This window comes from Archocentrus centrarchus, chromosome 16 (assembly GCF_007364275.1).
Source record: "Archocentrus centrarchus isolate MPI-CPG fArcCen1 chromosome 16, fArcCen1, whole genome shotgun sequence".
Taxonomy (NCBI): Eukaryota; Metazoa; Chordata; class Actinopteri; order Cichliformes; family Cichlidae; genus Archocentrus; species Archocentrus centrarchus.
In genome coordinates, this window is record NC_044361.1 from 30719596 (window position 1) to 30953235 (window position 233640).

At 40.6% G+C, this 233640-nt stretch overlaps 9 protein-coding genes across 13 annotated transcripts; 2 read left to right on the plus strand and 7 right to left on the minus strand.

Annotated features, from left to right (window-relative positions):
• Nucleotides 1-53205: 53205 nt before the first annotated feature.
• On the minus strand, nucleotides 53206-69151 carry LOC115794494 (ras-related GTP-binding protein C). 2 transcript variants are annotated; one of them, XM_030750036.1, is made up of 8 exons: nucleotides 68796-69151; nucleotides 65577-65780; nucleotides 64458-64657; nucleotides 59918-60032; nucleotides 59038-59180; nucleotides 58554-58702; nucleotides 55062-55117; nucleotides 53206-53517 (listed from the first exon to the last, which is right to left on the minus strand). In XM_030750036.1, the coding sequence occupies exons 1-8, from the start codon at nucleotides 68976-68978 to the stop codon at nucleotides 53434-53436; spliced, it is 1134 nt and encodes a 377-aa protein (XP_030605896.1). In that variant the 5' UTR covers nucleotides 68979-69151; the 3' UTR covers nucleotides 53206-53433. The 2 variants fall into 2 exon arrangements, with proteins under 2 accessions (XP_030605896.1, XP_030605895.1); XM_030750035.1 differs by lacking the exon at nucleotides 53206-53517 and having other exon boundaries at nucleotides 54559-55117.
• LOC115794495 (c-Myc-binding protein-like) lies at nucleotides 67958-74333 on the plus strand. Of its 2 annotated transcripts, none has more exons than XM_030750037.1 (5): nucleotides 67958-68219; nucleotides 71873-71945; nucleotides 72451-72499; nucleotides 72662-72791; nucleotides 73963-74333. In XM_030750037.1, the coding sequence occupies exons 1-5, from the start codon at nucleotides 68193-68195 to the stop codon at nucleotides 74008-74010; spliced, it is 327 nt and encodes a 108-aa protein (XP_030605897.1). In that variant the 5' UTR covers nucleotides 67958-68192; the 3' UTR covers nucleotides 74011-74333. The 2 variants fall into 2 exon arrangements, with proteins under 2 accessions (XP_030605897.1, XP_030605898.1); XM_030750038.1 differs by lacking the exon at nucleotides 67958-68219 and adding an exon at nucleotides 70250-70406 and having other exon boundaries at nucleotides 73963-74329.
• A 5260-nt stretch (nucleotides 74334-79593) lies between these two features.
• LOC115793835 (rhomboid-related protein 2-like) lies at nucleotides 79594-95224 on the minus strand. Its single transcript, XM_030748977.1, has 9 exons — nucleotides 95048-95224; nucleotides 94626-94857; nucleotides 92609-92855; nucleotides 86429-86577; nucleotides 84708-84820; nucleotides 83296-83396; nucleotides 82673-82733; nucleotides 82524-82585; nucleotides 79594-81997 (listed from the first exon to the last, which is right to left on the minus strand). Exons 3-9 carry the CDS (start codon nucleotides 92840-92842, stop codon nucleotides 81815-81817), a joined length of 903 nt encoding a protein of 300 aa, XP_030604837.1. The 5' UTR covers nucleotides 92843-92855; nucleotides 94626-94857; nucleotides 95048-95224; the 3' UTR covers nucleotides 79594-81814.
• A 728-nt stretch (nucleotides 95225-95952) lies between these two features.
• LOC115794995 (akirin-1-like) lies at nucleotides 95953-114184 on the minus strand. Its single transcript, XM_030750732.1, has 5 exons — nucleotides 113817-114184; nucleotides 101050-101196; nucleotides 97794-97922; nucleotides 96555-96626; nucleotides 95953-96470 (listed from the first exon to the last, which is right to left on the minus strand). Exons 1-5 carry the CDS (start codon nucleotides 114019-114021, stop codon nucleotides 96460-96462), a joined length of 564 nt encoding a protein of 187 aa, XP_030606592.1. The 5' UTR covers nucleotides 114022-114184; the 3' UTR covers nucleotides 95953-96459.
• A 5414-nt stretch (nucleotides 114185-119598) lies between these two features.
• Nucleotides 119599-123779, minus strand: LOC115794839 (cannabinoid receptor 2-like). The gene is made up of 3 exons (XM_030750503.1): nucleotides 123709-123779; nucleotides 121788-121889; nucleotides 119599-121666 (listed from the first exon to the last, which is right to left on the minus strand). The coding sequence occupies exons 2-3, from the start codon at nucleotides 121855-121857 to the stop codon at nucleotides 120579-120581; spliced, it is 1158 nt and encodes a 385-aa protein (XP_030606363.1). The 5' UTR covers nucleotides 121858-121889; nucleotides 123709-123779; the 3' UTR covers nucleotides 119599-120578.
• A 7681-nt stretch (nucleotides 123780-131460) lies between these two features.
• Nucleotides 131461-137856, plus strand: LOC115795061 (proline-rich nuclear receptor coactivator 2-like). Of its 2 annotated transcripts, none has more exons than XM_030750832.1 (3): nucleotides 131461-131580; nucleotides 135427-135646; nucleotides 135862-137856. In XM_030750832.1, exon 3 carries the CDS (start codon nucleotides 135885-135887, stop codon nucleotides 136350-136352), a length of 468 nt encoding a protein of 155 aa, XP_030606692.1. In that variant the 5' UTR covers nucleotides 131461-131580; nucleotides 135427-135646; nucleotides 135862-135884; the 3' UTR covers nucleotides 136353-137856. The 2 variants fall into 2 exon arrangements, with proteins under 2 accessions (XP_030606692.1, XP_030606691.1); XM_030750831.1 differs by lacking the exon at nucleotides 131461-131580 and adding an exon at nucleotides 134696-134899.
• Nucleotides 137857-138731: 875 nt separating this feature from the next.
• srsf10a (serine and arginine rich splicing factor 10a) lies at nucleotides 138732-145878 on the minus strand. 2 transcript variants are annotated; one of them, XM_030750827.1, is made up of 6 exons: nucleotides 145701-145878; nucleotides 143626-143730; nucleotides 142679-142782; nucleotides 142407-142575; nucleotides 140100-140150; nucleotides 138732-140009 (listed from the first exon to the last, which is right to left on the minus strand). In XM_030750827.1, exons 1-6 carry the CDS (start codon nucleotides 145763-145765, stop codon nucleotides 139751-139753), a joined length of 753 nt encoding a protein of 250 aa, XP_030606687.1. In that variant the 5' UTR covers nucleotides 145766-145878; the 3' UTR covers nucleotides 138732-139750. The 2 variants fall into 2 exon arrangements, with proteins under 2 accessions (XP_030606687.1, XP_030606690.1); XM_030750830.1 differs by lacking the exon at nucleotides 143626-143730 and adding an exon at nucleotides 143090-143398 and having other exon boundaries at nucleotides 142679-142774; nucleotides 145701-145839.
• A 532-nt stretch (nucleotides 145879-146410) lies between these two features.
• On the minus strand, nucleotides 146411-147595 carry LOC115794789 (fatty acid-binding protein, liver-like). Its single transcript, XM_030750436.1, has 4 exons — nucleotides 147434-147595; nucleotides 147110-147282; nucleotides 146637-146726; nucleotides 146411-146510 (listed from the first exon to the last, which is right to left on the minus strand). The coding sequence occupies exons 1-4, from the start codon at nucleotides 147498-147500 to the stop codon at nucleotides 146460-146462; spliced, it is 381 nt and encodes a 126-aa protein (XP_030606296.1). The 5' UTR covers nucleotides 147501-147595; the 3' UTR covers nucleotides 146411-146459.
• Nucleotides 147596-147739: 144 nt separating this feature from the next.
• On the minus strand, nucleotides 147740-233253 carry LOC115794791 (myomesin-3-like). Its single transcript, XM_030750437.1, has 37 exons — nucleotides 233128-233253; nucleotides 231011-231137; nucleotides 223110-223214; nucleotides 215588-215741; nucleotides 214891-215048; nucleotides 212024-212116; nucleotides 211506-211594; nucleotides 209588-209632; nucleotides 205605-205745; nucleotides 205358-205519; nucleotides 200461-200602; nucleotides 197589-197788; nucleotides 195596-195649; nucleotides 190622-190749; nucleotides 186723-186906; nucleotides 184840-185014; nucleotides 184317-184438; nucleotides 182642-182829; nucleotides 177549-177675; nucleotides 173200-173381; nucleotides 172866-172980; nucleotides 165573-165729; nucleotides 164036-164142; nucleotides 163593-163637; nucleotides 162108-162244; nucleotides 158476-158620; nucleotides 157667-157726; nucleotides 156978-157045; nucleotides 154339-154449; nucleotides 153951-154038; nucleotides 153764-153802; nucleotides 153428-153533; nucleotides 149662-149825; nucleotides 149540-149576; nucleotides 149329-149351; nucleotides 149167-149222; nucleotides 147740-149086 (listed from the first exon to the last, which is right to left on the minus strand). Exons 2-37 carry the CDS (start codon nucleotides 231115-231117, stop codon nucleotides 148817-148819), a joined length of 4284 nt encoding a protein of 1427 aa, XP_030606297.1. The 5' UTR covers nucleotides 231118-231137; nucleotides 233128-233253; the 3' UTR covers nucleotides 147740-148816.
• Between the last annotated feature and the right edge of the window lie 387 nt (nucleotides 233254-233640).

A 233640-nucleotide genomic window follows, 5' to 3' on the forward strand; every position in this document is an offset into this window, starting at 1 on the left:
TATGATAAAGCCCCCAAAAAGCCAATTCATTTGCCTGAATAATAAAAAAAAAAAAAAAAAAAATAATAATAATAAACGAAGCAATTACAATAGGGCCTTCGCACAGTTCGTGCTCGGGCCCTAATAAACGAAGCAATTACAATAGGGCCTTCGCACAGTTCGTGCTCGGGCCCTAATAAACGAAGCAATTACAATAGGGCCTTCGCACAGTTCGTGCTCGGGCCCTAATTAAAAATGCCGCGGATCCAAAGATGAAATTGCAGTATACACTAATAAAAGAGCGATCAAAAAAAAAAGGATCATTATAAAGGTTAAAATTACTGAGAAGCTACAACTCTTGTGTTGCATAAAACATGACCTAAATCTTTAAATGACAAGTAAAAACCCATCACTTAATTAATAGACTGCCTGCTTTAGCTGTAACCGTTATATTAAATTCCACAAATAACAAAAATGTGTTTTAACTAAAATGGTTTTTGAAAGGTATTCTAAGTAAAATTACATCAGAGAATACTCTAATAGCACCATTCAAACTTCAAGACCCAGCTGCTAAGAAGTTACAGTAGTGAACCATCTATGGATGTGCTTCAGAATATGCTTGATCAGTCATGCATGTTTTGGATTTCAACTGGTGTGTATTCATTTGTGTTTGTTTAGTTTGGGGAGCGAGCCTCAGCTTGACAGTCATCTTGAGGGGCCTGCTTGCTATACCCATAAACAAGACGGGTCCAAATTAGCCGCTCAGAAAGCCTGTGGCCTTGAGTGGTGCTGTCCTACCCCCCAGCTACATTATTGAGCAATGCTAATGATCCAGGCTCTACTCATTTACTCTCTCTTCAACACTGTTTCACTGGCTCTCGGATCAGTTTAAGCTAAGCTGATGTTCAAGCAAGCTTTATCATTTTAGATTTCACCCCTTCTGTAAAAAAAAAGAAAAAAGAAAAAAGGGGGACAGCAAAAAAAAAAAAAAAAAAAAGAAAGAAAAACACATATCCAGTGGGAGCGGGACTCTTCACTCTGTCTCTTGCTGACTGACTCTCTCTCTCTCAAGGTTTTGGTAAGCACTGCTGCTCCTCCAGGTTTTAATAAGCAGTGGAGCAGAGGGCTTGTGTGTGTGTCTGTGTGCTGTTTGTGTGAGTGCATGGCTGTTTGTACGTGCGTGAGTTTGAACAGTGAGCCGGTAACGAGACATACACCCTGTCTACCACCACCACTACCACCACACCCAACGTTGCACCACTGTTTACTCTAGCAAATCCTGAACGAGGCCGCGGTGCTCCGAAGAGAGCTTTGCTCCTGTTAATTGGTCATTAAAAGTAGTGGTTTGTGGGCCTCACTAAATCTTTAAACAGGCCATGAAATAATAAAAGGGGAGGTTTGTCACCGCTGTTCACTCCCCAGAGCAGGCGGAGAGGGAGATAGGAAGAAGAAAGAAGAGCAGGACTCGGCTTTTGATCATTATCTGCAGAATTAGCATGACTGATAATAATTGCTCTGTTCATTTCAGACCTTGTAAATACATTGTGGATGTGGGGCTGCACGTCGGCAGATGAAAGGAGGTTGTCACTGATGTGTGAGGGGGTAAAAAGAGGTGGGCTAGAGGGGAAGATTGTGGCGGTAATCATGATTAGTGAGAAGAATACAAAATCTTGTTAGACACAGGTTCAGGCAGCGGTAGATTGTTGTTCTTTGCGCTGAACCCACAGTACTGCACATGTTTGACACCGGGTACTTAGGTATGTGCCGTTGCATTGTTATACTGTTTTGTGTAGGAGGAAACACTGAATAAGCTGCAGCTGAATTTGCACAATGACAATCCTCTCGTCTTAATACTAATGATATCAAAGAAAGTTAGCTTTAAAGAAAAAATGACACCAGCAGGATGGAGACAACAGGTGTCAAAGCGCACATGCAAACACTATCGCACACACACACACACACACACACAAACCATACCGCGTATTGTACCCTCCTAAGCCCTGTGAGAGTAATGATTCTGTTATACTTGCATGGCTTCTCATATATTGATTTGGACCAGGAGGAGGCCCCTCCCGCAGGGGCCCCATTCCTCGGCTCCCTACCCGGCTCCTATTGTGCCTGCGTGTGCATGTGTGCAAAATACCAGCAGTTGGTGGGTCAGCAGAGGTTCTCTGTATGTGTGTGTGTGTGTGTGTGTGTGTGTGTGTGTGTGTGTGTAAAGGAAGATGGAACACAAAAAAAGAAATAAAGAGAGGAATCTGGACTCTGAATTTCCCTGACATCTTTAAGACTAACAACCAATCCCCTCACCCTCGCAAGAGCACATCCACCAGCATGCGCACATAAATTCACATACAACATATGACCGTGCACACCCTCATTGTTGGGGTATCAGTTCAAGCCGTCAATAATGGCGCAGTGGACTGTGAAGGGACAGGCATGACCCAGACTGCCCGTGCTGTTGTGTGTGTGTGGGTGTGTGTGTGTGTGTGTAGGGTTCCATACAGTCATGCAAAAGACACACACACACACGATTAAGAGAGCCTGATCACTGACCCACATGACCTTTCCCTCTTCACCGCCCTCCTTCTGTCTGCGTGCTAGCCTCTGTGTGTGTGCGCGTGTGTGTGTGTGTGTGTGCGTGTGTGTTTGTGTGTGTGTGTGTGTGCGCGTGTGTGTGTGTGTGTGTGTCTGAACCCCCTCTGTCTCCCTTCTTCTCACTTGTCCACCATTGTTTCCTCTCCTCCCCTCCATTGTCTCAGCTGAGAATGGAAGGATGAACAGCCGGTAAAAGAAGGATGCTGATGCAGAGAAGTGTCTGCTGGAAGGATCTTAATGCTGTGGCAAAAAAAAAAAAAAAAAAAAAAAGGTTTGCTGATGTGTTCTTTGCCACCACTCAACTTAGGAAGGTGAGACCGCAACAGTAGATAAAATCCATTTGGGAGCAAATCACCGCTATTCATTTTTTCTGTTTAATTGAAAACAGATTCACACTTTATTTAATTAGAAATTAGCATAACTCTTTTGGCTTTTTATTTAATGCACAAAGACCTCAAGTAATTTTCATGTTTTAAGCCAAAGCTCTCTCCCAAGTTTTACATTTTCCCTCCTGAAAGTGTTGATAAAACAGCAGACATCCTCAATTTGTTTTCTGTCCACTCATACAATTTCTTCCCCCTGTTTTTACAGCAGAAACTACTTTCCTGTATTTTCTGAATGCCATCCATCATTTTTAACTTCCCCTTTATTGCAGCGCATTGAAAATGCATCTCACTTAAAACTAACAAAGCTTAAATTTGTCTCACTGCTACGTTGACTGCTGTATTTTATGTGATATAAACGCATGAAGGTAAGACATGATTCTACCACAGAAGATACGTTTGACCTATGAAGTAATATTTTGAAAATGGCCCGGCAAATTCACATGACAGCTAACTAGGTTTTGGCTGCCATCTTCAGGCTGTTGTGAGTATTACACTCACATGCCACAGATATGATTTAAAAGCCCTAGAGCTAAACATGGTGATTGTTCCTTCATGAAAATTAGACATCCCCACCCCTAATCGCTTTTAATTTCATTCAAGGATTTGTAGAAGCCATAACCCTAAGACTTACATTACACATAATCATTAAGTGTGGCGCGTATTTACATAAATGCACATCAACAGCTCAGATTCTTGCAGATTTATACACACCTTAATGATTTTCCTCAAAAGCGTGAATGGTTTAAGTCTGAGAAATGAGGAGCCGAGCAGTCACCATATGAATATATGGCAGGCTGAAAGCAAAATAATCACCGTGGTTAAATCTATTGCAGAGATTTTCATAGAAATGTATTCCCAGGTAGCTCTCAGACCAATTCAGCCAAGTTTACCACAGGATTGACTCTGGATTTGTTTTTATATTTATATATATATACACAAATCTATCTGGAGCATTAGATACAGTGAAGGGAAGTGTGCTCCAAATCATACTCTGAACCCTCAGGGAGTTGTGGTATTAAATAAGACCTACATTTGGAGCATTAGTGGAATTCAATATGGGCAATGTAATTATTCTGCTCAATAAGCCACTGGAGGAGGATATTCCATTTACTACAAGCAGGTAGATTCAGGTGCTGTTTTATGTTCACACAATATCATCCAACTTGCTACTAGAAATATTATACAAACATTTTTAAAAGCTCTACTGTTAGTTCACAATTAAGATTGTTTATCCATTTCACAGTTGCTGGTAAAGTATGGTTGGAAAAAAAGTGGGGAAAAAAATATCATTAAATTATAAAATCTGACAATTTGACAAGGCCAGTGCTGCTTGAACAATTTGTCAATCAGTTAATTTAATGAAAATTAAAACTAATTTGTTAAGCAGGAAGGTTTTAAAAAAAATCTGATTCAAAGTTCTCAGATGTGAAAATTTGCAGATTTTCCCAAATTTGTAATTAGTGAGTTTTGGGCTGTTGGGTGGAATAAACTAAATGATTAATTTAATAATAAAAAAATAATAATCTGCAGGATAATCAGTAATGAAAATAACCATTATTTGAGGCATTAAAAGTGACAAAACTCCCATTTATTAGTGTAGTAATATTAAATGAATCACCCTCAAAATAAAGAGAGCAGAACACATGTCAAAGGATCAAAGTATGAACATGAAACTACTGCACAGCGTTAGAGTCTGTCTGCAGCATCACCGACCCAAAACATAAAGCGACGGGGAGACTGGGGTGGGGAGGTGGGGAGGTGGGGGTATTTGGGGTTATGCATTTCATGCTGTCCCAGTTGCCTAAAGTGATTCTCTCAATAATGTATTAGAGTACTTGTTTATTATTTACTGTTTACACAGCTCTAGTCATGCTGCTTTTGTGGATTGACATTCTCACCCGCACCGTCTGCGCAGAGCAGGCGGAACAACAAGCAGCGCAGACAGACAAGCTGGTCCTGCCAGCAAAAGCACGCAGCCAACCTAACCTGGCAGCCACCTACTCACACCACGCTCGGTTGACGCAAAGGCATTGGACTGAGAAATAAAAGACATCCCGGTTCATAGGAGCCGTTGTACATGCATCCTGAGGTTGTCAAAGAAAAACACACACATGCACAGAAAATCCTTTGAAAAGGATTGGGGGAGGAGGTTCTGAGGGCACTGAAGGGGTACTGATATTAATATTTACGCAGACACCAAACTGGCCAACACCTCACTCATCTGCTTCTTTCTTGTTAATTTTATATCTTCTTTTAACAGTGTTCTTGTGTGAATTAAAAGAATGGAAGTGCAGGGGTGAGAATTTTACCTGAAAACAGGTGCAGAAGCTGCGGAAGTGTTATTTATCTATTTATATAAATTGCAACACACACACACACAAAACACAAGCAAAAGGTATATTCATGTCACATGAGTGTTTTTTTTCCCTCAAGAGTAAAGTAAGTTTGGCATTTTCTTTTCTCAATGTAATTAAAACTCAAAGGAAATCCCCTAAATCTTAACGGTTTTAGGGAAATGACTGAGAAATGCCTAATTTCTTTCTCATGCAGTATAGGTTTAAAGTTGAAAGCAAGGCCTAACCGGAAAGTTCAAAGCTACAAAAGCAGGGTTAGCAACATTTCTAATTATGATCTGTTAAGATCAGACTTTGTGAATTTGCCTATTTTGATAGGATCTAATAACTGAATAAATAACACCAAGAGTCATGAAAAAAAACATACCTGCCACTTGGACTAAAAGAAGTAGCTTGATGTTAAATATTATTATATAATTATCCTTTGATACATAGCAGACTTCTCCTCACAGCACTTCGGAAGTGTTTATTGGGGGAGGAACTACACCAATATAAATCTGGTAATTACAGGCAGAAAAGTCTATCTGTGGTCATGGCAGACAATAATTACATCGTCTGGTGCAGACTTTAAAGTCAATCAGTTCCCAGGCCAATTTCTTCTGAAAAAAACCCAAAAAAAACGTGGAGGTAGACATTTGTGTGTACACGTGGGCACACACACACACACACACAACAGACACTTACTGTACCCCAAAAACAAAAACAACCACACGCTCCCTCTCTCTCTCTTACACACACACACACACACACACAGCATTTTCAAAGTCATAAAGCGAGGGGACTTCAAATGCAGCTATTTGTTTGGGGCCTGTTGTCGTGGGAATAGGCAGTGCGACTGTGCTGGTTCATTAGAATTCCTTTCAAGTTGTGGAGTGCGGCCTCCCTGTGTTCCTCTCCCCATATTCCCTGACCCCGGCGCATCTCCATGGGGCTGCAGTAGGGCGGGGCACAGGGAGAGGACGGGGAGGTAGGGGTTGGAAGTAAAGCACAGTACATTGCACTGCAAACACATGCAAACATACTTTTGGATGCAACAATACAGTGGGATAATAAACGACACACTTTCTGCATCAAAAACACACACCAGAAATAGTACTTGAACTGGATGTAAAGTCACACAAAAAAATACACGCGTGCTGAAAGAGGCACACACCATTTAATGCAGGTAAACAACCACATGCACAAACAGACACACAACACAGAGCTCTCCTCCCTAATAGTGTCACCTCACTGCATCACCCTCTCAGGGATGCAGGGGGGAGGTTCGCCTCAGCAGGCACAGCTCAATGCTCGGTCACAGGAGAGACTGCGATGTTGTGTTCTTGTCACCAGAGATGGTGGCAGAGAAAATTGTTTGTGTAACACACCTGGATCTTTCTGTCACACTAATAATTAGTCCTCTCAAGAGCAGCTTAATGTTGCTTCGAAAGTCCTAGAAACAACGATGAATTTTGATGCATTTGCATTTGATGATGACTGAAAATGAATGAGCCACATTTCAAACATAAGACTAAATAATACGCATGTGAATTAAGATTTCTACTGGTAGACAAGAAAAGATAAATCTTTCTGATATCCAGTTACTGTAGTACTGCTCAATCAAAATACATTTTCTATTAATGCATCTGAAGTATATTCAATTTCAACTGGTTCCGCTGAAAATCCAAATTTAAGTTCAACCATTTTAACACTTGTCCCTGGAACAAACAAGGGGAAATTACCTAGAGTCATTAGCATTTTACATAAGAAAAGCATATTTTATAATGATGCAAAAATACTAAAGATGATATTCCCTAACTTTCCTAGAAATTTTGAACAGCAAAGAATTAAAATCATTTATACAGTTGGCAAAATGAAAATGTATTTTTGTGCATTTTTTATGCTCCAAACCATTACTTTGTTGTGCAAAGTAATGGTTTGGAGCATTGTTGTGGAACTGTGATAATAACGTGTTCGTCACAATGAGAAAAAAATCTTGTGAAAGCGCAAACACATAAATTATTATTTGAGCCTAAAACATAACTGATTGGACATCAGTGAAGACTTATTAAGCAATGTGTAACAATATTAGTAAAATCATTTAGGCAGACAAGTCAGCATTTCTGCTGGAATATTAAATGTATTTAGCGCATTTATTATGTAAGAACAACATATGGAATTTCTATCACAAAGTAACTGGTATTGGTTAATTTGTTTGCAGCATTGTCCAGTTTGCAGAGTGAAAATGAAGTCAACCGTGACCTGTATGAGTGTTTTTTTTTTCCTCAGTTGGACTGAGGTCACTTTGGCAGGCTGGGCTCCCGGACGAGACCCCAGCGGGCGCCAGACTGCAGGGAGAGGGACGCAGAGCTGCTGCCCGTCACAGCCCAGTGGTCACCTGACGGGGCCCCAAGGCCTGCCAGACTGACACCACCGCCGGCCAGGCAGGAGGCAGAGAGGGGGCAGAGGAGGGGGCCAGAGAAGGGGTGCTTGGAGGTGGAGGTTGGCATAGGGGACAATCAGTATCCAATGCATTTATCTATTTCACATAGTAAGGTAGTGTTGGAGATGACACTGAGAGAAGAGACGGGCAGTGGAGTGCCCTGTGCCTACATTTGGTGTTAGTGAGGGTGGGGAGGGTTGGCGCAAACAGACAGCAATTACTCAGCATATAATAGATAGATAGCAACATATGCAATTTGAAGCAACAATGCTTTTGCAGCAAAAAAAAAATATATGTTTGATAAAAGAAAGTATTATCTGTGACAGAAATGAAAAAATAGATAGGGGAGAAAAAAGGAGAGTGAAAAACTAGTTGTGTATGTCCCAGCATGTGTCTGAGGCTTGCATGGAGGAGGGAGGAGGGCAACACTCAGAGAGTCTCTCAGGCGTGTCCAGAGCATGAGCCAAGTACTTCTACTATGTTCAAGTCCACACACACACACACACACACACGCACGCACGCACGCACGCACACACACTCTCTCCCTCCTTAACCTTATACATACGCAACACTTAGACACAAACACACAACGTAAACGCTTCACCCTGACACACACTGAAACTTTTACCCTGCAATTATAAGGTTAATGCAGTCTCATAATGGAGACTCATCGACTTGTCCATTTCCCCCAGTTGGTCCAGTGTGAGTGAGTGATTCCCAGCTCTCCTCATCCTCACATCCCTTTTCTCACCAGGCGCCCCTTCCATTTTTTCTCATACACATTTTTCCACACTTCAAAGCTCTCCCTTTATTGTTTATCATGATATCTCTCACAGAGGTAAGAAAACTCAAAGAGACTGCTCTGTGTTTAGATAAAAAACTACCAGTCAAAAGTTTGGACCCACCTTCTAATTCAGTGGTTTTTCATTATTTAAAAGTTGTAGATTAATAATAAAGTCATCCACACTGTGAAGAATACATATGGAAAAAAGTGTTAAACCAATCAGAATATGTTTTATATTTTAGATTCTTCAAAGTAGGCACCGCTTGCTAGATGACAGCTTTGCACATCTTGCATTTCCTCTCATTTCCTTTATGAGGTAGTCACCTGGAATGGCTTTCAGTTAACAGCTGCGCCTCGTCAAGAGTTAATTTCTTGCCCTCTTAATGTGTTTGAGACCATCAGTTGTGTTATGAAGAGGTAGAGTTGCCATACAGTGAATAGCCCTATTTGAGGAATGTTCGGATCCATATTATGGCAAGAATTACTCAGCTAAGTAAAGACAACAACAGTCCATCATTACTTTAAGAAATGAAGGTCAGTCAACTCGAAAGGTTTCAAGAACTTTGAAAGCATCCTCAGTGTTGCCACAAAGTCCAACAAAGGTTATGATGACCTCATCAGGACCGCCCCCAGCAAAGGAAGACCAAGAGTTCCCTCTGTTGCACAGGATACGTTCATCAGAGTTAGCAGCCTCAGAAACTGCAAGTTAACACCACTCCAGATAAGAGCCCACCTAAATGCTTCACAGAGTTCAAGTAGCACACACATCTCAACATCAACTGTTCAGAGAACACTGCATGAATCTGGACTTTATGGTTGAACTGCTACAAAGAAGCCACTTCTAAGGAAGAACGAGAGGAAGAGAATGGCTTGGGCCAAAGAACACAAGGAATGGACATTAGACCACTGAGGAAATCTGTCCTTTGGTCTGATGAGTCCAAATTTGAGATTTTTGGTTCCAAACACCATGTCTTTGTAAGACGCAGAAAAAGGTGAGCAGATGGTTCCTACATGTGTAGTTCCCACCATGAAGTATGGAGGGTATGGGGGTGCTTTGATGATGACACTGTTGGTGATATATTCAAACTCCATAGCACACTTAACCAGCATGGCTACCACAGCATTCTGCAGCGACGTGCATCCCAACTGGTTTGCTTCACATAATGAGCATCAGGCTGCATTCAATAAGACTATAAACTGGCAACTGAGACCATATACTTGGACTTCTTTTTGAAATCACAGGTATTACCCCCTTACTGGAAGAAAACAAGTTTAAGTCACTTCTGCACTGGCTTTACTTTTCAGATTTGGAAAATTATCTTAACTACATCCTTCTTTTATATTTAGTCTTGGATTACAACCCTAGCTTTGATCTTTAGGCACCCTTTAGGCACTCTAGCCTTAGATTTAGGCACCAAAAAAAAAAAAAAAAGCAGCATGTGAAAACAAAACTAAACAAATAGTGAGAATGGAAGTAAACAGTGAGTCAAAACCAAATGTAAGCAAAAAAGATGGGTCTGAAACCAAAATCTCATGGGTGAAAGTTGTCTGATTTGAGGTAAAATGAGCAGCATGAGCAGTACACCCTTTTAAAGGATGTAAGTCTCGATGTAGGGAAATAAATATGTGTAAATGCTTGAAGATATGAAGAAAAATTAAAAACACTTGCAGCCCCCCATTATAAACACAAACTAAAATCAGTGGACACCCTTGGAATGAAGCAGTATTTGATGAGGAGAGCAGATTAAACTCACCAAAGAACCATACATGTTCTACACTTCAGCTTACTCTGTAACTTTGCAATTAAATAGTGAATGGATCAATGTTTGTATATGTTTGTGTGTGCATGTGTGTGTTGAGGGGCCTCAGGGGCCTGTCCTAATGAGCTATCTGTGTGCATTTCTAACAAGAGCTCGGTGCAGCGCCCACGGCACTGTCATCCTGGGCCGCGGCTGACCTTGCACGGCTGCTAGGCTGTGTCGTTTGCTATATTTATGGCACCACCACCACCTTGCTGTGTGTTTGTGTGTGAGTGTACATGCACCAGTGTGTGCATTCCAGGAGGGTGGGAGTGCAGTGGGGGGGAGCTCACTCAGGAAGCAAATACTGTGTATATCAGCATAATGAATCAAGTGGCAAAGAGAGAGAGAGTGAAACAAAGAGGGAGAGAGAGGGAGAAAGAGGGAGGGTGGAATGGAGGAATGGATGGAGAAAGCCATTTTCCCTCTTCTGTTTTCTACCCTCCCGGCAACCAACCCCTGTGGTGTCTATTCTGTCTATTCGCCTTATTCCCTTTTTCAACCCTATTTTCTTTTTTCCCCTTTTTTTCCCTTTGCCTGGCTACATCAGATTCCTTCTCCCTCCTTTAGCAGCACATTAAAAGCAATCATTCAGATACTGGGAGTTGGGCTGGACAAGAGCACACGAGATCTTATTTGATGTCCTCTCTGTCCCTGCTCTGGACATACAACATCAACCTGTCCAATGACAACTGGAGTTTTGAACATTAACAGCATCTACACACAACAAAATATATGCTGGTAGCATGCATCAATTCATGTTAAGCTACTGTGCAAGTATGCATGCAGCTCCGTGAGTTTGGCACCAGCCAAGCCAGCTGAATCACCAATGGAATAATAATAACGCATGTGCATGGAATCATCTGGACCCCTGTCATTTCTGTGCAGGGGAGGCTAGTGCACACACTCACACACAAACACACACTTAGATACATATACGGCCTCAATATGCAAAGCTCCCCTGTGCTGGGTTAAGGGAGAGGGGCGTGCTGCTGTGAATACTCATCTGAGCCTGGCAGAGGGAGCTGTGTGTATCCCCCCATAACCTCGGGGCGAGGGGCAGGGGAGGGCACTCAATTTGCGTGGGATACACATACACAAGTAAAAACACACATCTGAAAACACATTGGCACACACAGGGACACAAACCGAGAAGTCAGACACATACATGTTTGTACGCCAACACACACACATGCACATTATAACCCATGCGTACACACATTCACACTTGCAGGCGATAAGAAAGGGAGCACTATGACGAGGGGGCGCCGTGACCAAAAGTAAAGTTTTAATTCGGTCCTCGGGGACACTGCTTACTCATCCAACTCCCCCAAGGACCGACTTCCTCTGAAATCTATTCAAATCACATCTCTCCTCCGCCTTTTATTGCATTTCTCATATCCCCCCATCACAAAGTGACAAATCACCACACACTTCACAGAACCAACATCACTTTCTCTCCATTTTGGGGACAGATTTGGGGGATTTTTACTTTTAAACTGATTAGAGAAACTCACTTCCTACTGGTATTTCCATTATTTTCCGTGAGCATTGTTGTACAGGAGTCAGTCCAGAGAAACCTATACCTGAGCAAGCTGAAATACCTGGAGTGTTTTGAGAAGGAAGAATTATTTACTTCACAAATTTGTAACTGCCACATAAAGTCCCACCGCTACTGTAAAAGAGGCTCACACACTTTCAATTTCCCGTCTTAAATGCACATTGAACACTAATTTCATTGCGCACTCCCTCTCGAACATGCAAACACACAAGTATAGGAACACACTCTGCAACTCAAGTCCCACACTTCCTGCCAGTGTTCTCCCTCCATTCTCAATAAAGCAGGTGATGAGAGCGTCTAGGTCTAATTAGTTTATGCAGACGTATGAAGCTGGTGGGACAGGCAGCATTGTTATTATTTCTCTGCCAGCCCACTGCAGACAGACACACATACACACACACACACACACAACAACAGTGACACTTACAACGTCGTCTGCCGTATCCCCAACCACGCTCATCGAAGATGGTTGGGGGGGGTGAAATGGTGGGGCGGGTGAGGCTGGATGAGAAAGGGGGTGTCAGGATGAGGAGAGCCGGTGTGCAAGTGTGAGAAGAGAGGGAGAGAAGCGCCACTTGATATATTCGTAATGTTCCTTAATATTTTCATTTTGATGTAATTTGTGGCCCCGGTTTTTTAAATATCCGCTCTGTAATAATGTTTAATTTCAAGGGTCAGTCTGCCAAGGAGTATATTAAAGCTGATAAAACTCATTTTCCACAGGCCCAATATCGCGCCCAGATCAGGTTAGGAGGCCAGCCTCCCTGAATATTTCATCTTTTATCATGCCGATAATGGGAAGATGACAGAGGCGCATTATTACAATGAGAGAATTGCTCATTTTCCTGACGGGGAGGGCTGCCTGGCTGCTTGGCTGCCTGCTTTCCTGACTGCCTGCATCAATGACTGGCTGGGACTGCCGAAGCCGAGGGCTCCACAGAGTGTTTGTCGCAATAAAAGCAATTCTTCCCTGGGAGAGGAGAGGTGACGAGTGGAGAGGAGGTGCAGCGAGGGGATGGAGGTAGAGAGAATGAGAGAGAGGTAAGAAAGAAAGTGAGAGAGAGAGAGAAAAGCAACTTTCTTCAACCACCTCACTTATTTGATTGCAATGAATAATAAATGTGTGGGCTTGCAGTTGGAGTGGGGGGGGGGTGAGCCACGAAGCAACAGCAGTGTGTGTGTGTGTGTGTGTGTGTGTGTGCTTGTGGTTATGTGGCAGGGAAGGGGGCTAGGTGATAATCACAGATTTGAAGAGGGTCTCCATTCTGAATTAACCAATTTAATTGAGCCATTAGGAAAGAACAAAGATGAGGCTATAGGGTGAGACACTTGGGGGGCGGGGGGGCTCTAACTGATCAGCAGTCTTGAGAATGGAACCTGCCCCGCACACAAATGACTAACTGGCCCGTTTCTGGCGCCAGAGCGGCTTTCTAAATGGACCCAATCAGGGCTGTTCTGGAGACCACCTGTGTCCCGTACAGGTCAGAACTATTAGCCCCACATTAGAGGGCTGTGATAGACGCAGGCGCCACTCCAGCTATCCCAATAATGAGGATAATAAGACTACCATAATGGCATATTTATGGGTTGGCTAGGAGAAGAGGACTGGCTGCTATGTTTTAGGTTAATCTGAATAGGAGGGAAGGAAGTGGGAGAACTCACAGTCAGGTGACGGTGGAAGACTGTACGGCTTTAAGAAATTTACAATATCATAGCCTCCGATTTCAATTACCAACATGATTACAGGACTTAATCCTTCACACATAAAGCCTCTAATAAAAGAAGCAGCAAAGGAGAGGACCAGGAGTGATCAGAATAAAATTACTCACAAGAGACCTAGTTATGATACATTTCCATTTCTACTGGCTGCGCCGTGTGAAAGATCTGTCACACACCAGGTGGGCCTATCTTGGCATTTAATATGTTAATCTGTAATCTTACTCTTCATTCAACTATTCTACTACAGGCACCACACTGAAGGAATTTTCTTCTTTTTTGTCTTTCTTTCTAGTACTCTAATCTTAGCAGTTTTCACTGAGCCACAGGCGCTGGATACAAGAATGAACGGCGGGAAATGTTGATGCAAGTTCTGCACCAACTAATCATTAAACATCCTGATCAACTTCAAAAACACAGCCCTCAAAAGTAAACCTGTGCAGGCTTTTGCTTTGAAAGAGCTTGCCAAATTAGTTATGTCTCATAAAGAGTAAAGATTTGTTTATGTGTCCATTTGTGTCCATGTAAAATGGATGAGCAGAGTCCTCTAACAATGTATGTGTGTGCACCAATCCTGTTTCTCATCTGCATGAAACAACAAAATAAAATACCAATTAAAGTTCAGTTTCAATTAAGTTTAGTTTCACCTGCTCATTTCTTTATTCCTTATTGATTGCCCATTTCAAATTACTCTCTGGTTCTCATTCTTAATTCCCATGCTTTTACTCTGTGTCAATGCATTGGCACTTTCAAACAAAGATGAAGCTCTTGTTTCCACATTAACCTGTGCCCAAACCTGTATCAAGCAGCCACAGATTAAGGAACAGATGTACCAACATTTGGCCCATTCTTCTTTACAGCAATGTTTTAGTTCAATGAGATTTGCGAGACTTCATTTATGTACATCTCTCTGAAGGTCCTGCTGCAGCATTTCACTCAGGTTGAGGTCTGGTCTTTGATTGGGCCCTTACAACACCCTGACCTGCAGATTAGCCTGGGTCCTGTGTCTGCAAAACAAGTCCAAATAGTCACCCTCCAACACTGTGCTTGATGTGCTTGTGCTGATGTGTTGTGTTTGGCTTTCACCAAACACGGCATTGTGCATTATGTTCAAACATCCCCACTTCTCAGCCAAAGTTTCATCTTTTCAGAAGTCTTGTGGTTTGCTCAGATGCAACTTTGCAAACCTAAGCCTGTACACAAATTTTAATATTTGACATACTAATCTAGGCCTGTAGAGTTTGAGATGTAGGCTTTGGAGTTTTTTTTTGCAATTTCCCTATACACTGTACAGTCTGACCTTGGGGTGAATTTGCTGTGATGTCCACTCCTGTGGAAATTATGGCATTTTGTTAACACACATCTGAGTGCTCCAGACCAGTAAACTGCCAAAAAAAAAAAGATTTGCAGCACCTGATTGCTACTTACTCTCTTGATTCCTATGGAAGCAGTAAGCGTGTACCTAGTTGACTATTTGTTTGCCCCACTTTCATACTTCTGATTTTAAAAAGAGACTGGCAGGCTTTGGAAAGATAATATAATTATGGATTATGATGAACTGAAGTTAGAAGAGTTATCCAGTTACTGATGTATTAGTAAATAAAATGAGTGAATACCTGTTGCCACAAAGCTCAGAGAGATATCAAGGGAGGGAGGGAAGGATGGGCAACGACAGCAACAGCAGTTTGAACAATCTAACATCTTTAGTTTAACAGCTTGTCAGCTTTATAGCTTTTATTGTACAAGAAAGAAAGAAGAAAGAACTACTTTTCCTTAACCACAACCCACCCATCCTTAGCCACCCTCCAAAAGGTGCCAGACACTTTGGGTGCATCCCTGTGGAGAGGAAGAGGAAGTGATGAGTAACCCAAAGGGCAACAGAGGTCACCACTGACCAGCGTGACTGCCAACAACCCCAGGGAAGAGTAGGATGGAGTCAATGTGTCTGGACCCCCACGCCATTCAAAAAAAAATAAAAAAGAAGAAAGAAAAAGAGAGGAAAAAAAAACAAGAATCAGTCACTGTGTCAGGAGGGGTGAGGATGAAGTGTTGGGCTGAGCTGGGGGTGGGGGTTAAGGGGAGTGGGTGATGGTGGGTACCAGACTGGGGCACCTCGGGGGACTTTTGGGGAGGAAGAGCCATGCACCATGTCTCCTGCTACCAACCGTTGTTCCCTCATTTGATTGTGAAGTCATGAATAATGCATGGCAGATGGGACTGAAGGAGGGGGAAGGATGGAGGGGTAGGAAGGGGGACCTCAACCTTAAAGGGGCCCTGCCACAGTGGGAGTCATTACCGATGAACAACCACACTGATGAGCCATGGAGATAGAGAGAGCTAGCAGAGAGAGCGATAGAGAAAGAGAGAGAGAGAGAGAGAGAGAGATGGGGGATGAATGTAGCAGAAAAACAAACAAGAGATAAAAAAAATAGAACGAAGGATGCCCATGAAATCAGGCTTCTCAAATGTTTCAAGCATGCCGCTTATTGACTGTGTTTTTCCCTCCTCTGTTTTCATCACTGTAGATGTTCTGTTGTTGTTTTCATCTGTACATTCATCTATCCATAATTAAACTCTGGAAAATACTAGTTTTTCTGTTTGTTTGTATTTGTTGTGGTGGTTCTTGGTAATAAGTTTTATCTGTACACAGGAGTGCAGTAAGTAGGAGTGCATGTACAGTAGAAACTTTAAATAATGCATTCCCGCTGATAGGACAGAGCAAGTCTAAGGCAGAGCATCCATTACATAGGGCTGATTGATGATTAATTAGAAAGCTTTAAGAATCTGATCTTGTATAAAGAGCATAACACTAACTAGCAATGTGCACATATGGCACAATTTTTTACCGCTGGGACATCATTTCCAATCATGCAGGTCCTTCTTGCACTGGTTGAAATAACACTGGGTCTGTGATGTGGGCATGACATGTGTGGCTTTCCTTAAGACAGTGGTGCAGCCAAAGTTCATCATCTTCAGAACTTTATGGAGTTTTGAAGTTCGCTCTATTCACAGCATTGGATGGCTTTGCCTTCCAGCTCCTTCCAGCTGCAGTACTGCTTCTTATTTTACTGTTCCCTGCAAATCTAATGAGCCAGACAGTACAACATTTTACACTGTGTAACTGACTTACTAACTACTGCTTCGAGTTTCTGTAAAGGAAATTCAGAGTATTATTTCAAAGCACATTTAACATATTAAATTGTAATCTCAGTAGTACAGATCTGTAGAGTTTAAACTGTTATTTGTTTTTTGGGTGGGTCAGACTCACAGCTCAGTGGAGGAATAGGGCCCGTATCATAACCTCTCCCATTACACAACCAGTCCAAGTGCCTCTTGTGTTGCATGAGTGCCTCATTTTTTAATATGATCAAGTGTTTTGTCATGTAATGATAGCAAGGCTGATTGATTTTACTATGACTTTATCAATTATGATATTGCATTAATGGTAAAGCAAGCTAAATATCACCTTGACTGGCTAGGTTACTCTGACCATCATCAATCGCTGCCATCATCATTATCCACTAACACAACTCTATTTGGGATACAGTGTAACATGTCAATAAAAAGGATTAGGCCAACAAAAGACTGCCAAAGTTTGATTATGCTAAAAGAAGCACTTGACAGAAGCTCTCAAAACTGAGTTTTATTAGTAACATGATTATGAACACAAAAGAGCATCCCAAAGAAGCTGAGTCTTTCAAATGTGAAGATAACAAGGATTTCATGACTGATCTCAGAAACTACTTCAACTACTGAAAAAAAAAGTTTCTCAATATAAAATTACATTAAAAGAATTTGTTTGTTCTTCTTCTGAAGTACATACTAGTAGTTGTTTTCTCTATGACTTTCTCTATCAGTCTCTCACATTGTGGAATTTTGGCCAACTTCTCTTACCAAGGTTGCTTCACTTTATTGAAGTTTGCAGGCTTTCACAGCTCTCTTAAGGGTCCTCTACAGCATTTCAATCAGATTGAGGTCTCAACTTTGACTGGGCCATTGCAACACCTTTATTCTTTCTTTTTCAGACTTTCTGTTGGAGATTTGCTGGTGTGCTTAATGTGCTTGATTGATGTCCAGTCATTGCATGACAATTTCAGCCAAGCTTTGGCTGTCAGACAGATGGCCTCACGTTTGACTCAAGAAGACTTTGGTCCACAGAGGATGTTCATGGTTGAATCAGTGGTTGCAAAACAAATCCAAATAATCACCCCTCCAACCCTGTGCTCGATGCGCTTATTATGAGGCGTTTGTGCCGATTTGCTGTTTGGTTATTGCCAAACATGGCGCTGTGCATTATGGGTAATCATCTCCACTTCTTGGTTGTCCAAAGGGCATTGTTCCAGATGTCACGTGGTTTGTTCTGGATTTGTTCTTTGCAAACAAAGCCATTTTAGCGAGAAGAGGCATTCTCCTGTCAACCCTTCCAAACAAGCCATATTTGTTCAGGAACTTTTGTTCAGTGCCCCATTTGTCATGCTTAACAAGGGTCTGTAGAGTCTGAGATGCAGCTTGTGGGCGTTCTTTGAGCGTTGCACAGTCAGGCCTTGGAGGGAAGTTTCTTAGATGTCCTTTTCCTGGAAGATTGTGCCACTGTGTTCACATATACCTGATTCCTCCAGACCAGCAAACTGCCAAAAGTTCTGCTTTTATAGAGGTCACACTTGATGATAATCAATTATCAAGTGCATCTGATTAGCAGCACCTGGTTACTACTAACCCTCTTAATTCGATTGGAAGCAGTAAGAGTGTTTTAAATTTTTCACAGGAATGCATATAGTTTTGTGAAAAAATTATTTTTCACATCACTGTATGCGGTGGGGGAGCATCTGTGGACATGGCATGGGTAATTTGCACATTTTGTGAATATCCTGTTAGTGCTGAATGGTATATAGAGTCTGGAGTAACATATCGTTAGCCTAATAGCACAACTGCCTAAGTCATATTTTGGCATATTTTGAGATACCTACCTAATTCTACTCTGCTAACAGTGTAGATTCATTTAGATAGATATCTCAGTTTTGGCCAAAATATGACTTAGGCAATTATGCTATTAGGCTAACAATATGCTGACATTCAGATAGCATCTTTTTCAGGGAAAGACTTGCTTATTTCAGCAAGATAATAACACAACACATTCTTCACATATTCTTCAAGCATGATTTTGCAATTAAAGAGTCTGGGTACTAAACTGATCTGCCTGCACTCCTCTAACCTATTGTAAACATCTGAACACTTAAAAAAAAACTGTTTGGTTTTCAGAATTAGAATAATTTGAGCACTCAATTCCCAAACATTTGGGAATTGAGTGCTGTTGTTAATGCAACACAGTGGGAAGTTGCTGGCATCAAATTCAAAATAATATAAATTTATGCATTACCAGTATATCCAAACTTTTGACTGGTAGTGTATATTTTCAAGAAACAATAAAAAAGATGTGTCTCTTTGTACTGCTTTCAATAAAACATTGGCTTTAAATTATTTCAAAATCACTGCATTCCATTTGTATTTCAATCTTGTATAATATCTCAGCTTTTTTTGGAAACAACAGTTTAATAGGGGAATCAACAAAAAATAACCACAAATAACCAAAAAATAACCAAGCTCCAAAACGCAATTAATAAAATCTTTTAAGTCAAAATGTTAAATATTTATTTTGTTACTTTTTGACTATTTTCTTCATTGTAAATTAAAATTTTGGAAACTCTGATGTACCGAAAAGCACTATACACTTTGAAATAATGACTGATAAATCATACATAGTAAGCATATTATTAGAATATTTTAATACACAATTATTTTTAAGTGAATAGAGAAACTGATACGCACATGTACAGTAAAGTGTGCTCACATTGGTCAATAACAACCCCCCCCCCGAAAAAGAAACTCATACTTGCAAATCCATAGAAACACGATTTCTTTCCACATATGCAAGTTGGTGGAACAGGAGGTGGGTGGGAGAGGGAAATGAGCAAAGCCATCCAGCAGTATTGCTGCTTCTAGCAATGTGTGTATGAGTGTGTCAGCGCAGGTGTGTATGTTATCTTATGTGTGTTTGAGAGCCGTTCCTGCGGCAGCAGCTAAGGCGCTGTAGCAGCACTAGGTGTTATCACTCATTCTGATTCCGTATTACAGCATGACGGATGGGCCCCCGCGGGCCGGCGAGCGTCGCCACACGCTTATTACCGCAGCTCTTAAGTGGGAGTTGATTTAGCTTAAATAGGTTGTTTCATAAGGAGAAGACACTGGCGCTGTCACCACTGCTCTGCTCCTTGCTACAGCAAACCACCACTCTAATTGAATAATGCCTTCTTTACATACCTATTAGGGTGCTTAGGTACAGAGTGTGCCCCAATAATTGCTTATACAACCTGGCTAATTTGGCCTTCACCCTCTGCATGCACAGACACGCACACATGCACAGACAACCCTCCTCTCCCGAATGTGTAATATTCATGTCTCTAATATCCATGCTATGTGCATGCTTAATACTAATTTTAAAGTATTGAGTAAAGATCATTACTATTGCTCCAGTGAATTAGAAACAACAAAACAAATAGTCCTATATTTGAGGAATAAATCCATGACTTGATACTGCATATCGAATTTGATATTTCTTTAACCTGAATCCAATGGAATCACTGAATATTGAATGCTATAAAAGTGCAAATAGACCTACAATCTAAAGGATTAGTGTTTCATTTGCATATCACAGAGAAATATTTGAGCATGCATGTTCCAATAATACAAGTGCCACGGTGTTTAAGCATGGAGGCGGTTACGATGGGAGGAGGCTTGGATAAAAGCACTTCGATTAACTAAATGTTGATCCATTTCCCTGTCTCCGTTGGCTTTAAGAGATTATTGCTGATGCAACTGTGCGATGGCATGTGAACTGTGCACCACCGTGCAGTGCAACCTGTGCCAACTCTCTGTAAGTGAACAAGGCACCATGGATTCTTGCCAGCAACAACATACTCCCAGGGAAGCTGGAGTTGGCCGTCAATCATGAGCCCTCAAATGGAAATGCACCCTATTCTCACTAGCCCACCACTTCACTCAGTTTGTCAGACAGACATAAATTCATACACGTGCAAACAAACAAACAAACACACACATACAAAGGCACTGAAAGTGAAGGGGGGAAAAAAAATAGGTGAGCACTTTAAGGGGAGAGTTTGATAAGAATGTCTTGATTAATCCAGCAGCTGCACTAAATTTAACAGAGATTTCAGGACATCATGAACAGCATGGGAATTTCACCAGCTCAGTTGCCTTGGGTCAGAAGTGCTCAGGTTAGAATATAATTTTACTCACTGGACAGAATTCAAAACAGAGTTGGTAAATGGTAGCTATGCTATACAAGCACCAAACCCCCTCTTCAGTAAGTCCCAGTATTTTTATATTTAAATTATATTCAGAATTAAAAGTGGGTTTTATCTTTACACTGAGCTGAGATGTGCTTGTTCCCTTTATACAAATTTCCTCTCTGGTTAGTTAACATCCAGTTTCTTATTGTTAAAGTGCAGCATGACTTGCTACTGTCTACAAAGCCCTCTGAGGGATTTTTTTTTTTTTTTTTAGTTGTATGCAATGAATTTTGAGTTCCCTTCCCTACTTTTTACATTCCTCCACACAAAACAGCTACTGTGTTGGTGTACTCCAGTTATATTACACTGACAGTCTAGTTAGAAAAAGGTCATATAATAGGACACTGAATATGATGCATTTATTGCTTGCGGTCTTTAAACCACATTGTTTCTATCAGATATATAGCCCCAATTCCAAAAAAAAAAAAGGAATGATTTGCAAATCTCATAAACCCATATTTTATTAAACAATAGAACATAGAACACACATAAACTGAGACCTTTTATTATTTCATGAAAAATATTAGCTTATTTTGAATATGATGGCAACAACAGATCTCAAAAAAGTTGGGATGGGGCAACAAAAAGTTGGAAAAGTAAGTGGTACTAAAAAGAAACAACAGGTAAGTAACATGACATATAAAAAGGGCATCTTAGAGATGCTCTTTTTATAGTTTCACAGAAGTAAAGATGGGCCAGAAGTTCACCAACCCGCAAAAAACTGCATCTACAAATTGTGGAGCAATTTCAGAATAATGTTCCTCAACATTATGGGCACTCAGGTGGCACTGCATTAAAAACAGGCATGAAGCTGTCATGGAAATGATTGCGTGGGCTCAGGAACACTTTCAGAAATCACTGCCTGTGAACACAGTTTGCCGTGCCATCTACAAATGCAGGTTAAAGCTCTATCATGCAAAGAAAAAGCCGTATGTGCACGTGATCCAGAAACACTGCCGTCTTCTCATTTAAAAGGGACTGAAGAAAACTGGAAAACTGAACTCTATTTGGAAAATATGGACATTGCATCCTCCAGACTAAAGAGGAGAGACAACATCCAGCTTGTTATCAGCGCTCAGCTCAAAGTCTGCATCTCTGATGGTACGAGGGTGCAGTGGGCCTATGGAATTGGCAGCTTGCACATTTGGTAAAGCACCATCAATGCTTAAAGGTATATACAGGTTTTAATTTCAATTCAATTCAATTTTATTTATATGGCGCCAAATCACAGCAAACAGCTGCCTCAAGGCACTTTATATTGTAAGGTAAAGACCCTATAATAATTACAGAGAAAGCCCAACAGTCAAAACGACCCCCTATGAGCAAGCACTTGGCGACAGTGGAAAGGAAAAACTCCATTTTAACAGGAAGAAACCTCCAGCAGAACACATCATGAAATGAATAATACACCACAGAAGAGCCAGAAATGTTGAGCAACTAGAATCCTATATCAGACAAGAATGGGACAACATTCCTCTGCCTAAAGTCAAACAACTGGTCTCCTCACTTCCCAGATGTTTACGGACTGTTGTTAAAAGAAGAGGGGATGGTACACAGTTTTAAATGTGGCCCTGTCCCAGATTTTTTGAGACGTGTTGCTGCCATCAAATGCAACACAAGCTAATATTTTTCATGAAATACTGAAATATCTCAGTTTAAACATCTGATATGCTTTCTGTGTTCTATTGTGAATAAAATATGGGTTTATGAGATTTTCAAATCATTCTGTTTTCATTTATATTTTACATATTATCCCAACTGTTTTTGGAATAGGGGTTATACATCTGATAGAAGCAATGTGGTTTCCAACCTCACATGGCTTTATAGTGTTTTCTTGACTAATTGTAATAAAATCAGTACAGAGCACAAAAGTCACAGCTACTGTGCGTAAGCTTCAAATGTAGGTAAATTTTATGTTTGGCAAGCAAATCTTAGGATATCTGTTTTTGGAACTGGGGTTGTAATAAATTCTTGCAAGTAGTTAGGGTTACATTCACTATTATCTTATTAGTTAGATAATCTTAAGCCACAATCACAGACACAACTATTGTATAGCATCCAGTGGACATCATCATAATGACACCAACATTTAGCCTCCATCAAAGTAGAGAGCTAGATTAACCTGTTGTGCTGCTGAGCAGACACAGCTGAGGATGCACAGGTCCTTTTTTGATCACAAAGAGAAGCAGTTGACTGCATACATACATAATATCAAATCATGTTACAGCTCATCCATCCTCTGTGGATCGCAAGGAATGCAAAAGCTATTAGGTGCTAGTATCAAACACCACCAGGAGAGACAGAATTTACTCCACCTAGTTTTATTTTTATGAAAAGAAATATCTTATTACAAAGTAACAGAAACTTACCATTAAAGGTTAACAAAAACAACACATTCAGTCTCAATCTACTTAACACAGTCCCTCATACCAACATCAGAGACACACACACACACACACACATCCAAGCACCCTCCACCCCCTCCCTATACAAGCACATAAGCAAACACATGAAAATCTACTCAAATACACATGGGAACAATCACAACACACACATTTACAAAGTGTACATTTGTATAGTCTGTACACATGTGCCCACCCTTATGCACAACCCTCTGGGTACTTTGGTGTGCCAACCCGCTCTCTTTCCCATGCGTGTTGGCTGTGCCCTCTGGTTGGCGGTGATTGATGATGGCCATGGTGAGGCAGATCATTTGGATGGCCCCATCTACACAGGACGTAAATCAAATCAGCTTTGCTAATGATTCTCAGACGCTCATCTGGCAGCCATGGCTAGAACCCTATCACATTTTGCACAGAGGGACAAAAGAAACATCAATAATTCTCGGAACAGTTTTATTTGACCACTCGTTCCAGAAATTGATGTCCAATTTCTCCAAAGCTTTCTTTGTGAAAAAGAGGTCCCCTCTGTCTAGGAAAAATCATCACGAGTCACACATGTGTGGTGTGTGAACATGTGAGAAGCTCTATGCGTATACATGCATTTAGGTACAATGCAAGGTGATATCATGAAGCTGAATAGGGAGAAGATTATTTCACATGGATATTCACTATCAGCTCTGCCAGAGTGACAAACCTAAATATGACAAAGCAATCAAGAAGGTATTGCTGGAGAAGAGATAGAAAAATCCAGAATGAAAACTTTAGCCTCCAGATAACTCATGCAGTCTCTGAATCAGTCTGTGGATCCAATCCTGTTGCTAGCTGTGATGTGATGGATAACCCTGGCAGGCGAGAGGACCTCAGCCCTCAGGCCACTGTGGGTGACCCATTACAACTTTTCATTAAAGCGTCTGTCTGATGCGCTGCCTTGATTTGTCCATAATTTATGATGCCATTACAAGCTAATTAGTGCCAGGATCACTCTGCCCTGCTCAGCACGCCAGGCCCTTGGCAGTTAAGAGGGCACAAAGTGCTGGCATTGGTTGCCCACGTACTCGCAAAGGCTACTCTCAACAGTCAGATCATTTACTGAAAACAGTAAATACAAAACACTTCCATAACAAAAACTAGCATTAAAAAAAAGCAGCTCCTTCACAAAACAATATTTTTTAAGTTATTTTCCATCATTATCCAGGTGTAAAGCAAAAATCTCTTCTAAAGTGCTCTCAATGTATTTTGGCATTTGCAATTCCCTGTCACCACTTCACAACCAAACTGTGTTACAAGAATGACCTTGTCCTTGAAAATCTGGTTTTGGTTTCTGTAGGCTTTGCTCTTTGGTAGCTATCACTGCTAGTGCTAACTCTCAGTTGATCCTAAAGCGAATCACAGAATCTGCTGCTGTAGTTTTAAATAGTCTTTGTGATTATTACTGCGTGGCCAACAAAGGATTTCTCAGAGTCTGAATTGCTGCTCAGTGATACAGAGTACCAAATTATTTTGGTAAATGTTTTATAGATGAGTTATTTAAAAAAAAAACACACACACACACAAAAAAACCCAACTAAATTTAAATTTGTATTTCTTTGTCTTTACAGTTATTTGACCTTAGGTGGAGAGGACGTGTAAACTTCGAAATGTAGATCATCTGCATACAGAACAAATGCAGCCTAACAGAGCAGAGAGTGACTGTCCTCAGCAGCTTGTCTAAGGGTTGGGGGGTGGGGGGGGGGGGTCTCATCAAAGCCAGTGCACCCATGCATGAAAGTCAATCCACTGCTTGTGTGTGTTTATTTATTCATTAGTGACACGCGGCTTGAAAAGGAAGAAGAAAAAAGACAAGAAAGTTCCATTCAAATAAGCATGGCATCCCTGGAGCAGGATTGTAAGAGAGAACAAGAAGGGGGAGTGATAAAGTGTGTGTGTGTGTGTGTGTGTGTGTGTGTGTGTGTGTGTGTGTGTGTGTGTGTGTGTGTGTGTGTGTGTGTGTGTGTGTGTGTGTAAAACAGGGTGCTAGAGAAAAGGGAGATGAGGGAAGAGTGGGATGACTTCTTTTAATTTGGGGAACCCCTCGGGGGAAATCGAGCCCGTGAACACGCAATTACGACAGTCATCAGTGAACCGCGCATGTGAGGAAGTGGGGCATTGAGCGTAAAAAGAAAATATCAGGATGGAGAAGGAGGAAATGATTTGAAGTATTATTATCTCAAGTCTCAGTCACCCTGCCCCCACTGATAATCAGTCATATACAGATAAAAGTGTACACACATCTTCCTGTGCTTTATTTCAAAAATGATAAATGTAACTAATTCCCAGGTAATCTATTACAATTAACTGACATCAGTAATGGTGGGGGAGGGGCGAGGCCATCATCATTGGCCAATTATCATCTTATTATGGATGTTAAGTGGCCTCATATTAAGGTCAATGCCCCTCATTTCAAGGGAGAAAATAATTGTTAACCTCTGTAATAGTGATACACAGAAACTATTTAACACACCCCAGGGAGGGGGGGGGTCTCCGAAGCCTGATCAGCACATCAGCCAGAAGTTCAAATTACTTTTAAACAGAGGGCTGCACTTTTCGTCTGGCAGTTTCACTGTTTCAGGTTAACAATTCCTTTTATTTGACTCAGGTTTTGTATCTGTAAATAACAAGGGGAGTCAAATATCTTCTGTTGTGCTCGCTGTCGAGAATGATATTCTATTTTCGTGTCATGTAAAGCTTAACCCATCAAAGAAATATAAATATTGGCACACATCTCGTCCAATATTACAGATTATAATGCCATAAAAGTATGCAAGGGATCTGTAGAAATGATTTCTTTGGATAGATAAAAAAATAAAAACCCAGTAACCGCTCAGCGATGCCTTAAATATGCAGTAGCATTTTGCCTCCTTTATTTAAGAAACCACTGAGACAGTGGTGCTCGTGTATTGTGAGTAGTAGCAGAAATGAATCACCAACAGTCTTCCTAACTGATGAATCATTTACATCATTTAATGACAACTATTCACAGGCTACAGCTTTTTCATTGTGATGATCTGTTGCTTTTCTTTAGTTTTATTCCATTACTTTGGACTCAGTTGTAAGGATCTTTTTTTATTTTACTATTTTACAACAGTATTTTGCTGTATATACACTCACCAAATATTTTATTCGTTACACCTTACTTTAAGAAGGTGCCAGAAGCATTCCTCTGAGATTTTGATCCATATTGACATGATAGCCTCACACAGTTGTTGCAGATTTGTCAGCTGCATGTCTATGATGCAAATCCCCCGTTCCACAACATCCCAAAGGTGCTCCATTGGATCTGGTGAATGTGGAGGCCATCTGAGTACAGTAAACTCATTGTCATGTTCAAGAAACCAGTCTGAGATGATTTGAGCTTTGTGACATTGTGCACTATCCTGCTGGAAGCAGCCATCAGAAGAAGGGTAGACTGTGGTCATAAAGGGATGAACAATAAAAATACTGCTGTAGTCCATCGGCTTCAAGGCTTCATTGGCTGGTTAGATATTTGCATTAACAAGCAGTTGAATTGGTGCATCTAATAAAGTGGCTGATGAGTGTATACTGTAACTCAAGTACTCCTTTTTGTATATAACCACACTTGGTTTTCTACCTGTTCAAACAGCTTATATTTGGGGCACTATAACAACTAGTGTGTTGAATTAAAAAAATCAATCAATCTTAAACTAGAAAACTTTCAAAAACAATCTATTGTAAATTGTGCTTCACGTTATTTCATTTTTACACCTACTGTATATTTAAAATATAAAAAATACAATGTAAAATCCATGCCTTGCAAGTATTAATGTTAGCTCCATAAAAATGCATAGTTTACAAGGACTCAGGCTAACTGCTTTACTGCTGTATTTGACAAAATAGCCCGGGCGCATTCATTTCACACAATCAAGAGAGACACACGGTCAATAGTAAACAGGTTGGGAATTCACTGTTGCTGAACATATGACTAAGATGGAATTACAATTCTTTTAGGTAATCATGTTTTTTTGATTTTGCTCATGGCAAGTAGAATAAACTTTAAGGAAGTCTGAGATTTGGTGCCTTTCAAAACAGTATATACGATGGAAATGGAAAATCCTCTGAGGGTATATGCAGGGCTGCACTCTCCCTCAGCAGTGCACAGGAAGAGACATGAGACCTAGGTAAGTGTTTTCCAATAACTTTTTCTTTTGAGTCAGGTGAAAACAAATCCATTTAGTTTGTAGATAACAGTGAATCTTATATGAATGACTCTCCTAAGTCAACCTGGGGTATATGATTTTAGGAAATCACTACTTGCAAATAACTTTCAATTTCTTTCCAGCTTAAATCAAGTTTTTCAGGAAATTCTCTTTGTGGTATATTGCATCTGGCTGAGTGGTCTTTATTGTGCTGGCTCTCAGGTGGGCTTTTATATGGGAAGGCTGGACCCCGGGGTCCTGTGTCGCCTCTGGCAGATATTGAGACAGACACTGGAGTGACGATCTTTCCCAATAGCCTGACTGCCTCATTCAGCAAATTCTCTAAGTGAGTTACCTGTCTAGGAGGGTGGTTTAGATAGAATGAAACACTCACTTGTCACTTTTATTAACCCTCTTATATTCCTTATCCCCCACCAACACCTCCCACCAAACCTCGCAACCTCACATGAGTGCTCCCACCCTTTTTGTTCCCCACCTTACAAAATCCCCATTTTTCTTTTCTTTTCTCCCCTACATTAACCCGCAATTCTCCCCATCACACCCCCTGAAGCCAAAATCATCTTCATTTTGCATAATGCTCCATTTAGACTGATAGCAGTGACATAAGGAGAGTGAGATGGAGAAAATGGGTTCATCATCAAGCTTTGTTCACTCTTTCTATCTCTCTTACTGACTGTGACCCTGGTGGCAGTTATCATCTACAAGGTCACAGTTGGTCCCTTGTCCCGTGAGCCACACAGAACCTAGTCCTAATGCATTCCTCCAACAGGCCAGTTCCTGTGAAGCCAAACAGTCTCTCCACAACCTCTTCCATTGAGCACAAACACACACACTCATACATGCATCCATCTAGCAAGCCTTACTCCCTTCAGCCATCACCTCGTGCTAGTCAAGTGTGATTCCTCGAAGCAGGAGGAGCAGTTTAAGGCAGGAAATCTATTATGCTGTGAACGTGACACTGATACACATGTGCTGCATGGAAGTGTTTCATTTTTTTTAACTAGTTATGAGCTGTTTCAACACAGCATGACCACATAAGTGGAAAAGCATCAAAAAAAAAATCTCACTTTACATTTTTAGCAATATTTACCAATGTTACTAACTAAATACTAAATAACTAAATACTAATCAAATGCCCTTTTTTTTGAGTAGAAATACTTTTATTTTTATTGCACAACAGGACAAGAGTGCGATGGTGTCGTGCAAACCGTGTCCAGTACAGAAACTGCATTATACTGCTAACACAACATCAGGTCTTTGCAAACATCTGCACAGACAGCATGCTAACACAGAGCTAGCCAAGAACCCAGAGTGAGTGTGTGAGCCGATCCGAGCCCAGCAGCCAGAGGATGATATTCATCAGGTAATAAAGGCAGTGATGAGCAGCCGTAGCATGTACATTGTTTCTAAAATAGGACTGCAGTGGTGATCGCTCTGAAGTTTCTTTTACACTGGCTTTAAACTTTGCTTTGCGTTGTCACTTTTGTGTGCATACTTAAACACTAAAAGAAAGATCCTGTGTGTGTCTTCATTGGGACAAGAACTTCTGTATCTTCAGATTTATATTGGTAACCGGTAATTATGGGACAGCACATTTCAGGGCATGTTAAGGAGTAATGCAAAACTAATGTAATGAGTAGTGCAACAAATTACTTTCTCCAAGGACTAATTAAGTAATGTAATACAATACTTTCAAAGGATGTAACGAGTAATGTGTAACACATTACATTCTTTGAGTAAGGACCTCAACACTGCTGACTGAACAAAGCAATTTGAAGAGAACAACTTCACTTCCTGGAAACTGATGAGAATTTTCTTCTGCCAGCGTGTACCATATAAGTTACTGACCAATTAATCAAAAACAGATTAACTGCACTAATTAAAAAAATGCATTAACTGAGCTCTCACAAATTTTCTCACAGCACACTGAACTGAAAATATAAAGGATAGTCTTTTCACCATTAAAAGAAAATAATTTCAATAATGGATTGAAATTATTTTCATATTACAGGTAGCAGCTCAGTAGAGTGAAAAGGGGGTTGAACTTTGAAGAGTAACTAAAAGGCAAGGTGATTAGTGGGATCGGGAAGAAGAAATTCATACTTCTGCCTCAATTTTTATATCCTGTTTTTCTTCTTGTGAAACGTTGGATGGTACTAGTGTAGGTGTAGGTTACAGGCTTGTAAAAAGTGAAGAGGGAACAGGTGTTTAAGAAGTGTTTAAGAGTTAAAAACCAGTTCAAAAACAAGTATATTTGCTAAATTAAGCCACTAAACATTGCTGAAAATATTAAGATGTCCTTTTGTAGAAACGTTTTCATTGCTTCTGACTTATTTCCACTAGTTATGTTTCCTTAATGATGAACATTATGTAAGTTTGTCTTGATAGACACATCTCCCAGATGTAACCAATAAATAGATAAAAGCAAACAAGATTTTGGATGTACAAGCTTTTCCCCAGGCTGCAGCAATTTGTAAATATAGAAAACACACTGTTGATCCTAAATCAACTCATAGTAGCTGTCAACATTCATTCTGTTTATGTATCAGATATTACCAAGAAACAGAGTAAATATTCAGAAAGAGACTCGGACAGAAAACAATGACAGAAGCAAGCACAGTCGACATCTCTATCCATCTTTCCCCGTGTGACACATTCTTAAATATTCCAATCGAGAAGTGGGCAGAGACACAATACAACCTCATGAATTCAAATGCTGGATGCCCGGAATGCCAATGGTTTCAGTGTTTCCTGCTGCTACCAATTTATATTTTCCATATGGGTCTTTAAACGGCAAATGGAAGTCAGTCTGTGCCCTTTTATCCCCCCTCATTTCTCCCCTGGGGAGAACAACGGTCAAAAGTCAAGGAAATTCTGATTCCTCAGCAGAGCACACCAAGGGCACCTAAACACAAACCAAACAGCTCCCACCATGCCTTAGTGTTGGCAAACTTGGATTCCCTCCCTCAGAGATCTACTAGTATTCTAAATGGTAATTATTACACACTTACACACATACATACACAGCACATGGTCTGCACAGATGAAATGCAAAAGACAAAGAGGAGAAAGGGAGGAGTTCTGGGAGAAACTAAACGGAAAATGAGGTGTAGTGAGGAAAAAAGGAGGAGAAATATGGCAACCACAAAAAAAAGAGAGAGAAAGAAAGTATGAGGGAAAAAAGTGGTGTGTATGTAAATGTGGAGTCAGAGAGTTCAGGAGGAGAGAGGAAGTATAATGTGCTGAGCTGACCTGGGGGCCGCGGGGCTGAGTGTCCAGGGGCCAGTGGGGGACGGTGGCCAGATCTCTGCGGTTATCATTATGTTGAGGGGGATCTCTTCTCCATCCTTCCCTCAATCCTCCCTCCTCTTCTAGCTCAGACTCCATTTCTTTCCCAGGGCAAAGGTGAGTCGGGCTGGGGAGCAGAGGAAGGTGAAGGGTAACACAGGGCGTGCTCGGGGTCGGTGGCTGTCGTTAGCACTGCAGCTTGACCTGCTCACCCATAACTTGAAGTTTTACTCCCAAAGTTTTTTTTCTATCTTTTTTCTTTTTTTTTCTTTTTGTCATGCACTGTCTTGTTCTCTCACTGCTTCCAGACCAAGCTTAGATAAATGAAATGTCCTCTCCTGAATTTTAATAGGTCAAACGTGTCACTGAAGGAACTTGTTGGAAACAGTTTGCCAAAAAGATTTGGACTCAAATGGTAGAACAGAATTCTAATGCCTGAAAATCATGGCTTTGTTTTTTTTTTTGTTTGTTTCTTTGGGAGGGTTTGCATATTTGATAACACTTGAATTTGAACCTGGCAACACAAACAGAAGTAAATCCGCATCTGTGCAAATTAAAAAAATTTTAGAAACTTAAACAGGAAAAAAAAAAAAAAATCAGGTCACGACAGCCTACAAGCTAAAATTCTCCCATAGACTTTGGATTCTCCTGATGCCACAGACAAGCAGAAATGAAGGCCAAGTCTGTCACTCATCCTCATTCAAAGACAGCTGGAGCTGTATGATTCTATTCTATTTCATAAAGAGACAGAAAAAGAAGGAAAGAACTTTGAGAAAAGTGAGAAATTCCAACAACTTCATTGTAAGTTCATCCGTCCATCCAACTCACAGTCACACCTATGGGCAATTTAGAATCACTGATTAACCTAACCTCACTAACTGCATGTCTTTGGACTGTGGGAGGAAACCAGAGCACCTGGAGAAAATCCACACAGACACGGGGAACACATGCAAAGACCCTGGCCAACGTGGATTTGAACCCAGGATCATAAGTTCTGAATTCAATTTATGAATAGGACTAGATGTTACAGCACACTTGCCTGAGTGCTTTGAAAAACCTTCTAGATGGGGGGAGTTTACTACTGGCCGTACAGTAAATTTTCCACCTGTGCAACAGATAGTCAGTTGAGTACCCCAGCTTCATAAGGCATTTTGGCCATTTATCATAAGAAACCCTCGACCAAGCTGATCAGATTTGGGTGTGTGTTGCATGGTTCTCACCCGTCATTTAGCAGCCCACACTGTTTATTTCCACTTCAGCCATAGCTTTTGACTGCTTCTTTCAGCGACAGTGGCAAGCTTTGATTAACCTGAGCTGGGCCTGCCCTCTGATGCCCACCTCCTTCAGCAACCTTACAGTCGAGCTGGTGGCAAACCCCCTGCAGCCCACCTCCACTGGACAGGCTTTCACTTTGAAGCCCCAGCCCTCTGCCTCAGCTGCTATGGCTGCATATCACAGTTTCTTCCTTTCATATGCCTCCTCAGTGGCATCCATCGAAGAGCCGGTTCAACAATGAAGACATGCTAGCGGGAACTGGACCAGATCTGGACTGCAGTTTTAAAAGGAAAGGTGAGTTTTTTTGTAAACCCTCATTTTCCAACCACTGGTTGGAAAATTAAAACTTAAAATTAAAAATTCTAAGTTTCTTAAATGGAAAGTTAGGCTTTGAAAAAAGGGCCTGTACAATATGAGAAAAATCTGTAAAGTGCAATAAACTTGATCAATGACATGGCTGGCAAGAGATAAGCAATATTGAAACTTGCATATTAGCTATAGAGTTCAATTCAGGAGCTGGTTTCATGAAGATAGTTTAGACAGGCCTGTAGGGCTAGACCTGTCTTAATTTAGCTCCAAATAAATATTGACAACTCACCCCCAGGCTAACTCAAGCTTAAGACTGATGTTACCATGGTAACAATCACTGACACCCTGCTTTGATTAGCACTCCACCAAAAAAAAAAAAAAGCATGGTTCATAATTTGCAGTGTGCTAACCTTCTTATGCAAAGAGAAAAGACATGGGTAAATGCTTTTAGAGATCACAGAAACCAACTGAAAATCCACAGCAGTGAGTTCGTCCCTCATTTTTGTCTTTCCACAGAAAATATCCGGAGTCTGATTGAAGACAGCAAAGCCGTGTCATGCTCAAGGATCACAAAGGCGAGCATAAACTACCTGTTGGATACTGAGATAGCAGCAGTCAGGTGGCTGTGGTGCTCTCATCTCTGTGGCTATAAATATAATTCTGTATTCATCTTTTCTTTATTCCCAGTCTTGCTGGTTCCTTGCATTTCTTAAGATTTGTAATAACTGCAATAAATGCTGATGGAGCAAGGCCGCTGCTGCTGTCAGTCTGTATGTTAAGATACCAGGAATATTAAACTTACATACAGACAGCTTTCATTTCAGCTTGTTATTAATCATTTATAATAGCCCAGTCATCACACTGTGGTTCTGTAAAACACACCAGCAGTGGATTGGAGCAGTTTAAAAGCTCATTTTTCTACGTTTAAGCTTTCTGGACATGTGAGTTCAGTTTATATGCAGCCTCTTAAATCCATTATAATAGCTTATGAGTTTGTTCATAATACATTATAGGGCATGACCTTTATACAAAGTCTTACCCGTGTTTTTATGAATCTCTGCATCTAGTCAAGCCTTGTAATAAAACAGAATATACAAACATAGTCCAGCTTTCTCTGTGCATATATAACATGACATTTCCTTTTTAGTGCAACAAGAGAGATCTCTGCAGAAGTGGTTAGAAATTAAACTTGTCTAATATAATCTCTTCTTTAGTGCTGAATGATTCCACAAAGTCTGGATTTTTTTTTTTTTTTAAGGCAGATGAGTGAAAAAAAAAAAGGAGTTCAAGTGGGAGATGAGAAAACAGAAGGACCCTCACACCTTAGATCTATGAGATCAAACACACGCGCACACGCGCCTGTCTAAAACACATGGCACTTTCCACAGATTAGAAATCATCCCAGTTTACAAAAGCTTTGCGCCACAAAAGGTGTTCTTTTCACAGATACGCGGCTGACGGCGCAACGAAGAGCCACGGGCGTTTTATTGTCAAGCTCTTTCTTTTCTTTTCTTTGCCGCCAACAACACTAGCCTCTTTATCAGTGCAATTACAGCACAAACAGACTCATCATTGGCCCAACTGTCCTCTCCTATCACCTTTATTTCCACAAGCAACCTAATTAGTCCTAAAGAGAGAAAAGCCAATAAGCAGAGGAGAGTAGAGAGGCAGAGAGGAAAAAAAAAAAGACCAGCTATCATGTCCATTTGTGTGGGTTTGGAAAAGCAGTTGTATGTGTGTGTGTGTGTGTGTGTGTATTGGTGTATTTTTCCACTCTGTTTTTCCATTTCTTTTTGTTGTTGTTGTTGTCCTCACTCTATCTCCTTTTTTTCCACAGAAAGAAAGCCTTCAAAGGAGCGATTGTGCAGAGCAGCTGAAGTGGTCTGTTGGTAAGCGGACAGCAGAGCAACACAACAAACATGGCTAGCACTAATCAGGGCCCCGGCTAATGTAAACAATGTCATTTTTTGCCCTTAATGAGCCAATTTTCCGCAGATACGAGAGGGCTAACAATTGGGGCAGCGCCTTTGATGTGATTCATCTGAAGGTTTGTTTGTGATCGCTTGGCACTTTTTGTTGGAAGCCCTGCGCCCAGCTGCTTTCATCTACCCCTGAAAAGAGAGATCCATGACTCACTTGGGTATAGAGAGAGAGGGGAATAAAAATAATAATTTTCTTTTCTTTTCCCCGTTTTTTTAAAAGACAACCACCCTCCCCTTTTATTATAAACTAGTCCTAATCAGCTGACCAGCCCCCTCCTTCTTGCCTCCCTCCCCTTTAGCCCCCCCACACACATACCAAATTTTGTGAACACGCATACAAGACCGAAGCAGAAGCAACCATGAGGGATTTGAGAAAAAAAAAAAAAAAAGGAACATGGTTCATGCCGGGTGTCTATAGTGATCAAATAGCGAACTCATTAAAAGGCACCCCGGTGTGCGAGCAGTGGACACTGACAGGGCCTTCATTAACATGGTGCTGACAAAAGGTGAGGCAGACCAAAGAGGCAGCCGGCAGGCCAGGTGTGTGTGCCGCGGCGCTTTTCAAGATGGCACCATTGCCAGGGGCGGGCGGGCTGGCAAAGCGCACTCCATCAAATGGCATACTGACCAAGAACAAGCCGGTTCTGGTAAGGGAAAGAAGGCAGAGGGATAAAGAGTTTTCCATGTGTGCACTAGAAGTTCCCACATTCAGCACATACAAGTCAAACTTTTCCTGTAATTTTGCTTCCAAACGATGATCCATTTCTTTCAAGAGAGTCTTTCCACAAAGTTCGTAGTCCAGTGCTGATTATCATAATAAAGTGAACTCTTCAAAGTTCAGTAAAAGGCCACAAGAACACACAACTAACAAAAACAAAACAGGAAAGAGGAGCGAGAGAGGGCTATTGATGTAATGAAGGTAGTCAAAGGTAGTATCCACGGGCAATACATCGCCTCATGTCCAGGCCTATTGCAATCAATCACTGGAGCTGAAGTGAAGTCAACTCCAGGCTAGTCAGTCAGCCAGGCCCCCCCCTAACAAACACACATACACACACCTCTGCCGGCCTCTCTGGCCATGAGTCAGGGGCCTCTGGGGCCAACCACACACTCACACACATACACACACACACACACACACACACTGCACCTGCTGGGCCCTGCAGTTACCAGCTGTCAACTCCACGTGTTCTTTGCCTTCTGTTTAGTGTGTGTGTGTGTGTGTGTGTGTGTGTGTCTGCATAAGTAAAGGGTTGGCCTCAGCTGGGCCATGGACGGAGAAGAAGAAATGATGTGGGGCCTTCAAGGACATTTACTTGCATTCAACAAATGTTTCAAGAAAAACAAATTAAATGAGAGGAAATTGCTTCTTTTTATATAACAAGGAATATGAAGACATTTTTCTTAACCCACAAATACACAAAGCCAAAAAAGAAATATGATTTCTTATTTCTGATTTCTTTTACATCAATGGAGACAGCAATGCACTAAGAACGCTCTCAAATAGCAGAGCCATATTGTCTCAACCTACCTTCCCCTTCACAGCCAAGTCAAGCTGAACAGTAAAATGTCAACAATAATAATAAAGTAATAAAGTTTTTATCAAGTTCACGGTGGCTGGATTGCACTTCTCAAAAGTAAGGACTTCTGATTTCTCCTCTGTCTCTCTGGACTGTTGGTTGGAGAGAAAAAAAACTAATGCAATCATTTTTTTAATATATTATTTTCTCCAATTACAGATTAAATGATGTAATGATCAAATGAAAAAGTAATCAACAAATTGGTTCTTTGCAGTGCTGCAAAAATGTAAGGAGAAAGGGGTATAAGCTGTAGCAACATGACATACAAAAGAAAAAAGAGCAAACAGTTACGCAGTGATGAGTTCATTCTCTGTAGAAAAAACATTAACCAGCAAAATGGCTAGTTTTAGTGTTTAAAAAAAAAAAAAAAGGGCCCATTACAGCATTTACCTCTAGGGCATGACCTTAATCCTGAGCGCCCTCCCCGTCTCTGTAGGGGACAGAGAGATAGGAAGCTAGGTTCAGGCAACAATGAAAAATGTGTCTGTTTTGGGGGAGAAAAGAAAAGAAAAAAAAAAAATCAATAATGTGTTGTGATGTGAAACTGATTCCCACTGGATCTCGCTGTGTTCTGTGCAAGCCTATTCTCTGTGTGGCCCTGAGGTAAGTAGTGTACTTTGTTACAGTGTGTAGCAGTAAGCCTTGGAGACCTGTGCAGCGATTAAGCCGTACTGGAGCACATTAGCTCAGGCCATGTCATGGCAGGCTGAAATGGGTCTGGCATGGAAGGAAAAAGGATGAAGAGAAGGGTACACCAGAGGGAAGTAGATGAAAAAAAGGGGATCAAAAGTGAACGAAATGAAAGAGAAAAACATGGCAGGGAGAGAAGAGAAATATGAGGGTGGAGGAAAAGGAACAAAGATAAAAAAAAAGAAAGAAAAAAAAAAGAACAGAAAAAACTTTGTTGGAGAAATGACATTTGTGTGATTTCATGTCACACGGCTTGTGCGTCGTCATACAAGGTTTCATTCTTACGGAGCTGCGTTTCCACCTCCAGAGAAAGAAAAGGCGTAGAGCGAACCCAAGACACTCGATGGTGTCACAGTTGACAGTAAAGAGAAAGACAGTAGGGATGGCTAGCAGGAGTGATGGAAGGGTGGAGAAGGATGGAGCATGGAAAAGAGAGACAGGACAGAAGCAGAGAGTGACAAATCCCCTGCTGATCACTATTTACAGGCTATTCCCCCTCACCACAGAAACCTGAGGCCTCAACCCTGTTTTCTCATTTTCTCCTCTTTATTTATCCGTTTCCTTCCTTCTGTGGTAAATTTGTCACTTTTGCATAAGGCTGCTAGTGTCAGGGTACTGGCGGAGGATGGAACGGCAATATGAGCAACCCTGGGTGTGATGGAGAAAGTGGGGATGATAATGGAAGAGGAGATTATGAGGAAACTCTAAGAAGCATTTCCTTCTTCAATCTCAGACCATCTTCCTAAATTCCCAACCCCCCCTCTCTTGTTCTGTCCCCTTTTGCCCCCGTCAGGCTCCTCTCCCCTCCATCATCCCTCTTCTACACCGACCCTCCTCTCTTTCAGTCCTTCCTTTCTCTCCTCTGCCTCAGCCCACCACTCCACCTCCCTCATCTCTCCAGGAGGCAGTTGTCAATCAAGTGCGTCTCCCACAATCCCTCTGGAGCTCATTGTGCCCGCGGTCGCTGGCGGAGGCAGGCGTTGCGAGGCGGCAGAGAGCCGCAGATGGAGGGAGTGCTGTCAATCATTGTCACTAATTATTAATTTCTGTCACTCAGGCCCCCGTGGCAGCCACGTAGCGGGGGCCTCTCACTCCCTGTCTTTCCCTCCTTTCCTTCTCCAGCCGCCTCCTCTCTACTCATTCAGCTAGATGGTCTGCATCCCTCTGTCCCTCCTATGTTCAGTCCCTCTCTACTTCCCTTGTCCTTCGTTAAAGTCTGTGCCTGTCCTTCGCCTTTGCTTCTTTCATTCGGGTCACTTTATCGTTCCATTTCTCCTTCCTCCCTCTCTTATGCACCGCTATGGACTCTTTCCCCCCTTGTCCCCCTCAACACTCCCAGGGTGAGTTGATTTGGTATGCCAGCCTGGCCACAAAAAGTTCAACCTTTCATTATGTGGTTCACGTGCACTCAGAACTGCCCCCTCTCCCCTCCTCTCCTCTCCCATCACCAGGTCAGTCCCCCTGACTCTGTGCTCGCTTTTAATCGTATTCTGCCCTCCACCCCTTTCAGACTCTCATTTTTCCCCATCTCACCCCCCCCCCCCCCCCCCCCCCCCCCCCCCACTTTAACACACAAGGTCCAGCTCCTCGTCTAATTCATTAAGAATCCCAAAAAGACATTAAAAAAGATCTGCTTAACACTTTATTTTATTCATTTTGATTTTTTTTTTTCTTTTTTTTTAAAGCTGAGACTCGGCAGGTCTTTGCTCAGGTTCTGATTTGATTCGGTGAACTTGGTGTTTTCAATTTGCACACCGCTGCTTTCACCTGTGATGTCACAGTGATGGCGGCTAATGAGGGAGGCCTGACCCGCATGTAGCTGTGACTGAGGATGGGGCTAGTCCACTTTGCTAAGGGTTCTGATCTGCTCCTACCCTCACCTCATTACCAGAGGCAGTGGGCTGGGAGGCAAATAAAAGAGAGCGAGAGGGAGGGAGAGAGCGAGGAAGTTGGTGATTAGGAGTTAGAGCACACACGCCCACAGTCATTCACAAATATTCATGAAAACACTGCATACACACAAGGCCAGATTTTAATATTCTCATCCCATATATGCACACACATATGCTATGCGCACGCACACACACACGCACACACTGCCTTTATAAACACATACACTCAGATGCATTCTTACTAAACACACATACATTTTAACCAAGCTGCCTTTACACCCAAATTCAACCTGTAATATGCCCACACAAACATTTCTAGTCACAGACATTCATACGTAAACACGCACACTGTGTCTGATGTCTAAACACACAGACATTAAACACACGTGCATTTGTGCTTTTGAAGGTAGGTGTTCACTGCGTTGCAGTCATATTAAAAACATTGATATGCATCATATCAGTGACACACAGTTTGGTGTACTGATCGCGCTTATGTCAACCATTACAAAGTCAAGATGTGCAGCCAAACTTTGTTCAACACCACACGTAAAGTTTTTACTTCTACTGCAAACCCCAAATTTTAAAGATACCAAAGGCCATGCCAGGCTGTGTGTGTTGATGAAATCAATACTACATGAAGACATTCAGAATATTTCAATTTCATAGCATGTTGATAAATACGCACAGGTTTTGGGTTTGAATCTAAAAAGGGAGTAAGTGTGTGGAGGTTAGATCATGTAGGAATACAGTTAATTTAATAAAATTAAAGCTTCTTGTGGGAAAATGAACACTCCACACACAATATGGACATCTTCTTCTCCCCATCTCCTTCAGGATTACTATTCTCAACAGACCTGTGCTACTCTAATGAGGGGCTGAGGAAAAGGCCAGCTGGACACCACCTCCCTCCTGTCTATTCCTATCGAAACCATCCACATACCCTCCCGCTCCTCTGCCCCCACAAGCCCCTGCATGCCCCACAGTCCTGCTCTGCATACAGCCATTAGCACCTCTCTACCCCTAACCTTCCCCTTGCCTGCACCCACCATCCCCTCCACCTGCCCCTCCTTTCTCTCTCTCTCTTTAGTGTCTGCCTGCATCCTTTCCTCCATCCCCTCTCCCTCCTGTCGCTGTTTTCCTGGGCACCTGTCACTTTTCCCTTTCACTTTTCCCCTGTATTCCAGCCTGTGTTGTTTTTTTCCCCCCTTTCTCTTTCTCCATCTTCTCTTTCTCATCTCCTCTTAGCTGTCACTGTCTTTCTTCCCCTATCTGATTGTCTCTTCACCCCTTCTATCTATACATCCTTCTTACTCTCTCTCTGTCACCACTTCCTCCCCCACCACCTCCCGTGTGTGCGTGCGTGTGTGTGTGTGTGTGCGTCTGTGTGTGTGTGTGTGTGTGTGTGTGTGTGTGTGTGTGTGTGTGTGTGTGTGTGTGTCTGCGTGTCAGCATTCAGCACCTCAGTGGAGACAGGGTTTATTGGGGTAATGCATTTATCACTGCTGCAAGCCAGAGCCTCACCTCCTTCTTTGAGCCAGTGAGTAATGAAAATAGGATCACTTCTGACAACACTCTGCAACACACACTCGGACTCACACAGATGCAGTCTTGCGCGCACACACAAAAACACATATTCAGGCTTGTTCCTCCAAAATGCTTGCATTTAAATAACAATAGCGATGCAACACAATCCCCCAAAAGGACCTCGGAGATGCTGGTGCTCAAAAACTCAATGATACTCTCCAAGTCTCTCTCCAGCTCTCCAAAGCAGTTCTTTTGTCACAAAAACTGGCTTCTAATGTTTTTATAAGAACTACATGTAATTACTAGTTTATTGTTTATTTAATTACACAGAAATGAAAGGCAATCCATGAGGTATTTGTTCAGAAATACACCTACTTTAGGTTATCTTGGGGTTAACATAATCAATGTTAATCCCAAGAGTACGGCTTTCAGTACGGCTTGAAGCATTTAAAACCACATTCGCATTGTAGTTGGGGAAAAAAAAAAAAAAACAGATTATGTGAGGAGGCTGTTATCATAGTAATCATAATTAACTACAGACTTCATATCACAAACTTTGTTTCAGCTGAACAAAAGTGCAGATAGAAAAAATGCAAACCTTGTAAAATTATGGTAATAGAGGTATTATCTCTGCTTACTTAAAATAAGAAACATCCTGAAAAAATGGACAACACAAACTCATAAATATGTAGACTACATAAAAGCATGTCCATTTTACCTTACAGCCAGGTGTGACATGTATCTCAGTGGACTGTGTCTAAATGACAAGTTTCTGAATTTATTAATTCATCAAAGAGCACATATAATTGACAGTACATTATAACCTGACTCATGGAAACTCTAAAACTATGTTATATGTAACATTGTATGATGATCACCTTTGCCCTGCAACTGTTACTTTGGTACCCTAATTGAATTTCAGTCGATGATGATGTATACAGTTGGGGAAAAGATCATTTGTTTCCCTGCTGGATTTGTAAGTTGATCACTTCCAAAGAAATGAACAGTCTCTAATTTTTATGGTAGTTTAATTTTAATGAAGAGAGACAGAACATCAGCCAAGTTATAAACTGAGTTAAATGTTATTGAGAGAAAAAAGTATTTGATCCCCAAGCAAAGCGTAACTTAGTACTTGATGGAGAAACCCCTGTTGGTAACCACAGCAGTGAGATGTCTCTTGTAGTTGGTCAATACTCTCTAAATGATTCCAATTTCTTTGCTACTTGGCAACTTGAAGTTTCAGGTCCTTCCAATTCAACTCAGTTTTATTTTTAAAGCACCAAATCACAACAGTTGCTTCAGGCACTTACGCTCCACAGATTTTCTGCAGGATTTAGGTCTGGAGACTGGCCAGGCCGCTCCATGACTTTAATGTCCTTCTTTTTTAGCCATTCCTTTGTTGTCTTGGTGGTACGTTTTGGGTCACTATTGTGCTGGAGGAAGAAGCAGCATGTACATGGCCCCATCCATTGGCCCCTCAATGCAGTAAAGTTGTCCTGTACCCTTGCTTGAACTACCAGGATGGTGTTCTTTGGGTCATACTCAGCATTTCTCTTCCTCCAAACATGTACCTTCTTGAGCAGGCAGACCTTGTGGGCATTGCAAGATTTCAGTCCATTATGGCGTAGTATATTACCAATGGTGTTCTTGATGGTTGTGATCCCAGCTACCTTCAGGTCATTAACAAGCTCCTCCCGTGTAGTTTTGGGCTGATCCACCACCTTTCTCTTGCTCATAATGGTGGAGTGATTGTAATGAAAGAAACGGATGGATGGATGGATGGATGGATGGATGGATGGATGGATGGATGGATGGATGGAGGGAGGGATGGAGGGAGGGATGGATGGATGGATGGATGGATGGATGGATGGATGGATGGATGGATGGATGGATGGAGGGAGGGAGGGAGGGATGGATGGATGGATGGATGGATGGATGGATGGATGGATGGATGGATGGTGATCTGTGTGCCACATGAGCACACAGCCAATCCATGGGAGCCAGAATTCTGGCTCAAATTTTTATTTCTCACAGTTAAAAGTTATAAATTAATTTGTGTTTTTTCCTGGATTTTTAGTTGATATTCTGTCTCTCTTGATTAAAATGAAAATACCATAAAAAATTGTCGGTTCATTTCTTTGTAAGTGAGCAAACTTACAGATTCAGCAGGAAATCAAATAATTATTTCCCTCACTGTATAATATATGTAATTGATAAATCACAACCACCAGCAGTGACAGTACTGAGCCCCAAATCCAAACATTATGTCACCCAGTAAGAAATATACTACTGCATATAATTTTTATTACATTAGGAACTTGCAAGGCAACTTAACTTTCTTCCAAATTCATCTTGCTGCATTATATGACCACTGGATTCACTTGCCACAGTACTAACATCTTTTATCATGTGGAATCAAAAGGCAACATGTCTGACTATTTCATCCATGGTTTCCAAGGGAGAATGAAATCAGGTAAGGATCAAGTGTTAATGGCCAGAGGTGCCTGTCTAATCCCATTTGGTCTGGCAGTCTCGGGGAGGTGGGGGAGGTCTCCACCAGTTTAAAACGATACCATCACCACAGGTATTCAAGCTAGGCTCAGATTGGCCTTGACAGAACAAAACATCGCCTCCGCAAATGACTCAAGCACCTCCCACTACATCAAACTCAAGAGGACAAGGTCAGATCAGCAGTGACATAAAGTTTAAGCTTAGAAAACAAACTTCTCTTCAAACTGCATTCTTAAACCCAGCGTATCGTGGGGGGGGAGATCGCTGCTAATACACCAAGTAGTGCGTGGAGAGCCTAAGTCAAAGGACTGCTGACTAATGTGCCGAAATGGTCGGGAATACTCTGTGGTACTGCAGATGGCAGAGGTATTTGTTATTCATATGGCCCTCAAGGTGCATCCACAAGGTTTGCGTGAAAGTGTGTCTCTCACACGTGCATGTGTGCATGTCTATGTGTGTATGCTTTTGTGCATGTAAATGTGTGTGTGTGTCTTGTGCAGTATCCGCAATGCTGAGGATGCCATTAATGCTTGCTGCTGATCGCCCTCCCACATTTAAATAACAATAGTGCAGTCACAGAAAGCATCGGTGTGAATCCAACCCGCAAAACACCCAGGAGCTGCAGGCCCCACTCCTGCTGTGTGTGCGTGTGTGCGTGTGTGTGTGTGTGTGCGTGACTTTAGGTGTTCTTGCTTGTGCTCGAACCACCACACATATGCAAGTCTGAGAAAAGACAGTAAAACAGAAGAGGAGAGAGAGAAGGACAAGGGGAATGAAAGGAAGGCAGACTGCAGCAGAGTCTAAAATACACAGTCACTGTGCTGTGCAGATGGGTTGTGCGATGAGAAACTGCGAGTCCACAGAGAATTCCCATTAGCATGTACTGGTGACCCTGGATCCCTCAGTGGAAGAGCTGCTTGTCTTTTAAAACGAGCCCAGCTCAAATGGACTGTGTTCTGACTGAAGGTATTCAGTCTTATTTTTACCTCAGAAATGATGCACATTTCAGGTTTCCTCTCACTGCAAAACCATCCACTCAGGCACTATGTAAGGCACACCAAGGGAGAGAAGACACTAAATTAAGCAAATCTGACATTTGAAGTAATTGTGAGCACTACTAAGCATGCCAACATTCAAGTAGTGATTTCACATAATAACAACAAAAAAAAGGAATATCAAATTGTTTTCAAACTAAGTCAATACTGGGCAGTATTCCCCTTTTTGTCCACTGATGACCAGATGACAAATAAGGCTGACGGCCAGAGTTTATCTGTTATGTTCCATCAGGTTTGCAGGATCCACTTTCATAGATATGAATTAACTGATACTCATTTAAAGACAGCGTGATAAAGAGCATTAAAGAAAATCAGTTTGTTTTATGATAAAAATGTATTTTCTTCCTTGGCACAAAAGAGGAAATCTATTAAAAAACGTCTTTCAGCTACATGGGCAAAGTTTTATTTTAAACCTGGCCTAGACTTTCACAATTGGTGCAGTTCAACTAGAAGTTATCAAATTCAAAATAAAAACTCTCTTTAGTTTTCCACTGTTTTAGTCCAGTTTGGTTTCTCAGTTGAGAACAGATTTTGGGGAAGTTTTCTTTGGTAATTTTGTCTGTTTTAGATTGTTTTTCAAAAGTCTGTCTTTCTAGAAACAATTCAGCACTTATTTTTTAGCTATTTTTTAACAGTTTAAATTATTTTGGATGGGCAGATTTTTGTCATTAAAAAGCATAACTTAGTTATTTAAAAACTCCTGCTTTTCCACAGTCTACACTTTTACTATACACATATATAGAGAGACTATACAAAAGACATTATGAAAATATAACAGAAAATTATTTTTAGTATTTTTAGATTACCAATAATGTGGCTGCATGCACAAAAACTGGACCCTGAGACCAAAGCAGCTAAAGTTCATAAAACCGTTTGACAAAGAGTTACCACTAATAGCATCCAAACTCACTCAGTCAGTGTTTTAAACTGTTCTTGCAGTTACTGGTAATCATTGTTGGCTTAATAATCAATGTGTGCCTACAGTTATAGGTAAATATTAATTAACCCAACAAACACTGAACTAACACGAATATGTGAACCTCTTTCAAGAATACTTAGCAAAAATGCATCCTGTAGTCCATTTACAGTTGAATTTAGCCTTCTTCGTTTAGCAGTACTCGTGATGACGAGCATCCCTCTGTGTAATGCACAGTTAGAGTAGACTTCACTATCCACCCCCAGAATTGCTCCTCTGAGCTGATCCAAGCTGGCTTTAACTTCACTACAGTCTGTGGTTCTCGTGCATTTACATCATAGTCTGTTTGATTTGCTAGTTTACATGCATAGCTTACTCCAACGGATAGCGAGCTTTGAAAATTAAACCGGTGCAGGCGTTTAATGTCACATTGGACACCGTTTAATTTTTAAGAAGGACAACAAATATGAAGGGTTCCCTGTTGGTGTCCACATGAAACATTAGTGAGCTTAAAGATTTACCTGTTGTACACCTGTTTCCCACTAGCACCGGAAAAATAGATGAACATCATAGTCCCACATACATACATACATACATACATCCCTCATATACTTTATATAAGGCTGACTCATTGTTTGCACTTTGTGTGGAGCAGAGTGCACGTGATAAAGTGAAAAACTAGTATGCCAGAAACTCCAGCGTCTCACCACTCTATTACACTTTGTGGAAATGTTTGTTGTCACAGAACACCCACTCACAAATAGAAATGCACACACTGACATATGCTCTATGCTACAATGTGTATTTTTAGCCTGTGTACACAACTTGACTGATCCCGCTTAGATTCTTACAAGTAAAAGTTGGCATGACTCTGGAATAAAAAAATAAAAAAAAATACATAAAAATGCAATTGACATAAATAAAGCGCTGAGATTTTCAGATGTTCCTTTGAAGGCAGTCAGCAAATAAATTAAGAATACTTATAAACTTCTCTCCCCATGCATCCTCTTTTTTTTTCCCCATCTTTTGATGTGCCACAAATTGATGCCTAACAGTCACAAGAGCACAGAACACATGACAAGAAGAGGAAAGAAGTAAAGACGGAGGGGAGAAGCAAAGCAAAAGTGAGATGCCGCGGGTGCACATAAGTTGAGAGGTTTGGGAAAAGAAAAAAACAAAACAAAAAAAAAAAAAAGACATGAGACAAAAAGAGTGAGAGGCTGAGTCTAATAAGAACCAAGAGACAGCGTGCCGATGTCTTGTGGTGCCATTTGAATACAGGGCAGCAGCAGCTGGAGTCTGTGTCGAACAGCTCTGCACTTCACACAGCATCACCATCAGGAGAGGATAGCACTGGTAGTACTCTGCTGGAGTCTTATACTGCTTCACACACTCCCACAGACCAACCTCTATGTGTGTGTGTGAATGTGGGAATGACTGGAGCTCCATGGTTCTCATTACTCAGCCACTGTAATGTGCTCGCCTTTCTAGCTTACCATATTGGGGCTGGTGTTCCCACTGCTGGCTTACAGAAAAGGAAAGGACCAGCCTCACCTCTGTTCTGAATGCATTAGCACACATCACATTTTCAATCTGGACCTCAGCACAGGTTCCCTGCGAGTCTACTGAATAGTAAGAAAGTATATGCATGTAAGTGTGTGTGTGTGTGTGTGTGTGTGTGTGTGTGTGTGTGTGTGTGTGTGTGTGTGTAAGAGAGTTTAAAAATACCCATACTCCTGCTCTGTGCTGATAAGTTGTGTTATGAGAAACTGCCAGGGCAGACAGCGGGGTCATTAGCATGACTCCTAGATTGAGTGGTAGAGGGAAAGGAAGCAGGGAAGGAAAGAAGGAAGGAGGGAGGGAGGGAGGGAGGAAAGTCATAAACTACACCCAAGTTTCTAAAGTTTTTTCAGGAAACAAGTCAGCACCCAGTCAACAGTGTGCACATAGTGTCCGAAGAAAAACATAACCCTTCAACCTGTCACTCCGTCTCTTTCAGCCGTTAGTTTCTCTACAATCTGATCATCTGGCTGCTTTGACCGTCCGCCACCTCCAAAGTCCATTGATTCATAAATGTAAGCACTATTTTTACTTTAGTATCCATGCCCACGTCCTATCTTATAAGTCCCATAACTTTCTTCACAAAAGTTCTTTGGAACTCTGAAGAAGGCATTTTTAATGACTTTATACTTCTACTCCAATATAGTTTGCAGGAAGGCATCCTTTTTTTTTTTCTTCATTGCATTTATTAGGTTTTCTATTTGCACCCAACAGTAAGTGCTGGTTTCTTTCAACTTTCTCTTCTTATTAACATCCTGAAGGTCTTAAACAAAAACAAAAAAAAAACACAGTCTTATTTTGTGCCTAAGCCACTAAAACCATCATTTTCACAGTGTAAAACTTTAAGAACCATTTACAGGGCATAGAGAAATGATGCACCCAAAGGGAAAGCAGATCCAAAAAAAAAAGGTTTTATTGCATTGTTTTAGTCAGCAGTTACAATAAAGCATCGTGCAGGTTTAAAAAAATGAATACAGGTTAGCGCAGCAGACCCTTTTGTTCAACATTAATCATCGAAGGATGTCTCACATTTAACTTTTAACCTGACTTTTACTTTTGGGGTTGCTTGACTAAATGAACAGTAAATAAAGAAGTTACAGCCAGTTGCAAGAAATACTACTTAATGCTTCAGTAAAAATCAATAATGCAATATGTAATAATATACCAGACATAGGAGGCATTTTCTGCATCATTAATCTATTTTTTTTTTTTTAGATATTTTTGTACTTCTACCTAAGATCTGAATGTAAATTATACTGGTTTATTTAAAGATCTTCTTTTATGACTGCTGTCCAGCAGTCTCGCATTCAGCTGTGTGAGTTTTATAAAGTGTGTTTAAGCTTTTAAGTAAGTACTATGTGTGAGTTATTTTTGCATTTGTTATTGCCCCGGTCAATAACACACTTCTATGTGACCTTAGGATCTTTGTTTCTGATGTTCTGCTGCATTAAATTCTCCCAAGTCTCTTTACACAAGCCCACTCCATCACCTTTAAATGCATTTTGGTCCAGACATTCTCAGAGGCCTTTTTGACAGCTATTACAACACTAGTCTTTTTTGCCTTGTGCCATTCAGCACCAAGGAGTCTTTGTAATGTTTTGGAAGTAGCTGTTTCAGTATTCGTCTTGCTGCTGTTGCTCCATTTAGGGACAACAAATCAAGAAAAGCAAATCTCTGGTTGTATAAGCCATGCCGGGGCTGTAAAGGGAAAACATATAAAAAAAAAGAAAAAGACGAGCATTAATGGAAAGGCTAATAAACTCAGTTTGTGTGAGAGTGTTGTGAAGGATTTACTGCTGACACATCCTAAACTCTTTAATGCAAGAGCAGGTTTTTCCTCAAATGTTATTTTTAGGAAATGTCCTGGCTTCTTTTGCAGTCTTACGGAGTCACTATTTAACCCCTTGTCTGCTTGTGGAATTAATAAAGTCCCATAAAAAGGGGGACAGATTAAATAAATGGGTGAAGAAAGAATGAAAGTAGTGCTTCTGCCTTTGTTACTGAATGGTCTGATAAGAAGGGAGACGTGGATCTCGTGGTATGGCCTTCTGGTGTTTCCTGAGATTTCTGCACTTCTCTGAACTCAAACAGGCTGCAACAACACCTTGAGATGAGCTGTTACAAAATATAAGCTGCAGCTAATATATTTCTTTAGTTTGAAGAGTAAGTCAGTTGAGGTAAGATCAGCAAATCTCATGTAAACTGGGAAAGTCTTTTTTTTTATTACATGTCAGAAAATTGATAAATACGTTACATCAGAGATGTTGGACTAAATGACGAAATCAAGTTATATTAAATAATTAGAAAGGACTTCAGGCATAAACATGTTGTGTCCTGGTCATAGCTCTCTTACAATTCTTCTTCTGCACCCTTTTTTTCTGTTGTTAATTTTAAACTAATGCTTTCATGATTCAAGGTTGGGTTGTATATATATGAAAAAATTGCCAAGCCACAGATGAAAAATAGCAGAGTTTTTCCAATATACTCTTGAATCTAAGATATTCAACCACTGGTGATTTCATTAGCCAGCTTTTTGTCTTTAAAATCCTTGCAGCCACACAAACTGCCTCTCACATAGAGATAAGCTGCTCCGAGTATGTAAAGTGTATTCAAATGTTGCATTTTAAAGTCGCTGATCTATTAACGCAGACAACCTTTACGTGACCAACAAAAAAATATATATTTATAATACTGCTAATCCTATCAGGTGGGAATGCATTAGAACTGTGCCACAGAACTTTTAAAATTAATACTAACCCAGAACTCAAAACTCGAGCCCCTCGCACCAAACGTGGTTACAACAGCAAGACAAAACCTCATTGCAACGTCACAACTGTCTGGCTTCTTCTCTAACACTAATGAGCAAGTGAGAGAGTGGGAGAGTACCCTGATTAGTCTGGCAGCATCAGTGTCAGACACTCTGCGGGGTGCCCACATCTCAGTGTGTGTTTGCGTGTGTGTTATGTTTATATTCCTGCATTTGTATGGCTGCCAGTCTTCGCTCTCCTTTTCGTGCCATCCCTCCCTGTCTCACTTTCTTTTCTGTCGTTCTCTAAGCTCCAAGAACTCTGATCCTTGCATTCGCTCAGTCTGGCAAATGACTGCAGGGGCTGACAATCCACTGTCAGCATGCACCGCCACAGTCAATAACGCTGTCCCATGTCACCGCACTACACTGGCTAAAGCTCACATTTCTTATCCCTCCCCAAAAACTGCTGCTTAACAGCCCTCCTCTGCCTTTGCCAATCCTGCTAAAAGCATCACCATAGCCAGCTAATATCCCTCCTCCCAAACACCTCCCCGACACGTTTTTGGTTGTCCAAATGACCAGAACATCCTTGGTTGAAGTGAACGCTGCATAATTTAAGTCCAAGAGTAGCACCCAGAGAAATGTGAAACCAAATGTGATATGCTTTTCACGATGCCCCTGAATTCTAAGCAAGTGATGGGTGACTGATCCAGCTGTCTTTCTGTAACAAGATGAGGTCATGTAGGCTATACTCAAATACACACGTGAATTGCATACGCGCATGCACGCATGCATGCAAGGGGTGCAGTGGAGCTCAGAGTGTTACCAAGAAATTGTAGTCTCCATGATAATCCACTTCTCCTCTATCGTGTTCCATTAACCTCACAGTGTACACACACATGCCCCTTCTCACAGCCCACACACCCACTCACAAATGTCTGCAAGTGTCAGGACCTGTGTTGTCCAGCTCCATTGTATCTGCATGAGGCTGAGATAATGGCATCTGTCGCTGTTCCTTTTGTCAGCGCTGTCCCTGGCCCCTGCTCTCTGCTGGTCCCCATTAGCTGGCTGCTGGCCCGCTGGCCCCTTCGCTCCACGCTCTGCTGCCTGACCAGAAAATACAGGAGACGCCTGTCCCTTCCTCTAACTCCCACTGTCGTTATCCTTTTCCCCTCTCCTCATAGAGCTTTTCCCATTGCTGCACATTAAGGGTAGCAGAGCAGTTTGGTATAACTGGTTAGCTTTAAAAAAAAAAAGAGAGAGAGAGAACACCTTATGACAGGTCTGTTATGCTTTAATGATATGTTGCAACAAAAACTCTCAAACTAGGTTTTCTGTGTGTGTATCAGTTGTGGGAAAATCTAGTGGTGTTTTTAGGATGGATGTATTTTTATTGGATACCAGATTCCCCTTCAAAGTTACATTCCTTTTTTTTTGTTTGTTTGTTTGTTTAAGCATTACACACTTGACTGATTGTTTGACCGAGGTACGAAGGAGATAACTGCACAAATAATCCCCCCAAAATGAAGACGGATAGTTCACTGAGGAAAGGAATGGCTTACTGGCTTAATTACTGTCAGAATAATGTTTTTTATTGTCGTTTTATGATGATTGGCAATCTGTTAACCACTTAAAGAAGCACATTTGTATTTTAACATCTCCTGTGCACTTTTGAAGAGCCCTTATCCTCTGGTACATGACTGGGTATTAGTGTTTTGAGCTTTAAAAGTTACTTTGTGGATATCTTGGAGCAGATTTATTAGTATTAGCAGTATTAGCAGAACTGCTATGATCATGCTATTAACAGTCTTGCTTACAATTTTTGATGTCACCTCAGTACCAGCTTACCTTGTCTATGCTGGATAATTGCTCTCACTGGAGCACCCATGTAGCCTGTATTACATCTGTCACCTATCTGAGATGTCTTACTTAGTCACATCATTTTCCCCTCATCTCTCATAAGCATGGTTAATAAAATGTAAAGATGGGAGATAGCACAGCACTGACTGAGTTTTATTAAGAACGTAATAGCAATATCATCGTCGTAATGATACTAAGAGATCTGAGATGATGGGCGTACCGGCGTGCGGAAGTGAGCATGACATCACAGGCAAAAGTATGTTCTGCTCGCTTTATTTCATTATTAGTTAAGCTTCCTTATTAGGGACAGGGGAAGGAGGAGTGTTACCTTTGATAAAGCAAAGCAATTTCAAGACCTGCTGCAGCACCAAATTACAGTTGTACATCATGCAGCTCGCTCTCTGCTGCTTCCTCAACTTCTCCTCAGTCTCCCTTTCCTCCAGTCCTCTCCATATGGAAGGTCTCTGTGTGTGATGTTGATCTCCATGTTGCCTGCACCGTGAAGCAGAAAGACTGGCCAAAGAGTGAGACAGCGGCTGAAACTGCAGACAACAGCCCCATCTACAGATTCCATTAAGTCACTGTGTTACTGAGTGGACATGAGATGACCCAGGTGTTTCAGTAAACTGCAGCTCACAGATTTTTATTTTCCTAATATCTTGATTGCATGCAGTTTATTTAAATGCCTTTAAATTCAGCAGGGGTTACTGTAACTGGTAACAGCGAACTGACAATAAATACACCTGCAGGATGCTCAGGATGAAGTGTACACATCCAGCTTTTGCTCGACTGTTTTGCATTATTAGAAGCACACTTTGTTTTTGCTGCTACAGAACAAGCGCAATAGCTGCTTTTTAAGCTGTCTGCAGGCATGAGGCACGTTAACCACCAGACAATTTTTGTTCCCTCAAGTGCTTTTTCTGTATTCAGATTTTGTTGGCGCCTCAGTTTATTTGCTACTATTTTTGTCTCGATGCACTTCATGTCAGTGTATAGAGAATTAAGGACCTTTTAATTTCTCACGCTACACTTGCGTATAAAAGACGCTCATATTTATGTAGAAATTTTGATTGTTGAAGTTACTTGTGCGCGCGCATCTGTTCTTGTATTTCAGCTGGTGTGACACTTGAATTTCCCTGCATGGAATCAATAATATTTCATATTTGTCTTGGCATTAAAGGAGAACTAAAAATGACTCAGTTTATTCTTTTTGAATGTCTTCATTTAAGTGCATCATTGGTCTCTGCATTCCCCCCAAGGTCTGATTCCAAATGACCTTCAAAACATCATAAGCATGACCTCTCAACTTCTTTAAATATGAAGTGACGTGCAGATCAATGCACCATCCGGTTGACAGGCCTAACCTATCTGCCATTAGTCCGTCAAGGTATCACACTTTGCTTTAATTCACCATCTTTCAGAGTGTCACACTTTATATTCCTTGGCATGGGTAGGCTACATGTGGATGCATAATTTATCTCAAATTAGCGCCTATTTGAGTAAGCATCAAAGCAAGGCGGCTAAGGTTGGAGGAGAGCTTAAGGAACCGCAGGGAAACCATCGGCAGGATTAATGCGGGAGATTTTTATAAGAAATTACTGGCTTAATGAAGTGGATAAAAAAGCTGTCAGTGTTTTATTGCATCTAAATTGTGTGGAAGTGGTGTTTAGCTGTCTCGCCTACTCCCCACATAATGGGTCGTGACAGTAGCTGTGAGGCTTATTTAACTTAACTGGTGAATAACTTGCATGGTGAAGCTATTCACTGAGTTGTTTTTATATGCACTAAACCAGAAAGGAGGGGGAATTTTTTTTTCCCCCTACCCTTCCTCACTCATTATAATGCCATCTGAACAACAGCCAAGTTTAAGAAAACTGACAATTAACAGGCTGTATCCCTTTATATAGGATTTTTTTTTTTCTTTTGAGCAAATAAATGTTAAAAAGGTTATTTGGCATTTTAACATGAAAATATCCAATTGACATGAAGATGACTTTTTTTTTTTATATGGATGTGAGTAAAACCCTGTGTTTCATCAATACCAAGTAATCCAATTTATTCTATTGTTATGCTCATAATGTAGAACCAATAAACGAAGCAGCATTTCCCGCTGTTGTTATAGGCGCTGCTGACATTTAACAGGCTGTATAATTCACCACACAGGTGAAGCAATGGATGCACACTTTCTGTATTTTTAACAAGTATGAAAAGACTTACTGGTCTTGGCAAAGAGAGAACTGGATAGCAGAGATTTGGGGGCGGGGGGGCACACTTGCGTGGTCCTGCAGCGCCATCTTGTGTTTGTTTGCGGTTTTGCATTAGACAGTGAAGAGAGGGGGGGGGGTCAAACAGAATCCAAGAAAACATTTTTGCTCCTACGACACACTTCTGAAATGTCTTTTAGTTCACTAGTTTATAAAAGCACAGGAACATATTTTACATTTTCATTTATTTCACACTGTATAGCATCACAATACATGAAATCAATCATCCACCACAGCTCTGATGTGCAACAGTGAAGCAGTGACTTATTCTCAGATGACTAATGCAACAACGTCTCGGGCCAGTTTCAAGAAGCACCAGAATTACCTGAATAACTTTGCTGAATAAAACCAGGTGCACCTTCGAAGCTGGAACTAACGCAGTTTTACTCAGGAAAGTTAGCTAGATAATGCGGTAATCCAGGTTCCTGAGTCAAATTCCTGGTCTTCAGGTGCAACCAGTATAACCTTCACGTCTGAGCCCTGATAGCAAACACAATAAACACAAACATAATAACAGACATGAACAGTGTATCATTGTAATGGCAATTATAATGAAATTTGGTCTTTTCCTCCTATTTTAGCAGTTTGATTTTCTTGGTTCGTTTCATTTCCACCCCCCCCACCCCCCTTTCAAAACAAGCAGCGTTATGGTTCCAAACAATGCAACTGGAAAAAACAAACAAACAAACAAAAAAACACCACACTGATGTATGCGTGCTTGGAATAAGTTTTGCTCTTGTGAATATTGCTCGTCAGGACTAAACGAAACGGGCTGCTACATGTGTTCATTTCTGGCAGGACTGGGACTGTGAGTGGAAAAGCATGCAAGCATGCTGCAACCAGTCTGACAATCTGGCTTCTTGACCTCTCCATCATTTTTGCACCTCACTCACACTTAATAGATCTCAAGTTCTAAATTGTAATCATGTATCAATTTAATCATTCTGGCAGTGCTTTTGCAATGTGTATGTCCATATTTCCAGCAAAATTCCTTTTCATCATAAAGTCAATCAAAAGGTTGTTCCTCAGTGGAGCACGAACAGAGAAGAGTTGCTTTCGCTGATTAAGAGGAGTTTAATCATGCCAAGCTGCTGTTAGCAAGGAGGACAGACACATTTTCTGTAAAGGTCCTTCACAATAATCGAGCCTGGGATTTAATCAGAAACCCTTCACTGACACACATACACTCACGCGCAGACACACAACCGATTTACCTGGACAACACAATCCCTTTTTAGTCTGCTCACCAAAGCTTGTTTTCCCTTCACTAGTGAAACCAAAAAGCGAGTTTTGGGCAGCATTCAGGTAAGATGAGGTGAGTGGTGGTGAGAGAAAAAGCTTGCACTGCAGTCAAGCTTTATCTACATAAGGCCATCTCTGAACATGTGTGGGGTGTGGACCAGCAGTTTGCATCCGCTGCCTTTTTCAGCACAGGAGCGGTCAGGGTGGGTTCATCACGAGACAGAAGCCTGCAAACTGACACAGTTTGTCCATATGAAGAGGTTATCCCCCCCCCCCCGCCCATCACACTGTTCATATAGAGGAAACAGCAGCTAATTATCACAGCCTTTGACTGCTTTAGGAAATCCAAAGAAAGATCCTGAACCTTTTTCCTGTTCAGGTGCAGTTTAGTCTCTCGGCTTCCTCAAAGCTAACACAGTGCTTTGCATTTACCTGATGCCTGAAATTCCCTTCAAATCTTCCATCTTGGCCTGACCCCTCTGTACTCCACTGCTGCTCCCACACTCTCTTGTCTTGAGGTGTCTCTCGGTGCTTTAAGTGCTGGGAGCAAGGGATTGTGACTGGTGCGCTGGTGAGCCCCAGTTTTGTAGTCTCTCCTCTACAGGCTCCCTGGCCCTTCTTTATATTTCCGTTCCTTTTCCTTCTTTTTGCATCTTTTTGTTTTTTTTATTTTACATCAGTGGCTAGACAGTGTTACGTGGAGTGCCATTGAGTGCAACGGCCTTGGTGCAGGGTGAGCCCATCGCCTGTGGGCCCGCAGGACGCTGAGTGGAAACACCCACCTCAAATACTTCATGGATAGCCTTCCGGAAACAGTGGAAATTGTAGTCTATTAGTCCTGGGGAAGTAAAAAATATACTTCAGTTATTCAACACACGTGGAAGTCTTGCTTCATAATTATATCTTTAAACAACCAAAAGTCTGATGTAGTCAATTATTAGATGAGAAAAAAATGCTTTTTTTTAAGCTGACACAGCATTTTTATTACTAGTTTTCTTTAGAAAGCATAAATTATTTCTATTTGCACCCAATAACATATTTCAGAAAAAAAAAAAAAAACATTACCAGGATCAGCAGTATTGTATTAGCCCCCACAAAAACAGACCTTTTCATTGAGCCATAGCACAAACCACTGCTGTGCAGTGATGTGCTTTAACTTTGTAATGTTCAAAGGTTGTAAAATTAAGTTAAAAATGAGTGTTATCTTCCAATTTACACACAGAATAAGGGTTTGAGCTGTCACTTGAGAAAGCAGCATATCAAACAACAAAAGAAATCAGCTTAGACTTGAGGGGAAAAAAAAAAAAGAAAAAAATCACCCAAAACAGGAGGTGAATGTACAAAATTATCACAGTGTTAAGAACTGGAGTGAGAAGTATGAAGAAATTTCAGAGCCACACAGTACAGAACAAACCTGGCAGAGTTAGGAAGTGAAAGAATTCAAAGACTGGAAGAAAAACTAGTGAGAGCTGTGTCAACAACAGCCGAGTCTCAAAGAAGAAAAATCACTAGAACCCTGCACAGGAATCGACTGCGAGTTTGCAGACCAAAAAAAAAAACTCCACTTCTTCAGAAATATACTAAGAACAAGCTGGAGAAACATTATGCATACTGAATATGAGCATCTAAACAAAAAGTTAACATTTAGATTCACTGATAATGTCATTGGGGTTATTTTAAGACTTTTAAGTCCCTTGTGAACTGGGCACATTATGACATGGACCAAATAAATAAATAAATAAATTAGCCCTAAAATTGCTGATGTTTTTCCCGAGAAACGATTTTCCATAAATGGAATGCAGTGTTAATTTCGCTGACGAAATATTAATATTTTATATATTTATATTTTTATATTTTCATCAACGACCCTTTTTTTCATGACGAAAACAAGACAATAAATTAAAACTACCTGAAAGGATAAAAACGATGACGAAATTGACACTTTTGTCAACGAATGAAAACGAGACGAAAATGCTCGGCAGGGACGGCATCAAACGCAAACTGATTTAATTTTGTGATAGGACGAGACAAGTTAGGAAAACATCCAATCAAACGCACAGTTGCACAAATTTGCTCTAAACCCGGGAAGACCAAACTAGCCTGTGATTTGTCTTTACTTCCGGTAGAACTAAGTTATGGAAACAATGTCAGCAGAGAGAAAGAGAAGAGCCGACGTATGGACACGTTTGTCCTTTGACGTAGTGACAAACAAAACGATGTGTAAACCATGTGGGGCGACTATCTCGGGTAAAAACACGACAAATCTTAAACAACTTAATGTCATGCAGGGTAAAGTGTTTTTCCCAGTTTAGCGTTTGTGTTTAGAGAAAATCTCCATGCCGCGGTGGATTAGCCTTTCCTAATCTTAGTCCTGAACACTGCCCTGTACCTGTCAGAGCGCGTCCTGCTGTAAAACGCTCGTATTCTCTCAGTGAGGTGGTGTCAATGATCAGGTGTGTGGGAAGCAGGTGAAACGCTCATGTTAATATTATTAATATTCCATAACTTTTAATAAATGTTTAATTTTGTGTAAGTGTGTATAATGACCAATTCAAGGGAACTGAAGAAAAAGATTTACATTTTACACTCTTTATACTTTAGTCGACTAAATCGACTGTAGATTTAGTCGACTATATTCTTATAATTTCGTCGACTAAAACTAAAACTATTCAGATGACTAAATTATGACTAAAACTAAAATTACATTTTCGTCACAAGACTATGACTAAAACTAAATCAAAATTTGCTGTCAAAATTAACACTGATGGAATGATGGAAGAGCTAATTGGGACAAAGAATATAAAATCACCTGTATGTTTCTGTTTAACCCAACAAAACTGTGAAGCCAAAAAGGAGCTAAACAGACAGACAGACAGACAGACAGACAGACAGACAGACAGAGGGGTGCACCGCAAAACAAAACGAATGCGTTAGTGAGCTCTGTCGAGCTTAAAATTCAAGTTTTCTGTCTCATGAAAGTGACTGACTTTTTACCTGACTAAATCACCATGGTTGCTTTTACTGAACACATGTTCAGTGTTTTGGCGCCATGTTGTCACCAATTCCTTTATTTACAGCTTTACACTTTGCTTTAACTGCAGTAGAGATTCTCTGCTGAGGGAATACATTGTCAAGTTGTAATTTATGAATGAAAGTTACAGTTACTCAACCTGGAATTGTCTCTGGAAGCTGCATGTATTCATTTGCTGGTGCAGAAAATGTATACATGAGTATATACATGATACACTTGATTCTAATCTCCTGCTATAAGTCTCTTTTAAGCTGCTGGAACTGCAGCTACTAGAACACAGAACACACAAAAAGAATACCCATTCAAATCAATAAATTAAATTTCACTTTGATTCCCATGTCTCCTTTATTAGGCTATAGGACAGTATCCTTTTAATGTTTGAATGGATGCAGTTTAAAGTTTCAGAGCTCTAATCTGCACCCACCATATTAGAAATAAACAGCAGCATCAAGAGTTCACTGAGCGTTAAAATAATTGATTAATAATCTGACTGGGGGTTTTAGGTTTTGTCAGGCCAGCTAACACAAAGAAAGTCTGGCTATGTTGAACGTCCTTCATAGTTTACCCCTCAGCTTGTCTTAATACACAACTTCCTATTAAATGATCAGGGTGCACACCACACACAGTCTGAAGGTCTTGCTCTCAAATATAATTTATGAACTGATGTTTTTTTTCAGCACAGCAGCCCTGGGAAAGAAAAGGGCATAATATAGCTCCAGTTAGCAGTCTGTTTTAGCTCATACCTTAAATTGCACATTAAGAGTCATTTACTGTGTTGAATTCTCAAGGAGACACACAATTAAATAGCAAAATTACCCCCACTTCCTGCACTCACTTATAAAAGGAGAAAAACTGCAGATGGGCTCGGCCAATCACTGACAGCCAATACAGTACCAGTCAAAAGTTTGAACACACTCTTTTCTATTGGCTCAAACTGACCTCAAGTGTGAAACACTCAGGAATTTACCAAATAAGCTACTTAGATTCATTATAAGTAATGTAGGATCCAGTATTTTTGGAGCTTAAAGGTGATGATAGCTTATCTCTATGATTTTCTGTTTAATGTACTTCAATGCATTAAAACATCCAGGTGTACAAATGTCTGTACACATGCAGACGCACACTCTCACTGCATTGATAAACACAATGAAAGAAAATATGAAGGCGTTTGACTCAAGCCTAAACCATTAACCAAATTAAGCCAAATGAGCAGCACAGGATCACAGGTCACCTGACAGCTTACCTTTGCGCTCAAAGCTTTCTTCTCGCAGGATGCAGACAAGGGCCAGGAACTTAGTGACCTCTTTCAGGTACAGCACAGTGGTGTTGTTGAGCTTGATGATGGCCATGGACTCCTTGTCATAGGCACTGCCACTGCCATCCTCCCTCAGACTAGTGCAACACAACACCATAACATTCAGGGAGAAATGGGAAATAAATTGCAGCTCGTCTATGAGGTTATTAATTATGCATAAATTAAGTTACGCTTTGGCCTCAGACAGAACATGGGTGAACTCTCTCTCTTAAGGCCTTAAGAGATTACAAAAGATTCAAGCAAATATGATTGTAGTATTTATTATGCAAATTAATACAGAAAGTTTTGTTTTTTTTAATTAACTCTATAGACGTTGCTGACCAAGTTTATGTTTATCAGAACAGAGAGCACTCATTATTGACCTCACTGGTATATCTCTAAAGCACAAAAACAAACAAATCAACAGACTCACCCATAGATGCAGGAGACGTCAATAACCACATCAATCATATCACAGCACAGTTCATAGGACTGCATGTCTACGGGAGAGCTGTCTGTGGCGATGTAGATCTTACTGACCACGTCAAACAGAAAGGCTTTCTCGATCCCTGAATTCTGTCACCAACATGAAAGAAGACAAACGAAATGCAGAGGAAAGAAGAGGGTCAAAAAACTTTAATATGGTAAAGAAATAAGGAACTACTTCCTCTTACAATGAATATTTGGTAGTAAGACCTGGGAAGAGGGCGCCTGCTAAAAAGGTCTGTAGGGAGTCTAAAGACAAGACGAAAGTCACGGAAAGCTAAAGTTTATAATTTGCACAGCTGTCAGTTTATTATACACCAAGCTCAACATCATGCAGTCTAATACAGCTCTGAAATAAACGCTGCTTTTTAAAACCTGTTTTAAAGAGATGCTGATATTAATTTAAGATAATTCTGGAGGATGTAGTTTTGTTTTAGTTTAAATATTTTTTCATATCACATAAACACCCGCCTTGCTTGGACTTCCTGAATACAGTAAATCTTACCAAACCAGTTAATAAATTTAAGGAACAAACAGTCAAAACCTTTGACTCTTAGATCCTCTCCCAGAATTTGTCCCTTAAAAGTTATCAGGAGTCAATACTACTAGCAGTGTGTGACTTAGCATTAAAATCCAAGGGCAGGCTACAAACATGCCCTGAAAAGGCTGTAAGGACAATGAAGGAACTGCCAACTTTAATGCGGCTTCAGTGCTGGCAATGAGTCACGCCATGAACGCTGTCGCACATAAATCACGCCATCAGTGACAAAGTTATCCAAAAGAAAAAAAAATGCTCATGCATAAAATGCTGGCTGTTACGTCCTTACAGAAATGAAGATATTTAGGAGATTCTCCAAGGTGGGGAGCTGTGGGATGAGCTTCTGTACCACTTTGCTGAAGGCCTCAAAGATGGAGTGGTCATAAATGCTCGTCAAGTAAAAGCTGAATGAAAGAAGAAAAAAAAAGGAAGCATATGAGCAGTTACAAGTAGCAAACACTTCTCACTTCCTCAAAATGCATATGAAACCAGGTAAAAATACATAAGAGTCACGAGATCGCATGACAAAGGGTTGAAGGACTGTCGAAAAGAGATCTAAATGAAAGCATTAAAGCCTGATTCAGACGAAAGCACAGGGATAAAAAGTTAATGCTAACTTGGCACAAAAACCGCCTTCATATGACTGCTGTAAAACTAGGCACACATGACTTATGGACATGGTTAGTGAGATGTATAAATTTAAGGTCACTGTCTGAGAAAACAGTGGTGTGAGCCAAATGGAAGTGTCGGCATACCCTTGGCAGGAGCCCAACTTCACAATGTATTACAGTGAAGAAAGCACCAGAGGCATAAGGCAGAGATCCATATATATCCAGGACCGCTAAGGCTGTCTATCCGGAATAAACAACAATCTCACCCCACATAAAAAAAAAAACTGCACAATGTGCCAACACGGTCCTAAAAATCAACAGTAAAGCTGCTGCAGAGCTGCCCAGGCTCAGCCCCAACAGTGTTTAATGTGCTACACAACACATTTAGACTTTCCATATAGTGTGTCACAGCAAAGGCTGCAATTAACATTAACTTCTTTTATTATAGCAGCAACATAAATTTCACCATCTAGTAATCCTTCGTTAGCTTGACTCTAGAAAATATTGCAAAAACAGTGAATCATGTGACCAGCAAATAAAATTTAAAAAAAAACTCAATTTATAAATCAGAAAACTAGAAAAAAAAACACATTAAAAAATTGGGAGGCTGGAAATAATGGGTTGCAATTTTAAATTTACCCTATGGATACCCTATGGAGGTCCAAGTCATCGGTGATGACCCCTAACCCTGACACTATTCAATCAGAATGTTTTTTTTGTTTGTTTGTTTGTTTTTTTAAATTGTTCTAGAAAGTCTTGACCTTCAGGAAACAAAGAAAATCATTCTAAAAACATCAGAAACTCCAAGAGAGTCCATTTTGCCTTCATCCACAGTAAAAGGACGTTACCAGAATGGATACTTATGATACAAAATTCTGAAAATGTGAGTTTTCTGTTTGTTTGTTTATTTAATACTGTATCTACTGAGGCTGTCATCTGCCCTCGTCTCCCTTTACAGGCTGAAGACCAGACACAGCCACGGGAATAACTAGATATGCAAGATGTTGACTAGCGTAGCTGCCCTGATAGCTCGACCCTGCCAACCCTAGTAATGTTAGCGGGCTACTCAGCAGCCATCCTAGTATTTCAGTCCGTGTCCAGTCAACAAAATGTGTCAGCATTTTGAATAAACAGTCTGTTACCATCAGTTCGGTGATTTAAAGCTACTTATTTGAAATAAAAGGAGTTTAGGTACATGTGGTAATAATTTGGCTATTACCCAATTTGAGAGTTAAAAGTTATCAAGAATTGTGTAATTCTACAGGTATTGCTACCAACTTGTAATCAAAACCATCAAACCAGTGGTTTTATTTATTTATTTATTTTTTGTTCCTGTTCTAGTTTGTCACTTATTGAGCTTTCAATCAGTTTGACAAACATTTGAGAAACAAGAACTCCATAGCCAACAAGTATATCCTGGATAATCCTCCTTTCTGATCCTTAGAATGACCAACATTTTTAAAAAGGAAATAAGTTTTATTCAATATGACCAAAATAAGTTACTGAGACTATAAACTCATCAGGAAAGTGTTTTTCTGAGGTCAGGGCAGAGGGACTGAGGCTCCATAGACTTCTATAGGACCTCAGGTCTTTTTGCAACTGCAGGTATCACCCCCATTAAAAAGAATGCAGGTTTTAACATACTTGGCTTCACTTTTCACATGAGGACGCTACACTCATCTTTGATACTCTATGACAATATTTCCCTTCAGCTCCAGTGATCTATGACCTGTAAACCCTTTCCTGATAAGTTTATGGTCTTCATCTTAAAAAAATAAATAAATAAAAAATACAGCATGATGTACATTTTTTTTTATTGTGGTCCCCATTAGAACCAAATAGAACAAGAAGCAGAAGTGTCCTTTTCTCACTTAGTTTCACCTCAGCGTGGTAATTTTTGACCTCCACTTATTAATAAACAAAGGTATTAGATTTGTTGTGTGAAACAGCAAAGGAATACTCATTTTGTTCTTCTCAAGAATCCATCCATCAATTCAATCTATTCTGTCAGTTAATGAACATATTTATAAGGTCATCAGTTTTCCTCAGACCTCCTCAGGTTATATGACAGCAAAACTGTCAACATTTCTCTCTGAAAACACCAAACTATGAACAGAGGGATTAATGAAGATGAACCAAACAGCAGATGTGTACTTTGACTTTCTTTCTACAGCTGAAGCGTTTTTGCCCTTTGGAGCCTTAATCACAGCAGCTCTGGTATCTGAAGCAGAGGCCACTGTTGCTTCATTAGGAGGTCAAAGAGGAATCTCACAGGAACACTAAGACTATGGAGACCATGTTGAAGACACAGGCTACTGTATATGTAAAGGAAAAAACAGAAGATACTTTTAGGCCTTATTATTACCATGTTATTAACACCAAATAGCCAATTAAATTAATAAAAACAACCATCCCAATGGCTTCTCTACTGCAGCTACTAAGGAAAAAATAAAATATAAAATAAGACAAGATGAGCCATATTGGTTGAAAAAAACAACAACAAACAACTCTTACAGGCCAGTGGATGCAATTGAAACCTCGAGAAAATGTACAATTAGTTTCATAATTTTGGTCCTCAAGTAGTCACTGGCACTACAATTATGCTTTAACCGCATCATTTGAAACTTTGCCTATGAACAGAAATATATATATATATATATATATATATATATATATATATATATATATATATATATATATATAAATAAATAAAAATGTTATATTATATTATATATATAAATAAAAGAGTCAATAAGGATAACCATTGGTGCCCCTTTAAAATTTAAAACAATGTAGTGGGGTCAAAGGTGTGCCAGGCTGACGTGTTAACACCTCAGTGATGTGGTAGCACAACATTGTTTTAAATGAAGAAGAAGAAAAAAGACTGAATTAATCTGTTTCATTATTCAACAACAATTACAAATAACCAAAACACTTCTTTTCTACATGTAACAACTTCTTTTGCATAAAGTCTCCTCTGAGAAGCTAATTAAACACAGCAGGGAGAGTCAGCCCTCTCTCTAAAAAAGTGAGCACACATTCACATTTACAGCATCTGTATCAGGACATCAGATTCAAAAGAGAATCAGCTTCACATACACCATTAAAAGAAGCATAAAAATGTGGGAAAACCTCTCATATGATTTCAACAGTGACTTGAAAACACATCCATCTGTAGTTTAGTAGTATACAGATAAAGCCTACATTTATTACGGTTTAATAAATCTGCAGATTTGGGTGGTAGTTACAGAGAAAGCAAATGGTAGATCCTGCGGCGTAAGTGGGGCCAAGTTTCCACCACACACACAGTTTTTCTGGAAAATGTTACAACGGTCCTCTGTCTCATGTGTCATTGTCACTCAGTGGGATCATTTTCTATGTCTGCACTGCCTTTTTTACCCTTTACCTGCGTCAGCCCACGCTCCCCAATATTTCAAAATACAGTGAGACCAAAACTGAGTGGCAAGAGTGACACATCAGTTCATCCTTCTCACCCTCTGTTTTATGCCCAAGTTAAAGAAAATCAATACACGCTTAAAAATAAATAAAATAAAACATGCCATGTGACATTCTGCTATGTCCGTTGATCAACTCAGTAGATTCATTACGAGTGTTAAAAGTGTGCTGACTGCAGTTTGTTCTGTTGAGACTCCATGCTGCATGATTTGACGTATGTGATTAACTGCTGTGCCAACTTATTAAGGACCATTTGAGCTGTGGGCTAAGCTCTTGAGGAGTTAAATCAGTTCAACAGTAGAGTTTCTGTGAGCGTATAAAACTTTGTTTGCTGCAAGTCAAATCAGAAACAAGAGCTTTGCGTCAAACTATAGCAGCAGAATTTAATAGTTAAGTGACCATTTGTTTATTGGCTTCTGGTTTTTGTTGGTGGTGTATAACGTCTTTAATTCCTCTACCCATTTGCTGCAGTTTGGCTATTCGTGTGTCAATTAAAATACAGCAATGAGACCATGTGCTATGAAGCATTTTCTTAATGGACTACAGACTTGTTCCTATATTCCAGTTGTTATAATATTTTTAGACCTAGTAACTCCTTATACTGCCTCAAAACAAAAAGTGAAACTAAGAGTAAACAAGAGCACATCGATGATGCATTTCCAGGTATTATCTCTATACAAACAACTGCAGCATTTGCACAGGAAGCAGGGACTATAAGGTCTCCTCTGGCTTGTAAATAATCAAATGTTAAACATAGCATACCTGAGATGTAGCTTCTCTAAGCTGGCGTCTGCCAGATCATCATTGGCTCTCTGATGGATGTCTCTCTGGGTTTCAATCTTGTGATCGTCTGACAAGCCATCCACTTTGTGGATAAACACCTCAAAGTTGATCTCTGGATTGACCCTGTAGGCCCGTGACACAGTGAGATGAAGCCTGCTCAGAGCCTCCACATAATCATCCTATGACAAAGAAGATGTCACAAAAACAGGCATATTGAGAATGTGAATCATAAAACAAGGTACAAAAAAAACAAACAAAAAAAAAAAAAGGGCCAACATTAGATCTCGGCTGCATTTATTCAACCAATTTTTTTCCTCCAATAATCTTATACTCAAGAGACACAATATCGCAACCAGAAACAATATACAGCATAAAATGTGTAAAAATGTTAATACTAACATGCTGCTTAGTTCTTACAGAACACTATGAAAAAAAACATCCAGCGAAAAGGTACTTTGCAACAACTTCACTCAAACAATAGTTATAACAGAAAAAGAAAATCAGAAAGCTCTTCCTCATAAAGATGTGAGAGTGACACTCTTGTAAACTGAGCCCAACATAATTATTAGATGTTATTCCAGATCACACGGAGCCATACATTCTCATCAGTTTTAAGCGGGGTATGAGGAAATGCACCTCCCATTCATTGTCCAGAACAGCTCTGCTCTCACAGCACCGTGTGACCCACTGCTGAAGTAAATTGAATCTGATGCACCTTGAGCACAAATAAACCGATGCAATCAGATCAGCTGTGGTTTATATCGGAGCGGAGATTACTTCTTGAAAGCACTCAGAGTCGTGCGGAAAGCGCGAGCATAAAAGCCGTGGCGTGCAATTGTCTTTTATTCAAGCCACTCAGCCACTCGGACTGCTCATCACCCAGCTCATTCTTCAGTGCTGAAATGGGCGGATGCTCGGATGTCTGTTTTCTTTTTCTTTACAGTTTCATGTCAATAAAAATGCAAACGGAAGTGATTCAGAATATTGTTCTGATTTTGCACTTCTAAACATTATCTTATCAGACATGCTTAGTCTGCACTTTGGAAACATGACACTGTTGACATTTAAACAAAAGACAAAACAACTTCTGTTTTTCACCTGAGCATCAATGACAAATATCAAAGCCCCAGTTCCTCTGAAGATCATCTCGTAGTCAAAGGTGGGGTCAAAGAAGTCGACCTGGCCGGGGAAGTCCCAGATCTGGAAATTGACAAAAGAGCTGCTGGAGATGTCGTCCTTGTAGATCTTGTTGGTGCTCTCTAGAAACAAGGTCTCATTGGGCGACATTTTGTGAAACACCACCTGAAATGAGAATTGATGTCGTGTTTCAGTTAGTTTATAACAGAATATAAGGTTCTGTCTGAGGTTTTCTTCCTGTTTAAAGGGAGTTTGTCTTTCTCACTGTTGCCAAGTGCTTGCTCATAGGGGGTCGTTTAAACTGTTGGGTTTTCTCTGTAATTATTGCAGGGTCTTTACCTTATAATATAAAGTGCCATGAGGCGACTTCTTGTTGTGATTTGGTGCTATATAAATAAAATTGAACTGAATTTTATTACACTTCTGTTTATTTCTAAAGTCTAGTTTTCATTTTTATTTCAGTTCAATAAATGCATGAGTACATAAATGCAAGAAGGCAGTTTAATGGATGTATTAAATAAAATGTTTTCACTATAATAACATTGTTGATGAGGCCAACTTAGACTGGAAGCCTAACAACAGGGTTTCAAGTCTGCTGGTGTTTAAAGTTTTCTTCGCTTGTGTTGGCTGTTCTTTAATTCCATTATTAAAATAATATCGTAATCGTGTGAAAGATTATCACAACAGTACTGCAGTTTGACTTATGGTACGACTCCAGCATGACAACATCATCCAGACATCACATGTAGAACAAGAGAAAAAAGGACAAAGCACTGTAGACTCCGTTGCAACATGTCACTCTTGTCAGCATTTTTTCAGCTTTTTAAACAGCATACAGAAAAGCTGCTGCTATACATTGAACGGATGTTAACAATTCATCGGCGCCTGGGCCAAATGAATATCATAAAGGGTAGAAAACAAGACGTAATTGGACGTGCGTGGTGGTAGGAGTGTTTGCTCCACCGCTGGAATTTTAAAAATCAATGCGTCGTCTGACAGGGGTCATAGGCCGATGAACCAGCAAAAAGCCAAATCACATGTTTCTCAGGACAAGCTGGCGGCTTACGTCGAAATGTTAATCTTCAACCTGATGGTGTATGGATTATAGCAAACAGAGTGCAAGTGCACACGTATACTTGAGTGCAGAGAAGTTGATTCTTTACAGGAATTTCTCCACGCAGTGTCTGTAGGTTAGCTTTCTGGCACGTCACGCTATATGGGAGCCTGATGCTACTTCTCTCCCCCTGCCCCCTTTGGATTTTAACATAAATAATAAAATATCATAGAAGGCACAACTACATTTAATCTATTATTAAAGAACAGTGCAACAACAGTGAAAGTGACGGCCCTGGAGAAACATTCTGAGTGGGCTATAGGAACTGGCTGAAGCAACAGAAGAAGGTGCTGGAATAAAGGTCGGAAAACAAGGTGGAAAAAGTAGAAACAACCTTGAGGGTTTGTTGCACGTCAGCTGGTTTTGGTCATTTGATTACTTACAGTTGTAATTACATACTTTGAGGAATTACCAAAATAACTAAGGCTACATTTATGGACATTTTTTTTAATGGATCTTATTATTCCACCTTATATTGTTCTCGCATGATATTCTTAACTACGCTCTACTTTAAGATTACTAGTAATTAACTGATACAGATCTTTAAAATACTAAGCTGACTAATAGCTTATGTCAATTTTTTTTTATTGTTTATGTACTTTTTCTTGTCATTTATTACCCATTTTGTTCCAAGGAAACAAAAGAAGCCATTCTCAAAACATTTTTTCAGCTCTTTTGACTTATTTAGCCAGCACAAAATACGATTTGACACCACAGATTAAAAAAAAAAAATAAGCAACTTCTACTTCCAGCTGCTCCCTTTAGGGGTCGCCACAGCAAATCATCTGCTTCCATCTCATCCTGTCCCCATCCTCCTCCTCTGTCACACCAACCCCCTGCACGTCCTCCTTCACTACATCCCGGAGTCCCTACATTTGAAGTCCCTACTCTCAGCTCCACACTGCTGCCTTTCTTTCTCTTTCGCTGCCTCCAAACATGCTTTCCTCCTCGCCTCTTCCTCAGGACCGTTTCCAAAGGCACCCAGTTGGCCAACAGCACCAGAGGTGGTCGTTGTTAACCCAGGTCCTGACCGATCGGTTATAGAAAGCTCACTCTTGATGATCCGCATGTTTGATTTGGCAAAGATTTTACGCTGGATGACCTTCCTGGTGCAACACTGGCTTGTGGCTCCCGCCGCTCCTATCTTTTAATGTCAACTTCTCTGGCGTCTTTAGCGAAGCCAAGAGATTTATTTATTTTTTGGCGTCTATATTGACTATTCCTGCACAGAAGTTAAATTTTGCTTTAGTATTAAAGGCCATCTTCATGCATACAGGGTTCTTTCAGATTCAGGTGAAAACACAAGTGCTATTTGTCACAGCAATCTGAGTGTGGCAACTGAGATCATCTCCTAAGAAGCAGCTGTGTCATGATATGGCAGGCTTAATTTCCAGGAGCAAACAAACTGGAGTCCTGGCTGCTCTTGACTTTTTGGGAGCTTGTAGGCGTCTGGGTGGTCCATTATGCACAGGCGCAGTTACTGGAGCGGGGTAAGTAGCGGCCGAGCAAATTATTTTCCTCCTTAATTAGTTAACATGAGTACGACTCGGATAAAGAAGGTCTGCAGGTGCTGCACTGATTTGAAACAAAGTGTTATGACTTGCAGACTGAAAGGTGTGGTCGCTCTGCCGTCGTGTGTTAGGCACACTCCATATCTGCCCTATTCCTCACAGCTGGGTGGGACTGAGATGGATTTTGCATGTCGGACAAGTTGTTAACCAAACAGTCACACGCTGCATGTGTGCACACACACACACACACACACACACACCATTACAGATGCACTGAGCTCCTCTGTTCAGCTGGTTAATAATTCACTCCTGCGGCCACACCGGCGTTAGCTCACACAGATACCCAAGTGACCATTACCTTCTTTTCTGTTTCTTTTCTCATTCTTCTGTTCTAATGTAGCTGGGCATGCTGTCAGCTGATTGATAGTCGTCACCGCTCGCGACATGCTAACCCAACTCGGTAGCTATTTTGGCTAACGTCCCGTTTATACTCGTGTGAAGCGGAGGCAGGCGGCGCTCGCCTCGGAAGGCTAACAGTTTAACATCTCTGCCTACCTTCTGTATCGATGATTTGCCGCTTCTTCTCAGGCCCATGAGCAGGATTCTGGGTTTGCTGTCGGACGGTGCCGGGCTGTCCTCGATGTCGGCCTCCTCTTCACCATAACCAAAATCTTTGGGGAATGAGTCCGCAACCCCGTAGCTGTCAGACAGCTGTTCCACTTCGTACTGAATCGACATTTTGTCCTAAGCGCGGTTGCTTCCCTTCTGCTCCCCCCGTTTACTTTGTCGCTTAGTTGTTTGTAGCGTGCGGTTGGTAGGCACCACTAACGTCACCCGATGAAGATAGTTTGTCAATAACGCCTGAGCCACTTGGAAACGCAGAGCGTGATCCCACACATTTCCTTAGGATTTCCTCTCTCCCTGAAAAAAACTCACCATTTGGCCCCGCCCTTTGATTCTGATTCGGTGCTTGGTTTACAATTCGACAGGTGATTGGTTGAGGAGCCTGTCACTTTAATGAGGTTTGTGGCTGTCACCTGACTAGTACTCAGACTCGTTTTGTGAACAATCGCTCGGATGAGAAGCAAATAAACACTTTTTAAAATTAACTATTTAAAAACATCCAGAGTTCGCTGCAGTAACACAATAGTTACACATTATCTTTGGGGTGAAAAGGGAACATTTAATGAAGACGAACCAAACAGAAAGTGAGCGGTTACGTGTTATGCAGTGCTGGTACCAGCAGGTGGAGGCAGACGCCCACTACAGTGAAGCAGAGGCTTTCATGGCGCTTCTGAAATGGGGATTATTTCCTTCCACAAATGCAGGTTATTTTCTGTCCCACCCATGACTGATAGTAATCCACGCACAAAATGCTAAAACATACATTTGTTGTGTAAATTACACTCGTCTTGAGGCAAAATATAAATCTACTCGTTCAAAATTGGTTCCAAAATATAATTTAAAATTTTAAAAATCTTGATAACCAAATTGCCTGTCAAATATAATAGTTAAAATAAGTTAAGAATGTCTTTTATATTTTTCCAATCTGTTCTGACTAGATTGTTTCACTTCATACCCATATTACCAAAAGAAGACAACACTCATAAAGACACTGATTTGCAACAGTACAATCATATTAAGACATACATGTGTTGCATGCATGTTAAGAACATGTAAAATATTATAAAGCAACCTGTCTGTGGTCATAAGTATTTATTTGTCACATTTGCGCACGTAAAACACATAAAAGTGTACTTTTGATGACTGAGCTGGACAAATCAACATTTTTATAATTTTTTTTCTTAAAGATAAAAGAGAAAATTACAAAATAAAGTTGTTGTTTTTTGTTTGTTTGTTTGTTTGTTTTAAGCTAGATTGTCCTCTAATTGAAAACCAACAGAAATAGGGACATGCAAGAGTTCATCGCTGATGACATGAACCTAACGCTGCAATGAGTTCTTGTATTTACGAGGAACCCCTGAATGCAGCTTTGAGCCCTGCACAGCAGTTGGCTGCGCGAAGATAAACGAAAGTAAACTTTTAAAACCAGCTGGCAGTGTACCTGCTTTTTAACATAAGGTGCTCCCACTTTAAGCGGAACGCAAAATATAGGAGCTTTCCACAAGAAAAAACCCCCCCGGCATTACTATGGCACATTATAAAGTAAGTCTGTCTGCTACCATTTCATGTCATTTCTCCTAGGTTTTTAAGAAACTGCTTCATGTCCCGTGTTTTAAACTAGCTAAGCTAACGTTAGCAAGGAGGGAGACTCATCAGGGGTTCGCTAGTCCACCTGTGACCGCTCATGTTTGGGTTTTCACGGTGATAGTGTTCTGCAAATGTTTGTGGGTAAAACGAAAGTGGATAATGCAAATAAACCAACTACCAGGGTTATAATAGTTTTGGATTTTACATTATAGTTTAGTTTTAGTTAGTTTTTACTTTTTTTTTCTCTAATTCAGTTAGTTTTAATTAGTTTTCAGAGTGGTTTTGCTCGTTTTTATTAGTTTTTATTTTTGGTTTCATGCTTAGTTTTAGTTAGTTTCAGTTAGTTTCAGTATTAGTTTTAGTATTTTCATACCTGATCAGGTGCAAGATTCAAGGCGCAAAAGTGACTATTGTGTAATGAAAACTTGACAAAAGATACAGTTTAAAGAAATATATTCAACAACCAGCTGTTCACAAGACATGCTAAATTTGTGTAATATTAAGGACACACATGAACATCAGCAGGGAGAAACAAAGAAAAACATGAACTCCCAAACTCAATAAATTCTACAATAAACTCCACAATAAAGTTCAGCATCAGTGCAGCAGATTAATAACGCCTACATGTGGTGTTAAACAAAAACAAACTCTTTGAAGGAGTCAAAGCTCAAATCCAGCTGCATCCTGATGTTCTCACCACCTGAAGCTGCTTCTGTTTTGGAGCTAGCTTGGTTAGATGCTGCTAATTAAACCTGCAGGGTCTTTGCGGCCTCTGTACACAACCTACAGAAGTGTCCGACCTCATGTCCGCATTTATGCTTGTGTAGCTGGATTGTGTGTGTTATTACCTTGTGGTCGTGTGCAGGTGTTTGTACTCAAAGAACCTCCATACGGGACTCTGCCGCTTTCTCGGCAGACCGCAGCAATTACTTTGCGGACCAGCGCGGTGAGCGCACGCACATGCGCACTCACACAGTTGTCCTGTGGCGCTCCCAGCTTAAACTCGGAGAGCGGAAACAATGATTTCATATCAATCCACAAGGCTTAAAATGAAAGTCAGTTTATCGATAATTTCAGTTAGTTTTAGTTAGTTTTGTAAACTCACAATTCAGTTTTAATTAGTTATCGTTTTTTCCTTTTAATTATAGTTTTTATTTATTTCAGTTAACGACAATGTTTTTTCAATTTCAGTTTTCGTTATTTCGTTCGTTTTCGTTAACTATAATAACCCTGCCAACTACAGCTACTATATACTGCTTTCTTTATTACACTTTGACAGTGCAAGGCATGAAGTAAGTGGAAATTCCAAGTACAGAGGACGCTCTAACTCATATTGGGCTACTCTAGTCAGGAAGATGGGACAGTTTAAGAGTATTTTGTGATTAGCTGGTAATAAAATGTCTTCTCTTTTCCTCCTACAGGGTCCAGACCCCAAGAGGGAACAGTTCAGGAGATACTTGGAGAAAGCCGGTGTTGTTGATAGTCTAACTAGTGGTATGGAGGGTTTTTTTTTTTTCTTCTTCTTCTTTCTGTTTGTTAAAGTCATTACTCACCGTTCACAAAGGATTACAGGGCACATATAAAAGCTACATCCTCAGCTGACACAGCTACAAATTATTGTGACACCCAATAGCCTCAGGGAAAACTGATTGGATGGAAAATCTTAACACCAGTATTGGGCTTTTTAATACTGACACATTAACATGGTTTGATTTCTTGCATTCTGGAACATAACAAGGACTTTGTACTTACTTTTAAGTGTGAGGAATGATGCCAAACGTTTCAAATTCTTTAGATTATAATTTGAGTTAACATAAAAGTCCAGTGCAAGGACTTTGCCTGAGTAAACACAGCCCAAAATTGCCATTTAACTCTAGAATTATGTTATCAAAGAACAAATAAATAGAATCAAGAGTCCATCTAAGGATTTACTGATAGTACGTGTCCGTTTATTACCCAACTCTTATTCTTTAACTCTCTTTTTCCTCCTGGTTTTCAGTTCTAGTGTCATTATATGAACAACCAGAAAAGCCCAACAATGCTTTGGAGTATCCTTCTAATCACACAACCTGGTTCTGTTGAACCATTATGAGCCTGCAAAAATGATTTTGCTGTATTGAGGTGAACCTTTGACTGATATTTCCCCTCCCAGCTACAAGTCTGGACAGAAAACAGTTGCTTTAAATTCTTTAACCAGCTCCTTCTCCCAGATTTGTCAAGCAGCACCTCGGTGCTGTTGGCCAGACTTCAGCAGATACTGAAGCTCTGCAGCAAGAGGTGATGGATCTGAGGCAAAGGTGTGCACATCTGGCAGAGGAAAATAAAAACCTCAAAACAAGGGTAAGTCTCCAGTGGTTCTTGTCACAGAGGAAATGTGTAAAAAAGTAGGGATGCGCGCAACTAGTCAATTAATCGTCACTATTGTCACTAGTCGGTACCAGGTGTACTAGCCGGTTAGCCTAATTGTTCAGATTTTAATTGATGCCCAGTGCCATAAATGGTTGTCCTAAATGTTATGCAGCGATCTGCCACCAGATGGAGGTGCAGCCCTGACATTATTGTAGAAAAACGCCTTAACTGTGTTAATCTTGGCCTTATATTGTTTTACAACATAACCTGAAGCGGACCTCCAGGGAAACACCGTCATTTCCTTCCATGTTTGTGCAAAGAAGTGAAAAAACTAGAGGGACAAATGTGTTGGTGCCTTTAATAAAAAAATAAAAAATTTAAAAAAAAAGGAACCACAGCAAAGGGTAGGACCCAGGAGAGAAAAAGTCCCAGCATTTTATGTTTCTGTTGACTGTAAAACACCGGGACACGATCAAAAGGTAATTATCATACGCAGTGCACCTGCACAACCATAAATGCTGGCATCAATTTAGTTTTTTTTTTTTTTTTTTTTTTTTAATTCGTTGTTCAGAGTATAACGTGCAGTGTTCATAATGCACAATGTGCAGTGCCACACAGTTAAGCAGCATTCAAAGTGCAATTCATTATTGAATAACGCGATTAATGATTTCAGTCCTAAAATATCTGTGTGTTTCTTAGTTTTAGACTGGTCCATTAGTCGAATTTATGTCTTTGTTTAATCGACTAACAAATTAGTAGCCGGGAACATCCCTATAAAGTGTAATTTTTCTAGATTTTAAGATTTTGAAGGATAGTTTATAGACACAGAATGCAAAAAAACACACAAGCACAATTCATCAATATATAAATTGACACACAAGACAAAAATAGACCTGTTAGTTTACAGTTTTTCTAAAGTTCAGAGTTCAAAGTTAACTTTAATAAGGCCAAAGGTTTTTGCTTCCATATGGGTGGTTTGTTTTGCTGTGCACCAGTGTGTTGTTGCCACAATGCTTTTTGATACCTGTCTGTAACTCTATGTATTTGTTTTATGTATATATTTTTAATTGTTTTATGTATCTGTTTTCACAGACACACAGTGAATTTCTGAAAGGCTCATAAACTCAACTAACAGAGATTTTTTTTTTTTTTCTCTCACTAGCTGAAGCATTATGAAGCTGTATCTGAAGATGGAGGCACAGCTAACTAAACCCCAGCAGCACTTTTTGTCTTTTGTCACTTTAAAATTTGAAGACGAGACATCACTGTTAGGTGAAAACTAAGAATTTTTATGTTGCTATACTGTTCTGGTCCTTTTGTAAACCTCAGTTTCCAAATGACTTCTTTTGATTTAACTTATTCTGTACATGAATGTATATATATTTTGGTTTGTTTTTTTTCCTGGTTCATTCAGTCTTTAGTGTAGCTTTATTGCAGAAACTGCCTTTCAACATGACCGGTTAGTTGTTAATAGATAGGAGTCATTATAATTTACAAGAATCTGGTGTAGGTGCACAAAAATATAGCACTTGTAAAATAAAACAGTCTTGTAATGACTCTTTTTGTCAATTTCATCAATTTGTTAATGGCAAATTATCAGTTCTCATATTGTAACGTGACAGATTTACTGTGGTCATTTACAGCTGCATATGTTCATTAACACACACACACACACACACACACACACACTGAAAGAAAAATAAATTAATAAATGAAACACAGACATTGGGGACCAGAGCACACTGTGCTTTCATTTCTCTAAGCAGTCCAAACTATCAAACAGGACAGAAACCTGACAGTACTGTTTTTGCTGAGGGCCAGTTCTTATACTGACATGTCACTGGAGATTAAAATGCAGCCCAACTGCTGTAAAACATGAAATAATATAAGAAAATGTCCAAGATTATCTCTACTTCAGAAATGGCTGCATGGGGACATTACTGACTGTCGAGTTTGCAAAGGCCTTTGAATATACAGCTACAGTAGTTAAAGCTACTGAGCTCTGCTTTGAAACTAAGAGTATCTTTTGTGTCCTTGTTATCACAAGTAAATATGCACTCAAAATAACTGGTGGAATTAAACAGTCAAAACAGCACAGTGACAGCTCATCTATGTTTGGCCCAGTGCAGGCATGCTTATACTTAAGTAATATTTATGATGCAGCTTTTAACTATTTAAATGTAATTTTTCCTATGACTTTGGTAGCAACGCAAGAACTATTTTAAGTAAAAATTTTTTAAAGATGAAATTTTTTTTTTTTTTTAAAGGTCAGCTGGTGTTATTGTCATTGTCTTTAAGATCATAAATAATTATATTACATTAAATGAGTGGTTTTTAAAGACCTGTATTCATTTTCTGGGAGTTTGTATTAAAACTAGATCTGACTAAACTATTAGTAAACACCTGTTAGCTGTAGAGTGTGATTAAATGTAAAGCTTATTTATACATGTATAAGATGGACTGCTGTGCGCTATAATGAAGTTTAGATTTGCTGCTTGTGTTAATTGCCTCCCATGTTTTGCAGTTGGAAGCAGGTGGGCTCTGTTTCTTCCTGGATCCTGAGCTGGAGTAACTCTGGGGCAGAGGGCTGAGTTTGGTTTTGGGTAATCAATTTTGATTGCCTTTTGATGGCGGGCAGTCCACTGCTTACATTTGCTACTCCATATGAATGTGTCAGAGCTCTTTTCGCACTGTGGAACATTTAAAAGACCCATTACCCATTTGAAGTGCTCCATAGCCTCCTTGATGCATTTTCTGCCAGTGTGGGAGTGGAGAAAGTCTGGGCTTCCTCTTTCACTGGTGTGATCCTCCATACTTTGTCTGGGATGATGCCAAAAGTCCTCACCCTCCTGCTTTGGATTGATCAGGGCATCACAGCATGGGAAGCAAAGCTTGGTGGTAGTCAAGGTGGAGTTGCACTCTTTGGACCTTTTAAGCTGAACATCTGGAATTATCTAAATCTTGGTGAATGAACAGCTGGCCCCAAAGGCATAGAAAAGTTGAAGGTCTGATAAGATTTGGGTGCATTGTTCTGTCCTGCAGCTTCATCATGAAGAGGTTGTAGTCAGTGGGAACAGAGGCTTGTTGGACTGCATTGCTGCATATTTGCACAATAGATTTATTTTATGTATTTTTATACATTTGGGTTTATATTCATCAGCTTCATTCCTGTTGTCCCTCAAGTGTGGGTAGAAGTCCAACAGCCCTTCTTTATCTCTTTGTAGCTCAGATGCATGATCTCCAGTATGTTCAGGAAGAGGGAAATTGGCATTGCACAAACACCACAAACATTTTTTTTTCTGTTGGTCTGTAGATGTAACAGTCTGCAGCACTGGGACAAGGATCCTGCTCGCACTTGAAGTGTGGGTTCAGATGATAACCATAAAGGAGGTACTGACCTGTCATGAAGTCTGTTTCAGCAACTGCAGCTGATGATGTGAGTCACATAGGTATGAAGCAGGGAGCCCCTCAGAGGAGCTTTGCAATGCTTACCTGATCAAGCAGTTTTATTTCCTGCTCAGGCCTCTTTATGTATTTTATAAGCTCCACCAGCTCCACCTCCCTCAGCAGCAGAGCCTTTTTCTTCTGTCATGCCTTCTCCAATGTCCAGAGCCTGTCCAGAGAGTGTGGGCCAAATAAACCAGTGAAGGAAAGGGCACAAAAATGATCTGCAGCACCCAGTAGCAGAATAGGGAGATTGGACATTACTGCACCCAGGCTGCTCGGTTTTCCACACAGTCAGCCTGATCATCAACCCACACATCCTGAGCACCCGGAAGATGAAGAGGATGGTGAGCCAGATTTTTCCCGTGGAAGTGGAATGGATCTGCACCTCCTCTTAAATCTCCCATATTCACTGTGCCATAATGACTGACACAAAGTGAAGAACAGAGAGACATTAACTAAAGAAAAGCAGCATTACCAGCAATTTTTATATAGTATAAAAAAAAAACATTAATTTAGTTACTCAAACAGTGGTAGTATTAAGAAATGACCCTATTTCTCAACTGAACAAAGTTAAATATTAACAAGGAGAAAACATCACATATTTGCAGAAAGTTGCGTCAACAGTTGACAAAGATGATTTCAAAGATATCCACAGATATGCTCTTCAATCCTCTTCAGCAGTGTAATATTATCTCTACCAAGACCTGTGTGGTGTGGTTCATTTACCTCACAGCAGCACGAACAGGCTGCCAGCGGTCACTTAATTCTGCATGGGTCATGCAGCCCTGACACGGTCACCAAAAAGTTTAACAATCTTTAGTGCCCTCAGTGAATCCCCACATCACCTAAACCTTTGTGACCTCTTCTGTTGAACTGCTGCCAGTAACAAAGTGGCAGCATGTGAACTATTGAGGGAAGGTTGCCAGCACTACTCTAGCCAGAGAAAAGTCAATACCAGCAGCTTTACTGATGCATTTAGATCACAGTCACACAGTTAAAGGCTTATAATGGTCATAACACAGATACGGACCTCAAACTCTGCAGTTCAGAGCTCTTTGTGTATTTTTTATGGCAACATTGAGACAGCATTGTCTTACACACTGTGATATTTCATACATTTAACAGCACAAATTCTGGGGTTGCTTGTGGCTCAGGAGGTAGAGCAGGCCATCTACTAATTGGAAGACTGGTGGTTTGATTCTTTCCCTCTCCAGTCTGCATGTCAAAGTACCCTTGGGCAAGATACTGAACCCCAAGTTGCTCTCCGATGCAACCGTCGTAGTATGAATGTGTGTGAATGTTAGGTAGTAAGCACTTAGCTGTAGAAGGAAGTGCTTGTACGAATGGTTGGGGATGGGTAAATGCAAACGTGTTGTATAAAGTGCTTTGAGTGCTCAGCTAGAGTAGAAAAGCACTATATAAGAACTAGTCCATTTACCAAATAGAAAATGTAAACAGCATACATTTGGTGGTACCTGTGTGGGAGGACAAGGCATTAAGCTAAACTCTTTCCAGATAAATTTGTGAGTCCAGAGTGCATGTTTCATTTGTCTTCAGCTGTTGAGTTGAATTGCCGCATATTTATCATAATATGCATCAGTGTGCAAACCAACTTTGTCTAATTCTTAATATCTTGATACTAATTTATCATGATATTGCAACATCCATTATGTAATTACACACAGGGCGAGAGACGTGGTACACCCTGTACACCATCCACACACATTCACACTTACAGTCAATTTAGAATCACCAATTAACCTAACACCACGCATGTCTTTGTGCTGTTTGAGGAAGCCAGAGAACCTGGAGGGAACCAACGCAGGCACAGGGAGAACACGCAAACTCCAAAGAGAAAGGCCCCAGACTGGATTCAAACCCAGGACCTTCTTACTTTGATGTGACAGTGCTAACCACTGCAGCACCATGCTGTCCCATTGCTACATGATTTTTTTTTTCTTTTTTCCAAAGCAATTTCACTTTATTTCTGATCACTGCACAATTTTCTTACTACAGTTGCAGGAAAAAAGTTTCTGAGCCCTTGGTTCTATAAAGCTGTCCATTGTGGACTGAGTGAGGGAGCCGCCTTGCCACACACTGGGTTGGGTTGATTTTTGTTGTGTTTTGTTTAATGCATGGTTTTATTTTAATGTGTGTCATACAAACCGAGTGAGAGGATTGTTAGGGAAATGGGTGTAACCAGCTACAAAGTCACAAGGTACTTTTTAAATGTCAAGTGAAAGGATAATTATGTATTTTGTCATTTTATTTATAACACTTACCTTTTCTACTAGTCACTGGAGCACCTTAAACATAATACATTAAAAGACATATTTCTAAACCCTAGTTACAGTCCCGATTAGAAGTAGCTACTACTGTAAGTGTGGGTTTTGGGGTCTTTTTATAAAGGGAAATGGGAGGATGGTACCAGAGGAAGGTAAAGGGAGAACCACAACTGAAGGAGCTTGTCTGGATCTAAAAACCCACATGTACTAAATGAAGTGCACTCAGGTGCTAAACAGTTTTAACTTGGTCTATCTTGTTCTTAATGTAATGTATCTTTTATTGAAAAGAGGATTTATTTTTAACAAGCAAAAGCTGATTTACCTTAAGGACTGGACCAGAGTTGCACAGTCAAATTGGCTGTGAGGAAACCATGTTGTAGGCAGATGTGTAAAGGAGAAAATCTATTGCTTCAGCTAGGAGGTGGGCAGTTAAGGCTGACACATGCTGATAATTCAGACTGGTATACTTAGGTCCCGAGCTCATAAATCTCATCCTAGTCCACAACCTTCAGGGTTAGTGTGGTGTTTCTCTTCCCTAGTCACACCTAGAACCTATGTTGTACATTTGAAAGCAATTTTTTTTTTTCAGTAAAACAGGCCCAAACCTTTTGTTTCACATATAAATATATGGTTCTTAATGTTATAATGCAGTGTTTTCCTTTCTCCAAATATAACATTTCTCATTTAAACAAACAACAAAAAACAAATTGGTCTAATTCCCTCACAAAACAATAAGTTTGTGTAAAAGTACAAAAAAAATTGATGTCTAAGTCTGAAAACAGTGGTGAGTGCTTTTATTCATTGGTCACAGAGTTGAAATGATTAACTGAATTTTCATGTTGTGACATGTGTGAAAAAAGTTTTGTCGTCGTGTCTTTTGCACGCTAGGCTGTGGCAGGAACAATGCCTGAACAGTTCTGAGAACTGCATTAAGAGCAGTGAGAATGACATTCCTGATGTGCAAAATACACCAAAACTATCGAGAAAAACTGTATGAAAAAACACCAAGGGCATATGACAAAGGTTTTTATTGTCCTCATTGGTCACAAGACAAAATAATGTTTGGCACCTTCAATTGTACAAGCAGTCAAATAAGTTATTACACAATTAAAAGTGTGATATGTATTCACTGTTACCCTGTATGTCTTTGTTCTGCTATTTCAATTTACACACTGAAAGGTTTGCAGGCAAAGCAGTAGAAGCTTTAAAGTGTACAGTGCAAACATCAGTCATAGGACCAATTAAAGGAGGTGCTGAAGGCTCACCTACCAATAAAAAGAAAGTATCGACAGGTAAATTTGCTTTGTGGGGAAGAAGAAAAACCAAGAACTGAAGTTGAAACTTTTTTTTCCCCATTTTTACAAAAAAAAAAGAAGCAAAAAACGACCTGTGTCGCATTTCAACTTTGCCATAAAACTGCCTTTTATATTTAACATTTATTATTGACCTTTATATTTCATGTTTAACATTTAGATTTAGATCCAAACATTTTGTAAATATTGCTGTAAATGTGATTTTAAAAAAAGCGACTTGAAAAACTTTTTTTAAGGTTTGGAAAAAATTTGGCAAAATGTTGCAGTTATTTTCAGCATTCTCTGTTTAAAAGGTGTAGGCTAATTGTATGTTAGTGTCCCTCTCTCTGTATTAGTAGCCGGTGTGCTCTGCTGGTGTATTCCTAGCATGTTTTTAAGGGTGCATCTGTAGCCTCAGTCGACCTTAAAAACTCAGGTTCAAGTTTTACGCTTGTTTTCTGGATGCATTTCAGCATGAGATAAATCACTATATGTCTACTGGTAGCAAAGCTAAGGTTTAAAAATGACATAAAAACACATATGGGAAAAATTGTGTAATTATAACATTCTTCATGCTTTTGAGTATATGGCATGTGGGATTAAAACACCTGAATGACAGCAGTATTTTTAATTTTTAATTTAACAGCACCTTAAATTTACGAACAAACTTGAGACTAGAGGGTGAAACATCTAGATATTATATTCTGCTTTAGTAAATATTAACCTCATCCACTGATTATTTTCATCTTGCTTTTCCTGCAGCTCTAACAGCATTAATTACAGTATAACAGTATTTGTAATCAGTATGCTGACGGCCATTTTTTAAAAAAGGGCGAGCAATTATTGTTCTAAGGTTTTGGACAGAATCTGCTTCTCTGTGTATGTTAACTGTGTTACTCTTCTAGATGATGCAAATGTTGATTCCTGCAGCGACTGCCAATCATCTGCCAAAAGAAGCAATCATAGACTGCTACATATGTACTGAAAGCAAACAAGTGTTTTTAATATATGATGCATCTAAACATGGATTCAAACCTGCAGGGTCAAATTGCCCACCCAGACTTTTCAGCTGCCCACCTGAACATAGGAGGCCAAATCTGGCCCTGATTCTGCTGCTATTAGTGGGAAATAACACATTTGTAGACATCTGGACAAAAAAATTAAAAAAAGAGTAGAATATGTAAACATATCATCATTTGATAGGCTTACCAAATAAAACTGGCACACCGGCAGTGGACCTGCTTGTGAAAATCAGCTGCTTCCACTTTAAGCAGGACATAAAATAAACCTTCAGAAGTTTCAGGTTTAATATGACAAAACTGACAATTAAAAATTTTAGACTTTATTAATGAAAACACAACTGTAGGAGGTCTCTGTTTCATCTTTCATCTTAGATAATGTACATGGTTTTTAAATAAAATAAGATTTTATTTAAAAAAAAATGATATCTGTAAAAATAAAACAGACCTGGTGATAAAGCAGCTCCATAGCTGACAAATGTAAAGACATTTAGGACACTCAACCCTGTTCTTCCTGTCATTACAGTACGGTAGTGCTATCATATAAAAACTGTTTCATAAAATTTGATGTGAAATGTTATTTCTTCTTCTAGTGTGTAGTGTTTATCTGTATAAGGCACTTTTTAAGAATACTATAAGTCAATGGGAGGCCTTGATGATCCAAGTAAAAAAATCGCACAGTGGAAAGTACAAAAAGACAAAACAAAACACACAAGAAAACCGCACAGACCATATCTGAATTAAATCAAATATAACTGACCCACTATGTTCAAAATTAATCTGGTGTAAAAGGCACATTTTCATCTACATTGTCTAAAAGCAACACTACACATAAACAGCAGGAGGAGCCATTTCATATAAGCTCATAATTCAGCCCTAAAGATAGCTCCAATTTTTTAAAAAAATGAACAAATCCTTTTTGAGGTCCCTGAAAAGTAACTTTTCTCTGTAACACATCGGTAAAAACATTTTTAAACAGGAGCTGGAGAAAGGAAGATGTTGAAGAACACAGCAAAGAGAAGGAAGACTATATAGGCCACTATACAAAGCCAGAAACGTGGGTCATGGAGTAGCTTCTGATTGTAAGCACTGAAGAAGATGTAGCCGATGGTCATCCCAGCCACAATTCCTCCAAAATGAGCAACAAAGGACACCTAAGAGGACAGTCAGGTTTTAGATTTAGCCTTTCAGAGTAAATGCAAGTTAGCTGACATAAGTACTGTCGCCCACCCTCACTGAAAAGTGACTCATAAAACTTGCAGGACCAGTTTAACATCCAAAACAAATGATGGGGATGGGGGATGGGGTAATGAATCAGTTGGAAACATAAGCAAGCTTGGGAAGAATGGAGGAAAAAAGGATACTGTTTCACCTTTAGTTTTAAAACTGTGGAGGACAGGGTTCAATACTTCTACAAGAGGATAAAACTGCAGGTTGTGTGGAAAGCTAATAGCCTTCGGTATATGTTGCACAGAGAAGCGTATATTTGCAAGAACAATCAAGTTCCAGTGCATACTACTGAGCCTGTCTGCAGCCACAAGCAAATAATGCTATCACTAAACAATCATGCTGTTGGGGGAGGTTAGCTGGATCTGTCTGTCTGTCTTGAGGCTTCTTCTATGTCCGAAGAGATTTTAAAGGCCATGTTTATTTATGGCTACAGCAGAAGCAAAATCATACCTTTAAACCAGCCTCATCACCGAGAAATCTTCTGTAGAAGGCAAATCCAAAATCTACACCGACTAGAGAAAAGAAAGTTTTAGCTAACACTTCTGAAGGTAATTACCTCAGTTACAAAAACAGGTCAAAACACAGATAGCAGAACCTACCAATGATTACAATGACGAGGATACGAAACACTCCAAGGAGAGGAAGCATCTCTCGGAAATTCTGTGGATTGAAACAACCACCAGGTCCAAAGATCAATACTTGGATTCTAAATTAACGCAGGTACTAATTTAGTAAAAAAGGGAATTGCTGATCTGCTCAGGAGTTTCTTCTAAAATCACATTGCAAAACATCAACGCGACACTCCTCGTGGAGCTATTGTGCTTTTCTCTATTTTCAGTCATAAAAAACTGTTACGGTGATGCATGCTCATATTTAACAAAGTTTTAACCAATGAGGTTGGCACATGTACAAATAATCCTTGTGAACCAAAAGCTCAGCTTTTCCTCTAAATGCTCAGTTTCAGATAGTTTGTATGCTGTAAAATTAGAGCAGATAGCTCTAATATTGTCATTTCAGGCAGGCAGCTATGGCTGTTAGCACAGCAGCACCTACAGCATAAACCTTCTGTTTGCAGGGGGCTGACAGTAATAAGAAAGCTAGTTTAAAGAGGCTAAAGATAAAATGGCTTATTTCAGAGAGGTTAATCATTCATATTTAATTTGAGTTAAAGGCCCTGTAACATATATATATATAAAAAAAAAGACAGATTCTCTGAACTCACCACCACGGCATTCATGAAGTAGCCTCCAATTAGGGCGTAAACACCCCCAGAAGCCCCCACCAAGGCGCTGAAAGGATCAAAGATGGAACTGGCCAAAGACCCTGAGGGAGAAACATCCAAAGCTTTAACACTTGAGCAAACACAAACAGGAACAATTGACTTCAGGAAGAGTTCAGCTCTCAGGAAGGGAGGCTTGCAAAGGGAAAGAGACCATGAGGTGCTTTGGCTTGACCTTGCCATTTGCATATGGCTCTGTTCTCCACAAGTTTGTCAAGTCAGCCCAGGAGTAGACATCATGTATCTGATCAGGACCTCATCCTGGACTACTACTGGAATTTTAGACTAAAGGCCTTTACACACCAAGCGCATTGTGAAAAAAACAACACCAACTTCCAAATTTTTTAGATGCAAAATTGTCATGTAATGTAAATGTTGACAGAGTTGGGACCGCATGTGAGGAGGCAGAGAAAGATTTTTTTTAGAGAGCCTATTGACCATCAGAAAAATCGAACTTGACACGAAAAAATAAGCGCCACAAATTCATCCCGTGAAATTATATGGTCAGTGTGAACAGCCGCATTAGGAATAAATGAAACATTTGCACAAATGTTATGCGTCCAGTAGGCCTTAATAGCCACTTCTTTAGCACATGACATCAGACTAATAAAAACTGATTATACAAGCTTGACCATGAACATGGTCAAGGTTGCAGAAGCTGAGTGCAGTGCCCAAGTCTGGTGTATCCCCTATCAGAGCCTTGATGGATGATCTTACTGTAATGACAACATCAGTGCCAGGAGCCCAGTGGATCCCACAGGGCCTGGAAAAACTCATATCCTGGGCAAGGGTGATTTTAAGTCTACTAAATCCAGGACAATGGTGCTGAAGAGAGGGGAAAATGGTGGACAGCTGCCCAGCATCCCTTGAGGGATGGCCATTAGCACTGGTGGTATGACCGGGCACTAATCCACTCACTGTTTCCTGCAAGGAGCACGTGGAGGAGGCAAATGAAAGGAAATAGTTTCAATACCAGGAGCTGGAGGAGCTCTACAGGAGGAGAGACTGGAAGGCATACTGCAAGACCATTAAAGTGGGGTTCCACTGGTCATTGACTGTGCAAGGTCTAAATGCTACTCAGCATTGCAGGGGCTGTGAAAAAGAAAGTCATCAAGTCCACCATAGAAGTGGCAGAAAGAGCCTCCAGGTGGCTTTGGATTAGGAGGAATGGTCCATGGGCCAGTCCTGCTGGAACACAAGCCAGGGCTTGATCAACCCTGGCTGGGTCACCTGAGTGAGGGTGTATAATGCCGAAAGACCCGAAACACCTGCACATGCCCAGCATACACAAACTATTTTTATGTTTGTCTGTTTTTGATGCGAGAAAGTGACAGAGAGAGAAAGGTGATTCTCACCTGCAAGGACACCACCAATATAAACCATCCCCACTTCAAACCCTTTGTGCACAAGCTCCAGCGGGATGCCCAGTAGCAGCTGCATCAACAGGTTGCCCAAAATGTGCTCCACACTAGAAAATATGAGATAGGCAATAAGTACTTGACTATGGACGTGCAATATAGCATGGTGAACAAAATAGCATTAACATATTCAGTTCCAACTGGGGTTATTCTGTACATTTACTAAGCAAATTAAAAAAAAACAAAGCGCTATTGTTGTCCTTAATAGGACCATTCATTCTGAAGTATCAAGCCCATTTAATCTAATCTTATTAATAAAACAGCTGTGTGGATGTTACTTAAAGAGGACCAAACACAGTATGTTCCTGCAAGTTGTTCCAGTAAGAACTTATGGGGTTGATTCAGAGCAATCTACAGTGCCTATATTCATGGGCAAAAATGCCAAGGCACCAGCACGCCTTAAGTAATTGTTAATAAATTTGTATGACAGAGTGTCCACAGCAATAAGCCCAATTTGATTTTGTGTACCCAGAACAATCAGTTTATGGTTGGCTTTGGCGTTTTCAGAGGCCTCCAAGGAATATTACCAGCCTTGTGCATTTTTTTTTCTACGTCCTCCAATCCAAAACAACCCATATGACTAGTTCCAAAATGTGCACCCCTGCATGTGTCATGGCAGCATATATATTATATTATTCATACTGAACAATATCTATCACTCCTATATTGTGTAATATCCAATATTCATTCACCAAATGCAATACTCACCATCTTCATTATTATATGTATACACTTACTTTATTTTTTACAATGTATATATTTTTATACACTCTCTTATTTCTGTATTTTTTATACATTTTATTTTCTATATATTTTATACATACTGTTTTATTTTCTGTATATTTTTAGAAGTTCTAATTTATATTTTAGAAAATCTGAGTTTCTGTTACATGGCATTGAACAGGAGTGGCCCTCCAATCTCAGTGTGCATCTTGTATAATGACAATAAAGGCATTCTATTCTATTCTAATGTGGCTGTAGCTCAGGACGTAGAGCAGGTCACCAATGACTCGGAAGGTTTGCGGTTCAATCCCTGGCTGCTCCAGTCTGCATGTCAAAGTATCCTTGAGTAAGATACTGAAGTGCTTGTATGAATGGGTGTAAATGAGGCATGTTTTCAATGCTCAAGTAGAGTAGAAAAGTGCTTTAAAAGAACCAGTCTATTTATTTGATGTTTAAGCTTTTCCTGTGCCATCTAATGCCATTTAGTCCCCATAGATTTTTCAAAAATCAGAGAAAATCCATATCTACATATTTCTTCATTATCTGCCGGAGAAAACCAAACACGTTATTCACGTCCTTTCATGTACAACCACAAGAAGTCGCTTAATTTTATTTTGAAACGCAGGTATTGGTTCTAAAACACGCCTGCACAAACAGTGGGTGAAGTTGTTCATATACCTTTATAGTATCCAGCTTGACTCACCTCTGAGTAACTAATTTTCAAAGGCTACAGCTTCAACTAAAAACACAACATGAAATAATGTAAGACAGCACGCTTCAGACATAACCTGCAATCTCAAAAGTGACAAAAAGTGACAGCTGGATTGAATTAACACCTGTGAGGGCAGCTGTTGGGATTTGTCCACTTTTTTCTTTGTACTGATTACAGCTTCAATCATGTAATTAAAATAGCTAAAAGCTCTTCCCATGCTTACCCAGCGTGGACAAACATGTAGGAGATAAAGCGCCATGCTTCCTGCCTGCAGTCAGGATGGTAGGTTAAAGGGCTCTTCCAAATGCCTTCATCCAGGGTCACCCACTGCTTCTGCGGCTTCCACACAGCGTAGTAGATAAATACTGCCACCTGATCAAGAAAACAGAGTGGATACAAAACATTAGGCATGAAGTATGAGTGACTGAAACGAAAAGATACCAGGGGTGAAGCTAAATCTAAAACAGCTGTGAAAACAACAAAGGAAGGAGGGAATTAGGCATACAGATGCTGAGGTTTGGTTTTTACTGAGACATGCATCCCACCAAGATGACCTCAAAAATCCCCCAGTGTGATCTTGTAGGTTTAAATACTTGTATCTGTATGAGCATAAAGCCATAGGACATTGAGAAAGTATTCACGAGCATTCAAATGCAGCAACACTGGACATCTGTGGGCTACAAAGAGCGCGCTGTTCATTCCCAGGTTTGAACAGGAAGCATGCAAACATTTGTGATAATCAAGAAAGATGCAACAGGCTTCACACCAGCTCTCACATTATCATAAATCCAACTGGAAAACTGAGTTTAATGAGATATCTTTATTGTATTGCACAATACAATGAAATTTTGTTGGAGCCATGCTCCCCAGGTGCTGTAATAATAAATAATACATGATAGAAATAAGAAATATAAATAAAATAAATAAGAATCTGGCATTTACAGTGAGCAGAGGTAGTATAAATGGCAAAGGTTTATTTACAACTGGATGCAATGTGCTAAAGTGGCGCAGTGAATGTGCAAGGGGATTGTCTATTGGGTTTGATATGGTCAGTGTTCAGTAGTGTGACAGCTCTGGGGTAAAAGCTGTTTTTCAGTCTTCAGGTTTGGGCGTACAGTGTCCTGTAACGCCTGCCGAAGGCAGGGGGGTGAAGAGGCAGTGTCCGGGATGTGTGCTGTCCCTGATTATGGCTGTGGCCCACCTGGTGCAGAGGGTCCTGTATATGCCCTCCAGTCTGGGGAGCTGGGTGCTGGTGATCCTCTCAGCAGTCTTGATGATGCCCTGGAGAGCTTTCCTGTTATCTGCAGTGCAGCCAGAGTACCATACTGAGATACAGTATGTGAGGGCGGACGCGATGGCTGACCTGTAGAAGCTCACCAGCAGCTGGTGTGGGAGTCGCGCTCTCTTCAAGCACCTCAGGAAGTGAAGCCGCTGGAGACCTTTCTTGACCGTCACTGTGGTGTTGACAGTCCAGGTCGTGTCATGGCTGATGTTGACCTCGAGGTACTTGATGCTCTGCGTGGCCTCCACTCTCTCGCCGCTGATGGTGATCAGGCGATGGACGAGGGGCCTCAGTCTCCTGAAGTCCAGGATCAGCTCCTTCGTCTTTGCAGCACTGAGGATCAGGTTGTTCTCTTGGCTCCAGTTCTTCAGGTTATTGATCTCTGTTCTGTAGGCAGCCTCATCACTGGATGCTTGTGTGTAGAGGGAGAAGAGGCAGCTCTCACACAGCCCTGTGGTGCACCAGTGTTCAGGGTGATGCTAGAGGAGACCCGCTCCCCCATGCGCGCAGTCTGTGGTCTGCTGGTGAGGAAGTCCAGGACCCAGCTGCTCAGGTGTGTGTTGAGGCCCAAGAGCTCCAGCTTGGTGGTGAGTTTGTCGGGGGGAGATAGTGTTGAAGGCGGAGATATAATCAATGAATAGAATCTGCACATAGCTATCTCGCTGGTCTAGGTGGGTCAGGGCAGAGTAACACAGTAACACAGCATCCTCAGTCGACCTGTTTGCCCTGTAGACAAGCAGTGCTTCGCTTCCTTGATGCCTTTCCTCAGTTTGGACCCAGCTGTTCTGTAGGCCTCTCCATCACCTGAGCGAAAAAAAAAAAAGCAGCATCTCAGGCCCTCAGCAGACTGAGAATAGCACCATTCATCCATGGCTTATTGGTTGGGGAGCAGGGGCGTGGCGGCCATTGGGAGATTCGGGAGGTTTCCCGAACCGGCCGGTCATCAAAATTTATTTTTACCCAATTAAGCACAGCAGTGCTCACACTGCAGCTGTCGTGGCCACAAGTGCAGGGAGTGATGGTCCGTCGCGAACGTTTCGGTTCTAAGAGCTGGCTCTTTGAAGTGAATGACAGGAACTCTTCACTGAGAGCCGTTTTTCATCAAGTTCCCTTGTTTTAAAATGATGGTTTATTCGTTGTACAATCGGATAAAAGGCCTCTCCAAACCAAGCTCCCAGGCTGAATTTCTACCCCAGCCCGCTGCTGTGTCTGTACTGTCCTCTGTGTGGTCACACTGTCCATGCAGAAGATGATGTATGAGGTGTAGGTGTTAAAAGCAGTTTTATAAACATTCAAAAGATTTTTAAAGGGGCACTGGGGCGGCTCAGAGGCTGAGCAGGCGACCATACGCATGTGTCGTGTGAAAATTCAGCAATCTTTCAATCAAGTGTAGAGTCATCTCTTTCTCATATGGGCTTCAGTCCTTTAGCCTATGTGGCACCATATTATGGATGTTTTATGAGTCTGTGGTGGCCAGTGTTTCTACACTGGTCGGGTTGGGAAAAAACCTGAGGATGGATGCAATAAAGAACGTCAGCTAAGTATGGGGGTGGATACAATGACCACATCAGGCTCCAAATGCAATGCAGTCTGGATAGATTCCCAGGGTAAAATTAACTTTATTTTTTTAATGGCCTGGCAGAAAAAAAAATAGGTTTATTGCCATTTTCTTACTTCATGGTGGATGAATTTCTTTATTTGCACAATCAAAAAAATTCCAACGGTTTCTGAAAGCAGTGACTCTGCGCTTTTCAGCGGTATTAACGGTAATCCCACAGCGCGGTGTCACAGCATTCCCGGGAGGATGAAGCTTGGTTGATGTAAGCAAGAATGAACAAGTGTGACACAACGCTGCAGAATTTTATCAGACATTCGGGCGGTTTTTTTTAACCATGTCTTTTTTTTTTTTTTTTTAATTGTGTTTTGTTTTTGCTGTTGTTCATAATTTATTGATATACAGAATTAAAGTAAGCTATCTGGTGGTTTTCAGAGGCGGTCTGCATGAATTAGTCTGCACGGGAGAATGACAGGTAAGCAGTGAGATTTAAAGTACACACAGTAGAGGCTGATTGGCTTGAAGAAGGTGGGCAGAAAGATGATTGGACTAGAACAATGAAAATACTTGATACCCTCTTCAAAGGGCTTGGTTGAACATGCCAGCAGCTGCAGTATACTTGGTGATGCAATCTGAGTCTGCAGTCAAAACTTCATTCAAACATCTGAAGTCTTCAGATTGATGGGTTATGCAGTTATCATTTGTGTAGATTCATTTCCTGTATTCAGTGGACAGCAAATTGTTTGCATATATGTTGAGGATAGGAGATAGTACCGATCCCTGCGGTAAGTCAGTGACTTGTTTTCTCCAGGAGCTGCATATGTTATCCATGGGCACCCAGAAATGTGGACACAATCTGAACTGTCCACCTAGGGAGCACCAGTGAGATCTTTTTTAACAGGCCTTTGTGCCACACAGTGTCACAGACAGCTGTTAAATCCAGGAAGATCCATTTTCAGTATGAGTGGTCTTGAGTGCTTCTGGTCTTTCTGAATCCTGAAACATCCAGAATGACGTCGATGGCTGAGCTGATGCAGCAGACAATGATCCTTTCATAGATGTTAAAGGTCACAGACAGCAGGGATATAGAATGGTAGCTTGTGGCAGAAAAAGTGTCTTTTCCTGGTTTTAGTATTGCGATGACTTTCGCTTTCCTTCATTGTTTCGCAATGTTCCGTTTGGCAAAGCGCACCAGGAACTTTGAAAGCCGGTTGAGTGCTGCTGGGCCCGAGTTCTTTATAAATCCTGAGAACATATTGCCATATCCGGCTGCTTTTCCATGCAGGGCTGTAGATAACTCTTCTATGGAACTGTTCATTTAACTGTAACTGTTTCATTTAACACAGTACAGCAAACTAAACTGTTTATCCTGCACCAAACTGCAGTATTTTCATGCAACCTTTGAATAATATAAAGTTAGTGTACCTGCAGGGTGTTTCACAATATGAAAAAAAGCATAACTTCACACCATATACTGTACAGATTCAATATCTGATCATTTTTTTTACTTTCATGTAAGCTTTAAATTTCCAGTTTATCAAACGTCAGTGAGCAGTCCTTACCTTTTAAATCTAACCTCTCTTCTTCCTCTCCTGTCCTCTTTCTTACATCTTTCTCCATCTCTCACTGGGATATACACAGTGAGATATACACACACCTTTAGCTAGGAGACACACTGAATGACAAACTGCACACAAACAGTTTGTGTGTTTGCCCATATTTGTTGGGCTGATAGACAAGTTGCATTTGAAATTGCCTGCCACTCATACCTCCCTTTATCCCTCTTCTGTAGTGCTAGCTAGATGCTGAAGTACCGCGGCCACATTCTTCCCACCTCTGATAGACTCATTGGCTTTCTGTGTGCACACCAGGGTTATAATAGTTTTGGATTTTACATTATAGTTTAGTTTTAGTTAGTTTTTACTTTTTTTTCTCTAATTCAGTTAGTTTTAATTAGTTTTCAGAGTGGTTTTGCTCGTTTTTATTAGTTTTTATTTTTGGTTTTATGCTTAGTTTTAGTTAGTTTCAGTATTAGTTTTAGTATTTTCATACTTAATCAGGTACGCTTTAAAGATACCCTTTAAAGAAATATATTCAGCAAACAACTGTTCACAGACAGCAGAACTACATGCTAAATGTGTGTAATATTAAGGACACACATGAACATCAACGGGGAGAAACTGCTAACAATATGAACTCCAAAACTCGATAAATTCTACAATAAACTCCCAATAAAGTTCAGCCTCAGGGCAGCAGATTAACAACAGCTACATGTGGTGTTTGACAAAAACAAACTCCTTGAAGGAGTCAAAGCTCAAATCCAGCTGCATCCTGATGTTCTCTCCACCTGATGCTGCTTCTGTTTTGGAGCTAGCTTGGTTAGATGCTCGCTGATTAGACTTGCAGGGTCTTTGCGGCCTATGTAGCCTACGGAAGTGTCCGACCTCATGTCCGCATTTATGCATGTATAGCTGGATTGCGTGTGTTAATTACCTTGTGGTTGTGTGCTGGGGGTTTTTTGGTCCTCGCTCTTTGTGCTCAGTTTTTAGGGTGCAAACATATTTGTCCCTGTTTTTTCACTTTCTTCATTTCTTCACGTCCATTCCCATAGTTTCAGCAGCTCCCTCCAGGAATTTGCTGACATTTGTGAGTCCTTATATTGATGCTTTGATTATTAGTCCTGATTGTTATTATCTGACTGATAAAGTAGCCGGAAACGCACAAGGACTAAACACAACGTTGTGGCTGCGTTGACCCGACGAGTAGTCACGTTTCTCTGGAGGTGCAGGCCGGGTTGCCTTGTAGGATGAGAGCGGTTTCCGTAGCTGCCTTGTGTGCGCTTCTCAGGTCTACTTTGATGTTGGTGTTTTTTTTCCTGACTAAGAAGTGTTCCGTACATCATCCACAACATCATCCACAACAAGACACTCGCTGCTATCTGTGCTATCATAGTAAAAAAAAAAAAAAAACACCACATGGGACTCTCTGAGGAGCAGCGCGGTGTGCGCACGCACGCACATGCGCACCCATTTGCCCGACGGCGTTCCGAGCTTAAACTCGGAGAGAGGAAAAAAATGATTTCATATCAATCCACAAGACTTTTGAAAAAATAACAATATCTATAATTTCAGTTAGTTTTAGTTAGTTTTGTAAACTCACAATTCAGTTTTAGTTAGTTGTCGTTTCTTCCTTTTAATTTTAGTTTTTATTTATTTCAGTTAACGACAATGTTTTTTCAATTTCAGTTTTCGTTATTTCGTTCGTTTTCGTTAACTATAATAACCCTGGTGCACACTCATGAAAAGCTTTTCCCACCAGTGACTATCAGCTGTACCCAGTCTAAGCTGAAGCTATTACTGTTTTTACTGACTGATGCACTTGATGAGTCAGGGCATTCAGAGGAGGGCATGCAGATGCCAAAAGACACAGAAAGAAAGAAATGAGTGCACATTTCTGCTATCTGCTATACCTATTACAATTACCCTAAATGTATTTAACACTAATTGTACGCATACTGACTATCTCGGTACCTATTCAGTATCTGTGTCATGTATATGCAGAGCTACCTCTGCAATACTGATGAGGATGATGAAGATGGGGGGCGGACAGCAGTTGGCACGTTCCATGTACTTGTCGCGCATGTCTTCTGGGAGCATCCATCTGGAGACATGATGATGGAACTTCTCATGGAACCCCATCTTCCTGGCGCCATCCGGTTGCTCCTCTTCACGCCTCACCCGCCTCCCATCCCTGTCCACAGGAAATGGCTCCTTCTGCTCCTCCACGTCAATGTCCTCCATCACTGCTCCAGCCCTGAGTTTAACAGTAAAGTTTAAATTAGTGACTGACAGAGAGAGAGGAAAACATTATGAGTCTCATTGGCCATAATTGGTGTGTGTGTTCATGTGTATGTGTTTGCGTGTCTGCATGTTTTAATGTGCTAGTGAATGAACATGTGGTTGTGAGCAATTGGTGGCTGTAATGAAGAAAAGCGAGCATAACGGCATTCTCAGGCCTGGGGTTTGCCCTGTACTTTGATGCAACATTTCCTGCTGCAGAAAACAGATGTTCTGATGGTGTAGATGTTAATAATTATTCAGCTCTAGGTCAGTGGCACAGAGTTTTAGTGGCCCCATGTATATTTTTACTGGACTACCAAAAAAAGAAAGAAAAGAAAAGAAAAAAAGCCTTTATTTTTATATTTGAGTACAGTGAACTCACTGTCATGTTCAAGAAAGCACCTCGAGATGATGTGAGCTTTGTGACAGAGTACTTTATCCTGCTGAAAGTAGCCATCAGAAGATGGGTACACTGTGGTCAGAAAGGGAAGGACATGGTCAGTCACAATACTCAGGTAGGCTGTGGCATGAATTTTGGTGAACTGTAGCTTCAGCTTCCTCTTCTTAGCTGACAGGAGTGGGATCCGGTGTGGTCTTCTGCTGCCGCAGCACATCTGCTTCAAGGTTCCATATGCTGTGCATTCAGAGATGCTCTTCTGCATACCGTGGCTATACTGAGTGGATGCTTGAGTTACTGTTGGCTTCTTATCAGCTTGAAGCAGTCTGGCCATTCTCCTCTGACCTCAACAACCATGCCACATTCAAAGTCACGTAATCCCCGTTTTTCCTCATTCTGATGTTCACTTTAAACTTCAGCAGGCTGACTTGCCCATGCCTAAATACACTGAGCTGCTACTATGTAAATGGCTGATTAAATATTTGCATTAATAAGCAGCTGAACTGATAAAGTGTCCAGCGAGTGTGTCTTAAAGAGGTTGTTTAATTTATTAGATATTTAATTTGCTGACTTGATTAAAACACATTTCTTTGCATTGTTATTTTATGGATTACAAATTTCAGGCTTCTTTCGTTTTAATTTAGATGTAGAAGTGGGTTTTGTTGTTTCACTTTAGTTTTTAATTGTGGAGAAATGTTTAGGTTGAGCTTTAGTCGTTGTTTTCTTACAGAAAAAAAAGTGTTTTTAGAGGACAAGACTTAACAGGCTTAGAAAACGGAACAAAAACAAACAGCGTTTTGTGAGTACAGCTGACTCACAGTCATGTCCCAGTCTGCATAAACACAGTATTCACCCAAAGCCTCCGCAGGCTTGGGCGCACAAATCTGACTAAAGGAATCTTTTTACTGAATTGAATGATTTTTTTTTTTTTTCGTATCTATATAATATTGCTTACTACAGATGACTGATGCTGGGGGTAGTCTGTAATCCTGTATTTGAACTATAATGAAATACACTGAAAACTACTCTAAACATTAAAGTTTTTAAGACTTTTAAGACTACAAGTTGAGATTCTACTTATGATTTTTTTTTTTTTTTTAATTGGCGTTTCTTCCTGTGTTGCTTCATTGTTTTGATGTATAAACAAATTTGGCCTACCTCACAGCACAGTGATACTGGGAGCTTTTCCTGTTTTCTGGGCGTCGCAAATGATCTTTCTGATTTTGAGGACTTGAGTGATTGTAGGCGACAAACAGCTGCCATTAGGAGAATCTGGATAACGTTCATGCTGCCTTGTAGTTTAGGCGCTTAAACATAAGCAAACACCATGAACTCTGTCCGACTCACCTTAAACAGGAAGTGCAGATGGCTCCAAGCGGGTCCCAAACCGAAAAAAAAAAGGTCGACTTCTCTAAACTAAATCAAACGACTCAGTCCTGAATGAAATAGCTTAATAGGTGTGCTGTGCTAGAGTTAAACACAGTACCGTACAATTTTTTTTTTTTTTTAAATCATAGTCCCTTTATGCTTTCAGGCGACCCGCGGAGCTCCCTTCTTCAGACGGACGGTCCCTGAGTGACTGGAAGGAAAAAAAAATGAAACCACTTGGAGATAATTATAGGCCTTTCATTGCTTTTTCCTGCAGGAAATTTACTTCCTCAAACCACCGACGCTCCCCTCCTTCCTCCCGAGAACAGCTACAGCACAGCCGTTTTTCAAACCGTCTGGGAACGCCGATGTTTCCAAACCGCGCACCGTAAACAGCTTACCTGTTTCCTCGTGCCACACCTGTCGGTCAGTGACGTCACAAACACAGCAGCGTCTCGTTCCAAGGAGCAGCGGATCAACCCCACCGCTACCACTATACCCCCCACCTCAGAATCCACCCTCACACAGCCCGAAACATACACTTGATCAGAATGTGGCTCATATTCAAATTAGCGTCCACTTCAGTAAACTGCACACAAGTCAAAGTCCCCGCTTTAATATTGGGGTTGTAGTTCCCCATACGTACCACAGGGGGGCGGCAGAGCACGGAATTAAGAGCATTTGACAGCTTTAAAGGTTTACAATGCAAGATCACAGTAGAGAACATACCGGTTACGAACAAGTCTTAATGGCTAGGCTATACATTCACGTTATATTACGTCAACACCGGGATTTCAACATAAATGGGTCGTTATTATGCATGGATGAATGCGTGTCATTAGTATTTTGCACTGCTCATTGCTCAGCAGATCTGCAGTTTCCTGCACAAAATGTCAGAAAATCCAAAGCGTGCTTCAAATTTTTCGATTTATCTAAATTATAATCCTCATGGCATTTTTTTTGCAAGAAAGATGAGCCAAACCATAAATGCAAATAAATGGTACTCTTCAGCTGTGGATGATACACTTTTCAATAATTGAGGTTAAAAATAATTTAACAATTTTATTCTAGGCTAAAAAGACCTTTAAGTGCACAATAAACAAAAAAAAATTTAAAAAAAAAAAACACATATTTGAACACATGCACTCTGTTGCAACTGGGCCAAAACACAAGATCACTAAGGACATGTATTATCAGTTTTACAGAAGAGCTAGCATGTTGACCTGTTGCTAAAATGGTTTTGGGCAAAGTGCACATTGTTAACAATACAAATATGAAGCTGTAAATGAATATCCAAGACAACACATTTTAGTCACAGAACTTTTATTTTTTTCAAAAGGGAGAAAAATCCACATTTTGGGGTAAGGAGTTGTGAAGAGGGAGGCCAGGTAAGGGGGGGAGAGAGGGCAAGTGGGACGAGGTGATAAGCAGGAGCCATTAGATACAGCTGCTGGAAGGTTATATTGAACGGTCACAAGCCAATAAGCTTTTTCTACAGCGCTGGCAAGAGATTTGACAAACATCTGCTTTAGTGAGGAAGTCCAGAAAAGCATATTTAAAAGAAAAAAAAAATATATATATAGCAGGCGTCATACAGAGTTTCTCTCAGATTTTTCTAAGTTTTGGCCAGCAGCAATAGTCTTGAAGTAAGAAACCAACTTTGGGATTAAAAAGTGGATAAATCATGGCACCCAAACAGCTTGAGAAGGGAAGAGGGGGTGGTGTTAGGGAAATAAAATGTAAATCAACTGGAAGGAGGCAGTAGAAGAGCAGCTATCTTGTGAGATGAAGCTGGGATCACATGGATAGGAGCTCAGGACACATCTGAAACACAAAATCATCATTGTAAAAGAAGCCGTCGTTTTTAACTGAGGAAAAAAACAAAAAACAAAGATGAAGAGAACTTACAACTAGCAGGCCGAGCTCCGTATCTTCGCATTATCTGGTCTTGTGTGAATTTTACAAAAGATTCATATTGTTCTGAAAAGAGAAGAGGATGGTGGTGAGGGTGCCATTGTTCATTAAGCTGAGAACCTGAAAACCAATTCACAATCACATTTTCAGAACTTTTTATAAAGACTGTCCACAATGAAGCAGCAGTGAGACTGCTGAACCAAACCAATCAGACTACTTCTGCTACAATCAGCTGATTTCAGGAGGAACAGAGCAGTCTGTAACTTTTGAGTAGTGCAGATATGAAGATTACTTTCAGCTTTATTGAATGGAAGGACAAGAACATGACAGTAAAGCACAAACTGACCAAGGCTACAAACAGCCGCTAACACGACATCAGCATTTTCCCAGAACCTGCGTAGCTAACACAAAGCTAGCAGCCAAGAACCATGAGTAATTAAAAGAGTGAGTGCTGACCCCAGACAAGCAGCCAGGGGGCAACAAAATCAGAGGTGAGCAGTCAGAGTTAAAGCGTTGTAGCCTCCATTTCTACTCATGCCCACTTCAACAGCGGAGTCACTGCGGCTGCATTATTCTGTGTTCTCATCAGGGCAGGGATGTGTGTGAGTGTGTGGGACTGCAGCCTCAGGTTTATATTGTTAACTAGTAATTATGTGACATTGCACTCCAGACCATGTTACAGAGTGATGCAAAAATAATGTCGAGCAGCTTAACAAATTACTGTCTACATGGAGTAAAGTAGTAATGTAAGGCTTTACTTGCTGAGCAACAAACACTGATTTTAATAAAGCCTAATGTGATATGTGGTAGTTGGTCTCATTTCCTGCATACTACGACCCCACGCTGGAATGTGGCAGTTTAGAAACCCTCCATCATCATCATCATCATCATCATCTTACAGCAGGCACACACTGAGCAAATACAGATTTGCTTTTGTTGCTAAACAACATTTTATCCTCTTTAATGTCTTTGTTCCCTCCAGCTGTTACAAAATATTCACCCATGTCTGTTTACAGCCTCAGCATTTAATAACACATTTAAAGTCTGAGAAAGTCACACACTGCAAACACTCTGAATCATAAAATAAGAGACTCATGGGAAATGTTGGTGACACTTCGACTGTACATCACTGCTAGAATATAATAGGTGCTCTTCATATTTAAGTCCTGTGGTTTAAAGTTTACAATAATTGAAAAAAGAAAAAAAAAAAAGGGGGGGGGGGGGGGGTGTTACCTGCAAGTTTTGTATTAAGGATCTGTTCGTACTCCTCCCGGATCTTCTCCTCATGGTCTTTAAGCAGGCGCTCACACAGGTAGCTCACCTGCCTCAGTGTAAACGAAGGTTGGTCCTTCCTTGAGGCACCTGGGGGGGGGGCAAATCATATCAGCATTAAAAAGGCTGAATCATATCTTTGGTGCAGTACCAAGTCACTGAGACAGAAACATCCTCTCTCCCCTAATAGCTGCTTGGCCGGCTGCAGATTTACAGCTTGGTGTCCTCTCTCTCCCCTCAGACCAGCAGGGTCATGCAGCACTAACGCTGCCTCTTTCTGAGCCTCCCCAGCGTCTCTGCCAGGCTGAAACTGGAGCCAGCTTTAGCTCAGTGATTCATTACTGAGTGGTCTTTGAGGTCTGCTGTGAGCCAGAAAGACTAAAATGTTTGTAAATCACAGTGGAGGATGGCAGAGCGAGGATGAAGGTTAAAACAGTGGCCTCGCAGACAGAAAGAGGCCATGTTAGTAACAGTGCAGTCATTGTGATATACGAGGTCGTCCTGCACAGAAACACAACACAGAAAACCAAAGGCCTGGGGCTTGGATTACACACAGTCACTAGGGAAAATTGTGCTTTATGCATCAAACTATTAATTTAAGTAGTATAACATTTACATGGGCTGTCGTTTTGAAAGTGGGGGGTGTGTGAATCTTCAACAAATTCTATTAAAACTTGTGCTCTAAGCTGAATCTAACCCTGGAAATATACCAGGCACCGCTGCGTCACGTTCAGGCTGATGCGACTCAGAGCTCAGCAATGCTTGTAATTTCCATCAGACACGATGCCTCAAGTTCACATAAAATAGCACTGAGGCTATTATAAGCCACATCAAGCTGCACAGAATAGACGAGGAGGGCAGTAAGTCAGATGGTTTCAAGAATCTGACCAACGAGCTTTCACGTGATGTGACAAATATGTACCAGGTGTGTTCCCAGGGTCAGACTTTTACTTGAACATCTGGATTCATTAACTGGTTCATAAAGATTAATTCAGCGTTATTTTCCATTTAGAGCTCCATCTGAAACACATCCATTACATTCAACAGTACGCAGAGAATCTTACTATAATACAGCAAATCTGTTTGCCCATGAACTTATCCTTCACAGGTATATCTGAGGACACAAGATTTGCTGTTTTTATTTAAAAAAAAAAATTGGGTATGACACGTTGTCTGGCAACCACATAAAGGACTAAAAACTCCAGACCAAAAATACTGTAGCATGGGCATGTATTAGATAAATATATAAATAAAGCCCTCTTTAAGGTCTTCCAGCAAATAAGAGTGACTTCAAAAGATTGATCAACAGCAACAGGTTGTATCTGGCACAGAAGTTGTGTTATGCCAATGGGCAATGATGTCAGAGATTGACAATGGTCAAAATAAGCTGCGGTAGCTCACCAGTCCAGGTGATTTTTATCCAGTTCCCCCAACCATACATTAAATTAGTATCACAGAGATTCATAATAAATTAAATCTGCCTCGCTATAGTTTCATGTTGCACATCCACATGTAGCCAACACTTGCAACACAGATGTATCTTAGCAATGCATGGGCACACGCATACAAGTTCATGCCTGTATTTCAGTATGCTTTGCAGTTCAATTGTGAGTGTGGAGTGGCAACACAGATCAATATTTGCCATCAAATGGAAGAAAACAGAAGGAGGATATTTGACTGCTGGATGGAATTTTAAAAATCAGAGTGTAATGCAACTGCATTTGCAGAGATGCTTGTTTATCTGTTGAAAAAAAAATTATATGGCAAGCTAGTCCATTTTGCCAAAATTTCATTGCAGCAACTCAGTAATTTGTATGACTCCCCACGTGCTTGTATGCATGCCAAACAACGTTGGGGCATACTCCTAATGACACGACAGAAGGTGTCCTGGGAGATCTCCTCTCAGATCTGGACCAGAGCATCACTAAACTCCTGGACAGTCTGAGGTGCAACCCAGTGGTGTCAGCTGAACCAAAATGTAATGTCCCAGAGGTGTTCTATTGGGTTTAGGTCAGGCAAGTGTGGGGGGGGTCAGTCAGAGTTATCAATTCCTTGATCCTCCACGAACTGCCTGCATGCTGTCACATAAGGCCAGGTATTGTTGTGCACCAGGAGGAACCCAAGACCCAGGGTCTAACAGTGGGTCCAAGGATTTCATCACGATACTTAATGGCTGTCAGGGTGCCATTGCCTAGCCTGTAAAGGCTGGCTGTAGGAGTCTGCCTGTCCCTCTATGGACATGCCTCCCCCAGACCATCACTGACCCAACACCAAACTGGTCATGCTGAATTAAATTACAGGCAGCATAATGTTCTTCACAGCTTCTCCAGACCTTATTAAGTCTGCCACATGTGCTCAGGGTGACGCTGCTCTCATCTGTGTAAAGTACAGGGTGACAGTCTTTGGCAAATGCCAATTGGGCTCCATGCTACTAGAAAGTGGGCACAGGGCCCGCTAGAGGACGTCAGGCTTTCAGGCCACCCTCATGAAGTCTGTTTCTGATTGTTTGGTAAGAGAGATTCACACTGGCGGCCTGCTGGAGGTCATTTTGTAGGGTTCTGGTAGTGCTCATCCCATTCCTCCAGGCACAAAAAGAGCAGATACTGGCCTTCTATGGCCCTGTCCAGCTCTCCTAGAGTAACTGCCTGTCTCCTGGAATCTCCTCCGTGCTCTTGAGACTGTGCAGGGACACACAGTAAGTCTTCTGGCAACGGCATGTATTGATGTGCCATCCTGAAGGAATTGGACTACCTGTGCAACCTCTGTAGGGTCCAGGTACGCCCTCATGCTATCAGTAGGGACATTGACCCTAGCCAAATGAAAAACAGCCAGAAAAGATGAGGAGGTGGGGAAAAAAAAAAAAAAATTGTCATTGGGCCTCCACCTGTAAAACCAGATGAAACAGATCAACAACCCCCCTCTGCTACGTAACTGCCCAGATCAATATCACAGAAGTTTAATTGGCTTGATGCTATACTCCGATTTAAAAAAGTGTTCCTTTATTTATTTTGAGCAGTGTATTATGGCACTATGCCCCTAACAGAAATTAAGGCCTTACTAAATCAACACCTGACCTTACAGAATATGTTTATTAATGTGGATTATGTGGTGAAAAACATTTGCAGTTGCAAAGACAGTTCCAATTACGTTTGAAAAAGACCAAAATACACGGCACAGAAAACGGTTTATGGGTGTGCAGTACTGTAAACTGTCCTACCTGGTGGGGAGCTAGGAGCATTGAGAGAGGAACTGGGGCTGGGGGCGTCACTGGAGCTACAGGCCTCAGTCTGGTTGAAGGCCCCTTCCAGCTGCCGCCGCCTCTGGATCCTGCTGTACTCCTGACGGAGGTTCTGGAAGATCTGCTCTGAAGGGGAGGGCAAACAGGAACAGGGTCAGAAAAGTAAAAAGTGAGATAAAGGACACTCACACATGCTCCAACCACCGGGACATTTAGTAACAGAAAGTGGTCCTAGTGGTTCCCCAGAGTAAATTCACTCCGTATTGAGCCTGCCACAACTGTAACCAACATGTTCACACAGCTGAATAAGGACTGGCAGCATGACATCAAGCTACAACTGGTGTATAGGCTCAGGTTTTTGTGGAAATGGAATGCAAAGTGATTTTTGTTTTAAGAGCTGCACGATTCATGCATTTTTAGCCAACAAACACGATAGGCACAGTTACTAACTACATATATGTATAATGTTATAAATCTTGCCAAGTTACTGCTTTAGACAGTCAGTACCAGCACAGTAATGTAAGAAAAATAATCAGCTAAAATTAATTTGCTGCTTTTTTTTGGTCTTGCTTGATACTACATTTAATATTTGTGAGTTTCAGGTTGTTGGGTGAACCTTTATTCATGTCAACGTGAACTTGAGATACTGTATTTGTGTTGAAGGTTTAGAAGCTAAATTACTGACAAAATTATGCCTTGCATTCCACTAATATATAAGATAAACTGGTACAGGCTTAAAAGGTTGTACTGATGCAGATGTGTAATAGGCTGGATCGGGTGTGTAAATTTTGTTTGCTCTCAGACTGCTGGCTTACTTGTGGTTCCTAGGATACTTAAGAGTAGAATGGGAAGCAGAACCTTCAGCTTTCAGGCCCCTCTTCTGTGGATCCAGCTCCCAGCTTGGATTTGGGAGACAGAGACCCTCTCTATTTTTAAGATTAGGCTTAAAACTTTCCCTTTTGATAAAGCTTATAGTCAGGGCTGGATCAAGTGACCCTGAACCATCCCCTAGTTATGCTGCAATAGGCCTAGGCTGCTGGGGTGTTCCCATGATTATCCCATGATGAGGGTTTCTTTACACTCACCTCTTTTCACTCTGTTTATACCCCACTCTGTCTCTCTCCCCTCAGCACCAACTGGTCGTGGCAGACCTCCCTAAGCCTGGATCAGGTTTCTTCCTGTTAAAAGGGGGTTTTTCCTTCCCACATTCACCAAGTGCTTGCTCATAGGGGGTCATTTGGACTGTTGGGTTTTTCTCTGTATTATTGTAGGTCTTTACCATACAAGATAAAGCGCCTTGAGGCAACAGTTTGTTGTGATTTGGCGCTATATAAATAAAATTGTACTGAATACCTAGGAACATATGGACTCATTCCTTTCCTCCTTAGAATGAAGCCTGTTAGTCTGCTGTCTGTTAAATCAGCTAATACTGTGGCCTGAGCCTGCTCACATATTCATAAGGTTAACGCTAAACAATCATGAGAAAAACGTGGCAGGGGAGACCCACATGGGATCCTCAAACCGAGTTGATAAAATACAGAGCAAGGAACTTTATCTTACTCGACTTATCCAGGGAGTGAAGTCTACACACTCTGCACCTCTATCTGAGGAAAAGTGCCTTGTTTATCTGGGCTAGGGATACCATGAGAAGCCATTCTTCCATTTCAACCGGCTCATCAATAAGCTTGTTTCAACCTGTTAAGCAAAGCAGGGGATTTACTGCATTATACACAGTTGTGCACTGAACTGGTGCCCTCACAGAGATGACGCCTCCTCCTGCTGGATGCAGCCTCGCCCCTGAAGCCTCAGAGTATAAACACCACAAGATGAATTTGGCAGGCTTTTTTTTATGTTTGTTTAGCTACTACTAAACAAAGGAGCAAAGAGAACAAACCATCTACAAGTGACATAGGCTCCACAACTACACCTAACATTTAATTAGCCATAAGGGGAAAAGGGAAAAAGGATGTGGGAAAAAGTTTAGGCAAATCTCTATGTTGCTGCTGCAATTTCATATTTTAATGCCAGTAGAGATGTTTTATAATGAGCTGCAAAGTGTCAGCTCAATAAAACTAAAGAATTATGGGTATAATATCAAGATCACAATTATTTGCTTATTTACTAAACTACTCAATTGTGACTGACAATTTAAAGAAAAAGAATTGTTTCAAATTACCGTATGTTGGTTTGCTTATTATTACTGTTATTATTCAACAATCGACAGACCTAAATAATTAAGTGTGAGCTGAACCAATTACGTGAATTTAGACTTTTATGGAGGCCCAAAAGTCATCGATGTGATAAAAAAAAAGGCTATTATTTAGAAACAGAATGTGGCACATCAGTCATTTTATCTTCCATCCATCCATCCATCCATCTTCTTCCGCTTATCTGGGGCTGGGTTGCGGGGGCAGCAGCCTAAGCAGAGAAGCCCAGACCACCCTCTCCCCAGCCACCTCCACCAGCTCATCCGGAGAGACCCCAAGGTGTTCCCAGGCCAGCCGAGAGACAATCTCTCCAGCGTGTCCTGGGTCTGTCCTGGGGCCTCCTCCCGGTAGGACATGCCCGGGACACCTCACCCAACAGGTGTCCAGGAGGCATCCTATGCTACTTTTCCACCGCCGAGGTGCCGGTGCTCATGCCAGTGCTGGTGTCAATTTCAATGAACCGGTGAAACGCTTAAGAACGAGCCTGCGTTTCCACCGCGTTTCTGTGAACTGCTCCTTTACATATGAGTGTGGGCGGGTCCTCACCTGGACACGGAATCCGAAGAGCGCAAACGTGGGAGAACACGCTCCCCTTTCTTGTGCTGCGAACACATTTTACAGTCCAAACAAAACTACTGCAGCATCTGTGTGCAGCACAGATGTAAACACAGACAGCGATTACGAGCAAGACGATAAGTACGCACTTTGCGTCCTTTTATCTGTGATATGAACTGATACAAAGCAGCAAGTTCAGCCTTAGGGCCAACCTAATTCACAGCCGTGAAAAATCGCATCGCTTTTCTCATATAATACACACACCATGCAGTGAAATAACTATAGAAAACCTTATGTTGAGATGGCAGAGTCATGGCCTTCTGCCACTTTGGTCAAGCTTTCTTGGTTCGAGACCAGCTAGCTTGCGGGGCCTGAGTTGAACCCGTTTTTCAGCCGAGCACTGAGTGCGTTTGCGGTGGAAAACCTGCTGAATGGTTCAAATACTGGCACTGGCACCCCGTTGGTGGAAAAGAGGCCCTAATCAGATGCCCGAACCACCTCAACTGGCTCCTTTCGATGTGGAGGAGCAGCCGCTCTACTCTGAGCCCCTTCCAAATGGCCGCACTCCTCACCCTATCTCTAAGGGAGAAGCCAGCCACCCTTCGGAGGAAGCTCATTTCTGCAGCTTGTATTTGCGTTCTTATTCTTTTGGTCACTACCCAAAGCTCATGACCACAGGTGAGGGTAGGGATGCTCACCTCATTTTATCTTGACCATCTTATTTGTTGGAAACCAAAAGCATAACTGAAATGCATATTTGATTAATTGCACAGCCTTTATTATAGGATCTACCAAGTTTTTCCCCACTATTTTTAAATAGTATGTATGCAGGTGACCCAAGCTGTATTTTGTTTTCTATAGGGTGGGGTTGCAGATCAACACCTCCACGAACCAGTTTCTTGGGGGAAAGCCCTCCACTAGTAAAGGGAATTTAAACAAGGCTTGTGTAAATATTGGTGTGAGAAGAGAAAACCAGATTCTGAAAGTCAAATGTGTTTGTTGCTCATGTGAATGAAGGACAGTTGCAGACTTCAGTCTTGTCACACCATCAAAGTATACCAGAGAGAGAAGGGTCTTTTGTATGTACATGTACTGTATGCACACTGCTCTTGTCATCTGAATGACATGAAAACCCTCCCCTGCTGCTTGTCACTTCCAGCTCTGCCAACTACTACTAACTCAACAGCAGGCATTGCTGGGCAATAATGACCCTGCAAGCAATCAATCAGAGACTTCCAGGAAGAAACACGACAGAGAAAGCTGCAGCTAAAAGGCTTAAGCAAAGCCCAAAATGGTGAATACGACAGGAGATCAGCCAGGTGATTGGACATGGAGAGAAAACAAAGCTGACTCATTTAATTTCACTCTTTACCGGTAAAGGATTGCGGGAGAAATGGGTTTCAAATATCCCAAATGCTGGGAAATAGGTTGTGATGTAATGAGCCTTAATTATACTTTCCGCAGCCACAAGTTCACTAGGGTCTACTCAGGTTAGTGTGACATAACTTTCATCAGACAGTGAGAGCAAGGGGCCATGCAGATGCCTGCTTGGTTTTTGCAACTGTGTGGACTTGTCCACTGAGAATTTACACTGCAGTGCACCAACTACGCATGTGCTCCAAGTGATAGACTTCAAAGAAGCATAACAGGAATGACTACTCAGCTGTCAGGTCTCCAGCTGTCCGTAACAGAATATCATCAAGGCTTTACTGGTAGGGATGTTTCTGGTGACTGATTCATGAGTCATTTAATAAAGAAAAAACATCAAAACTACTAGTCTAAAAGACAGAAAACACTCAAACCATTCAGAACTGAGCACACTTCAATGAGTGAAGTTATACACGGGCCAAACTAATATTGTGTGTGTATTTTAAAAGATATATGAAACCATTAAATACATTCCTTGTTAATGTCGCTGAAATGTCTGGCACTTTGCACCATATATAATGTAAACACAAAGTCAGATTAGTTTGCAGAGTTTGGCTAGCCAGAATCTAGTTAAATGCAGTACAGATTATTATCTAGTTTGCTCACTATGCTAACAGTTAGCTAGCACTCTGTCAGTGTAAACAAATGCATTTCCTCATTTTTATAGCTCTGATAAAAACACATGTATGGAGTCAGTCTCTCCTTGTGTTTCAAAAAAAACATATTTCAGTAGGCTTGACTTTTTAAATAATGCAAAAGGGTCTGGCCACAGTTTTAAAAGGGGTCTGCCAGGAGCAGTAGCAGCTATACACATGTCAAAACAGAAAAATTATACCACAATGGGAAAGGTTTCAGAACATGACTACTGCAAGAGTTGTTCCTCATTGGGGCTCGAATAGGATCCATAATTTGTATAAAATAAACAGCATGTTAAAATGAAAATACGTTATCCAAGATGAGGCAGTTTTTTGATACTCGATACCCTGTGAAACAATATACAATACATTAAAACATGTCAAAGAAGGAAAAAAAATACTCCAAACAAGGCAGAAATCATGTATTTATTCTACACTTTGTGTCATTGTGTGTTTCTTCTTCTATTCTGCACTCACTATGAGCTGTCCTGATATAGTGACTCTGGTAAGTGAAAAAGAGGGAAAATCCACCAGCATGGTTTGGTACCAGTTAGGGCTGGGCAATATGGACCAAAAATGATATCTCAATATTTTTTAGCTGAATGGCGATATACGATATCCCGATATTGTATCTCGAAAGATACAAACAAAAAGGCACTTCTGAGTCAAAGCTACATGTCCCAAATGTCACACGGGCACTTTTATTAACATTCAGATGTAGATGTACATGAGAAATTGCTCAAAAATAAACTACTGGCATATTTAAATAATAATGCTCCTCAAATAAATTAATGCTTTTTTTCCCCCCATAACAAAAGACTCACAGCTGTGCTATTAAAATGTAAACAGTACAGGTACAGAGCAAAAATAGCAAAAGGCTGACTTATTCTTTAAAAAGACAGTTTCCAGTGAAGTAAACTTCACCAAAGTGCTTCCTCCTGTATGTAGTCCTGTACATCTAGTACTCTGTGCAAATAAAAAAACATGTAAACAGACTGAAAAAAATTCCATCCTTCAGTCAGCAGGACTCTAGCTAGCAGTACCTGGCTGAGGTGCTATCGTGCTGGCTGAGGACTTCAGCTGTTATCGTAACAGTCAGCTAGCGACGCGGCCATTAGCACTAGCATCTTATGCATAGTGGAAAAGATGAGTGCTCGGACCTTTTCTTGGGACTCGTTTGTGGCATTCTCTACAGAATACATTACTCTGCTGCTCATTTGACACTTTGAATGTGAACGATCTCCAAATAATTGAGCATTGTTTTTCTTTTTACTAACCAGCTCCTCTTCAGTAGCTTCGTGTCTGTTTACTTCTCCATGCTGTCGCTTCCTGCATGATTTACGGGTGAAGCGGTGAGGGAGAGAGGCGGGGCAGTGTGAAATTGTGCAGAGACAAATTGGGAGAAGAGAAAGGTGAACTGGTGGATCTACAAGTATGATTGCAATGCGACAGACTATATTGATATTAGGGCTGCAACTATCGATTATTTTAGTAATCGAGTATTCTATCGATTATTCCATTGATTACTTGACTAATCGGACAAGAAGTTCATCTTCATATTTTACCACCCGTACTGCAGTTTTTCGCTGTGTGAAATAAACAGCAGTGGATGGAGCAGCTACAAAGTTCTCTTTTCCTCACTTGCTGATCAGGTGGTTGATGGAAGGACCTCCAGCTGTGTCCCAGTAAAGGTTTAATGGTGGTTACGGGAGGGAAAAAAAACAAAACAAAAAAAACCTTTTGGACACTAGAAAAACTTTCGCTCCACCTGAGCTCACTGCCTCTATAACGGCTCCACCTCTTTGGACTTGCACAGCCAGACCACGTAAAACAGCTGCCTGCTGTTATCAGTGTTTTTGTTGAAAAACTGGGGGCTGCGTGAGCGTAATGTTGTAATGCTTTGTATTCACAAGCATTCTCCTAAATACGTTCCTACTGCAGGTCTATTTTTAGTCACTAATCAGGAATTAAAATATAAAAAATATTTTGACGGGGAAGGGGTCCTTCCGGTACCGAACAATCACTAGTGCTAATAGTACTGCTCGCCAGCAAACTGTGGTTATAGTGATCCGTTCTGGAAGCTGAAGTGGAGAAAAAAAAAACAACAGCTGAAAGTCTGAGAACAGCGAGCACAACGCACAAACACAGCGGAGAGCGGTGGGGGCGTGGAAAAACATGTCAGCGATGATCCACTTAGTGTTAAAGGGAATCCATCGCACCGACGGTGACCTTTTTAGAATCTGATGGGGGTTTTTTTTCTAACGCCTCATCCACACTGCAGTCCAGTAGGTGGCAGTAATGCAGCTCTAAGCTGGTTTGCCCACCGACATTAAACCCACAAGAAGAAGAAGACGACGGAGCACTTTAGTGCGGATGAAATGGAGACACCTGAGCGCTGCAGAGTTTAAACAAAGCATCAAATTTGCTTCTAAGATTTTTTTTTAATAATTGAATTGTTCGAGTTACTCGAGGAATCGTTGCAGCCCTAATCTATATAAATGATATTGTCTTATGTCGCGTATGAAAATATATCAATATTTCTTACTCGATATATCGCCCAGCCCTAGTACCAGTGTATCAATAACTGTATTGAATAAGAAACTAAGATTTATAACCATATTGGTATTTTTTTACCTACAAATACAAGCATTTATTTATGTCTACAATGCATTTAAGCCAATACAGATAGCTGGTAGAGAAGATGTCAAATACATTATATAACTCAGATAAACAGTCTACATTTAACAAATACAGGGTGTACTCCTGCATTTAAAAAAAAAAAAAAAAAAAAAAAGTGCCTTAACTACATTTGGACTTTGTGTTTTTGTGCATAGTCGTACCCTCAGGCCCATTTTGAGCCAGAAAAAAAAAACTGACACCTTTACTTGATACACTCTTGATAAGCAGTCAGCAATTTTATTTTGTAAAACTTTTTTAAATCATTATCACTTAAACTATAACCTGGGAACCTTTCTAACCAAGGTATGAGCTGACAGGAGTCACACAGAAAACACATTTGTCATCTTGGGGGATTTTACCAAAGTACAAGCTCAGACTGGCAGAGGAAAACGAAACAGGTGATCCTATCCACGTTATGAAATTAATTACTTAAAGATATTTTGGCAGCATCTGAGCCCGTTTCTTGCCTTCCTGTTTCCACACAAGAAAACCTGACTAGCTGAAAAACATGTGTAGATAGAGCTAGTGGGAGGGATGACAGTTGACCTTTCGTTAAATACAAAGCTGCTTTCGTTTAGCAAAGCACATCAGAAAGGCAAGCTTTCAGAGCTGCTCCCATGGGAGGCCTCTTTCAGGGAAGGTGAGCTTAGTATCAGGTATCTGGACTTTGTCTCTAAAGCAGACAAATCTTCATTACTTTAACTTTGCAGCTCCTGAACTCTAATTCATGTATAACACAGCCACGCTATAAACATATATAAAAAATACGCTAATCAGACTGTATCAACAGCAAGATGGGAAGAAACGTCATAACTGTTCTGCATGTTCTCAAAAGCAAAACACTGCTCAATCATTGATTCTTTGACTATTCTTCATTAATTTTTACATAAAAAAAAAAAAATAAATTCTCTCTGCTTCTAACAGCAAGCCGACTGTGATGAACACCTGAATGTGTGCTGGTGCTCTCACCAAAGATGCCCTGTCTCTCACAATATACATCATGCAGCGTCCCCAGTGTCATCGTGCAATTATGTGCCATGAAGCATATGTTTTTCTTGCAGTCCAGACAAGAGGAACCACAGAGACCCCTTTGTCTGAGGTTACATCCTGAAGAAACCTTGGTCTAGATGAACATTTTACCATAGTTTTAGAAATATTAGTATAAACTAAAGGATTTCTCACTTACTATTGATGTACACAGGGCATGTGCATGACACTAAATGAGAACCAGGGGAGAACTGAGCACGAACGGCAATTTAAAAAAAAAAAAAAAAAAAAAAAAAACAGGTGTCTTTGTCTGAACTTGGGAGGGAGGGGGGTCCTCCCCCTATAGTGTACTGCAATGCCATGCATTTATCTTCCATAGCATGCACACAACAATAAGACAAGTCCAGGTACGTCTGAGAGCAAGAGCAGCATGTCAGCCTCCACTGAGAATCAATACCTTAAAAAACGGTGCTACTTAAACAACCTCCAACAAAGCACAGTACCTATGGCTACAGGCTATGTAGACATGCGAGGGGGCTATACTAGCAACCGTTGATGAGGGACCCAAAAGTAAACAAATGACTCAGCTAAGCTGGAGTGTGCACGAGTTGCACTCCATTTAACAGGAAGAGCAAACAAGGGATGCAAATTACTGATGTGGTAAAGGAGGGCTTTAAGATTCTGATTAAAAACAATTCAACCCAAGACACAACATCCTAATTTTCAGTTTCAAGTTCTTTAGCTGTTAATACAGTGCAGGTTCCTGAACAGTTAGGGTTAAGCGGCATTAGTTATTGTTAAAATAAAGTGTTAAGCAGTTATTTTATACTTTAACTTAATATTTCCAGGGAAGGGTGCCATTTCAACTCACTGGCAGGCAACCATGCGCTTCATGGCTAAAATGCAGTGGCCTGGGTTCAAATCCGACCTGCGACTTTCTGCTGAGTCTTCACCTGCTCTCTCTGCCCCTCTTTCCTGTCTACTCTTTGATTACTGAACCGCTACAAGTGGTAATCACATAAAATGTTCAGTATCTTTCTCTATATCACTAAAGATATCATCACAAATTTCCTTTCAATAATGCAATATAATTTTGAGGCTGTATGACCCACTTGGGTGGTTTTCAGGGTTTTTTGTTTGTTTTAAACGCACGTTTTCAAATAGGATCTTTGTATGTTATGATTTCGGTCTTCTCTGCCATAGAAAGCTAAGCGAAAGAATCACAAACCCATTGTTCCACGTATTTTTTAAAGTATACAACAATAACAGATGACAGTCTGCAATGCTCTGTGCAGAATCAACCATGACATTCCCTTAAGGTGGTAGAGGCGGTGAAAATCATAATTTGGGGGTAGGAATGTTTCTGGCGAATAATTTCTTAGTCGACTAAACAAGGGAAAAAAAAAGTTAGACTAATCAACTAGTCTAAAACTAAGAAACAATCAGATATCAAGTTACATTTTAGGACTGTTTAATGGTCAATGTCAAAAACTGTAAACAAAGGCATTTGAAACCATTAACCACGTTCTTCAATAATAGATCGCACTTAAAATGTTGCTTAACTGTGTGGCATCGTGCATTATGAACACTGCACGTTATACTCCAAACAGACAATGAAGAAAATCAGTTGATGCTAAACATATGAAAATGCGTTACTGCAAACGATGTTTACACATCATTGAAATATGAGAAAATAACATCCGAAAAACAAATAAATTGCAACTTACAAGTGTGACGCATTATGTTGTGCATTATGAACGATGCCCGTTGTGCGACAATTCATGACATGCGTCTCAATAAAAGTTAAAATCTAAAATGATAAAACAATGCTAGCATCCATCCATTTTCTTCCGCTTATCTGGATCTGGGTCATGGGGGGCCGCAGCCAGAGCAGTGAAGCCCAGACCTCCCTCTCCAGCTTTATGCCTGATTCAGACTTCAGCACTGGGTCTTTGTTTTAACTACAACGTAAGTGGCCGATGTTGTTGCTGGCATATATGCCTTTCCAGGTGCTTTGCATGTATTAATTACCTTTCGGTCCTGTCCTGGTGTTTTACATGCAGTTCCAGCCAACAGAAACACAAAATGCTGGGACTTTTTTCCCTCCTGGGTCCTACTTGTTGCTGTGGTCAGTTTTTTGTTTTGTTTTGTTTGTTTTTGTTTTGTTTTTTTTTAAAGAAGGTGCAAACACATTTGTCCCTCTAGTTTTATTTTTTTTTGCTTCTTTCATACAAACTTGGGAGAAGTAGGGGGAAATCCCGGAAGGTGTGCCTCAGGTTATGTTATAAAACTTCAAAAATAGCAATATTAAACCTAATAAAAATATCAGGCCAAGATTAACAGAGTTAAGGCATTTTTCTATAACAATGTCAGGGCTTCAGCTCACCCAAAGAAAGACAACATAATGTGAGTGAAACTATATTAGGCGTTGTCTTAATATTTGTAACTGATAAGACCCAATCAGGAAGCAAATATGGGCACCTGTTCACTTGTTTCCAGAAGTTTCTAATCATTCAGACTAAGACATAATCATAAACTAAAACTGAAAGGTGCGTTTCAAAGGGAGTTTTAGAGGTCATAAAATACTAAATAAAAGTGGAACCCAGCAGGCACACTGTAACCTGGAGTCATGTTGGTTTAAAGTTTTGATGAATACAACACTCACTAAGAGTCCATATTTCACTTTCATTTTTCAGATGTTATCATGTTATTAACCCTATCCACATAATTGTTCCAAGGAAAAAAAACAAAACAAAACAAAAAAAACAAAACAAACATACAACGAAACAGCAATAATGTTATAATACTCCAGTCCAATTGTGCTCCAGCCGCTTGATAACACATGTATTAATATTTAAACCTTTTGCATTTCAGAGACAAACAGCTCCACAACAGCCTCTGGGTGAATCTGATGCTTTGCCAATAAAACTCAGGCAGGTGACTGTATGACTCATAAACCCCAGTCAAACCCCACTTAAAACAAGTGGTTAAAAATATTTTTCATAGTCCTGGTAATTTTACTTTGGGGGTCAGCTCAAACCTCCTTAATAAGTGCCAATCTGTTCAATAAGAAGTAAAAACCCTGTATGACTACCACCCACCCACCCACCCACACACACACAGGGGTTGTGTTTTGGGGGGTTCAACATTTCCCAAAGAATAGGTAAAAGGAGCGTTTTCGCTGCCTCTTGATGTGTGTGCGAATACTGACAATCTAAGACTTAATTGTGTGGTTTTGTATAAGCCGGAGAGCTACTTTAATCTTGTATTTTTTTTTTTTTTTTTTTTTGCAGGAATTAACAGATTGATTAGCCCTCACTGCGGTCATCCTGCCAAATATCACTGACTGGCACATACATTAAGGCCACTTGATGCAGTGGAGACACTCAGGCAATTATCCTGTTTGTGCTATATGTGCACCCCACACACCCATCCAACACTCACAGTGGAGCTGCATTCTCAAATCAATGGGAGAGTGAAGTACAGGCATAAAGGAAATGAACAATGCCTTCCTCCATGCCTGAGGATGAAAAGAAACGGTTGTGGTGCATAATAGTATCCCCCACCTCAATGCAAGACAATTGTGGCACTGTGGCATTGAAGCTAAGGAACATTACCCAGGCAGCTCCTAATTAATAGACTGCAATGATGTGGCTGCTGCTGTGATGCCATTTATCTACTGGAAAGCCAACAGGCAGGGGTTAAGAAAAAGAACACTCTTTTGTTCAATCCTTTCAGTCCAGTTTCAGTTAAACGAATTAAAGTTTAATGAAACACATTAAATAATTTAACGTCATAGCACAGCTGAAGATTGTCTGAGCAAAGCTTATAAAAAGGGCGTCATGTTTATTCAACTTCCCCTATCGCCAGAAACTGTTTGAATTGGCCAAGCAAACAACTCTGGACCTAATACTATTCATGAACAAAACAAAATCAGCCAATGTACGCCAGTTCAGCCAAGTATCACACAAAAACACAAAGCTGAAAAGACGCTACAAGCCCCCACTCGCAGAGTCGCTTCTACTTTGGTGGCGTATACTGATTTATTATGATCGGTAAAGTGATCTGTCCCGGTAACTCAGCTACGACATTCCCCTTCCTGACGTTAGCTGAGGCAAGCTAACGTTTAGCCTCCAACCCCCATTCAAGTAGCAAGCTATCCGTTCCATTCCATTCCACTCCACCCAAACCCCCTCCCCCATGACACCCACCCTGAAATGCAGAAAAAGACGTCAAATTTGGTCTAAATCCATACCTGGGGTGAGCCTGTGTTCGCCGCCAGTGGCCGGAGGGGACATCGAATGCGCCGGGCTGTCGACCGGGGGACGGAGGCTGCATCTTTGAGGGGACGGAGTGCTAGGAGTCCCCGGTAGTGGATTGCACCTTCTCCGCTTGGGAGACTGGGGACTGAGGAGGGCCTCAAACTCCATCGACCGCTTTAACGTAGCTCCACAAGCCATGATAGCTAAACAAAACGGAAAATAATAAGCAGGAGAAAAAACGACCCGCAAAAACTAGACTTTAACGCTCGAACGTGTGTACGTTTAACGTTCCTCGTATTTCTTCTTCGCCTTTCTTCCGCTCCACAACAACGGATTTTCTTCTCTGAGTAGTAAAGCAACTGCCGACCCTGCCTGCTGAATTTTTAAAACGTCACAAAGGCAGAGCCTACCATTACCGGAAATGGGGGGGGGGTCGTGAAATATTTACAACAAATCGTTCTGTATTTTTTCGCTCATTTGAATTGTAATCCGTATCCAGGCTTGCTTTTGTAATGTGTTATCTAATTATAACCGGCTAAGCTGTAGTTTTGTTTTTTCTTTCGCCGTGTTTACGTTGCGATTTCCGGGTATCCAACCCTATTGTTGTTGATGATTGCTTTCCCTTGAACTCAAATTCAAGGTTCACGAGACGTCTCGTCGTGGTAATCAGGTAAATTAGGTAGATTAAAACTAACACCAGTGGGATGTTTTACACTTTTAATTACCTTTGGAAGAAATCAGATTTAATATTTACTTTAAGTCTGGCAAGTAATAGTTAAGGGTTTTTTTCTACAAAAATAAATGGAAATTGTATACAATATATCATTTTCGGATGATAAATAACTTTTTATAATGGCCAGTGACCATGCATATAATTATAATAATGTTTTAACGCTTATAACCATAGTTATGGTTATTGTTAGGTAGCTTTTTTACACTGACTAAGAAGAGAAAATAAATTCACGACGGCCTCCGTTAAAACATTTGTGCGTACAGGTACTTTGCGGTCTGATCTAATTAGTAATTATATGTTTTATTATTACGATATCTTATTGAAACACACGTTTCAACGATCAGTCACAGACTTAACAATAACTCACTAGTTTTGGCTATGACTGCTGGTTTTAAGGCTATTACTCTCACAAAATATTATTGAAGTGCCTGACTGAAGTAGTACCTTTGGCAGAAGTGGAAGGGAAGGTTTACAAGATGATAGTGAGACCTGTTGTGATGTATGGTTTGGACATGCTGGCACTAGCAAAAAGACAGGAGGCTGAACTGGAGTTGGCAGAGTAAATTTTTCATTGGGAGTGACCAGAATGGACAGTATTAGAAAGGGACAAAGTTAGAGAGGCAATGCTGAGATGTTTTGGACATGTGCAAAGGAGGGATTGTGGATATATTGGACAAAGGATGCTGAATATGGAGATGCCAGGCACAAGAAAAAGAGGGAGGTCACAGATAAAATTTGTGGATGTAGCAAAGGAGGACATGCATTGGGTTGGTGTGACAGAGGGGGATGCTAGGGATAGAGTTAGATGAAGGGAGATGATCCACTGTGACGAACCATGAAGGAAGCAGTCAAGAGAAGAAGAAGCAGACTGGAAAAGTAACTGTCACTGGGACTAATGGGCTAATCAGTTCCTTGGTTAATGCCTATCACATTTTAAGAAATAAGTAAAATAAGATTTTACATTGTTACAATGTTTATTGAATACCTTATGGGAGGAACCAAACACAAAACTAAAACCAGTATGTGCTTATATGTCTTGCTTTCCCCCACATAAGTTTATTAAAAATTTATTATTTTTCCTCTGTTGTATTCCTCAGTTGTTTATTGTCAAATTTACAATCACTGTATTGCATTTTCCTTGACAATGTAAATATTTCAATTCAGTTCAATTTTATCTATATAGCGCCAAATCACAACGAACAGTCATCTCAAGGCGCTTTATATTGTAAAGTAAAAACCATACAAAAATTACAGAGAAAACCCAACAGTTAAAACGACCCCTTATGAGCAAGCACTTGGCAACAGTGGGAAGGAAAAACTCCCTTTTAACAGGAAGATACCTCTGGCAGAACCAGGCTCAGGGAGGGGCAGTCATCTGCTGCAACCGGTTGGGGGTGAGGAGAAAGAGACAGGACAAAAGACAAGCTGTGGAAGAGAGCCAAAGATTAATAATAACTAATGATTAAATGCAGAGTGGTGTATAAACACATAGATAGTGAAAAGTGGTAAAGAGGGTGTCTGTCTCCTGAATCCAAACTGGGAACTGGCTCTACAGAAGAGGGGCCTGAAAGCTGAAGGCTCTGCCTCCCATTCTACTCTTAGGTATCCTAGGAACCACAAGTAAGCCAGCAGTCTGAGAGCGAAGTGCTCTATTGGGGTGTCATGGTACTATGAGGTCTTTGAGATAAGGTGGGTCTGATTATTTAAGACCTTGTATGTATGAATAAGGATTTTAAATTCTTTTCTAGATTTAACAGGGAGTCAATGAAGAGAAGCCAATATGGGAGAAATCTGCTCTCTTTCTAGTCCCTGTCAGTACTCTAGCTGCAGCATTTTGAATCAGTTGAAGGCTTTTCAGGGAGCTTTTAGGACAGCCTGATAATGATGAATTACAATAGTCCAGCATGGAAGCAATAAATGCATGAATTAGCTTTTCAGCATCACAATGAGACAGGATGTTTCTCATTTTAGAGATATTGTGTAAATGCAAGAAAGCAGTCCTACATATTTGCTTAATATGTGCACTGAAAGATATATCCTGGTCAAAAATGACTCCAAGATGCCTCACAGTGTTACTGGAGGCCAAGGTAATGCCATCCAGAGTAAGTATATGGTTAGAGTTTCTAATGCCGCGTTTCCACCAGTACCTACTCAGCGTGACTGAACTTGACTCGGCACGGTTTGTAAGGTTTTCCATTAGGTCCTGGAACCAGGTACTTTTTTTTAGTGCCTACTCAGCTGGCACTCCAAGCAATCCGAGGTGATCTGAAAATGTGGCGTCAAAGAACAGCATGCTACTGATTGACTAGGGAGTGTCGTCCCTAGCTGAGTCATGAAAGCAATTCCTTCACTAGAATCAATCAGCGGGGGAGATGGAGACATGCAAACCAACACCATGGTCCAAGACGAGGTGTAGATGTTTCTGTGCTTGGTGGCAGATGAGAAGCGAGAAAGTGTATCAGGAGGTCTCTGAGCCGATTGCGGCGTTTGAGTCGCGTACAAATTACGCCAAGTTACTTCCGCCTGCATTGCTATATTGACTCCACTCACACTGAGGTGGATTGCAATTGTAATAGAAGTACAACAAAACTGTGTCGAGTCAAGTCGTGCTGAGTTAGGTACTAGTGGAAACGCGGCATAAGGTTTGTAGGGCCAAGTACAATAATTTCAGTTTTATCTGAATGTACAAGCAGGAAATTAGAGGTAATCCAAACCTTTATGTCTTTAAGAAATTCCTGCAGTTTACCTAATTGATGTGTGTCATCTGGCTTCATGGACAGATAAAGCTCGGTATCATCTGCATAAAAGTGAAAATGTATGCCATGCTTTCTAATAATACTGTCTAAAGGAAGTATGTGCAGTATAGTCAAAAGTAGTCAAAAGTTTGGATACACCTTCTAATTCAGTGGTTTTTCATTATTTAAAAATTGTCTGCATTGTAGAGTAGTACTAAAGTCATCCAAATTATGAAAAAATACATATGGTAAACAAAAAGTGTTAAATAATTCAGAATAAGTTTAATATTTTAGATTTATTTAAGTAGGCACCTCTTCCTTAGATGACAGCTTTGCACATCTTGGCATTTTCTCAGTCAGCTTTACGAAGTAGTCACCTGGAATGGCTTTCAGTTAACAGCTGTGCCTCATCAAGAGTTAATTTCTTAAATTTCTTGCCCTCTTAATGTGTTTGAGACCATCGGTTGTGTTGTGAAGAGGTAGAGTTGTATAGAGTGAATAGCCCTATTTGAGGAATGTTCTAATCTATATTATGGCAAGAACTACTCAACTAAGTAAAGAAAAACAACAGTCCATCATTACTTTAAGAAATTATGGTCAGTCAGTCCGAACTTCGAAAGTATTCTCAAGTGCAGTTGCAAAGACCATCATGATGAAATGATGATGAAACTGGCTCTCATCAGGACCGCCGCAGGAAAGGAAGACCAAGAGTTACCTCTGTTAAACAGGATAAGTTGATCAGTTACCAGCTTCAGAAACTACAAGTTAAAAGCACCCAAGATAAATGCTTCATACTGTAGATTTCAAGTAGACACATCTCAATAGCAATTGTTCAGAGAAGACTGCATGAATCTGGACTTTATGGTTGAATTGCTGCCATACAAGTGGCGAAGACGGCACTTGTATGGAAGAACAACAAGAGGAAGAAAATGGCTTGGGCCGAGGAACACAAGGAATGGACATTTCACTACGCTCAGGTAGCGAATCCCTAAAAACACACAAAGTAAATGGACTAGTTCTTATATAGCGCTTTTCTACTCAGTACTACTCAGAGCGCTAAAAGTGCTTATACAGCATGTTTACATTTACCCATGCACACCCATTCATACAAAGCACTTCCATGATTAACTAAGCTAAGTGCTTCAATTATCTAACATTCACAGAGAGCAACTTGAGGTTAGGATAGGGATCTTGCCCAAGGATACATTGGCACGCAGCCTGGAGTAGCCAGGAATTGAACCGCTGACCTTCTGATCAGTAGGTGACCTGCTCTGCCTCCTGAGCTACAGCCACCCCCCAAATTTCCCCAAAGTAAATAATGTGAATATAAATTGCAAGTGATTCAACAGAGAGTGTGCTGTGGATAAAGCACATGAAGATTACAGTATGAAATAAGTAGTTACACAATAACACCACTGTGCTATGTAACAGAAACAGGAAGTGATACAATACCACAGTGAGAATAAACTTTATAAAATAAATTTTATAAATGCCACCTGATTGTATAACATGTCCTTCTCTGAAAGAATTGCCCCAAATCTTTATAGTATAAACTTTATTTGTTGAATTTAGTGCAGGACTGTAATTTTGAACTATTAATTTTAAATGTGCATATTTTAAATTTGATCATCTTTTTTTGCTTGAGTTTTGCAAATAACTGAAAATTAAATTTGATTACAGTGATGGCTCCCAACAGTTATGAAAGCAAGATGAGCAAGAAAACAATTCTTCTACATTCTTTTTTTTTTTTGCAGTTCTCATTTTATCTTTCCTTTACAGCTGTGTGCTTTCATGCATCAGTAAAACCCCAAACTTACTCCCCTAGAGGTGGGCCGGGTTTACTTCAGTCTGAGCCAACATCACAGAAAGAGAGATTTTGATTACCAAGAATTGTAAAACCAATTCAGCTCTTTATAAATACTTTCGTTTCTAGGCGAGGAGGAACAGATACTTTTTCAGTGTTTCAGAAGTCAGGTAATCACACTAAGTAATCAATCTCAATACTGATCAAAATAATCAAGATTATTATTTTTACTGTAATTGTGCAACCCTTTTTGCTGCTGTGGTAAGAAATGCCACATACCTTCCGTTCACTGCCTGCTATCTCTTCTCCCACACAGTTATGTGTCTGCCCACTAATTTCTCACAGATTGTCTGTTATAGTAGCAAAGCTCCCCTGATGTCACCCTAAAGACGGGGCCACTTAGAATCATTACCAATCATTATTGCATAACGATTAAAAATGACAGATGAGGAAATGTACCTGTATATTGTGCTTGGAAAAAAACAGAGTCATAATAGAGCAAGTGTTACTTTTAATAAATACAAATGATGGATGAAACAGGTGTTCTAAAGCATTTCCAATGACCTTAAATTAATAAGTGGTGGTTCTGATGATCTATTTCTGTTACCCTGTGTCACTGTGAGCGCAGCAGTGCGGGCTCTGCTGCAGATGCCAGTTTTTACAATTGCAAAGACTGTTCTAGTGTCTCTTCCTAACATGTGCTCCATTCACCTCGGCACGCTGCTTGGATTCATGTGGTGACCATTGTGTGAAATTCTGCATGATGCTTTTGTGGAGTCCTGGCATTCATGTGCAGATAGGACAGGCGACCCACTGCGTCCTCTGTTCCTGCATTCTCAGGGGGCATACACTCAAAAATAAAGAAGCATGCTAACAACAAATCCTCTTTTCTATCGTGTGGTGAGCCCAAAAGTCAGCAGTTCAGTTCACGGGACACAGTATTTCATAGAGTGCTAAAGTAGTGAGGTTGGAGACATAGAGGCCAATGGCAATGAATAATCTCACTTCAATAAAGCTAACATACATTCAGACTAAACAATTTTCTTAGTCTAAATGAGTGCAGAGAGATTTATATTCATTCGAATCATCCTGGTGCACTTATTGCAAAATGCTGAAAAAGTAAAGCTCTTTGTGTCCTCTGTGTAACTAGCTCATCAAATGTTAACCACATAAATTGGTAATAACATTAAAGGTTAATACTTAACTATATACTTAATAATCTCTTATAATTAAAGTAATGCATAGGTCACATAGTAATTCCCAGGGTTTCTGCAAGCATTGTTAACATGTGGTGTTTACTTATAATTACAGTTTTAAAAGCAATAAGTTCCTTTTCATTAATGGACAGATTTTATTCCTAATCTACAGTGATGGTGTTGAACTGTTTTTACACTGCGTTCCCCTTCTTCACTACAAGCTAAAAGCTGCCATGAAACAAGCTTTTCACAAACTGTATTGCTTTTATTTTAATGTTCATCTTCCTTCACTCTCTCATGTTCAGCTGGTGATTGTTCACCATTTCTGAAATGGAGTCAAGTCGAGCGGTTCTGGGCTTGGGCACCTCATCCTCAGAGACGGCAGTACAGTTGTCTTCTGCAGAGGGCAGTCCATTGCTTGAGTCTTCTGTAGATTTTTTACATCTTCCCTTCCCACACAGCCTTTGTAGCAGCCGCAACAGAGCAAGTCTTAGCTCTCGACAGCGCAGGGCATACAGCAGTGGGTTGACTGCAGAGTTGACCAGACAGAGGGTGCTACAGAAGGCAAATGCCCTCTGTTGGGAACGGGTCAGGATCTCTGAGACATCTACTAACATGAAAGAAAGTACAGGAAGCCAGCAGCCCACCAGTATGAGCAAAATGAGGCCAAAGGTGCGAGCCAACCGGATGTCCATCCTCATGCGAGCGTGACCTTTTCCTGCTGCTCCGTGGAGGCTGGTCATTGACGATACATGGCGGTGGGCCTTCCACAGGATGAGAGAATAAGCTCCCAGAATGAGAGCCAGAAGCACCAGGATGAAGCTGGTCCAGCAGGCCAGATAGTGCTTATTGATGTAGGGAAACAAGCGCGAGCAAGGTGGATTAAGGCCTGTGGGACACCTCCAGCCCATCAGAGGCAAGAAGGAGAGAAAGATGGTTACACTCCAAAGAATCAGAAGGCTCAGCAGAGCTCTGTGGCGTGTCAGCAGCACCTTGTAGCTGGAGGCCCGGTGGATGCAAAGGTAGCGGTCCAGAGCAGTCAGCAGTAAACTCCCCACTGAACTGGTGAAGGCCATGGTGACACCGCCCAACTTGAAGAGATAGGCAGTCGGGCCATCGTCGTGACGAAAGAGGTGAAAGTGTAGGAAGCTTGTGGTGAAGAAACAACTGGCAAAGACATCAGCCAGAGCAAGGCTGCCAATGAACAGATAGGACGGCCGCTTTCGCAAGGTGACTGTGGAGGCAATCACCGCCAGCACAAGAGCATTTTCCAGCAGTGTGATAGGGCCTGCCAGGAAACAGATGGAGCCAATGGCTGTCTCCTCTGCTTTAGACAGGACCATGTAGCATGTCAGATTCCAAAAGGACTCATTATCTAGGAGAAAAACACAATCAGCACCATGACAAATCTTAGTTGGCCAGTCAACTGTACATACAGATGTCGTTTTTTCATACAACCCAGTACTGAATTTTACCATTTATGGAAGGCTGCATACCTGTTGGTGATGAGCCATTGCCTTTGGTTTGTGCAGGTTCTACAGAAGTAGGAGCTGTGCACTCTGCCATTCCAGCTGTAACGTTCTGGTCTACTGCCTACTCTATAATTAGGAAATGAAGCACAAAAAAATGTGTAACAAATATTGGTTATAGATGAAGCACAAATGTATCTGCAGAATTTGATCTGAATATAGGATCATAAGATTTAAAAAAAAAAAAAAAGATTTAATTCACATCTTTATGTGATAAGAATCCTTCACCTTGACGTTTGTCACACTAGGTGGACGAGACAGGTCATTTCCCGTGGAGAAACAAATAAAACAGAAAATGCGATTACGTTTCATCTCGTTGTCAACATTGATCCTGGAGCTTAAAGGGAATGTCAGCGTCTCTGAGTCATGACAGAGAGTCATTTAGAGGTCAAGACAAACAGATCATCACAGTATCAGCTGATGATGTTACTGGAGGGATAGTCGCCCGGTAGAGCATGGTTTGAAGTGAGCCATAAAACATGGATTTTTACTGAGGGCTGAATTTATTTTAAAATACCAAGAGATTCATTCTTGTGCTTCTTATGTAAAAAGAGAAAGACAGTTTTTTCATCGTGATGTGTTCACTGTTACTCTGAAAATCCTGCTACTATATCCCTGAAACATTTAACTTTAGTATTAATGTCATGTACAAATATGCACATCTCATAAATATTTAAACCTCTAGAGGAATACTCTGTGCTATGAAAATATATTTTCTTTGTTACAAAGCTTTTACTTTATTTGTTTCTTTGTTTTTGTGTGTGTGTGTGTGTGTGTGTGTGTGTGTGTATGCGCGTGTGTTAAATATTTCCAAGCTGTGGTTGTGCTCTCACTGTACAGGTGCCCATGTTACTGCCCCCTTGTGGAATCAGAGGGGATGGTATTTACTCATTTAATGGGTGAAGGTCACAGTTGAGTTAAAACAATCCCCCCCCCCCCCTGTGAAGTGCGTTGCCTGTATGCAATCAGTAGATTTAAAGAATGTGTGGAAAGCTGATGTGAAAACACTTGATTGAAGCAAATTATCTTGTGATGAACTGAATGGACTGCCTTTTTGTTTGCACAGAGTGGCTTAAGATTTTTTTTTTCTTTTTTTGTGGCGGGTAGCAGCATGACTACAAAGGGTATAATCAAAATGTTCTTAAAGCAAAGCAGCTGATAAACACTAAGAAAGGATATAAATAAAGTTATGTGGCATTGTTCCATTTATACCATTGTTATTCTGTTCCCACTGTTTCTGTTTTTCAACGCCTTATGAAGTCTATAAAAAATGCATATGTAAGAGATGAAAGGAAATAAGTCTTGAGAAAGATACTTATTGACTTGAGGGAAAATAATTCTCAGTTCAGCGAAGGGCCATATTGGTGCATGTACTGTGGATATTACACCACCTAAGGCTTTCATTCATTATAGTGAAAATTTTGAGTGACAGCTCTGTTAAGACAACCAGTCATCCTTACAGGTAGTGCAGTGGCACTGCGGGATACCCGAATCTTATCATTAACGTGCACACTGACAGCCATTTTAGCAACACTGTGGCTAACACGTACAGTGAAATATGGTGTTGCAATAAACCCTTGAGTCACTTCTGCATCCTGCCACCCTGTTTCAACATATTATGAACCCTTCAGGCAAAATAAAAAAATTTAAATAAAACCACTACTTGAAATCGTTCTTTTTGTATTTAATGTAGGAAACAGATGCATAATTAAAATAGGTTAAAAGTAGCAGATCAGCTCTCTACATGTTAGATTAGAAACACTGCAGAAAACATTTTTTTTTCTTTCAATTTCATACTTTCAAATTTCCACTTCAAAGCAAATTACAAAATTATTGCTGTATATACGTGGATTTTTCTACTATGTTCAATAAGGTTTTAAGAACTCACCTTATCTTCTTGCTTGACAAACTGTGAAAAGATCTGATTTCCTGCCTCTCAGCCACAGATCTGAAGCAGCATGACAGCACAGACCAACAGACCTGACTACTGGGAAAGTGTGCCTGTGAAGGGAGAAGATAAGGAGGTAGCTAAGAGGGGGCGGGAGTCGGAGATGAAATAAAAACCAAGCCCACTTTTTGATAGATTATTCACTCTCTGTAACAAATTTCAACAGATTTTTTTTTTTTTTTTTTTTTTTGCTCGTATGTTTTTCACCTAATATTTTCATACATAGAAACAGAGATCTACAGCAGTGATCACACACTTCTGTGGCGGAAAGCATTTAGGTGCAAGATTGGATCTAAGTTATCAAGTGTGAAAAGCATGCTGATATTAAAAAACAAAAAGCAGGAAATACATCATAACCACATTAGGGTTTGCAGGCTATTACTCAAACACTGAGAGCTTTTCGATGGTACTTAAATAACCTAATAATGGGACAGAAGTCCCGTTATTAGGTTATTTAACATTATTTTTTTAACAAACTATGCTACCTAAGGTCAAGAATGAACCGTTCTAGTCAGATTATTCTATATTATTCCTATATGAGCAGCAATTGTTTTCCTTCCACCTCTTTTTCTCATTACCTTCCACTCATCTTCATTTGACAGACAGTATCTTCTAAATGCAGTGCACATCCTGTCCCTGCAGGATCACTTAATGCTATATTCATAGCACATTGCTTGAGGGATTAGAGGAACACCTTGTTGCTTTTTATAGAAGTGACAGAACTGCAGATATTTCCTTGTGTTTCTTGTTAGTCCTGCAGCCTGTCCAGGGTGTACCCCACCTTTTGCCCCATGACACTTCATTCTGGTGTTTGTACATTACAGTGGACAATTTAATTATCTGCTTTATCTTGGTGCTGCATAAATTTGACAGCCTGTTTGGTTTTTGTCATAATTCACCATCATATTCATCCTAATGTGAGTCCCTCTGTTTTGCCAGCACTTCAAGTGCTCAGTTGAGCATTTTGAAGTTGAGCTAATCAAATAGTTACTCTGCGGAGTAATAGCATTGACTCACTTGGCTCGAAAGCCTTCTATGCCAGTCATTTCTGACAGATCTCTACATACAGTGTATCACAAAAATGAGTACACCCCTCACATTTCTGCAGATATTTAAGTATATCTTTTCATGGACAACACTGACAAAATGACACTTTGACCCAATGAAAAGTAGTCTGTGTGCAGCTTATATAACAGTGTAAATTTATTCTTCCCTCAAAATAACTCAATATACAGCCATTAATGTCTAAACCAGCAGCAACAAAAGTGAGTACACCCCTAAGAGACTACACCCGTAAATGTCCAAATTGAGCACTGCTTGTCATTTGCCCTCCAAAATGTCATGTGACTCGTTAGTGTTACTAGGTCTCAGGTGTGCATAGGGAGCAGGTGTGTTCAGTTTTGTAGCACAGCTCTCGCACTCTCTCATACTGGTCACTGAAAGCTCCAACACGGCACCTCATGGCAAAGAACTCTCTGAGGATCTTAAAAGACAAATTGTTGCTCTACATGAAGACTGTTATATAAGCTGCACACAGACTACTTTACACTGTGTCACAGTGTCATTTTGTCAGTGCTGTCCCATCAAAAGATATACTTAAATATATGCAGACATGTGAGGGGTGTACTCACTTTTGTGATACACTGTAAGTGGACGAGTCAGTGTGTAATACTGGATGCAGTACATAGGGGGCAATACTATGCAACCCTGATTCAGTAGACAATATGAGTGAGTCAGTAACCTGACCAGGAGCATAACACTGAAGGTGATGGGTTAAAAGTTTGTTTAGTTGATTATTCTTTAGACATACAAACTCGCCAAGCTGTGCGCTCAGCAAGGAGGTCATTTAATTTAGATTGAGTCCCTCGTGGTAAAAATAGGGTACATTAGTTCGACAACAATTTAATCAGGTCTCTTAATCACATACCTGAGGCAATCTGAAATAAATTAGCAACCTATTTTAGCATTTTGAGAAAATTATTCTCAATAACACAGAGTCAGTAACTGGGACTGACAAATATAACAAATATATTGGATTACGTGACAAGAAAGGAGTTACTATTCAACTGCATGTTTATTTAAAAAAACAAAAATGTCTTGCAGAAAGGCTGCAATATCTGCTGCACGGGCTCTGTCTTCTCCTCCTGCGACCTGATGAATTCAGCAGGCCAGAAAGCAGGAAATGTGATTAGGAGCAGGCAGCACAGCTTCAATAAGATCTCTACTCGCTCTCTGTCTGCCCAGGTGCAGCATACACACAACAGACAACAGGACAGACTAAAAGCTGAAATGTTCAATTATCTGTTGAATTACTGTTACGCAATCCATTTTTAGAAATTGCCCTGGACACAAACATCAGGGCCAGTTCTGCTGCTTCAGACGGATTTGGATTAAATCCATTAATCAAATTTCCGTTCCTCATTTCCAGATTGCCAGACCCTCGGGGAGCAGTATCAGTTCACTGACATGAAAAACACAGGAAAAAATGATCAGGCAAAAATCAAATTACTTGGAAGCTTAATTCTTCAGTAATGCCTAATTATTTACTTTGTTTTTGTTAAATGAAAGTCCTGACTTCTAAATATGGAAATTAAATGCACAAAATGAAAACTACAAATGTACACAAATAAATCTAAATCTCAGACTCAAATATCTTTCAATTACCATCATCGTGAAAAACATCTTACATTTGCTGTTCCCATTTGCCGCTTATCACACACAGCTGTTATTAAGCTCTGTTTCAGCATTACAGTGTTAGGGACTTGAGGTGAAGAAGAGAGAGTAGGCAGGGTGGAGTGGGTGGAGACGAGTGTCAGGGGTGATTTGTGACAGAAGGATAGCTGCAAGACTGAAAGGGAAGGATATCAAGATTGTAGTGAGACCTGCTATGATGTCTGGTTTGGAGACAGTGGCACTAACAAAAAGACAGGAGGCCGAGCTCGAGGAGGGAGAGCTGAAGATGGTAAGATTTTCATTTGGAGCGACCAGGATATCAGAGGGACAGCTCAGGTTGAGCGATTTGGAGACAAAGTTAGAGAGGCAAGGCTGAGATGGTTTGGACATGTGCAGAGGAGGGATAGCGGATATAAACAGTAGGAACACAGAGAAGATTCATGGATGTAGGGAAGGGCGACATGCAGAGGGTTGGTATGTTAGAGATAGGATGAGATGAAGGTAGATGATCCGCCGTGGCAAACCTAAAAGGAGCAGCTGAAAGAAGAAGAAGAGGACTTAGCTACATTTTTGGACAATGATACAATTTAGTAATTTTTCCACTGTTTGTCTCTGTGTGTCTGGAAGTTATGGACTTCACTAAATGCTGTGTTTGTTGCTATCTGGTTTATTCTGCCTTTTTTTTTTTTTTTTTCCCCACACTGATAATGGCCTCCTTCACTAGCATCAACATCTCTTTGGGCCTCATATAGTGAAAGCTTCAATGAAAGGAAACTTCAATATTTGGAATCAACTCCAGGTCTTTTTATCTGCTTAATTCATCATGAAATAATGAGAGAACAGGCTTACCCGGCCATGAAGCTATTTAACACTTGATTTTCCATTTACTTTGGAGGCTCTGAAAATGGGGGAGTGTGTATAAAAATGGCTGTAGTTCCTAAACACAAACCTCTTAAATCAATCCCATTTTGATTGCTTGATTGGAAATTCACTGTGTTGTGTACAGCAGCAAAATTACCCCAAAAAAGTGTCATTGTCCAAAAAATTTGGGAACTGTATATTTATTGTAATAATTGAGTTGGATTTTTGCTGCAAAGCATAAATGAATTGGGGCTGTTATTTCAAGGATATCAATTTGAAAATACAGAAGGTTAACAATTAAGGGATCATTCACATTTTCCAAAGCGTACAAACTGTATGCCCGGGGGAAGGGGGTCAACACCCAACGTATGCTTTTCAAATAGTTAGAAAATGTTGGTCAGGACTATGTAATTCAAGCACTGCTGCCTGCCTGCCAATGCCCGAGGCATCCACACTCGTTCACTTGTACACCACTGCACTATTGCGTGGTCTGCAGCGATGTGGCCTCCGGTCTGGCAGATCACTTCAAAGGCGTCATTGAATTCGCTAAAATAGGCCATCATCAATTCACGAAAAGACTCTGCTGACGATATTAGGCAGGAACAAGCTGCGAGTGCAGTGCAGCAGGTGTGGAAAGCAGCCAAAGCCGCTGGAGATAAATTCAATAAGGAAGTGGAAATATTGTTTCAAAAATGGAAACCGTACACAGTAAACAACAGAAAACGATGAAGGATTTTATTCTGAAGGTATGTACAATAATTCCACATGCTTCTGGTGTGTTTTCATCTGTGCTGGCCCGTATATTTGCTAGCGGCTGTCTCAACAGTCGCTAAAGGACAAATCGAGAGGGGGGTGTCCCCCTCGGTGCCGAAGCGAGGTCTGGGAGATAGCATGCAAAGGGTGCTTTATGTACAAAAAAAACAGCTTCTACCACGTAGAAGCTGCAAAATGACTCAAAATGACTGCAAAATGACTCAAAATGAATTGATATCATTCATGAGAGATAATGTTTGAAATATGCTTGACAGATTATAGGTCAACAAGTCATTTACAACAATATAAATACCAGCAATAATTTTTCCATTAAATCTCGGAAATCGCTTTTCGGCAGGCGATCACTTTTTGGCACGAGCCCGGCTATTCAGATGACAAATTGCTCCACTGCCACTGTGTACAGTGTGGTGACATGTACATTTTGCGTATATGCAGTGCAGCACACATTCACATTCAAATTATAATTCAAATCAGTTTATTGCACCCTATAAATTCTAATATATAGCCCTATTATTCATACCTGAGGTAATTCTGTACCCCAAGTCCCAAGTTTTAAAAATAATATTATTGAAGTAAATGTTATCGAGCAATCCTTTTAGGAGTTTGTTCCTTGGTCATTACCAGCCCTTTTTTTATGCATTGCCCTCATCAATCAATAGCCACTTATTAAGTTATTCATTTGAATTGTGAAATTTACAGTTTTATGGACCTAGGGTAATTCTGTACCCCAGGGTTTCCATCATTGCCAAAAGGTGTCTCTTTTTGATGCAGCACTGCTACCTTGTGGTATCTCTATAAATGTAGGATATATATATATATATATATATATATATATATATATATATATATATATATATATATATATATATATATATATATATATATATATAGGACTAGAATACTTGAATCAAATCCTATATACATCCAGCTGCAACTGTAAAAGATCTGGGTGACTAAGTAGGGGTAAGACATACAAAAAGTGTCAGCATATCTGTTATTGTACAGTGAACACAGAAAAAAGTGATTTGTCGTAATAAAAAATATTTTGCAAAGGTTTCATATCAGACAAATTTAGATGGAATTAGCTAGTCTTTCTATACATGTATCTGGATATTTTTGTTCCCAAGTCTTATCAGCTACCTGGTACTGTGTAACTTCATTTTAGGTATGTTCATCCAGAATGAGGTTGCTAATGATAAATGTTTTGCAGAATATTCCAATTCAGTTGTTTAAATGCATGCAGTGTTTGTTTGGTGGTTAAATACATGCAGTGTTTGTTTGGTGGTTAAATGCATGCAGTGTTTGTTTGGTGGTTAAATGCATGCAGTGTTCGTTTATTGGTTGAAATAAAGTTCATTTTATGGCTGTATCTATGCTTTCTTTGGGTTAGGGCCAGATTACGCCTTTCTCTTCTTTATCTGCCTTATGATCGAGGAGGGCTCAGAGTGCCGAACGTCAAGTTGTACTACTGGGCGGCTCAACTTTGTGCTGCTACTTGCTATTTCTCCACCTGTATCACACCATCTTGGATGCAGATTGAGAGTAAATCATTAATGTTACCGCTGTCATCTTACCTTTACTTGGCTGAACTTAAACAGCTATTAAAAAGCACAAAACATCCTCTGCTCAAAAACACAACATCAGTTTGGCACCATTCACATACAGTCTTAAGCGAAGTATCCAAGATTTCCCGTCTGTCACCTATTTGGGGAAATAACAGTTTTAAACCAGGAAGAGCAGACAGGGGGTTCAAAATGTGGCTGAATAAAGGCTTGAATACAATAGGAGACCTTTATAGTGAAGGAGTTTTAATGTCCTTTGAACAATTGGTTAACAAATACAATCTGCCTAAAAATCATTTTTTTAAATACCTACAGATCAGAAGCTTTATAACTGCCTCACTGAAATCTACAGCTGAACCTCCACTTTCTGCCATAGAGTACTTAGCTGTTCACCATCACCGCAGTAGAGGCCTACTTTTTTACAATTTTACAATTTACAAATTTTACAATATCTTACTGTTAGCCTTAAAAGACAATAGCCTCTCATATCTACAAGCATGGAAAATGGATATGCAAACAGAAATCTCTGAGGATGAATGGAACAACTCATGTCTACTGGCACAAACACAAACTATTAACACAAGGTTCAGAATACTACAATATAAATGGTTATTTAGAACTTATATCACTCCTGTAAAACTTCACCATTTCAACTCAAATAATTCTGATGTTTGTATTAAATGTAATGCAGATAAGGGTACTCTTTTTCATTGTATGTGGCAATGTACAATTCTTCAAACCTTTTGGAAGGAAGTCACTATGTTTATTTCTCGTTTAACTGAACAGGTTGTGCCAATGGACTGTAAACTTTGTTTATTACACATTTTTCCTGAAGGTTTTAAAGGACAAACAAAGAGAAGGAAGCTTGTTAGTTTTTGCCTTTTACAGGCTAAACATGTGATTGCTCTAAACTGGAAGGACTCAGAAAGACCAATCAATGGATTAAACTAATGTGTAATAACCTGGCACTGGAAAAACTGACTTACATAGCCAAAGGGACACTTGAAGACTTCAAAGACATCTGGTTACCCTTTCTAAATTTCGTTAAACAAAGTGACATGCAATCTTAATTATATAATTTTGTTAACAATGTGAGCTCCTTTTGTTTGTTTTTGTTTTTAATTTTGTTATAATTTTGTTTTTATTTCTTGTTTTGTTTGTCATTATAATAGAAGAAAATTCCAATAAAAATATTTGTGAAAAAAAAAAAAAATCTATGCTTTCTTTGATTAAATCCATGGGGTACAGAATAACCCGAGGTCACTAACAACGTAAGGGATATAAGGGATAGGTATATCTGTTTATTGGTGCAACAATACAATGCTTTAATAGATAGGAAAGAGTATATTTGATACCAAGATTCCTAGGATTTTTCAACACCAGGATGTGTTTTTAATACTTCCTATTATATTAAAATACCAAAGAAGCAGGTGAAATGAAATGTCATGAAAAAAGATCAACATTTTCTTTGTACACTTTTAGGGAGGGGAGTCTAAAAAAGAGTACCCTTTGCACACTTTGGAAAATATTGATAATTGTGAATGACCCCTAAATAGAGCCTTGTTTACCTTCACGGTAATCACGCCCCTTTCCCCCATGAGCTCAACAAAACCACAGCTGCTCATTGTGCTCGCTCTCTTCATGCTCACCTGGGAGAGGTAAGGACGCTGCTCAGATCTGGAAGGTTGTGGCCTAGTTTGACCTCTATTCTTCTCTCCGAGTTCCCCTGGAGCATGCCGGTACCCACCACTAACCAAGTCAGCTCAGTAGCCGACTTTACAAGGAGCAACCACAACGGAGCAAGTCAGCGCAGAGTGCCAACTCTGCTAGTAAAGAGAGCAATGGGAGGCATGCTTATCGTTGTACCTCAGAAGACACAGCTGAACGAGACTACAAGGGTTCCTAGGTCGGACAAGCAGGATCCTACTCCAGCCAGTGACTGGTAAATCACCTGGGCACAGTGTAGCTTATAGTATATGATTAAGAACATAAATGTCTTGATTTGTTTCAGCTATTTAAGTGGGTCACTACAACGGGTAGGTCACACTTCTCGGTTGATGCTAGTTAGGGTTAGCATGCTGTCATAATTATCCGGCACCATTGTTCCACGTGATCACCTTTTATTTGGCGTAAAAATCACGAGACGCGTGGAGAGATTTGAAACTCCCTCCTCGCGCATGCGCTTTTTTCTGTGGCTAGAACAACGACACACGCGCTATTGCAGGGGTGGCGCGCGGGCACACTCTCTCTCTCTCTGTTTTTGCTTATTACTTTTGTAAATAAACTTTCTTAAATATATATATTTGGGTGTAATTAATGTTATGAGTGAATACTGCCAATCTCTGCTATTCAGATCTCTTTGTGTGACTTTGATAATAGTTATTAATTGAATTAATAATCAGTTACAAATAGTGTATTTTATGATACAGATCAAACTAATGCTTTGTCTAAATTTTCTATTATTCAAGATTTATAAAATAATATTAATAGTTATGAGATTGAATAAATACACCAGGAGTCCCTACATTAATGTTGGTGCTGCCAGTGTAAGGCATGGTAATACAGTGAGCCATAACCCCACGAATACATTTGCAGAGTTTTTCTCATATTGTCAAGTCTGTGTTACTTATTTAGTCCAGTGATCGGGGGTGTCAGACATACAGTGATTCCTTGCCCACTTGTTGTTTTGTGAATACTGTAGATATGAGTGTAGATTTCAGGGCGGATTCAGGAGACAATAAAGTCATGAAGGAAATGACTTTCTCAGAAATACTACTGCAGTGGTACACAGCAAGGAACACACCAGCAGGACTAGGTCTTTTATAATCCCAAATCTGAATTTAAGGTATGAGTTCATAAAACAAATTAATTTGTGGTGAACAAAATTATACTTGCCATGTACATTTAGTGTTCTTGTCTCAGTCAACAGCAGTTCAACCTTGCTTTTGTTACTGTGGGCAAGGAAGAAGAGGAAGGTCTGATACCAGGTATCATCCCCCCCAAACAGACTGAAAACCAAGTTAGTTGTGAGCTTCTTTTTTTCAGCCTTATTAACACAGCTCAAATGTTCTTGATACCTTAAAAATTTCCCCCAAAACAGCCATGTGTGACATGTTTTGATTGTGCAGAAAGTCATAGACATGTGCACAAACACACACACAAACACACACACAAACACACATATATATATATATATATATATATTATATTATATTATATTATATTATATTATATTATATTATATTATATTATATTATATTATATTGCTGCCATGTTTTGACTGTAGTGTGAAAACTTAGCTTAAGATAGGAGATAAGGTCCTAAACTCACAGATGCATAGAAAATGGTACTTGTCTTCAAAAAACCACTGACAGGGACAACAAAAAAATTTGGTTGTTCCTGTCTGTGGTTTTTTTGTGCTTTTTACAAAATGTCCTCTGTGGTTATTTAAAAAAAAAAAAAAAAACAAACATCTGAGATTGGTCTCGCTCCAAAACAAAGTTGTATTAATGAACCGGAAACTTTACCTGCAGGCTGTGGCCCTGCAAAAATCTTAACTCTCCATAAAGAGCCATCTTGAAAGAGGACCTTCAATTTACTGTGGGCTTGCCTCCCTCCAACACACCTATAGTCCCGGTCCTATATCATCATGAGTCTTTTAATATTTCTAGTTTAATTGTATTACTTTTATAGCATATTAAGTTGCTTTGTTGTATAACTAAATGAGAAAAGTACATAAATAATACTTTACTGGAAAAAACAGTTCAATTTGAATGTGATTTAGTTCTGCAGAAGTTGTGCTCAACTTATAATTGAGCAGTGTGAAACTGTGCTTCTGTACTTTCCCCGACTTCCCTTTGTGGGGGTGTGTGAAAGGCCTTTCAGACGCTTCAAGTTCATGTTCACACCTCCAATCACTTGTTTATAGGCTGTCAGCCAGTACCTGTACAAAGACAATCAGTAGTTTTCTTTCTCTCTGTGTGAATGGGGGGGGGGGTGGACTATGAACCCGCCAGCTTTTGTATTTTCCATTCCACACTCCACTTCACTGTACACCAACTCTGTGACGTGTTTACACCGCTTGGCTTTAGCAGCCAGTCAAATATGGCGAGTAGTCCTTCCTCTTGAGTTTGGAGCAACCTACAGCGGCCTCCGGGTGACCTACTTTCCTTACATAGCTGACTCTTGATTGCCACAGCCCCCTTCAGAGGTCGCTTTTCTTTGGGGAGTGTTCTGCCATGCCACGGTCTCCAGCTTTGAGCAATGTTGCGCAACTCTTTAAAAATCCTGGCAAGGACGTGAGGAAGGCCGTATTGGCATAGATCTTAGTTAAGCTTTAGACTTAGAAGTGCACACTGAAAGACTAAGGTATGATGTTCATGGTCCGTGTCCCTTAAAAAAACTTGTAGAAAAGTAAGAAAAGGGAAAAAACTGAGTGTAATATTATAATACCACAGCCTCTGTATCAAACCTCTGATGCTGGATCACACAAAGATAACTCACAGACCCAGTTTGAGCAAGTTTTGTTTGGTACCAGGACAAAACAATGTTTACATGGGCAGCAGCTCAGACATTTTTTACAGCCTGTTGCTGCTGTTTCAAGGCAGAACAAACGGGGGTTACCCTGAATAAACAGGAACTGCAATAAAACTAAAGCAGTTTCCTGTAGCACAAAACGTCCCACAATAAATCTAAATGCTGCGCACATATTTACAAATTAATTGAAGGAGCTGGCTGACATGGCTCGACATTACATAACGTGTAACTGCATCTGTGCTCACTCTAAACATTTAAACAGTGTTGTATGTGACATCTGGGGCATTTCCTAGTTCCTAAGTTTTAGAGATTGAAAGTGGTGTTTTTTTTTTTTTTTTTTATTTCACTTCTCAGGAAATACCCGAGCTCCAACAAAGGCAAAGAGAGGAGGGTCGGTGATTGACGTCACCAGTCTGGCAACAAGCATCTGTTTGGCTCTTCGCTGATTGGTCGTTTACTTCGTAGTCGGTGCGTGATTGGTTTGATGCGAGTTGGAAGGGAGTACATATCGCTGCTGTAGATTCCATTTTGTCGCAATTCAGAGTCGGGAGAGAGACGAGTGACATCTCTACGCCCATTTTTAACACCAAACAAGCTTCGAGGGTGACGGATTTGTAGGAAATATAGCTTGCTGTGCTTCCTACATAGTCCGCAGAGGGAGTTCAGAAGCTAACTATATATTTTTTTCTGACGAAAGGCTTTAACAACCAAGCCTGAGGAAGTCGGTAAGAAGCAGTTTTGTACCTCGTCGCCATATTAAGTCGAGTTTCTTTGTTTTGGTTCGGTGCCAAAGTACAGCGACCTAGATCATAATAACGTTAGATTTTTAACCAGTGCGTTTACTAATTTATTCTACATGAAGAGTATGAATACGACTGCTTTTTATTGGTAAATTTACTACACAAAACCCAGTGAAAATTGATCGCAGTTTAAGCCCAGTCTGAGCAAAGAAAAGTGAGCTGTTATGTCGCACTTTTGTTACATAACATTTTCTTGTGCTAAACGCCATCGCTTACAATTTAGATTTTTTTTTTTTTTTTAAATAAAGCAAATGCTGAGGAACTGTAATTTTGTCGCTGTTTTTTGTATTATGTAACGCTATTTGTAGAAAATGTCAGTTCCCAGTCACACGTCACAGCATTGTGAGCGCTATTGTTATGTTAAGTCCTGCCTATTTAGCATTTCTAATCGACGTTTTTTGTTTGTTTGCTTTGTTTTTTTTTTTTTTTTTTCTTGTTTTAATACCCTGTAGGGTCGACGACTTCTTGGAGCGTCGTGCGCCGAGGTGAATTGATGTTCAGCTCGGCTTCACGAGAAAACAACGCTCATTGGCACATGAAAACCTCAGACCCTGCTGGACACAAATGTGCAGCGAGAGGTAGACAGAAGACTACTTCGAGGACCTGGGGCCCGATCGGAGGAGAAAGATTAAAGAGAGACGTCTACTCGGTCAACTTTCTGACAACAAAGAGGTGAGCTGGCGCTGTTCTGCGCTTGGCTGTGTGGGGGATGGGCGAGCCTCGCTGTCTGGTGTTCCTGCACGTAGTTTCTGTACTTGTTTTTTTTTATTGTGCTGTGCCTGTGCGCATGCTTGGTGGTTAACAATTTACCCTGTAGATTATCAATGTGGATACAGTGCGTAACCAGGGTCACAATTTATTGTAATAACAATGTTCTCATCATTTAGGTGACACGTAGAGCAAAAGCAGTATGGGAGGTGGAGAGAGGTACAACATTCCAGTTTCCCACCCTGAGCGTCCTTTAGCCAAGAAGAACCACCACCTTGGCCGGGCAAAGCAGCGAAGCCGTGACCAGAATGGAGCAGCAGCATCTGTAGGAGGGGCAGGGGGCCTTCACCACCATGGCCACCGTCGGAGCGATAAAGGTGCTGCCTACCACAGGTCTCCAGAGACACGGCAGGCCGTGTCTGCAGAGAATGCTTCTCTCTGTTTTGCCACCAACTATGATCAGAACTGGGAGGGTGCAGTGTCTCATCTCAACACGCTCCTGGCAACCCAAGGCAGCCCAAGCTATGCAGGGCCCAAATTCAGCGAGCCACCCTCACCCAGTGTTTTGCCCAAACCCCCTAGTCACTGGGTGTCTTTCCCTATAGGCTCCTGTGACAACAGGGAGGTCATGGCCTTCCAGCTCAAGAGTCTCCTGAAGGTGCAGGCCTGATGGGGGATACCGACACTTCATTTAAAGAAAAAAAGCCAATGCATGGACCCACCCACCAGGAACGCCTCAGTTCTGTAGTGTTTTTAGCTTTTTGTTTGGTTTTTTTTGGCTGACCTTGAAAGTTAACGGATGTTTGGCAGGAGCGATGTCTTACCATTCCTGTGTACCATCCATTTATTAAAAAAAAAAACAACAATATTTTAAATTTACAGAATTGCAGCCTTGCTGGTCGGTGATGCCTTTAGTGGAGTTTCTGTGACTATGACAAACTGGATATCCTTTGTACTTATGTTTTGTTTTGTTATTTTTAATTTTGGCTGTCAAGGCAGATTGAGTGTGTTTTCTCCCAAACAAGGATTGTAACATAGGTCAGGAAAATTCCCATCACTATTACAGTCCACTTCTTTGGACAGATGTGGCAATTCATTTATGTAGTTTTTATGATGATCATTGGAGTCATCTCTTTAAGCTTTAGGTGCTAAAGCAGGTTCATATTTGTAGCAATTTTCTTTTTCTTTTTTGTCAGGGGCCCATTGTTGTTTACATTCATTGTTTGGATAGAGAAGGCACTCAACTGCAATTCTGCAGGGAAAAAGCTGTTTTACAGGAGATGAGCTGTAGTGTAACTACAGGTTAAAGGTATAACCTCAAACGAAGGGTAGTAAGAGACCATGGCACACTGGCCTCGGACCTTCAACTCATGTACCCTTTTTTTATTGCGCTGTGCGCACATGCACTTGGAGTTGAGTGTGTCCAAGGTCTACAGCACTCTTATCATAGCATTATTTTGTATAAGTCCTTTCTGTTGTTGTGGTTGAAAGATGTATGATGTGCTGTGTATAACCAAAGCAATGTTTTGCTTTTCTTTTTTTGGACATTTGTGCGGATGGCGTTGTTGCCATTTCCACTTGCCAGTTCGAGGTAAATGATTTGAAGTCGACTTGGTCACCTGTTCCAATTAGTACCGTTACTGCTCCTCAGTCTCTGCCTCTTTAGGACAGTGCTGCAGCTCCAACATGCGGAAGGGGGCCTGGCTTCAATGTGGGGCTACTGAGTTTTTCTCAAAAATCACATTACCTGGTCCTGTTGGCTGTATGCTTTTCTGCACAAGGCAAGGCAGAGCTGAGGAAGGTTTCTGAAGGGGCCCAAGCACCTGAATGTGAGAAAGGAGGCTGGTGTTTTGTTTACAATTAAGTCTCTAAGTTGACTATCCCATAATCAAGACACATGCTGCCCCTTGTTTCTTGCACTTACCCTCCTGCACTGCAATCAGACTGTTTTTTTGTTTTTTCTTCATAAGTTACAGGCCAGAATGCTGTTGAATTGATCGAGGCGTAATTGACTATCTTCTGTGGATTCTATTTTAGTTTTCTGAGGCTCTTTTTGCTTTCCCTTTGCAGAATTGGAGCCATTTATGGCCAACTTAAAGATGACAAAACAAAGTATGAGCTTGTGAGTTCAAGAGCCATGTAAATAATGAACTGTATAAAATACTTGTAGCATATGTACATTTGCAGGCCAAGTTTGAGGTCTGTTTGACAAAAGTATTTTTAGTAATAACACTGAATGTATGGGACATGCTAAGGTCATGTCTTGACTTCAATACTGAAGAATATTTTTGTTAAAAAAAAAAAAACTGCCTACAGTATCCGTCAGTACCCCTACACTGTTATCTTTCCAGAGCTCTTGCACATTTTTTTATTGTTGTGTATTATGCAGTGTAGGGTGAAAGATGATAAATGGAAAAAAACTAAAAAAATACCAATTGGATTCTAGGAGACTTGCACATGTACAGATTTGAGTTGCGAATGTGCTTACAGTGGTCTGTAAGCATGATACTTTTTGGTTTTTTTACAAAAAAAAAAAACAAACTTTGTGCCTAAGTTCAAACTCATACTGAAACTGACATTTTCATTGATGGCAATTTCCCAAATAGTTTCACCAGAGACACTTTCAGCTCTCAGCTGTTCTTCCGCCAGCTGACAACTGAAAATGGCTCCATAATGTTTAAGTACTGCCTTTCTTTGGTTCACGTAAACCATATTATTTCTTGCCCAGACCAAATCATGCATAGCAGTCTCCATATTCAAAATTTTCAATGAATTGGCATTTTAATTTATCCCTCTGATGAAATGTCACCAAGAATAATGAAATGTGCCCTGTTAACGATTGGTGTTAATTTGTTAAAAAATGTGAAAGAAAGCACTCTTTGAATTGATGACAAACTTTAAAAAAATACAAAAAAAACAAAATAAATCCCCTCCCCTACCCCCCTACCTTGTGCCTGAGTATTTTTGACCAGATACAATGACACTTGTTTGATGCTATTATCAGTTTTAAACTTGGTTACAACAGAGCTTATTAAACTAGAGCATGGTAAGAATGCATTTATTGACAAAAGGTACCAGATATAACAGTTTAAACAAGGAAGTCAGGGGCACTGAATACAAGAAAAATCATTCTCATCTTGAATATATCATTACAAAACAAAATGCCATATTGTGTACCAGCTAAGTGCATTCAGTATCTTCCTTTGCCACAGCAATAATAATTAGTATAGTATACAAGTTTGCCTACTGAAATTAAACCTGTATGTCCAGGGCATGTTGTAAACACTGGTAAACTAGGGCCTTCAGTTTAACACATGTACAAAAAAAAAAAAAAAAAACCAGGAATCAGCTGTGCTTTTATTGACAAATTTATTTTGGCAACAGATTCCTTTATATTGAAATAAGAAATGGAAGCAGGGAGCACAAGACTCCTTTCACACATGCACACCTTTGTAGAAACGTATCTTAACATGTCCATTTTGGGTCGAAATAAGCACCCTGGTAGCTTCTCCATGAAGGTCAAAACAGCAGTTCTTAACAGGCCTGGACCTAGAAGCATTTACATCCAGTCCATGCAATTACATTTATAGATATGAACGCACAACACACTGCATGAGTTCTTCAGCTCACTACAGCAATAGCATGTTTATAAGTTCTCTTTTTATTTGCAGTAACTTTAAAGCACTCTTGTTACATTTTCCCAATCCAGAAGCTAGATATGTCTCTCTTAAGTATGTGTGGGAGGGACTTTGTGCAGTTCTCAGCAGCACAGGCACACAAAGCTCTTAATAACAGCAGCAGAGGGAACCGAGTGTTCTACAGTCTAGTGTCAATACTGACAACACTTTCAGCTAAAAACAAAAATCTGTTGCACGCATGTCAAATATCACATGCTGTGGATCTCTCGGTCACTGCTGCTGGTACATCTGAATGGGAGGAACATAGAGAATAACAAAATGCCATCATTAGCAGATTAATGAAACCTACAATATGAAGTATTGTCCAGAAAGGGCTAGAATTGAACATTAAACAGGAACCTCTAGTGAACAAACGGGTTTTGGAGAACAGTCAGTGGCCTCTAGACTTATGTCCAGCCCAGGACCTGGAACGAGAGCGTGATCGGGACATGGATCTAGAGTAGGAGCGTGATGGGGATCTCCTAACAGACTGTTTCTGGGATGGGTGGAAATCTTCCGCCGGGCTGTGAGACCTGGATTGGCTCTTTTTACCTTTGGGTCTAGACCTGGACGGTGAAGGGGAGCGGGAGGTGGAGTGTGAGGCTGGTTCATGGTGCATTCTGTGGTGGTCACTGGGAGGAGCTTTGTGCCTGGTGGGATTATAATTATTAATGCTCAGAGTGGGTACAGTGACATGTTTCTATTATTACTGAAATACTGGAAGATTTAAATGAGCCTACTTGTTATTTTCATGGCTTCTGCTTCGTCCATGTCGACTGTAGGATCGAGAGCTGTAGAGAGAAAACACAATTGCTCAGTTACTGTACAGTTTGGATGAACCATTTTATATCCTCAACAGCATAACAAGTAGTAGCTTATACAAGTAGTATATAGCTTCCTGTTTATTACATATAGATTTGAGCCATTTTTGGCAGAAACTACCAGGCTGGGACATTGTTGCATGTGCTGGGACAATTTTGTACAGACAACAGAGGACAATCTGCTTCATATGAATTATTGCTAAAGTTTGCAGTTTCATTTTGGTTAGCAAGTTGCTTGGATGGAATGTGTACAAAACAGCATGCATGATGCCCGCTCACAAGCTGCAAATTCCCCAGACTATTACAGGAAACTATATTTATGTCACACCACAAGCAGTTCATAACTAAAACATAGTTGCAAATCTTTCACTAGCACTGATATTGACTGTCACTCATGCATAATCATGCAGTTACCTGTTACACTGATGCAGCACCATAAGCGCCATTTCAGACCATTTGGTAAATTAAGTTCACATCCATCCATCTTAATAGCTTATTTTACTCAGGGTTGCAGAGGCAGGGTCTGAAGCCTATTCCAGCTGTTACTGGTTGAGAAGTGGGGTGTACCCTAAACAGGTCCCCAGTTCACAGTGACAATGGTAAGTTGCCAATTTGCATTATTTAAAATTGTAAGCTCGTGGTGCACTGTACTGGTGTTATATGATATGATATGATCTCTGCAAACAGATCTCATGACGACTGCACTAGTTTCACCACTGGTACTCAGATACTAATCAATACCAAAAATGACTATCAGATTAGATACTCATTTGCAACTGCATCATCTTCGCATTCTCCAGTTGACACACAATTTCACACGGCACTAACAGGCAGGCACACAGCCCCTCCTCGCACTAGCAGCTGAAGTAGTTGATGCTCACAACTCTGAACAAAGGTCAGTTAAGTGTTGTTGAAATGGGAAAAGTATGAAAGTAAATATTAAACTGACTGGCACACACTTTAACATTAGCAGGTTAACTATAAGCAGTTGTCTGATAGACACAAATCAAGCCTCAGGTATCACAAGCTAGTGTGTACTCCTAGTGCCAGTCCCAAGGCGGGACACGTCCGTGCTAAAAATCAAACATACAGAACCTTCTGTTGTGGTGATCCATTGTAAAATGAGGGAGCTGCCCAAAGTACCTTTATCTAATAGCTACATTAGCCATCTGTTATCATTAGATAGCAGCAATGACTAATAATAAAACAATAACATTAATGTTGGCACTAAGAAGCAAACGTTAACAATCCTGTCTGTCCGTAACATTAATAAAGTAACATTAATAGTGTTAATGTATAACAATTATTTGTGTCTAAAAAGTGTTATGTTTCTTTTAAAGTCCCACAGACAGAATCAGAGAAACAGCTACCAGCATCTAAACAGAAACAGTGAAGAGCAACACTACCTTAGACAACCTAAAAATATTGTTTTTGTTTTTTATGATACGAGAATCTTAAAATATTGGACACCATTTTATATACCCACACACATTTTTACTTAAAAATATTGTTTTTCATTTGATGTTATGTCATTATGCTATATAACCTTCGTAAAGTAAAAAATAATTGCTTCTATTTTTTTGAAAATTCCAGTGTATCGGCTCAAGCTTGAAATTCTAGCATCGTGGCAATCCTACCACTGAAGATGTTAAGAGTACACTTATTTGACTACAAACAGAATAAACATATTAGTAAGGTTTTCTGATTTGCCTCTGACTGACTTATTCCCAGAAGGCATTTATGTAATACAGTAGTTGACTTTAATTTTGATGCTACAAACACAGCTTTAAAACACTGAGCTTTAACTACAGCACATGCTGCAGGACAGAAATACAGTCAACCTGACTGACACTGACCTCTTTAACCACCACTACAGCTCCCGATGATCCTGTGTTGTTCAGATGCCCATAACACATGATGGACACAGACATAATAGTGGTTCATCCCCCAGATGAACCACTATTATGTCTGTGCATGCAAGTGTGTATATATACACACACACTCATGCACATACAACTTATTTATTTTCTATTGATGTGTCTATTTTTCCTCCCCCTCTTGGCCCTCCTTTGCAAGTGCCAGCTTTTGGACAGAATAGAACCGCACATATCCACAGAGCACTGCCACACACACAAAACGCACCTTAATGTTTATACCATTACGTTATTTTGTAAACATCTATGTTTTATATGCTGTAAAAAGGTGTAAAAGTTGAAAAGAACTCACTCTCTAGGGCTCTCAGACCTCCGAGGACGACGCTCAAAAGAGGGGCTCCGGGACCTGCGGCGATCATAACTGCGACTCCGGGAGCGTCTTCTGCGGGTATCTCGATCATCCTCGTAGCGGGAGAAACTGCGAGGTGAATGGCGCTCCTTGGCCTTCATCTGGTTAGGGGCTTCATGGACAAATCCACATCAAAAAATTATGTAACAATACAACAGATTTCCCAAACAAACCTGGTGTAGTTAAGCTCAAGTAGGAATGTCAATTGCTCATACTCTTGCGGTCTCCCTGTGCAAACTGGATCTCAATCTGGCGCCCACAAACCCATTTACGGTCCAGGTTGTGAAGAGCATCTTCTGCATCCCGGACATCTTCAAACATGCTGGATTATTAAGGACTTTTATTTGGAAATTTGGAAAGCTGGAACTGACAGTTGCACGCATGCAATACAAACATCACAACAACAGGCTGCAACGCAAGTCAAAAATCAAAAAAACACACACCTACTCGATCAGTGAGGCCAAAAACTTATAAAAATAATTTGTCTCAGCATAATTTTTTAAATTCATAATTGACTGTCTTCAGTAACACCAGCTGCAATTATGACACATAAAAATAGGCCCATGTGTGATTTCAGATTGTGAAGACAAGACAAATACTACTGGTGATCAGATTGGGTAGGATACAAAAAGTCTGGCTTGTTACCTTTAACATGCTTGACCTTCAGCTTGATCTTTATAGCCTTGGCAGAAGAACTTGAGGTTTCCTGCTTGTCTTTGCCCAATAAACACTTTTCTTTTCCTCCCTTTGGTAGCCAAATGGAAGCCTGGAAGCTCTCTTTTTTTGTCCTCTTTGTATCTTCATGCTTTCGCTCTGTCTTTATTTTCCAAATTCCACTACTGCTTGTCGCCTGGGTGTCTTTGGCTTGAATCTACTCTATAACCACCTTTCAACTTTCTTTGGTGTTGGGTCTCCATACCTGTATCTTTACCATTCTGAGGCAACAACAGAAGAAATATTGGTTAGGAATATGTTTAATGCTAGAGGTATCAAATAACAAAAAAATGCAATTACATTACAACCCCCCCCCCCCCCCCCCCCCCCAAAAAAGTAAATATTAGATCAGGTGTTAATGAACCCAGTGCACCCAACAGATCAGATTTGATGCTTTAGAATCCACTGGTGAAGAAGCATAAACATAAATTGAAAAAATAAAGGATATTGAATGTAAGCAAATCCTCTTGGCCGCCGTGTATAGAAGTCAAGTGGAATGTAGACATCTACAATAGGCCCATAACGACCAAACTCACGTCGTAAATCCTCTGGCCTAAAGTGTCATGAAATAAGCACATTTATTCTGCTGGCTACCATATGAATTTGGCTGGAGTCCAGTGTGAAGGATATACACAAGAGCTGGTGCCAGCAAAGCACAGGACATTACTTAACAACAGACAAATTGTATTACTCTCTCACTCCTAAGGAAGATTTCTCATCAGAACATTTAAGGTGAACTTGTGCAATTTAAGAAAAAAAAAAAAAAACAGCCAGCAACGGTCTTCTTCACACATTCATAGCGGGCATAAAAGCCAGAAATGGCATGCACTTTTCACAGAAGTGAGAAGGTTATTGTCTGTGAAAATAGATGCACTTTAAACTCTCTTGGAAGACTCTTAAGGACTAATGGAGTTACCGAAGTGACTTCTCTCTGTTGGTTATTTATACAGTATGTATCCACACCAGCCTAGAAAATTTTCCTGCCACCCTTCTTTTAATTGTTAGGGACTATTAGTCCCCAACTACTTAGACCCTAAGTAGTTCAAGTTAAACTATTCACATTTAGGGTTCTGGATTATGAAAGAGGACACAGGGACATGTTGTTTTAAATCCTGGACTATAAGAGTTGTATTTAAAATCAATACTGGGCCCTGGTGCAGAGCATTAGTTCCTCTTTCAAGGTGTGAACTGCAGATATTCATACTGCATAAATTTTATATCAATTTTACTGAATATGCACTACTTGAAAAAAAGTAATGGAACACTTAATTATCATAGTGTAACACAAGGACAATTAATCTTCAGGGATATCAATCTATCCAGTTAGGAATCATAAACCACTGTGTATCAGTTTCACCTGCTTTTGTACCAATGTTGTTGCAGGCACCATAACATTCGCCACAGTATATCCAAACTCTCTCATGCCTGTCACATGTGTTCAGTGTGAATTTGCTCTCATCTGTGAGGACAACGGGGCAGACGCCAGTTGCAGACCTGCCAGTTCTGTTGTTTTCTGGCAAATGCCAAACGAGCTGCATGGCACTGGGCTGTGAGCCCATATCCCAATAAAAAAATGCCGGGACTTCACGTTACCCTAATGGACTCGAATTCAAAGTGTTTGATCGGAAACATGCATATGAGCAACCCACTGTAGGCCACTTAGTAAGGCTCTAGCAGTGCTCCTCTTGATAATCCTCGCACACAGGAGCAGATACTGGTACTGCTGCAGGGCTGATGCCCTCCTATGGCCCTGTAGAGCTCTCCTCCACAGTCTTCATAGGAGTGCTTCCTGGAGTCAAACATTTCTATCTGAGGTGCTCTTTGGAATGGATACACAGGCCAAAATATCAAAACACTCCAAGGCGCTCTCTTTTCAAATAAAATTTAAATTGCCTTCATTTTCATAAGGAGAGAGCAATGGTTTGTGGCCACCACTTTCACCTGCACCAAAGCAGGTGAGCTGGATTCACTGTTTTATGCTTGCTACCTGGAGAGATTGATATCCCTGAAGTTTAACTAACTGTGATGATCAAGTGTTGCCTTAATTGTTTTATAGCAGCTTGGTCATAAGAGTACGTTTTATCATTTAAACGTATAAACTATGTCAAATGTTGGGCTGGTATGTCACTGTTTGGTCCAAAAATGCGTTGCAACTTACTACAAATGTAACTCTACACTGTAGTTTACTTGAAGGGACTGTGCAGCAGCTCAGTTTCAAGCACGTATTTCTTTTTGTTTTTTGTTTTTTTTTTCTTTTCTTTTTTTTAATTCAAGCCAGGAACTAACGTTAACTTAAGTTACAACAAATGTTCCAGCTTCTGTTTTTTTAAGTATTGCCAAACAGTGTGCGGTTTTGTGGTCCGTTACCAGCTCCTCTGCCTGGAGTCGCTCTTTGAACGTTAACACCAGTTTACTAATTTTGGTGATGACACCACGATGATGACATGTTTGCTAACTAACTAGCATCACATTAGCCTGGCCATGCTTGCATGCACGCCGCCAGGGCTGAAAATGACAAAATACCTGGACTCGTCGGCGATGTTTCTGACGAAAAGAGATGTATTTGGAGGCCTCAGGTATCTCGCCATTTTTCAGCGGCCCGTTGCTACAGCGGAGTGGCCGTGAACTCGTGTATTGCAGCTAACTCTGTCCTACAAACCCAACGATTTACTGCAGCTCAAACAAGCTACGTGGTCAAAGCGCTCTCTCGGCACTGCGCATGCGTAGAAATAATGCACACACACACACACACACACACACACACACACACTCTCTCAAATACACATATAGTTGTATTTCTATTACTTAAAAGAACTTTTATCATATCTTTTACACTGTCTGCGATTGTTTTATACTATCTTAAACGAAATCCTGAAATGATTCTCCAACAGCGAAAAAAAAAGAAAAAAGCTAGGACAATTTGGGGGGAAGAGATTAATGTTTCAAAATATTTGCCCAGGTGCATGCCCATAGGCATTTTACTTCCGTAAAATAACCCTTACCTTGAGATTAAATCTTCATTGTAAACTTTCATGATTTGTAGAAACTGATTTATATTTACTCCAGCAGGAGTAATAGTTTTCTCATTGTAGCCAACATGGCAAACCAAACCAAACTTACCAAATGCTTCTTTGCACAGGTCTTTCTCTGTTTACCTTTATAATACATGTTAGACATATGGCGAGGGGAAGGCCATTACAAGTGTAAAGGAATAGTAATATGACACATGCAGCTCTTATTAATCTTTTATTTAAATAGACATTGGTTTCTTCACTGCCAAGTTTACATCTTTTTGCTCTTTCTGACGAGAGTTGTCGAGCCCATGGTCAGAGTCTGCAATGAGATCAAGAAAAGGAATAGATAAAGAAACAAGATTAAGCTTATAATCCATCAAATAGTGAATATGTATTTATTTTGTTTGGTTTTAGATATCTGTGCTTGTCTAAGATGGACGTTTACCTCAATCATCTCTCCTCCTTTGAGCTCTTGGACGTGGCAGAACTTGCCAGTTTTGCAGACCATTTTGCCACCCTCCATATTGACAGTACACTACAGATCAGTGGACGAGACAATACACTTAATAAATTCTTCAAAACAGACAAGTGCTCATAAGATATTTAATATTATCACTTTCATAAAGAATTTAAACCCTTTACATCTTCAGGCTCATATTTCACTTTTCCAGAAGAGGAGTAGTCTAAGAAAAAGATGACTGACCTTTAGTCAGACAGAAGCAGCAGTAATAAGTGACCAATGTAACAGTGGGACTGTAGCCATGAACCCTCACACAATGGTGCAATTTAGGAAGTATGAATAAGATTCATGTGTAATGAGAATATAGTATTTTTTACATTCTCAAAAGATATCCTGATGCAAGGTTGATTCCCAGCTAATACTTCTTTCGAAATAAAAGGTAATCAAGAATAAGTAACCTTGAGCTTCTTGCCGTCCATGGTGTTAATCTCAGCCTCCTTGCCGATGGTAAATGAGTTGGTCACAGACTTTCCAGGGGTCTTGGAGGTGATGACAAAGTCGTTGCCAGTCTGTTTGATCTCAGTGATTGGCTTGATATCCTTGGCCATCTTAATGACATCTTCTGGGAGCTCTGTTGAGCAAAACACATGTATATTTGTTAATTCATGCACAGTAACCCACAACAAGTTGTATTACTACGACACTACAAAGCTGTGTTGTGAGGTTAATCAACTCAGATACCAAAAATAATATTGTTTCTTTACGGCCAACTCTTTTCTCACCCATTGCTCTGAGGAACTCTTCGTAGTTCTCCTGAACGTAGACCTGCCATGTTCCATTGAAGTCCATGTTGTCTAGAGAGCCTGGGTTCTCCTTCACTGACGTGGCTGGAAGCTGAGGCAGCTGTGTGAGGCTCAACACAATGTGGAGAATGTTAGCATACACCCCACCTTCTTATACCTGGTAGCAAAGGGCTCCCAGCACTATGTATGTAACAACCTCCTCTGAAGTAATCGCTTGTTTGAACAACCTGGAGTTCATTTACTCCTGTTTGGTGACACAGCTTCCACCAAAGACAAATTCAAATCAGTAAATTTAGTTACACATGATCAAGAGTTTTACTCACATGAAATATCTGCAGCTCATAGAGAAATTTGGCAGTAAAAGGCACGCCATCATATTTCATAATTTGAATATTTTGATCCTCATAGGCATCGTAAGAGTATAGCTGCTCTTCTGCAATTTGTGACAAATGTGCAATGGGAGCAGAGTTAGCAGAGAGAGTACATGAAGAAGGAATCAAATTTTTTACCACGAGGATCTCAAATCTTAGAGGATTTTAAGGATAAAAACAAGAAACTACTAAATTAAATAATTTATTAAACAGGATTAATGTGTAGACTTTAACTGAACTTCATTCATGTCTCCAGCTTTTTAGCCTACTAATATCAGTCTACCTAGGTGGTGCCCAGTAGTAGGGTAAATGACACTGCGGACTGTTTGGTTCCAAAGCGAAAGACATAATCACTCATTGCAAAATCATACACAAAGTAGGCTGCTGTTGCTATAAATACTTGACCATGAAGGTTTACTGAATAAGAAAGTAGTGCTTTTAGCAGTAATGCACCAGAGAAAATTTGCTGCAAATTCCTTTATTCACTACACACGCACACAAATCACAGATCTGCTTCAACAAAAACTCGGGTTAGAGTTGAGGGTTTTCTAAAGCGCTTAAAGCAACACTTGCTGAACAATGCCAGCGTGGCCAAAAGCAGATAAATGATAAAATGCAGTGCCAAAGTAAAGCCAGTCAAAGCCAGCAAACGAGCTCAATGATGTCAATTACAAACAGATAAATGAGCTTTTTCTTATCTAATTACTAATTTGCTTACAGAAAATGCTACCATGATCTACTGCAAAACACTGGCATCTGTAGCTGTAGTTTAGATTAGTTGATGTAAGCCAATAAACTAAAATTAGCTACCAAATGGACACTAGACACACCAAATAAAGCTGTAGGAGCTAATCCATGAATACAGTGAACAGAGCAACAGCTTTGCTCAGAGGAAAATTTGACGCTTCTTCTTTTAAGAGCAACACGTGGCCTGAACTTGGTAAACCCTCACTCCCTGCAGAATACTGATTTCTGGACTCAGTTTGGAGTCCTAACCCATCTCCACCGCATTAGCTGGAGGCTTTTCCCCATGCTTGTAAACACTCACGGTTACACTGACCGTTTCCGAGCCGTATTTGTTTTGTACAAAGATGCTGTACTTTCCCGAATCTTCCATGTTGACATTGTTTATAGTGATGCTGCTGCGCTTGGGCTCCTTAGTGATGGTAAAGTGATCCTGGCTGAATATCTCCCTATCGTTACGAAGCCAGGAGATCTCTGGGGCTGGTTCACCATCAACAAAGCACGTCAGACACAGAGACTAAAGAAAGGGAGCAAGAAAATATGAAATGGCAGGTCACAGAGAGGAGCAAATCTGCAGGAATTAAACAGTTATTGTACCTTGCCCTCCATAATGGCTACTACATCAGGAAGACCTTTTGTCACTTTAGCTCGATCTGAAATGAAAAGGCAAAAATAACTCTGCTGGCATTTGATGTAGAATCTTTTAATCTTTGCCACAGACAGAAATGTCCTGGGATTAACACATAACTTCTGACTCACTTTTCTCTGCAATGGCCAGTTGCCTGAGGGATGAAAACAAAGGGTCAGATCAAAATGACATTACACAGTGTCAGGCAGTGATAATGTGTTTTAAGTAAAATCTCTGTCTTTTGGAAAACAGTTTTTAATCTTTGACTCCTCAGTTTATTCTGTCGGTGTCACAGGAAGCCATGCTAGATGCGTCTTCTAGTGCACTGCGTGCAGCACTTACTTCAATCGCTGGTGTTCCAGCAAAGCATCCGCAAAGGCTGTTGGATGTCAGAAAAATGATGACAGTAAAAAATTGGAAATGGTCTTTTAGAGTCCTTAAACCAACATGGCAATTCCACGCACCTTGTCCAGACAGGTCGAGAAACCGTTTGTGTGTCTCGTTGCCGTCAAACATCTCCAACATGTATTTCCCTTTATCGTTCTCTGTTGGGTTAAAGATTTCAATCCAGACTTTCTGCATGCTGCTGCCAGGCTTTGTCCTGGCTTCCTGGTCAATCCTCTTCTCCCTAAGTGAGGTGGAAAATATATACACAATTTATATACTGCTATCCATAATGTAGCAAGATACTTGCATAAACATTTATTCTATTTGCTAACAAAAACATTAGGACCAGAGGTTCTACAGGTTTTTGAGTTAGAACAGTGCGCCGGCCGATGCAAAGTGACTTTCTTTATGCCACAGCAAAAGCATTTTTAGCTTTGATTAGTGTAAAAACAGTAATGAAAGGGGAGTTTGTGCACTTAGAAAAAGTGTCAAAGAACCTTTAAAATATCCAGGGTTATAAAACATTGTCAGTCTGCGTTACAGTTTATTCCCATCTGTTGTTTTACTTGAATGAGCCAGCAGGTGGTGCTAGCAGCTAAAGAATTTACAGTCTCTTTGGAAGTATGTTTGAATATACACATTGGACTGATTATAACACATGAGTAGGATGAATCAGGTGTTTCAGTGTCCAGATGAGACATCAAAGCTCTATCATTAACATCTTAAACATGTTATTGCTATGTTGTTGCCGGGGATTTTAACAATTGCAGCCTCAGGACTGTTCTCCCTAAGTTCCATCAACATGTGAGCTTTCCCACAAGGAATAACAACATTCTGGATCACGTGTACAGCAATGTGAAGGATGCATACAAGGCTGTGCCCCGCCCACATTTTGGACAGTCCGACCATATTTCTGTGTTCCTCTATCCAAAGTACAGGCAGCTCCTCAAACAAGCCCCCCCAGCAATTAAAAGCATTAAAGTTTGGAGTGAAGAGACTGATCTGGTGCTTCAGAACTGCTTTAATGCCACAAACTGGGATGTGTTTAAGAATGCTGCTCTGAGAGAGGACAGTTCTGTGGATTTAGAGGAATATGTATCAGTGGTTACCAGTTATATCAGCACATGCATTGATAATATTGTCCCCACCAAATGCTGCAAGATATATCCCAACCAGAAACCATGGATGAACTGTGAGGTACGCTCCATGCTGCATGCACGCTCAACTGCATTTGCCTCTGGTGACACGGAGGGCTACAGAAAGACCAGATATGACCTACGTAGATCCATCAGGGAAGCCAAGAGGCAGTACAGACTGAAGCTGGAGGGATATTACAAACACTCTGATTCCCGACGCATGTGGCAGGGCTTGCAACACATCACTGACTTTCAGCAGAGGAACAGCAGGATCACAGCCTGCAACAACGCCCTACCAGATGAGTTGAACCAGTTCTATGCTCGCTTTGACACCCTCAACTCCATCCAACGTAGAGAGATTCTACTACCGGAGGCAACACAGAGCTCTTCACCCACTGTAACATCGACTGAGGTGTGCAAGGCCCTGAGGAGGACCAACCCCCGAAAAGCACCTGGCCCCGACAACATCCCTGGCCGTGCTCTGAGGGTCTGCTCTTCAGAGCTGGCCGAGGTTTTTACAGATATTTTTAATTTGTCCCTCTCCCAATCATCTGTGCCCACATGCTTCAAGTCCACCACTATAGTGCCCCTCCCCAAGAAAACCAACACAACCTCTTTGGATGACTATCGTCCCATTGCACTCACTTCACTTGTAATGAAGTGCTTTGAGAGGATGGTCATGTCCCATATTAAAGGATCCATTCCAGACACATTAGATCCCCTGCAATTTGCATACCGTCAGAACCGTTCAACTGATGATGCTGTTAATGCAGCCATCCATACAGCCCTCTCACACCTTGAAAATAAGGACACTTATGTTCGAATGCTGTTTATAGACTACAGTTCAGCTTTCAACACCGTCATCCCAAGCAGGCTGGTTGAAAAGCTGTTCACCCTCGGAATACCACCCTCCCTCTGCCGCTGGGTCTTGGACTTCCTTACAGACAGACCTCAGGCAGTCAGAGTTGGTACCAGGACATCAGAAACAAAGACAGTGAGCACTGGGACCCCACAAGGCTGTGTGCTCAGTCCTCTCCTGTACACCCTCTTCACCTACGACTGCATCCCCTCCCAAAGCAACACCTCCATCGTCAAGTTTGCTGACGACACCACCGTCATTGGGCTGATTACTGGGGGAGAGGAAGCAGCTTACAGGGAAGAGGTGGCCCAGCTGGTGTCCTGGTGCCAGGAAAATAATCTCTCCTTAAATACAGAGAAGACTAAGGAGATGATTATTGACCCGAGGAAGAGAAGAGACCAGCATGCTCCATTATTCATCAACGGGACTCAGGTGGAGAGAGTGAAGACCTTCAAATTCCTTGGCACCCACATCAGTGAAGACCTCACCTGGACCTACAACACAGCACAGACTGTCAAGAAAGCTCAGCAGAGACTCTTCTTCTTAAGGAAACTGAGGAAATTCGGATTATCCCCTAAGCTCCTCAGCAACTTTTACAGATGCACTGTGGAGAGCATCCTGACAAACTCCATCACGGTGTGGTATGGAAACTGCACCAGTCAGGACAGGAAGGCTCTCCAGCGTGTCATCAAAACAGCACAATTCATCTGTGGAGCTGCCTTCCCATCACTACAGGACACTTATAATACCCCGGGTAATAAAGAGGGCACACAACATCATCAAGGACCGTACCCACCCACAGCACACACTGTTCACACTCCTGCCGTCTGGCAGACGTTACAGGAGTGTAAAAGCAAGAACAACCAGACTAAAAAACAGTTTCTATCCACAGGCCATCAGGCTACTGAACCACTGACTGATTATCAAACTGTGATTACCTGCCTTTCTTTCATCTGTATATATCTGTGTATATTGCACTTGTTTTATTATTTATTTATTTTTATTTTCTACTTTTACTTTCCTAATATACTAGTTCTTAAATTTTATTTTAACTTAGTTGCTTATTTCAATTGTTTGTAAAGCAGTCGCAAGTAAGAATTTCATTGCTCAGCATAACCACAGTGTTTTGCGGTGTACATGACAATAAACTTCTTGAATCTTGAATCTTGAATCTTGAATGTTAGTCTATGAACTTTTTAAAGTGATCATGTAAGTGAAGTAGTCCCAGGCTTTGCCATTAAAAGAAATGTTGCAGTAAATTATCATTGCAGAGGTTGAGGAAATACTCAGGCAATTGTACCACAACTCTCCATTACAAAGTCTTACACTGGAAATGTTCATTAAGAAAAAAAAAAAGATTTATGATATTAACAGCAGTTAATAGACAAACTTTTTTATTTTTATTTTTTACTGTTATACCATTAAATATCATTGAATCTCATGCATTTATGTTTAGGATAGATGCATAGAGATGTTAACAATTCTGTACAAGGGAGCAACTAATCATTATTTTATTTACCAATTAATCTGCTGGTAATAAATCATAGTTATTAAGAGTAACATTTTCACAGAGTTTTCTACAAACAACAGTTGAAACTTTGAAAATATTAAACAGAAATTAAAATTATTAAGACAATTAATACTTTAAGTAGCAAATCCTGGGATTCACAAAGCTGAAATCATGAAATGTTTCTGTTAATTTTCATGAAAAAGGACTTGATCATGAAAAAAAAATATGTGTGTAAGTTGGTTTGCTTTGTTACAGAGTTTAAATTGGGTTTACAAAGTTACAGCTCTGTAGCAGGTATTGGATGTTAGATGAGAGAGGTGTTCTCTTTGTGAACTCACTTGAAGTACCAGCTGGTCTTCAGGACACTTGTGTAGTATTTGAGTGAGCAGTAGAGCTTGAAGCCTTCACCGGTGCTCTGAATCTTCAGCGGGCTGGCTGATAATGCTGCGTAGGGGCAGGACTCTTGATTATTATAGTAACAAATTTTTCATATATTTTAGCAATTCAAAACAAAGTGTTTCTTATCTGGGGAGCTCAGCACAGTAATATTCTGAGCACAAAGCAACTAATCAACATGGCTTTCAGGTGTATTATCACCATCCCGACACAGCTCACCTGATTTGTGCTGTTGGCACGTTTCACAAAGATTGTTCTTCTGAACATGTGTCACTTACCGCACTGCTTACTCAGGTGCTGGAGAAGCTTGTCATACTCTGTGAATTAAAAATGCATTCACATGGATTTTTAAAAATATTTTATATTAACTTCCTAATTTCCACTATGAATGTAAAAACTGTCACAATTGAAACGCATACTGGAACTAAGCAGTAATATTTTTGTGGATAGGAAGTCATGACTCACCCTCATCCAGCAAGTCCAAGGTGCTCACATCCTCTCCTCTGCCGTCCGACACCACTGCTCTGTACGAACCTGCCTCTTTCTTTGTAACCTGAGGGAAATTAATCTACTATTAAAATTAAACATATTCATAACTTTCCCCGCTTACTATTTGATATCTCCGAGAACAGACAAATATTGTATTTAAAGGGATGTCCAGGCCAAGTTAACCTTAAAACACTCTACAAGGTGAACTTTGGAGCATCTCAAGGTAAGACTCATCTAGACTTTAATCCTATAAATGTCAGCTGTCACTGTGTTTATCTCATTTTCATTCTCCACACCAGCTACAGTGTGATGATTCATATTTGCCTCATGTGAAAATAGAACAGGACAGAATCATTATGCATACCTGTGGGACAGTAAGCATGCTGACCCCTGATGATGGATCATACGCAACCTGAGTCACCTCCAAACCATCCTTAAACCACTTGAGAGATGTTTCCTTTTTTGTATTTGTCACCTGCATGAGGAGAGATAAATAACACCTGTAAAAAACTGTTGCAGAAACTTTTTTTTTTTTTTAGCATTTTAGCTTTGGGTCACAGGTAGGATCATGTATTATTATACTGACACATTTTTGTTGTTGTTATTATTTTAGTCACTTTAGAGTGAGAAAACATATTCAAGTTAGAGTTTAATTATGATAACTAAGAGCTTAAAGTACAGACTTTCAGCTTTAATCAGAGAAAATGAGCAAAAATATTGCATTAGGCATTGCAGAATTGCAGTCATTTCTATACCGAAACATCTATTTTCAGAGGCTCATATGTAAATGTTCCTCCACCATTTCTTCGTAAGTGAACGCAAAAGAGCTAGAAGACGACAAGTTTCATATTTGCATTTGGAAGGTGTGGCTATGAAATCTGCAACATGCAGCCAAAGTAGCTCTGAAGTAAAACAGGCCCATCCTAAACTGCAGAAATAAAACAAGTCCAACAAAGAAAAAGCCGGAACAACTAGTGTGGCCAAATAAACAGTTTAGTTAACAGTATTATTTCTTCTGACAAAAAAAAAAAAAAAAATCATGTTTTAATACTCAAATTTGAGCCGGCACACTGAAATTATTCAAGCATAACTGTCAACCACTAAAACAAAATTTTCTGTTCAGGAATGCAACTAAATAACTGTAGCCTGGCATCTTAATCAAAAAATGATAACGTGCTTTACTTTTTTTTTCTGCTTTTTTTTTTTTTTTTTGTAAAATCATTTTGATTAAAGAGCCTGCACATACTGGTGGATTAACCATTGCAGAAACAAAAAAATGATTTTGGTAATTACCAGTACTGTTAATTTAAGGCCTCTGTGGCATATCCAAACATTAGGTAGTGGTCTAATAAATTTGCTAAGTACTGTATACATACAAAAGCACTGAGCCACACCTCTTAACCTTTGAACCACATATGTATAAAATCAAGCATCTAGCCATGCAGTCTGCCTTTACAAACATTTGTTTAAGAACGGGTCACTATAAAAAGTTGAAGCGTGGTAACAGGATGCCACCACTGAAATGAGTCAGTTTGTGAAATTTCTTCCATCCTACATATTCCACGTTCAACTGGAAGCGGTATTGTTGCAAAATGGAAGCGTTTAGGATCAAAGAGCAACATCTCAGGTTTCAGGTTTCCAGGTATTTAGATCTGGATCTGATACGCAGATCAGAAGATAGCACCTTTTGTCTGAACCCACCCATTTTTCTTGAGAGCAAAAGTATTGGAACATGTGACTGACAGGTGTGTTTTGTTGCCCAGGTGTGTCCTGTTATATTGATTACTCAAACAATAAATAGTGCTGAATGTCTATGCTCAGATCTGGGTCAGATTTGGGTTTTGCCTGCATTTACAGTTGGAGGAGTAACCAACATGAAAACCAGAGAGCTGTCTGTTGGTGAAAAACAAGCAGCTGTGAAGCCGAGAGAAGATGGAAAATCAATCAGAGCCATTACACAAACAGATAGCCAACAGAATGTCCTGAAGAAAAAAGTCATCACTGGTGTACTGAGTAACTGATGTCAAACAGGTAGACCAAGGAAAATGGCAGCAGTTGATGACAGAAACGTTGTAAATACTCTGCAAACCACTAATTAGCATGAAGAACAGGAAGGCCAGGCTGGAATTTGCCAAGAAGTACAGAAACAAGTCTCAGAAATTCTGGGACAAAGTTTTACAGACTGATGAGTCAGAGATGAACCTTTACCAAGATGATGGAAAGGCTAAAGTTTGGAGAAAAAAAGGATCTGCTCATGATCCCAAACATACAAGCTCATGTGTGAAACACAGTGGCGGTAATGTCATGGCTTGAGCTTGCATGGCTACTTCTGGGACAGGCTAATTAATATTGATGATGTCACGCATGATGGCAGCAGTTCAATTAACTCAGAGGTCTACAGAAACATTTTGTCTGTCAGTTTAAAGAAAGATGCAACCAAACTGATTGGAAGATCCTTCATCATGCAGCAAGATAGTGACCCAAAACACACTGCCAAAGCTACAGAGGCGTTCATCAGGGCAGGAAGTAGAAGGTTTTAGACTGGCCTAGTCAGTCTCCAGACTTTTTACCTGCTAAAGAAGAGACTGAAGATAGTAACCTCCCAAAACAAACAACAACTGAAAGAGGCTGCGGTGTAAGCCTGGAAAAGCATCACAGAAGAAGAATGCAAAAGTTACGGATGTCAGTGGGTCACAGGCCTGATGTAGTTACTGCAAGGAAAGGATTTGCAACTTAATATTAAGTCTTATTCACGTTAATCTATTTTACATCCGTCTGTTCCAATACTTTTGCTTACAAGAAAAATTGGTGGATTCAGATACTTTTAAATCTGGATACTTTTGAGGGGGCGTGTATATACCAAGCTGTGACAAACAGTCAGTGAGTGATAACAAATGAATTATTTGATTGTAATAGAAATATTTTCTGGGCTCCAAATATGATGTTAGTTTAAATGTGTTATTTGCAATATTAGGACATAGAATATGTAAACCATGAAAGTACCTTGCACTTCATAATTAACTCACAATCCTCATTTACACTCCATGACAAGAATTCCTGGAAATAAGGACCTTGGAAAACAGAACAAATGATTATCCATCGGTACTGATCAAAAGAAACAAATGTATTCAAACCAAATAATGCATTACAATTTATGGAAATTATTAAGTCAAGTCAATTGAGTTATGGCTATGTGATGATCCATAGTACTCACAGTAGCAGGTGTCTAAAATATGAATTATGGTATGATTTATATCAGCATGCATACTGTGTAGGAAACATTTCCCTAGCTGGGATTTCTTTTATAGCTTAGTATTCTGCTTGTCATGGACAGAATAAGCTCTGTAGACATAGACTTGGAATAGTGGATCTGATTTGAGATATTCTATTTGCACAAGCAGCCACTCGGACTTTGGCCTCTACACACAAAAAAAAGTTGCAGAACTTTCTTATCAGGTCTCAGAGCTCAGGTGATAAAACCACAGAATCAAGCAGCACAGGGAGCTCCCTGTCTTTCTTCATGCAGCTTCATGCAGCACTGAGTGAATAATATCAGTTCACAAAGACATTTTTCAGCATGAGTGCAAACACTCATCATAGAACATCTGCCCCAGTGGCTGTCGTGCTGGTCCGTGATTGTCATCTCTGATTGCATTAAGTTTTTGTTTTTTGATGTGTGAAAGATTTCTCACCAGACTTCCTCTTGTTGTCACGTCGGATGGTGTCAGCCAAAGCCAGCGTCTCACGAAACTCTGATAGAGACACAAACAGTATGAGACCGAGTGCAAAAATGAACAAACTCACTTCATCCTGTTGAAGTTGTCTTTATACTGCAATGTAATATTTGTAGTTATATTTATCCTTTACCCACAGAGGCAAGAGTAGTACACAGAAGCAAATAGAAATCCCAGAATTTATTAGATAATTATGCAGTTTAAATGAGATTTAAAGATTATGAAAGTCAGTTTTTAAATGCACCACATTTACACTGTAGCACTATTACTAAAGTTGCACAAAAAAAGCATTAATAGGACATTTTTGAAGGCTCTTTTGGAACACCAGCTTTTCAGATCATAAAACCTCCATTTCTCTCCACAACCAGGAATCGATTTTTTGTTACACTTCATGATGACCTGTGCATGAGGGAAAACACACTGAAGGGGACTGCAGCTGAAAAACTGGCACAAACAGTTCCCATAAGCTTTTTTTTTTAAGCTTTAAATTTTTGCATTGCAAATAACAGCCCAGTTTTTCAAAGTTTTCAGAGATGCTTGCACTATTGTTTAATAATTCTCACCATTGTGTGTTCATGTGTTAAATTACTAACAAAGGGACATGTATTTTTGCTAAGCTTGCATTTTTTGGGGTTTTTTTTTTTTTTGGAGTAGCATATTTATTTATTTATTAAGTACCTTTTGTGACACTTCTGATTTTCTGTGCAGCTCTTCCTCGTTCATGTTCAGATTTAGCACCTGTCACTTACTATAAGAGAATGACTTACTTTTATCCACAAAAACCAAAGTGAACTGGTTCTTGGCGCGGCCGTCTCTCAGCTGAGCCGTGTACGAGCCCTCGTCCTCCTGAGAGAGCTCATCAAACAGTATCTCCACCAAACCTTTGGCCTTGTCAAAGTTGATCTTGCGGTGCTGCAGAAGAGCAAACAAATGTTGCCACACATACAGCACACATGAGCTCAGATGATCCCAGATGGCAGGTGGATGCACTGCTTGCGACTACCCTATAGATGGCTCCCCGTACAGAGGGAATACGTTATGAAGCAGTCACATAAAAGCATCTGAAATGACATGTGCACACTGAAGATGAAATATTTCTCTCTTTTTTTTTTTTCTAACACATGGCAACACACAAACAAACAGTGACACCGAGAAAGCAGCCTTTGAGCTCATTTTCATGGCTTTTATGCTCATCAAGATAAGTGTATGACTTGCATGTTGATAGGCCTCAGTGGTGGATGTGATTTGTGATGTATGGCAAGCCTAAGGGCCCTAATCAGCTAAATGGCTTTTGAATTCACAAACCTCAGCTGTGATCATTTAGAAATAATGTGTAATCAGTACTGTTCAGATGGAACTCTGATATTGGGAAATAATGGAATAAATGAAAATGAAAAACAAGCGATGAATGGAAGCTGTTGAATATAAAGCAGCCGCAAACAAACCCAGGCGAAAAAAAAAAAATGTAGCCAACAGAGTTGTGAAACCACAATAAATATGCTGCGTTGTATTTGTTTTTCTCTCTGTGGACACATCAATGCATGGTTCAATAACCACAACGGCAGTGCTGATTACGTTGTGCTCGGTGTCATAACACATATAAGTTTGTTCACATTCAGTTTATGTTCCTTTATGATTATAATGTTTCTTTATTTGAGGTGATCCGAGTTCAAATTGCACTTTAAAATGGCTGGTGAAATCACTGTGTTTATATTTTCCATATTCGGTCTTGCTACAACATTACATTAGTTTAATAATATGGTAAGTATCTTTTTGAAATAGCTTTTTTTGTTGCTTGTTTGCTTTTGTTGCAAATTACTACTGTGACAGAAATCTATTCTAAATAAGTCAGATGGCAAAGGCTCCAAGCCTCTGTGACCCTGAACTGGAATAGTGGTTAAAAAAAAACGGGCGGGTGGATATACACCGACTGTACACTTTATTAGCTATACCCTGCTAGTAGCAGATTGGAAGTTCAGCTTGAGATGATGTGAGCTTTGTGACATGGTGTTATATGGTGCTATCCTGCTGAAAGCATCCATTAGAAGACCTGTTACCTTCCTATGAGCTTGAAGCAGCCTGGCCATTCTCCTCTGACTTCTGGCATCAATGAGGCATTTTTGCCTGCTGCTCACTGCATATTTTATCTTTATCATTCTCTGTAAACCTTAGAGATGGTTGTGTGGGGAAATCAGAGTAGATAACCGGTTTCTGAAATACTCAGACCCAGTCTGTCTGGCACCAACAACCATGCCACATTCAAAACCACTTAAATCACCTTTCTTCCCCATTCTGATGCTCGGTTTGAACTTCACCGGCTTGTCTTGACATACATGCCTAAAGTCACTGAGTTGCTGCCATGTGATTGGCTGATTGGATATTTGTATTAACAAGCAGTTGAACCTAATTAAGAGTAGGGTAGTATATTTCAGCATGTTGTGCCATAGGAAGGAAGAAGGAATGTATTTTCTTAATATGGTGAATTTCACACTTTCAAAAAGCTATTTCTTCTTGCAGTAGGAGCTAATATTAGGTTGGGAAAAAATGTTGATTTACTACCCTGAAAAATTTTTTTCTTTATTGTTTTATGTGTTTTTCCCAGATGTGGGCTCTCTCCCCACTTTCACCTCAGCTGATCTTTCTGTCTCCTACACTATGTAAAATTAGCACAGCTTCCAGGCCTGTCTGCTGCCATGCACACCTGCTCTTCATCTTTGCTGACAGCCGTACTATCCTGCACTGCAGGATGTTCATTTAAACAGTAATTGCTGTTTTGGATTCATACCGACTTGTCATAAACACAGATGCACGCACCTACACCTGATTATTTTCGCCCTGTAGGGTTTCGTGGCATCTGCAAATTTCCCATGTTCTGAGCATGGCAGGGGGAAATTTTCAGCAAGCTTTGATGTCCCTGTTTGGGGATTCAAATCTCAAATTCAAATTCTATATTGCATAGCAGAAACGGAAAGTTATAAATCTGGTTTCTCACCATTTGAAAAATTTGAAAGTGTGGACAAGCATGTCTTGATTAAAACATAGCTTGTTTTTCTTTTTTTTTTTTTAAACTAATAACTCTTAATTTAAATCATGACCAAATTACTGTAATATAATCACTACCATATTTTGGCAGTGATATACAGTTTTTCTTATGTGCCCCAAAACTGGAACAACTCAATCAAGTATCATTGTTCATACTCCATGACAGCACTGAGCTTGTAGATAAATAGTCCCCCCCCCCCCACCTCCTAACTTGATCTGATGGAAAATGACACGAGGCCAACAAAGACATGAAGGAAAAGAGAGCCTTGAATGTACAGAGAATCCAACTGCATTTAGACAAGGCTACTTAATTAAAACATTTTTAATCTGGGTCTGCTGTGTCCAGAAGACGGACTACAAATAAAAGCTAATCTTAGATATGTTCTTACCATGTTGGCTCATGTAGGCTGTATAAATGTAGATAACCCAGTGAAAAATGTAACTTTATAACTGAGGCTGAAATTTTAATAAGTTTGCCAGTCACAGTTGTGAAATTCAAGAAATGTGAAGAAATATTGCTGTCCACTCATATTTTCTCCACCCGCCAAAGGCATAACCCTCTCTTACCCCCCCCCCTTTTTTTTTCTCTTCACTTTGATCATTTGTAGCTAATTATCTTTCCTAACAGAGCACTAATTTAAATTTTCAAAGTGCTTCAGACACAGCAGCAACTTCATGACAAGCAGATTTTGATAAAGTAGCTTAACCTTCACAATTCGCCCGTGGGTTTAACAAATTGTGGAAAGTTTGAAACATATCAGCATATTCGCTAGATATGGTATAAGATGAAAAACGCAGAGGTAATTTACATGATCTGCATCACTTGTCAGTTATGCTGATCATTTGTTTTCCTGAATAGCCACAGTGTACATTACTTTGGGTTGTGGGAAGCCAGTATCTCCTTTTCTTTCATAAAGGATGGTCCTGTATACCTTATGCTAATGAAGGTACTGCAGGAACCACTCAAGCACTTTAATTTAGTATCTAGAGAATTTGACGAGCTCCTGTTATGGCTTTTACACAAATATTTCCAAGTCACGTCACTCAGATAAGACCCTTCCTAACCTAACAAGGTCACAAGGAACCTCACTCATTTATGCAGATTGCCAAACTGAATAGCTCAGATAATAATTTAATTGATGTGGACTGGCCCAAAACTAACCTAGTGCAGGTGATATGAACTGCTGTTCTACACTGATAGAGTAACCTTGAGCAGCTTAAAAAGTGGCCCACTGGCAGATCATTTTTATCAAGAACACTAAAGCTACAGTCAGCAACAGTAGTTTTGTCAGGGTTCGTGAACTCCTCAACTTTCAGATTGGCATGAACACAGGATAACCAGATCAGTGGTTCTTACCGGGGTGCTGGAGATTTCCCGGTCATTGAAGATTAGACGGAGCTCAGCTGCATTACTCAGAGTCTCAGTCTGAAGCCAAAGCCGTACACTGCCTTTCTCAGAAACCTCAACCTGCCAGCCCGACTTCAATGCAATCACTGCCAAAGAGAAATTAAAGGCAGATTTAGGTAAACAATATGTCATGAATAAATACTAATGACATTCATTCCAGTGATTAAAATTATTCAGATAAGCTGAAAGCAATGTGTGAGCTCGTCCTCATAAACTATATTGCCAAAAGTATTCACTCACCCATCCAAATCATTGAATTCAAGTGTTCCAATTACTTCTATGGCCACAGGTGTATAAACCGAGCACCTAGGCATGCAGACTGCCTCTACAAACATTTGTGAAAGAATGGGTCGCCCTCAGTGAATTGGAGCACGGTACCGTAATAGGATGCCACCTGTGCAACAAGCCCAGTCGTGAAATTTCCTCATTACTAAATATTCCACAGTCAACTGTTAGTGATATTATAACAAAGTTGAAGCAATTGGGAATGACAGCAACTCAGCCATGAAGTGGTAGGTCATGTAAAATGACAGAGCGGGGTCAACGGATACTGAGGCGTATAGTGTGCAGAGGGTGTCAATCTCTACAAATCTCCAAGCTTCATGTGGCCTTCAGATTAGCTCGAGAACAGTGTGTAGAGAGCTTCATGGAATGTGTTTCAGTGGCCGAGCAGCTGCATCCAAGCCTTACATCACCATGCACAATGCAAAGTATTGGATGCAGTGATGTAAAGTGCGCCACCATTGAACTCTAGAGCAGTGGAGATGTGTTCTCTGGAATGATATCTGGAATGAGTCTGGGTACGGTGGTTGCCAGGAGAATGGTACTTGTCTGACTGCATTGTGCAAAGTGTAAAGTTTGGTGGAGGTGGGATGATGGTGTGGGGTTGTGTTTCAGGGGTTGGGCTCGGCCCCTCAGTTCCAATGAAAGGAACTCTTGATGTTTCAGCATACCAAAACATTTTGGACAATTTCATGCTCCTAACTTTGTGGGAACAGTTTGGGGATGGCCCCTTCCTTCCAACATGACTGCGCACCAGTGCACGAAGCAAGGACCATAAAGGCATGGATGAGAGATTCTGGTGTGGAACAACTTGACTGGCCTGCACCGAGTCATGACCTAAACCCAAAAGAACACCTTTGGGATGAATTGGAGGGGAGACTGCGAGCAAGGCCTTCTCGTCCATCATCAGTGTCTGACCACAAATGTGCTTCTGGAAGAACGGTCAAAAATTCCCATAAACACACTCCTAAACTTTGTGGAAAGCTTTCCCAGAAGAGCTGAAGCTGTTATAGCTGCAAAGGGTGGGCCGACATCATATTAAAACCTATCAATTAAGAATGGGATATTACTCAAGTTCATATGTGTATGAAGGCAGGTGAGCAAATACTTTTGGCAATAGTGTGTATATTATAATGTCTTAGCAGGACATACAGGGATTTCTGACTTGCCAGCTGAGTTCTTTGAGTCGTTCAAGATCTGGAATAAAAAAAAAAGAAAAGTCAAACAGAACCTCAAGGTTAATTATACTCTGATCTGAACACACATTATATAATGCAGTTTTATTGTCAAAGTACTAGCGAGTAGTGCAATGGCTGGCATAGTCTGACTTTTAAGTGGAAAAAGTTGATTGAAAACATATGCTTAGCTGCGAGAGTGACCTTGTGGAAGTGGCTGTAAGCAGTATAATTACTTGCTTGAAAGAAAAGCTTGATAAAGCTTAAAATTAAAGGCTCTGTATATTCCTGCTGCCGTCAGCTTCTTCAATAACACAAGAGACAACTGAGCATTTATCATTCTAATGAAAGTTAGAATAGGGTAAGACAGTTTGCAAACACAAACTTAAACACATTTCAGGATCGAGTTCACCACTTTACCTTCAGCTGTGAAATCATAGCTAGATGACAGCTGGGGGTTGTCGCTCATGTTTACTGTGTAGAGACCCAGATCCTCCTCAGAGGGGTCTGTGAAGGTGAGGACTGACCTGACAGACATGATGAAAAGCAAACAGATACATGTTCAGGACTTCTTGTTCATCTGTCTGCCCAGGGGCACAGGAAGCAGTAGGTGCTGTTTTGTACTCTCTCCCAGGCCTTTGGCCTCAATTCCTTTTAGCTGACTGAACATTACTGTAAGAAAATATGGCTTTACATGCTATAAATAAGTTGGATAACATATTCAGTTTGAATACACTCACTGGCCACTTCATTAGCTGCGCCTTGCTAGTACTGGGTTATCCCCTCTTGTCTTCAGAACTGCCTTGGTTCTTCATGGCATAGATTCAGCAAGATGCTGGAAAGATCCTGTTCCACCACATCCCAGATGTATTATACTGAACTGAGATCTGGTGAATGTGCAATGAACTCATTGTCGTATTCAAGATGATTTGAGCTTTGTGAGATGGGGTGCTATCCTGCTGGAAGCAGCTATCAGAAGATGGCTACATCGTGGTCATAAAGAGATGGACAGGTTTAAACAGTTCTCAGCTGGCGCTAGGGGGCCCAAAATGTGCCAAGAAATTACCCCCCACACCATTACACCACCAGCAGCAGTCTGAACTGTTGATACAAAGCAGGATGGATTCATACCTTCATGTTGTTTACGGCAAATTCTGACCCCACCATCCAACTATCACAGCAGAAATTGAGACTCATCAGACCAGCAATGTTTTCCAATCATCTATCATCCAATTTTGATGAGCCCGTGTGAATCGTGAGTTTCCTATTCTCAGGAGTGGCACCTGATGTGGTCTTCTGCTACTGAAGACGATCTGCTTCATGCTTCAGGGTGTTGCGTGTACAAGTACAATGATGCTCTTTTACAAACCTTAGCTGTAACAAGTGGCTATTTGAGTTACAGCTGCCTTCCTCTCATCTTGGCAGCAATCTGGATGTTTGCTCTTTTTTGGACCATTCTCTGTAAACCCTAGAAATGGTTAAGTGGGAAAATCCCAGTAGATCATCTTTCTTCCACATTCTGATGTTCAGGTCAACCATGTGTTCATGTCTGAACGCAATGGGGTGCTTCCATGTGATTGGCTAATTAGATATTTATATAAATGAGCACTTGAACTGCTGTACCTAAAGAATTGGCCAATGAGTATACTCCCAGGGTGTCCATTTACAAAGTTAGATCAATTATTTGGTTTGTGATGTTTTGTCTGTCCACATTCCAATTTAGTTTGAAACCTTTCAACCTTGCAAGGTTAAAAAAATTCCTTAGTTCCTGTTAAAACAAGAGATGGACTTTTTTTGAATGGTTTATGGATTAACAGTCAGACAGTGAGGACTTTCATTTCTGCACATGGAACCCAAATGCACACAATCTTTTTCACAACCCCAAACTCACTTTCCTGTTCATAAATGGCGTTACACATTACACAGAAATACTCCACATTGCACATGAACAACCTACCTATTCTTCTTAGTTTCTGCCCTCACTCTCTCAGCACCAACGGGGTCTGTGTAATTTTTGCTCCAGAGGAATTTGCTCTCGTCGTTCATCTCAACAGCTTCGTATCCCAAAAATATGAAGCCATCATCATCCACACCAATCTCGATGTTTTTGGTGCCTGAGAATGAAAAGCCTACTTAGAAGGGGTCATGAATTTCACTTTAGTCTACAGTGTGCTGCTGCTGCTGTAACTCAGCAGCTTCAATTAGACAATTATCTACTCCTAATAATACATCCTAACAAGACATTTAGATTATCAGAGATTATTGCATCTACTAGGCTTTATTTTAATGCATGCATGTTTTGAGCAATGAGGGCTGTGCGGCATGGTGGTTGTAGGGATTGCATTTTGAAGGGCATCTGGCATAAAAATCTGCCAAACCAAATATGTGGAAGTGCCTGGAGCAGCTGAAAGTTGCTTACTATTCTACTATTTTAGTGGATTGGATCAAAAGCTGAGAGCACTTTCACGCATTCATAATCCCATCAAATTTGACAAGTTCTTTTCAGTCTTTCCCCCCTTTTTCCAGTTCATAAGAACGGCTTCTTGACAGCCACTCTTCCACTGAGACCATTTCTGATGAGGCTTCAGCAAACAAATGAAAGGCCAGATGCATCTCTCGGGTCCTGTGTCGGGTCTTTTCTAGATTTTTCCTATTTCATAAGGACATGACTCTCAGATACTTTTCAGATACTGTATTTTTTTAAGCCTGCCACATCTTCTTTTGTCATCCACTTGTTTGGTTTTTCTTTCCTCAAATTTAAGGACACGGTTTATACCATGCTGAGATATATACGTTTTCAGTTAATTGCTCTTTGGAAATCACCTTGTTGGTATAAAATCACCATTTTATGCCTGTCAAACTGTGTTATGAGGCAGCACGGTGGTTAGCACTGTTGCCTCACAGCTAGAAGGTCTAGGATTGAATCCACCTTGGTCTGGGCCCTTTCTGTGTGGAGTTAACCTAACTGCATGTTCTCCCCGTGTTTGTGTGGGTTTTCTCTGGGTAGTCCGGTTTCCTCCCACACTCCAAAGACATGCAGTTAGTGTCAAGGCCGGGGAGGAAACGGACGAGGAAGGACTCACATGAAGGACTCCAGAAGCAAACATAACTAAAAAGGGGATTTATTTCAACGGGGAAACACAAATACAAAAACCTTGGAAAGGAGGCACAGGGAGACGAAGGGCAGGCACAGGGAACACAGGAACATGCGGGCACAAAACATCAACGACGCGACAGAGAACAAATGAAAACTGAGGGCTTAAATACACAATGGGTAATCAGGGCAAGAGGAAACAACAGGGAACAACAGGTGAGGCAAATGAAACTAATTACACAGGGGAAGCAAAGCTAAACACAAAGCACAAGGAAATCACATTGGCAAAATAAAACAGGAAGTGATAAACCAAGGAACACGCAGACAAGTCACAACACTGGGAACATGACAAACATACAGGGAGGACAAACTCAGGAAATGAATTAACACAAAACGCTGGGCCAACGGCCCAGGACATGACAGTACCCCCCCCTCAAAGGCCGGCTCCCGACGGCCAAAACCAGAAACAAAACCAGACAAGGGCGGGAGGCGGGGGACCAGGAGGGAGGGCCCGAAACAAAAACAAAGACAGGGAGCAAAACAGAAATCACAGGGCGTGAACAAAACAAATCAATCCCGGACAGGAAGAAAACAAAAACACAGGACCAGAACAAAAGGCGACGGCACAAGGCCGGAGACAGTCCAACAGGGGGCATCAAAATGAGGCAGAGCAGAGGCAACACAGTCCAAACAAGAACAAAACACGGGGACGAGAAGCAAAAAAAAAAAAAAACAACCGGATGAAACAAAAAGCGACGGCACAAGGCCGGAGAGCTCCAATGTCCAAAACAGGGGGCCGAAACAAGGAACAGTCCAGGAGCTAAGACAAAACAAAAAACAGCAGGGGAAAAAAACAGTCCACAGTTCAGGGGAGTCAGTGGAAAATCCAAAAACAAAAAACACACAGTTCAGGAGGCCGCAGAGGCCAAGGGGCCACAAAGCAAAATCCCAACGAGGGAGGCCGACCGCGCTCCCAGCGGCGGCGGCGACGAGGACGAGAAGGAATCACTGGAGGCCGACCGCGCTCCCAGCGGCGGCGGCGACGAGGACGAGAAGGAATCACTGGAGGCCGACCGCGCTCCCAGCGGCGGCGGCGACGAGGACGAGAAGGAATCACTGGAGGCCGACCGCGCTCCCAGCGGCGGCGGCGACGAGGACGAGAAGGAATCACTGGAGGCCGACCGCGCTCCCAGCGGCGGCGGCGACGAGGACGAGAGGGAGTCACTGGAGGCCGACCGCGCTCCCAGCGGCGGCGGCGACGAGGACGAGGGGGAGTCACTGGAGGCCGACCGCGCTCCCAGCGGCGGCGGCGACGACGAGGGGGAGTCACTGGAGGCCGACCGCGCTCCCAGCGGTGGCGGCGACGAGGAGGGGTCACCGGAGGCCGACCGCGGGGCGTGCGGCGGCGGCGACGGGGAGCAGACACTGGAGGCCGACCGCGGGGCATGCGGCGGCGGAGAAGGGCGACCCCGGGCTCTGGTGGGGAACCCTCGGGTGACGTGGAGCGCTCGGACTGAGCAGAGACCCCCACCGGCTCGGACTGAGCGGGACCCCCTGGCTCGGAGCGCTCGGACTGAGCGGAGACCCCCATCGGCTCGGACTGAGCGGGACCCTCGTGCGCGGAGCGCTCGGACTGAGCGGAGACCCCCATCGGCTCGGACTGAGCGGGACCCTCTGGCGCGGAGTGCTCGGACTGAGCGGGACCCCCTGGCTCGGACTGAGCGGAGACCCCCATCGGCTCGGACTGAGCGGGACCCTCTGGCGCGGAGCGCTCGGACTGAGCGGAGACCCCCATCGGCTCGGACTGAGCGGGACCCTCTGGCGCGGAGCGCTCGGACTGAGCGGAGACCCCCATCGGCTCGGACTGAGCGGGACCCCCTGGCTCGGACTGAGCGGAGACCCCCATCGGCTCGGACTGAGCGGGGCCCTCTGGCGCGGAGTGCTCGGACTGAGCGGAGACCCCCATCGGCTCGGAATGAGCGGAGACCCCCATCGGCTTGGAGTGAGCTGAGCCCATGGGCTGAACGGGGCCTACATAGTGAGGCACCGGATGCGTAGGCTGGGACCGCGGAACAGGGCACACTGCTGCTTTATTGAGCAGCAGGGGCTGCTCGAGGAATAGCAGAGGTGCAGGGGACTGCGTGGAAGCAGGCCGGGAGACGACTGGCTGCGTGGAAGCAGGCCGGGAGACGACTGGCTGCGTGGAAGCAGGCCGGGAGACGACTGGCTGCGTGGAAGCAGGCCGGGAGACGACTGGCTGCGTGGAAGCAGGCCGGGAGACGACTGGCTGCGTGGAAGCAGGCCGGGAGACGACTGGCTGCGTGGAAGCAGGCCGGGAGACGACTGGCTGCGTGGAAGCAGGCCGGGAGACGACTGGCTGCGTGGAAGCAGGCCGGGAGACGACTGGCTGCGTGGAAGCAGGCCGGGAGACGACTGGCTGCGTGGAAGCAGGCCGGGAGACGACTGGCTGCGTGGAAGCAGGCCGGGAGACGACTGGCTGCGTGGAAGCAGGCCGGGAGACGACTGGCTGCGTGGAAGCAGGCCGGGAGACGACTGGCTGCGTGGAAGCAGGCCGGGAGACGACTGGCTGCGTGGAAGCAGGCCGGGAGACGACTGGCTGCGTGGAAGCAGGCCGGGAGACGACTGGCTGCGTGGAAGCAGGCCGGGAGACGACTGGCTGCGTGGAAGCAGGCCGGGAGACGACTGGCTGCGTGGAAGCAGGCCGGGAGACGACTGGCTGCGTGGAAGCAGGCCGGGAGCCAGAGAGAGCGGGCTGTGAGCTAGGGAGATCTGGCTGCGTGGAAACAGACCGTGAGCTAGGGAGATCTGGCTGCGTGGAAACAGACCGAGAGCTAGGGAGATCTGGCTGCGTGGAAACAGACCGAGAGCTAGGGAGATCTGGCTGCGTGGAAACAGACCGAGAGCTAGGGAGATCTGGCTGCGTGGAGACAGACCGAGAGCTAGGGAGATCTGGCTGCGTGGAGACAGACCGAGAGCTAGGGAGATCTGGCTGCGTGGAGACAGACCGAGAGCTAGGGAGATCTGGCTGCGTGGAGACAGACCGAGAGCTCGCTGACACTGGGGCCTGAGAGGGAGCTGACACTACTGGAGCTACAGAAGGAGCAGGAGCTGAGGGAACTGGGACCAAAACCGAAGGAACTAAGACAGGGGCTGAGGGAACTGACTGAGAGGGCACTGAAACAGCTGACACTGGGGACCGAGGAAGAGTTACTGGAGCTGACTGAAGGCGAGGGAGAGCGACTGGAGCTAGAGCTGACTGAGACCCTGCTGCTGCAGCTAACACAGAAAACCGATGCGAAGGCTTGGACCTGGTTGCCCCCACCCGCGGAACAGGAACGGGTGCAGAGGTCAGCCCGTCCGTGGCTGCCCCCACCCGCGGAACAGGTACGGGTGCAGAGGTCAGCCCGTCCGTGGCTGCCCCCACCCGCGGAACAGGTACGGGTGCAGAGGTCAGCCCGTCTGTGGCTGCCCCCACCCGCGGAACAGGTACGGGTGCAGAGGTCAGCCCGTCCGTGGCTGCCCCCACCCGCGGAACAGGTACGGGTGCAGGGGGAGCTGGAGCCAAGGGAGCGGGAGCAGGGTGAGCAGAGGGAGCTGGAGCTACAGCTGACTGGGAACACTGCGACTGAGGAGGAGCTGGAGCTACAGCTGACTGGGAACACTGCGACTGAGGAGGAGCTGGAGCTACAGCTGACTGGGAACACTGCGACTGAGGAGGAGCTGGAGCTACAGCTGACTGGGAACACTGCGACTGAGGAGGAGCTGGAGCTACAGCTGACTGGGAACACTGCGCCTGAGGAGGAGCTGGAGCTACAGCTGACTGGGAACACTGCGACTGAGGAGGAGCTGGAGCTACAGCTGACTGGGAACACTGTGACTGAGGAGGAGCTGACACTGGAGGAACTGACACTGGAGGAACTGACAGAGTGCTAGGGTGAACAGACATTAGGGAAACCGACTGAAGGCTAGAGGGGCCTGAGTACGTCAAAACTGGCCGCGTGGAAGCAGGCCGGGAGACAGAAAGAGCAGACTGCGAGCTAGAGAGAGCAGGAGCTAAGGGCGTTAGAGCTGACTGCGAGGAGACTGACTGCGAGGAGACTGACTGCGAGGAGACTGACTGCGAGGAGACTGACTGCGAGCTAGGGAGAGGAGCTGACTGCCTGGAAGCAGCCTGAGGCACAGCTGACTGGGGAGACTGAGACACAGCTGACACCGGGCACTGAGAATGCGCTGACACTGGGGACTGAGAATGGTGAAGGGTGGAGGTTAAGAAATCCTGCACTAACCCATGCAGAGAGCCAAATAACCAAGGGTAATCATCGACTAGCCCTTGCAGCTGGGCCGTGAGCTGTTGCTGTTCCTGCTCACATGGGTCAGCCAGAAGGTCCATAACCAGTGAATCCACCCAACAGATAATGGTCTGCTTTGCCACCTCAGGGAGGGGAAAGGCAGGGGGGTGACGGGAATAATTGTCCGCAGGCATAGTAGCGTTGAAGCCAGTGTTACTCACGGAAACGGAGGATTGGGTGTGAAGTGGTGAAGCGGTCCGCGGCGTTATACCGCTCGGGTCTCGGGGTGCCTTCCGCCGTTGCTGCCGGGAACTCCCTCTCCTCCGCGGCTGCCGAGGAAGGGAGGGATCAGCGAAAGGGGAGGCAGGTGAGTGACGATGACGGGGACTGTTCAAAGACGCCGGGCCCCCCAGCGCTAGACGAGTGCCGTCGAAAAAATTGGAGCCGGAGGGGGTTTTGTAATGGTCGCGTCGTTCTGTCAAGGCCGGGGAGGAAACGGACGAGGAAGGACTCACATGAAGGACTCCAGAAGCAAACATAACTAAAAAGGGGATTTATTTCAACGGGGGAAACACAAATACAAAAACCTTGGAAAGGAGGCACAGGGAGACGAAGGGCAGGCACAGGGAACACAGGAACATGCGGGCACAAAACATCAACGACGCGACAGAGAACAAATGAAAACTGAGGGCTTAAATACACAATGGGTAATCAGGGCAAGAGGAAACAGCAGGGAACAACAGGTGAGGCAAATGAAACTAATTACACAGGGGAAGCAAAGCTAAACACAAAGCACAAGGAAATCACATTGGCAAAATAAAACAGGAAGTGATAAACCAAGGAACACGCAGACAAGTCACAACACTGGGAACATGACAAACGTACAGGGAGGACAAACTCAGGAAATGAATTAACACAAAACGCTGGGCCAACGGCCCAGGACATGACAGTTAGTGGGTTTAGGTTAACTGGTGATTCTAAATAGCCCATAGATGTGAATGGTTGTCTGTCTCTCTGTGTTGTCCCTGTGACAGGCTGGAAACCTGTACAGGGTGTACCCTGCCTCTCTCCCTGTAACAGCTGGGATAGGCTCCAGCCCCCTCGCAACCCTGAACAGGATAAGAGAATGGATGGATAGAAACTGTGTTATCTTTGACATTTGTCTTAGATGCAATTAAATAAATGATGTGGTTTTGTGACAGGCTGTTAGTAACAGTGGGTAAGTTTTATGTTATGTGTTCATTCCCTGAGTTAGGCACTTTTTTTTTATACTTGAATGATTAATAGGTAAGTGTTAAGTGGCTTACCATAAATAAATGAACAAAGAAATAAATAGATAAAAGTGATTCCTCTGAAAATGGTCAGGTACAAGCACTGGGGTGAAAATGAGTGAAAAAGCAGCCAATGTCCAAAGGAAAATTTTGAAAGACCTTCAGAAAACCTGGAGAACTATTGCTCAAGACTACTTTTAAAAAATGACAAGATAGTCTGGCTCCTTGAAGGAAGAATATAAAGAATGTTTTGTTGGATATAAAATTCAAACTAAAAATGGCTTTTTTTTAAAGGAAATCCTTTAAAGAAGCTACCTCTCCCTGCTTCTTATCTTCTTGCTAAGCTGAGCTAACTGTCTCGTCTTTCATATTTGACAGACAAATATGAGGTCTTTGCTGAGATCTTCTTCAGTCTTGCCATTTATTTCTTTGCACCCCCCCCAAAAAACAAAAAACAAAAAAAACAAACAAAAAAAACCCACCAAAAAACAAAAACCCAGCAAATGAGTGCACATTTTCCTATTATTACACAGTGAGAGGGATTTTTATTTGTACTTTGAACCAGAATAACTGACCTGGTTGTGTCTGAGCCATAACCGGCTCAGAGGGTAGAGAGGCACAACCCACTCCAGCCTCATTGACAGCCAACACACGGAGACGGTAGGTCTCACCCACCTGAAGACCTGACACCTGGATGCCATTAGAAACACATCAAACATTTAACAGTCGCTGTCATAATTCATCACAATCATTTAAACATTTTTACCCCTAGACTCACAAAGTAATGAAATGCTGGTGTGGAGGTCAAGGGGTGCTGCTAGGTCATTAATGCAGTCATACGCTATACCACACCTTGATTGCGTGCCCTGTTAAATGATCAAATCCTGGGCATGCTTGTACTTCATTCACCTTGTAATGTGTATCAGAAATTGTTTTTTCATTCAGAGCAGTCCAGTTGTCTGATTGGTCACCCTGGCTGATTTCCAGCAAATAGCCAGTGACAGGGCTCCGTCCTTCATACAGTGGAGCAGCCCATAAGAGCACCAGGGAGCCATTTCTCACCTCCCTGATCTCCAGGTCGTAGGGGCAACCTGAGAGAGAGGAGCAAAGATCATGGACTTTGAATGCAGAAGAACAAAGTGAGGCCAAAAAAGTTCAGTTAAATTGCACTAAAGAGAATGTCTTTGTTACAGTGGAAAGTCATTACAAAACAAACTATAAATAACAATAAAGTCAAAATTAGTACAGTGACTTTCCCTAATCTACCCCGACTGACTTCATCCCAGAATGTGGTAGCTAATTTGCTTAATGATTTTGGGTCACTTTTAAATCATTAATGGCACAGAGTAAAGCCCATTTGCCAAGATTAACGAGCTGGGCTTTAAAAGTGGCACATTTGAGAGAGCCTTTTTTCCATTTTCAATATTAATGGCATACAAAAATGATATGAGCAGGGTCAGAACGGATGGGCTGTCTACTGAGCCACGACTGTGTCTGAATCTGCATGTGGGTGTATTGTCAAAATCCTACCATATGCCCTCTGATAGGATAGGACTCATGCCTACACATGCTCATACCAGCTATGGCTCATTTTCTTCCAAAAATCTCCTAGTGTCCGGGCACCACAGGCCAAATGAGAGAAGAGAGGATAAAAATGTCTTGCAGTTAGTGATAGGTGCATCCAGTGTTTCCATTTGAGTTTCAGGCATCTCTCAAACTAAAAGTAGGACTTGTGTGTTGGTGAAAGTTGATAGCACTCTGTGTAACCTAAAGGGTATGCCTGGAGACACTAATCAGGGCTGAAAAAACATATTTGCATTAAATGTAGTTTGCAGGCTTCAGGTTGCTCTAAAAACTAAAGTTTTATAAATCTTTTTTCTACTCATAGATCTATATGATGTCAGTGAGAATGGCTTATCATAGCCAAATTGGCTTGTTTCAGATGGAGCATAAATTGAGGGGCTGCACCAGGGCCCAGTACAAGATAAGTATTAGTCTGAATCACGCAAAGCTACTAGTAGAGTCCACAGATAAAAAATATGGGGATTTAAATGAGCCTAACAGGTGACCCATCAGTGTAACATCAATCAAAATTAGGAATCCAAGTACAGCTTTTATTACATCCAGTCAAGCCAACAGAATTTTTAGTTAGTGTGACTGCTTTAACAATAGGTCGAAATATAAATTTAACACATTAATTTTCAAAATGCCAGACTGGTTTTAGTGTGGGTCTACAGCAATCGATTATTTTAGTAATTGAGTATTATATGATTATTCTACTTTTGTCTTATATTAATAAGCAATAATAATAAATATTTAAAAGGGAAAAATAAAGATCTTTTAAAATGAACTGCTCACTGGTTTCCATTTTCAAAATTGCAATGTTTTTAATAATTTAACTGCATACAATATCTGTAAAAAAAACCCCAAACAAACAAAAAACTTTAATTGTATTTATATACCATATTAGAATCATATATTTTTTTTAAAGAAAACCATTTCATAAATGCAAAAACAAATGAATAATCACAACTACAGTCAACATTGGATAAAATAAGCATTATAAGCACATAAACTAAGGCATAAAATAAAATAGACTTTACTCTGTCTTCTTGGATGACTTTCTTATATTAGTAGGAGACAAGCAAAGAGTTCTGACAGTATTATATCTCCTGAAAGAGGTAGATTTGGTATGTGTTCATGCGTGTGTAAATATTTTATATTAACTATATCTGCAAAATGATGCTACTAAAGTCTTGAAATTAACACGGTCTAGCACACCCCTTGGACCCCCCTTGAGACTCACCCCTGCTTGCTGCAGGTATCACTGCGATAGAAAGTTGGACGGCTGCAGTCGGCCTTCAGCAAGCAGCCCGATTTAAACATTGCTTTTATTTTCACTTCTGTAGCTTTACTGTAGATTGTTCCGCTGAACAAACAGCGATGGATGGAAGCAGCTACAAAGTTCACATTAAACAGTTGTTAGGCAGGTGGTTTGATTAAGGTAAGGGTTTTTATGGCAATTACAGTAACAACTACTACAACTACACTTCACTCCGCCTGAGCTCACCATCTCAACAAAAGCTCCACCTCTTCGCTCTTCACCATGTGTGTATGGACAGACTCTGGCTCCGACTACTACGACAAAACTACTTACATGGTGACAACTGAGCGCTACAGAGTGATAGTTTAAACTAAGCATTTCCTAATTACTCCGCCAAATATCAGCTTGTGTTTATTTATTTTAATTCATTTATCATCTTTATTAATATTAGCATTTTCTTTTTTGCAGTGGAATCAGTACCTTGCTTTGGGATACCAACCACCATCCACAGCAATATTTGAGGACAAGCCATAAATGAGCAACACATAATGAATTCCAATAACTAATTCTAACCTCAGGCTGTTATTTTAGATACTGTGTTTTCACTTGACCGCTGACCTCTGCTATTACACTGCGCTTTAATGGCACAATATGCAAATAAGCACATTAGGAATATGCATGCATGTGGCCGCATAGACTTCCACCGGTGGAATTTATATAAATGGGTCCTAAAAATGACAGATGGCCTTTGTAACTGTCCCATCAAAAAAAAAAAAAAGCCACGATCAACAAACAGTGGAAACTGAATGTCAGGAGGGTATTGATGGAGGCTCAAATTCCCAAAGCACTTGCTAACTTGTAAATGATTGAAAAATGTTTCTTCATTTTCATATTTGAATTTCAGTGTACAGAATGATGTACAATCCTGTGCAAAAGTCTATACACCCCTCGTTCCTCTATATTCCGCTTCCAAAGAACCAGACTTTTTTTTGTCATTTTTAAAGTGGCCTTGAGCAGTAGTTCTCAAACATTTCTGAAGGTCTTTCAAGGTCTTTCTTTGGACATTGGCTGCTTTTTCACTCATTTTCATTCCAGTCCTGGTACCTGACCATTTTCAGAGTTTCAGAGCAATGTTTTTTGTTTGTGTTAAGCCACTTAACACTGACCTATGAATCATTCAAGCATAAAAAAGGCACCTGACTCAAGGGATGAATCAGTGTTCTTTCTTAGCAAACTTAGCAAAGAACCGATTTTAAATTGTATCTTTAGGCACTTTGTTACTAGCAGGCTGATGCATCTGGGCCTTCAGTGGATCCATGTTTTGTTCAGTGAAATCAGAAATGGTCTCAGTGGAAAGGTGGCTGTCAAGAAGCCATGCTTAAGGAAACAAAGGTGAAAGGCTGAGGTATGCCAGATTACACAAGAACTGGACTGAAAATCAGTGGCAACAGGTCAGATGGAGGGATAAATACAAATCTGAAATTTTTGGTTCAAATTGTGGTCAATATGCACAGAGGAGGTCAGTAGAGAAGTACAACAGTGAGTGTCTACAGTCATCTGTAAAATGTGGTGGAGGCTCTGTCATGGTTTGGGGGCTGCATTTCAGCCAGTGGTGTTGGGGATCTTGTCAAAACTGGTGGAATTATGAATGCAGGAAAGTACCGTCATGCAATACCATCTGGAAAGCTTCATTTTTCAGCTTGAATGTCCTTCAAGAAGCCTTAAAGAATGACAAAAAAGCTTGCCTAAGAGAATTCAGGCTGTGTTGAAGAATAGAATTGGTCACACCAAATACTGACTTTCAGGTTCCTCATAATTGTACGAACTCTGTGTCTGTGTGTATTTGCACCGTTCAATAACTTGCTGGAAATATTTTCCATTTTCCTATCAAAATATAAAGAAATGAGGGCTGACTTTTGCACAATACTATATGTGAAAAGGCAAAGTGTCTTTGTACTCTCCCATAGATATGCTCTGAAGATGTAATGACTAGTTTTAGAAGCCCGTTATTATTCAATTAACAACTTACACAAATGTGTTGTGGAAAATGAACATGAATTTGAGCTCAGATGGATATCATGTGTTAACATTTTCACATTAACCGAGTAGTTTCTTTCAGTAAGCTAAATCAAATGGCCACTTAAGGCTGAAAACAAAAGTGACTCAGACTCCACAGTCTCCCGTGCTGAAATGCCAAACTTCACAGATAGAATTAACATGTGTACAGCCTGCTGCAAAAAATGATATTGGTCTCTACAACAAATTTCCCCTTGAAAACAATTGTACCCAAATACAAATGACATTACATGAAAAAAGGCTCACTGTATAAAAGCCCGAAAATAATTGAATACCTATATGTAGTGTGATGGAAGAAGTGTTTAGGTACTTTGCTTAGTTTAGAAGGATTTGGTTTGTAAAGGAAATTTAATTTCACCTGGCTCTGGCATTGTCCACTTCTCACATAGGAAAGCTTCACTGGCTTCAGACGGTTTTCCGACACCGACCATATTGGCAGCAAACACACGGAATTGGTAGAAATGTCCACTTGTCAGGTTGCAAACCTATAGAAATATACCAGGCATAAAAAACCACTGATCAGCTGCAGTAAAAATAGAGGTTGAAACATAGGTTGAATTTTACAATGAATATTGATTGAGAAATTGGGATCTTCTTGTTAAAACCCAAACCAAGGCTAGATATTCAAATTAAACAAAGGTTGGTGTGATTTGGAAAAGCAGAAGGTGAGAGGTTTCCAGTACTGATGTCATGATTCCTGGGTCTTGTATTTCTCCGTGGGTTAGTGATTCCTTTGGGGTTTGGGGATCACTTGTATTTTAGTTTGGCTCTTTTGCAGTATCAGTTAGGTTGCTATTTTCCTTGGTAATTTATCCTCTGTTTATAGTCTGTTTGCATTCTAGTTTATCTTCTTTGTTATGTAATATTTAGTTGTCTTTTTTTGTGAGCTCTTTGTGCTTTCCCCAGTTGTGTCCCCATGTTTTGCTGCGTTTCCATTATTACCCACTCAGCGTGGCTCGACTCAACTCGACATGGTTTGTAGACTTTTCCATTAGGTCCTGGTACCAGGTACTTTTTTAGTACCCACTCAGCTGGGGTTCCAAGCGATCCAAGGCAATCTGAAAATGTGACGTCGAAGAACAACATGACAATGATTGGCCAGGGAGTGTCGTTACAAGCTGAGTCACAAGAGCAACGCCTTCACCAGAATCAGCCGCGCCATTTTCAAATGGGGGACTTAAGCATTTTGACGATAGCAAACTGGCATTAGCTACCGTTAGCTTGCCTCTATCTCCTCCATTTTTGGGTTGTGTTTAGAGTCGCATACAAATTACGTCGACAGACTACTGCCCACGTTGCTATATCAACTCCACCCACATTGATGTGGTACTCAATTGTAATGGAAACAAAACAAGATCGTGTCGAGACCTAACGAGTACAGTCGAGTCGTGCTGAGTAGGTACCGGTGGAAAAGTGGCATTTGTCTGGTCTCTGTCCTGTCTCCGTGATTGTCTAGAGACAGGACCTCTTCATCTTGTCCATCTAGTCTCTATGTTTTTCATCTGTCTGTGTCAAGTTTGTTTGTCGTAGTCTTGGCCTCATTGTTAGTTATACTTCCTGTTTTATTTTGGTAGTCTTTGATCTGTGTGGCTGGTATTCAGTTTTACTTTCCCCAGTCTTGTTTTTTTCTATGAGTTTCAGCTGTTTCCTGGTGTGTCTTATCTCCCTGATTACCTTGTGTGTGTGTGTGTGTGTGTGTGTGTGTGTGTGTGTGTGTGTGTGTGTGTGTGTGTGTGTGTGTGTGTGTGTATTGTCGAAGTCGTCTCCTGTGCTTTGTCCCTGTGTGAGCTCCAGTTTTGTGTGATCGAGTTTGTACTTATGGCTAAATACAGTCCTGTCTATATTTAGTTAAATGTGTGTGTTGCGAGCAAATAAAGCTTTTAATTGATTTTAATAAAAAAAACAAAAAAACCCCCCAAAAAAACAAAACAAGACAAAAGATGGACTCTTTGGGGAGCAATTTACATTACAGCTATGTAATACTGGAGTAATAGTTTGCTTAAAAAAGACAGATATTAAATATTATTATTTATTATTGTAACTCTGTTACATATATTGAATTACACTATTGCTAAGCTATTCCTATTGCTATAAAGAAGCTATTACCTGTTATTAATTTGGTAATTACATATTACTTACTTATATTACTATATTACTTATTACAATTTTTTTTTGTTAAATTAGCTATATATATATATATATATATATATATATATATATATATATATATATATATATATATATATATATATATATATTACTGTTATATATTTTACTGTTTGTAATTTCTAAAAACAAAAATGTAGTATTATTTATTTGGCTTAAACAGTGATTAAAGCTTTGTTTGTCTGTCTGTAAGAAAAATATGGACAGGTTGTCTCATCAAACAGGAACAAAAAGCTCACTGCTTGTACAGTTGAAGCTCTCTTGACTCAAGAAGGCATTTTACGACATATTTTCTCTGCAGTTGCTTCCACTGCATTTTTCTGCAGCCCCTCCCCAAATACCTTTGCTTTGGAAAGACAGGGGAATCAGCCTTATTGATCGGCTCATTGATCTTTCTATTCACAGCCACTTAGACTTTAAGGCCCTTATCGCTGTTATGAACACTTGTGAACCTCTGCTTCTGCTTTCAGCTCTCCACCAGCAACTAATTGACACAACCAGAGGGAGCTTTCTTCACTGTGTCTAAAAAACGCCACCCGACACCTGTCATCATACTCAGATCATCAAGTTACAGACCCCTGGGCACAACTGTGCGTGGGCCCCTGTGCACGTGCCCAGAATGCCCACTGGATAATCCAGCCCAGCCCAGTCTGCAAGCCCCCTTATTTTCTGATGACCCCTTCCTAACCACAGTTAGGTGGAGCAATAATCATCTTATTAGACTGGTATAAAGTTCATTCTGAGAAATGCAAATGTTTTTTTAAAATGAGTATAACTTTCATCCACTAGATGGCAAACAGGATGCATGTGATTATTAGAGAAATATTTTTCATCTTCCAGTGGTTTTTGTAGAGTTTTATCAGAGAAGCATTTGCAAGGTTGGTTGATGAAAGGTTGAAAACATGACCTGTACCTGTACACCTAGATTTAAGTGCATTCACTTTTTTTTTAGCAACTTCTCTACATTTTAGAACAAATTATTGTACTTCCTATTCCATTGTATTCATCTGACGGCGACAGTTGTTTTTTTTATATTGCAGGATATGAAAAGACATTCCACAAAACAAATAAAAGCTCTAATTTTTATCAGCTCTTAGCAGTTTTTAAAAGGTTTCTAGGTTTCCTTGAAATAACTGTTAGGGGCTCACAGAAAAGCCCCTGTATTACTCAAAGTAGCATCTGTTCTGGAGAAAAAGTGCATTTGTTGTTTTAATAAATGTTGCAGATAAAACTTCTGTACTTTATGTAGGATTTTACATGAAGAAATGTTAATCGTGAAAGAGGACTTGTACAGTGTTTTACTGATATTTCTTCTTAAGTAAACAATCAGCGTACTCTTTTTAGTTAAATGAGAAAAAAATAAGAGGTTCCAGTCTGTTTTTTTCTAGTAAAGCAGGCTCAAGATGTTCCTTTGTGACAACTAAAGGAAAGAAACTTCCAAACCAAAATCATGAGCACGGCTCCAAAAAGAAAAGCAGCTCTGAGGACAAAATTGTAGCACAATCAATGTTCTAATGACTCTAATTTGCATCCAGGAAGCCAGCAACTTGATTCACTGAAGGCTCTTGGTGGAAAAAGATTCTGTGTTTCTTGAAGATGTTGAAATGTCTTGTTTAGCCCAAAAGGGGGCGCTGCGTATTCTCATCACACAGTTTCTTCTTCAGCAGAGGGGTCTCCAATCCTCAAAAGTCTGCACTTTGCAACATGAGGGGCTAATCTTGATTTATGGTGGCACAGTCATTTTCGTTCTAATTGGCTTTGTCTTTGTTTTTCCCAGGAGCCAAAAACAGCCACTCACACATAACACATTTGCACAATGTCTAATTACAGAGCACCTGTAATCTCTCTGAGACAGGTTAAAGATTTAACTTTCCTCTGGGTCTCCATGGACACTGCTTGTTGCCTAGTGACACAGCCAATGTGGATGAGGGAGCTTTGGCCATTATTGCCATTATTTAGAAGCAACTGCAAAATCCAGAAATAACTTTTATTATTGTCATTATTGTAAAAGTACTTAATGGTAGCATGTGGCTGGAAATAGTTTTATGCACTTTTTCTTTTTTCCCCTCATTTTCATCAAAAGTATAACAACATATTCTTTGTTTTTGTGCTGCTGTCTGTAAATGGAAAAGACATGCAAACATGTTTTCTGCTAACATAAGGAATACATCACTTACACTTTTCTACATTTTACATATAAGCGTTTTGCTTCTGCTTTAACCTGCCTAGTTTGTAGGCACTGCTGTTTATACTTACAATAGAATGTTTGATGATTGTGAATGAAAAATAACAATGATTAAAAAAAACAAGCAATGCTAGCTCGCTGTTGTTTTGTAGATATACTTCACCGTGTCAGCTTTCTATCTATTCATCTCCCAGCTCACCATCTTAGCTGAGGGTATTACTATCTGCTAATTAGCACAGAAAATGTCATCAGTTTTGCAAGCATTTTAAACTAACTAGTGATTCATCCTAAATGGGATGTGGATGTCTTGCCATTTTTAACAGCAGTCCATCTAAAGGGTTTTAACTTAAAAAACAAACAAACAAAAACAACTGCACACAGAGGTTGCATATAAGAAGGGGATACACTCTAATTCCCAAGGAAGCTGAGATCCTTCAGCGTGTGCAGCAAAATACTGGAGATCAGTCAGCTATGGCAAGTGCAGTGTACTTTCCTGACAGAGCAGCATCAGAGCTGACACCAACTGACTGATTAAACTGATTAGGAAGGCAGACTCAGTGATTGGCTGCAAACTGGACACTTTTGAGGCCGTGGTGGAGAGGAGGTCACTGAACAAACTGTTACCCGTCATGAATAATCCTGACCACCCTCTGCATGGGCAGCAGCACACCTTCTCTAACAGACCGATTCAGGTCCGCTACCACAATAACAGGAAATCTTCCAGACTGCGTGCTAAAACGCTCTACAATGCAAAGCATCTGCCTAGCAAACAATCATCTGCGTTTTCATCAAACAAATGATTTTAAATCCTGTGTTGCTTTGTTGACTTTCAAATATTTTACATTTTTATCATTATTATTACTATTACGACTGCTACAGTGTTGACTGCTGTGAGATACAAATTTCTAAAACATGGTTTAAAAGAAGTGGCAGGCTGCATTTGTCTGCATGGCAAAGTCTGTTCTGGTTTTAGTGCCAGTGTGTTCATCAGCAGCCAAGATATTTCACTGAAATCCAACTGCGCCTGTAACTAACCACACCGTCACCCAAGTCAGTTCTTAACTTTCAGAGAATTTCAGAAAAAAAACTTTTAGTATTACCTTAAACTGCCTCTCTTTGACAGGCTTGACATTGACCTCTCTCCATATTTCCATGCCCTTTTCCTTCTGGTCCAGATAGTAGCCACGTACAGGGTTTCCCCCATCAGAGGAGGGAGCCCTCCAGCCCAAAACCATCTCTGATCCAGTGCATAGCAGAAGGGCAATGGCAGAGGGAGCAGAAGGAACATCTGGACAAGCAGAAGGAATTGGGGGAAAAAAAATTCATAGGTTATAGATGAGAAAGTCTCAGCAGGCTCTCATTCTTGCTAAATAGACCAAGAAATGCCAATAACTCTCTGGCCGACTACAGCTTCTGTCTAGATTTTCAAATACACGTATATTAGGCTTTCTCCAATGAGAACGAAAGATATGCCTGCCTCATATTCTATTTGACAAAAATATATATTCCTCACAAAGAACTGGATTCAAGCCATTATCCCACAGGTGATGGTAGAGTAGCAGAATAGATGTGAGATTATTCTGACAGTGAGTGCCAAGCGAAATGAGTCATAACTCTACTATACTGCAGGCTGCAGAGAGCATATTATCTGAGACTGAAACACAGGAAGCAAGAAGGGTCAGCAGCTTTTCATGCATAGTCAGTCTCTGCCTGATTAGTCACTTGGTGGAGCTTACTTGACAAAACATATAGACTGTTGTGTGGCAGAATCCCAGTTTCTGCTAGATAGTATTATAAGCTTTTACTTCTCCCCCTCTTTTTTGTTAAATATTTTCTAAAACTGCTTTTGTGTTTCCTAAAATGCTGCAAATATGTGGAGGACGCACAGTGACAAATCCTTCCTTAAAGTTACTGCTGGAAATATCTCACTGTCCTGCTTTACAGTACACATGCATTCACAGGGAGGACTCACGAGGCTGTGAAAGAAAACTACCAGTGTGAAAAACAAGAGCAGAATCTATGAAGGTTGAGTCAAAGCTGAGAAAAAATTAGCACGGTGCTCATACAGTTGTGGTCAGAAGTTTACATTCACTCGTCACAGGAATGAATATCACAGTAATTTTGGGGTTTTAATGATTTCTTTGAACGGTTCTTTTCCCAGGATGGAACAATTGTACAGCATACATCACATTCACAAGATTTTCAGAAAACTTGACCTCTGACCTTTAGCTTGAGGTCATCGTCATCGACATTGGAACTTGTCTGAGACTTTTAGCAGGTTCCACAATATCTTTTAACCTGACAAGCTCGAGCCCTGTTAACTATGATTAACTATAAACCTTTTCTTAGTGATCATTATTGAATACAAGTGGCATTTTTTTTTTTTCCAGCACGATTGGTTTGACAGCACTCACTGGATTAATGAATATTCACAAAAATGGAAAAGTCCAAGTGACTCAGTGAAGGGAGGAGAATCATAGATTTACACAAGTTGGGAAGGTCTCTTGGAGTTCAAAGAAATCACTGAAAGCCCAAAGTTAGCATCACATTCATGCCTCTGATGAGTGTAAGTAAACTTCTGACCACAACTGTATGCCAAACAAAAAAGCTGTGCTGTCTTCTAAATCTACCTTGAACACACTCAGCACTGACTGACATTTAAATATTATAATGTAGTATTTAAGTACTCTGAGTTAGATGTTCAGTTAGCAATGAAATGATGAAATATTTAGAAAGTCTGGTATTTTTTGTTTGTTGGCTGGCAGGTGCACTTACAAATGGCTGATTTGACCACGATGGGCTGAGACTCATCTGAATAGCTGCTGTTTCCTGCCCAGCTCACAGACTTCACTCTGAATACGTACTCCCTCCAAGTCTTGAGGCCATGGACTGTAAATCTGAGGCAAGATTATGTACAGATCAGAGTTATGATAGTTTTGCATTTTATAATTAGCTTTATTTTGACTTTTTGCTTTTATTCAGTTCATTTCCAGAGTTTGCTCTTTTCACTTTACTTTTTATAGCTTAAGTTTACTTTTTATTAGTTTCAGTGTTAGTTTTAGTCTTTCTAAGTGTTATTGTACAGTACGGTGGACATATGCCGGTTTTCCAAGATCACAAAATAATTTTTTTCCCCAAAGTATAGTTTTTCTTTTTACTTAAGTTAACTAAAATGTTTCACATCTAGTTTTCGTTTAGATTTAGTTAACCTTGGGTCACATAGTCTGATATGCTTTTGACTTGTCGCCTGGAAATGTCATATGGAATTTTAGCTCATACCAACATTTTTCCCATGTACCTGTTTTTAGTGAAGGGTTTGTTGTTAACAGTCTTCCAGTTCTGTTTGCCAGCTTCACTGTAGTATAGATAATATCCCAGGATGCCGGTTTTGTCTTTGGGTTCCTGCCACTGCAGCAGCACAGAGGCGTCTGTGTCTCTAACTGCCATGACAGAGTGAGGTGGGGCCGGCACAGCTGATGGAAATCAGATAAAAAATAAAATATCAGCAAAAACCACAAAACTTAAAATGGTCAAATGAAAACTGACTACAAGACAGAATCGACCTCATCCAGCTCTTTAAGCAAGTTAAAAGGAAAAATTAACAAAATGCACAGAACCTATTATCCCATTAAACCACACTTTTTTTTTCTTGAACTTATTATAGTCTTGAGGTGTAGTGGTGTAGTAGTTAGCACCGTCACCTTACAACAAGAAGGCACTGGGTCTGACCAGCTAGCTGGAGCCTTTCTTTGCAGTGTTTGCATGTTCTCCCTGTGCCTATGTGGGTTCTCTCTGTAAACTTTGCTCTCACAATGCAGCTCTTTCTGCCACTGGGTACAAAATCTTCTGGGAAAATGAAAATTCAGGGTCTAATCTAAAAGGAAGGAGAACGTTTGCTTCTCCTAGTAGGTATCGGTAATTTCCTCGGTTTTCATTTATCAATTAACCAAAAAATAATATGCTTTTCAAATGTAAAAACACTGTCCACTGTTAGCAAGAAAAAAGTTGGATGATATTGAAAAAGCCTACCAGATTCTGTGCCAAAGTTATTTCACGTGAACCCACCATATCAATACTTTTTAATATAGAACACTGACTGCATCTGATATAGCCACACACCATATATTCTTGGATTTAACGGAGTGATATCTGTCCAGCAAATCCTGGGTGGTGTTTCTGGGACAATCCCAGCTAAGACTGCCAAAGAGTAAATGAATATATTCATCACAGATTCATATATCTGAAAATTCTGCCTTTTGAACCGCTGTGTTTGCTGTGTTTCCTCAGTGTGTCAAAATATTCGCATTCTGTTTTTCAGGCATGTAGAGGACCCCTTTTCTCTGTCACAGTCAATTTGGGAGAAATCAGAGCTTGCATTATTGAATGACATGAGTTCACGTGGAGCATCTACCATTCTGCTTGGGTGTATTTTGCACTTTTTTTAATTTATGGGTTGTTTCAAAACATCTACCACTTTGCAGTGAAATGTTTTTCATATAATAATCCATTTTCATGTGTGGGAAACCTTAGAGGTTATGAAAAACACTGCTTTGCTTTGTTCCACCTCAGTTAGGGGAACCGCAAAATTTTGGGCGCATTCCACTGGACTAAATATTTTAAGAGGAAGGAAGAGCACTCAACAGATTTGTTCGACCACAAGGGTACACACGAAGTTGGTGAAAAACACTGACTGAAAACACAAGCACTGAACACAATAAGCCGATGATCAATATTTGGCTCTTTTCTCCACATGATACTAAACTACTTTGGGAAGAACTGTGAAGAAGTGATCCTTTTGTGATGACACTTTTTAACCATATTGTTGTAATATAGACTAAAGAGTAATAAATGTTAGTTACAATTCTATATAACAAGCTCCAAAGAATTTTTTTTATACAGAAAAGAAACGAAACAAAAAAAACCCCCTAAATGTTAGTATTTTATAAATACTAGTGCATGACCATAATTCAGTATTGTTTGGCCTGTTTGTGCTGTTGGTGAACTGACTTAACTGTACTGGGAAAAGTGAAAAATAGGGATTGCAGATGTTTATATTAGAGTAGAAGAAAAACAGTTTTGTGTGGAAATGCTGAACAATGAAGCCACTCTTTAAAATCTAAATGACCTTTACAACAGGCAGAGTAATAAATGGCTACCGGTACATAACATATTCAGTCTCACCTTGTGGCTTTCTGAGGGAGATTGGTGTGCTCGGCTCAGAGGGGTCACTGACACCGTACTTGTTGACGGCGCGCACTCTAAAGTAGTACTGCTTACCCTTCACCAGGTCAAATACTGGGAACCTGGGAGACTTTACCACCATGTCCAGACTGGCCATCTCCCAGCTGTTTTTTCCTGCCAGGGACTGAAACAGATACAGCATTAGAAAACACAAAGTTAATTTTAAAAGTACTCTCTGTCTCAAGGACATCTTCATTATTCAGTATCCTTAAAATATGCAGGTGGATTCAGTCTGCACAGTTTGGAGTGACAGGCAGTAATACTTTGATTTAGAAAGGCAGAAAAATATGAAAAAAGGAAGTAAAAGTAAAATTAAAAAAAAAAAGACAGATGGGTAGGTATGCAAATTGTAGACCACCAGTCACTCATCTTGACATCTTTTCTTCATCTTTGTCAATTACATCATCATACAGAGTCTATTTTATATTCTGCATTAATGTTCCTGTTGTCCTGCTCTGTATAACCATCATTTCTTACCTCGAGTCTCTGTTTAGAACAGGGCATGTTCCACGAGGTCTGTGATTATAAAGTGGTTGCTCAAGGGCAAAGATGATATTTGAATGTTTCCTTCATTATAGAAGGGGAAGTGAAGCTGCGGACTTTTAGTAATTTCAGATGCCTTTGACAGATTTGACAGTTTTATTACCGCAGTAACTTATAAAGCTTCAATAAAGATCTATTTCCTGTGGCAGTTTTTTGATATTTGGAGATGGTAGCTGTTCAGTGCCTGGGCTGATATTAGAGAGCCTGTAGGCCCTTTAGTGTTGTAAAGATCAGGGCAGTCAGAACACTCTAACGTTTTTTGTATCATTGATGATATCATTGAGAAAGATTTTTAAAAACCAGTTGCTGGATGCTGATAAATTTATTGAAATTAGTTTAGGGACATGACTGAGTTTAAACCACACAAAGCTGTTAAATAACAAATTCAGGTCAACCACTAATCACTAAAAAAAAACTGCATACAATTAAAAAAATTTAAACTCCTGATGCCAGAGTATGTGGCATGTGAGAGCAGCATCAAGGTCTGCTTGCTTTTAATAAGAAAGTAAAGTCCCAGTTAAACTGACACCACTGCAGTTTATGTGGGTGTGTATTTCTTCTCCTTCTGTCTCTTTAATTAGTGCTGTTGTCAGCAGACTGCTGTTAATTTGACTCACGTTCCAGCGCTGGACTTCCCAAACACAACAAGGGGGAAGTAATGATGCAAGAACATTGATTCTTGCGTTCCCTGGATGTGAAGGTATTACTAATTACAACTGCGGTTTGTTAGGTATTTATACTTGTAAATATTTGAGCGAGGGCATTATATACACTCATCAGACACTTTTTTATTTTCACTTTGCTAGTACTGGGGTGGAGCCCCTTTTCACTTTCAGAAGTGTCTTAGTTCTTTGTGCCATAGATTCAACAAATTACTGGAAACATGCCTCAGAGATTGTGGTCCGTATAGCATCACACAGTTGCTGCAGATTTATCTCCTCGCATCCATGATCCACCACATGCCAAAGGTTCTCTAGCCATTTAACTACAGTGAACTCACTGTCTACAGAAGCCAGGTTAGATGATATGACATCGTGACATGGCACATTGTGACAAGCAGCCATCAGAAGATGGGTACACTGTGGTTGTTGAGTGGCAGGTCTTCTGCAGCTGTAGCTCATCAACTTCAAGGTTTGATGTGTTGTCTGTTCAGAGATGCTCTTCTGCATAACTTGGTTGCAGCGAGTGGTTATTTCTGTTGCCTTCCTATGAGCTCGAAGCAGTCTGACCATTCTCCTCTGACCTCTGGTCTCTTAGTAGATTTGTGTGTGTGTGATTTTTTTTATTTTTATTTTTTTACATGTTTTCTGTAATAAAGAAGCTCAAAAATCTTAAAAGTGAGGACATTTTCTGGATCATCACTTCCTTAAGGTGCAACTGATGATCCAGCATCTACAGAGCAACATTAACTTCTAGCTGGGAACCTGAAAGTCTAATATTCACTACCCTTTTACCTCTGGTTTTCTCTCCACCAGCTGCTGAGCTTTTAAGTTGCTAAATGCTGTGGTTACCAGCTAGATGCAATCTTTGTGATCATTTGGTGCTTGAGCGGGTACAGTACAATAAGTCTGTCTTTGCTGAAAACAGCTGCATGCATGCTGCAGCCAGCAATGATGGTATGTGATTCGGGACTGAACTAAAACACTAAAGCTGCAGTAAAATGGAAGCAATTAGCTGAAACATGCCACAACGCTTCATAAAGTCCAGGAGAAACTGCAGACTCTGCTGAAAATTCTGCTGGGTTTTCACATTACACAGCTCCATTATCATTTTTTAATGTATAATTATGGAGTTAAACAGCTTCAACTCGAATTAATGTAAATTATTTTACTGCTGTCCAATTCCCACAGATGCATAAATTTTTAATTTAGAGGCAGGTCTTTTGAAAATGAAATAAAATCCAATTTGTAAAATTTCACAGAAGGTAATCAGTTAGTCTGATTTCTTAGATTTGTGAGTTAAACTGTAAAGGTTTATCTCAATTATCCGGCTGTCTTAAAAAATCACAATCTAAACTATTGCATGATGCTGTAATTGTTAAGGCTTCTTCTGTTCTGGCCCGAAAGTGTTGAAGTTTTCTAGATAAAAAAACAATCAGCGCTGCAATTTCAGTTCCCCGTTTTCCAGACAACATATCAACATGATTGTTGACATTAACCCTGACACACGCAGCAGGCTACTTTTTAAAATCTGCACAGGGGATAAATAAAAAAAATCAACTTGAAGGCAGCATCTGATATGTGATATTTGATAAACATTAATAAATACTGGTGAAATACATTGGTGAAACCAAACAGCCTCTTCACAAACGAATGGCACAACATAGAAGAGCCACCTCGACAGGACAAGATTCAGCAGTACATCTGCATCTGAAGGAAAAAAGGGCACTCTTTTGAGGATGCCAATGTTCACATTTTGGACAGGGAAAACAGATGGTTTGAAAGAGGAGTGAAAGAAGCCATCTATGTCCACTGTGAACAACCATCATTGAACAGAGGAGGTGGATTACGTCACCAACTTTCCCCCGCTTACAGTGCTGTCCTGAGCTCCCTTCCCAGACGTCTCAACCCCCATTCACACCTTTGTTCCAGTGACCTCAATAGGCCACAGGAAACAATGGAGCGGAGTCCTAAATTGGTTTCAACTGAAACCACTGATTAAATATGACCCACGCCCCCTTCACACCTGGGCACATGTGTTCACGCACATGATCAATAGAGGGTCATAACCACCTCCAGGGGACTACGCCCACAGGGGTTTAAATACCTGGGTCTCTCCACCATTGGGTTGAGAACTGAAGAAGCCTTTCGGATGAGAGGTGAAACGTCTTCAAGAAACAAAAAGAAGTCCAGTCGCCTTTTTCAAGCTCCAGAGACTACTATGACCTGGATGACTGAGAATCTACACAGACATTAATAAATACATTTTCAGCAGCACACTCTCTAGTTTCAGATGTATTGCATGCATTCCATAACTGTACCAGAGTTTTACCATTGAGCCGTCATAAGATTTTAACATGGACTTCACGTGATGAATCACTTTTTTCAAACCGTTTCCAAGTGGCTGGAAGTATATTTTCTCCTGGCTCCTATATGAGTGAGAGATTTTTCTTAAAGTTTATATTGTGTTAAGAAATGGTGAAGAGTAATATGATTTTTAGTAGATACACTAAAACTCCACTTATGATCCCATAAGATGAATGATGTTAGAGTTTAACTAAAAGCCTCATGGATGCCTGCAGCCAATCAAGGTCTTCTGAGTTGTTGTAATATGAATATTTATGTGCTGTGACTGACCCGCTCCACATAGAAGGTGAGCGGCTCCCTGCCTCTGGGTTCAGGCTCGGTCCAGCTCAGCACCACGTAGGTGTCGCTCACCTCGCAGGCGTGGACATTTGTGGGAGGAAAAGGAGCTTTGATTTGACCTAGAGAGCAAAGACAGGAGTAGTAGGAGGAGGATGACGAAGATAAAAGTTAGAACAAGGTCAATGAGAATGAAAATCCAAAAAAGTGCTGGCTGAGATGCTGCTTTTGATTCTCTTTCTATTAAAATGCTTGTCTACACAGCACCTGGCTACCCCAGTTTCACCTCCTTTTCTAATACCTAAGTATAGCAGATAACATATAGTCAAACAGCTTGAGTCAGCACACTTTCAGTGACACTCCAAGTGATTCAAGGACAATAGAAGTGTTCAGATTTAGCCAGAAGTGTCCCATCTGTGTCTGTATGTTTGTATCCCCTGTAGAGTTTGTAGAGCTGCAGTGTGGATCAGAGAAGCGCTCCACAGCAGACACCGTGCAGTGAAGAGAGAGATGGTAGAGCCAGCAAGTCTTTGTATGCATACAGAGGAGTATGCACACAGGACACAGTGTTTTTTTTTCTTCTTCTATTTTATATACTGCTGCAGTGGTGATGAAAAAAGCCATGTAGTAAAATCTGCTGATGACAGAAAAAAGTGATGATAAGCTCCTTAAAACCCATTTTTATGGAGAGAACAGCCATTAATAATGAATGTTGTGAAATTGTGAAGCCATACAAATATTTGGGTGGGGTATGTGAAGAGAAATTAAAATTTACTGGAAAGACAGATATTATTAACCAGGCTCATTGGTGGTTGTATGTTTTTTCTCAGTAGGGTGGAGCAGAAAATAATTATAATTATAGTATATTACCATTTCTTTCATTTGTTGCGCCGGAAAGACAAGAACAGGCTACAAAGAGCGATTAATACTGTTTCAGAATTTATTGCCAAAACCAAAAGATCACTCACACGGCTCTATTAAAAAAACAAAAAACAAACAAGCACATAGTAAAAGCCATGCCATCACCAACAACCCCACACATGTGCTTCATAATGAGCTTGCAATGATGCCTGCAGGAGTGAGCTTTAAAACACAGGCTTGCAAACAGGCCAACAATGCTTGGTAATCAAATTATCAAATACTGCCTATAAGAGGGATGTTAAGCACGGTGAATTATTTTTTTTTCTTCTGAATTGTGTATGCACTTAGCAGCTTTAACATTTTTACATTTACATTTCATTTTTAATGTTTAAGTATTTATTGAATACTGTATTGTTTGACTGTTGAATATGTTAATTTAAGGGATAAATTATTTGATTTTTTTTGTGTCTCTTAAAGTGCTGGCAATCAAACTGTTTGAAGGTGTTCAAATTAATATTGTGCAAACAATCTTGAGTTATTTTTGTGCACATTTTATAAAGAGTAGGACAATTATGTTTAATGTGCAGATAAAATGAACATTTAGGGTCATTTTAGGGTAAGTGGAGTGTTCTTGATTGGTGAAACCAGTCACCTGACCTAGTTCAAAAGAAGAGGACTGCAGCACAGTTGCAAATGTCAAACATTAATGTGTTTAGCATTTTATTTTTTTACACATAATGATTCTACATGTCAAAGGGCAGTTATGGTTTATATACTGTACATAAAAAGGAATAGAACAACACTGAATTTCTGTGAATTGTGGTGTATAAACAAAGTCTTTCTCATAGACTGTATATAAGAGATGGATATCTGTGTCTGAAAAGTGAAACCAGTGCCAAAGAGACTTGAACCAGCGGTCTTTTTATACCCCGGGCTCCTGTGCTCTTTAACCATAGTGAAACACTTTCCTGATGAGGCCTCAGTCATATTGAATACATCATAAAGTTGGTTTTGTAAATTAGGGTCCCCATTGGAGTTAAAAACAAATACAACAGGGTGCACCTGTTGGCTAACAATTCACGACTAACGATTTTTTGGCCAATTAACGTGTTCTGTCCCACGGTTTCAGAGCCACGCCGTTCTTGTGACATCTGCTTTGAAAAAGCTAAGATGGAAATGGCAAAAATACTCAGCTTGAGGCTTTACAACAGGACTGCACAAACCAAAGGGTGATGGTACATCTTGTATTTACAGTCTATTGTAAGTCTTTTTTTTTTTTTGAAAAAAGATACAGGGGAAGATACACGGGCAAATTGGCGACAGGCCGGGACGTGAACGTATGTGGTCGCCGGCTTAACCACTAAGCCACCCAGGGGCCCGTCTATTGTAAGTCTTGACACTTGGCAGACATCTTGGCAAAACCCCCGAGCACCTACTGAATGCATCTCAATGAACTATAATTTCAGCGGTTATCAGGACATAAAGGTTAAACTCAAAAGTCAAAGTCTGCTGACTTTGCCCAAAATAAGCTTTTAAAAAGCCTTTTTTCCTTGTGGAATTTAAACTTCTACCACCATTTTTACTCTTGCACAATTTTCCCATTGATTCCATTCCAGGACTCTTTGAATGCCATGTTTTTCTCTTATAAATTCTCTGGTATTAAACTGGAACAATAATGTGGAATATCAGGCCAAGATTAGATTGGCATCAATCATTTCAACCAAATTGCTTCAAAGTATTTAGCTCCCAATAAAAGTACAGTGTCACATTCATATTTTACTTTTGTACTAATCAAACAAACATAACCTACCATCAGAGGTGCGAAGTAACGAAGTACAAATACTTCGTTACTGTACTTAAGTAGATTTTTCAGGTATCTGTACTTTACTTAAATATTTATTTTTCTGACTACTTTTTACTTTTACTCCCTACATTTTTACACAAGTATCTGTACTTTCTACTTCTTACATTTTCAAACAGACTCGTTACTTTTTAACGTCAGAGAGAAGTTTGCATTTCCGGTCAGTGCGCCTTCAAACATAAAACGATCTGAGCCTAAATGGAGGAATAATAACATATAAGAGACAATCGTACTGCGTATCCTCCATCATCGGGGCTTATCTCGTACAAAGGGATTAAATACACAAACCCATATAATTAATGTATCATTTATAGCGCTATAATCAGGGGTTACAGCGGGCCGGACCGACTCCGTAAGTTGCGCTGCGGCACAAACAGCTTAGCTAGCGCTACTGAAGATGAGCGAGCATGAAGGGAGTAACGTGTGGCAGGTAAATGCAACGTTTCTAAATGCTCAACAAATATCAGCAAACACACAAAGTGTGTGCAGTTTGTCACACAGTGTGTCTGCTAGCTAAAAGAAGAGCTGCTGTATTTCAGGGAGAGCAAAGAGAGAGAAGTTCACTCGGAGATGGAGAAAGAGGACAGGAGAGGAAGAAGAGAGGTTAGAATTAAAGGTAAGGACTGGAAAATAAACTGAAGTATGCTGACTTTGTGTTATTCAAAGATTGTATGAAAATACTGCAGTTTAGTATGTAATAAACAGGTTATCTTGTTGTACTGTATTTACAGTAAAGCTCTGTGTTGGACTGGAGCACAGTGTTTGTGTTCATGGTCAGAGTTACAGGTTACATCAGTGCAGCAGAGATGAGTTTGAATCAAAGCTGCTGATGCTGAGATTCATTCACTGAGTCCAACATTTCTACAGCCTGTATCCTGTCAGTGTAGGGGATGGAGATCAGCTCAGAGAGCTGTGAAATACTGGGTTACATCTTTGTGAGTTCAGTTCATCCACACAGAGCAGTAAACCTCAGAGCAGCAGCAGCAGGTCAGCTGATCACAGCCTGCACACCAACATCATTTACTGCAGCTCACAATAGAAAGCTGTGGTTCTTCTCCCCATGCAGAGCCACTACAGCTGATCTTAGGGTTCCTCCACCTTCTGAATCCCACTGTAACCCCTGAGTATCCTCATGTTGGTGTTTAGGTGGAGGCACAGTCACCCTCTACTATGGAGGACACAGAGAATAGAGCTGTGTTTAAATTCCCTTTCACAGTTTGTGTCCTACATAACAGATTCAAGCTGAGTGCATTCATTAGAATTAAAATTTAGATTGGAATAACATTTGTATTCTCATGTACTATTTTATATTATTACAATAATATATAATGAGGTTCGGTTTGTTTTACACAAAAATAGCAGGTAGAAACGTCCTCCAAAGAACTACTTTTACTTTCTTACTTTGAGTACATTTCAGAGCCTGTACTTTTTTACTTTTACTTAAGTAGAGAAGTTGAACCAGTACTTTGACTTTTACTAAAGTATTTTTTAACATGAGTACTTGTACTTCTACTTAAGTACAGAATGTCAGTACTTTTGCCACCTCTGCCTACCATGTTAAATCGTGAGCTTCAAGACAGTATTTTTTTCTATTTTTTGGACAGGGTTAAGCTAGCCTTTTCTTCCCATTTGCAGTGCTTTCTTGAAGCCTCTTGGCTTTTACTGCATATTTTATGTATCCATCAAGGGAAGACTGATCTCAAAAGTTCAGGATAGTGCACTGTTAACTCATTTGAGATCTGTTAAAGCTGCATGCATTTCTCTATTACACATGTATACACTCATTCTACTCTAAACCTCCAATGATGAACAGAATAAAGAACGTACAAATTCACTCCCTTTGCTGCATGTTTCAGTTGGCTCCTCAAACACAAATTCCTCCTCTTGCTCTCCTTTTATCTCGCTCTGTCTGTGGGTTACATTGCCAAGGTTATCAGCCCTCTTCACAGGCATTCACACTACCTCGGGCCATTATGTGGATTTACCAGGACACCATCAGGGAATGTTCATTCTTTTCACTTCTGTAAATGGAGCAAATGCTCATTCCTACAGTCATACAATTACTGCAGCTCATTGTGAAATATAATATGAAGATGCATTGAGCCACAAACCCTGAGGGAACCTACAGGCAAAGAGGAGGCACCATGCACGCCTGTAAAATGTGGATGCCGTGATAATGTTCAAGCAGCTTGCTTTTAATGTCAAGATTATACACTGAAATTAAAAGGAAAAAAAAGTATTCTCACCTTCCAGTTCATCTTTTGTGATAGTAATGGTCCTTCGACTATCCACTTTAACCACTGAGGAAGGAGACAACACAGAGAGATACAGGTTGAAGATAGAGTGGACAGAAAGGAAAGTGGTACCAGCGTAATGAAGTTATATGTGAGCTAACGATAACAGTATTATTGTTAATGTTAGAGGAGCAGCCACCGATAAGAAAGTCAGACACAAAGAGGTGAGCGAGACCGACATGGGAAGATGGAGAGCAGGCCGGAGGCAAGTCAGCCTTCTGTCTGTCCTTCATCTGTGTTTAATGATCCACAGCATCTGACCAGAGTCCATCTGTCCTCCCAGTTACACACAGGCACTCACACACACTCCATAATCCACATCGCACCACATTCATTGCTCTCATCCCTCCAACATTACACTGTTGACCAAACAGAAAAGCCTTAAAATAAGTAATCTTTTAGGAAACAAAGTGTTCTACCCCACAATGTAATTAAGAATCTGTCACAGAAACAACTGCAAAAGCCCACGGCTGTATAAAATGAGATCTAAATCTGCACACCTACATCTGTTCTCTCTGGTAGTGCTGATTTCCTTGCAGGTGTAACATGGCAACTGAGGCAGATGAGGTGAATGAACAGCAGGAATGAGCAGATAAAAGACTGCGGATGCTCTCTGTAGTAGATTGCAGATGTAAATGAGTGACAAATTAAAGGAAAAGCCTGAATAAATAAGTGGGGGAACATAATGTATGCAGATGCTTCCATAAAAGGCACAGGGGTCACTGAATGGATTGATGTGTTTGAAAATGATGTGAATCATTTACTGCAATCACTGTCAGTAACAACCAAACAGCTGTACAAGATTTTAGAGCAATGTGATGATCCCCTAGCCTGATATTGGGCAGAATTGCCAAACTGCATTTCAATTTTCAGTCTGCCGTTACTTCCACTCTAACTAACCTTTCGGGAGAAAGGAAACTTACTTTCCCCCCAACCAGTAAAATACCCCTTGATAACAGTGTTAAACCAACCCATGGTGCTGATTTGGTAGGCATTAGTAGTAGCACTTATTGGACAAATTGCATTTTCATACCACAATGTTAGATGAATCAGTAAGCGCTGCAGAGCGGAGGGATTCAAACTTTCTTTGACCTTGGCTGCCAAACAACTAAATATGGAAAAATCTAGACTTGCTGAAATCTTTTCTAAGGAGTGCTGAAGCTGTTTGTGGTGAGCGAAGCAGCTCATGGGGCTCATGGGGGCCTTTGGGTCAGCTCCTCTTGTTTGTGATGTGCTTTTCAAGGTTTGAAAAGATGTCACTTCATTCTGACTCTACAGTCCTAAATTTTTGGTTTTTGAAATATACCGACTTCCTCTAGAGCCAAAAAAAAGGATTTATAGTCTCTTGTCAGACATCCAAAAGTTCTCCCAAAGAAAAACACATTTTTCTTGTGTCAAACAAGTTCCCCTTGTTAACCCAGTTTTACACATGAACCTGACAGCTGGCTCACTGGACAGTTTTGGTGCTTGTGCATCATCAGGGCTACCCACAAAAGAAAATTATGTTAGAGACTGGGAACATTTGTTTATTTTGAACTCAAATAATTAATTAACCATGATGATGGAAAAAATACAAAAGCATCTTGAAATATTACAAGATTTCACTTGCTCTTTAATTTGAGGAATTTGGGGAATTTCCCCACTTGCTGATTGATCAGGGAAAAGTCCCTTCATTGAATCACTGATTGAATCACTATGTTGTATATACTTTAGCATCATTACTGATATTTGATTTCACACTGAGATGCCAAAAAGACTCAATGTCTGTGGTTTTATTTAGCTGTTAACACACTGTTGGAGAGTTTTGTACATCAATATCCTGGTTGTCAATTTTAACTTTTACTCCACGAATGAATCAAACCAAGCAGGAAAACTCAGCAAAATTAACAGTGATTTCTCATTTTACAGCTTTTTATGTGTCAGTGTCAACTGTTTAATGTGGTACCCATGGTCCTGGTGTGTTCCAGAGGGTCTGCAGTAAGGACGGGCTCTGTGGCTTTGGAGGGACGTCCCACACCGGCCTGGTTCACAGCACACACTCTGAACTGGTACAGAGTTCCTTCCTTCAGCCCAAACACTGGGTGATGGCACATTTTTTGAATATGCACATTGCAGCGCACCCAGTCACCCTGACCGAGGTCCCTTCTGAAAAGAGAGAGCGAGAGAGAGAGAGAGAGAGAGTGATAAGTCAGTCCTGCAAATACAATGTTTTTGTAGTGACAAAGAAACAAGAAGAAGAAACTATGCAAGAAGTAAACAAATAACTAACCCATTGTGTTTGAACAACATTATGTGCAGTCTGAGGAGTACCATATAATAACAACAATTCTGAAATATTTTATCCCACGTAACAACCAGTACAGACACCACTAAAGAGTATAATTGTGAACAGAGACCATCATGTGAAAATAACAGGCCTCCAAAAACAGAACAAAAAAAATATTTTTAAAGTAGAAATCCAGACTCAGATTATACAACATCAATAACAAACTGTTGCCACTCGCAGTTTTCTAACCAGATTACGGGTGGGGGTGTTGCTAGGGAACTGGGAAGTATCTTACACTTTCTTTCGTTGTTCAGTAACCAATAACATTCACGAGATGTATGTTGTGATTAAAGAGGAAAATGCAAAATACACACCCTAATACACAAAATGGATATGAAATGCATAAATGCAAATGTATCCACATGAGCACATGTGTTCAGACGAACCTGATTGATTGATTTTGGTGATAAGTGCAGCACCTGTTCTCTTCAGAGAGCCTTTGAGTCTGCTGTTAACACAGAGTTGTGGGCTGATAATTACCTTGTGTACCATCCATCTCATAACATGAGATGGATGGTACACATCCAACTCTGCCAAATGGATATGTCTGATTTCAATTCATCAGCAGCAGAAGTCCAGAACAAGAGAAGTACAGTCTTGCTGTAGGTCTCCTGTTGACTCATGCTACAGGAAATCACTGAGTCCAGTCTAAAATAAGCCTTTTTAATGAATGATGGATCAATGTGAGCTCACTGTAGGAGATCTAATCTCTGTGCTGGAAATTTCCAGCAATAAAAGCCAAATGGAGCCCAAAATCTTTTCATCAATACTTCTTTTCGTTTTACCTAATTCACCTGCAAAATACAATTTTGTATATACACAAATGTAGTTCACTTATCTCACTAATTATTCAGTTGATTAACTGATTATTGAAATGGCATGAATCACCAACCAAGCAATGAATTTATGAAGGAATGTTTATTTACTCACAGCTTCATAATGCATTTGATATAAATGGTATAAAATTATATATGAAGCACTACATAAATTTAGTCAAGCCTTAAAATTAATCTTAACATAGTTGATTTTTTTTCAAAAAACATTTTGACAATCATTCACTTTCATAATTTTGCAAGATTTTAAACAAGAAAAGGTCAAATTTCTCTGGATTCTAGTTCTTGCTGCAGTCTTAGGGAGATTCATGAGAAATTTTCCTTTATATTTCTTTATATTTGGACATCACCACAGTGGATTGGTAATCAAATCAAAATGCGACTGAAGTGCAGTTTTTCAGCTTTAATTCAGTCGGTTTTTACAAAGGTTTAGCATCAACCGTTAGAGAATTACAGCCATTCTTTATACATAGTATCCCATTTTCATAGGTTCAAAACTAATGGGATAACTGACTGACAAGCTGTTTCATAGCCACGTGAGGCCTGCTCCCTTCTTTTTTCATGACAAATGAAGCACACATAATATCTTAAGTTGATTCAAAATGTTGAAAAACTTCCTCTGAAAAAGTTCCCGTACAAGAACTGGACTAAAAATGAGTAGAAAAGTAGCCAGTGTCCAAAGCAAAACTTTGATAGCGTTTCAGAAAGCCTAGAGAAGTTTAGTTCAAGATAATATTTATTATTGGCCTTTTGTGGCTTTATTTTGGATAGTGCAGCAGAGAGAAACAGGAAAGCAGGAGGAGAGATGGGGGAGGACATGCAGCAAATGGCGACTAGGTCGGGACTCGAGCCTGTGCCGTCTGCACCGCCATGAGGCATATGTGGTCACCGGCTCAACCACTGAGCCACCCCGACACCAGCTCAAGACCAATTAAAAGAAAATTATAAGAAAATCTGGGTCCTTGGAAATAAAATCTAAAGAAATGAGGGGTGACTCAAGACTTTTGCATAGCGTTGTATTATATGCTTGTATTATACAAATTGGCAGACCTGCTAAGAGGTGGTGTTTACCCCACTTCTAACCCTTTAACAGCTTGAATAGGCTTCGGCTCCTGCAAATTGAATTAGATAAGGAGTAGAAAATGGATGGGCGCATGGAAGATTGTTGAAATCTGTCTGGGCACATTTTATATTTGTGAAAGAAATACATGAGACTTGATATGGAGTATAAACTTGATTGCTCTAAATCTTTCACGCTGGTCCTGTAAATAATCATTTTTCTTTTGAATTTCTTTGCAAACTCTTCTTTTACTCTCTGGGTGCTGCAGAAACTGTTCCTTAGTTAAAAGATGAACTTTTTTTTTTTTTAAATTGAAAAACTAGAAGCCCTAAAATGCACAAAAAGTACATTTCTATGTCAACAAGATGAATTCATTTTCTGGAAAGGATTCTTTGATGCGATATAATCAGTGTCTTCACAACACCTACTAAATAGACTTTTTGGTTTGGCAATACTGTCAAGTAGTTTTCAAAGGTCAGAAATCAACTCTTAGTGTCAGCTTTCACTTTGCTTTGCTTGATTCATTTGAACCCAACGTGTATTTGAGTCACAGAACAAACTGAAAGTGATGTGGGCGGTAAATCAGGCTGATTCTCACCGTTCCACATAATATCCCTGCACAGGTGAAGCTCCATCAGCACTGGGTGGCTGCCAAGTCAGGAAGACGTAGTCCTTGTTCATGTCAGACACCTGCACTGCGAGAGGAGATGCAGGACCGCCCAGTACTGCAGCTGATGCATCTATGGAAGTCAGCAGAGAGTCAGTCAGTGAGAAGGGAAGTTCAAAAACAGCATACTCAACACCCTGCTGTGTACTAATTATATATAACTGAACTGAATTTGTGTAGTTCTGATGAGGACTGAATGAACTAATAAACAACTGTAATTTGTCACAGTTGTCTGAGAAGTTTTGATGTGCTGTGAAAGATAGTGAGCCAGAGGATGATAGAAGAGGAGGAGATGTATAAAAATAAGAGAAGAAGAAATAAGAAAGTTTAATCATGGGAGGTTTTAAAGCAGTCTAGTTCATCTAATTTATTCAAATAAGCCTGAAAGTAAAATAATGGCTAAGATAGCTGGATGCAACAGATAAATAATGAGTACCTAAAGTTCTTTGATCAATGTAATATGTCCAAACTATTTAAAATAACATGTGAGCACCAGTGCAGTTCTTCACATACATATGAACTTGAGTGACATCCCATTCTTAATCCATATTATGATTAGCCCACCCTTTGCAGCTATAACAACTTCAGCTCTTCTGGAAAGGCTTTCCACAAGGTTTAGGAGTGTTTATGGGAATTTTGACCGTTTTTCCAGAAGCACATCTGTGAGGTCAGACACTGATGTTGGATGAGAAGGCCTTGCTCACAGTCTCCTCTCTAATTCCTCCCAAAGGTGTTCTGTCGGGGTTTAGGTCATGACTCTGTATAGGCAAGTCAAGTTTTCCCACACCAAACTCACTCATCCATGTCTTTATGGACCTTGTTTTGTGCACTGGTGTGCAGTCATAGCAGGAAGGGGCCATCCCCAAACTGGTCCTACAAAACTGGGAGCATGAAATTGTCCAAAATGTCTTGGTATGTTGAAGCATTAAGAGTTCCTTTCAGTTGAACTACGGGGCCGAGCCCAACTCCTGAAAAACAACCACACACCATAATCCCCCCTCCACCAAACTTTACACTTGACACAGTGCAGTCAGACAAGTACTGTTCTCCTGGGAACCCCCAAACCCAGACTCGTCCATCAGATTACCAGCTGGAAACGTGTGATTTGTCTTGGCTATGGAAACCCATTCCATGAATTTCTCTGCGTGCTGTTCTTGAACTAATCTGAAGGCCACGTCAAATTTGGAGGTCTGTAACAACGGACACTCCGGAAAGTTAGTGACCTCTGCGCAGAATCCACTGACCCCGCTCTGTGATTTTACATGGCCTACCCCTTCATGACTGAGTAGCTGTCATTCCCAATCGCTTCCACTTTGTTATAATTCGACTGACAGTTGACTGTGGAATATTTAGTAGTGAGGAAATTTAACTGGACTTGTTGCACAGGTGACATCCTATCACAGTACCATGCTGACTGAGGTCCTGAGAGTGACTCATTCTTTCACAAATGTTTGTAGAAGCATTCTGCATGCCTAGGTGCTTGTTTTTATACACCTGTGGAAATGATAAATAAACTCATAATTTGCAACTCATAAATATACATTTATGAGGTGCAAATTATGGCTTTATTAGAAAATTGCTTAGACAGAGGACGAATCATTGCTAGAATACGAGCCAGGTAGAATAATGTAGGTAAAAATAAGACCTTCCCTGAGATTCAACTTGTTTTGACAACCACATATCCCAAATGGTGATATCCCTTGAAAGTTTACCTAAAGAACACTTTCTGAAATCCTCTCCCACAAATGATCAGAAAACAGATAAATGCTATAGAGTGCCAATGCTTGTTTCCAATATTTACACCATAAACACTGCATTGGTGCAGTTTTGCTACTCTAAACTTTGATATTTTCCCATGATACTGATGCTCAAAGTCGGTGCTGAAATAAAAAAAAAGAACTGTTCTGAACAAAAACAAGATTCTTGCTTTAAATTTTGATATTTCAGATAGTTTTAAAATGAATTCAGCTGCTTTTATCAGATCAAGTGTATTTTAATCTCTGAAAATTCAAATCTCATGCTGCCTTAAAAATTGATGATATACAATTACAGAAAGAGACAGAGAGATGGAAGAAAAAGAAATGAAGAATTTATCCAAAGCAGACTTGAGTGAGACATGTTTCCAAACTTTTACTTGATGCTGAAAATAGATTTTTTTTTTAACAAAAGGCTTAAGTTGGCATCACGCACATCTTCCTCTTTTAAATGTACGTCCTCACCACCTTCCCTTCCATCCCTCATTTCTTATTTCTCTTTTTATTGATCTCCCCCCCACCCCCAATTTGTAATGCAAATATGATGGCTGAATGATGGAGAAAACACACATGCAGAGAAGTTTCCTGATTCCATAATTAGCACCTCCAGCTCTGGTAAAGAATGAGCTCCTAAACAAAAGAGAGAGAGAGAGACCTGAGCAGAGATTTAAAAGGGAACGTTGCAGGGAGATCTATTTGCATTAAGTGTCAGTATACGTGGTTATTTGGAGTCCAGTGTATTTTTGGTGTATGTACTCCAAAGCTCATGAATGATTCACAGCAATTCACACTATCACTGTGGCAGTCAAGGTTGCATATATGCATGAACCACTACAATTACATTAAAACACATGTGCCAAACCTCCTTGCGGTGCTGCATAGATTTCAAATGCTTGATGAGTCAAGTGTGAGCTATTCCCTGGTTTATTTGCCAAAAGAAAACAGCAGCCTATGAAAAATATATACTTTCACTGAACAAAGTTAACAAGCTCTCGACGGCGAAATATTTTGATTGATGGTGCAATTTCCCCGCGTGAATCAGTTTGCTGACAGGAAATGAAAGTAGAACCAAAATCTGGTGAATACAAATAATGTTTGGAGGAATGTTTGCTCTAACCCCCTATTTATCCTGGTTGCAGAAAAAAGAGGATTAAATTCTCAAAAACACATATTTTGTATGCACAGATCACACTTTGTCATTATTTGTCATTTGACCAAGGGCTTTAAACATCACATCAAACAAAGCATGTCATTTGAAAGACAGCTTGGCAAGTTCTTCAGAGAGGACATTAAGTGAAGAGTTTCTGATTTAATCTGATACTTACACACAAGCGTGACATAGTGCCCATGAGCAGCTTAAGGAATTAATCGAAAACAAGCTACCAACTTGAAAGAAAGCAGTGTGTGTCTGCAAAATGGAGTCGTGGTAGCATCTGATAATAAATTTGGTCATCTCCTTGGATAAGATCTGCCTATGGGCCAAAAAAACACATTACTGCAAAAATGCTGTGACATTATATAAAATCAAATTTCCTTAGATATACCTGTTTAACTGCTGATTTGTGCAAATGTCTAATTAGATGACCTGCTGAAGTTTAAACCGACCATCAGAATGGGGAAGAAAGGTGTTTTAATTAACTTTGAATGTGTCAAGGTTGATTGTGGCTGATGGACTGGTCTGAGTATTTCAGAACCTGCTGATCTGCTGGGATTTTCCCACACAACCATCTCTAGGGTTGACAGAGAATGATTCAGAAAATATCCAGTGAAAATGCCTTGTTGATGCCAGAGGTCAGAAGAGATTGGCCAGACTGCTTCGAACTGAGAGGAAACTCATTACAACCAAGATATGCAGAAGAGCACTTCTGAACACACAGCACATCAAACCCTGAAGCAGACGGGCTACAGCAGCAGAAGTCCACATTGGGTCATTCATGTCAGCTAAGAGCAGGAAACTGAAGCTACAATTCTCACAGATTCACCAAAAATTAGCAGCAGACTGGAAAAATGTTGGTCTGATGAGTCTCGACTTCTGCTGCAACATTTGGATGGTAAAGTCAGATTTTGATGTAAACAACATGGATCCATTTTACCTTGTATCAGTGGTTCTGGCTGGTGGTCCCCCCATACCCAGCTGGTGCTGGATAATGGTATGGGGGATATTTTATTTGTACACACTGAGCCCTTGGTACCAATTCTGCATCATTTACACATCAAGCCTACCTGAGTATTGTTGCTTTGTGTTACTAAATGATAAATGGTCTGGTTCTTTCATAGTGCTTTTCTACTCAAAACACTTTATACAACACGTCTTCATTCACTTATTCACACACACTAACTGCTGACTCCTTTCTATCTGACATTCAAACTCTCATTCACACTCCAATGAGTGTATTGACAGCAACTTCAAGTTCAGTATCTTAACCAAGCAAGCAGGCTGGGGCAAATGGGAATCAAACCACCAACCTTCCAATTAGTAGAGGACCTGCTCTACCTTCTGAACCACAGGTGCCCATTGATACTTCCATGTTGTTTATTAGATATAAATACTGTGCTCTTCAGGTTTGTAAAAACACACTTCAGTAAATAGTTGGAAATTTGGGGAATTACAAGGCTGTGGCTGATGAGTGTGTGCAGAAGAGGAGCCAGAAAATAGAAGCGCATGGCCAAGAAATTGTTACATTACCTGTGAAAGCCGAAACTTGTGTTTTATTTACTGAAATAATTTTTATTTTTTAGACTACATGAATGATATGTTGATTTATTTATAATTATGTTGATTGCCGAGTATCCTTTATGGAGCCAGCTGAGCGGTTTCTTCTTGTTTCCAAGCTTTATGCTAAACTAAAGTATCTGAAGGCTGGCTGTTTATACTAAGAATTCAGACATGAAAAGTGGCGTTAATTTTCTCTCGAGGAGATTGTGGAAGTATATTTCCAGATTAGCGTATATAGATGATTTTGAAAGTGCCACAAATAGCTACAGTATTGGTATTAGATCCGTTCATCTTTGTACTCTAATGCACTGATAGAATGTCAGAGCAGGGGTAGAAGAAATTTAATTTTTGGTGTCACCTGTGAGGTAGACAAAAGCACTGTGCTCTTGGACGCCATCCATGGTCCTCAGCCTTGCAGTATAAAGACCTTCATGCTCCTTGTGTGCAGCCCTTAAAGTGATGATGGCCTTGGTGTCAAAAGTTTGAATTTCCACATTGCTGGACTGATGCAGCTGCATACCTGGGGAAATGAAAAATAAAATCTAAAGCATGTATCTAAAAAGTCAAAAATCAGTCTTATATGGCTTCTTATTTACAGCATTTACCATCTCTGAACCAGCTGACATCCTGCTGGAAGGGCAGCGGAGCTGAGGTGAAGGTACACTGCAGGGTGAGGCTGTCACCCTCTTTCACCCAGGTCGGGGGAAAGGAGGCGCTAAACTGAGCTTCCTGTTGAAGCTGCAAGGCTAGGGGAGATGGGAGAAAACGGGTGATGCAGTGAGAGTGAGAGTAAGAAGTAAATTCCTGATGATAACAAGTAAAAGCTCATTCTGGTCAACAAACAAACAAACAAAAAACACAGGTGATAAGCTCAGCAATGCCTAAAAAGAGACCATCAAATTCAGACTGGCATAGCCAAAATAGAAAAAAAGATCTATTGCTTCATCCGAGCACAGACAAAAACAGCTGCCATAAGAGAAGTCCCCGGAGGAAATGTTATAGGACAACAGAAAAGCTGCAGATGACAGACTTTGTTTTAAAGTGAAGAGTTCCTGACAAGTTATCCCTTCTGCTACCTTTCATTCTCTGCCTTGTCAAAGCACCAAAGCAATGCAATCTGGAAGTGCGAGAGATCCGTGCCACGAGGTCTCGTCAAATCCCGTTCTCAGGGATCAATCTGAGAGATTGTGACATGCTTCTCATTATGATCTTGTTCTGCTTAGAAGTCAGGGCTATCACAGCAGTATGCATATCATTATTAAAACACACTGTGAAGATGTTTGCTTCCCATCATTCAAATCCTGCATTTCCCTCAGTGAATTGATGGTAATGATAAATTTACAGCAGTTATGCTTTGTTTGACTGATTTGTGTTGGAAAATGCGATCAGCTCCATATGAGATAATCAAGTATCAGTTACATAAAAATAGCAGCATGCAATTCTTCAGCACATTCTCACAGCAAGCAGCCCCTGATGCCATTACAAGCTGATAAAGCTCCATTCAACATGATTGCCACTTAATTTCTGTGTGTGTGGGGAAAGCATTGGATAGTCTCGCATCTACATAGTAGTTCCTCAGAAGCAATGGTGCGTCATACATACAGAAAGTATATTGCTCCTGATTAGATGTGTGTGCAGGCTGACTTTACTTTTTCGATGTTTGCCATCTCTTCAAAAAAGTAAACCTAATAAATGTTGGTGCGCCCCCCCCCCCGGCAGCAAGAAAGGCAATCAAGTGTTTGCAATAACTGGAAATGAGTTTTTCACATTACGGTGGATGAATTTTTGCCCACTCTTCTTTGCAGAATTGTTTTAATATGGCTACATCAGAGGGCTTTTGGATGACTTGTTTAAGGTCAATCCAAAGCATGTCAGGTTTAGGAAACCTTCATTTTGTTTTTAATTTTTGAGCCATTCAGAGGGGAAGTTGCTGGTGTGTTTTGGATCATTGCCCTGCTGCATAACCCGAGGGCCCTTGAGCTTAAGGGCCAGACATTCTCCTTCAGGAATTTCTGGTAGAGAGCAGAAATCATGGTTCCATCAATTACAGCAAGTTGTCCAGGTCCTGAAGCTGTAAAGCAGCCCCAGTCTATCATACTATCACCACCATGGTTGAGTGCTGGCAAATGTGAGACAAGCCTTTGTGCTCTCTTTGGTCGGCAGTGGTTTTCACCGTGGAACTCTACCATGGATGCCATTTTTGCCCAGTCTCTTTGTTGAATCATGAACACTGACCTTAACTGAGGCAAATGAGGCCTGCAGTTCTTTAAATGTTGTTCTAGATTCTTTTGTGACCTCCTGGATGAGTAATTAATGAGCACTTGGAGTCATTTTGGTAGGCTGACCACTCCTGGGAAGGTTCACCACTGTTCCAGGTTTTCTCCATTTGTGGATAATGATTTTTGCCGTGTTTTGCTACAGTCCCAACGATTTAGAGATGGATTTTTAACCCTTTCCACACTGATAGATGTCAGTGACTTAGGTTCTCAGCTGTTTCTTTAGATTGTGGCATGATGTGTTGCTTTTTAAAATCTTTTAGCCTACTTCACTTTGTCAGACAGGTTTTATTTAAGTGGCTTCTTGATTCAGCAGGTCTGGCAGTAATCAGGCCTTTAAAAACTGCATTTTGTATTTACTCTGTTTATCTTTGTCTAATATTACAATTTGTTTAATGATCTGAAAGATGGAAGTGTGACAAGTATGCAAAAAAACTAAGAAATCAGGATGGGGACAAATACTTTTTCATAGCACTACATATGCTAGCACTACTACTATAAACCAGTACAAAAATGATAACAACAACAAAAACTCTTCAAGATTAAAATCACATATTTTTGATCTGTTTACTTTTCTTTTGGGGTGAATGGGTAGTGGGCTTGTTCAGCTAGAATGTTTAGTTGGGAGGTACATGACAAATTAAAGTCCACATGAATGCCAGGACCCAACATTTCCCAGCAGGATACTGTGTTGTACCAAGATGATCCATGCTGTTCACCTTAGTATTAAGAGGTTTTGATGTTGTGGCTCATCAGAGTAAGTAAAGGTTGATTGCTTGTGCACTGCAGTGCATGAATATAGCTGGTCAAGTAAAATAACACATATTCACATCCTAACACAAATAATATCAGATGTACATAATATGACCCTTTATGGCTGTTTTTGCTTCATTGGGACATAAAAACTACTGTGTGAGACTATAAGTGGATATAATGTTTACAAAAATCTTTTTCTTTTGGCTGCTCCCTTTAGAGGTCACAACAGCAGATCATCTCACTCCAACCCTAGCATCCTCTGTCACACCAGCCCTCTGCATGTCCTCCTTTACTCCATGAATCTTCTCTGTGGTCTTCCACTTTTCCTCCTGCCTGGCAGCTCCATCTTCAGCACCTTTTGCCTAATATATCCACTGTCCCTCCTCTGAACATGTCCAAAGACCTCTGCTTTGCTTCCCTAATTTGTCTCCAAACTGTTCAACCTGAGCTAGTATCTTTCTAATATACTCATTTGTAATCCTTTCCCTTCTTGTTACTCCCAACAAAAATCCCAAGATCTTCAACTCTGACACCAACAGCTTTGCCTGCCCTCTTTCTATCAGTGCCATGGTCTCTAAACCATTACGGAAATCTCATTCTTGATGATCCACATGTTTGATTTGGCAAAAGGATTACAACGGATGCCCTTCCCCTCCTCATTTACTTGCCCTTGGACCAGCACTAGGAGTATGCAGGCTTGTGGCCCCTGGATTATGACTGGGTTATGCTTGCAAAAATAATTCATGAAACTGTTCAGGCGAAGTTAAATCTGAGCAATAAAACTAGTTGGATAAGACTGGGTAAAGACGGTAATCTGTGTTAAAAACAAATTAAAATAAGAAAAAAAAACAAAAGGGAGGAAAAGGGATGTAAACAAATTTTCAATGTCAAACTCACAATCTTCTTCATTTTTTTCTGGCTGTCATATTTTACACAAACAAGGTCCTTGTGAGATAAACACAAACATGGTCTCTGTAAGATATTTGAACAAATGATCAGCTGTTCCTAGAAAAACAGCTTCATCATATTCTTCATATTCTTCTTTGGCTTGATGAGCTTGTGAAAATATATGTGTATATAGATGCAAGTTTTTCTAGTTGAAGTCCTGAACCCCACACATGGTGGAAGCTAATCTAGGCCACAGAGTGCCACAGCTAGTATGAGATGCTCCACAGCTTGAAGTGAAGTGGGATAAATCTCCCGCTGTCCCCGGAATGAAATATACATGACTGTCGTTGCTGCTCACTTGGAAGCAAGTCGTTTTATCCTTTCAGTAACTACCCCACAAATAGTCTTACTTATGCCCGTACATCTACGAACACCCACATAGAAACATAAATTCCCATGATATCCGTACACCATCAGTGTGCAGCTCCCTTTCATTCCTCCCATGTCTTTCTTTAAGAGGTGCCACATGCACAGCAGAGCCAAACGTTGTGTCACAGTCTTCAAAGTCACCCAGCCTGCCCTCGTTTACTGGTAGAGGGAGGAACTTCAAAGGGTGGCAGAGAAAATGAAAGGGGACACTTTTCATTAGGCCCTGGCGTGAAACTTACCGGAGGTCTGTGAACGCTCTGAACCGGCAACGGCTCCTTGATATGCTGAATCGCAGAGTGGCAGGGTGGCAGAGCAGGACAGATTGGAGAGCGGCAGGCAGGGTCAGAAATAGAGACAGAAGTGGTGAATGATATTGTGATACTGAAGGAAAAATAGATTTAAAAAAGACACAGCAGAAGGCAAATGCAAACTGGCAATTCCAGATTTATGCAAGTCACATATAATATTCTCTTTAACCTAAGGCTGTGTTCAAAACTGAAGAATACCTGTGAAATATGGCAAGAAGAAGCCTTGAAGTGTCTCATTAGAGTCATTAAACTGAGCTACAGCATTCAGGGGGGTTTAGTGCCAGAAGTGAAGACTTTTCATAAAAGGGCAGGTAGGTCATTTAAAAGTTAATAAATAAATAAATACTGCCTGTAACACTGCTGTGAGGCAATATAGCTCACTGTAGATGTTATTAGTCACCAATACGCCCACTGTCTCATTTTAATACATTATGCATGAGTACTGCAACGGGATCTATTTTTCTGATCATCTTGGTTGATGCCGGTTCTCTTACAAACACTAAATTTATATAGAAACTCAAATAATGAGGACAGAAAACAGCCCTGTGGAGACCTGAGGTATTAGGAGGATGGAGATCCAAATATTTGGTCAAATTTAGCCAACAAAGTGTCTGCACCCTGGGGACCTTAATGATCGTCTGTGCCACAAAGTAAAGTGAAAAAATAAACAAAATGCTCATTTATCATAGCGGGATTTCAAACTGTGCATGCAGGTTAGAATGTGGCTAATGAAGAAAAATGTGCCATAACCCCAACTGTAAGAAAGAAAAACACTAAAATCATGGTGCAATGTAATAGGAAGGTTAAGTAAATATATTCTTAAAAGTCTGATTTATTTTAGTTAAACACAAAATCATCATCTTCTCTAGTTTCTCAGGGTCCAGTTAAACCACCTGGGAAGTCTTCAATCTGAAAATAGTGTTAACAAACAAATTAAAAGATACACAGTTTTATAAGGCTACAAAAGCAGATGTTAAAGTAACCGAGGAAACAGCTGAAACAGTGGTTTCTTGAACATGACAGTGAGTTCTTTGTACTCAAATAGTCACCAGATCTCAATCCAACAGAACACCTTTAGGATGTGGTGGAATGGGAAATGTGCGGCTGGCAAATTTGCAGCAACTGCACGATGCTATCATGTCAATATGGACCAAAATCTCAGAGAAATGTGTTCCCAGCATGTTGTTGAATCGGTGCTATGAAGGATTAAAGCAGTTATGAAGGCCAGAGAGGATCGAGCTTTGTACGAGCAAAGTGTACCTAATAAAGAAGTGGCCAGTGAATGATGTTTGTAGGGACAATAAACAAGAATTTGCTCATTAAAGGAGTTTTTAATTTCCTTTTTGTGAAGAACAATATTAGAAGTGTGGAATGTAGAGTTTGCTTTTCTGTGCTTCAGTCGTGTGGCATGCCAGAAAAAGATTAAGAGTCCCTGATCTTGAAGAAAGTCCACTCGACAAGACAGCCTCACCAAACAACAAAACCACAAGGAGGCAGTGTCATCAATGTGTAACGTAAGAGAAGCCTGTGTGTGTGTGTGTGTGTGTGTGTGTGTGTGTGTGATGTTGACCAGAGGTAAAAGTTGTGTAAACCGGGTTTGAATAATGTTCAAACTAAGGGAAATTCTGCACTTTAAATGCTCGTTAGACAAGTCTCACTGGCTCTAAACGCAGCTCCTTGTGTGATTTACTGACGTTCCTGCCCCAGCGTGTCAGAGTCTCATTGCCAGTCTGAGACTGAAACTGGACCCCTCAGTCTTTTGGGAGGAGTTGTACTGTATTCCATCTTTGTGTTGCTCCTAATGTTTTCTGAGCAAAGCCGAGTCGATAAGAAACAAGAAACCACTCACAGTTCACCACCAGCGTTCCAAAGGTTACAGCTTCACCCAGGGGACTCTTGGCTACCACTTTGTACTCGCCAGAATCATCAGGAGTGCACCTTTGTGTAGAAGATATAGAATGTCATCTATTTGTGTGTGAAAGTCCGAAAGTGGCCGAATTTCAGTGTGCACTGCACATTCTTATAGCTGTGTTGCTTTGGCTGTTAGATTACTCTCAAAGTAAAACATGAAGAAGAATATAATGGATGTGGTTCCTTACCATTAGACCATTCAGCTCAATTGACTTTTTTCATTTGTTAGATTGCAACACAGCACGCACATTTATTTCTTAATTGACCAGCCACATTTCACTTCATAATGCCAGCATTTAATTTCCTTATCTTACCTACAAGTGTCTTCACGTTCTTATTCCATTCCTAATTTATCAGTGGCAAGGGCAAGTAATCCACATGCAACCTATCTCACACCCCTCCATCACATTCGTTCCTGTTTCCAGTTTTAATCAGGGATTCGAGATGGTGACCCACCTCCTGATTTCCAGTGAGTTGAGACCAAATTTTTGTTGAAGATTGTAATTCCACGGTCGGTCAGATATCATCAGCGGCTCGCCATCCTTGTACCTGATGAAAAAATACATCGTTTTTGTTTTTTGAATCTCAAAGCAAATGAACAACAGGCTGTACTTGGGTGGTTCATGCTCCCGCATGCTGATTACTAATGCGCAGCTTTCATAATCAGTTGTTAGTTTGGCTGATTTTCTAACAACTAGAAGGGGGTCTTTGATCTGTTATTCTGTCTTGTGCTGGGCATTGTTGAGGGCAGCCCTTTGTAGCTCATTGGGCTTGATAGGTCCCATATGGGATAGTGAAATTCATGAGCCCACAGGTTGTGTGGATCTCATAGTTCATGAATACTGTGCATACACAGTCTTTTCATCAGCTAGTTTCACAGGAGCTCAGGTATCAAGGTCGACAGTTTGGCACATTGCCTGAATTAACACAGGTGATTTCATGTTAATGCTGCATGCAGTATTCAGCTCAGGGTTCAGGACAGTAATGTCATGACTCTCGTTCTTTGTTTTTCTCAAGTAACTCTTGGACTTACTTTCCTTACGTTAAACTGTTAGCATACACGGGTGTGTAACCTAACCTGCACTCACACTGCCCACACTTGCAGCATAAACTTGTAAAGTTTGCATGACAAAGTGTTTCTGTGTAATAATGTAATAATAGTGTAATAATGAAATAATGTAGGGCTGCAGGACTGTTTTTGATAGAAAAATGTATCTTTTGTTTTTTTGTTCTGACCCCACAATACCCAAGGAGATTCAATTAGCATTGATGTGAAAGCAACAAAATCACCAAACTCAAGAGACTGAAACCAGAAGGCTTTCCAGCATGATAAATGACAAAAACTAATTTTCTAAACTTGGTTGTTTTTTTTTCTTTTCTTTTTTTTTTTTGGATAGATTATTTCAACTCTGATTATATGCCATGCAGTTTCTCTCCAAAAGGTACAGCTCTGCAAACAATTAGTTTTGCTCTAACTCATTCTGAGTGAGAAATAAAATTAAAAGGACACTAGTGTGCAGATGACTCATGGTTCGACAGTTAAAAGAGCAGTCATTCTAAAATTACCTTTATGTATTTCCATCAGGACTGTTTTGATTAGTTTGGTGTGAATTGGTCAGTTTTGTAGATATCTGCTGTAGAAATGCCTTATTTCTCTTAATTTTCGCAACACAAACAATCATGAACCAGGGTGGTCGGTCTTGTGTACTCTGAAAACTTTTGGAGGCTTTATTATTTATTGCTGCTGTCAATATAAAGTTTATGGAATAATTAGGATTTACAGCTGTTAATAATTAACAGGAGACTTTACAAGTTTGAGTCAATAAATATGTGAACATGATTTGGCTCTGTATGTGTTTTACTACATCGTGGACGTTCTAACTTGTGAATAATGCATTAAATGACAGTCATGTTAGGATTGATCTTTCACACAGGAGTGTGGTGCGCTTCTCTATCAGCCCGTCACAGCAGCTGCACTATCAGCTACAAAGCCAACAAACCGTATAACATTTTTTCAGAGCCCCCTTCATATCAAGGGTTTCTGATTGTGGGGAGTCACAGACAGCAGCCTCACAGATAGTGGATAATTGCAGTTCAACAAGTTGAAATAAGAAGTTACAGAACTCACCTTTGTAGGGAGTTCTGAGGTAGGTGGTCAAGCAGTCAGTGGGAATATTTTCAGGATTTCTTTTGTTAGGCTCCTATAAAATGCAGAGTGTCCTCTGGTGGACAAACCATGCAACATCAACATTCATTGCATGGTTGAAGGGTGTTTCTATCGGTTGGGCTCTGGTGTTGAAAGTAAAAATGAGTTTCTGATTTGATTTTTGTTTGCAATGCAGACTGTTTCAAGATGCAGTGCTAAAATTGAGGAGGGATATATTTTCATATGTAGATGTAGGACCATGTAGACCAGAGGGGAGGAACCCACCCTCCATCAAATCGCACCTTGTGTTACAAAAGACAATCATCTGTGCCTGAAGAGTTGAAATATTAGCCCAGTATGTATATATTAAAAAAGACACTATGGCATCACCCATGGGTGATTTGAGCTGAGCGCTTTGGCCACTGACATCTTGGCACATTGAAGCCACATGTTACAAGTGAGGGGTGGGAAGTTGAGGGACAGTACATGCTCATAGATTTGTCAATTACAGGACAGGTCAACTATGAATCATACCCTGTTTTATCCTTCTTTGTAACTGTAATGGGAACCATAATTTACTAAATGATGTATTCAGTAACACTTGAAATCAGTGGCAGAAACCATAAACTCAACAGGAAAACGCTGAGTTCATTCATGGATAAAACTAAAGGGCTGTGTTCCCTTAGACTTTCATACAATCTGGTTTCTTTTTTTAAACCACAGCAGTTGCCTCCTGCTGGGCATCAGAACAACTGCAGGCTTAAGGCACTTGCACACTGACTTACACTTTCATTTCACTTCTTGTTGACAGTAAAAGCAAAACAGTTCCTCCATGAAACTGCTCAGAACAAGTTTTGTGTTTGTGTTTTATTTATTTATTTTGCCTAAATGGGTCATGATTTCTGGAAAGAGACATTGCTCGTGGGTTTTTCAAGTATATTTTTTTGGCCTTTGCAGATCCATGAGTCAAGGCCCATCTGGTTGTATTACTGTATATTCAAGAGATGGCAGACATTTGTACAGCATATATCTGCAACTCCCACAAAACAATCCACACGTTAAAGAGCAGCACAGAGCATGACTTTGCCTGTGGTGCTATTTGAATGTGAACTCGGGGGTAAACTGTCCATTTTAAGGGCTAACGAATGCAGTAGTAGAGAGAGATGGGGGTATTTACCATGTAACTTTTGGAGTTGGACAGCCCTGGACAGTGCAGGACAGTTTCACAGTCATGCCTTCCCAGACAGTGTGAGCCCTCAGAGGGATTGGAAAGTCTGGGGTCTTCTGACTCAGTTGCTCCAGGTACCTCAGGTGGGCACATGCCTTCTTTTCTGCCTAAGGCACAGACAAATTGGTGAAAGGTACACATGAATATGCCTATAAATATTTGTCATAGATAAACAAGCTTTATTTGTAAAATATAGTGTCTGTGCTTTGGTCAGACAAGTCATTAAAAAGAATTGGAGGACCAAGGAAACACAACATTACATATTAAAATTAGTCACAGTAATCATGAGAGAACCCCTCTGGAAAAAAAAAAAAAACAGAAACCAGAAAAGCTGTTTTTTTTTAAACCGGGCAAATTAGACCATCAGACAGACTATTTTTGTCACTCAATATACAACAATTGTACAAGGAACAAAATTTTGTTGCAGTTGGCTCAGCACAGGATGAAATAAAAAAAAAATCAAAACAAAAAACAACTGTGTTAAAAAATGTTAAATTATATAGCAGCAAAAATACTGTAAAGTGATCTGTGGAATTAACATACAGAAAATGGGATGACCAGCAAAGAAATGCTAATGTCTAAATATTACTACAGTCTCTTGAATTTATAAAATAAAGGTATTCTTAGGTCAAATAATTGACCTTACCTGTTTGCGGAGTTCCATTTTGGCAACACGAGTGCGTAACAAATGCTGGTTCCTGATCACGTCTATTTCCACACTCTCGGCCTCATTCCCAAACATCGTCCACTGCTCTCTCTGATACGCTTCATCGGCACCCATAGTTTCTTTTAGGATTTCCCTGGTGGTGTAAAGCATGAAGTATTAAAGAGCTATTGTTTTGTGGTTATTGTTTGCTGTTCATAACTTTGGATGACTGTAAAAACGTTCAGTTAAACTGACCATCTCATCGTTCTGAGACGGTCACTTACTGGCTCCTATTGTAATAGTGTATTTGCCATCTCGTTGTTCACGATGGCAGTATTATCACCATGATCCTTCATCATGATCTTAATGTCCTGGATAGAGTGCTGTGAGACGACACAAGTTTGATTCTTGGTTTGTTTATTGTGTTTTTAGCTTGGCACTTTTTTCCAGTTACCTTTGTGTTTATGATAATCCTCGTTGCTGTTTACCCTGCTTCCCCTGTGTTCCCCATGTCTGTGTCAGTGATTCCCTGTTTCATTACTTTCTATGTTATTTTGATAGTCGTGTTCTTGTTCCTTGTTCTTAGTTTACTTCCCCATGTCTTGTTATCAGATTTAGTTCAGCTCTGTGTAGTTCCCAAGTTGTCTCCACTTTGCCTTCATCACCTCCTTTGTGTTTATTCCCTCAGTTTGTTTCATCTCTTTGTCACGTCAAATTGTTTTCTGTGGTTCCTGTGGTCCTGTTGTTTCCAAGCTCCCACTGTTTCCCAGTGTTTTTGTTTCTTCATGGACTTTGGACTTTTTATTGAAGACAACATTCTCGTTAGAGACCTGCCTGCTTACGAGTCTGTATTTGGGGTCCTCCTTCACCAGCAAACCTGTCACTTTGATGCCTCGTATATTGTACGGACATTTCAGCCCTGGTTTTGGTTTTACTTTTTGGCCTAAGGAAGCTCACATTAAGTCTTCTCGTATCCCTATTCACTAGTACATGGGTGGGCCATTAATTTTCTCAAGGGGCCATATGAGCATAACTGGAACTATTGTGGCCCTTCACATCCAGTTTCTTCACCTTTGGGAAAATGAATTGCTCATTCCAGCACTAGGAGGTGCCACGCTGCCATGCTGGTTGTCTTCCTGGCATCCAGTTGTCTCTTTTTTTTTCTAGGATGGGACAGTTAACCCCATACCAAACCTTCACTTTAATGGACTGGGTTTTCTCTCTGGGTTGCCTTTCCCAAGCATGATTGCAATCATCCTGTTTAAGAACTGCCTCAATTTGGATTTTCAAAAACAAAACAATTTTAAAGCCTGGTACAAAAAAAAAAAAGCTGTTTCTCCTCTCATTACAGCTCTACAGTTGATTCATCTTTTTTGGGTACTGTTAAGGCTTAACGGTGGCCAGTGTGACTGACAGATATGCTGACACAGGCAGCTGCAGCTGATCCTTGCCTGCTAAGCTTCACCTACATTAAACAGACTTACTGAACTGGACTTCTCAAAGGTTTTTGTGCTGTTGGTGTGAGTAACATGTCAAAAGACACCTCACAGTCATTCAACAGCAACAACTAGAATTTCAGGCAAACATTTGAATATGATTTGCAATAACATAGCTTTACTTTTTCCCCTCCACATTAAAGTTTCAGTCTGTCCCACTTCATTTACAGGCAAATGCTACTTTTATGATATTTGTCAGTTTGTCTTTTTAAGAGCTCCACGATGAGGTCGTTAGTTCGCTGCTCAATTTGTACGTTTCTGTCATTTCGCATGAACACATTTACCGCACACGTTCAAAGGGTTTGAGGCGCTGACTTCTATGAGTGGTACATCAAGCTCGGGTGCCACTAAAGATTCACATCGCTGTGAAATGATGCAATGCTTCCATCCTGATGAGCACCTCTTCTGGAATCCTTCAGGTGTGGACAGTTCAAAGCGACACCGTGCTGCCGGCTGTGTGACATCCTTGACTTCCCTTTCATCAGGCTGGTTGTCATGGGGATGCAAGGCAGCTGTGATAGTCTATTCACTCAGAAGAAACAAATTTGATGTTTTGTTTTTTTTTTTTTTAATCAGAGCAGAAAGGTGAACAGAGTAAGCAAGAAAACTTATATTCCTAGAGGAAGAGGTTCAAGGCTCGCTTTTAATTTCGGCTCTTTTGTGTTAATCCGAGTGTTTGTGAAGTTACAAAGTTAATCCCGAACAACTTTGAGCTCTTGAACCTGTTCTCTGATCTCCTCGTAAAAAGCTGTTAAACAAACCAGAAGCCTCTTAAAACATTAATGAAGCCTTGCTGGTAGCGCACTCACACTTCCATGACATGATAAAGCTATGAATATGTATACATCTCCTCTGTACATGCAGTTAATCCATTTGCATAGATGTACACACACTCAACCACACACAATCAAGAAGTTGCCTGCATTTTAACTGCATTGTTTTAATACTCCTCTCTCATCATGGGAGAGGTGTGTGTCCTGAACCAGTCTTTGATTGACAGACTCCAGGGCTTAATTATTTGCCACAGCAGAGAGAAATAATTTTAAATATTCATACAAACACTTCTTTGAGCTTTGATGGCTGCTAGAGCATGAATCACCCTCTAAATGGATGGGATCTTTCTGCTAAACGCACAAATAAATGGGCAAATAAATATGTGTAGAAAAGCACACACACTCACAGTCCATGTACCTAAAAACAGTTTTTTGGCTTTTACTGCCACTGGCTCGTTTAGCAGAGTGTTTGTGTTGACGCTTTTAATCACTCTGGGCTCAGATTTAAACCTTGAGGGAAACGGACCACTGGATCACATCAAGTCAGTGGGCATGAAGAGGTTTATGGCTTTATTATTTCACTAAAACCTTTCCTGTTGGTGCAAAGAAAAGAAAAACCTTTCTGCCAAGACAAACGCAGCATGCATGAGTCAGCTGCATAATTTATTTCTTACCTCAGACTATGTGGGGAAGATACTGGAGGGACCATTATGTGAATCAGATAGGAACATGTAGTTGCCAGCACAGAATGATCTAGCACATTCGTTTCCACACAAATCAAAGCGAATGTCATGCTCCCCCATCTTGCAAACGCTCATGCCCTGGTCTAGAAATAGTGTGCCGGCTCTCTCCAGTTCTTTTTCAGCTTCATCCTTCCATATTTTTGTCATGTAACACTGTGTGGCAGGCAGGATTGGACCCCAACGCAGGACTCAGGAGACAGGATAAGGGACTTGAATAACAGCTTTATTTGCTGACACTCACAGCACACACAGGAAACTGATGATGAGGAACAAAGGGAAATGCAGACAATAAATACACAGAAGGATAATGAGGGAACAGACAACAGGTGGTGAGCACAGCTGAACAACTCACACAGAACAGGAGACTGACAAACTAAAACAGGAAGTGACCACAAGTAACATACACACAGACTTGACACAACAAGAGGAAGCAGGTCCACATGAACTGAACTGGACATGGAAGCGACTGGGGTGGCTCCAGCTCAGGAGGTAGGGAAGGGGACCTGCTAAGGCTGGTGGTTTGATCCCTGGTCGCTCCAGTCTGCATGCCAAAGTATCCTTGGGCAAGACACTGAAGCCCAAGTTGCTCCCTGTCAGAGTATGTGTGCGTGAATGTTAGATAGAAAGAAGTGCTTGTATAAATGTGTGTGTGAATGAGGCATGTTGTATAGAGTGCTCAAAGTAGAGTAGAAAAGCACTATATAAGAAGCAGTCCATTTACCAATGCACAACACAGAAGACTTTGTCATAGCTTGTTGTGTGGCAGGCAGGATTGGACCCCAGGACGCAGACTCAGACAAAATAGAACTTAAAGGTGGTTTATTAAGAAATCACAAGAAACCATAAATGCAACTAAACTGGAGCTGGACAAGTGCCAGAACTAAATACAGAACAGTGGTGCTGGAACACTGATGGCAACGCAACAAAGAACACGTGAAAACTCAGGGCTTAAATACACATTAGGTAATCAGGGCAAGCGGAAACAGCAGGTGAAGCAAATGAAACTAATAACAGGGGAAGCAAAACTAAACACAAAGCACGGGGAACACAAGATTGTCAAAATAAAACAGGATGTGACTAAACAAGGTACACGCAGACTTGACAAAGGGAACTGGCACACAGACACTGGACAGAGACGCAGACCTGACACAGGGAAACACAAGGGACTAGAAATAAACAGGAATACAAAAGAGAACTAATAAACATAATCAGAGGAATAACTGAAATAGAACCAAGAGAACACAAAACACTGGGCCACCAGCCCAGGACTATGACAGACTTGTCACAGGAGGGATGACACAGACACTTGAACACAAGAATGCAGGGAAGACAAGAACAAGGGAAACAGGAACTAAATACTAATAACAGAATTCCAAAAACTATAACAAAATAAGAATCTAAACTTAAAAATCATCTTCTGCTTTTTCCAGCCTCCATCCTAAACTGTCCAACTTCACTGTGGTTATCTCAGTACGTCTGAGGACCTGCAAAGAATTGAGGTCTGGAGATGTACTTCAGAGGGAATCGACCTTGCTAATTTAAGAGTTGGGGTTTGGCTTGTAAAATCTGAAGGTGACACAAAACTGCAGCATCAGCTGAGCCTGTCTGTGGCTGGATAGACACTAGTTGAAAGGAGGGTTGTGGTGGTGACATGAAAGAGGGGACATAATGAGATGCTAAGTTGGCAGGACTACATCATTGCAGCTGAGGCTCATTACTTTCAGTTGTGTTTTGTCTTTCAAGAGGGTGTGATTTCACCCTCAATGACTTCCCCTCTTTTCACTCTCGCTACTTGGCAGCTCTGTCTTCTTGTATTTCTAATCTGCTACTTTTATACTTATTGTGACCTCTGTTCGTCCGTATATTTACCTTGTTTCGGCTACTTGCCAGCCAGAGCTTCCTTTCATAGCCCGAAGAAGGAAATATCTCTGTTATTTTTAGCATTGATGATGAAGCCTGCACCAGAGATGTCAAAATCCTTTTTGACGCAAGAGTGTAATCAGGTTGTGGATGGACTGGAGAACAGGAAACTGACTGCTGCTAAGCCTCCAAATGTGAAAGTGCTATTGAATTGCAACACAGACACTACGTGACCCAGACAGGACAAGGCGCCCCTAGAGCAGAAGAGGGATTTTGGTAAAGCAAATCAAGTCACTAGAGGCAACAATCCCCTAGCTTGTGTTCTCTGTGACCTAAACCTCTCTATTCTGGGATTATTTTTAGATATGACAGCTGAGCAGTAATCCTGTCCTGGCAACATGATCATAAGACACTTAGAAAGAAAAAGAGTTCATACATGTCATCAGCAAAATCCTCTTATATTCTGATTCCCTTAATAAGTTAAAGACCATCTGTACTGGCAACAAAATAAGTCCTGCTACCAGGATAGGTTTTCGTTTGCTTTGTATATAAAATCCAACACAATTAACCAACATGTCTTTCAAATTGACCCACGAGCCAGATAGTTTTCTAATGCGCTCTTGAACACATGGAAGTATTTCTTTATTTTTTCAAAATCTGATGCTCCTTTTGGCAAACTCTCTTCTTCTTAAACCTTTGCATGGTCCCTGAAATGGCTTGTGAAGTGTTCATATTTTTTAAATTAAACTACTGGTATACAGAAAGAGCATTCCATGTTTTTTACTAGTACCAGCTGGCAGTTCCCTGGTAGGTTTATCCCGTATCATTCTGCTGTAGTCTGTAGATGTTAGCTTACTGTTCTGACATGAAAACTGAAGAACCAAAGACACAAAGCCCTGTGGCTCATGCCCACTGCAGGTGTAGCCTGAAAAGATATTCTAATCAGTATATGCTGTGCGCTTCATGCAGCTAAAATTAATTGGAGGCCTTTGCTCTCATGGTTAGTGCATAATCATGATCATACATTTAAATCTAGTTTGGAGCCCATTCCAGTCGTCACTGGACGAGAGGCGTCTTACACCCTGTATACGTCTTTAATTTATTGCACGGCTAACACAGAGAGACAGACAGCCATTCATGCTCAGATTCACACCTATGGCCAGCTTATAATCACCAGTTAACTTAACATGTATGTCTTTGGACTTTGGGAGGAAGCCGGAGTACCCAGAGAGAGCTCATGCAGGCACAGGCAGAACATGCAAATTCCACACAGGTAGGACCCAACAGGCCTTCAGATTCGAGCCCAGGTCCCTCTTGCTATCAGATAACAGTGCTAACCACTGTGCAACTGTCTCTAATTGATAGCATTGTTCTTACTGGGATTTCAGGCCGACGTCTTGAAAATAACCTTTTTTTTTTGACAGTTTATATCGAAGATATTAGATAGCGTGCATTTATCAGGCAACTCTCATTATCATTATCAGCCTTGTTGTCTGCTGTCAGCCTATCACATGAGCTGACATTCAACCGTGGCAGTGGTTGATGTTTATCAGCTGTGTCCCATCAATCTTTATCTTGGTTCCAGTTTCATGCATTTGTATGATTTAAATTTGCATTTAATGAGTGAAGCTGTGATGAAGGGTTGAATGAACAAAAGAAAAAGATCTTTATAAACACATAATATGGATTTACCGATTGACCAATAAAACGGTACTTTGGTCTGTATGTCCTCCCACAGGATGTGAGGCTTCTTGCTTCTCTCAATCAGTACAAAAACTACAAACATGCAACTTCTTCTGCATGACCGCAGTTGAATAGTTATTGCTTATTGGCTTTATGACATCAGCGAGAGAGCAAATGAATGGACCCAGCTGGCTTTTTACAGACGGACGAGAACGAAGGAAAAAGCCCTGGTTTCCGTTGTTTATTGAGACTCTCTATTGACATAAAAGCTCTTGTGCTGTATTAGCTTGCAGGGCAAAGCATCAGTGGAAGCTGACCCACTCTTCTTTCTCAAATAAAGTGGAGAGAGAGGATGGATACTGATGTAGGGGCAGTTCACAGATCATCCAGGAAGGAAGTAATCAGGAAAAAAAGTGGAGCTTGGTTGACAGTATGAGAAGCGAATCTTCTATGAATATTGCCATTTTCTTCATCCACAAAAGACTCATTAGACAGCCCCTCATCAAGACTTGCAGAGGAAGGTTTGAGTTTTTGTGAGCCTTCTGCTGCTTGGATTACTTAAAACACGATTTGTTTGCACTCACTTTCTACACATTTTAGCCACATTTTTGGACTCCTAGCGCAGCATGTCATTCTTCTTTTAAGGAGGATGATATGACTGTCTTGTGCTGTAATATGATATAAATTTGCCAACCATTCTGTTCCTCTATAGATATCTGTTTAAAATCTCAGTGTGCATTTCAGTGAGCTGGACTTGGCTTTTGGAAATATTGAATATCTGTATGACATTTGAATCAATGTGATTCAAAACACTCTTGTCTTGTATTTCATCCACAATTTCTAAAATAAATGCAGTGATTTAAAACTGAATCTCAACTACTTGTCCTTATTATTCTCTTAGAGTTTGCTTAAGTGTTTCTCAGCCAAAAAACATCTGTAAAAACATGAGTGCTGTTTTGTGTCTCACCATGTCCTGTGGCGAGGGAAGCTGTCCATGTTGAGGACCTCTTTAACTGACATCAGATCACCGGGTATGATGGGAAAGAAATCAGAATAGGAGGCCTCCTCATTGCTGTGACATCCAGAGTGTTATGGAGGACAAAAAAAACAAAACAATTTTGATTAACACGTATCTCGCAAATCATCGAATGACACACAGGTGACAAATTACAAAATAGATATCTTTCCTTGTCATCCTTCACAGTTATCTATTCTGCTGATAGAAGGATATTAGCATGCCTATTAATTTTGTCATGGATTATGACACAATATCCAATCTCTTGTTCATCAGACCATTATTCTCCTCTGCCACTAGAAAGCAGCACTGCCTCTAATATCCTCCATCTGAACAGCACAGGAGGGCATGCATCAGATAGCGCTTTGGTTAATGTAGGCAAATACAAAGTACATGAGGGTTAATTTATTCAGGCACTCCAGGGATTCACTTTAAAACAGGCAACTCTTATCTCAGTTAAAACAACTAGTATGCATCTTTTCTGTTTCCTGTTGTGAAGACGTAGCGAGGCAAACAATGGCAAACCAAAAATCAAACAAAAGAAAACAGACTGCAAAGAAAACGTAAATCCATCACAGGCAGAACTTCTTTGAAATGCATTCTTGTTAATGTTTGTCACACTAATACCCTCTGTCACTCTGCAGCTCAGAGGTAAACCCCAAGTGGTTCGTAGGATGGCATAGCACGTTTGTCACTGCTCAGTTTAAATTACTCCTGTATTGTCAGCAGTCTTGTGCAAGCTGCTAAATCAGATTCACTCTTATTTAAATAAGAAATATCAAATACTTTTTTTTTGTTTATACATTTTAATTTCATCTATGTTCCTGTGACAATGGGATGAGTTAAAAACAAAATATTAAATACAATGGTACAGTAGTGCTGAAACGGTTGTGTCTTCAGGTTCTTGTCTGTGCAGAGTGAAATCTGCAGTGTTTGCAGAACTGTAGCTTCCTGCTTTATGTGATTAGTGAACTAGCTGCATCTCGTGTGGGTTTTAAAAAGCCTAACATAACTATTCGAGCAGAGCAGTATATGTCCGCCCCCTTTTTTTGTTCCAAGTGTGAGAAATGTCATTACTGCAATCAGGTGCTTCTGCTCAGTCAGTGTTCCCCTTTTCCGTACTGGTGTACAAACACATGCTATTATTGTCTTTATGGAACTTGAGTCATCAGGAGGAACAGCGGTTGGTGATTTTAAGCTCATGCAAATGGTCTAGGTTTTTATGAGTGCGTTAAATGGATTGTTTTTGATACAGTCACAGGTGCACCAGTTAAAAGTTTTATTTGCCACTGTTGTCTCCAGTAAGACTTTCAGTTTCTACACTTTGTTTGCTTAATCAAGTAGTTGGGCTGTGGCTGTTTGTGGTCCATTAAATGAGCCTGAACGTACCATGATGAGCTTAACTCAAACAGCAGACAATGGTCACGTACACTAAAGGTGTGCTCTGCCAGCTACCGTCTCTTTTTCCAGACGCTTCAGTTATTTCTTCATCATACAGTACTCTGCAAGTTTGGGGCTGTATTTCAGCCAGCGGTGTTGAGGTTCTTGTCAAAATTGATTGAATTGTGAACACAGAAAAGTACTGTCAAATTTTGGTCTACCACGTAATACCATCAGGAAAACATCCGACTGGCAATAGCTTCACTTTTCAGCACAACGGTGATCACAAAGACACTGCCAATGCAGTAAAAGCATAGCTGGATAGAAAAAGCACAAAGTGGAACACTCAGTCAGGGATTGGCCTCCCCAGAGCCTGGACCTCAGCTTTACTGAAGCAGAGCAGGATCATCTTGACAGAAAAGAGAAGAAAACACAGCCAACATCCAAAGAAGAGCTTTGAATGTCCTTCATGAAGCCTGGAGAACTGTTCCTGAAGATGACTTAAAGAAATTAAAAGAAAGCTTGCCTAAGAGAGTTCAGGCTGTGTTGAAGAATAAAGGTGGTCACACCAAATATTGACTTACTAGCTCATTAGAATTGCACGGTTTTTGCCTTATATACTGTATTTCCATGTACGTTTCCACGTTTCAATAAATTTCTTCACCTATTTCCCGTTTTCCCACCATGGTATAAAGAAATTAGGGTTAGCTCAAGACTTTTGCCAATATTGTAGCCCCAATTATGCAGACACGTACACACAAGCAATATATCTGTGAACCTGTACTGCGCCACAAACTCCACATGTGAAGCTCCAACATAGTCCTAAGCTGACCTTATCTGTGTGCACCATCAGGACAGGAAAGGGGGGATTTGTTGCTGTGGCAGTTGTGGCAGTTGTGAAGTTGAACGGCATCTTTGTAACAGGAGAAGCACGCTGTAAACCCAGATTTTGATTCCACTTAAAAATATTGAGTTCATATTACTTAAAATTGCCTAAAATGTGAACATTACTTGTTAATGCTGAGTAGACTGTACTTTTTGATGGTCTAGCTTATTGTAATAATGTGTTTGAGTTCAAACAACTTAATATCATAAAGTTTTGCACCTGCTAAAAATCTAGTTTATACCAGTTTTAACAGACTGGATTAATGTGCAGCTGCATGGTGGCATGATGGTTAGCAGTGCTGCCTCACAGGTAGAATGCCATCGAGAAGGTCTAGGTTCAATTCCGGCTTGGCCCAGGCCTCTTGCTGTTTGGAATAGTTGACATTTGGTGTTTTTGTTCACAACGCTCTCTCGTATAGTTTTTTATTGTTCCATGGACAAATGTTATTTGTAAATGTTAATGTACCAGCATTCAGCAGGGCTGAGTTTTATCATGTTTATTTACCAAATTTAAACAGACACAGTTCAACGCTGTAAAAAATATCTGTGTTACTGGACAGCATGGTGGTGTGGTGGTTAGCACTGCTGCCTCACAGCTAGAATAGCTATCTGATAGTCTGGGTTCAATTCCACCTTAGCCTTCCTGTGTGGAGTTTGTATGTTCTCCCTGTGTCTGTGTGGGTTTCCTCCCACAATCTGAAGACATCCAGTTACTGGAGTTAGGTTAATTGGTTTCTCTAAATTGCCCACAGGTGTGAATGGTTGTCTGTGTCAGCCCTGCAACAGACTGGTGACCTGTACAGGGTGTACCCTGCATCTTACTGCCTTGTCAGCTGGGATAGGCTCCAGCCTGCACCACCCCCACACAACCATGAAAAGGATAGGGGGGGATTGATTGATCAAAAGACATTTTATTTTTTCATGAACTATAAAAGATACGTTTGGTCAATTAAAACATACAATTTAGTTCAATTGGAAATGGAGTAGTGCTTACTTAACAGGCTGAGTTAAATGAATTGTTTCATTACTCAAAAAATTTAAGGCAATGAGTTACCTTGGTTTTTTTAAGTAGATTCAACTTATCCGGGTTTACAGCACACACATTTTGGCTTTCCCCTCATCCACAGAGCAGCGTTGCTCTTTTAGAGCAATCACAACCACAGTGAGAGGATATTGTGAGTGTGAATGCTTTCGTTTTGTTTTGTTTTGGTTTTTTTTGGTGTAATTCAAGCTTCTGTTTTTTTAGTACACTTTTCCCTAATGTTGATTAGTTTTTTTGGATTCCTGTCAATTACAGCACTGCCGCAGTTATTCGTCCTGTGGAGTAAAGCACATCACAGTACAACATAGTCCCACTGTAACAAATATAAATATTAAAATCTCAAAGCTGTGTGCGAGAACTGCATTTTTATCCAGGTGCACCCTGCCCACCCCCCCGAACCATTGTTGTTAACATCCAGCCTCGGGCATTATTTTCAACAAGTCAGCTTACAAATGGCAATGCAAATTGATGCGACTTCTCCTTTTCTGTTATTTGTAATGTGGGAAATTTCCCCATTTCACGTTGCTCAGAGAACAACTTCTGCTTTTGCTGTCTTATTACTGTATTTTCTTTCCATTGTTTATGTTCCCGTTGAATGTGAGCACCGTGTGCACACGGGGCTCACAAACACTCGGGGCATGCATATAAACAGGAACATGCACACACATTCAGTCATCCATGTAGGACAAAGATTTCATGCCTCTGCTGTTTGGGGGAAGATAGTGGTTTTGCTCTTGCATTTATAAACAGCGGGCTTCCTCAAATTATTAACTTGGTGTAACTGGAAGGAGGAAATAAAAATGAGGGAAATTGAGAGCTACTGGACATTCTGTTATCATTATTGTATGCACGCCAACATGCACAAAGAAAGTTGCAAGGTATTCTACAAATAAAAAAAAACAATAAAAATTAAACCGTTGTAGAGAAAACTGTTCTCTTCTCTAGTGTTTGCTAAACCTACCTAGAGGCCACTTTGTTCAATCTAACATGAAGATAAATTTGAGTGTGCTCCCACGAGCGTGTTCTAAGTATAAATTTCACCAATGCACCTGCTCCCTCTCATGCTTCTTTTTTTAAACAAAAGGAGACATGACCTCTAAGTTCAGCTGAACTAAGCTAGATGGAATAATTGCTTATTTTCATCTTCCCTGAGGAGAAAAATTGGCCAGTTTCCTTTATTCTGCTATGGAGATTGTAGGCCCACAGGTAAGCCTAATTTAATAACTCACTACAGCAGGGGGTGTATAAAAAATAAAGGCAAATTTGGCTTGAGACTATTAGAGCAGGGCAGGAGTAATTTCTTTTGGCTTGTATTTGTTTGCCTGCTGTGTTTCGTTTTTCCTTGTCTTCTGCCGTAGTGTAAATGGACAGGCTTACTCTATGTGAGTGTGGGTAGAAAAAAGATTTTAAGGCATCCAAATGAAAAGAAAAAAGAAAAAAAAATCTTAGAAGAACACTGACATGTGGCAAATAACAATGGGCCAGACTTGCAATCTAATCATGATATACAACGTGTTCATTCTGACTTAAAAGTTTAAACTCAAAGTTAATTCTTGACCTTGACCTTGTTTTTGAATGTTTGCCTATCAGGCTGCAGATTGACTGGAATGATCATTTCCCATGGTTTCCCATTTCTCAGGCAGTTATCATGCTAACCACAAAGTAGCTGAACTGACACATTTGTACACACAGGTGTTTTAATTTATTGGTATGGTCAAACCGTCACTGTGTACATATCATGCGACTAAGTGTTTATGTTTAATTTCAGCCTTCAAAAACTACTGTAGTACAGTATCAGAGTGACTACCAAAGGGAAAGACTGAAATATAAAACTGTTTATTTATTGGAATGCTTTGTGTGCATATGTAAGATTGAGCTAGATTTTGATTGAACCATGAACCATGTAGTGAATCAGTATTTTTTCCATTCGTCCCTAATAACAGGTCCCATAACACCACAGATATACTTGTCTGTAGTGGAGTAGGCCTCAGCATGAATATTGCGTGTGAATTTGTTGTGCTAGCAGCTACTACCAGTAGTCCATAGAGTACACTTGAGTGAATGTAATGTCTGTTTGTTGCTCAGAATAACCAGGCTGCCATATGTTTCTCTCGATAAATACTTAATGTCAATTGTCAACTGAAGGAGCAAATTAGATTTAATTGGTCAGGACAGCTTTGCACACATTACCTAGTATAATAAAAATGAAATTTTCATAGCGGATACATTTGTTTCAAAAAAGTAGAATCACTTTTCCAATGCATAGAGATGTTCTCTGCTCTTTGTAAAATCAGTCCTCATCTTAACAAGTAGCTTAATCTGTTAATCCTATATCATGCCTATTTTTTAATACTATACACAAATCTGCTTATGGTTTGAGATAGTTCCACCTGCTTCAAATATTAATCAGTTTGATTCATGAATTTTAAACCCTCAAGCTCAAATTTCCAGATAACAGTGGAATGGATTTTTCCTTCTTTCTTTCTTTCTTTCAATTAAAAAGAAGAAAGCCTGCAACAAGTAATGCTGCAAATGCAATAAAACTGAACTGGACTTTTCCTCATCCCTAGAAAAAGAAACGTACTTTATAGTTGCTACTACTGGCCTTCAGAACTACCTGAATTCTTCATAGCATTGATTCACCAAGGTGCTGGAAACATTCCTCACAGATTTTGGTCCATATTGACTTGATAGCGTCAAGCAGTTGCTGCAGATTTGTCAGCTGCACATCCATGATCCACCATTAGACTGACATCTGGTGACTATGCAGGCCATTAGAACACAGTGAACTCATTGTCATGCTAAAGAAACCAGTTTGAGCTGATTGGGACTTTGTGAGGTGGCACATTAGGCCAAACAAAAAAATACCTTCGGCTACATTCACCTGATCAAGCCATGCCCAACCCTCTGACCTTTAATATTTTACGAAAGAAATTAAAAAAAAAAAAAAAAAAAAAAAAAAAAAAAAATATATATATATATATATATATATATATATATATATATATATATATATATATATATATATATATATATATATATATATATATATATATATATATATATATATATATAAAACCTACCATGTCTATCCAGTATGTCATGCATAAAAAAAATACTAAGCATTGTAGTGACCAAAATGAGGGACCCACCAATAGACATGGTCAGCAATAACGACTGTGGCTTTTAAACAATGCTCAAAGGAACTCAAAGTGCAGCAATAAAATATTCCCTACACCATTACACCACCAACAACCTATACTGCTGATACAAAATGGATCCGTGCATTCACGTTGTTTATGCCAAATTGTGACCCTACTAAATGTTTCTGTTATCCAATTTTGGTGAGTCTGTGTGAGCTGTAGCCTCAGTTTCCTGTTCTTAGCTGAGAAGAGGGGCAGCCGGTGTGGTCTTCTGCTGCTGTAGCTTCCATCTGCTTCAAGGTTTGATGTGTTGTCCGCTCAGAGATGCTCTTCTGCTTGAAAATACCTCAACAAGGCATCTTCACCCAGAGAAGTGCTGCTCACTATTCATTTTTTCTTTTTCTGACCATTCTCTGTAAACCCTAGATGGTTGTGTGGGAAAATTCAAGTAGATCAACAGTTTCTGAAATATTCAGACCAGCCCGTCTGGTCAAAGTTATTTAAATCACCTTTCTTCCCCATTCTGATCCTCGGTTCAGCAGTTTGTCTACATGCCTAAATGCACTGAGTTGCTGCAATGTAATATTAGCAATAATGAGCAGTTGTACCCAATGAAGTGGCCTCCCCATTTCATGTCCTTACTGAATCCGATGATCACTGATGACAGTTAAATCCATGCACAACATGAAGGTCACATATATGAGTGTCTTCAGTTTATGAGACTGACAGAGTGGCTTTGAATGAAAGGGTTAGCGATGTATGAATAAACCCGATGGAAAGACCAAAACCAAGTCTTTATTAGACTGTTTTCACTTCTGTGGCAATCAGACCTGAGTCTGTATTTTCTACAGAAGGTATCATAAAGGCAAGTAAATTTTCTAAAAGATTTGTACTTTGCTAACCGAGACAGCTCCTTTTTTAATTTTCATATTTATTTTTACTACGGATGGCGTATCGATGTTCCCTAAACACCTCAGGCAATTAGTTGTTTTTCAAGTGTAACAAAAAGCAACTTCTAGCAAAAAATATCAGAAGCTCTGATCCAACAGACTTCAAACTTGACACAGCATTTTTGTGGGCCCCCAGCAATACACCTGTCAAGTTTGAAGTAAATCGAAAGAAAAGCTGCAGAGAAAAGCAGAGCACACACACGCGCCGTCATACAGAGATTCCTTTGTTTATTAGCGAGATGAAGAAACATGCCACTTAGTGTGGATTGTTGAGATTTTTATAATTTTTGGGCAGCAAATGCAGTCTTTGGTAGAGAAGAATAAAATTGCATCTGAGTGCAAAGATAATACCTTTAGGATCAGTTTTGTAAAAATTAAGAAAAAAAACAAAGTCTATATTGTCCCTATAAATGGCATGCAGCAATGTTGGTATCACTTTGTCTCTGTTTGCACCTTGAAGTGAAGGTCTTCTTCTTGATCTGGGAGGACAGTTGCATGCTGTGAGACATCTGGGATGACTGCTCCTCTCGCTCTCGATGCGTCACCATCCTGGTTTCCATGGTAACCTCCCAACTGGCACCTGAGAAGGAAGGGGAGGGGAAGCTTGTAGTGAGTATGCAGAGGTGTGTAGGAGGCAATGAGATTGTCACCAGGAGTCAGTTGAGCACTAAAGGCACTGTTGCCTCAGCCGGGAGGGTGTTTGCATTGGCAGTCAGACACTCGTGCTGATTTGGAGCAACTTGAAGCTGTGTGTTTCAAACTGAGTTCAGATGAGTTGTACAATTATGCACCACTGAACACCTTTTAGCTTCACACTGTTTGTGTGCTTTAAGCTTTTCAAAAGCGACATATTTACAGTGGCAAATAATCATTCCAAAGTGTAAATTGTATCTAAAGTATTAACTGTACCATTTAAATGTCTTATGATATTGTCCTGAAGTGTATGAACATTTATGAAATAATATCTACAGCAATAAAAGTCAAAAGTCAATAAAAATCAAACATGTTTGATTAGATGTGAAACCTGATACACCCTCAGTAACGATATGTCAATGATACACTTCAGAGAGAAAAATTATTGGTCAAAATCTGCTTAATACATTAAAACTGGTACAGCATTTTAATATGTAGCTTTACAAAAACATTTTTAATAATGATTATAAGACTGTAAATATACTTAACAACTACTCACTAAGTGGTTGTGAGACCGTGACGAGTGTGATGCAAACCGTAAACACAGACCATTTGCCTTCAATGCACATTTTTCTCTAGTGACCCGAGGTTGCCAGAGGGGTCACCAACCAGTGTCTAGGCCTGTGTGGCTCCAGCCTTAGTTACTGAGCTATAAACTAATGATGTCTTTGTTTTTCATTTGTCAAAAGATTAAGTTTTAGAAAACCCAGCAAAAAAGTTGTTGCTTTATCATTTTGTTCTTTATTTTTAAGACATAACTGTAATATAATTTTGTTAAATGTGAGCTCCAATGCAGAGACCTTTATTTCCAAAAGGGAAATACTTCAAGTCATTTACTTCATTACTTTTTTGTTTTTCATTGTCCACCCTAGTGTGCTGTGACGTCTTGAAAAGGTGTATTACAATCCCATGTTAAATGAATCACCCCTTTGTTGGCAACTGAGCCGCTAATAATTCATCAGTTGAGGTTCGCCGTGGTGTTGCAGACACCCTGCCCATCATTAATCATGTGCTTGCTCTGGGGAGGTGAGTGCAGAACGCACCCAACAAACAGAATCAGGTCATGCCTGAGTGATAGCTTCATTCACCCATTCCCAATAGCAGCCACCTGTGTTAGCAATATAAACAAGCGTAATGTGTTATTTCTTCTCATCTCCTTCAATTGCATTGTGGAAAATGGTGCAGAGTTAGGTAAGAGGCTAGCATTAAAAAATTATGTGTCTCAGTGCTGCGCAAAGGGAGATGTTGGTTTGAACACAGCTGATGGCAGGTCAACCTCCGGCCCATTGAAAGTGATCAATCTCCATGGGGAACCCTGGATCTCTAGACCCTGGAGGGAAAGGAGCTAAAGCAAAGTGGTTCTGTTCCTATGAACAGTACAGGGTTTTTTTTTAGTCTCTGGAGTAATACAAGAGCTAATTTTCTAGGTCTGATGATGATAATAATAAAAAAAAAATGTAATCAACCTGAGACAAAAGCTGGTAAATGATTCCCTGTTTTACACATTGAAGGGAAAGGAATTGTATGAACACATTGGGAACTTACCTTATGGTCTCCCAAGAGAGTAATTAAAAAGCTATATCCACTAAGGCCATCAAAAGACGAGACAATTAGGAAGTTCAACTAGCAGGAGAAGCAAGCAAACATTTTCAAGAGAAACAAGAAGAGAAGGGAAACCTTCCTGACAAAGCAAAAAGATTAGCAATTAACCGTATTATGCAAATGTATTGTAGAGGTAGAGTGCATGCATTTTACTCTGGCTTAATGTTATTATGTACTCTAATTCCTCAGTAACTGATGAAAGGTGAAACAAAAAAACCCTGCTTGATATTGTGGTAAATCTAGCTGAAGGCTGAGTACGTGGAAATCCCACTCACAGTTTCTCTAAAAACAGATGAAGTCCTTTGGTGCCAAAGATCTGTAGGACGGATAAATCCCACTTCCTTTGTGTCTCCCTGTCTGTCTCTCTCCTTGCAGGTCTTGTTCAGTTCACTTCTTTATTGTTTCTCACTGTCTGTCTGTCTTCATCTACCTCGTGTTCTCTATGTCTCTTGATGGAGTAATGAGGGTGACCCTGAACTCACTGTCCTTCAGTGCCAAGTATTTGGACAACACAAGCCTGTCTCATTCTTAAGTTGGTAAATATAGACCAATGACACCCCTGTGTATATAGACACACACACACACACAGAGAGCGAGAGATATTATTGCTTTCAGCCTGATCGATTTAGAAACATCTTTGTGGACAAGCAGCTAAAAGATGAGACAATAGCTCCCTGTACAATAAGACCCGAACAGCTGAAAGTAACAGCTGGAACAGCCTCAGGAGAACAACTGGCTGTGGTAGAACTACAAACTGCCACTAAAAGGCATATATATTTATTTCAGCC

Bases quoted from the DNA above. Each gene is read 5' to 3' on its own strand.
- LOC115794839 (XM_030750503.1), bottom strand. From the start codon at position 121,857: ATGGCAGAGTGCACAGCTCCTACTTCTGTAGAACCTGCACAAACCAAA. The intron at 121,667-121,787 runs GTATGCAGCCTT...TTTTTCTCCTAG, and splicing joins CAATGGCTCATCACCAACAG to ATAATGAGTCCTTTTGGAAT.
- LOC115794495 (XM_030750037.1), top strand. From the start codon at position 68,193: ATGCACAGGCGCAGTTACTGGAGCGGG. The intron at 71,946-72,450 runs GTATGGAGGGTT...CCTGGTTTTCAG, and splicing joins TGTTGATAGTCTAACTAGTG to TTCTAGTGTCATTATATGAA. The intron at 72,500-72,661 runs GTATCCTTCTAA...TCCTTCTCCCAG, and splicing joins AAGCCCAACAATGCTTTGGA to ATTTGTCAAGCAGCACCTCG.
- LOC115794791 (XM_030750437.1), bottom strand. From the start codon at position 231,117: ATGGAAACCAGGATGGTGACGCATCGAGAGCGAGAGGAGCAGTCATCC. The intron at 182,830-184,316 runs GTAAGTGCACCT...CTGCTTGTCCAG, and splicing joins CGTGGTCAAATCAGCCATTT to ATGTTCCTTCTGCTCCCTCT. The intron at 153,534-153,763 runs GTAAGTGACACA...GCCCCTACGCAG, and splicing joins GCACCTGAGTAAGCAGTGCG to CATTATCAGCCAGCCCGCTG.
- srsf10a (XM_030750827.1), bottom strand. From the start codon at position 145,765: ATGGCGAGATACCTGAGGCCTCCAAATACATCTCTTTTCGTCAGAAAC. The intron at 142,576-142,678 runs GTATGAGCAATT...TTGTCCATGAAG, and splicing joins TGCACAGGGAGACCGCAAGA to CCCCTAACCAGATGAAGGCC. The intron at 140,151-142,406 runs GTGAGTTCTTTT...TTCTCTCTACAG, and splicing joins AGGTCTGAGAGCCCTAGAGA to CTCTCGATCCTACAGTCGAC.
- LOC115794995 (XM_030750732.1), bottom strand. From the start codon at position 114,021: ATGGCTTGTGGAGCTACGTTAAAGCGGTCGATGGAGTTTGAGGCCCTC. The intron at 101,197-113,816 runs GTATGGATTTAG...CCTCCCCTTCAG, and splicing joins CGAACACAGGCTCACCCCAG to AGCAGATCTTCCAGAACCTC. The intron at 97,923-101,049 runs GTAGGACAGTTT...CCCCCCCCCCAG, and splicing joins TGCTCCTAGCTCCCCACCAG to GTGCCTCAAGGAAGGACCAA.
- LOC115793835 (XM_030748977.1), bottom strand. From the start codon at position 92,842: ATGGAGGACATTGACGTGGAGGAGCAGAAGGAGCCATTTCCTGTGGAC. The intron at 84,821-86,428 runs GTAAGCATGGGA...CATATTTTCTAG, and splicing joins TACATGTTTGTCCACGCTGG to TGTGGAGCACATTTTGGGCA. The intron at 82,734-83,295 runs GTGAGTTCAGAG...TTCAATCCACAG, and splicing joins ACTTCATGAATGCCGTGGTG to AATTTCCGAGAGATGCTTCC.
- LOC115794789 (XM_030750436.1), bottom strand. From the start codon at position 147,500: ATGGACTTCAATGGAACATGGCAGGTCTACGTTCAGGAGAACTACGAA. The intron at 147,283-147,433 runs GTGAGAAAAGAG...TTTGCTCAACAG, and splicing joins AGAGTTCCTCAGAGCAATGG to AGCTCCCAGAAGATGTCATT. The intron at 146,511-146,636 runs GTAAACGTCCAT...ATCTCATTGCAG, and splicing joins AAGGAGGAGAGATGATTGAG to ACTCTGACCATGGGCTCGAC.
- LOC115795061 (XM_030750832.1), top strand. From the start codon at position 135,885: ATGGGAGGTGGAGAGAGGTACAACATTCCAGTTTCCCACCCTGAGCGT.
- LOC115794494 (XM_030750035.1), bottom strand. From the start codon at position 68,978: ATGTCGATTCAGTACGAAGTGGAACAGCTGTCTGACAGCTACGGGGTT. The intron at 60,033-64,457 runs GTATGCTATGTT...TCTTTCATTCAG, and splicing joins TTAGAGAAGCTACATCTCAG to CTTTTACTTGACGAGCATTT. The intron at 58,703-59,037 runs GTGAGTCTGTTG...GTGTTGCACTAG, and splicing joins GACGTCTCCTGCATCTATGG to TCTGAGGGAGGATGGCAGTG.